At 41.1% G+C, this 269,940-nt stretch overlaps 37 protein-coding genes, 2 long non-coding RNA genes and 1 other non-coding gene across 60 annotated transcripts; 25 read left to right on the top strand and 15 right to left on the bottom strand.

Annotated features, from left to right (window-relative positions):
• The first annotated feature begins 6,234 nt into the window (after window positions 1-6,234).
• LOC125315413 (disease resistance protein RPV1-like) lies at window positions 6,235-12,146 on the top strand. Its single transcript, XM_048280236.1, has 3 exons — window positions 6,235-6,727; window positions 10,284-11,394; window positions 11,519-12,146. The coding sequence occupies exons 1-3, from the start codon at window positions 6,243-6,245 to the stop codon at window positions 12,020-12,022; spliced, it is 2,100 nt and encodes a 699-aa protein (XP_048136193.1). The 5' UTR covers window positions 6,235-6,242; the 3' UTR covers window positions 12,023-12,146.
• LOC125315553 (disease resistance protein RPV1-like) lies at window positions 12,145-14,770 on the top strand (the record flags this gene model as incomplete). Its single annotated transcript, XM_048280762.1, has 2 exons — window positions 12,145-13,773; window positions 13,973-14,770. Coding segments are annotated over 2 exons (2,142 nt in total), but the record flags the coding sequence as incomplete, so codon positions are not given.
• Window positions 14,771-15,029: 259 nt separating this feature from the next.
• LOC115731832 (protein SHORT HYPOCOTYL IN WHITE LIGHT 1-like) lies at window positions 15,030-16,929 on the top strand. The gene is made up of 3 exons (XM_048280241.1): window positions 15,030-15,510; window positions 16,332-16,397; window positions 16,774-16,929. The coding sequence occupies exons 1-3, from the start codon at window positions 15,160-15,162 to the stop codon at window positions 16,921-16,923; spliced, it is 567 nt and encodes a 188-aa protein (XP_048136198.1). The 5' UTR covers window positions 15,030-15,159; the 3' UTR covers window positions 16,924-16,929.
• Window positions 16,930-43,484: 26,555 nt separating this feature from the next.
• Window positions 43,485-70,482, top strand: LOC125315552 (disease resistance protein RPV1-like). The gene is made up of 6 exons (XM_048280761.1): window positions 43,485-43,531; window positions 43,694-44,214; window positions 47,703-48,813; window positions 68,056-68,469; window positions 68,694-70,310; window positions 70,456-70,482. Exons 2-6 carry the CDS (start codon window positions 43,730-43,732, stop codon window positions 70,480-70,482), a joined length of 3,654 nt encoding a protein of 1,217 aa, XP_048136718.1. The 5' UTR covers window positions 43,485-43,531; window positions 43,694-43,729.
• On the top strand, window positions 50,791-52,134 carry LOC125315414 (probable disease resistance protein At4g19520). Its single transcript, XM_048280239.1, has 2 exons — window positions 50,791-51,192; window positions 51,416-52,134. Exons 1-2 carry the CDS (start codon window positions 50,815-50,817, stop codon window positions 51,926-51,928), a joined length of 891 nt encoding a protein of 296 aa, XP_048136196.1. The 5' UTR covers window positions 50,791-50,814; the 3' UTR covers window positions 51,929-52,134.
• LOC125315415 (protein SHORT HYPOCOTYL IN WHITE LIGHT 1-like) lies at window positions 52,618-54,400 on the top strand. The gene is made up of 3 exons (XM_048280242.1): window positions 52,618-53,007; window positions 53,733-53,792; window positions 54,188-54,400. Exons 1-3 carry the CDS (start codon window positions 52,618-52,620, stop codon window positions 54,326-54,328), a joined length of 591 nt encoding a protein of 196 aa, XP_048136199.1. The 3' UTR covers window positions 54,329-54,400.
• On the top strand, window positions 63,675-64,692 carry LOC125315416 (disease resistance protein L6-like). Its single transcript, XM_048280243.1, has 2 exons — window positions 63,675-63,842; window positions 63,997-64,692. Exons 1-2 carry the CDS (start codon window positions 63,821-63,823, stop codon window positions 64,509-64,511), a joined length of 537 nt encoding a protein of 178 aa, XP_048136200.1. The 5' UTR covers window positions 63,675-63,820; the 3' UTR covers window positions 64,512-64,692.
• On the top strand, window positions 70,358-71,154 carry LOC125315417. Its single transcript, XM_048280244.1, has 2 exons — window positions 70,358-70,440; window positions 70,479-71,154. The coding sequence occupies exon 2, from the start codon at window positions 70,540-70,542 to the stop codon at window positions 71,020-71,022; it is 483 nt and encodes a 160-aa protein (XP_048136201.1). The 5' UTR covers window positions 70,358-70,440; window positions 70,479-70,539; the 3' UTR covers window positions 71,023-71,154.
• Window positions 71,155-71,470: 316 nt separating this feature from the next.
• LOC115725843 (protein SHORT HYPOCOTYL IN WHITE LIGHT 1-like) lies at window positions 71,471-73,770 on the top strand. Its single transcript, XM_048280240.1, has 3 exons — window positions 71,471-72,030; window positions 72,852-72,917; window positions 73,315-73,770. Exons 1-3 carry the CDS (start codon window positions 71,647-71,649, stop codon window positions 73,453-73,455), a joined length of 591 nt encoding a protein of 196 aa, XP_048136197.1. The 5' UTR covers window positions 71,471-71,646; the 3' UTR covers window positions 73,456-73,770.
• Window positions 73,771-75,622: 1,852 nt separating this feature from the next.
• On the bottom strand, window positions 75,623-78,053 carry LOC115757620 (LRR receptor-like serine/threonine-protein kinase FLS2). 2 transcript variants are annotated; one of them, XM_030697922.2, is made up of 2 exons: window positions 77,860-78,041; window positions 75,623-77,809 (listed from the first exon to the last, which is right to left on the bottom strand). In XM_030697922.2, exon 2 carries the CDS (start codon window positions 77,752-77,754, stop codon window positions 75,790-75,792), a length of 1,965 nt encoding a protein of 654 aa, XP_030553782.1. In that variant the 5' UTR covers window positions 77,755-77,809; window positions 77,860-78,041; the 3' UTR covers window positions 75,623-75,789. The 2 variants fall into 2 exon arrangements, with proteins under 2 accessions (XP_030553782.1, XP_030553792.1); XM_030697932.2 differs by having other exon boundaries at window positions 75,845-75,950; window positions 76,027-78,053.
• A 5,588-nt stretch (window positions 78,054-83,641) lies between these two features.
• On the top strand, window positions 83,642-85,522 carry LOC115725815 (glutathione S-transferase U17-like). Its single transcript, XM_030655446.2, has 2 exons — window positions 83,642-84,043; window positions 84,899-85,522. The coding sequence occupies exons 1-2, from the start codon at window positions 83,720-83,722 to the stop codon at window positions 85,274-85,276; spliced, it is 702 nt and encodes a 233-aa protein (XP_030511306.1). The 5' UTR covers window positions 83,642-83,719; the 3' UTR covers window positions 85,277-85,522.
• A 1,235-nt stretch (window positions 85,523-86,757) lies between these two features.
• LOC115757635 lies at window positions 86,758-92,952 on the top strand. 4 transcript variants are annotated; one of them, XM_030697958.2, is made up of 5 exons: window positions 86,758-87,683; window positions 87,720-87,773; window positions 90,119-90,724; window positions 91,056-91,347; window positions 92,510-92,952. In XM_030697958.2, the coding sequence occupies exons 1-5, from the start codon at window positions 87,123-87,125 to the stop codon at window positions 92,530-92,532; spliced, it is 1,536 nt and encodes a 511-aa protein (XP_030553818.1). In that variant the 5' UTR covers window positions 86,758-87,122; the 3' UTR covers window positions 92,533-92,952. The 4 variants fall into 4 exon arrangements, with proteins under 4 accessions (XP_030553818.1, XP_048136194.1, XP_030553810.1 ...); XM_048280237.1 differs by having other exon boundaries at window positions 86,759-87,063; window positions 87,098-87,773; XM_030697950.2 differs by having other exon boundaries at window positions 86,759-87,773.
• Window positions 92,953-93,231: 279 nt separating this feature from the next.
• On the bottom strand, window positions 93,232-94,097 carry LOC115725819 (thioredoxin H2-like). The gene is made up of 3 exons (XM_030655460.2): window positions 93,856-94,097; window positions 93,608-93,730; window positions 93,232-93,476 (listed from the first exon to the last, which is right to left on the bottom strand). The coding sequence occupies exons 1-3, from the start codon at window positions 93,991-93,993 to the stop codon at window positions 93,288-93,290; spliced, it is 450 nt and encodes a 149-aa protein (XP_030511320.2). The 5' UTR covers window positions 93,994-94,097; the 3' UTR covers window positions 93,232-93,287.
• Window positions 94,098-96,719: 2,622 nt separating this feature from the next.
• Window positions 96,720-105,352, bottom strand: LOC115757652. 2 transcript variants are annotated; one of them, XM_030655408.2, is made up of 4 exons: window positions 104,529-105,352; window positions 104,258-104,439; window positions 97,435-97,503; window positions 96,720-97,348 (listed from the first exon to the last, which is right to left on the bottom strand). In XM_030655408.2, the coding sequence occupies exons 1-4, from the start codon at window positions 105,181-105,183 to the stop codon at window positions 96,953-96,955; spliced, it is 1,302 nt and encodes a 433-aa protein (XP_030511268.1). In that variant the 5' UTR covers window positions 105,184-105,352; the 3' UTR covers window positions 96,720-96,952. The 2 variants fall into 2 exon arrangements, with proteins under 2 accessions (XP_030511268.1, XP_030511258.1); XM_030655398.2 differs by having other exon boundaries at window positions 97,429-97,503; window positions 104,529-105,351.
• Window positions 105,353-108,952: 3,600 nt separating this feature from the next.
• Window positions 108,953-110,385, bottom strand: LOC115725832 (probable small nuclear ribonucleoprotein G). 2 transcript variants are annotated; one of them, XM_030655478.2, is made up of 4 exons: window positions 110,252-110,364; window positions 110,131-110,153; window positions 109,276-109,397; window positions 108,953-109,190 (listed from the first exon to the last, which is right to left on the bottom strand). In XM_030655478.2, exons 1-4 carry the CDS (start codon window positions 110,284-110,286, stop codon window positions 109,131-109,133), a joined length of 240 nt encoding a protein of 79 aa, XP_030511338.2. In that variant the 5' UTR covers window positions 110,287-110,364; the 3' UTR covers window positions 108,953-109,130. The 2 variants fall into 2 exon arrangements, with proteins under 2 accessions (XP_030511338.2, XP_048136202.1); XM_048280245.1 differs by lacking the exon at window positions 110,131-110,153 and having other exon boundaries at window positions 110,252-110,385.
• A 2,198-nt stretch (window positions 110,386-112,583) lies between these two features.
• On the top strand, window positions 112,584-114,433 carry LOC115725799. Of its 2 annotated transcripts, XM_030655421.2 has the most exons (3): window positions 112,584-112,793; window positions 112,887-113,511; window positions 113,933-114,433. In XM_030655421.2, exons 2-3 carry the CDS (start codon window positions 112,952-112,954, stop codon window positions 114,345-114,347), a joined length of 975 nt encoding a protein of 324 aa, XP_030511281.1. In that variant the 5' UTR covers window positions 112,584-112,793; window positions 112,887-112,951; the 3' UTR covers window positions 114,348-114,433. The 2 variants fall into 2 exon arrangements, with proteins under 2 accessions (XP_030511281.1, XP_048137382.1); XM_048281425.1 differs by having other exon boundaries at window positions 112,584-113,511.
• Window positions 114,434-122,410: 7,977 nt separating this feature from the next.
• LOC115727724 (protein NRT1/ PTR FAMILY 7.1-like) lies at window positions 122,411-127,204 on the top strand. Of its 4 annotated transcripts, XM_048281534.1 has the most exons (7): window positions 122,411-122,662; window positions 124,317-124,379; window positions 124,669-124,822; window positions 124,945-125,162; window positions 125,475-126,034; window positions 126,165-127,029; window positions 127,085-127,204. In XM_048281534.1, the coding sequence occupies exons 2-6, from the start codon at window positions 124,341-124,343 to the stop codon at window positions 127,027-127,029; spliced, it is 1,836 nt and encodes a 611-aa protein (XP_048137491.1). In that variant the 5' UTR covers window positions 122,411-122,662; window positions 124,317-124,340; the 3' UTR covers window positions 127,085-127,204. The 4 variants fall into 4 exon arrangements, with proteins under 4 accessions (XP_048137491.1, XP_048137490.1, XP_048137492.1 ...); XM_048281533.1 differs by having other exon boundaries at window positions 126,165-127,190; XM_048281535.1 differs by having other exon boundaries at window positions 124,301-124,379; window positions 126,165-127,190.
• Window positions 127,205-127,971: 767 nt separating this feature from the next.
• On the bottom strand, window positions 127,972-132,781 carry LOC115725807 (zinc finger CCCH domain-containing protein 14-like). The gene is made up of 3 exons (XM_030655433.2): window positions 132,511-132,781; window positions 131,393-131,453; window positions 127,972-128,925 (listed from the first exon to the last, which is right to left on the bottom strand). Exons 1-3 carry the CDS (start codon window positions 132,590-132,592, stop codon window positions 128,172-128,174), a joined length of 897 nt encoding a protein of 298 aa, XP_030511293.1. The 5' UTR covers window positions 132,593-132,781; the 3' UTR covers window positions 127,972-128,171.
• A 949-nt stretch (window positions 132,782-133,730) lies between these two features.
• On the top strand, window positions 133,731-138,209 carry LOC115728287 (enoyl-[acyl-carrier-protein] reductase [NADH], chloroplastic). 3 transcript variants are annotated; one of them, XM_030658645.2, is made up of 13 exons: window positions 133,731-133,918; window positions 134,654-134,967; window positions 135,595-135,704; window positions 135,817-135,872; window positions 135,956-136,040; window positions 136,126-136,173; window positions 136,544-136,618; window positions 136,702-136,813; window positions 136,943-136,994; window positions 137,078-137,129; window positions 137,221-137,278; window positions 137,626-137,724; window positions 137,808-138,209. In XM_030658645.2, the coding sequence occupies exons 2-13, from the start codon at window positions 134,691-134,693 to the stop codon at window positions 137,960-137,962; spliced, it is 1,179 nt and encodes a 392-aa protein (XP_030514505.1). In that variant the 5' UTR covers window positions 133,731-133,918; window positions 134,654-134,690; the 3' UTR covers window positions 137,963-138,209. The 3 variants fall into 3 exon arrangements, with proteins under 3 accessions (XP_030514505.1, XP_030514497.1, XP_048137294.1); XM_030658637.2 differs by having other exon boundaries at window positions 133,735-133,834; XM_048281337.1 differs by lacking the exons at window positions 133,731-133,918; window positions 134,654-134,967 and adding an exon at window positions 135,305-135,356.
• Window positions 138,210-138,561: 352 nt separating this feature from the next.
• Window positions 138,562-141,650, bottom strand: LOC115728390 (non-structural maintenance of chromosomes element 4 homolog A). 2 transcript variants are annotated; one of them, XM_030658731.2, is made up of 8 exons: window positions 141,317-141,650; window positions 141,108-141,188; window positions 140,498-140,750; window positions 140,305-140,395; window positions 139,487-139,703; window positions 139,299-139,390; window positions 139,045-139,138; window positions 138,562-138,973 (listed from the first exon to the last, which is right to left on the bottom strand). In XM_030658731.2, coding segments are annotated over exons 1-8 (1,047 nt in total). In that variant the 5' UTR covers window positions 141,534-141,650; the 3' UTR covers window positions 138,562-138,971. The 2 variants fall into 2 exon arrangements, with proteins under 2 accessions (XP_030514591.1, XP_030514584.1); XM_030658724.2 differs by having other exon boundaries at window positions 138,562-139,138.
• A 2,950-nt stretch (window positions 141,651-144,600) lies between these two features.
• Window positions 144,601-162,981, bottom strand: LOC115756892 (protein transport protein Sec24-like At4g32640). 2 transcript variants are annotated; one of them, XM_030696868.2, is made up of 25 exons: window positions 162,824-162,981; window positions 161,425-162,340; window positions 159,325-159,555; window positions 159,165-159,239; window positions 158,900-158,998; window positions 157,834-157,945; window positions 157,140-157,267; window positions 156,157-156,276; window positions 154,636-154,716; window positions 153,066-153,143; window positions 152,810-152,902; window positions 151,728-151,782; window positions 150,495-150,571; window positions 149,979-150,050; window positions 149,742-149,825; window positions 149,093-149,212; window positions 148,932-149,000; window positions 148,158-148,235; window positions 147,924-148,062; window positions 147,368-147,532; window positions 146,341-146,486; window positions 146,083-146,262; window positions 145,575-145,663; window positions 145,412-145,443; window positions 144,601-144,995 (listed from the first exon to the last, which is right to left on the bottom strand). In XM_030696868.2, the coding sequence occupies exons 2-25, from the start codon at window positions 162,292-162,294 to the stop codon at window positions 144,889-144,891; spliced, it is 3,300 nt and encodes a 1,099-aa protein (XP_030552728.1). In that variant the 5' UTR covers window positions 162,295-162,340; window positions 162,824-162,981; the 3' UTR covers window positions 144,601-144,888. The 2 variants fall into 2 exon arrangements, with proteins under 2 accessions (XP_030552728.1, XP_048136185.1); XM_048280228.1 differs by lacking the exons at window positions 144,601-144,995; window positions 145,412-145,443; window positions 145,575-145,663; window positions 146,083-146,262; window positions 146,341-146,486 and adding an exon at window positions 146,495-147,245 and having other exon boundaries at window positions 147,295-147,532.
• Window positions 162,982-173,108: 10,127 nt separating this feature from the next.
• Window positions 173,109-175,407, top strand: LOC115728238 (mediator of RNA polymerase II transcription subunit 11). 4 transcript variants are annotated; one of them, XM_048281376.1, is made up of 4 exons: window positions 173,109-173,349; window positions 173,441-173,478; window positions 174,202-174,300; window positions 174,902-175,407. In XM_048281376.1, exons 3-4 carry the CDS (start codon window positions 174,275-174,277, stop codon window positions 175,293-175,295), a joined length of 420 nt encoding a protein of 139 aa, XP_048137333.1. In that variant the 5' UTR covers window positions 173,109-173,349; window positions 173,441-173,478; window positions 174,202-174,274; the 3' UTR covers window positions 175,296-175,407. The 4 variants fall into 4 exon arrangements, with proteins under 4 accessions (XP_048137333.1, XP_030514450.1, XP_030514443.1 ...); XM_030658590.2 differs by lacking the exon at window positions 173,441-173,478; XM_030658583.2 differs by lacking the exon at window positions 173,441-173,478 and having other exon boundaries at window positions 174,195-174,300.
• Window positions 175,408-177,276: 1,869 nt separating this feature from the next.
• LOC115728265 lies at window positions 177,277-179,529 on the top strand. 2 transcript variants are annotated; one of them, XR_007198936.1, is made up of 2 exons: window positions 177,277-177,585; window positions 179,351-179,529. It is a non-coding gene; the product is annotated as an uncharacterized LOC115728265 (long non-coding RNA). The 2 variants fall into 2 exon arrangements; XR_007198935.1 differs by lacking the exon at window positions 179,351-179,529 and adding an exon at window positions 177,811-177,961.
• An 84-nt stretch (window positions 179,530-179,613) lies between these two features.
• On the bottom strand, window positions 179,614-185,010 carry LOC115728208 (protein EMSY-LIKE 3). 2 transcript variants are annotated; one of them, XM_030658561.2, is made up of 10 exons: window positions 184,469-185,010; window positions 182,500-182,702; window positions 182,301-182,410; window positions 181,941-182,178; window positions 181,641-181,823; window positions 181,471-181,539; window positions 180,786-181,031; window positions 180,637-180,705; window positions 180,492-180,555; window positions 179,614-179,954 (listed from the first exon to the last, which is right to left on the bottom strand). In XM_030658561.2, exons 1-10 carry the CDS (start codon window positions 184,494-184,496, stop codon window positions 179,899-179,901), a joined length of 1,266 nt encoding a protein of 421 aa, XP_030514421.1. In that variant the 5' UTR covers window positions 184,497-185,010; the 3' UTR covers window positions 179,614-179,898. The 2 variants fall into 2 exon arrangements, with proteins under 2 accessions (XP_030514421.1, XP_030514415.1); XM_030658555.2 differs by having other exon boundaries at window positions 179,614-179,951; window positions 181,641-181,832; window positions 184,469-185,006.
• Window positions 185,011-187,667: 2,657 nt separating this feature from the next.
• LOC115728199 (protein adenylyltransferase SelO) lies at window positions 187,668-193,698 on the top strand. Its single transcript, XM_030658538.2, has 8 exons — window positions 187,668-188,056; window positions 189,686-189,795; window positions 190,148-190,204; window positions 190,308-190,607; window positions 191,043-191,290; window positions 191,901-192,207; window positions 192,294-192,567; window positions 193,151-193,698. Exons 1-8 carry the CDS (start codon window positions 187,670-187,672, stop codon window positions 193,403-193,405), a joined length of 1,938 nt encoding a protein of 645 aa, XP_030514398.1. The 5' UTR covers window positions 187,668-187,669; the 3' UTR covers window positions 193,406-193,698.
• A 389-nt stretch (window positions 193,699-194,087) lies between these two features.
• LOC115728229 (octanoyltransferase LIP2, mitochondrial) lies at window positions 194,088-196,508 on the top strand. Its single transcript, XM_030658573.2, has 2 exons — window positions 194,088-194,320; window positions 195,509-196,508. Exon 2 carries the CDS (start codon window positions 195,511-195,513, stop codon window positions 196,219-196,221), a length of 711 nt encoding a protein of 236 aa, XP_030514433.1. The 5' UTR covers window positions 194,088-194,320; window positions 195,509-195,510; the 3' UTR covers window positions 196,222-196,508.
• Window positions 196,509-202,061: 5,553 nt separating this feature from the next.
• Window positions 202,062-204,757, top strand: LOC115727382 (G-type lectin S-receptor-like serine/threonine-protein kinase LECRK2). Its single transcript, XM_030657601.2, has one exon. It carries the CDS (start codon window positions 202,268-202,270, stop codon window positions 204,749-204,751), a length of 2,484 nt encoding a protein of 827 aa, XP_030513461.1. The 5' UTR covers window positions 202,062-202,267; the 3' UTR covers window positions 204,752-204,757.
• Window positions 204,758-207,303: 2,546 nt separating this feature from the next.
• LOC115755348 (G-type lectin S-receptor-like serine/threonine-protein kinase LECRK3) lies at window positions 207,304-210,285 on the top strand. Its single transcript, XM_030694709.2, has 2 exons — window positions 207,304-209,957; window positions 210,123-210,285. Exon 1 carries the CDS (start codon window positions 207,349-207,351, stop codon window positions 209,833-209,835), a length of 2,487 nt encoding a protein of 828 aa, XP_030550569.2. The 5' UTR covers window positions 207,304-207,348; the 3' UTR covers window positions 209,836-209,957; window positions 210,123-210,285.
• A 1,634-nt stretch (window positions 210,286-211,919) lies between these two features.
• On the top strand, window positions 211,920-214,478 carry LOC115726734. Its single transcript, XM_048280328.1, has one exon. The coding sequence runs from the start codon at window positions 212,233-212,235 to the stop codon at window positions 213,757-213,759; it is 1,527 nt and encodes a 508-aa protein (XP_048136285.1). The 5' UTR covers window positions 211,920-212,232; the 3' UTR covers window positions 213,760-214,478.
• A 1,070-nt stretch (window positions 214,479-215,548) lies between these two features.
• LOC115726747 (probable plastid-lipid-associated protein 12, chloroplastic) lies at window positions 215,549-220,429 on the bottom strand. Its single transcript, XM_030656772.2, has 11 exons — window positions 220,111-220,429; window positions 219,956-220,009; window positions 219,645-219,719; window positions 219,129-219,248; window positions 218,656-218,847; window positions 218,433-218,516; window positions 218,238-218,330; window positions 217,510-217,563; window positions 217,351-217,430; window positions 215,848-215,955; window positions 215,549-215,749 (listed from the first exon to the last, which is right to left on the bottom strand). The coding sequence occupies exons 1-11, from the start codon at window positions 220,372-220,374 to the stop codon at window positions 215,668-215,670; spliced, it is 1,206 nt and encodes a 401-aa protein (XP_030512632.1). The 5' UTR covers window positions 220,375-220,429; the 3' UTR covers window positions 215,549-215,667.
• A 6,310-nt stretch (window positions 220,430-226,739) lies between these two features.
• LOC115756007 (F-box protein SKIP23-like) lies at window positions 226,740-227,903 on the bottom strand. The gene has a single exon (XM_030695671.1). The coding sequence runs from the start codon at window positions 227,901-227,903 to the stop codon at window positions 226,740-226,742; it is 1,164 nt and encodes a 387-aa protein (XP_030551531.1).
• An 8,078-nt stretch (window positions 227,904-235,981) lies between these two features.
• LOC125315551 (putative F-box protein At5g55150) lies at window positions 235,982-237,145 on the bottom strand. The gene has a single exon (XM_048280760.1). The coding sequence runs from the start codon at window positions 237,143-237,145 to the stop codon at window positions 235,982-235,984; it is 1,164 nt and encodes a 387-aa protein (XP_048136717.1).
• A 4,852-nt stretch (window positions 237,146-241,997) lies between these two features.
• On the top strand, window positions 241,998-243,376 carry LOC115726741. The gene is made up of 2 exons (XM_048280759.1): window positions 241,998-243,093; window positions 243,190-243,376. Exons 1-2 carry the CDS (start codon window positions 241,998-242,000, stop codon window positions 243,261-243,263), a joined length of 1,170 nt encoding a protein of 389 aa, XP_048136716.1. The 3' UTR covers window positions 243,264-243,376.
• Window positions 243,377-246,125: 2,749 nt separating this feature from the next.
• Window positions 246,126-248,762, top strand: LOC115726754 (peroxidase N-like). Its single transcript, XM_030656784.2, has 4 exons — window positions 246,126-246,400; window positions 247,232-247,414; window positions 247,572-247,737; window positions 248,124-248,762. Exons 1-4 carry the CDS (start codon window positions 246,176-246,178, stop codon window positions 248,552-248,554), a joined length of 1,005 nt encoding a protein of 334 aa, XP_030512644.1. The 5' UTR covers window positions 246,126-246,175; the 3' UTR covers window positions 248,555-248,762.
• Window positions 246,900-247,618, bottom strand: LOC125315656. The gene is made up of 2 exons (XR_007198928.1): window positions 247,496-247,618; window positions 246,900-247,426 (listed from the first exon to the last, which is right to left on the bottom strand). It is a non-coding gene; the product is annotated as an uncharacterized LOC125315656 (long non-coding RNA).
• A 394-nt stretch (window positions 248,763-249,156) lies between the features above and the next one.
• On the bottom strand, window positions 249,157-254,666 carry LOC115726715 (formate--tetrahydrofolate ligase). 2 transcript variants are annotated; one of them, XM_030656721.2, is made up of 5 exons: window positions 254,289-254,666; window positions 254,059-254,208; window positions 250,729-251,904; window positions 249,997-250,143; window positions 249,157-249,721 (listed from the first exon to the last, which is right to left on the bottom strand). In XM_030656721.2, the coding sequence occupies exons 1-5, from the start codon at window positions 254,448-254,450 to the stop codon at window positions 249,446-249,448; spliced, it is 1,911 nt and encodes a 636-aa protein (XP_030512581.1). In that variant the 5' UTR covers window positions 254,451-254,666; the 3' UTR covers window positions 249,157-249,445. The 2 variants fall into 2 exon arrangements, with proteins under 2 accessions (XP_030512581.1, XP_048137297.1); XM_048281340.1 differs by lacking the exon at window positions 250,729-251,904.
• A 170-nt stretch (window positions 254,667-254,836) lies between these two features.
• TRNAA-AGC lies at window positions 254,837-254,909 on the bottom strand. The gene has a single exon. It is a non-coding gene; the product is annotated as a tRNA-Ala (tRNA).
• A 465-nt stretch (window positions 254,910-255,374) lies between these two features.
• Window positions 255,375-256,181, bottom strand: LOC115726769. The gene has a single exon (XM_030656806.2). It carries the CDS (start codon window positions 255,980-255,982, stop codon window positions 255,680-255,682), a length of 303 nt encoding a protein of 100 aa, XP_030512666.1. The 5' UTR covers window positions 255,983-256,181; the 3' UTR covers window positions 255,375-255,679.
• Window positions 256,182-259,074: 2,893 nt separating this feature from the next.
• On the top strand, window positions 259,075-263,251 carry LOC115726760 (E3 ubiquitin-protein ligase SINAT2-like). Its single transcript, XM_030656798.2, has 4 exons — window positions 259,075-259,255; window positions 260,279-260,600; window positions 261,667-262,053; window positions 262,653-263,251. The coding sequence occupies exons 2-4, from the start codon at window positions 260,403-260,405 to the stop codon at window positions 262,995-262,997; spliced, it is 930 nt and encodes a 309-aa protein (XP_030512658.1). The 5' UTR covers window positions 259,075-259,255; window positions 260,279-260,402; the 3' UTR covers window positions 262,998-263,251.
• A 2,853-nt stretch (window positions 263,252-266,104) lies between these two features.
• LOC115726725 (GTP-binding protein BRASSINAZOLE INSENSITIVE PALE GREEN 2, chloroplastic) lies at window positions 266,105-269,468 on the top strand. Its single transcript, XM_030656736.2, has 3 exons — window positions 266,105-267,426; window positions 267,990-268,157; window positions 268,839-269,468. Exons 1-3 carry the CDS (start codon window positions 266,209-266,211, stop codon window positions 269,238-269,240), a joined length of 1,788 nt encoding a protein of 595 aa, XP_030512596.1. The 5' UTR covers window positions 266,105-266,208; the 3' UTR covers window positions 269,241-269,468.
• The last annotated feature ends 472 nt before the right edge of the window (window positions 269,469-269,940 follow it).

Raw genomic sequence — 269,940 nt, 5'->3', positions numbered from 1 at the left:
CTCCTATATGCTACTTGAAGTGATAAAGAAAAACCAAAATATTGAGGTTGCCGAGAAAATTATCAAAAAAATATAAATTTATTGCAATTGTGCCAATTCAGTCTTAATTTTTTTTTATACCAATTCAGTTCTAAAATTTTTACATTTATGCCAATTTAGTCTATCCGGCACATTTTGGTAAAAAATCGCTAATGCAGTGGTGAAGTAGAAATTTTTAATCGTATTTTAATATTTTAATATTTTATAATTTTTTTATTTTTTTTCCCTATTTTCTTCTTCCTCCAACTAGTCGCCGAAGTTCGATGACCGGTCAGAGGCGAGGGTCGGCGACTCACAAGCCACTAGCAAGGGCGATCGGTTGGAGGAAGAAGAAGATAGGGAAGACAAAAAAAGAAAATGTAAGTAAATAAATAACTAAATCGAAAGAAAATATTAAAATATTATTTAAAAATTGCCACATCAGCATTGGCAACGTGTCAGCGATTTTCGGCTAAAAGTGGTTGGATGGACTAGATTGACACAAATGCAAAAGGATTGAATTGAAAAAAAAAAAAAAGCTTAAGTCCGAATTGACACAATTACAATATGTTTAAAATTTTTTTGGTCTCCCCTAAATTGCTTGCTCAATAGGTTACACTTCCGAGTGAACTTCATTTTAACTAGATATATTAAGGGTTAATACCACGAAAAATTCCAAATTGATACATTAGTGACAAATTTATCCACAATTAGTTTCCGTTAAATTTTGCCATCAAATCGATTAGTTGGATGACGTAAGATAGTTGAGAAGTGTATTATTCATTTATTACAGGTATACCAATTTAAGATTTTTCGTCGTATTAACCCAATTTAATGAAAAGTAATGGAGGGTAATTTTATCACAATTGCACGGGACTTGGAATTTTTAGGGGTCAAAAAATTAGTTAAGGTTTTTTGTGATCAAAAAATTATTTTAAGATAAATTAATCACATATATATTAATTTAAAATTTTTCATGATATTAAATTAAAAATCAATAAACAAATTATGCTAAGCTCCCTCTTAACGATATTTTCACGAGAGAGGGTGGGTCGGATTTAGTGGTGTTGAAGCAAACAGCTTCGATGGTTGATTTGAGTACAGGGGTCCATCAATCCCGATGGACATCTCAAGGACAGCTTTCCCTAGATCATAGCGGTTGTGAGATGAGGTCAAGACAATTCGAGGCACTTGAACCAATAATGGAGGTTCCCACATGACAGATGGGACTTAATTAAGGTACAAGTAATGAAGTGCTAATGAAGCGGGGTCTCCGAGATCAATGAATCTATGTGTTATGGAAATTGATAGATCTAATTGGCTTATACCTTTATGGTTTAAGATCTTCTCTGGCGCAATGGCATCCACATAATGTGGAAGTGAGCTTGAATTTGGGCTCCATTTTGGTGATCTTCTCATTAATAAGACATCAAAATCCATCGAGGATGACCATTTCACCATGTTATATGGCACGTACAAAGATAGGAAAGATCTTGAGAAAATTGTTCAAAAAGCCCTAAACTTAGTGCACTTTTATCAATTCAGTCATAAACTTTTTAATTGTGCCAATTGAGTTCTAAACCTATTGTCGTTTTGCAAATTGAGTCTATCTGGCTAATTTTGGCCTAAAGTTGCTGACGTGGACGTCAACCGTCCTATATGACATGATTAGCGCCGACGTGAACAATTCATAAAAATATTTTAATATTTTCTTGTTTTTTGATTTTATACTTTTTACAACCGTGGGCGGCAAGGGCGTCGGGCCCTCGCTTGTGGCCGGCGATTGTCTTCCTATGACCTCGCTAGCCGCGGTTATAAAAAAAATAAAATAAAAAGAAAAAGAAAAAGAAAAAGAAAAAGATTTTTTTAAAAATTATTAAAATATTATAAAAAATTATTCACGATAGTGCTAGCCATGCCACGTAGGGCAGCCGGCATCCACTTCAGCTATTTCAGGCTAAAATCGATAGGATAGACTCTATTGGCAAAACGTGAAAAAGCTTAGGACTGGAAAAATTGTCAAAAAAGGGTCAGCCGTATTACATGGCACCTCCGGCATTGACGTTAACAAATTTAAATAATTTTTATAAATCAATTTGAAATTTTTTTTTTTGCTTTTTTTCTTTCAGCCGTCAGAGACCGGCAACCCCTGTCGACCCCCGGACGAGGGGTTGCGGCCCTTGACCTTGAGACCGCTGCCCTCACGGGCCACAATGAGAGCCGTCGGCGGCTAGATCCGGTCGCAATGGTGGGTGAGAGTCACAGGCGAGGGCCGCGACCCACCCATGACTCTGGCCCAAGATTTGGTGGGGGTCGTCGGTAACCCCCGCCGGCCTCTAAAGCCAAAAAGCAAAAACAAAAAAAAAAAGAATACGTTATAAAGAATTAATTAGTCGATCGTAGGAAAAAATCATTTTTAATGAAAATATTAAAAATTATCCACGACAGCCCTGACGGTGCCACGTCGGGCGATCGGCGTCCACGTCGGTGATTTCCGGCTAATAGAATCGAATTGGCAAAATGTAAAAACGTTTAGGACTGAATAAAGAATCTTAAAAGATTTATGACTAAATTGGTAAAAGTGCGAAATATTTAGGACTTTTTTTTACAATTTTCCTATTTAGGACTCAATTGGCACAGTTAAATGTTTAGTACTAAATTGACAAATGTGAAATAGGTTTAGAACTTTTTGGACAATTTTCCTGAAAGATCATTTCGTATGCGCGCATAGCATTCGCTAGTGAAATCATCTTTCTATCGGATTCGTACACGGCAACTTCGATAAGTGTCCAGGAATCCCGACTTGTTTGATCGTGCGTCACACAACATGGGACGATTCCATGCGATTAAAAAGCTCTAGATTTGGGTACTTGCACTTAAATTATTCAAAAAGAAATGCTTGATCACGCATGTCTGCGAATAAAACATGGTTTCAATGCCATTACTGTGGTCGATCCTAAAGCACGGTTCGTCGTTCGGTACAAGTTTCTTACTGATGTTTCTCAGCATGATGCATGTCTTGTCCAGCATCCTTTGATCAGTTTCTGTGTTTCGGTCAATGCATTAGATGTTTCAGAAACCTCTAGGATTTGGAGTTCTCCTGTATCTTGGGTTGAATGTTACTAAGTGGGATTAACTTCACATTAAAGCCGATGGTCAGTTGAGTCTTCACCGTTGGTTAAAATTTTCCAAAATCCTTGTAGAATTGTATGTAAAAAAATTTTTTTTGTGCAGCTTCGTTTGTATTGATCGATTTGGTGATGGCAATCACTCTTCTTAGCCTGAACAAGTCGGGTTCGTGATTTCCATTCAGACCTTGGTATTCTAAGACTGTTCACATTTTCTTTTGTCTTGTTTGATTCCATGACAAAAGGTTGTGAATCAGTGAATGGTCTCTTGTTGATTCTTGGACAAAAAATGTAAATGACAGGAGAATTAAATGTTTATTTTTTCAGACTTACTTACTTTTTCAGGATTTGAATTTTTGTCGTTGTTGAAGTTGGGTATCTGGTTGTCATGGTAGAACAGCAATGCTTGTCAAGTAATTGTCAACACACGGATTTGTTGTCTACAAAGAGGTGATCACCCGCCCAAATGTGATTAATGGCTCTCGACACTGTGATTTCTTGCCTCTGTCTCTTCTTACTCAGCCTTTACTAGCTGAGTCATCGACTGGGGACTTAGATATTTTTTTTTCCTATGAATAGATTCACATTCCAAGCGGTCTCATTTCTTACTGGCGGTGGTGGCGATCCGCGATAAACTTGAGTTGTCGATAGTTCACTAGGATTAAGAAAAAGGAATTGACATTCGATCGAAATTGCTAGGTGATCCAATTCCACGCTCTTTGAGGAATCCTGCTCCGCACGAGGCCCATGATGGAGTTGTTAAAGAAACTGTTAAAAACTGTTGAGCCGCGACATTGGACAAAGATCCCCTCGGAAACACGCATGTTGCCCTTCTCCCAGGAATTTCGTGGTCCGAATGTTTGCGTGGCTTTTACGGTTCCTCTTACAACTCCTGGTGGAGGACAAAGTGGCTCGAGGAATTGACCCTCGGAATTCCTCTCGTATCCATACTGACGCATCGAATCCCGAAAAGGAAAATGCGGATGTCTACTGTTGAAAAAAATGTCCTCAAATTGAGCTAGTAATAAAAACCCAATTTGAGTAGGTTTCTTAGTTTGAGAGGTGTTGGGTAAGTCTTGGGCATCTTTCATACCAAAAGCTAGTTCAAAGGATAAACTTTTCCCTTACACTTATAAATCGACCGCTAGCCCCCTTCTTCGGGCTCTAGGTCGGAGGAACAACAACTTGAATATTTCCCAGGTGACTGTTGGCTATGATGCCGGTATTGGTTTGTCTTGGGCTTCTCTCATATCAAAAACTAGCTCAGAAGATAAGGTTTTTTCTCGTACTTATAAATCAACCACTAGTCCCTTCCACAATCGATGTGAGATAAGCCCAATAATTTTCTAATTAGAGTGCCTTTCAAATACAAATATTACCATCCGGAGTAAAACAAGAGGAGTGCTAAGGTTTTTTCTTTGTGAGTTTTCTCTGAATGATTGTGAGGTAGCACTTATGGATTTTGCTTTGAGTGTAACCTAGGGCTGGGAAATACAGGAGCGATTGCAAACAATGTATTCTCTATATTCATAGTATATATCTTGCGGCTGGTCTTCTTGTGGTGTAGGTACAGGCACTCTAATTTAGATTTTTTAAGGTGAAGTGCGCTTCTGCGAGAACTATATAGATGTACCATTAGCAACATGCTACACATACACCACCCCACAATGAATGAACTTCACCTTAAGATATTAAGTGTTAGTACCTACACCAGTTGATTTTGTAGGTGTTGGTGAGATGTGATCCGGTTCCCGATTCCACATTTTTAGGAATCTACACCATTGCGGGGCTGTGTATGCGTACCGTGTTGCTAATGGTACTTTTATAGTTTATGTGTTATGTTACGTGTTTTGAACTTCTAATTGTTTATTTTATTTTACGCATACATCTTTATGGATTGCTGCTATTGACAAATGAGAAACTTTCATTTTTTTTCCCTTTCATTTGCTTTCATTTTGCTAAACTAAAGATGACAAAAATAATTAAAAAAATTGGCTGCTTCCCGATTCTAGAGTGTGCGAGGTAGGTTTTAGATTTCAAAAAAAAAAAAAAAAAGAGAAGAGAAACCTGTATCGACCGGTAGGTTTCAAGTAGAACTTAGACAAACCTCAAACCAATCACCCCTTGTTAGAGATACCTTTTAGATGTTATTGATACATCATATATTTTTTTGCAAATCATTCAAATGTTTTTCATATTATGTGTATATTGTACGTATCAGATTTATGTCTAAATTCGTCATCACGTATATTAAACTGGAAATTCTTTGATATGAATCGAGAACCCATAAATAAGCAAATTCAATTGTTCGGTCGCCCTTCTCATATTCTAACTTCATCTAAATTTGATGCTTAAGAAAATTGAAGTGTTCTTCCTGCTAGTGGACCTCAAATGGAATCTTATGGAAGAATTGAGTGGCGACCATACGGACGGAGCGAGGAATGATGATAGGCGGAGAAATCACGTGAGCCACACAAAAGCGAACCAATGAATGGTCTCTATTCTTTTTCCCAAAGGCGAGGCGAGGCAAGGCAATAGTACTAGTAGTACTATGTCTCATAAAAAACATGAACACGTTTATATTTATGTAGATATATACATACACGCGTGCGTAAGTACATATGTACGAACTAAATTTAACCTAGAGAATAAAAAATAATGGGATACATTCGACGTGAATTTCACAAATTGAAGGACTTCGATTCACTTTAGAATGTGAATTTAGTGTTAACAAAATACAATCTCGATTTAACAAATCGCATTTCATGATCATTTCTCTTCCAATAATTGAGGTCTTGCGCGGACGAGAAGAACGTAGGGTTCTACTTCATTCCAGCCCTCCCACAGCACCGTAACCTCGTACCACAAGAGCTTTCCCTTGACTTTGCGTTTACATGTTCGACTCTGTCTTGATTCACCAAAGATGACGTGATGGAATAACAGGTTCTATTCGGTGAACAGGCTCCTTCTGTACCTTTCTATGACCTTGGAAGCAACTGGTTTCTGATTAGATAAAGCTTTTCGACTCTCCTTCTCTCTCTCCCCCCTCCTCCTCTCTTCCTTCAAGCGAATCAAAGAAGCCTCCCCCAGAACGAAATGGAGAACAGCGTTGCTGAATCGACTCAGCCAGATCTAAGGCTGAAGTGGGACGTGTTCCTGAGCTTCCGAGGCGCGGACACGCGCAACGCCTTCATCGGTCCTCTCTACGACGAGCTTCAGAGCAAAGGCGTCCGGGCCTTCCTTGACAACGATGGCATGAACCGGGGCGACCAGATCTCGCCGAGCCTGCTGGCGGCGATCGAGGACTCCGCCGTGGCGATCGTGGTGATATCGCCGGACTACGCCGGGTCGCACTGGTGCTTGGAAGAGCTGGCGAAGATATGCGAGTGCACGAAGCTGATACTCCCGGTGTTCTACGGGGTCAGGGCCTCGGACGTGCGGCATCAGAGGGGGCCGTTCGAGGGCGCGTTCGAGCGTCACGTGAAGAGGTTCGGAGACGCGAGGGTTTCGGCTTGGAGAGCTGCCATGAGAAAAGCCGGTGGAGTCTCCGGTTGGAACTTCAGGGGCCAAGACGATCAGAGGTAAAAGATCTCGAGCCTTTCTTTTCCTTCCTCAACGTAAGTGAGTTGAGAACACCTAATAGCGTCCATGACTTTAACGAGGAAATAAGATTAATCTCTAAAGTTTGTTTGTGCGTAATTAAAATTGAGATTATCCCAATTAAATAATTGACACATCAATACAAATGTCCTCTTTTCTCTATCGTTTTGGTAAAGTTCAATCAAATGGTTGAGGGGATTGAATCTACATCTGTCATTATGGGCTATTAAAGCGGCAACGATTGATTTAAATATGATAAGCTTACATGCTTAATTTCTCTTTAAATCTTAAAGAGAAACAAGGGACAATTCAAGCTCCTATTTGAGAAAATGAGGGCGCTCGGGCCCTTATTTGTAATTTTCCCATGGTACGGTGATAACACAAGATACCTTGCCGGTGCATTTGGTCTCAAAGCTATAGGGTTAGGGGGTCATATGTAGTGATCTCTTTGAAGGTATACTGCATTCTATAAATGATTGGTTGTTGTCAATTAAACCTTTCATGCGAAACTAACTTTTTCCTTTTAACTTTTCTAACAGAAACCCCGGTACAAATTCGATAGATCATAGCAATGTCTTTGGACATAGAGAGGGTAAAGTTCATATAAGCACAACTAGCTCAGCCTTATTCATGAACTCCACAAGTTGGATTCTTACTTAGGAAAAAGTATGCAAATGCTGCAGTTGAGAACTTAAACTCAACTTCTAAGTGGGGGAAGTTTGGTTCTGGCCGTGATATGTGCTATAACAAATGGTTTATTTGTTTTTAAGAGAGTAATTATTGATATGTCTTTATTTTTCTAATACAATTCACGCGTGTAATCGAGAGAGTGTACCAAAGGGGAGAGAGAGGCTTGCTGGCAAGTCAGCAAGAACCAAGCGTGAGGGAGGAGGGGGTGTCGGCGGTGGCGTGCGGTGGAAGGGTGGTCCTGCTTGTCCAAGCCTTTATAGTAAACACTGATGAGGGGCTTGAGGTCTCCGAGAAATTAGGTTTGGTATTTGGAGGGATATATGGCAAAAATCCAACGGCAATAGATCCACTGAGACAAAGCTGGAAGGTCTGGCCATGGCGGTTGTTGAGGTCTCGCAACCCCAAGCCGAGCATCGTTGGAGTTGTGCGATCTCAAGCGAATAGCCACGAGGTCGCATGACCCCGGTTGAGGCGACACCGAGGTCGGGTGACCTCGGGCAGCCTCGACCCGAGCTTGCAAGCATCGTGTGAACCTAGACAAGGGCCACCGAGGTCTCGCAATCCTAGGCCATTGCTGTCGAGGTCGAACAACCCTAGGCGAGATGATGTCGAGGTTGTGCTACCTCAAACAGGTCACATTTGAAGGGGATGACAAGCCACGAGTCTCGAACTCGGCTTCTCTCAACTAAGGCTCGAAATTGAGCACGAGCATTGTGCGACTCTCGACTAGAGTCATGCGAGCCTTGGCAACACTAGATTTTCCAGATCTCGTTGCAACCCTCCAGATCTAGCTTGACCGACCCATGACAATCGATTGTCGACCCTTGGCAACCATCCCTTGGTTTGTGCAGTGCCCTTGTTATAAGAGAGACGATCAAGAGAGGAGAGAGATCCATGGTGCCAATTTCAAGGGTAAAAGAAGAATAAAAATGGTGAGAGCAAGATTAGAAGAAAAATTTTCACTAATGATCGGTGGAATGCCCAATGCTGATGAGTGGTGGCCTTGAGCCAAAGGCCATTAGAGAACTTTGGAAATGCAATGCCTTTCATAAACGGCTCCCAACATTCTTTATCGAACACTTTAGCATTTGCCCAAAAAGTCTTTAAAGACCCAAAGGACTTTGGGAATTTGTCCCCAAATGCACCCTAAATGGGCATTGAAAGAAGGGACAGTATCCTCACTTCCCTCTTCACTTAGGGAAGGGTTAATACCACTAAATACTTTAAATTTTGTTTATTGTGATCCTAATACCTCAAATTTTTTGTGTCACTAAATACCCTAAATTATGTCAAATGTGACCACTATCTCAAGCTTTTCTTGCATCCCGAAAAATCCTAAATTATGCCAATTGTTATGCCAAGAAACCAAACTTTTGTCACATTACTACAAGTCTGGGGCATTGGTTTGTGTATTAGCATTACAATGAGTAAAGTTTAGGATTTCTGGTGGTAGACGAGTACAAGTTTTGAGTTTTGGTAACACAAAAAAGTTTGAGATATTGAGGTCATTGTAGGTATATTTTAGGGTTTTTGGTAGTATAAACCCTAAAATTAAAGAGCAAAGCTCCAACATACGGTATTACCTAAGGAGTAGAGATTCTCTTCGATTATGAAGACAAATAAAAGTAGTAACTCAACATGGTATAAATGCATAGAACTCGCACAAAAGGTTGGAAATTTCGTATAATACTCAGCAAGTCTAATGCTTTGGTAAGCGAAATTGCTAAAAGTTTGTAAAAGATAAGAGAAGTTATTTTCTTTAGAGAAAAAAGTAGGTAATCAAACGTTGATAACTAATTTAAATTAGTGACGATAAAGTAAGACTAATTGGTAATTTAATCGGATCCAAGTAGGTAATCATTCTAATTAAGATATGTTATTTATAAATAGATTTGGAAAATGTAAAGTCTGTAATTTTTACAAAACAACCAAATGATTAGTGGTAAGAAACGTGAAAGAAAGTTGGTAAATCAAAACTAATTGGTAACCTAATGGGAAGCACTCACACATATAAATGTTGATAAACTCATACACATGTTGATATATTTAAGATAGTAAGAAAAACAAATAAAAGTCGGTGATTGCTAACGACTCTATTAATTGACCAGTAATTTTTTTTATGGCCAAAAAGTTTTTTCAATGAAAAATTGTCCAAAAAATCTTAAACCTAATGTGCTTTTGTTAATTCAGTTTTAAACCTTTTGATTTTGTCAATTGAGTCATAAACCTTTTCATGCTTTGTCAATTGAGTTCGTTCGGTTAATTTTGTTCGGAAATTGCTGACATGGACACTGACCGTCTTACGTGGCACGAACGGCGCCGACGTGGACAATTTTAAATGAAATTTCAATATTCACCCTTCTTTTTTCTTTTTCCTTTCTTATTATGGCCATCAAGGGTCGCCGGCCATGCCTCGTAAAACGGCTAGTATCTACTTTAGTGATTCCGGTAAAAAATTAGCCGAATGGACTTAATTGGCAAGACGTAAAAACGTTTATGACTCAATTGGTAAAAATTAAAAGGTGTTTGTGACTAAATTAACAAAAGTGCAATAGATTTAGGACTTTCCGGACAATTTGCCCCTTTTTTGAGACCAACCAACTCCATTAGAAATGTAGCAGAGAAAAAATATCAGTTCTGTTTTTGTGTTACGGGACGGTAGTAAGGTTGTTATATTTACGTATTTTCCCGTGAGATAGATGTACAACTTTAGCTTTATGTTCATTCGCCTCTCGATCTGACAACTATGTATATGCGCATTGCTTACTTGATTTAAATTTCCTTCCCGCCATTCATCCTCTCCATCCTCACTCGCAATGTATTCACGGCTTCAATCTCTAATTGCAGAGAAATGTCGCTGTTGATTCAAGGTCTCGTCCACAGAATTATGGATGAACTGAACAACGTTCCACTCCATGTGGCTCCACTCCTCGTCGGACTGGACTCTCGCATCGAGCAACTCCTCGCTTCGTTGAGCGTCAAATCCGGCGGAGTCAGGTTTCTTGGGTTGCACGGGTTCGGCGGTGTCGGCAAGACCACCCTCGCGAAAGCGCTCTACAACAAGCTCGTCGTGCACTTCGAGAAACGCAGCTTCGTCGCGGACATCAGAGAAGCCTTCTTGCGAAGCGGTGGCTTGATCTCTCTTCAGGACAAGATCCTACGCGATCTCTCGCCCGACATGCCTCCTTCGAATGACTTGGGTTCTAGCAAGAACTCGATCAAGCATGCCCTTAATGAAACCCGAGTCCTCCTCGTCTTGGATGATGTCGACGATGCCGGTCAGCTCGATGCGTTGATCAGCGGAAAAGAATGGTTCCATGAGGGGAGTCGAGTCATCATCACGACCAGAAATAGAGAAGCTTTGGCCGCAAGGAACTATGCGATCGAGCCTTACGAGGTGCGAGAGTTGTCCTTCGAAGACGCGTTGCGTCTGTTCAGCTATCATGCGTTGAAGAGAGAGAAGCCGACAGAAGAATTCATGGAACTGTCCAAGCAAATCGTGTCTCTGGCCGGGAAATTGCCGTTGGCTTTGGAGGTGTTTGGCTCTTTTCTGGTAGACAAGAGGAGGAAAACCGAGTGGGAAGGCGCGGTGCAGAAGCTGAAACAGATTCGCCCTTACAATCTCCAGGACACGTTGAAGATCAGCTACGAAGGACTCGACGAGGAGACCAAGTGCATGTTCCTTGACGCAGCTTGCTTATTCGCTAGGTCGCATATGACGAGAGAGGAAGCCATAGAGATATGGGAAGGTTGCGGCTTCAAGGCTGAGATTGGTCTCAGGGTTCTCGTCTCGAGATCGCTTATCAAGATCTGGAAGGATGATGATACGCTGTGGATGCACGACCAGCTTAGGGACATGGGGAGAGAGATCGTGTTGCTCGAGAGCGCTCGTGATCCCGGCACACGCAGTCGACTGTGGGATCGCAAGGAAATCATGGCCGTCTTCAAGGATGGATCGGTATGGAAATTTCGTATTGTCGCACCTTTTGCTTTCGCCTGTCGTTAACAACATCGCACACACGTCCCATGTCATTGTTCTTCATTTGGTAGTTCATTCAAGACCCATGCTCTTGCCATCACAGGGAACAAGGAATATAGAGGGGATCGTCCTGGACTACCAACATAAGCCGTTTGCGACGGACCCCAGCAGCGAGAGACTGTCGCGAGACAATTTCATGAGAACGCCCAATCTCGCTTCCGCCATTCAATGTTTACAAGAGAAGTTTAGGATATTTTTCGATTTCGGAGCAGAGAGAGAGAACGAGGAGGTGCTTCGTGCTGAGTACTTTAAGCTGATAATTAACCTGAGACTCCTCCAAATCAATCATGCCAAATTGGAAGGGAAATTCAAGTTCCTGCCTCAGTCACTGAAATGGCTGCAATGGAAAGAATGTCCCTTGACTATTCTTCCTCCTGATTTTTGTCCGCGAGGATTGGCAGTCCTCGATCTCGCAAACAGCAAGATTGAACGCTTGTGGAAAGCCGACAGAAATAAGGTGCGTCGCGGTCTTGGTCGCTCTAACGATACAATCACTTATGTCAGTATACTGTTTCATATTCAACTATTATCATGCTTATTTTTCTGAGGATATGTTCATTTCCAAACACTTGGTGCCATTCATATGCATCTTTATCATTTGCTACTGCCTATATGGTTCTGCTACCATTCATGTGCTTCAGATACTCTACTTACGATGGGATATAATTTCATATCCACCAGGCTGGGGAGAACTTATTGGTTGTAAATCTTCGTGGCTGCCATCATCTTGCTAGTATTCCAGATTTATCAGCAAGTCGAAGCTTGAAAAAACTTGTTCTCGAGCGGTGCACGAGTTTGACCCACGTTCCTGAGTCGATCGGTAGTCTGAATGCTTTGGTGCACCTAAACCTTGAAGGGTGTTCAAAGCTCGTTGGACTCCCGAAGGACGTATCCGGGCTCAGGAATCTGGAAGAACTCATTCTCTCCGATTGTGCAAATTTGGAAGAACTACCAGAGGATATCGATAGCATGAAATCTTTGAAGTTACTTCTCCTTGATGGAACTCCTATAAAAAGGTTGCCCGAAAAGATATTCCACCTCACGGAACTTGAAAAGCTTCATCTAAGTCGGTGCACTTCTTTGAAAAAGCTACCTGATCACATCGGATTGATGGCTTCTCTCAGAGAACTCACTCTTGATGATACTGGAATAGAGGAGCTACCTGATTCGGTGCGGTCATTGCAGAAACTTGAGTTGTTGAGCCTTATGAGGTGCGTCTCGCTGACTGAACTTCCTGGATTTGTTGGCGACTTAGAATCGTTGAAAGAATTGCTCATTGATGGCAGTAAAATCAGAGAACTGCCTGCTTCCATCGGTTCTTTGCTGTACCTAAAGACCCTTTCGATTGGAGATTGTCGGTTTTCAAGCTATTGTCCTGACTCAATTAACAGATTGCATTCGCTCACAGAGCTTAGTCTAGGTGGACCGTCAATCACGAGTCTACCAGCTCAACTCGGAGCTCTGAAGATGCTTCAAAGGTTGGAAATCCGGAACTGTGAATCACTTGAAAGCTTACCAGAATCGATTGGAAACTTGTGGAATCTCACTACCATGATCCTTTACAATGTGAACATCACAGAGCTTCCACAGTCGATAGGAAAACTGGAAAACGTCGTCGTCATGAGGCTTAACAAATGTAAACGTCTCTGCAAGCTTCCGCCATCCATGGGCCATTTGAGATCATTGTACCACCTGATTATGGAGGAGACTGCAGTAACAGAATTACCAGGAACCTTCGGGATGCTGTCAAAGTTAGTGACGTTGAGAATGGGCAAGAAACCGCGTTACACGGTTATTCCTGAGGGCAACACGGAGACAGAGAACCCAGTTTTGATTACAGAGGAAATTCCTGGGTCGATGCTCCCATCCTCATTAGCAAATCTCTCTCAGCTAGAAGAACTGAATGCCCGTGCTTGGTACATGTGTGGAAAAGTTCCTGATGATTTTGAGAAGTTGGTATCGCTAAAAACTCTAAATCTAGGATACAATAACTTCACGAGTCTTCCCTTGAGCCTGAAGGGACTTTCCGTCCTTAAGAATCTCCTGCTACCACACTGCAAGGAGCTCAAGTCTCTTCCGCCTCTTCCATCAAGCTTGGAATTTGTTAATATCGCAGGCTGCGTGGTGATAGAGACGGTCCCTGATCTGTCTGAATTGGAGAACTTGCAGGAGCTGAACATGGCGAATTGTGAGAAAGTGGTGGATGTTCCTGGACTTCAGTGCTTGAAATCCTTGAGAAGGCTATACCTGACAGGATGCCGCGCTTGTTCCTCGGTAGTTAAGACGAGAATTTCTAAGGTTATCTCTCTCTCTCTCTCTCTCAAAAGATCATCTACACTGTTCAAGTCCGAAAACTCTGGAAAAGGAAAATTTTATTCATCAAAACCTCAATTGCACGTAAAAAAGAGATGAATCATGCCATGTGGGTATAGCAGTCATGCAGTCACTACTACTGGACATGTTTATATAGCAGTCACGGCGGTTTGATGTTTTGCAGGTTTCTTTGAGGAATTTACGTGTTCTCAGTATGCCAGGGAGTGAAATTCCAGATTGGCTAAACGAAGAGGAAGTGACCTACACGGCGCGCAAAAACTGCATGCTCAAGGCTGTTCTCATAGGCGTTGTCGTTTCCATCACCAGTGACTTCCCAGAATCTTTGAGAGACCATATTCCCACACTTGTGGATATCGAAGCAAAGATACTCAAGATGAACAGGCCTATCTTCAGCACCACATTGCCATTGATGGGAGTACCGAAATTAGATGAAGATCAGGTTCATTTGTGCCGGTTCTTGGACTTTCACCCGTTGGTTTCCAAGTTGAAAGAAGGGTACAAAGTTCAGGTGGCAAAGCGGAACCCACCATTCATTCCCGGAATGCAGCTGAAGAAATGCGGGGTACGTCTGATCTTCGAGAGAGACGATGAAATTGATGGAGATGAGCAGCAACTAGATGATGGCTACCAGTCTTTATCCGAAAAGCTTGCCCGGTTTTTCAACCATTTGCAGTAGCCAGTTCACTATTGTTTGAAGCAAGGCTCTGGAAAATGGAAGCAGAAAATGGTGCCAAAGATTGAAGAGAAGGGAACGAGCTTGCTCCTATCAATTGAAATTTCATTCCTGGAAATGTAATCTGAAAATACCAGAAGAGCATCCTTATCTCCTGTTCTTTTATTCTGAAGACTTTTCTTTTTACCCAGAGAGCTCCGTCTATATAACCTAGACATTCATGTACATGCGTATCCACTTCTCTTCTATTGCAAAGTTTGAGCAGGTCTTTCTCAGGTAGCTACGTTACAGATTGATGTGGACAAACTCTTTCTTTCCCAATCATACTATTGAAGTGTCACCTTAATACAACCTAAAAAAAAAGAACAGGGAGAAAGGAAAAATCAAAACTTGGGCATAGTTTCTCCACCCAACAAGTGATAAAAACAGAGAAAAAAGAGCTAAATATTGACCGATGTTTCATAATTAAACCTGATTTGGTGAAAGAGCTAAACTTCCCTGGTCGAGCATTTGTCTCTCACGTCCCTTTTGATCTTTGTGCTTGAAAGGAAAAATTGTCCCGCTGTGTTACGCTGTAGAATCCACCTATTCAAACGGCGTCTTCTGGGTCTCTGCTCAAAACGGACGGGGCCAACCCCATCACCACGGCAACACGACCCGCAATTTCGTCAGCACGCATGAACAACCCAACAAGCATCAGTCCCCTGCACTCCCCGCTCGCACCCCCTTCAGCTCTCCCCTTCCCTTTCCACGCTCTCCCTCAGCGCCCGGCCCGACAACCCGGGATCTACGTTCGCCGTCCCAAGTCCTCTCTCCGCGACTCGACCGGCGAGTCGACTGAGGACCTGGACGACGGCTTCTTCGAAGGTGACGGCTCGATGATGGAGGACGAGAGCGACGACGAAGAGGACGCAGAGAGCAGCGTCGATTTGCTCATCAGGTTCTTGCAGAGCATGTTCAAGAAGGCGGCCCGGCGAGCCAAGAAGGCTTCTCGCTCCGTTTTGCCTGACTCGATACCGCCGCAGCTGGTGAACTCTCTTTCTTAATCTGCGTTGTCTTTCAGTGATCGTACAGGGTTGGGAGGAAGCGATGCTGAGAATTGTTCATGCCCTGTTTGATCTAATTCCTCTTAAAAAGAACATTTCGCGGCCTGTGTGGTCTATGATCGTAGTTTACTTTTAGCTTAAACCCAGTATTGTTGGATGCCTTTGTACGCATTAACTTTACTAATCACGAGTTTCACCAAAGTCGAGGAGTAAGTGCGTATTATGAGCTCGTCGCGACATTGCCTCGCCCTTAAAAAATAGCTATGTGCTCTGGATTCTAACGTGCAAGATGTGAACCCCTAAATGTTAGTTTATACTATACTGGAACTGTAAAAATCGAATTTTTCATCCTAATCAGCTTGATTTAATCAAGAGATTTAGTCACCTGAGAGATGAACTCATTGGCCTTACTGTGCCGTGAATCATAATGGAAAGAGACACTTTTATGATTTGGTTGAATCAGGAAATTCATGTACTACAGTAGCTTTAATGATGAAATAAGCAAATCCGCAGTTTAGCCGGAAAGAATCAGATAAGAGACTTAATTTTTCCTTTGTTCTACTGTTTGGAAGAGAGCCTGTCCTTGGACCAAGTTACCAATGATCTGCTTCAAATTGTTTCCCGCCATATATATTTTCTTCAGTTTCGTTTACTTGATGGAGCTGCTGGCTGTCATCCTTTTAGAAACTGAAATGGTGTACTCACGTCACTATTACTCTTTGAACAGCATGTACCTTGTGCTTACCCGTTGTTGATTGACACTGACTGTAGTTCTCTAATGCATCGCTGGATGGGAACTGCAGGTTTCCTTTGCGGTTGATGGGATTCTTCTACTAGCTTCACTTTCCATTTTGAAGGCACTTCTCGAGGTACTTCAATGACATTTTATCAGCAAATGTGGAAACTTAGTGGCTTAAAGAGGTTTACCTCGTGTCTGTGGTGATCGTATCTCGCTTATTTAGACTGATGACTGTATATTATGCATGTTATACCCACCACATTTCTTCCTTTTGTGCCCTTATAAGAGCATTAATCACCAATGACATTTCCAGAGCGATAGGCTCTTGGTTCGCTGGAAAGTTAGATAATAAGGAAAATATGGAGGGCATTTTCAGAGTGAGGGTTGATCATGGAGTGGCTGCAACTTCATCTCGTTGTGCCACTGCGTAGCAAATGAAATTGGCTATAACTAGATCAACTTTCCACAAGGAACAGCCTTCTTTGACCCTCAACTGGCAATGTTAGTACTGGTGCTGGTTTCAGGTGCCCTGCACTCTTGATGGCTCTGTATTTGTGGTGATCCTCCTCCTGCGGGTGATCTGGGCAGCTGTCTCGTATTTCCAATCTAACGGGGGTGGCTTGAACCAAGGTGGGAATACCTACGGCGTGGCATGACCTATATGACAGACGGCTTCATTTTGGGTTGATGCATCTCTCCTTGACAACTTCAGAAATCTCCTTCCTTCAGCCTTGCTTATGTCTATAAGTTGAACCACCGTCTGTACTCTGAGAATTTAGGTTCTCAGGCAATTGTCCGTCGGCTGTGAATACAGGCTGTGAATACAAGTATTGCTGATGATCATAGTATTCGATAGTGGTTATTAGTGATTGTACTAATTTCTGTCATCCATTATATTGGAAAGACATCCAGTTCTCTTTTTATTCGGATATTTAACTAAAATATTACAAAAAAAAATTCTCATGATCAACACAGGTTTCTGGTGAAAATTGTCATCTTGATGGCTTTGGCAAAAAGAGACTATGGGTGACGGCAGGTGTTGAGGTAGAGCACTTCGACTGCATGTGTGGCGATGATGTTTATTCGGAAGCCATCACGTAACAAAGGTGGAGATTCACGTGTGAGATTGTTTGAGGTACACATATGAATTGAATTGTGCGTTGAAGAAGTATGGTGTCGGAAATTTGGTATTGTGTAAAGCAATCAATATGTTTTACTATATTCAAAATTTGTTGGCTTAAACTTCTGAATGAAGATGAGATTAGATATATTATGGGCCCGAACTTAGGCTCTTTCTTAGAGATCTCCTTCGAAAAGGTATAAGACTTCTACTACGGGTCCTAACATAAGCATTGCACTATTTGGTTTCCCTATCGATCCAAAGTACCGTTCTTCAGCAAATATGTAAGAATTTACGCGACATTGGTTTCACTGCATAGATTAATTTGGGTCATTACAAACCCAATATGACCCCCGACACATCCAAATAGCTTCATTAGGGCGTTATTTAGCTGCGATGGATTTTAATTAATGGGATTGATGTGCTTACTGAGGACACATCAACAAAAACACAAAAAGGGAAGTGTCAATGAAATTATGAGGTTAATTCTTTTTTTTTTTGGCGGATTTTCGAAAAGACTCAAGATATCTAATTGCAAGCAATATTGCAAGAAAAATTGTATAATGAGACTAGCTTATTAAAGTACAGCGATGGTTAATACCAATGTTCACTTACATATTATCTTGATTGGCAAGGATCTACAGAATTAAGTATTCCAAGAGGTCGAACCAATAATCAAAGCAACAAGACCTCGACCCCATTTCATTAAGCAAAACATACATGTAATTTTCGGGCGACATCGATTTCTCCTTTATATGACCCAATGTATAAATCAACTCATATGTATCGACAAGATTACGGCACGAAATACGAGTAACATAAGTTTGAATGCGCTCGGCTTCTTCTTGAGTCGTGTTTTCATTTCGTGGCAGAAATCAACACTCACAATTTTAATTAACCTCCTAATGCTCCACTTTATGCCTTAATCACTTGGACCGCCCTCAGTTGGACTGCAAACACTCATACTCCCTCACAAAAAAAAAAAAAAATGAGAACATATATGCGATCTTTGGGAATATGATCACATATGTATATAGATGTACATGAATATGAATTGGAAGCTGGTTCCACCTTCTTTATATGGCTGAGGGCTTTTTTGGTTAGGGAATATTTGTCAATCCTTACTCCCTATGGTTAAAGCATATGGCACAATTTATTGTCTTATCCATTCTCTACATTCATGTTGGGAGTTCTTATCTATATTCTGGCAAGAATCCAATGCTTGATCACTGGGAATGGCTTCTCCTAGAAGGTTGATAAAATCAGGTATAGTAAAGCTTTTCTTTATTTATTTTTTCCTCCTTTGGATCAGCAGCCGTCGAATTGGCCACTTGTCATGTTCCGAGGATTATATAAATGTTGAGAACCTGAGATTTGACATGCATCAAAGGGCTACTTTGGGAGTCCAAGGGACACCAACTTGCCTCGGATTCTCTATTATGAATTCCTTTTTGTTACTATGTAGAGATCTTGAACGTTTTATTTGTAGAATTGTGATTTGTTCTTAATATACTCTAACACTTATTCTCACGTGTAGGTTGGAGGTTGACCAAAAAATAAAGCATTGTAATTGGTGAGAGACAAAATGGGGGTCTGAAAACGATTGTGAATTTGACAACTCCGGAAAAATTATTAAAAAAGTCCTAAATCTATTATTAACAGTTGTAACCTTTTTTATTTTTGGTCGATTGAGCCTTAAATCTTTTATATTTATGCTAATTCAGTTCATCGATAAATTTTGGCCATAAATCGCTAACGTGGCACAAATGCAAAATGTTTATAGTTCAATTGGCCAAAAAAAAATATATAGGATTGAATTGACACAATTGTAGTAGGTTTATGACTTTTTTCGTAATTTTTCCTAATGTGTATCAACATTTGACTAATATCTAGCGGAAAGAAATCTGAAAAAATTACAAAAAAATCCTAAACCTATTGCACTTGTACCAATTTAGTCTTAAGTATTTCAATTTGGAAAATTTAATCTTAAATTTTTCAATTGAATTAATGTAGTTCTAAAACTTTTAATGATTTTCCAATTTAGTCTAGTACCTTTTGACGATTTGCCAATCTATCATTTCTATCAATTTTGCTAGAAAGCGCTAATCAGTCGGTCTAGGGTGCGCATGGTAACACTTCAGATTGATTTCTCAACTTCTGACCGGAAGTTGATTTCTCAACTTCTCCTTCAAAGCAGAAGATGATTTTTCTACTTTTACTTCAGGTTAACTTATGATCAGAAAAATTCGTTTGATTATGGTTGAAAATTTCTACTTCTAGAACAGTATTAACAAAATCTTTGACTGCCGGTCGGCGGCGGCCGGCCGGCCGGCATCCGGCGGCCGGCGGCGGGCGATCGGGCGGGCGGGCGGCGGGTGGCGATGGGCGGTCGGTGGAGGTCAATGTGATCGAAGAAGTGATTCTAAGGTGGAGAAGTAAAAAAAAATTACTTCTCAAAGTTGGCAAAAAATCTTGCCATAAGTTAAAAATTCTACCAGAAGTTGAAAATCCTACCAGAAGTCAATTTTTTTACCAAACGGATTTCTACTTCGGCAAGGTTTTTACCAAACGGATTTCCTTGCCGGATTGACTTCCGGCAGAGAAATCTAGAAGTAGAAGTGATTTCATGCGCACCCCTAGTCATTGCCATCCAACCTACATGATATAGTCATCGTTGACGTAGATAAGTTTTTTAAATTTATTATTATTATTATTCTCATTATTTTCTTTTTTATTTTCATTTTTTTCAACTCTTAGCCGGTGAGGTAACCAACCACAAACTCGTTTGGGCGAGGGAGTAGCGACCCTCACCGACCACGGGTAAGGGCCTTCGCACCCTTGCAGGCTACAAGCGAGGGCATTGGCCCTCGCCGTGATCCCAGCAAGGGCCACCTTGCCCTTGTCGGCCATAGTCGAGGACTTCCATGCCCTCGTCCGGATCCAGGTGAGGGCCGCAACACCCTCATCGGCTAAGAGTTGAAAGAAATAGAGGAAAAGAAAAAAAGGAAGAAGAAAAATGTTAAAAGTAACAGAAAAATTTTAGAAACATTAAAAAATTTAAAGAAATTTCAAAAATTATCCATGGCAATGACTAGACTGCCATGTCATTGTTTTCATACCAAAATTTTCTTGAATGACTAAATTGAAAAATCGTCAAAAGATTCAAGACAAAATTGACAAAATTGAAAGGCTTAAGATTGAATTAGTACAAATATTATAAGTTTAGAAATTTTATGGGTAATTTCTCCAAGAAATCTTTTACATTAACCCAATACTAAGGCTCTACTTGTTTCACAAAAAATGAATAATTTATAAAATATTATCTTAAAATGATCGTTTGTATCTCTTAAAAAATGAATAAACGAAAAATATTTTCTCTGTCCATGAAAATATTTGGACATAAGTTATTGACAATAACGAAAATATTTGCTATTAATTAATTATTTCAAGCGATACAAACGATCATTTTTAGAAAAATATTTTTCAAATCATTATTATTTTCGGAACAAGCGGAGCCTAACATGCATGCTTCCCGCTTGATGAATCGGTGGCTCTTCAGGAACCGGATTGTTAAATATGTTGCGGTTCTTGTCCTGCGTAATGTGTGCTCCTATTGTTGATTAATCCATTAAATAAATTACTAGAATTCATTGACTGCGAGAATGTGGCGAAGATTGAATCTCCTATATGCTACTTGAAGCGATAAAGAAAAACCAATATATTGAGGTTGCCGAGAAAATTATCGAAAAAATATAAATTTATTACAGTTGTGCCAATTCAGTCATAATTTTTTTTATAACAATTCAGTTCTAAACCTTTTGCATTTGTACCAACTTAGTCTATCCGGCACATTTTGATCAAAAATCGCTAATGCGGTGGTGAAGTGGAAATTTTTAATCGTATTTTAATATTTTATATATTTTTTATTTTTCTTTTTTTTTTCCCTATATTCTTCTTCCTCCAACTAGTCGCCGAAGTTCAATGACCGGTTAGAGGCAAGGGCCGGCGACTCACAAGCCACTAACAAGGGCGATTGGCTAGAGGAAGAAGAAGATATGGAAGAAAAAAAGGAAAAAGTAAATAAATAAATAACCAAATCAAAAGAAAATATTAAAATATTATTTAAAATTGCCATGTTAGCATTGGCAACGCTTCAGCCATTTTCGATTAAAAGTGGCCGGATGAACTAAATTGACACAAATGCAAAAGGATTGAATTAAAAAAAAAAAGCTTAAGACTGAATTGATCAATTGCAATATGTTTAAATTTTTTTGGTCTCCCCAAAATTGCTTGCTCAATAGCATGTACTTTCGAGTGAATTTCATCTCAACTAGATATATTAAGGGTTAATACCACAAAAAATCCCAAATTGACATACTAGTGACAAATTTATCCACAGTTTCTGTTAAATTTTACCATCAAATCGATCGGTTGGATGACGTAAGATAGTTGAGAAGTGTATTCTTCATTTATTACAGGTGTACCAGTTTAGGATTTTTTGTTGTATTAACCCAATTTAATGAAAAGTAATGGAGGGTATTTTATCACAATTGTACGGGCTTGGAATTTTTAGGGGTCAAAAAATTAGTTAAGATTTTTTGTGATCAAAAAATTATTTTAAGATAAATTTATCACATATATATTAATTTAAAATTTGTGATATTAACTCATATATTAATAAATAAATTATGCTAAGCTCCTTCTTAATGATATTTTCACGAGTGAGGGTGGGTCGGATTTAGTGGTGTTGAAGCAGACGGCGTCAATGGTTGATTTGAGTACAAGGGTCCATCAATCCCTATAGATATATCAAGGGCGGCTTTCCCTAGATCGTAGAGGTTGTGAGATGAGGTCAAGACAATTCGAGGCACTTGAAGCAATCTATGAAGCACCGACATGCCAAACCCCTCGGCGTGTCGGTGCCGGACACGGACACGCCCGACACGCCTCCGACACGCGGTCAACGCGTGTCGGAAGTCCGACACGTAGTCAACGCCAGCGACACGCCGGGGACACGCGAGTCCGTGAGGAAAGAGGGCGGGGAAAAGCAGATCCGAAGGGCAGAGAACGGTGGGGGAAGGGGGAGGAGCGTTTCGGGCCATGAGAGAGATGAGGGAGGGAGCCGGTGACGCGAGCGCCCAAGCGAAGAACGGCCTTCGTGTGCGCCTGGAGCGAGAGAGCGAACGAGCCGGAGGACAGAACCAGTAGCACAAATCATGGTGGTCGATGCCGTAGTTGGCTTCGCGAGACAGAGAGGACTGATAGAGAGGGGGGGAGATTTTTTCAGGAAGTAAAGAGGCGGAGGGGGTGCAGCAGAGAGGAGAGAGAGGTTTTCGGTGAAAGTTTGAAAACAGAAAAGAAGGGGAGACAGAGAAGAGAGAGAGAGAGAGGAGGAGAAAGGTGTCAGAGATTTTTTAAAAAGTAAAGAGAGAAGGGGAGGAGACGTGAGAGAGGAGGGGAAGTGTGCGGATAACAGGATTTTTTATTTATTTATTTATTTTCTAGGCTGGTTAGGATCAAATTACTGGAGTATTCATGGTGTGAGCTTTCTTTGATTATAAGAACTCTTTTGATAAATTTTCTATTTTATAAAAAATTATAAAAATAATAATATATCATACATATATAAAAATATATTTAATATATAACGTGTCCCCAACGTGTCGAAAATCTCTATATTTTAGAAATGACATGTCGGAGTGTCGTGTCGTGTTGTGTCCCGTGTCCCGTATCGGTGTCGGTGCTACTTAGGAAGCAATAATGGAGGTCCCCACATGACAGATGGGACTTACTTAAGGTACAAGTAATGAAGTGCTAATGAAGCGGTGTCTCCGAGATCAATGAATCTATGTGTTAAGGAAATTGATAGATCTAATTGGCTTATACCTTTATGGTTTAAGATCTTCTATAACGCTATGGCATCCACATAATGTGGAAGTGAGCTTGAATTTGGGCTCCATTTTGGTGCTCCATTTTGGTGATCTTCTCATTAATAAGACATCAAAATCAATCGAGGATGACCATTTCACCGTGTTATATGTCATGTACAAAGATACGAAAGATCTTGAGAAAATTATTCAAAAAGCTCTAAACTTATTATACTTTTGTCAATTCAGTTATAAACTTTTTAATTGTGTTAATTGAGCTCTAAAACTATTGTTGTTTTACAAATTGAGTCAATCCGGCCAATTTTGGTCCGAAGTCGCCGACATGGACGTCGACCGTCTTATATGGCATGACCAACGCTAACGTGAACAATTTATAAAAATATTTTAATAGTTTTCTTGTTTTTTGATTTTATATTTTTTACAACCGTAGTTGGTGAGGGCGTCGGGCCCTTGCTTGTGGCCGGTGACCTCGCTAGTCACGATTATAAAAAAAAATAAAAGAAAGAAAAAAAGATAAATAAATTTTTTAAAAAGTATTAAAAATATTATTAAAAATTATTCACAATAGTTCCAGCTTGCCATGCCACGTAGGGCGGTTGGCATCCGGTTCAGCGATTTCGTGGTAAAATCAATAGGATATACTCTATTGGCAAAACGTGAAAAGGCTTAGGACTGGAAAATTTGTCAAAAAAGGGTTGGCCGTACTACGTGGCACCTCCAGCATTGATGTTGACAGTTTTAAATAATTTTTAATTATTTTTATAAACCAATTTGAAATTTTTTTGCTTTTTTTTCTTTCTAGCTTCGGAGGCCGGCAACCCCCGTCAGAACCTAGGTGAGGGGTTGCAGCCCTTGACCTCGAGTCCGTTGCCCACACCGGCCATGATGAGGGCCGTCGGCGGCTGGATCCGGCCGCAATGAAGGCGGGTGAGAGTCACGGGCGAGGGCCGCGACCCACCCGTGACCCTTGCCTAAGATTTGGTGGGGGTCGTCGGTGACTCCCGCCGGCCTCTAAAGCCAGAAAGAAAAAAAAAAGAATATGTTATAAAGAATTAATTAGTCGGCTGTAGGAAAAAATCATTTTTAATAAAAACATTAAAAATTATCCACAACAGCGCCGACGGTGCCACGTCGATCGACCGTCATCCACATCGGTGATTTCCGGCTAATAGAATCGAATTGGCAAAATGTGAAAATGTTTAGGACTGAATTGAAAAACTTAAAAGATTTATGACTAAATTGGCAAAAGTATGAAATGTTTAGGGCTTTTTTTTATAATTTTTCTGTTTAGGACTCAATTGGCATAGTTAAAAATTTAATATTAAATTGACAAATGTGAAATATGTTTAGAATTTTTTTGGATAATTTTTTCGAAAGATCTTTTCGTATGCGCGCATAGCATTCGCGAGCGAAATCATCTTTCTATCGGATTCGTACACGGCAACTTCAATGAGTGTCCAGGAATCCCGACTTGTTTGATCGTGCGTCACACAGCATGGGATGATTCCATGCGATTAAAAAGCACTAGATTTGGGTACTTGCACTTAAATTATTGAAAAAGAAATGCTTGATCACGCATGTCTCCGAATAAAACATGGTTTCAATGCCATTACTGTGGTCGATCCCAAAGCACGGTTCGTCGTTCAGTACAAGTTTCTTATTGATGTTTCTCAGCATGATGCATGTATTGTCCAGCATCCTCTGATAAGCTTCTGTGTTTCGGTCAATGCATTGGATGTTTCAGAAACCTCTAGGATTTGGAGTTCTCCTGTATCTTGTGGTTAAATGTTACTAAGTGAGATTAACTTTACATTAAAGCCGTTGGTCAGTTGAGTCGTTAACGTTAGTTAAATTTTTCCAAAATCCTTGTAGAATTGTATGTAATTTTTTTTTTGTGCAGCTTCGTTTGTATTGATCGATTCGGTGATGGTGATCACTCTTCTTAGCCTAGACAAGTCGGGTTCGTGATTTCCATTCAGACTCTGGTATTCTAAGAATGTTCACATGTTCTTTCGTCTTGTTTGATTCCATGACAAAAGGTTGTGAATGGTCTCTTGTTGATTTTTGGACAGAAAAAATAAATAGCGAGAGAATTAAATGTTTACTTTTCAGATTTACTCACTTTCTCGGGGATTTGTATTTTTGTTGTTGTTGAAGTTGGGTATCTGGTTGTCATGGCGGAACAGCAATCCTTGTCAAGTAATCGTCGAGACACGGATTTGTTGTCTACAAAGAGGTGATCACCTCCTGTTGCGCGTTGAAATCCTTCGACATGGCTTTGCTGGTTATGAGTTCTAGGCCCAAATTGACTTTGGCCCAAAGAAGGTTACTTACACGGGAATCTTTTATCGAACTTAATCCGTTCGTTTTCCGAAAAGGAGTTCGGGGTCGTTTTGGACGAGAGAGTGTCAAATGCAGTAGACTTACACAAAAGTGCGCGTTACAAACAGGCTTTCGACAACTTCGACGGCCCAATATGCAATAGTAACAATATGTGACAATCGTCGACGTGACCCCGGAATTGAATCGACAGGATCGGGAGATGATATAGGACACAATGCTGGAATTTAATCAACAAGACTGGACGGGGAATTATAGGACACAATACCGGAATTGAATCGACGGTGATGGACAAGATGGGTGAAGGGTGCAACACCGGAATTTAATCGACGGCACCGGACCTAATGAGCAGATGCCGGAATCTAATCGACGACACCTAACTCTGGATATGATACTCGTCGGAATTGAATCGACGACGGGGATCCGAAAACTACAGCTAGGCTAGGCTAAAGGTTAAGAGCTAAGAGCTAGTTTTGAAAATGCAAGTGTTTTGGATTTGTTGTGTGTGTGTATCTTGCTATTGTGAGGTATTTATAGGCAAGCTCTTTGGTAACCGCTAAGCGGTTTCTTCCTTTGGCCCCACGCTTTGCTTTTTTCCACAAGCCACGTGGATGACGGTTTCCCAGTCTTCGCGCCTTTTCTTTTTACCTCGTGGGGATTACCGCCAACCGCTTCGATCGTGGCCTCCCTCCGCGCCCTTTTTTTGCTCTAGAAGGAAGTGGCGCCAGAATTTATCCCGACACGTGGCATCTTTTTGATTGATACGTTCCTTGCTTCAGTGTCCCTTCCCGTAGCTGATTATCGCTTCCTCACGTGCTTGTCATGATTCTCTCTTGGATTATTTTAAGTGTCAACATATGCCCCCTTAAAAGATGTAAATCGAAGATTTACCTCTTTTAAAATATCTTCCTCCGGTTTGGTGATCTCCAGCTGTACAAATGATGATTACGCTTTCCCTTTGATCTCTTTTCCCAAAGCGCAACCTTTTCGACTTCGTACCGTGCACCGGCCTTTTTCATCTTGCTTTTTTAAGGATCTTAAAAAAGCTCCCAATTGTCGTCTTTCTTCATCAGCGGTTTTCCCTTAAACCCTAAACCCTTTTCTCTGAGCATTCCAAGCTTTCATGGCGATCGAAACTCCCGAGTTCCTTCCCCACCAACTCATCGCCCGCTTCGATGGGATTATCAATAGTGATGACGCTGATCACCGTTTCCTCAAGTTGTTGAACTCTTGACGAGAGCACGCCGGTCTCATTCTCGGGCCTAGTCTCCATGATCATCTCCACATTCCATCATCTCTTCGGTCTTGCTTTCCAATGCGGGCCGACGAGCAGCTTCCCATTCAAGCTTCTTCGCTAAAGGACATTTGGTCCATGCCGGCTCAGCGATTTAGGAGTTTTCCGTCATTTGATGACAGGGCTTATACTTGGTTCCAAAGGCTTCAAGAGGATACTCCAACGGTTGGCCTGCGGGAAACAGGCGCAAATCGGGACAAAGACTTGAGGTCGGCATGTTGTCCCATGATTTGAATAGAGGTCTGCTGGGGTCCGTTACAAGCTTTTGGTCTTCCTCCACTAATTGCTTTTTCTTCCCGTGGGGTCCCATGTCCGTAACCCTTCTAGATACTTTCGCCATAGCTGGTCTCTCTCCTTATGGGGCTTTGGTCAAGAATCTAGGAAAAACTAAGGATTGCTCCATTTCTGACGATTCTCTTGCTTATGGGAAGTTCATCGATGCCCATAGTAAAACGTCCGGGGATGTTTCCCTCGAGGAACGAACAGCCTTCCTTCTTTTACGGCTATCAAAATATCTATTCTTTAGCCCAACACTCAAAGTGTCCAAGGACTATTATGACCTCGCCCTACTTCTTGCAAAAGGGAATCTTGTTGCCCTTGGTCCTCTTGCTCTTGCGTCTCTGTATAGGAGTGTTTCTTATGCCACTCGGCTAATGTCGAATTCCGAAGAGGATGGTGTCTTGTCGGGGCCGCTCTGGATTCTTCAATCTTGGATTGCATTCTACTTCCCTTTCATGTTTGAGAGCGTCCCTTCCTTCAATCCCAACATGGTTCCTTTGAAGCTTGGTATACGACTACTCCAAGCTGTCCCCTCAAAGGTCCCCGGTGATGTTCAGCCTTTTCGGTTCTTCCTTCGACGCCTTCTGTCTTACGAGACCGATCGAATAGATTTCTTTCCTTACCGCTCAGGCGAGTTCAATTTTTGTTTCAACTCTCGAACCTTGAAACGGTTCAACCACCGTGATTTTTGGACCTTTATCCTATTCCCTAGAGACCTTCCAATCCGGCTATGTCTTAAGGGTAGGTTCTATCCAGGCTTCGAACCATATTCTCCTCATTACTGCGCCAGGCAATTCGGTCTTCGACGGGCAGTGCCTATGCCTATCCCTTATCTCATGGATTTCCCATCGATGGACAAGAAGATGTATAATATCAAGATTGACGAACCGTTCACCTCGCTGCGCGAGATTACCACCATGATGTACCAGCGGTTTTCGGGGGATATCCCAACAATACTTCGCTCTAGCCCTGGCGTGACTTCCGAGTTTACGACCTGGTGGACGTCCTTTGCCTTCGAAAGCCCTTTTGAAGATGCCATCTCATCCATTCTCCGGAGCAATCGGATACTGCCCTTCGGTCCCGCTTTGAAGGAAACTGGGAAAAAGGGTGCCTCCAGAGCCCTCTCGATTGGTGGTCGCAAACGTCCGACGACCGTTTTCGGTGGGTCTTTTTCTTCCCCGGGTCTTCGCAGGATCGGCCCGAGGTGATTTTTGCTTTATTCTCGCCGTTAGGTGACGATTCCGACGACGGAGCTGATGAGGAGACGCTCACTTCTCTTAAACGGCGAAAGATGATAGCGAAGAAGAGCAAATCTCCGGTGGAATCTCCGATAGTCCTTCGGCTTGTCGAAGCGTCTCCAACCGTTTGTCCCGAAGATTCTTTGGTAGATCTTGATCCACCCGCCGGGGGGTCTAGCGATATTGCCATTGCTGAGGATCCGTCTGAACCCGCAGCTCCTTCGCCTACTGAGCCTCAAGGGGAACCTTCTTCGATGACCCTTGCCATTGTCCCGACCCCGATAGTCGAAGCTCCTTTAATAGCTGAAGGTTCCTCAACACCTGAAGATCCTTCATCTGCGGATATTATCCGGGATCTTCCTGCCGCTTCTCTTCTTACGTCGCCCATCGAAGACGTTCAAGCTCATCCTACTGGATCTTCTCGCTCTTCAGATCACCCGAGTATGCTCGAATCAAGCGGCTCACCCGACTCGAGATTTTCAGCAACCGGGAATCATGCTATCTTGCTCCCTCGGACCTTGTTCATTCAGGGGTAGCCTCCTTTGTTGACAACCCATCGAATATTCGAAACATCCAATCCGTGATGGAGTGGTCGGTCAAAGAGGAAATCAGCGCGAAGCTTCCCGAAGGTCTAGTCTGCATGCTGAAAACATTCTTGGAGCACTTTCATACTCCCTTCATGCATTTTCGACAGTGTCGGGACAAGGTGCTTGCTGCGTCGAACTTTCCCGATCGGCTCTTTTCTCCCGGCTCCGAGACCCAAGAGGCGAGGCAACTTGTAACTCAAGGAGAACAATCCCTTCAATCTGCTGTCGACGAGCTCGCTGCTTTGGATAAGAAGGAGGCTACCCCGGAGCAACAGAGGCTAGCGATAGAGAGAGAACTAGAGGAGACTCGAAATCGGCGATCGACAGTATTTTCCCGTCGATCCTCCATAGAAGATCAACCGAAAACGCTCGCAGCTTCCTTAGAAGAGAAGAAACGAGCCGATTGCGCTCGGGTCATGTAGGCAGAAGTAGACCGACATCATACTAGGAATATGTACATAGATAAAAATAAGAAGTTTGAACGTTTACTCTGCGAACCGCTTGAAGGGATCAAGACGGCTCAGTATCCCGATTTTCGTCAATGAAATCTCCCTTTCTCTCTCCTTATTTTCCGTATTGCATTCCGCCACGATCCATGTAATTGCCCACGTCCGAGTAACGTGCATCACAATCCCGAGTCGGTTACTTCAAAATCCCTTATAAATAATGATTGCCTCCAAACGCCAATTCATACGAACTTTGCTATCAAGTTCACATGAGTACTCGCGCAGCTCCACGCTTGTCGCGCTTCGACGCTTTCTCTCACAATGAGGCCAAAAGGGAACTTTCCTTATCCTTCATGGATCACCAACCCAGCAATGGTCACATAATTTTGGGTCCTCATCTCACAAGTTTGCCACCTCCCTCTTCATTGATTACTTGCTTTCCCCATTGCTCTCAAGAAGTCTTACTCTTCGAGCGGTCTATTATCTGTACCTCTGCTTGGTCGTCGCGTAACTATAGATTTTCTTCATACCCAAGCTTCGACCATCGGTTTTACAACCGGTACAAACGATTAGAAGGAGAAGCAGCTACCACTTGGGCGCAGGCCGGGATAGATGTCCTATTGTCCTTTTGCGGTACATTCATTGATCCTTCGGAGTATGGCCTCGTCGGTAGTTTGTGTTGCTTTTGGTCACCGTCATCGAACTGTTTCTTTTTGCCTATTGGTCCGGTGACCCCTACCCTTCTTGATATTTGGTTTCTGATTGGTCTTTCTCCATTTATCGACGGTGACCCTCAACCTCCGGACGACCAATTTTCCCTTGATATGTCCCTTTGCCTTGACCTGCCATATGGCGAATTCATGGATCGCCATGCAAAACCTTCGGGACCCATTCTTCTCGAGGAACATACAGCCTTCACTTTATGTTGGCTTTGCAAATATGTCTTTGTCTCCCCACATGTCGAATTTCCTCAGAATTTCTTGATATGGCCTATGAACCGGCATGTGGTGTTGATGTTGGCCTAGGCCGAATGTTCCCGGCTGCATTATATCGGGGATTGTCGGATGCTCTATCTTCGCCGATGGACAATCATCCCGCCCCCTTTTCGGGTCCTTTATGGATTCCGCACCATTGGGTCCGAGTGTACTTTCCTCATATGTTTTTTGATCAAGCGCTCACTTCGACGACCGAATCCTCGAAAAGGGATGATGTACCCATGACGTTCAATCGGGCCCTTCGCTGTGCCCCTGACAATCTTATCGCTTTCGACGACTTCCTTATTGAACCGTTGTCTCTCCCCAGCTTTGATTTCTCCAGGCTGTCCGTCGATAATGATATCTATAGCTCCTCCAGTGCAGATCCCGATTCTCGTCTTTTACGGATGAGCGTGTTAATCCCAAATGACTTAACCATGAATTTGTCCGGTGGCGGCAAATTCTCATCAGGATTTGAGATTTATAATCCTCATTATTGTTCTCGCCAATTCGGGCTTACTTAGGGGATTCCAATGCCGGTGGTGTATTCCATGAATTTTCCTTTTTCTCGTCGCAGAAAGGAGGTGACCGACCCGATGGGCCATATCGAAGTTGTACATGCTGTTCTCGGACGTTTTGTATTTGTCGGCTTCTCTGGCCACTCTTGTAGTACCTCATTTTTCGACAAGTGGTGGCTCTCCTACCGCTCCTCTTTGTTCTCGACCCGTGCAATGGACGTCCTTTCGAAAGTCCGTCGGCACTCATTGGGCTTGCTGCATCCTCTAAGAAGACACGCTTCTTTCGTTATTCCGAGCATCATACTTGAGCAACCAATCGATGAAGGTAAACCCTTTGTTGATATAGACAATCTGATAATGAAAGTGGGCACTTCTCTGCATTCTTGCTTGATGTAATTATTGATCCGACTTTCTTCCCGGATGATTCACCGGCTTCTGATGGCCGCACGGATGACTTACCCAACAAATCGTGGGTTGTTCATATGAACATGGCGAGTGCCTCGGCTGGCCCATCGAATACTCTTCGCTGCGACTATTCATACCTTCGCGGCAAGTGGTCACGCCTGCATGACTTACTAGGAGGAGGATATGCCTACATATGTAACCAAGCGTGCGTCGAGGACGAGATCAAAGCTCTCCTTGCTTTTCTGGCCCATTTGCCCTATCCGGTCCAATGTCGTGCCCTTGGATTTGCCATTAATGAACTCTTCCTCATATTTAGCTCGACTTTAAGGTCCTTCAGGATAAGGCAGCGTGAACTAGTGATTATCGACAAGTTGGAAACAGATTCCCTTCTTGCTGACAATGAGTCGGCTTATCGACGTAGTGTTCTTGATACCCTGGAAAGTGACGGTTGTACCACCCTGCAAGTACTATCTGCACAATTGAAGGCAATCAAACAGCAAGAGGCAATTTGCGAATCACCGCACCTTGATATGATGCAAGCCGGTCATCGAAAGGAGGCAATTGTTGACGCCAACCGCAACAGTGAAATGCAACTTCATAGTTTCGTCTTAAGTCTTGAACAGCACGTATTGTAGTCCGCTGTTGCTAGTTCCATATTAATGCCACCTGTCCTTATCATCTTATTCTATCATTGAACCGCCGGTCTTAGTGTCAATTCTCCAAAGTTCATCATGACGCGATCTTCTCAGGATCACCCTTTTTCCATGCGGCATTTAATGAAAGGCGTCGTTTCCGATTTCTTCTTCTGAATTCAAATCGTCATGACGGTTCGTCGTGGTTAATAGCCGGCGGAAAACCCGCCACTCGCGCCATTATGGTTGCTTATGTGTTTCACCAATCGCGATATACCTTCTCGCCTCGATAACCGTCCACTATCATTTACTGCCTCGATCGTCGGAAGGTCGTGGGCGGATACTCGACATCGTGGGACGAACCGTTCCTTGGCCTTTATCTATAAATAGGGTCACTTGCTTGGAGTGCGTCTTCATCCAAACCCTTCTGCCTTTGATTCTTAAAGAAAACTTCCTCAAAGCCTTAATGGAGCGTGCTTCTTCTTCTACGGCTTCGTCTCCCCCTACATACTTCAGCCGTGAGTTCTCGGCTATCCGGAGGGAGATTATCTCCCTTCCGAGTTACACCTACACCATGCTGGTGGTGAAACCGCGAGCCCTTGATAAACTTCACAACCTGCTCAACCGTTCTGCGCCTCAAACTACGAAGAGTTTGTCACGCTCTTCGACTACGGGCTGGATAAGTTTCGCCGGAATCTGGCGACCATGTCTCAAGATGATCTCACCGAACATGAAGTTTGGTGTAAGATCGAAGAGATTGAGAACGGAGAAGTGGTGCACAAGGAACTCTGCAACGTCCAAGAAGCCCTCCATGCCTCTCATGGTAGCGTCCTTCAACTTCGGAACATTGTTTCCGATCGCCCGACTACCGGCCAGCGACACTTGCGAAGGCCTCTGAAGGAAACCGAGCAGCGGGAACATGAATTGGCTGAAGCCCGCGAGACCCGTTCCTTGGCTTCCATTGGGGCCCCTTTGGAGGGTCCGAAGGCCATGTTGGACTCTACCAATGGTCTTCTCGGGGGTCAGAAAGAGCACCTTTAGCGGCTGGAGGGCTAGAAGGACAGGCTGGAGGCGACACTGGAAGAGTTGGCTGAAGCCCATCACCGCGCGCGGGAAGAGAACGCCAAGTTGGAGTGCCGGCTGCGAGGCTTCGTGGTTCGTTTCGGGGAGCACTTCCAGTGAAGGTTTGCTGGGGCAAGCGGAAGAGAGAGAGAAAGGAAGAGAGAAGGAGAGAGAAGGAGAGAAAGATGGGGAAAGAGAGAGTGAGGGATGTATTGAAGTTTTATGAATGAATTGGATTTTCTCACTCCTTGTCCTCTAACCCTTCCTGCATTTCCCACATCGATGGGTAGAACTTTTTTAAATACTTCCCGTTGATTGAGCGTTGTAGTTCTCTTCCATCAATTTCCATTACTCGATATGCATTTCCCGGGAGGACGTCTACTATCAAGTATGGTCCTTCCCACTTCGACGACCATTTGCCGAACTTTTCGCTGTCGAGGTTCATAGGTAAAATAGTCTTCCACACCAAGTCTCCCACGTCGAAACGCTTAACTTTCACGTGTTTGTTGTAAGCTTTGGCAACCCTTCGCTTCTGAGCCATTAATTTCTCCAGTGCTGCGGCTCGGTTTTCTCCCAATTCATCAATGTTGGCGTACATCATTTCATCGTATTGTTCTTTAGCCATACCATCTTGAAGCTTCACTCTCAATGATTGCACCGTGATCTCCAAGAGTAACACGGCCTCTTGCCCATATGTTAGCATGTAAGGAGTGACTCCGGTGCTTGATCTTTTGGAAGTTCGATAAGCCCATAACACCGTCGACAAAAATGAGTCCTATTCCCTTGGGTTGTCCTCCAAATGCTTTTTAATCAATCCGATGATAATTTTGTTGGAAGCTTCCGCTTGGCCATTAGCTTGAGCGTAGTAGGGTGTCGAATGAATCATCTTGATGCCCCTCGACTTAGTGAAATCCCGTACTTCTTGACCTGTGAAGACCGTCCCTTGGTCGGCAGTGATAGTCTCCGGAATCCCAAATCGATGAATAATTCGCTCTTCGATGAACTCCCTGACTGTTTTTTGTGTCACGCTTTTGTACGACGCCGCTTCGACCCATTTCGTGAAGTAATCCGTGGCCACTAAAATAAAACTGTGTTTCTTCGACGAGGGAGGATAAATTTTCCCTACTATGTCCATTGCCCAACCTCGAAAAGGCCACGGCTTGATAATTGGGTTCATCGGTGCGGCAGGTACTTGCTGGATTGGTCCATGCCTTTGGCATGATTGACACCCTTTCGCGTAGTCAATGCGGTCTTGGGTGATTGTTGGCCAAAAATACCCATGTCGCCTTAACAACCACTTTGTTTTCAATCCAATTTGATGCGCACCACAGATCCCTTCATGGACTTCCGTCATGACTAGCATTGCTTCCTCCCGCCCCAAGCATTTGAGAAGCAATCCGTCGATTGTCTTTCGATATAGCTCATTGTCGATCAACAGATATTTTAAGGCTTTTCTTTTGAAGTCCCTACTGCCAGAACTTGGGTTTTTCAAGTAGTTTACCAAAGGGGTTCTCCAATCTTGTTGGCCGCCGGTTTCTCCCGAGCTTTCAGATTGCTCAATCATCATTACCCGAGCATCTATCGATGGTAAGGTCCTTACCCGAGTAATGATGTGGTCCGCTAGTTCCTTCAATATACGATATCCCGATGCCATCCGAGCCAATTCATTAGCTTCTGAATTTTCACTCCTCTTGACATGGATTAGCTCGTATTCGACGAACTTTGACAACAATTCTTTTGCCAGGTGGTGATGCCTAATAATGTTTTCATTCAAACATTGATACTCACCATTTAGCTGTTTGATCACCACCTGAGAATCGCCTTTCACTTTAATTGACCCGATCCCCATGTCAATTAAAACATTCGATCCCACGATCGGGGCTTCATATTCGGATTGGTTGTTTGAGCATTCAAAGTCAAGCTTGAATATGAGTTTTGTTTTCTGTCGAAAAGGTGATATAACCATGATTCTCGCGCCCGCTGAATCGGATGCCACCGACCCATCGAAATATAATATCCAAGGCGCAATACCAAGATAATTTTCATCATCCTCCACTTTTAAACCTGAAGGGTATTCGGTAATGAAATCGGATATTGCCTGCCCTTTTACTGCTTTGAGCGGCACATAAATCAGATCGATTTCTATTAGAGTGAACGCCCATTTTGCAATCCGGCCCCTAATGATTGGCCTGGATAACATGTACTTAATCACGTCTGTTTTACAAATTACTTGTACCGTAGTCGGCAACATATAATGTCGTAATTTTGTACAGGCGTAGTACGATGATAAACATAGTTTTTCGATGGACGTGTATCTCGTCTCGGCATCGTTGAGCATCCTACTTAGGTAGTACACGGCCTGCTCTTTTCCTTCATCGTTTTCTTGAGCCAGCATACTCCCGATTGTTGTATCGGCGGCCGATAAATACAACTTCAATGGCCGTCCCGCCTTTGGTGGCGTCAACACCGGTGGCTTGACGAGATATTCTTTTAGCCTGTCGAAAGCCACCTGATGTTTCTCTTCCCACACAAACTCTCGCTCATTCTTCAATTTGAGCAATGGGGTGAAAACTTCGATTTTTCCCGAGAGGTTAGCTATAAAACGCCGCAAGAAATTTAATTTCCCGATTAGCATTTGCAGCTGTTTTTTATTATCGGGAGATGGCAACTACGAAATAGCTTTAGCTTTATTCATGTCTACCTCTATACCTCTTTGATGAACTAGAAAACCAAGGAAATTGCCGGCTTTTATCCCGAAAGCGCATTTCAAAGGATTCATTTTTAACTTAAATTTGCGCATTCTCTCAAAAGCTTGCTCTAGGTGGTTCGGATGACTTACATGGTCTGTCTTGACGATGACATCGTCGATATAGACCTCCATGAATTCCCCAATCATGTCATGGAAAATGTAATTCATCGCCCTTTGATACGTAGCACCAGCATTCTTCAAACCGAAAGGCATGACGACCCATTCGAACGTACCAATAGCCCCGGGGCATCTAAATGCTGTCTTGTGTACATCCTCCGCCGCTATAAATATCCGATTGTACCCAGAATACCCGTCCATGAGGGACATCATTTCATTATTGGATGTCGAATCGATCAACATATCGGCGATGGGCATCCGGTACTCGTCTTTCGGGGTGGCCGCATTAATGTCTTGGAAATCAACACACACTCGGAGTTTGCCGTTCTTCTTCTTGACAGGCACAATATTCGACAACCATTCGACATACCTTGCTGATCTTATGAATCCGGCCAAAAGGAGACGCTCGATTTCCTCCTTAACTTTAAGGATCACTTCGGGAGCGAATCTTCTAGCGGCTTGTTGGTGTGGTCGAAATCCTCTTTTAATTGGTAATCGATGCTCAACTATACTCCTCGAGAGACCAGGCATCTCATGGTAATTCCAGGCAAAACAATCCTTATATTTTTTCAATAGGTTTACCATTTGAACCTTGTATCTCTAATCGAGTAGTTGGCTTACATAAGTAGGTTGAGGACAGGCCTCATCTCCGAGATTGACCTCTTCCAATGGGTCTTGAGCTTGAATTACCTTGTCGTCCTCCTTAATTGGGGAGTCTCCAAAATCTAAAATGCTGTCTGCAAGCTGTCGGGCTTGGTCACTTTGCTCGGCCCAGTAGGCCGCATACCTCTCGGCGAGGTTTTGCGCAAATGACCGACTTTCCATCGGAAAACCGGTCGATCGGTTCCACCGGTTCCTTTCTTGGGATCCACTCGGTACTCCCTTTGTCGAAACGGCAGAATGCAATATCTCTTGGGTCCACTTCAGGCGGCTTAGATATGCGAAGGCAATCATCCGGCATCACTTTATCCCTACCGGATATACGGGTCCAGGTAACACAAGTCCGGGGATTTGCTTTTACATATTCCACTTTGTCCCCATTCCAAAATGCTAGCATCTGGTGAAGTGTCGATGGGACACATTGGTTTCCATGTATCCAATCTCGTCCCAACAGCAAGTTATAAGATCCGTTAGCGTCGACAACGCAGAAGGACGTCCTCGGTGTTTTAGATCCGACGGTCGGGTCAACGACATATACTCCCTTTACTTGAGTAATTTCGCCGGTGAAATCGACAACCTGTATATTCGGTGTGATTATTTCGTCATCATTCCTTCCTATTTTCTTGAAGAAACGGTATGGAATGAGATTTAACGTTGAACCCCCATCCACCAAGACTTTCATTACTGGCCGCCCGTTGATCTTGGCATTTATATTGAGCGACCTCAAATGATTTGAGAGATCCTCCATGGGTTTTCTGAATTCCATGGTTTCTTCATCGCCGAAGCAAAACCGAGCCCCTTCCTTTTCTTGTGTCGTTTCCTTGTTGCCGCCGTCACCTGAGGTCGACTCAAGTCGAAACTCGTGTGGTAATTTAACTCGTACCATGCAAGAACTAAGGGGGGAAACTTACCCGCTAGCAGAGGTTTTAAATCGAGGTTTGGACGCAGATGTTTTACGTGTCCTTGTACCCTTGTCCTCTTTTTCTTGAGCTGGGTGTGTCTCTTCCAATCGTCGCCGCCAAACCAGATTTCTTGGCCTCCTCGGTTTGGTGTGGTTAGGAGCTGTTGCCATCGAGTCGTGACCGGCTGGATTCTCCCGTTGCCGTAGTATGCGGACCCTATTCTTTCTTTGCACCCTTCTCTTCCGAGTTTGGGTCAAGATTTTCTCCTTTTCTTGGTCCTCCGTTACCTCATACCACGATCCCTCGACAAGGTTGCTTGGTATCTTAAGAGTGCGTCGACGATGTGGCTTATGAAGGCCTTGTCGAAAGTTTACGTCGAACTCCTTTCCCTATCCATAGTGGACTCTTTCTTGAGGATGTGAGGTTGGTGGACCATAGCTCACGTAATAATCAAACTTGCCGCTTGGCTCACCTAAAGTACCAATTGTAGGGTCCCCCTCGTCGTATCTCTGCTTAAATGACTTATAAGTTCTCTGATGGTTGGGATTTCTTCGAGGTCCGGTACTTTCAATGTGAAAAAGCGTCTTGTCCCTCCGACTAATTCGACCGCCCTTTTGGTACCCTTCCTCGGGTGAACTCACGTTTCCCAATTTTCGCCCGCAATGAGCGCATAAATTCGTTGACGTATGCCCTTTACTCGATCGCTTTAAAGACACCATTCCGGTCATTCTTGGAAAAGGATCGATGTCCACATCCATCGGGGGTTTCCCTTTGTCCTCGCCGAATTTGATCTTTCCTTGTCGAATTGCTTCTTGAATGTTCTTTTTGAGGACTAAACAATCCGACGTGTTATGGCTCCATGAGTGGTGCCATTTGCAATACTTCTTCCCCGCTAATTCTTCTTTGGACGGTATCTTACGCCCTTCAGTCGGCTCGATTTGTCCGTCGGCCCGTAGTATGTCGAAAATTTCTTCCGCCCGATTCGCGTCGAATGAATAGTACACTGCCTCTTTTGTTTTAGCCATTACAGTTGACTTTTCTTTCATCCTTGCTGTCTTCGATGCTTGGCAAGTGTATGGCTTGTCGATGGTTAATTGGGCGACGGCTACTTCGACAGGCTCCGTTGACTCTTCGTCGAAATCGGGTGGCTCGACAAAACTTACATCTCCTCTTCGGGTATGCCTTTTGTCTCTTTCTTTGAGCAGGCTTTCGTGCTTCGTTGCCATCGTGGATAATTCGAATAGATCTGCACATGGATGCCCCACCATCCTATCTCGTATTTCGAATTTCAATCCGTTGAAAGCGAACTCGGCGAATGTCTTTTACGGTAAAGGGATTAAGCATTTGTTCCTAGCCCGTTTAAACCTTGCAATAAAGCGGTCGACCGTCTCGTTTGTCATTTGCTTCATTGTCGACAAATCCGCTACCGACAAGTTCGACACCGCCCTTTGAAATTGGCCATGAAACAAACGTTCCATCTGCTCCCATGTCAACACCGAATTGGGTGGTAGTGCGGTATACCACGTAAAGGCTGTTTTTGACAAGGATAATGGAAAGAGCCTTAATTTCCAGTGATCCGCATGTGTAGCATCCCCACATAGTGCTAGAAAACGGTTGATATGTTCATACGTGGGTGATCATCCTCGCCAGTAAAAAGTGTGAACTCGGGTATTTTAAACCCTCTTGGATACGGGATCGTATCCATCCAATCCGGGTACGGTTTACGGTAAACATTAGCCCGGTATCCTACCATCGGGTCAATGTATACGGGTGCCCGATCGAACACCGGCTGATGGTACTGCGGTTGATATGGCATTTGATATCCAGGTTGTGGCGGATGATATATGGGTTGCACAACGGGCTGAAACATTGGCTCGGGACCTGGTGGTTGAAGGGCCCGATTCATCTGGCGATATCCAGGTCGTATGGCCCGGTGTCCATCTTGTCCTTGCCCCCTGGCTTGGGGTAATTGGTCTTGCCCCCTAGCCTGCCATTGCCCCCTAAAGGGCACCGCCCCTTGATTTTCGATAATCATGGGTGCTGGTTGTTCATTGATAGGGACAGGGTTATGTTGGGCAGCTACCTCCCGACGAGCAATATTCTCGTCTTGTCGAACAGGGTGTCCCGGAAACATAACGGTATCCGCAGGTATATCTTGTCGAATAGGATGTCTATGGAACATACCCGTGTATGCATTTACTTGGGGTCTAGGTTCGTTGGCCGGTAACGCCTCTCCTCGTTGCAGAATCCGCGGAGGTGCTAAAGGCTGAGTATTCTGTCCCGCAAGGCCTATATTTGGCGGTATTGTTACTGGTAAACCGCCACTTGCTGCTGGTACGAAACCATTCCCTTCTTGAGCATGAGGTGGGTTAATTGTAATCCCATGTTGTCCTGCAGCACATTCGTGATACGTGTTGATGATTAATGGCCCGACAACCTCGGTCATCCGTTGGACCATGTGATCAGCAAACTCGTTCTGGACTTCTTCGATGGTCCACCTTATCGATGTTAGCATGACAGGCGTCATTTCTGGATTTCTCCTTGGCTCCTCAACGTTCTGTCGAGAGACCTCGACGTCCTCTTGATGGGCCGTGGATGACTCCATTCGTTGTATTTCTTCCTGGGGTTCGTCTCCACCACTGTCTATGTTGTTACATCTTCGTATGCGTGGCATAGCACTTCTCTCGAACCGACACCAAAGGTCCCACTGGGCGTGCCAAAAAAGATTGTTGCGCGTTGAAATCCTTCGACGGGGCTTTGCTGGTTATGGGTTCTAGGCCCAAATTGACTTTGGCCCAAAGAAGGTTACTTACGCGGGAATCTTTTATCGAACTTAATCCGTTCGTTTTCCGAAAAGGAGTTACGGGTCGGTTTTGGACAGAGAGTGTCAAATGCGATAGACTTACACAAAAGGGCGCGTTACAAACATGCTTTCGACAACTTCGACGGCCCAATATGCAATAGTAACAATATGTGACAACGGTCGACGTGACCCTAGAATTGAATCGACAGGATCGGGAGATGATATAGGACACAATGTTGGAATTTAATCAACAGCACTGGACGGGGAATTGTAGGACACAATACCGGAATTGAATCGACGGTACTGGACAAGATGGGTGAAGGGTGCAACACCGGAATTTAATCGACGGCACTGGACCTAATGAGCAGACGCCGAAATCTAATCGACGACACCTAACTTTGGATATGATACTCGTCGGAATTGAATCGACGACGGGGATCCGAAAACTACAGCTAGGCTAGGCTAAAGGTTAAGAGCTAAGAGCTAGTTTTGAAAATGCAAGTGTTTTGGATTTGTTGTGTGTGTATCTTGCTATTGCGAGGTATTTATAGGCAAGCTCTTTGGTAACCGCTAAACGGTTTCTTCCTTTGGCCCCACGCTTTGCTTTTTTCCACAAGCCACGTGGATGACGGTTTCCCAGTCTTCGCGCCTTTTCTTTTTACCTCGTGGGGATTACCGCCAACCGCTTCGATCGTGGCCTCCCTCCGCGCGCTTTTCTTGCTCTAGAAGGAAGCGGCGCCAGAATTTATTCCGACACGTGGCATCTTTCTAATTGATACGTTCCTTGCTTCAGTGTCCCTTCCCGTAGCTGATTATCGCTTCCTCACGTGCTTGTCACGAGTCTCTCTTGGATTATTTTAAGTGTCAACACCTCCCAAATGTGATTAATGGCTCTCGACATTGATTTCTTGCCTTTGTCTCTTCTTACTCGGCCTCTGCTAGCCGAGTCATCGATTGTTGTCTACAAAGAGGTGATCCCGAAAAGAAAAATTGCGGATGTACACTGTTGAAAAAAATGTCCTCAAATTGAGCTAATAATAAAAACCCGATTCAAGCGGGTTTCTTAGTTTGAGAGGTGTTGGGTAAGTCTTGAGCATCTCTCATGCCGAAAAGCTAGTTCAAAGGATGATGTTTTTCCTTATACTTATAAATTGACCACCAGCCTCCTTTTCTCGAGTGTTAGGTCGGAGGGGCAATAACCTGAATATTTCCCGTGTGAATGTTGGCTCTAATGCCGGTATTGGATGGTCTTGGGCCTCTCTTATCCCAAAAACTAGTTCAGAGGATAAGGTTTTTTCTCGCACTTATAAATCAACCGCTAGTTCCTTCCACAATCGATGTGGGATAACCCCAACTTATCCCAAAAACTAGTTCGAGGATAAGGTTTTTTTCTCGCACTTATAAATCAACCACTAGTTCCTTCCACAATCGATGTGGGATAATCCTAACAAATTCCTAATTAGAGTGTCTTTCGGATACAAATATTACCATCCGGAGTAAAACAAGAGGAGTGCTAAGGTTTTTTCTTTGTGAGTTTTTTCCGAAAGATTGTGAAGTAGCACTTATGGGTTTTGCTTTGAGTGTAACCTAGGGCTGAGAAATACTTGAGCGATTGCAAACAATGTATTCCCCATATTCATAGTATATATCTTGTGGCTGGTCTTCTTGTGGTGTGGGTACAGGCACTCTAATTTAGATTTTTTAAGGTAAAGTGCACTTTCGCGAGAACTATATAGATGTACCCTTAGCAACAGGGTACACATACACAACCCCACAATGAATGAACTTCACCTTAAAATATTAAGTGTCGGTACCTACACCAATTGATTGTGTAGGTGCTGGTGAGACGTGATCCGATTCCCGATTCCACATTTTTAGGAATCTACACCATTGCGGGGCTGTGTTTGTGTACCGTGTTGCTAACGGTACTTTTATAGTTTATGTATTATGTTACGTGTTTTGAACTTATAATTGTTTATTTTATTTTACGCATACATCTTTTATGGATTGCTGCTATTGACAAATGAGAAACTTTCATTTTTTTTTTTTGTTTCATTTGCTTTCATTTTGCTTAACTAAAGATGACAAATATCATAAAAAAAAATTGACTGTTTCCAAATTCTAGAGTGTGCGAGGTAGGTTTCAGATTTCACAAAAAAAAAAAAAAAGGAGAAACCTGTTCCGACGGGTACGTTTCAAGTAGAACTTAGACGGACCTCAAACCAATCACCCCTAGTTAGAGATATTGTTTAGATGTTATTGATACATCATATATTTTTTTGCAAATCATTCAAATGTTTTTCATATTATGTGTATCTTGTACGTGTTAGATTTATGTCTAAATTCGTGATCATGTATATTAAAACTGGAAATTCTTTGATTTGATTTGATTTAGGAACCCATAAATAGGCAAATTCAATCGTACGGTTGCCCTTCTCATATTCTAACTTCATCTAAATTTGATGCTCAAGAAAATTGTAGTGTTCTTCCTGCTAGTGGACCTCAAATGGAATCTTATGGAAGAATTGAGTAGCGACTATACGGACGGAGGAATGAGGGAAAAGTATATTAAAAGTGTTATAACTTTTGTACGGCGTTCACTTAAGTGCCATAATTTTCAAAAATCGTTCACTTGAGTGCCATATTGAAGTGGACACCGAAAAAATTGACGCGGCAGCCAGAAAGCTGACGTGGCTCGCCAAAAAAGTTGTTGTAGTACGCCGGAAAGGCGACATGGCACGCGCGAAAAGTTAATATAGCATTTAAGTAAACGATTTTACTCCGACATAATACTCAAGTGAATAATTTTTGAAAGTTATGGCACTTAAGTAAACGTTTTAAAAGTTATGGCACTCAAATGAATACCGTACACAAGTTATGACACTTCTAGTGTGTTTTTCTCGAGGAATGATGAAAGGTGGAGAAATCACGCGAACCACACAAAAGCGAACCAATAAATGGTTTCTATTCTTTTCCCAAAAGGCAAGGCAAGGCAAGGCAATAGTACTAGTAGTACTATGTCTCATAAAAAACATGTACATGTTTATATTTATGTAGATATATACACATGCGCATAGGTACGTATGTATGAATTAAATTTGACCTAGAGAATCGAAAATAATGGGATACATTCGACGCGGGTTTCATAAATTGAACGACTTCTATTCCAGCCCTCCCACAGCACCGTAACCTCGTACCACAAAAGCTTTCCCTTGACTTTGCGTTTACTTGTTCGACTCCGTCTTGATTCACCAAAGATGACGTGACGGAATAACAGGTTCTATTCGGTGAACAGTCTCCTTTTGTACCTTTCTATCACATTGGAAGCAACTGGTTTCATCGGAACTGATTAGATAAAGCTTTCGACTCCTCGTCCCCCTCCTCCTCCCCCCCCCCCCCCTTCTTCAAGCGAATCAAAGAAGCCTCCCCCTCGCCCCACAAGAACGAAATGGAGAACAACGTTGCTGAATCGACTCAGCCAGATCTGAGGCTGAAGTGGGACGTGTTCCTGAGCTTCCGAGGCGAGGACACGCGCCACGCCTTCATCGGCCCTCTCTACGACGCGCTCCGGAGCAAAGACGTCCGGGCCTTCGGCGACAACGAGGGCATGAACCGGGGCGACCAGATCTCGCCGAGCCTGCTGGCGGCGATCGAGGACTCCGCCGTGGCGATCGTGGTGATATCGCCGGACTACGCCGGGTCGCACTGGTGCTTGGAAGAGCTGGCGAAGATATGCGAGTGCAGGAAGCTGATACTCCCGGTGTTCTACGGGGTCGAGCCCTCGGACGTGCGGCATCAGAGGGGACCGTTCGAGGGCGCGTTCGAGCGTCACGTGAAGAGGTTCGGAGACGCGAGGGTTTCGGCCTGGAGAGCTGCCATGAGACAAGCCGGTGGAGTCTCCGGTTGGATCTTCAGGGGCCAAGACGATCGGAGGTAAAAGATCTCGAGCCTTTATTTTCCTTCCTCAACGTAAGTGAGTTGAGAACACCTAATAGCGTCCATGACTTTAACGAGGAAATAAGATTAATCTCTAAAGTTTGTTTGTGCGTAATTAAAATCAAGATTATCCCAATTAAATAATTGACACATCAATACAAATGTCCTCTTTTCTCTACCGTTTTGGTAAAGTTCAATCAAATGGTTGAGAGGATTGAATCTACATCCGTCACTATGGGCTATTAAGGCGGCAACAATTGATTTAACTATGATAAGCTTTTATGCTTAATTTCTCTTTAAATCTTAAAGAGAAACAAGGGATAATTCAAGCTCCTATTTGAGAAAATGAGGGCGCTCGGGCCCTTATTTGTAATTTTCCCATGGTACGGTGATAACACAAGATACCTTGCCAGTGCATTTGGTCCCAAAGCTATAGGGTTAGGGGGTCATGTGTAGTGATCTCTTTGAAGGTGTACTGCATTCTATAAATGATTGGTTGTTGTCAATTAAACCTTTCATGCTGAACTAACCTTTTCCTTTTAACTTTTCTAACAGAAACCCCGGTAAAATTTCGATAGATCATAGCAATGTCTTTGGATATAGAGAGGGCAAAGCTCATATAAGCACAACTAGCTCAGCCTTATTCATGAACTCCACAAGTTGGATTCTTACTTAGGAAAAAGTATGCAAATGCTGCAGTTGAGAACTTAAACTCAACTTCTAAGTGGGGGAAGTTTGGTTCTGGCCGTGATATATGCTATAACAAATGGTTTATTTGTTTTTAAGAGAGTAATTATTGATATGTTTTTATTTTTCTAATACAATTCACACGTGTAATGGAGAGAGTGTACCAAGGGGGAGAGAGAGGCTTGCTGGTAAGTCAGCAAGAACCAAGCGCGAGGGAGGAGGGGGTGTAGACGGTGGAAGGGTGGTCCTGCTTGTCCAGACCTTTATAGTCAACACTGATGAGGGGCTTGAGGTCTCAGAGAAATTAGGTTGGGTATTTGGAGGGATATACGGCACAAATCCAACGGCAATAGATCCACTGAGACAAAGCTGGAAGGTCTGGCCGTGGTGGTTGTTGAGGTCTCGCAACCCCAAGCTGAGCATCGTTGGAGTTGTGCGATCTCAAGCGAATAGCCACAAGTTCGCATGACCCCAGTTGAGGCGACGCCGAGGTCAGGTGACCTCAGGCAGCCTCGACCTGAGCTTGCAAGCATCGTGTGAACCTAGACAAGGGCCACCGAGGTCTCACAATCCCAGGCCACTGCTGTTGAGGTCGAGCAACCCTAGGCGAGACGATGTCGAGGTTGTGCTACCTCAAACAGGTTACATTTGAAGGGGATGACGAGCCTCGAGTCTCAAACTCGGCTTCTCTCAACTAGGGCTTGAAATTGAGCACGAGCATTGTGCGACTCTCGACTAGAGTCGTGCGAGCCTTGGCAACACTAGATTCTCCAGATCTCGTCGCAACCCTCCAGATCTAGCTTGACCGACCCATGACAATCGATTGTCGACCCTTGGCAACCGTCCCTTGGTTTGTGTAGTGCCCTTGTTATAAGAGAGACGATCAAGAGAGGAGAGAGATCAATGGTGCCAATTTCAAGGGTAAAAGAAGAACACGAAAAAATGGTGAGAGCAAGATTAGAAGAAAAATTTTCACTAATGATCGGTGGAATGCCCAATGCTGATGAGTGGTGGCCTTGAGCCAAAGGCCATTAGAGAACTTTGGAAATGCAATGCCTTTCCTAAAGGGCTCCCAACATTCTTTATCGAACACTTTAGCATTTGCCCAAAAAGTCTTTAAAGACCTAAAGGACTTTGGGAATTTGTTCCCAAATGCACCCTAAATGGGCATTGGAAGAAGGGACAGTATCCTCACTTCCCTCTTCACTTAGGGAAGGGTTAATGCCGCTAAATACTTTAATTTTGTTTATTGTGATCCTAATACTTTGAATTTTTTGTGTCACCAAATACCCTAAATTATGTCAAATGTGACCACCATCTCAAGCTTTTCTTACGTTTCAAAAAATCCTAAATGATGCCAATTGTTATGCCAAGAAGCCAAACTTTTGTCACATTACTACAAGTTTGGGGCATTGGTTTGTGTATTAGCATTACAACGAGTAAAGTTTAGGATTTTTGGTGGTAGACGAGTACAAGTTTTGAGTTTTGGTGACACAAAAAAGTTTGAGATATTGAGGTCATTGTAGGTATATTTTAGGGTTTTTGGTAGTATAAACCCTAAAATTAAAGAGCAAAGCTCCAACATACGGTATTACCTAAGGAATAGAGATTCTCTTCGATTATGAAGACAAATAAAAGTAGTAACTCAACATGGTATAAATGCATAGAACTCGCACAAAAGGTTGGAAATTTCGTATAATACTCAGCAAGTCTAATGCTTTGGTAAGCGAAATTGCTAAAAGTTTGTAAAAGATAAGAGAAGTTATTTTCTTTAGAGAAAAAAGTAGGTAATCAAACGTTGGTAACAAATTTAAATTAGTGACGATAAGGTAAGACTAATAGGTAATTTAATCGGATCCAAATAGGTAATCATTCTAATTAAGATATGTAATTTATAAATAGATTTGGAAAATGTAAAGTCTGTAATTTTTACAAAACAACCAAATGATTAGTGGTAAGAAACGTGAAAGAGAGTTGGTAAATCAAAACTAATTGGTAACCTAATGGGAAGCACTCACACATATAAATGTTGATAAACTCATACACAAGTTGATATATTTAAGATGGCAAGAAAAAAAAAAAGTCGGTGATCGCTAATGACTCTATTAATTGACCGGTAATTTTTTTTATGGCCAAAAATTTTTTTCAGTGGAAAATTGTCCAAAAAATCTTAAACCTAATGTGCTTTTATTAATTTAGTTCTAAACCTTTTGATTTTTCCAATAGAGTCATAAACCTTTTCATGCTTTGTCAATTGAGTTCGTTGGGTTAATTTTGTCTGAAAATCGCTGACATGGACATTGACCGTCTTACGTGCCACGACCGATGCTGACGTGAATAGTTTTAAATGAAATTTCAATATTCACCCTTCTTTTTTCTTTTTCCTTTCTTATTGTGGCCAACGAGGGTTGCTGGCCGTGCCTCATAGAACGGCTAGTGTTCACTTTAGCGATTCTAGAAAAAAAATTGGCCGAATGGACTTAATTGGCAAGGCATGAAAACGTTTGACTCAATCGACAAAAATTAAAGGGTGTTTGTGACTAAATTAACCAACTCCATTAGAAATGCAGCAAAGAAAAAATATCAGTTCTTTTTTGTGTTACGGGACGGTAGTAAGGTTCTTATATTTACGTATTTTCCAGTGGAATATATGTGCAACTTTAGCTTTACGTTCACTAGCCTCTCGATCCGACAACTATGTATATGCGCATTGCTTACGTGATTTAAGTTTCCTTCCCGTCGTTCATCCACTCCATCCTCACTCGCAATGGATTCATGACTTCAATCTCTAATTGCAGAGAAATGTCGCTGTTGATTCAAGATCTCGTCCACAGAATTATGGATGAACTGAACAACGTTCCACTCCATGTGGCTCCACTCCTCGTTGGACTGGACTCTCGCATCGAGCAACTCCTCGCTTCGTTGAGCGTCAAATCCGGCGGAGTCAAGTTTCTTGGGTTGCACGGGTTTGGCGGTGTCGGCAAGACCACCCTCGCGAAAGCGCTCTACAACAAGCTCGTCGCTCACTTTGAGAAATGCAGCTTCGTCGCGGACATCAGAGAAGCCTTCTTGCGAAGCGCTGGCTTGATCTCTCTTCAGGACAAGATCCTACGCGATCTCTCGCCTGACATGCCTCCTTCGAATGACTTGGGTTCTCGCAAGAACTCGGTCAAGCATGCCCTTAATGAAACCCGAGTCCTCCTCGTCTTGGATGACATCGATGACGCCGGTCAGCTCGATGCGTTGATCAGCGGAAAAGAATGGTTCCACGAGGGGAGTCGAGTCATCATCACGACCAGAAATAGAGAAGCTTTGGCCGCAAGGAACTGTGCGATCGAGCCTTACGAGGTGCGAGAGTTGTCCTTCGAAGACGCGTTGCGTCTGTTCAGCTATCATGCGTTGAAGAGAGAGAAGCCGACAGACGAATTCGTGGAACTGTCCAAGCAAATCGTGTCTCTGGCCGGGAATTTGCCGTTGGCTTTGGAGGTGTTTGGCTCTTTTCTGGTAGACAAGAGGAGGAAAACCGAGTGGGAAGGCGCGGTGCAGAAGCTGAAACAGATTCGCCCTTATAATCTCCAGGACACGTTGAAGATCAGCTACGAAGGACTCGACGAGGAGACCAAGTGCATGTTCCTTGACGCAGCTTGTTTATTCGCTAAGTCGCATATGACGAGAGAGGAAGCCATAGAGATATGGGAAGGTTGCGGCTTCAAGGCTGAGATTGGTCTCAGGGTTCTCGTCTCGAGATCGCTTATCAAGATCCAGACGAATGACGATATACTGTGGATGCACGACCAGCTTAGGGACATGGGGAGAGAGATCGTGTTGCTCGAGAGCGCTCGTGATCCCGGCACACGCAGTCGACTGTGGGATCGCAAGGAAATCATGGCCGTCTTCAAGGATGGATCGGTATGGAAATTTCATATTGTCGCGCCTTTTGCTTTCTCCTGTCATTAACAACATCGCACACACGTCCCATGTCATTGTTCTTCATTTGGTAGTTCATTCAAGACCCATGCTCTTGCCATCACAGGGAACAAGTAATATAGAGGGGATCGTCCTGGACTACCAACCTAAGCCGTTTGTAACGGACCCTAGCAACGAGAGACTGTCGCGAGAAAATTTCATGAGAACGCCCAATCTCGCTTCCGCCATTCAATGTTTACAAGAGAAGTTTAGGATATTTTTCGATTTCAGAGCAGAGAGAGAGAACGAGGAGGTGCTTCGTGCCGAGTACTTTAAGTCGATAATTAACCTGAGACTCCTCCAAATCAATCACGCCAAATTGGAAGGGAAATTCAAGTTCCTGCCTCAGTCACTGAAATGGCTGCAATGGAAAGAATGTCCCTTGACTATTCTTCCTCCTGATTTTTGTCCGCGAGGATTGGCAGTCCTCGATCTCGCAAACAGCAAGATTGAACGCTTGTGGAAAGCCAACAGAAATAAGGTGCGTCGCGGTCTTGGTCACTCTAACGATACAATCACTTATGTCAGTATACTGTTTCATATTCAACTATTATCATGCTTATTTTTCTGAGGATATGTTCATTTCCAAACACTTGGTGCCATTCATATGCATCTTTATCATTTGCTACTGCCTATATGGTTCTGCTACCATTCATGTGCTTCAGATACTCTACTTACGATGGGATATAATTTCATATCCACCAGGCTGGGGAGAACTTATTGGTTGTAAATCTTCGTGGCTGCCATCATCTTGCTAGTATTCCAGATTTATCAGCAAGTCGAAGCTTGAAAAAACTTGTTCTCAAGCTGTGCACGAGTTTGACCCAAGTTCCTAAGTCGATTGGTAGTCTGAATGCTTTGGTGCACCTAAACCTTGAAGGGTGTTCAAAGCTCGTTGGACTCCCGAAGGACGTATCCGGGCTCAGGAATCTGGAAGAACTCATTCTCTCCGGTTGTGCAAATTTGGAAAAACTACCAGAGGATATGGATAGCATGAAATCTTTGAAGTTACTTCTCCTTGATGGAACTCCTATAAAAAGGTTGCCTGAAAAGATATTCCACCTCACGAAACTGGAAAAGCTTCATCTAAATCGGTGCACTTCTTTGAAAAAGCTACCCAATCACATTGGAATGATGGCTTCTCTCAGAGAACTCACTCTTAATGATACTGGAATAGAGGAGCTACCTGATTCGGTGCGGTCATTGCGGAAACTTGAGTTGTTGAGCCTTATGAGGTGCGTCTCGCTGACTGAACTTCCTGGATTTGTTGGCGACTTAGAATCATTGAAAGAATTGCTCATTGATGGAAGTAAAATCAGAGAACTGCCTGCTTCCATCGGTTCTTTGCTGTACTTAAAGACCCTTTCGATTGGAGATTGTCGGTTTTCAAGCTATTGTCCTGACTCAATTAACGGATTGCATTCGCTCACAGAGCTTAGTCTAGGTGGACCGTCAATCACGAGTCTACCAGCTCAACTCGGAGCTCTGAAGATGCTTCGAAGGTTGGAAATCCGGAACTGTGAATCACTTGAAAGCTTACCAGAATCGATTGGAAACTTGTGGAATCTCACTACCATGATCCTTTACAATGTGAACATCACAGAGCTTCCACAGTCGATAGGAAGATTGGAAAACGTTGTCGTCATGAGGCTTAACAAATGTAAACGTCTCTGCAAGCTTCCGCCGTCCATGGGCCATTTGAGATCATTGTACGACCTGATTATGGAGGAGACTGCAGTAACAGAATTACCAGGAACCTTCGGGATGCTGTCAAAGTTAGTGACGTTGAGAATGGGCAAGAAACCGCGTTACACGGTTATTCCTGAGGGCAACACGGAGACAGAGAACCCAGTTTTGATTACAGAGGAAATTCCTGGGTCGATGCTTCCATCCTCCTTAGCAAATCTCTCTCAGCTAGAAGAACTGCATGCCCGTGCTTGGTACATGCGTGGAAAAGTTCCTGATGATTTTGAGAAGTTGGTATCGCTAAAAACTCTAAATCTAGGATACAATAACTTCACGAGCCTTCCCGCGAGCCTGAAGGGACTTTCCGTCCTTAAGATTCTCCTGCTACCACACTGCAAGGAGCTCAAGTCTCTTCCGCCTCTTCCATCGAGCTTGGAATTTGTTGATATCGCAGGCTGCGTGGTGATAGAGACGGTCCCTGACCTGTCTGAATTGGAGAACTTGCAGGAGCTGAACATGGCGAATTGTGAGAAAGTGGTGGATGTTCCAGGACTTCAGTGCTTGAAATCCTTGAGAAGGCTATACCTGACAGGATGCCGCGCTTGTTCCTCGGTAGTTAAGACGAGAATTTCTAAGGTTATCTCTCTCTCTCTCTCTCTCTCTCTCTCTCTCTCTCTCTCTCTCAAAAGATCATCTACACTGTTCAAGTCCGAAAACTCTGGAAAAGGAAAATTTTATTCATCAAAACCTCAATTGCACATAAAAAAGAGATGAATCATGCCATGTGGGTATAGCAGTCATGCAGTCACTACTACTGGACATGTTTATATAGCAGTCACAGCGGTTTGATGTTTTGCAGGTTTCTTTGAGGAATTTACGTGTTCTCAGTATGCCAGGGAGTGAAATTCCAGATTGGCTAAACGAAGAGGAAGTGACCTACACGGCGCGCAAAAACTGCGTGCTCAAGGCTGTTCTCATAGGCGTTGTCGTTTCCATCACCAGTGACTTCCCAGAATCTTTGAGAGACCATATTCCCACCCTTATGGATATCCAAGCAAAGATACTCAAGATGAACAGTCCTATCTTCAGCACCACATTGCCATTGATGGGAGTACCGAAATTAGATGAAGATCAGGTTCATTTGTGCCGGTTCTTGGACTTTAACCCGTTGGTTTTCCAGTTGAAAGAAGGGTACAAAGTTCAGGTGGCAAAGCGGAACCCACCATACATTCCCGGAATGCAGCTGAAGAAATGCGGGGTACGTCTGATTTTCGAGAGAGACGATGAAATTGATGGAGATGAGCAGCAACTAGATGATGGCTACCAGTCTTTATCTGAAAAGCTTGCCCGGTTTTTATACCATTTGCAGTAGCCAGTTCACCATTGTTTGAAGCAAGGCTCTGGAAAATGGAAGCAGAAAATGGTGCCAAAGATTGAAGAGAAGGGAACGAGCTTGCTCCTATCAACTGAAATTTCATTCCTGGAAATGTAATCTGAAAATACCAGAAGAGCATCCTTATCTCCTGTTCTTTTATTCTGAAGACTTTTCTTTTTACCCAGAGAGCTCCGTCTGTATTAACCTAGACATTCATGTACATGCGTGCAAAGTCTGAGCAGGTCTTTCTCAGGTAGCTACGTTACAAATTGATGTGGACAAACTCTTTCCCAATCATACTATTGAAGTGTCACCTTAATACAACCTAAAAAAAAAAAAAAAAAGAACAGGGAGATAGGAAAAATCAAAACTTGGGCATAGTTTCTCCACCCAACAAGTGATAAAAACAGAGAAAAAAGAGCTAAATATTGACTGAGGCATAGTTTTGTCCAGTCAACAAGTGATAAAAACAGAGAAAAAAGAGCTAAATATTGACCGAGGTTTCACGATTAAACCTGATTTGGTGAAAGAGCTAAACTTCCCTTTTGAGCATTTGGGTCTCACGTCCCTTTTGATCTTTGTGCTTGAAAGGAAAAATTGTCCTGCTGTGTTACACTGTAGAATCCACCTATTGAAACGGCGTCTTCTGGTTATCTGCTCAAACGGACGTGGCCAACCCCATCACCATGGCAACACGACCCGCAATTTCGTCGGCACGCATGAACAACCCAACAAGCATCAGTCCCCAGCGCTCCCCGCCCGCACCCCGTTCAGCTCTCCCCTTCCCTTTCCACGCTCTCCCTCAGCGCCCGGCCCGAGAACCCGGGATCTACGTTCGCCGTCCCAAGTCCTCTCTCCGTGACTCGACCGGCGAGCCGACTGAGGACCTGGACGACGGCTTCTTCGAAGGTGACGGCTCGATGATGGAGGACGAGAGCGACGACGAAGAGGACGCAGAGAGCAGCGTCGACTTGCTCATCAGGTTCTTGCAGAGCATGTTCAAGAAGGCGGCCCGGCGAGCCAAGAAGGCTTCTCGCTCCGTTTTGCCTGACTCGATACCGCCGCAGCTGGTGAACTCTCTTTCTTAATCTGCGTTGTCTTTCAGTGATCGTACAGGGTTGGGAGGAGGCGATACTGAGAATTGTTCATGCCCTGTTTGATCTAATTCCTCTTAAAAAGAGCATTTTGCGGCCTCTGTGGTCTATGATCGTAGTTTACGTTTAGCTTAAACCCGGTATTGTTGAATGCCCTTGTACGCATTAACTTTACTAATCACGAGTCTCACCATAGTCGAGGAGTAAGTGCGTATTATGAGCTCGTCACGACATTGCCTCGCCCTTAAATAATAGTTATGTGCTCTGGATTGTAGCGTGCAAGATGTGAACCCTTAAATGTTAGTTTATACCATACTGGAACTGTATAAATCGAAATTTTTTATCCAAATCAGCTTGATTTAATCAAGAGATTTAGTCACCTGAGAGATCAACTCATTGGCCGTACTGTGCCGTGAAGCATAATGGAAAGAGATACTTTTATGATTTGGTTGAATCAGAAAATTCAGGTACTACAGTAGCTTTAATGATGAAATAAGCAAATCCACAGTTTAGCCGGAAAGAATCAGATAAGACACATAATTTTTCCTTTGTTCTACTGTCTGGAAGGGAGCCTGTCCTTGGACCAAGTTACCAATGATCTGCTTCAAATTGTTTCCCGCCATATGTATTTTCTTCAGTATCGTTTACTTGATGGAGCTGCTGGCTGTCATCCTTTTAGAAACTGAAATGGTGTACTCATGTCACTATTACTCTTTGATGGGATTCTTCTACTAACTTCACTTTCCATTTTGAAGGCACCTCTCGAGGTACTTCAATGACATTTTATCAGCAAATGTGGAAGCTTAGTGGCTTAAAGAGGTTTACCTCGTGTCTGTGGTGATCGTATCTCGCTTATTTAGACGGATGACTGTCTATATTATGCATGTTATACCCACCACATTTCTTCCTTTTGTGCCCTTATATGAGCATTAATCACCAATGACATTTCCAGAGCGATAGGCTCTTGGTTCGCTGGAAAGTTAGATAATAAGGAAAATATGGAGGGCATTTTCAGAGTAAGGGTTGATCATGGAGTGGCTGCAACTTCATCTCGTTGTGCCACTGCGTAGCAAATGAAATTGGCTATAACTAGATCAACTTTCTACAAGGAACAGCTTCTTTGACCCTCAACTGGCAATGTTAGTACTGGTGCTGGTTTCAGGTGCCCTGCACTCTTGGTGGCTCTGTATTTGTGGTGATCCTCCTCCTGCGGGTGATCTGGGCAGCTGTCTCGTTTTTCCAATCTAACGGGGATGGCTTGAACCAAGGTGGGCATACCTACGGGGCGGCACGACCTATATGACAGACGGCTTCATTTTGGGTTGATGCATCTCTCCTTGACAACTTCAGAAATCTCCTTCCTTCAGCCTTGCTTATGTCTATAAGCAAGGCTGTGAATAAAGGCTGTGAATAAAGGCTGTGAATACATGTATTGCTGATGCTCATAGTATTCGATAGTGGTTATTAGTGATTGTACTAATTTCTGTCATCCATTATATTGGAAAGACATCCAGTTCTCTTTTTATTTGGATATTTAACTAAAATATTACAAAAAAAAAAAATCTCATGATGAACACAGGTTTCTTGTGAAAATTGTCATCTTGATGGCTTTGGCAAAAAGAGACTATGCGTGACGGCAGGTGTTGAGGTAGAGAACTTCGACTCCATGTGTGGCAATGATGTTTATTCGGAAGCCATCACGTAACAAAGGTGGAGATTCACGCGTGAGATTGTTTGAGGTACACATATGAATTGAATTGTGCGTTGAAGAAGTATGACGTCGGAAATTTGGTATTGTGTAAAGCAATCAATATGTTTTACTATATTCAAAATTTGTTGGTTTAAACTTCTAAATGAAGATGGAATTAAATATATTATGGGCTTGAACTTAGGCTCTTTCTTAGAGATCTCCTCCGAAAAGGTATAAGACTTTTACTACTAGTCCTAACATAGGCATTGCACTATTTGGTTTCTCTATCGATCCGAAGTACCGTTCTTCATCAAATATGTAAGAATTTACGTGATATTGGTTTCGCTACTTAGATTAATTTGCGTCAGTACAAACCCAATATGACCCCGACCCATCCAAATAGCTTCATTAGGGCGTTATTTAGCTGCGATGGATTTTAATTAATGGGATCGATGTGCTTGCTGAGGACACATCAACAAAAACACAAAAAGGGAAGTGTCAATGAAATTATGAGGTTAATTCTTTTTTTTTTTTTTTTGGATTTTTGAAAAGACTCAAGATATCTAATTGCAAGCAATATTGCAAGAAAATTTGTATAATGAGACTAGCTTATTAAAGTACAGCGATGGTTAATACGAATGTTCACTTACATATTATCTTGATTGGCAAGGATCTACAGAATTAAGTATTCCAGTAGGTCGAACCAATAATCAAAGCAACAAGACCTCGACCCCATTTCATTAAGCAAAACATACATGTAATTTTCGGGCGACATCGATTTCTCCTTTATATGACCCAATGTATAAATCAACTCATATGTATCGACAAGATTACGGCACGAAATACGAGTAACATAAGTTTGAATGCGCTCGGCTTCTTCTTGAGTCGTGTTTTCATTTCGTGGCAGAAATCAACACTCACAATTTTAATTAACCTCCTAATGCTCCACTTTATGCCTTAATCACTTGGACCGCCCTCAGTTGGACTGCAAACACTCATACTCCCTCACAAAAAAAAAAAAAATGAGAACATATATGCGATCTTTGGGAATATGATCACATATGTATATAGATGTACATGAATATGAATTGGAAGCTGGTTCCACCTTCTTTATATGGCTGAGGGCTTTTTTGGTTAGGGAATATTTGTCAATCCTTACTCCCTATGGTTAAAGCATATGGCACAATTTATTGTCTTATCCATTCTCTACATTCATGTTGGGAGTTCTTATCTATATTCTGGCAAGAATCCAATGCTTGATCACTGGGAATGGCTTCTCCTGGAAGGTTGATAAAATCAGGTATAGTAAAAGCTTTTCTTTATTTATTTTTTTCCTCCTTTGGATCAGCAGCCGTCGAATTGGCCACTTGTCATGTTCCGAGGATTATATAAATGTTGAGAACCTGAGATTTGACATGCATCGAAGGGTTACTTTGGGAGTCTAGGGGACACTGACCTGCCTCGGATTCTCTATTATGAATTCCTTTTCGTTACTATGTAGAGATCTTGAACGTTTTATTTGTAGAATTGTGAGTTGTTCTTAATATACTCTAACACTTGTTCTCACGTGGAGGTTGGAGGTTGACCAAAAAATCTAGCTTTGTAGTTGGTGAGAGACAAAATGGGGGTCTGAAAGCGATTGTGAATTCGACAACTCCGGAAAAATTATTAAAAAAGTCCTAAATCTATTATTAACAGTTGTAACCTTTTTTTTTTTTGTTGATTGAGCCTTAAATCTTTTATATTTATGCTAATTCAGTCCATCGATAAATTTTGGCCTTAAATTGCTAACGTGGCACAAGTGCAAAATGTTTATAGCTCAATTGGCAAAAAAAAAAAATTTAGGATTGAATTGACACAATTGCAGTAGGTTTATGACTTTTTTCGTAATTTTTTCCTAATGTGTATCAACGTCTGACTAATATCTAGCGGAAAGAAATCTGAAAAAATTACAAAAAAATCCTAAACCTATTGCACTTGTACCAATTTAGTCCTAAGTATTTCAATTTGGCAAATTTAATCTTAAATTTTTCAATTGAATTAATGTAGTTCTAAAAATGTTAACGATTTGCCAATTTAGTCTTGTGCCTTTTGACTATTTGCCAATCTATCATGTCGATCAATTTTGCTAGAAAGCGCTAATCTGACAGTCTAGTCATTGCCATCTAGCCTACATGATATAGTCATCGCTGACGTAGATAAGTTTTTTAAATTTATTATTATTATTCTCATTATTATTATTTTTTTTCATTTTTTTCAACTCTTAGCTTTTGAGCTAACCAACCACAGACTCGTCCGGACGAGGGATTCGCGACCCTCACTGACCACAAGCAAGGGCCTTCACACCCTTGCGGGCCACGAGCGAGGCCGTTGACCCTCGCCGTGATCCCGGCAAGGTTGCCATGCCCTTGTTGGCCATAGTCGAGGACCTCCATGCCCTCATCCAGATCCAAGTGAGGGCTGCAACACTCTTATCGGCTAAGAGTTGAAAGAAAAAGAGGAAAAGAAAAAAGGAAGAAGAAAAATACTAGAAGTAATAGAAAATTTTAGAAAAGTTAAAAAATTTAAAGAATTTTCAAAACTCATCCATGGCAATGACTGGACTGCCACGTCGTTGTTTTCATACCAAAATTTTCTTGAATGACTAAATTGACAAATCGTCAAAATATTTAAGACTAAATTGATAAAATTGAAAGGCTTAAGATTGAATTAGTACAAATATTATAAGTTTAGAAATTTTTTGGGTAATTTCTCCAAGAATTCTTTTACATTAACCCAATACTAAGGCTCTACTTGTTTCACAAAAAATGAATAATTTAAAAAATATTATCTTAAAATGATCACTTGTATCTCTTAAAAAATGAATAAACGAAAAATATTTTCTCTGTCCATTAAAATATTTGGACATAAGTTATTGACAATAACGAAAATATTTGTTATTAATTAATTATTTCAAGCGATACAAATGATCATTTTTAAAAAAATATTTTTTAAATCATTATTGTTTTCGAAACAAGCAGAGCCTAACATGCACGTTTCCCGCTCGATGAATCGGTGGCTCTTCAGGAACCGGATTGTTAAATATGTTGTGGTTCCTGTCCTTCGTAATGTGTGCTCCTATTGTTGATTAATCCATCAAATAGATTGCTAGAATTCATTGACTACGAGAATGTGGTGAAGATTGAATCTCCTATATGCTACTTGAAGCGATAAAGAAAAACCAATATATTGAGGTTGCCGAGAAAATTATCAAAAAAATGTAAATTTATTGCAATTGTGCCAATTAAGTCTATCCGGCACATTTTGGTTAAAAATCGCTAATGCAGTGGTGAAGTGGAAATTTTTAATCGTATTTTAATATTTTTTATATTTTTTTTTTTTTATTTTTTTCTTCCCTATATTCTTCTTCGTCCAACTAGTCGCTGAATTTCGATGACCGGTTAGAGGCAAGGGCCGGCGACTCACAAGCCACTAACAAGGGCGATCGGCTGGAGGAAGAAGAAGATATGGAAGAAAAAAAAGAAAAAGTAAATAAATAAATAACTAAATCAAAAGAAAATATTAAAATATTATCTAAAATTGTCACGTTAGCATTGGCAACGTGTTAGCTATTTTCGACTAAAAGTAGCCGGATGAACTGAATTGACACAAATGTAAAAGGATTGAATTGAAAAAAAAAAAAAGCTTAAGACTGAATTGATACAATTGCAATATGTTTAAAATTTTTTTTGTCTCCCCTAAGTTGCTTGCTCAATAGCTTACACTTTCGAGTGAATTTCATCTCAACTATATATATTAAGGGTTAATACCACAAAAAATCCCAAATTGATATACTAGTGACAAATTTATCCACAGTTAGTTTTCGTTAAATTTTACCATCAAATCGATCGGTTGGATGACGTAAGATAGTTGAGAAGTGTATTCTTCATTTATTACGGGGTTACCAGTTTAGAATTTTTCGTTATATTAACCCAATTTAATGGAAAGTAATAGAGGGTAATTTTATCACAATTGTACGGGCTTGGAATTTTTAGAGGTCAAAAAATTAGTCAAGATTTTTTGTGATCAAAAAATTATTTTAAGATAATTTATCACATATATATTAATTTAAATTTTGTGACATTAACTCATACATTAACTCAATGATATTTTCACGAGCGAGGGTGGGTCGGATTTAGTGGTGTTGAAGCAGACGGCGTCAATGGTTGATTTGAGTACAGGGGTCCATCAATCCCGATGGATATATCAAGGGCAGCTTTCCCTAGATCATAGAGGTTGTGAGATGAGATCAAGACAATTCGAGGCACTTGAACCAATAATGGAGGTCCCCACATGACAGATGGGACTTAATCAAGGTACAAGTAATGAAGTGCTAATGAAGCGGTGTCTCCGAGATCAATGAATCTGTGTTATGGAAATTGATAGATCTAATTGGCTTATACCTTTATGGTTTAAGATCTTCTCTAGCGCTATGGCATCCACATAAAGTGGAAGTGAGCTTGACTTTGGGCTCCATTTTAGTGATCTTTTCATTAATAAGACATCAAAATCCATCGAGGATGACCATTTCACAGTGTTATATGGCACATGCAAAGATACGAAAGATTTTGAGAAAATTATTCAAAAAGCTCTAAATTTATTGCACTTTTGTCAATTTAGTCATAAACTTTTTAATTGTGTCAATTGAGCTCTAAAACTATTGTCGTTTTGCAAATTGAGTCAATCCGACTAATTTTGGCCTGAAGTCGTTGACGTGGACGTCGACCGTCCTACATGGCATGACCCGCGCCGACGTGAACAATTCATAAAAATATTTTAATAGTTTTCTTTTTTTTTATTTTATACTTTTTACAACCGTAGCCGGCGAGGGCGTCGGGCCCTTGCTTGTGGCCAATGACCTCGCTAGTCGCAGTTATAAAAAAAAATAAAGGAAAGAAAAAAAGATAAAGAAAAAGAAAAAGAAAAAGAATTTTTTTAAAAAGTATTAAAATATTATTAAAAATTATTAACGATAGTGCTAGCCATGCCATGTAGGGCGATTGGCATCCACTTCAGCAATTTCGGGGTAAAGTCGATAGGATAGACTATATTGGCAAAACGTGAAAAGGCTTAGGACTGGAAAAATTGTCAAAAAAGGGTTGGCCATACTATATGGCACCTCCGGCGTTGATGTTGACAATTTTAAATATTTTTTAAATATTTTTATAAACCAATTTGAAATTTTTTTGCTTTTTTTTCTTTCTCGCTTCGGAGGCCAACAACCCCCGTCAGAACTTGGGTGAGGGGTTGCGGCCCTTAACCTCGAGTCCGTTGCCCTCACCGGCCACGATGAGGGCCGTCAACAGCTAGATCCGGCCGCAATGAAGGGGGGTGAGAGTCAAGGGCGAGGGCCGCGACCCGCTCGTAACTCTTGCCCAAGCTTTGACGGGGGTTGTCGGTGACCCCCGCCGGCCTCTAAAGCCAGAAAGTAAAAAAAAAGAATACGTTATAAAGAATTAATTAGTCGGTTATAGGAAAAAATCATTTTAAATAAAAATATTAAAAATTATCCACGACAGCGCCGACGGTGCCACGTCGAGCGACCGTCATCCACGTCGGTGATTTCCGGCTAATAGAATCGAATTGGCAAAATGTGAAAATGTTTAGGACTAAATTGAAAAACTTAAAATATTTATGATTAAATTGGCAAAAGTATGAAATGTTTAGGGCTTTTTTTTTATAATTTTCCTGTTTAGGACTCAATTGGTATAATTAAAAATTTAATACTAAATTCACAAATGTGAAATATGTTTAGATCTTTTCGTATGCGCGCATAGCATTCGCGAGTGAAATCATCTTTCTATCGGATTCGTACACGGCAACTTCGATGAGTGTCCAGGAATCCCGACTTGTTTGATCGTGCGTCACACAGCATGGGGCGATTCCATGCGATTAAAAAGCTCTAGATTTGGGTACTTGCACTTAAATTATTGAAAAAGAAATGCTTGATCACGCATGTCTCCGAATAAAACATGGTTTCAATGCCATTACTGTGGTCGATCCTAAAGCACGGTTCGTCGTTCAGTACAAGTTTCTTCCTGATGTTTCTCAGCATGATGCATGTCTTGTCCAGCATCCTCTGATAAGCTTCTGTGTTTCGGTCAATGCATTAGATGTTTCAGAAACCTCTAGGATTTGGAATTCTCCTGTATCTTGCGGTTGAATATTACTAAGTGGGATTAACTTCACATTAAAGCCGTTGGTCAGTTGAGTCGTTAACGTTGGTTAAATTTTTCCAAAATCCTTGTAGTAACTGTATGTCATTTTTTTTCTTTGTGCAGCTTCATTTGTATTGATCGATTCGGTGGCGGCGATCACTCTTCTTAGCCTAGACAAGTCGGGTTCATGATTTCCACTCATACCTTGGTATTCTAAGATTGTTCACCTAGTCTTTCGTCTTGTTTGGTTCCATGACAAAAGGTTATGAATGGTCTCTTGTTGATTCTTGGACAGGAAATGTAAATGATGAGAGAATTAAATGTTTACTTTTTCAGATTTACTTATTTTTTCAGGATTTGTATTTTTGTTGTTGTTGAAGTTGGGTATCCGGTTGTCATGGCAGAACAGCAATGCTTGTCAAGTAATCGTCAGCACACGGATTTGTTGTCTACAAAGAGGTGATCAACTCCCAAATGTGATTAATGGCTCTCGGGATTGTGATTTCTTGCCTCCGTCTCTTCTTACTCGGCCTCTACTAGCCGAGTCATCGACCGGAGACTTAGACATTTTTTTTTTCCTGTGAATAGATCCACATTCCAAGCGATCTCATTTCTTACCGGCGGCGGTGGTGATCCGCGATAAACTTGAGTTGTCGATAGTTCACTAGGATTAGGAAAAAGGAATTGAAATTTCAATCGAAACTATTACTAGGTGATCCAATTCCACACTCTTTAAGGAATCCCGCTCCACACGAGGCCCATGATGGAGTTGTTGAAGAAACTGTTAAAAACTGTTGAGCCGCGACATTGGACAAAGATCCCCTCGGAAACACGCATGTTGCCCTTCTTCCAGGAATTTCGTGGTCCGAATATTTGCGTGGCTTCCACGGTTCCTCTTACAGCTCCTGGTTGAGGACAAAGTGGCTCGAGGAATATTGTTTTTTTTTTGGTCCCTCGGAATTCCTCTCATATCCATACTGACGCATCGAATCCCGAAAAGGAAAATGCGGATGTATACCGTTGAAAAAAAATGTCCTCAAATTGAGCTAGTAATAAAAACCCAATTCAAGTAGGTTTCTTAGTTTGAAAGGTATTGGGTAAGTCTTGAGCCTCTTTTAAGCTAGTTCAAAAGATAAGCTTTTCTCTTACACTTATAAATCGACCGCCAATTCCCTTCCTCAGGCCCTAGGTTGGAGAGACAACAACCTGAATATTTCCCATGTGATTGTTGGCTCTGATGCCGGTGTTGGATGATCTTGGGCTTCTCTCATATCAAAAATTAGCTCAAAGAATAAGGTTTTTTCTCGCACTTATAAATTAACCACTAGTCCTTTCCACAATCGATGTGAGATAACCCCAATAATTTTCTAATTAGAGTGCCTTTCGGATACAAATATTGCCATCTAGAGTAAAACAAGAGGAGTGCTAAGGTTTTTCCTTTGTGAGTTTTTTTCGAAAGATTGTGAGGTAGCACTTATGGATTTTGCTTTGAGTGTAACTTAGGGCTGGGAAATACACGAGCGATTGCAAACAATGTATTCTCTATATTCATAGTATATATCTTGTGGCTGGTCTTCTTGTGGTTGAGGTACAGGCACTCTAATTTAGATTTTTTAAGGTGAAGTGCACTTCCGCGAGAACTATATAGATGTATCATTAGCAACATGGTACACATACACAACCCCACAATGAATGAACTTCACCTTAAAATATTGAGTGTCAGCACCTACACCAATTGATTTTGTAGGTGCTGGTGAGATGTGATCCGATTCCCGATTCCAAATTTTTAGAAATCTACACCATTGCGGGGCTGTGTATGTGTACCGTGTTGCTAACGGTACTTTTATAGTTTATGTGTTATGTTACGTGTTTTGAACTTCTAATTGTTTATTTTATTTTACGCGTACATCTTTTATGGATTGCTGCTATTGGCAAATGAGAAACTTTCATTTTTTTTTGTTTCATTTGCTTTCATTTTGCTTAACTAAAGATGACAAAAATAATAAAAAAAAATTGGCTGCTTCCAAATTCTAGAGTGTGCGAGGTAGGTTTCAGATTAAAAAAAAAAATAAAAAGAGAAACTTGTTCCGATGGGTACGTTTCAGGTAGAACTTAGACAGACCTCAAACCAATCACCTCTAGTTAGAGATATCTTTTAGATGTTATTGATACATCATATATTTTTTTGCAAATCATTCAAAAGTTTTTCATATTATGTTTATTTTGTACGTGTCAGATTTATGTCTAAATTCGTGATCACGTATATTAAAACTGGAAATTCTTTGATTTGATTTGATTTGGGAACCCATAAATAAGCAAATTCAATCGTACGGTCGCCCTTCTCATATTCTAACTTCATCTAAATTCGATGCTCAAGAAAATTGAAGTGTTCTTCCTGCTAGTGGACCTCAAACGGAATCTTAGGGAAGAATTGAGTAGCGACCGTACGGACGGAGGAATGATGAAAGGTGGAGAAGTCACGCGAACCACACAAAAGCGAACCAATGAATGGTCTCTATTCTTTTCCCCAAAGGCAAGGCAAGGCAATAGTACTAGTAGTACTATGTCTCATAAAAAACATGTACACGTTTATATTTATGTAGATATATACTCACACGCATGCGCGTAAATACGTATGTACGAATTAAATTTAACCTAGAGAATCGAAAATAATGGGATGCATCCGACGTGGGTTTCACAAATTTAACGACTTCAATTCACTTTGGAATGTGAATTTAGTGTCAACGAAATACATTCTCAATTTAGCAAATCGCATTTCATGATCGTTTCTCTTCCAATAATTGAGGTCTTCCGCGGACGAGAAGAACGTAGGGTTCTACTTCATTCCAGCCCTCCCACAGCACCGTAACCTCGTACCACAAAAGCTTTCCCTTGACTTTGCGTTTACATGTTCGACTCCGTCTTGATTCACCAAAGATGACGTGATGGAATAACAGGTTCTATTCCGTGAACAGGCTCCTCCTTCTGTACCTTTCTACGACCTTGGAAGCAACTGGTTTCTGATTAGATAAAGCTTTTCGACTCTCCTTCTCTCCCCCACCCCCACCCACCCCCTTCAAGCGAATCAAAGAAGCCTCCCCCAGAACGAAATGGAGAACAACGTTGCTGAATCGACTCAGCCAGATCTGAGGCTGAAGTGGGACGTGTTCCTGAGCTTCCGAGGCGCGGACACGCGCCACGCCTTCATCGGTCCTCTCTACGACGCGCTCCGGAGCAAAGACGTCCGGGCCTTCCGCGACAACGAGGGCATGAACCGGGGCGACCAGATCTCGCCGAGCCTGCTGGCGGCGATCGAGGACTCCGCCATGGCGATCGTGGTGATATCGCCGGACTACGCCGGGTCGCACTGGTGCTTGGAAGAGCTGGCGAAGATATGCGAGTGCAGGAAGCTGATACTCCCGGTGTTCTACGGGGTCGATCCCTCGGACGTGCGGCATCAGAGGGGACCGTTCGAGGGCGCGTTCGAGCGTCACGTGAAGAGGTTCGGAGACGCGAGGGTTTCGGCCTGGAGAGCTGCCATGAGACAAGCCGGTGGAGTCTCCGGTTGGATCTTCAGGGGCCAAGACGATCGGAGGTAAAAGATCTCGAGCCTTTCTTTTCCTTCCTCAACGTAAGTGAGTTGAGAACACCTAATATCGTCCATGACGTTAACGAGGAAATAAGATTAATCTCTAAAGTTTGTGCATAATTAAAATCGAGATTATCCCAATTAAATAATCGATACATCAATACAAATATCCTCTTTTCTCTACCGTTTTGGTAAAGTTCAATCAAATGGTTGAGGGGATTGAATCTACATATGTCATTATGGGCTACTAAAGCGGCAACAATTGATTTAAATACGATAAGCTTACATGCTTAATTTCTCTTTAAATTTTAAAGAGAGACAAGAGACAATTCAAGCTCCTATTTGAGAAAATGAGGGCGCTCGGGCCCTTATTTGTAATTTTCTCATCGTACGGTGATAACACAAGATACCTTGCTGGTGCATTTGGTCCCAAAGCTATAGGGTTAGGGGGTCACGTGTAGTGATCTCTTTGAAGGTATACTGCATTCTATAAATGATTGGTTGTTGTCAATTAAACCTTTCATGCAAAACTAACTTTTTCCTTTTAACTTTTCTAACAGAAACCCTGGTACAAATTCGATAGATCATAGCAATGTCTTTGGATATAGAGAGGGTAAAGCTCATATAAGCACAACTAGCTCAGCCTTATTCATGAACTCCACAAGTTGGATTCTTACATAGGAAAAAGTATGCAAATGCTGCAGTTGAGAACTTAAACTCAACTTCTAAGTGGGGGAAGTTTGGTTCTGGCCGTGATATGTGCTATAACAAATGGTTTATTTGTTTTTAAGAGAGTAATTATTGATATGTCTTCATTTTTCTAATACAATTCACACGTAATCGAGAGAGTGTACCAAGGGGGAGAGAGAGGCTTGCTGGTAAGTCAGCAAGAACCAAGTGCGAGGGAGGAGGGGGTGTAGGCGGTGGAAGGGTGGTCCTGCTTGTCCAGACCTTTATAGTAAACACTATGAGGGGCTTGAGGTCTCGGAGAAATTAGGTTGGGTATTTGGAGGGATATATGGCACAAATCCAACGGCAATAGATCCATTGAGTCAAAGCTGGAAGGTCTGGCCATGGTGGTTGTTGAGGTCTCGCAACCCCAAGCCGAGCCTCGTTGGAGTTGTGCGATCTCAAGCGAATAGCCACGAGGTCGCATGACCCCGGTTGAGGCGACACGGAGGTCGGGTGACCTCGGGCGGCCTCGACCCGAGCTTGCAAGCATCGTGTGAACCTAGACAAGGGCCACCGAGGTCTCACAATCCCAAGCCACCGCTGTCGAGGTCGAGCAACCTTAGGCGAGACGATGTCGAGGTTGTGCTACCTCAAACAGGCTAATTGGATCCAACCTTAGTGATGATAAAGTAAGACTAATTGGTAATTTAATCGAATCCAAGTAGGTAATCATTCTAATTAAGATAGGTAATTTATAAATAGATTTGGAAAATGTAAAGTCTGTTATTTTTACAAAACAACCAAATGATTAGTGGTAATAAACGTGAAAGAGAGTTGGTAAATCAAAACTAATTGGTAGCCTAATGGGAAGCACTCACACATAAATGTTGATAAACTCATACACAAGTTGATATATTTAAGATGGTAAGAAAAACAAATAAAAGTCAGTGATTGCTAGCGACTCTATTAATTGACCGGTAAATTTTTTTATGGCCAAAAAGTTTTTTCAGCGGAAAATTGTCCAAAAAATCTTAAATCTAATGCGCTTTTATTAATTTAATTCTAAACCTTTTGATTTTTCCAATTGAGTCATAAACCTTTTCATGCTTTGTCAATTGAGTTCATTCGATCAATTTTGTCTAGAAATCGCTGACATGGACACTAACCGTCTTACATGCCACGACCGATGAATAATTTTAAATGAAATTTCAATATTCACCCTGCTTTTTTCTTTTTCCTTTCTTATTGTGGCCAACGAGGGTTGCCGGCCGTGCCTCATAGAACGGCTAGTGTTCACTTTAGCGATTCTGGAAAAAAATTGGCCGAATAGACTTAATTGGCAAGGCATGAAAACGTTTGACTCAATCGACAAAAATTAAAAGGTGTTTGTGACTAAATTAACCAACTCCATTAGAAATGCAGCAAAGAAAAAATATCAGTTCTTTTTTGTGTTGCGGGACGGTAGTAAGGTTCTTATATTTACGTATTTTCCAGTGGAATAGATGTGCAACTTTAGCTTTATGTTCACTAGCCTCTCGATCAGACAATTATGTATATGCGCATTGCTTACGTGATTTAAGTTTCCTTCCCGCCGTTCATCCACTCCATCCTCACTCGCAATGGATTCATGACTTCAATCTCTAATTGCAGAGAAATGTCGCTGTTGATTCAAGAACTCGTCCACAGAATTATGGATGAACTGAACAACGTTCCACTCCATGTGGCTCCACTCCTCGTCGGACTGGACTCTTGCATCGAGCAACTCCTCGCTTCGTTGAGCGTCAAATCCGGCGGAGTCAGGTTTCTTGGGTTGCACGGGTTCGGCGGTGTCGGCAAGACCACCCTCGCGAAAGCGCTCTTCAACAAGCTCGTCGCGCACTTTGAGAAACGCAGCTTCGTCGCGGACATCAGAGAAGCCTTCTTGCGAACCGGTGGCTTGATCTCTCTTCAGGACAAGATCCTACGCGATCTCTCGCCCGACATGCCTCCTTCGAATGACTTGGGTTCTAGCAAGAACTCGATCAAGCATGCCCTTAATGAAACCCGAGTCCTCCTCGTCTTGGATGATGTCGACGATGCCGGTCAGCTCGATGCGTTGATCAGCGGAAAAGAATGGTTCCATGAGGGGAGTCGAGTCATCATCACGACCAGAAATAGAGAAGCTTTGGCCGCAAGGAACTATGCGATCGAGCCTTACGAGGTGCGAGAGTTGTCCTTCGAAGACGCGTTGCGTCTGTTCAGCTATCATGCGTTGAAGAGAGAGAAGCCGACAGACGAATTCATGGAACTGTCCAAGCAAATCGTGTCTCTGGCTGGGAAATTGCCGTTGGCTTTGGAGGTGTTTGGCTCTTTTCTGGTAGACAAGAGGAGGAAAACCGAGTGGGAAGGCGCGGTGCAGAAGCTGAAACAGATTCGCCCTTACAATCTCCAGGACACGTTGAAGATCAGCTACGAAGGACTCGACGAGGAGACCAAGTGCATGTTCCTTGACGCAGCTTGCTTATTCGCTAGGTCGCATATGACGAGAGAGGAAGCCATAGAGATATGGGAAGGTTGCGGCTTCAAGGCTGAGATTGGTCTCAGGGTTCTCGTCTCGAGATCGCTTATCAAGATCTGGAAGGATGATGATACGCTGTGGATGCACGACCAGCTTAGGGACATGGGGAGAGAGATCGTGTTGCTCGAGAGCGTTCGTGATCCCGGCACACGCAGTCGACTGTGGGATCACAAGGAAATCATGGCCGTCTTCAAGGATGGATCGGTATGGAAATTTCGTATTGTCACGCCTTTTGCTTTCTCCTGTCATTAACATCGCACACACGTCCCATGTCATTGTTCTTCATTTGTTAGTTCATCCAAGACCCATGCCCTTGCCATCACAGGGAACAAGGAATATAGAGGGGATTGTCCTGGACTACCCGCATAAGCCGTTTGCGACAGACCCTAGCAGCAAGAGACTGTCGCAAGACAATTTCATGAGAACACCCAATCTCGCTTCCGCCATTCAATGTTTACAAGAGAAGTTTAGGATATTTTTCGATTTCGGAGCAGAGAGAGAGAACGAGGAGGTGCTTCGTGCCGAGTACTTTAAGCCGATAATTAACCTGAGACTCCTCCAAATCAATCATGCCAAATTGGAAGGGAAATTCAAATTCCTGCCTCAGTCATTGAAATGGCTGCAATGGAAAGAATGTTCCTTGACTATTCTTCCTCCTGATTTTTGTCCGCGAGGATTGGCAGTCCTCGATCTCGCAAACAGCAAGATTGAACGCTTGTGGAAAGCCAACAGAAATAAGGTGCGTCGTGGTCTTGGTCACTCTAACGATACAATCACTTATGTCAGTATACTGTTTCATATTCAACTATTATCATGCTAATTTTTCTGAGGATATGTTCATTTCCAAACACATGGTGCCATTCATGTGCATCTTTATCATTTGCTACTGCCTATATGGTTCTGCTACCATTCATGTGCTTCAGATACTCTACTTACGATGGGAAATAATTTCATATCCACCAGGCTGGGGAGAACTTATTGGTTGTAAATCTTCGTGGCTGCGTTCATCTTGCTAGTATTCCAGATTTATCAGCAAGTCGAAGCTTGAAAAAACTTGTTCTCGAGCGGTGCACGAGTTTGACCCAAGTTCCTGAGTCGATCGGTAGTCTGAATGCTTTGGTGCACCTAAACCTTGAAGGGTGTTCAAAGCTCGTTGGACTCCCAAAGGACGTGTCCGGGCTCGGGAATCTGGAAGAACTCATTCTCTCCGGTTGTACAAATTTGGAAAAACTACCAGAGGATATGGATAGCATGAAATCTTTGAAGTTACTTCTCCTTGATGGAACTCCTATAAAAAGGTTGCCTGAAAAGATATTCCACCTCACGAAACTTGAAAAGCTTCATCTAAATCGGTGCACTTCTTTGAAAAAGCTACCCAATCACATTGGAATGATGGCTTCTCTCAGAGAACTCACTCTTAATGATACTGGAATAGAGGAGCTACCTGATTCGGTGCGGTCATTGCAGAAACTTGAGTTGTTGAGCCTTATGAGGTGCGCCTCGCTGACTGAACTTCCTGGATTTGTTGGCGACTTAGAATCGTTGAAAGAATTGCTCATTGATGGAAGTAAAATCAGAGAACTGCCTGCTTCCATCGGTTCTTTGCTGTACCTAAAGACCCTTTCGATTGGAGATTGTCGGTTTTCAAGCCATTGTCCTGACTCAATTAACGGATTGCATTCGCTCACAGAGCTTAGTCTAGGGGGACCATCGATCACAAGTCTACCAGCTCAACTCGGAGCTCTGAAGATGCTTCAAAGGTTGGAAATCCGGAACTGTGAATCACTTGAAAGCTTACCAGAATCGATTGGAAACTTGTGGAATCTCACTACCATGATCCTTTACAATGTGAACATCACAGAGCTTCCACAGTCGATAGGAAACTTGGAAAACGTCGTCGTCATGAGGCTTAACAAATGTAAACGTCTATGCAAGCTTCCGCCATCCATGGGCCATTTGAGATCATTGTACCACCTGATTATGGAGGAGACTGCAGTAACAGAATTACCAGGAACCTTCGGGATGCTCTCAAAGTTAGTGACGTTGAGAATGGGGAAGAAACCACGTTACACGGTTATTCCTGAGGTCAACACCGAGACAGAGAACCGAGATTTGATTACAGAGGAAATTCCTGGGTCGATGCTTCCATCTTCATTATCAAATCTCTCTTGGCTAGAAGAACTGAATGCCCGTGCTTGGTACATGCGTGGAAAGGTTCCTGATGATTTTGAGAAGTTGGTATCGCTAGAAACTCTAAATCTAGGATACAATAACTTCACAAGCCTTCCCGCGAGCCTGAAGGGACTTTCTGTCCTTAAGAATCTCCTGCTACCACACTGCAAGGAGCTCAAGTCTCTTCCACCTCTTCCATCGAGCTTGGAATTTGTTAATATCGCAGGCTGCGTGATGATAGAGACGGTCCCTGATCTGTCTGAATTGGAGAACTTGCAGGAGCTGAACATGGCGAATTGTGAGAAAGTGGTGGATGTTCCAGGACTTCAGTGCTTGAAATCCTTGAGAAGGCTATACCTGACAGGATGCCGCGCTTGTTCCTCAGTAGTTAAGACGAGAATTTCTAAGGTTATCTCTCTCTCTCTCTCTCTCCAAAGATCATCTACACCGTTGAAGTCCGAAAACTCTGGAAAAGGAAAATTTTATTCATCAAAACCTCAATTGCACGTAAAAAAGAGATGAATCATGCCATGTGGGTATAGCCGTCATGCAGTCACTACTACTGGACATGTTTATATAGCAGTCACGGCGGTTTGATGTTTTGCAGGTTTCTTTGAGGAATTTACGTGTTCTCAGTATGCCAGGGAGTGAAATTCCAGATTGGCTAAACGAAGAGGAAGTGACCTACACGGTGCGCAAAAACTGCATGCTCAAGGCTGTTCTCATAGGCGTTGTCGTTTCCATCACCAGTGACTTCCCAGAATCTTTGAGAGACCATATTCCCACACTTGTGGATATCGAAGCAAAGATACTCAAGATGAACAGGCCTATCTTCAGCACCACATTGCCATTGATGGGAGTACCGAAATTAGATGAAGATCAGGTTCATTTGTGCCGGTTCTTGGACTTTCACCCGTTGGTTTCCAAGTTGAAAGAAGGGTACAAAGTTCAGGTGGCAAAGCGGAACCCACCATTCATTCCCGGAATGCAGCTGAAGAAATGCGGGGTACGTCTGATCTTCGAGAGAGATGATGAAATTGATGGAGATGAGCAGCAACTAGATGATGGCTACCAGTCTTTATCCGAAAAGCTTGCCCGGTTTTTCAACCATTTGCAGTAGCCAGTTCACTATTGTTTGAAGCAAGGCTCTGGAAAATGGAAGCAGAAAATGGTGCCAAAGATTGAAGAGAAGGGAACGAGCTTGCTCCTATCAACTGAAATTTCATTCCTGGAAATGTAATCTGAAAATACCAGAAGAGCATCCTTATCTCCTGTTCTTTTATTCTGAAAACTTTTCTTTTTACCCAGAGAGCTCCGTCTGTATAACCTAGACATTCATGTACATGCGTGCAAAGTCTGAGCAGGTCTTTCTCAGGTAGCTACGTTACAAATTGATGTGGACAAACTCTTTCCCAATCATACTATTGAAGTGTCACCTTAATACAACCTTAAAAAAAAAAAAAAGAACAGGGAGAAAGGAAAAATCAAAACTTGGGCATAGTTTCTCCACTCAACAAGTGATAAAAACAGTGAAAAAAGAGCTAAATATTGACCGAGGTTTCTTGATTAAACCTGATTTGGTGAAAGAGCTAAACTTCCCTGGTCGAGCATTTGGGTCTCACGTCCCTTTTGATCGTTGTGCTTAAAAGGAGAAATTGTCCTGCTGTGTTACACTGTAGAATCCACCTATTCAAACGGCATCTTCTGGGTCTCTGCTCAAACGGACGTGGCCAACCCCATCACCATGGCAACACGACCCGCAATTTCGTCAGCACGCATGAACAACGCAACAAGCATCAGTCCCCTGCACTCCCCGCTCGCACCCCCTTCAGCTTTCCCCTTCCCTTTCCACGCTCTCCCTCAGCGCCCGGCCCGAGAACCCCGGATCTACGTTCGCCGTCCCAAGTCCTCTCTCCGTGAGGCGACAGGCGAGCCGACTGAGGACCTGGACGACGGCTTCTTCGAAGGTAACGGCTCGATGATGGAGGACGAGAGCGACGACGAAGAGGACGCAGAGAGCAGCGTCGATTTGCTCATCAGGTTCTTGCAGAGCATGTTCAAGAAGGCGGCCCGGCGAGCCAAGAAGGCTTCTCGCTCCGTTTTGCCTGACTCGATACCGCCGCAGCTGGTGAACTCTCTTTCTTAATCTGCGTTGTCTTTTAGTGATCGTACAGGGTTGGGAGGAGGCGATACTGAGAATTGTTCATGTCCTGTTTGATCTAATTCCTCTTAAAAAGAACATTTTGCGGCCTCTGTGGTCTATGCTCGTAGTTTACTTTTAGCTTAAACCCAGTATTGTTGAATGCCCTTGTACGCATTAACTTTACTAATCACGAGTCTCACCATAGTCGAGGAGTAAGTGCGTATTATGAGCTCGTCACGACATTGCCTCGCCCTTAAATAATAGTTATGTGCTCTGGATTGTAACGTGCAAGATTTGAACCCTTAAATGTTATTTTATACTATAATGGAACGGTAAAAATCGAATTTTTCATCCTAATCAGCTTGATTTAATCAAGAGAATTAGTCACCTGAGAGATCAACTCATTGGCCGTACTGTGCCGTGAATCATAATGGAAAGAGATAATTTTATGATTTGGTTGAATCAGGAAATTCAGGTACTACAGTAGCTTTAATGATGAAATAAGCAAATCCGCAGTTTAGCCCGAAAGAATCAGATAAGAGACTTAATTTTTCCTTTGTTCTACTGTTCGGAAGGGAGCCTGTCCTTGGACCAAGTTACCAATGATCTGCTTCAAATTGTTTCCCGCCGTATATATTTTCTTCAGTATCGTTTACTTGATGGAGCTGCTGGCTGTCATCCTTTTAGAAACTGAAATGGTGTACTCATGTCACTATTACTCTTTGAACAGCATACACCTTGTGCTTACCCGTTGTTGATTGACACTGACTGTAGTTCTCTAATGCTTCGCTGGATGGGAACTGCAGGTTTCCTTTGCGGTTGATGGGATTCTTCTACTGGCTTCACTTTCCATTTTGAAGGCACTTCTTGAGGTACTTCAATGACATTTTATCATCAAATGTGGATAACTTAGTGGCTTAAAGAGGTTTACCTCATGTCTGTGGTGACCGTATCTCACTTATTTAGACTGATGACTGTCTATATTATGCATGTTATACCCGCCACATTTCTTCCTTTTGTGCCCTTATATGAGTATTAATCACCAATGACATTTCCAGAGCAATAGGCTCTTGGTTTGCTGGAAAGTTAGATGATAAGGAAAATATGGAGGGCATTTTCAGAGTAAGAGTTGATCATGGAGTGGTTGCTACTTCATCTCATTGTGCCACTGCGTAGCAAATGAAATTGGCTATAACTAGATCAACTTTCTACATGGAGCAGCATTCTTTGACCCTCAACTGGCAATGTTAGTACTGGTGCTGGTTTCAGGTGGCCTGCACTCTTGGTGGCTCTGTATTTGTGGTGATCCTCCTCCTGCGGGTGATCTGGGCAGCTGTCTCGTATTTCCAATCTAATGGGGGTGGCTTGAACCAAGGTGGGAATACCTTTGGTGCGGCACGACCTATATGACAGACGGCTTCATTTTGGGTTGATGCATCTCTCTTTGACAACTTCAGAAATCTCCTTCCTTCAGCCTTGCTTATGTCTATAAGTTGAACCCCTGTCTGTACTCTGAAAATTTAGGTTCTCAGGCAATTGTCCATCGGCTGTGAATACAAGTATTGCTGACGCTCATAGTATTTGATAGTGGTTATTAGTGATTGTACTAATTTCTGTCATCCATTATATTGGAAAGACATCCAGTTCTCTTTTTATATTGTTGTATGTAAAGCCATCTGCTCTATACCTTCAAACATAAAGGAAATTATCTTGCTCTTGCTCTTTTTTCTTTTTATATGTTTGGTTTGTCCTTTTTTTTCCTTGTAGTCCAAACATCCGAGCAGATGTTCCAGTGGTGTTGGCCGATTATCCAATGAGTAGCTACTGAGCAGTACCGAATAAATCCTCATGAAAGTGGTGCTACTCTTCAACCATGTCAATGTAGCAATTGAAGATGGACAGATGCCTAAAAATGAATGTTCAATACTTATAGTTATGGCAAATGATAGTGTTCCTTCTCATTGACGGGGATGAGTGGATCTAGGATACCACCTGTAAACACCCTTACAGTGGTGACTAGACAATAGGCAGATGGTGCTACTCTTCAACGGGTGACCATGGCACTTATAAGTTACATATGAATAGATTGCTGAGCAACTGGTAATTTCCCTTCTTATCGACAGGGATGAGAGGTTCTTTGGGTATAATGTTTGCATTTAGATCTATGTTTGTACTACGAATAAGGTTCTATACAGCATATTTGAGCATCAATCACGCGGTGTCTTGCCTCATGGAATCCCCGTTTGCCCACTGCAGTTTTGGCACATTTCAACTCGGCCTCCATGTTCAACAGGTATGTCTATTTGACCATTGTGTTTATATTGTCTCCTGATTTCATGCGTAGAATACTGGAGACTCCACATAACCTGGATTTCACATTGCTTCCACTGTGAAATCCACTTCAGCTCGACAAATGAAGTGATCAGGCAAATTGTTCAGTTCGAGCTTTTTTGGTGCTTTCCTTGGTTAAAATCCGTCTTGAAGAAAAATAAAGACGAAAAGGGCTAACAGTCTTGAAGCTCATTTCCTTGATTTGGATCAATCAACTTTTCCCTGATTTTCAGTTTACGACTACAATAATCAAGCCTTTCCCTCTTGTATGGTACTGTTGTCTTAACTATAATGTTTTAATGAATTCCTGAGGAGTGATATGAATTCAAGGATGCATTTGTTTCACGAAAAACTCCATGCTAAAGAAAAATGCTTTCCGGGAAATCATTTTCCAGGAAAATGGTTTGTTTTCCTTTGTTTAGTGATATGTGACAAAAAACTGTCTTGTGTTGTTTGGATCTCATTTGGAAAATAATTTCAACTTTATCTCAGGAAAAACAAATTCCAATTTTGAAAATATTTTTTTATTTTTATTTGTTTTGTTTTTTAATTTCTACCTCACCGGTCCCCAAGCCACGGCAAGGCTCGGCCTCGAGCTCGCTGACCCGCACTTGTGGCCGGTTGCAGAGGCCCGGCAACTAGCCGAGGGAAAAGAAAAAAAAAAGAAAAAAATATATAGCATAATAAAATATCAAAAATATATATTTAAAAAATTCAAAAAGAGCAATTTCGGAAAGTGTTTCCACCTCTTCGGATCGGGAAATTCACTTTCTTAATTTTATGCATGAATGTTTCCATTATCTGGAAAGTGTTGTCAGTTATCTTGTCATTTTCAATGAGCCAAACGGGTGAAAGTTCGGAAAACGAATGCCCGGAAAACACTTCCACTCAAACACACACACCTCAAATGGTTAATGCAAGAATGCATGTCATAGATTGCTCGAATGGTTTGCTAATGTGAGGCTGAGGCATAAACTCCGACGAGTGGAGCTACTATCCGAATCTTATTTGCTGCTTTTCTCGCTTTTTGGGAACTGCAAGTAAAAGATCCATGCCTCTGTGCATGCATGATCACATGTACATTTTTTGGAACTCCAGAGTTCTAAGGAGATGAAAGTCTTATTTTTAGTAGCACTCTTGATCTGTTCTCTCCCATGGTTCAATTGTAAATCCTTCCTGTTTCTCAATATATGCTGTAACAATGGAAAACAAAAGTCAAAAACAGGTTCATCATGTGATGGATTGAGAAATAGAACTTATCTATAAAATGTTCTTACTTTTGAGAATTAGTGCATAATATGAAAGCAATTACACACATATATACATATTCATGTACGATCTGATTTCAAAAGCGGAATATTCATTCTTGATGATGCTTTACTTTCCGAAAGAAGAAAGATGGAAAACAAATGCCTAAAGCATACAGGGATTAAGGGGCTTTCCGCACAATCCTCTGTTTCCAGAGAAAGAGCTCTCAGGGAAGTCAGTCAGAGGTTTACCATCAGGAATTTGCCCCACCAAAAGATTATCCGACAAGTTCAACTCCCTTAATTTACTCAACTTCAAAAATCCTTTCGGTATGCTGCCGGTGAAGTGGTTCCTTTGCAGCTTCAGTACCTCTAGTAAGCTTAGATTTGCTAAAGCATCCGGCAGATTAAATCCCAAGTTGTTGTTACTCAAATCCAAGCTTTGTAAGGATGTACACATTCTTATAGTTGTCGGTAGTCTCCACGGGAAAAAGTTGTTTGATAAATTTAGAAACTGGACTCCACATTGTGCTCCAATTCCTATCTGTTCAATTCCTTCAGTGAATCTATTATCAGAAAGATCAATATATGTCAGTGGACCTTGTGGAAACCTCTGTTCCATTTTGAACACCTGACCTATGTTGCCTGTTAACTTGTTTGAGTGGAGATCAAGGACACCCAAAGCATTCAACTGCGTAATTGATTCTGGAACATCTGAAACTAGTGAATTTCTGGAGAGATTCAACAAGTAGAGCTGAGTTAGTGTTCCAAGCCAAGATGACAAATTTCCTGTCAGGTGATTGACTGATAAATCCAGCTCCTGTATTGGACTAGGCATTATCTTCAAGGACTCTGGAATTTCTCCTTGAATTCCACATCCCGCCATATAAATTCGGGAAAGAGATGGCAATCGCAATAACCACTGAGGGATGGAGGAGAAATTAATTTCGTTAAATGAAAGATTGATTATTTGAAGGTTATAGAGGGAAGACATCTCCTGAGGCAATGGTCCTCGGATCATGTTGTTTGACATGCTTAGAACCAAAAGCTGGGATAACTGACCCATTGACTTGGGTATTATGCCAGATAATTGGTTGTCATCAAGATATAACTCTGTTAGTGCAGAGAGAGCACCCAGACTTGAAGGAATTTCTCCCTTCAGTCTGTTATGTGCGAGAGAAACTCTCTGGAGAGAGATCAGATAGGAAAAATTGGGTGAGATTTCGCCAGTTAGCTGGTTATTTTGGAGTCTTAGGAAACTGAGGGAAGGCATTTGATCTAACCTTGAGGGGCTCGGAATTTCTCCCTCGAGATTGTTTGTGTCCAAGTACAAGACTGAAATGGCAGTTACGTTAGTAATGGAAAGTGGAATTCTCCCTCCTAAGAAATTGTTTGAAAGATCGAGCTCTTTCATATTGTGCAACTGACCAATTTTTTCTGGGATGGCACCAATAAAAGAATTGTTATGGAGATCTAGATGAACCAGCCCTGTCAGGTTTGTAAAAGAATTGGGTACTGTACCAGATAATTGATTTGAGTACAGAATCATAGAATTTAGATTACTGAGATTTCCTAGGCTTGAAGGGAGTGACCCAGATAGCTTATTCTCATACAACAAAAGTTCTTCGAGCTGCCAGAGCTTACCAATGCTTTCTGGTAACATACCGCTTATTTGGTTGCCGTACAGGTAGAGCTTTCGCAACTTTGGGAGGCGGAAGCCGATGGAAGGCGGGATCGTTCCGGCGAGATTCATGAGTCCACCGAGATCGATGACTTCGAGAGAGCTCAAGAGTGTTATGGAAGGAGACAACCAACCTTTCATCTCAGATTGGTACACAAAGTCGCTTGTGGAAATAAATCCCGGGAGACGGATTTCTGCGACTCTGCCTGTTGCATTATTGCAGGAGATGCCTTCCCACTCACAGCATTTCAGGCCAACCCATTTCTCTAGTCTTCCAGAAGTATCGAGGCGAATGCCCGCTTTAAAGCCAGTCAGTCCTTTCAGGTCTTTGGGAGTACATATGCCATGCACATTTGCTGCTCCAAGTGAAGCAGCACACACAGTGAGCACTATTAGCAGACTTAGGAGCTGATCCTGCATTTTGAGTCCTAATTGAGGGCGTCTCTTCATGGTCGAAGTCTGTGATCAAGGAAGGAGACAAATGGATTTAGCTTCCGTTATGGAACTTGCTAAAATCTAAGGCAAAGATAGCAACGGACGGTCTAAAGTTCGGATATTCTGCTTTTCTTGTTTCCAACTTTTATTTTTTGCCTTTCCTTTTGCTTTACAGTGTGTGGTGCTGAGAACAGTATTTGTGTCTGAATGATGATGGTGTGCTGTCAGAGATTTTCTTATTTGATTATTCTAGGGGATGCCTGAGATCTCGTCCTCCAATATTTCGAAATCATTAAACTAGTCATACCTGCTCTTTTGATTATGTCCCAAAGACCAACAACATCTTCCCCAAGAACCTGCATAAGCTGATGCAGGGAACAAAGTCCCCCTTGGAAGGAGTACTACTTGTGCAGATCCAGGAATGAAGTTTTAGATGATGCAGGATCTATCAATTTGAAGGTATTGATTAACCGATTTCACTTCACGGGTGGACGAGATCTACACAACTATTTCACTCTAAAAGGGTCTACGGTGTTGTGCAAGCAACAGGCGAAACTTAGGTAGTTTCGCGAGACTCCCCGACAAAAACCTGGAGTGTTTTCAGGGCGAATGAGTTTGAAAACTTCCGGATTCCCTGGAAAGGAGGTGATTCTTTTCCTTTTTCTTCTTTGCTTTCTTTTTTCCTTTTGGTACGTATGTTTAGCATCATCTTTGCTACCCAACTATGAAAACTTTTGGTGGACTTAGCTGGCCTGACCATACAAAGATGCTTGAGAGGAATCATGTGGTTTTCATAATCATGTGTTTTTGCTGTCAAAAACCAAGTTTTGGCATGCTGCAGGAGAAGAAATCATGTTTGTCTACTGCTGATGGGGAACATTGGGCTGGCAGGCAAGTTGTTCCGTGATTCCTCCTCTCTTTTTTTTTTTTTCTCCTTTATGTTGTGTAGAACTTCAAGTATAATACACGTGCGCTTTTAATTTTGTCCGAGACAGGCAAGTTTGTAGTTTGGAATATGGAGAGATCTTACTGCCAATAGCATCAGCAACTTCTCTTTTTGAAATGGGAAAAACGATTTAACGTATGGAAACTTCCGATGCGTTTGGTGACGAGAAGGGATGGGTTACTAGATCATGTGCAATCAATACCATTAATCTTTGAGGTGAATACTACAGAAAATCCTAAACTAGTATACTCATGTTACATTTATTCCAAAATAAATTTTCTGTCATAAGAACACCTAAACTAGTATGCACGTCGTCACATTTACCCTTAACTAATTTTCGTGTCACAAAAAATGCTAAAATGATAAAATTTTGAACATAAACTCTCTACTAGGTTAAAAGCTAATGATTTAAGCATGAGACGTGAGAAGTGAAGCAAACAGGTGAAATGATGAGAAACCAGTTAAAAGGGCTAATTTTGAGCTGTGACACAAAAAATTTAAAAAAAAAATTGAGGTAAATGTGACATTAATATATCAATTTGAGATATTTTGTGACATGAAAATTACTTTGGGATGAATGTGGCACGTGTGTACCGGTTTGAGATATTTTGTAACGAGAAAATTAATTTGAAATAAATGTGACATGAATATGTAAATTTATGATTTTTAGCAATCTTTAGGTAAATCATTATTTGGGACGCTTGTTGAATCCACCGAGGATCCACATGATTAATCGCTTTAATTATTCCTGTCTACGTGGATTTGTGTCCCTCCAAGAGTGGCCCACACGAAACACGTTAGAAGCAAAAATGGAGAGTAAGCAAATCAAAAAGAGAAATTGCTGATTAATGAAAATGTTTTCCGCACTTTCACCCGTTTGATTTATCGAAAATTATTTAGTCAACAGTAAATACTTTTCAAATAATGAAAAATTAATGCATAAAATTAGAAAAGTGAATTCTCCATAGAGGTGAAAATAATTTTCGAAATTGCATCTCTCAAATTTTTTTAAAATTTTTTAATATTTAATTTTTTTTTCCTCTTCACCACCAGCCACGCAAGGTCGAGCCTCACCCAAGGCCGGCGAAGCTTGAGCTCGCTAGATTCCAGCGAGGTGGCCATCTCGTGTGGCCGGTCACCGACTATCGCTAAGGCTCGGCGACCGGCGAAGGAAGAAGAAAATGACAAATTAAAACAAAAAAAAATATGCGTGGAAATGAATAATGTTGTATATAGTACAAAATAAAAAAATATATATTTTAAAAAGTTTGACTTTTTAATTTTTGACTCAAATAAAGTCATAAGATTGAAATCATTTTTCAATTGAGGACCAAACACCAGAAAACGTTTTCAATCACGTGTCACCAAACAAAAGAAAACAAACTGTTATCTTGAAAATTAATTTCCAAAAAATAATTTTCTTTTTTATGGAGTTTTCTCCCAACCAAACGCATAAGTAATTAAACCTATTGTCTAGCATTTTTAACATCCAGTAATTAGAAGTGCCAAATGGGTGGGTTGGGTCGGGTTTGGATTGGATTGGGTTGAATATGGTTTGACTTATATTGATCAATTTAACCATTTTGACCCATATTCATGCAATGAAAATTCAATCGACTCGACTCAACCTATATGGACACCTCCCGCCCTTCTCCCCTCCCCTCGGGGGGCCAAACTCACTCTTTTTAGCCAGAAGATTCCCAGAAAAATCAAAACAATTGGTGGAAAAAAGAAAGTCAATCTTTCTCACGGATTCAAATCGCCGCACGAGACGTTCACGAGGAAAGGGAAAGGATAATGAAAAGGGGGAAAACCCAAGTATTACAAACGAGCAAAAACCTGCGAAGTTCAAAGTGGAGAGCGTCTTCTGATACGATCGAGCGCAGTACAAGCACCCGTCCACCATTGGACCTGTCGACGAAAACGCATGAGCACAGAAAAAACCCAGAGACAATCGGGCATGGCATCGAACCAAAAGCACAGAAATTTGACAAGAAAAGATGACAACGAGAGCGCGAACCAAGAACAGGGCCAAGACCAGCTTCGTCGATGCCCATGATGCGAGGTTTCAAAGCCCATTTCAGGAGCGGAGCTTCAGATTCCATGTTCCCATTCTTGAGTTGTCTCCCCTCCTCCTTCCCGCCGGAAAGGAGCTGGCGGGAAGCCATGGTAGTGGCTGGCGGTGGGGCCGGGTAGTGGGCGAGTGGCGGTAGTGGTGGGCGGAGGCGGGATGGGCAGAGGTGGTGGGCGGGGGTGGGCGAGCAGTGGCGACGGCGGCGGGGGCTTGGAAAGCTATAGCGTCGAAAATGGGTGGAGCTAAAACCCCATTAAAACCCATACTTGAATGGGCTTTATAAGCTTTGACTCATATTTGACCAAAATTTTAAATTTAGTGAACTCATATATGATCCGAGTATATAAAAAATGAATCAATGACTAGTATTGACACCTAAGTAGTTTGCTTCCATCCCTACTATAACTACTAGCTACATACACAGCATTTTCAAGTGTCCTCACCAAATTGACCTTCTAATTGGCCTATCTGGAATTGAATGTGGACCCTCCTTCCGGAGTCAGTTATCACTTTCTTCATTTATTTTTTTTGACTTCTTACCTAACTAGAACAATCCCCGGATACATCGAGATCGATTTACAAAAACTGATCTACAAAGTCGTTTAGTAGACTAGCTGATTGGCCAATACGGTACACCTGCTTAAAATACCAACCTGCAATTCGCCAAATCATTTTGTATAATTATTTTCGAAAAAGCACCCTGGCACCGTTCGTTCTCCTTGTGTAAGCTGCGATTCGCTCAACCGATCTCCATCTTCGTAACGTCGTCGGTTAATAAAGAGGAAGAACTAATGATTCAATGGTGCTCGCCGGTTGCGCAGGTTCTTGCGGTCTCTCTCCGGGGAGATCTCTAATCGAAAAGCATCCTCGCACCAACTCCTCGTCCTCATAGCGAACAGCTCTTCAAAACTGACGACCATCGCAGCTTCTCCTGACTTACAAAGCTGCTAGCAAACGCGGCGCTCCTCACCTGCCACCCGACATTCGATTGTCCACCGGAACCGAACTCGACTTTGTCACATTAACATTCGAGCGAGTCCACCGGACTCGCCCGCTCTTTCCATGGCCTCCGCTACTTTGTCCTGCTTCCGTCGTCGTTATATCTACGTGACACTAGAACCCTTGCGCGAAGCGAAGGAACCTCGAAAGCAAAAAGACCCCTCAGCTATTCAAGCACCCTCTTATAGGAAGAGAGGAAATTCCTGATCAAACAATCTTCCTTTAGAGTCCCCCTGGATGCCTCAAGCACTTGCCGAGAATACTTTGAATGGACACTTCCGTCTCTATTCACTCTCTACCCATCCATCATGAACGAAGAAATTCCACGTTCTAAGCCTCAAAAACCGATCGAATACTACAATGGGAGTAATCACAAATATCAAATCTTTATTCATCTTTCTTTGGATGATTTTTGTAGGTGATGAAAACTGAGGATGGTGTTTAATAAGGGAAAATTGTCCAAAAAGTCATAAATTTATTGCACGTTTGCCAATTCGGTTCGACAACTTTTGAATTTTCCAATTTAATCCTAAACCTATTGCATTTTTCTTAATTCAATTCTAAACATTTTAATTTTATCAATTCAGTCCTAAACCATTTCACGTTTTGTCAATTGAGTCTATCCGGTCAATTTTGACTTGAAATTGTTAATGTGGCCTCCGACCATCTTACGTGGCATGGCCAACTTCGTGACGCCCTCGCCGGCCTCGGCGAGGGCGACGACCCCTTTGCCCGCGGTCACCTTGGGGTTGGCAGCTCCGTCGACTCTTTTGAACCAAAAAGGGTTTAAAAAAAAGAAGAAAGAAAGAGAAACAAAAAAAAAAAAAATAATTCAAATTTTTTAAATATTAATAAAAACTATTCACATCATCGTCAACCGTGTCACGTAGAATGGCTGATGGCCAAGTTAGCAATATTTGACTAAAATTGATCGGATGGACTTAATAGATTAAAAGTGAAAAAGTTTAGGATTGAATTGATAAAAATATAATAAATTTAAGATTTTTTGGATAATTTTTCGTATGAGTACATGAGTGAATATTATTTTTGTCAAATTTTTGCTTATTATACGTAACGGGTGCGTCGGAAACACTATCGTGGCACGATAGTCCTACAGTTGTTATGTGAAGCTCCATCTTTATAGAACACTAGGGCGGTAACTTGGTAGATAATCTCGAGGCTAAGACAATAAATGCCGCATTTGTTTTGCAGCCTCGGTGTCTCGACAACAGCCATTGAAGCCACCAACCTCTCTCTCTCTCTCTCTCTCTTCTGTCCTAGATGGGCGTTGCTAGCCATGTATCCCCTGTCGAGGTCCTCGGTTTGACTACCATTTTTAATGCGAGCATCCCTCCTGGCTGCCTCCTTCGTGGTCAATTTCTCACCTCAAAGACATCGACTGTTCCCCTTCCAACTGATAATGCAGAGCCCCATTAAGACCCCATCTGTCTTCTTTACTTGGTTCACAAAACGACGTCACAAAGTGCTAATCTACGTACATCCTGTACCTAAGCAAAGAGATTCTGAAGCAGTCTTACCTTATTTGTCACGCATTTTCTACTTATGGTACTCTTCTCTCTCTCTCTCTTTCTCTCTCTCTCTCTCTTCGGGGCTTACGCCAACAATGGAAGGAAAAACACTATCAGACACGAAACACGTTCGTCCGCACGTGCGAGCTCTGCCTCGCACCGGGAAAACGCCGTCGTTGAAGAAGGTGAGAGATGAAATTAAAGGAGTAAAATCGCCACGCGAGCCTCGGTAATAGCATTCATCGTTCGTCACCCCCTCCTCGTTTCCCACTTGCCTTCCAAAGATATCTCCAAAGATCGAGACTTTCTCTCTCTCTCTCTCTCTCTCTCTCTACTCCTTTTATTTATAGCCACCCGATAGGCTGAGCTAACTCTGTAATCTCTCTCTCTCTCTCTCTCTCTCTCTCTTTGCGCGCGAGCATTGCTGGTGAAATGGCGAAGGACGGCGACGTGAAGCTGATCGGGGCGTGGCCGAGCCCGTTCGTGATGAGGCCAAGGATCGCGCTGAACCTGAAGGGGGTGGAGTACGAGTTCCTGGAGGAGAAGTTCGGCGCCAAGAGCGACCTCCTCCTCCGGTCCAACCCGGTCCACAAGAAGATCCCCGTCCTCCTCCACGCCGACCGCCCGGTCTGCGAGTCCCTCGTCATCGTCCAGTACGTCGACGACGCCTGGCCCTCCTCCGGCCCTTCCATCCTCCCCTCTGATCCCTATGATCGCGCCACCGCCCGCTTCTGGGCTGCCTACATCGACGAGAAGGTAACCACTCCCGCCTTTGATATCTCAGCCTCTTTTGTATTCTTGATTTGTTACTTGTATGAGCATGATATGCATTTTCGGTTTGGATTTCGCGAGATAGTATAACGTGAAATATTAGGCGTGAGATCATATGTGAATCTCATCATGATTGTTATACATTTTTTTACCATTCATAACACTTGTGATTCAGATTGTATCGTTATATTATTATAATCTCCTTTCGATATCTCAGCCTTTTTTAAGTCTGAATTGAAAGCGATTATTGAGTAGACTATATTGTCGTAGCGATTCTAAGGAGGTAAAAGTCACAAAAAATCTCAAATTATATTTATTGTGACACATTTACTTAAACTTTTTTTTTATGTGATATCAAAAGTCTCAAACTTTTACCTGGTGCGACACATTTGCACATCAAGATTCCGTCAATGGTGACGATAAAAAATCTGCCTACATGAATATCGGAAAGCTGATTCATTATGTCACAAAAATCTGCCCACTTGACTTATATAAAATAAAAATACTGTTGTTTTTGCTGAAAAATCATTTGAAGGTTCATCGACAAAGTGTAAATGTGTTAAATTTGAGGTTTTTTATGTCACAAGAAAAATTTTATATTACATGTGTCACAGTGAGTATTTTTTTGAGTTTTCGCTATCATACAAAAAAATTCAGGATAGTTTGGAATTTTCTGTAGCTTTTCTCCCTAATTTTAAGTTTATATATATATATAGCGAAGTGTAAGCAGACATCTAATAAATTGGATGGATTTCAGTGCCTAGTATATTAATTTTGGACATGAATGTTCCTATACCATGCTCTGATATAATCACGCCATTTTGCCAATATCACACGCAGTGGTTCCCGTCCATGACCGGCATAGCGAAAGCGCAAGGGGAGGAGGCGAAGAAGGCCGCGCTCGACCAAGTCGCCGAAGGCCTGTCGCTGCTGGAGGACGCGTTCGGCAAGATCAGCAAGGGCAAGCCCTTCTTCGGCGGGGACACCGTGGGCTTCCTCGACATCGCGCTCGGGTGCTTACTCGGGTGGCTGAGGGTGACGGAGAAGATGAACGGCGTGAAGCTGCTCGACGAGGCCAAGGTCCCAGGGCTGGCCAAATGGGCTGAGAGGTTCTGCGCCGACGACGCTGTGAAGGGGGTGATGCCAGAGACGGATAAGCTCGCCGAGTTCGCGAAGTTGATCATGGCCAAGTTCAAAGCTGCTCCTTCTCCCCAGTGAATCAGAGAAAGCAGTTTCTTGTTCGCTCGTCTTAGAGGTACAGTCGTGCGGGGTCGCATGATCGATGACTTGAGTGCTGGAATAAATGTTGTGGACCTTCTTGGGTAGCTTTCGGGTTCCCCTCCGATATGCTCCTCTTCTGTAGTTGGTTGGGGTATGCCCATTTGGAACAGAGTACAAGAATGTACCGCCGAGTTCTCGGTTAAACCTGTGTTTAACAATATCAATGTGGCCTTTTTGAGTTAATTTCTTGTCCAGATTACGCTATCGATTGGTTCCACATCTTATCCGGCAGGAAACAACCAATTAGTAAGGTCCACGAATCCTCCAAACTCCGGGTACAGAGCATCACGAGATCGGGCGATGAATCAGGCTCCCGCGGAGTTTAGGTCACAAATAATAGCAAGGGCGATTCGATTGAGCTAAGGTAGTATGATGGTAGCATACTTGATCACCAGGAACATCTTGAATTCACTAAAACAGAATTCCCATGTAAAATGTCTATTCGAGATCGAGATCGAGAGATGGGAGGACATGGTGACAACGCCATAATCAATGGACTTGACAAGGTGGGAGGCGATGGTGGTGATCGGAGCAGAAGCAACTGTATTAAAGTTCCATCTCAGCCGTTAACGTGAGGCGCATTTGTCTAATTAAATCTACTCACTGATTGACACGTGGCAAACGTCTTACAATCAAATATAGTCCTCTGAAAATTGACTGCTAACCATAAAAGCAAATACTAACATTTTATCCCAAAAAAAAAAAAAAAAAAAAAAAATGCCCATTCATATTTTCTATTTGTCAACCCTCTTTTGCTTTTCTTTCGAAGAGAATTTGTCCTTCAAGATTAACTCCATTAGAGAACCTATCTGCATTTTCAAAAGCAACTTCTAATTTCGCTTAGAATCGAAGACTTCCGTCTTCGCGGGATCGCCGAGTCGAAGGCATCCACTTTCGCGAACACCATCACCACCGCTTCAAATTTTATTTTTCTTTTTTTTTTTGTAAAAAGCTACTATCTGAATTTAGGGCTAGCAATCAATTTTTCAGATGATATTATTTAGTTATAAAACGTTCGCCACTTGTCGGTTCATGAGTGGATCTAGTCAGACAAATGAGCTTCACGTCAGCCGCTGTCACCGCTTTGACACTACAGAATATTTTTCCACATAACATGGTAATCCACGCAAAGCAACTAGGTCGGGACAGTTCTAAAATTTCGAATACCTAATCGAATAAAAAGAAGGTACTTTACCATATTGTCCTAAAGTTCAAACACTTTTAATGGCATCGACTTATTCATTTTATTTTTTTTAACACCTCTAACTGATCGACACGTAAGCAGTCGAGTGTGTTAAGTTTTCTGTTGTGGTCACGTCACTCGATTATCCCAGCCTATTACCAAAATACCCCTCCGCGCACTCCCTCTTCTCTTTTAACCCTCCTCCTCCAACCCCTCGTCCGCCCAAGAAGATGTCCACGGTCGAGACGACAGCATCGAACCGGTCGTGGAAAATCGCGTTCTCGTTCCCACTTGGCCATTCCTATGACTTCTTGAATCTTTCCCGTTAAGAAACAAAGTCCAAAACCCTAACTTTGATTAATCCCAACAAGAAACGTCCCAACGCAATCCACCTTTTTCTTTCTCTCTTCTACGTCTTCCTCCGAATTCTTAAATCACTACACAGAACAGAACTCCCCAAGATAAACCGACTCCCCGGTCCGACCTCGCCATGTCTTCCTCGACTGCCCTCTCCTGATCATCTCAGTCAAGAAAAGGGTTCGCGCGAAAGCAAAGGAAGGGTGGAAGAGAAGGAGAGTTGGCAGCCGCCGCGAGTCTCCGATGGATCTCTTCACGAAGACCGGGGCCGTCAAGCTCCGGAGTCACCTCGACAAGTACCTCGTCGCCGACGACGACAGCCAGAGAGCCCGCCAGAGCCGCAACGGCGCCTCCGCCCGCGCGCGCTGGTCCGTCGAGCCCGTCGAGGGACGGGGCCACCTCATCCGCCTCCGGAGCTGCCACGGACGCTACCTCGCCGCCTCCGACGAGCCGTTCCTCCTCGGCATGACCGGGAAGAGGGTCCTCCAGGCCTCGCCCGAGGAGGGGTCGTACTCCAGCTGGAACTTCGAGTGGGAGCCCGTCCGGGACGGGTTCCAGGTGAAGCTGAGGAGCTGGTGCGGCAAGTACCTGCGCGCCAACGGGGGCCCGCCGCCGTGGAGGAACTCCGTCACCCACGACGACCCCCTCGCCGGAGGGACGACGAATTGGGTGCTCTGGGACGTGGAGGCCGTTGCTCGGAGCACGGATGCGGCGGCGCTCGAGGACTACGCGTCGTCGTTTTCGAGCTTCTCATCGTCCGTCCTTGATGGGGATGATCGTGATGATGTGGCGGTGCGTTCGGACGTTCTGTCGCCGAAGGCGGTGGCGGTGCGTTCGGAGGTTTGGTCGCCGACGGCGGTGGCGATTGCTCCAAGGAACAATGGAGGAAAGCAGGTATGCATTTTTCTCCTTCCTGTGCAGTCGCTTGTCCTTTTCGGTCAATGTGCAGTCACGTGTTTACGAAGTTTTAATTCCACCCCATTCCGATCATGCACAATCAATTTTTTTTCCCTTCTGGAATTTAATTACCAAAAATAGCACGTGTATATAACACGTCCATTTATCGGATTTATTTCTCCACGTCATTTATCAAAGAAGCTTTACGGGAAATTTTAAATATCGTGGTAAAGCTAACTTAACTTTAATAATTATCTTTATTTGGTTGCGTAACCATATTAAAGGATTAATAGTGCACAAGCTCCTTACTTAGATGATCTAGTCGAGCTTAATCAGAACGAAAGAAACTTGTGCTATCATAAAGTGAGAGGCTGGTCGATTTCTTGAATAAGTTGAGCCGACATTGGAAACCCGGGAGACTGAAAAATGGTGTGAACATAAGACAACCTCCGTGTTCAGCGAAAGCAACCGTACATTAGTTTCACGCGGTCGACGGCTTGATCATGTGCGTGCACTAGGTCAATTCCTTGGTGTGCCTCCTTGGAAAGTAACCAAATAAGACACATAAGTATAAAAGAGAAGTTGGTGCGTTGATTAGCAATAGGCACAAAGAAGCTTCCCCTAAAAAAAAAAAAAATTCATATTAATAGGGTAGTTTGTACTGATCTTATACTATAAATAATACTATTCACGAAGCCCATGTTCAAATTACATTTGATACCCTATAAATTTTAGGTGAATCTGACGTGACCCGCGTCGATATTAATAGACTAATTGATCTGTCACTAGATGATCGCTGGCCGAGTGATCGAGTCATCTAGGTCGTCGATCTTTTCCCCTGAAACAAGCATCGACCAGCCCACTAAGACAAGTTCTTGATCTCAAGAACTGAGCTTACATTTTTGTCATCTTTTCAACCCACTTAGCATTATTATTATTATTTATCGTCCATAGGTGTACAAACCTGTTACGATAGCCCCACCTACGTATTAGAAATCAGAATATCTATCAACACAAGGTAGCAATTGCAGATGGTATCGAGTTGTAAGAAGTTCAGTCATGATATGGCTCGAACACATGACCATGTAAAAAGATAATGTGATCCATTTATTATTGTTACCTAACATAATGAATGCCTTGAACTTAATGAATTTAATGTATCCGTATACTCAATAAGTGCCTTAGGATGAGAAAAAAACTAAATAAATAAAAAGGCACGATGGCTTATATGTATGCCTACACATCCACTCCTTTGCCTTTAGGCGATGATAGACTCTAGTCAGCTCCCCGCCACGATGAACTTAAGGTGGAGCGGGGTTGTTATCCGTCAATTCGAAAGCACAGGGTGGGAATTGGAAAGGCTCTTCTTCGTTGTTGACTAATGACCATAGTGGTAGTAGATGAGCATGCTATTTATTCCTGTTGCCTGCAGGTGGTTCGTGGGCGCATGGCTCTAATCATTGCCTCGTGGCTTGGACAATTAAGACCATAATCAATTGATTGTGCTTGCACTCTGTATTGCCACTAATGAAGGTTCCATTTTGTATAGCCGAAAAAATTAGCGGGGTGGATCCTATGTAGATATATCGGTTGCGCCCCAATATACACTGACCAAGAGCTCGCAATAATCAAAACGCCTTAGGCACTTAAGTACCGAAGATTGACCCGGTCGATATTTGAAAGATTGGAACTCTCTTTTAGGGACGTTTTTCTTGATTAAACCCCATGGATACGTGCTACTAGCTTTCGTCCATGCGTGCATAGGGATGGCGGATCTCAATCTCTTTAATGGAGGTTCCTCTATCAGTTGACAACGACATAGATTAAGAAGATTAATTGCCGAAAAACTTAGTACTGAATCGAGCCAATCATAGTGAGGACCGAAGAATGAGGCCAAGAACTCGGGACAACTGCTTTTATAATAGTCCCTATGTTAGAATTGCCGTGTCGATGAATAGAATCTTTCTTTTGACAAAAAAAATAAAATTGTTAGAATTGCCGTGAATCATGGATTCACGCCACTTCCCAAAAGATAGACCTGCCGATTCACTCGAATCAAAAAAAAAAAAGTGTGGGATAAGAGAGGGAACCTCCCTGGTGGGCCCGAATGTACTCGGATCCCCCCTCGTTGTGGGGCCCCGGCCCGCGCAGTCACCGCCCACGGAGATCGTCTTTGACTTTTCGGCTGTTCGCTGACTTGGCATCTTCTTCCCCATTTTCTTATTCCTTAAACTCGCTGCGCATTGTCTTGTCGCGTCACGACATGTATGACTGTCTGTCTTATTATCTTCCCGTGTGAACTCATCCTCGATCACCTTTCCCCTCTCTCCTCGTTCCGACAGATCTCCGGCGCCGGCTACTGCCTCCTATCGGGCATGGAGTTCTTCCGCAACGCCAAGGTGGTGCGCCTCCGGAGCCGCCACGACAAGTACCTCGTCGCGGAGGAGGACGAGGAGGGCGTCGTGCAGGCCCGCGACGGGTCCTCCCCCAACGCCCGGTGGTCCGTCGAGTTCGTCCTCAACTCCGACTCCGTCGTCCGCCTCAAGAGCCGCTACGGCAAGTACCTCACCGCCTCCAACCAGCCCTTCCTCCTCGGCATGACGGGGCGCAAGGTCATCCAGTCCCTCCCCCGCCGCCTCGACTCCTCCCTCGAGTGGGAGGCCGTGAGGGAGGGCACCCACGTCAAGCTCCGCACCCGCTACGGCCACTTCCTCCGCGCCAACGGCGGCCTCCCCCCGTGGCGCAACTCCGTCACTCACGACGTCCCCCACCACACCGCCACCCAGGAGTGGGTCCTCTGGGACGTCGACGTCATCGAGATCGAGGTCCATTCCCCCACCGCGATGCGCCCCGTCGAGCCCCTCGACCACTTCGACTCCTCCCTCGGCTCGGAGACCGCGTCGCCGTCGTCCTCATCGGCGAATTCCGGGCGATTCTCTAGGCAGGAGGTGCGTGTTTCCACTTCGTCTCTCTTTTCTGTGTTTATTTATTATCTACGAATGGTCTTTGCGGATTTATTTTGTGCAAGTGCTTGAGGAGAGATGGAGTAGCCAATTGTTAATAGATAGATTGATGTCTGCCAAGATTTGATTTTGTCACTGAGTAATCCTTTGAGGACAAGTTGTTCGATCTGATACATGGTGCTTGTGAAGAACAGTTGCATTGGACCTTAAAAGACTTCTCCATTGGGCTGAGTTCACCGTTGATCTGTCATTACTCGAGCTAGTTGATGTTCAGTGCGGGAAGTGACTTAATTTGTTCTTGGATTTGCTTGTGCAGTCGAATGATTCTTATGTTGGGTCACCCCCAAAAATTGAAGGGAGGACCATATACTACCATATTGCCGATGAAAACGGGAATGTCGAAGGGGAAGATATGGAAGGCTATTCGTTGAACTTCAGGGGGAACAATGTGGAGGAATTGACTCGGAAGTTGGAGGGGGAGACGGCGATGCAGGGCATTATCGTGTGCTCTCGAAGCCCATTGAATGGGAAGCTCTTCCCGCTTCGCTTGCAACTTCCTCCAAATAGTTCCACTATGCATGTCGTGGTTGTGCCACCCTCCTCGACAGGTGAGATCATTGTTTAAGCTTCTTGTTTTCTTTGGCTGAGTATTATCTTTATACCATGGAGTATATACGTTGTAGGCCAATTCTAATTCGACTCCATTTGAGTAGTACATAATGCATCGGATGATTGGTGATTAGTCAATATTCTTCCATGTCATGATCCTGATTCCCGAGTCTAGTTCACATTGAACTGCTGATGCTATAGTAGCATAAGATTATGCTAGTTTGCTAGTGTTCGGTAAAGAAGGAAGACATTGTCATTTGGCCAACCATTAAAAGAAGTGATCTCTCTTCGTCTCAGTACTGGAAAATGTAACACTAAAGATTCCTCAAGAAAGATGATAGATGAATGAATTGTTGAAGGGCCTGAAAGGATTCAATAGTGATGTAACAATGCGTCCAATTGCGCAAAAATAAATAAATAAATAAAAATACGTATAGATGCATCTGATTTTGAGAATATCGTGGTAATCTTACTGTAGTGAGTTCATACTACCCCAAAGAGGAGCAGTCTCTTGGTTCTTATAATGGCTGGCTGGTGTTTAGAGGTTTAATGCGGTGGTTCTCCTGCTGTATCCATCAAAACTTTTGTATGAGCAGAAAAAGCATGATGTTTTTATAAGGAAAATCTAGTATTTGCGTTAGAGAAGCAGCGAGCATTGTGTGGGCAGTTTGGGCTTTATCTTGCATAGATTACCTAGAATCGGGGTTTCCAAGCAAACTGTTGTAGACAGGGGGAAGAACTCACAGGTCAATTTATTTGTATCCGAAAAGATTATCCAGCATTCCATCTACGATGTCACATATTTCCAAAGCCAGTGTGCAAAATTTTAGAAGGTTACTTGGAACTAGGAAGGAAAACTAGGTTGAAAATGAAGCCCTTATACCATCTCGGGAATAGCCTGGCGAATGCAACGTGACTTAAACTGTAGGAGAGAACTCTTTTTATTATAGATTGCTGTGGCCACAGTTATCCGAAGGGTGTACTTTGCTTTATAGACCTTTTAAGTTGGTTGTTGATCAGATGGATTGCGCACAAGAAAAGGACCAACTTCTTCCTAATGTTACTAGCTCTATTATCTCCTCTCCATTTTTTCACGCTTTTTTTGTTTGCATTCTTCTCTGAAACTCTCTTTCTCAACCTTTTGCTCTGCTTTTCTTCCAGTGGCTGGAGACTTCAGTAAGTGAGGGATTGCGAAGCAGTCGTGGAGCAGGAGTATTGGGCATACAAAAGTGCTCTACAGATCTAGATTTCCGTACGCTTTGATTGAGTTCTGTTTTTATGCAGTATTGACCCAATTTGTTGCCTGAAAGCCAGAGAAGGAAAATATTCCAATGGGCGAAAGTATCATAACAGCACTCTCCAGTCTCCATCACCGGCCATGATGTGTGCAATTTCTATCAGCCTTGGGAAGTTTTAGAGATGCCACTTGGAAACTCTTCTGTTCAGGTTTATACAAAATTCTTTCAATTGTTGTGTGATTATATTTATGCGCGGTCCTATGTTGATGTAAGATGTTTGGTCTGGATTGCTCGGTCGTGAGTACCCTGGTATCTCCGTTGTATTGTCCGACCATTTGTACAATTGCATAAGAGGTTGTTCTGTAAGTTGTTGGCACACTGACCATTAGCGCTGCGTTTCTGCTAATTTTCCTGGTCATATTGTTCACCGAAGGGAAATTGAGTCCCCTAACCATGTCATTCGATTGTTATTTAGCTGCATTGAAAGAGCAATTCAAGAAACTCATGGAAGATGATTATTATTCAAGCATGATCTTTGGCAGTGAATATGCTTGTGTGTCATCTGTGTCTTAGCAACCGAGTCCAAAGAGAGAGAGTGGTTTTCCATATAAAAGTGAAAGTGACGACGCAAACTGCATGACGCGATCTTATTTAGCTATGGGAGGCGTGGCCCGGTTATACTTTGTCGACTGAGGCGGCGGTCATATCGCGTAGCGGTACGCATAGGGGTACGAGTTGCTACGAAGGTATGGTTGTGACTTGTTGCTGTGTTGCTCAATCTTGTTCCTGAGCTCGTCCTTCTTGGCGCCAACCACTTTGTCCACCACCTTCCCATTCTTCATCAGCAAGAACGTCGGCATCGCCTGCACCCCGAACTGCCTCGACACATTCTGCATTTTCATAACGACATCCACGTTATCCGGAGTCACACAGAGTCGAACCCCGACGCCTTACGGGCATGCAAGTCCCGACTTTATCGCAATCATCATGCAGGTCCTTTTTTTAAGAAAGACAATCGTACCATTAACTCGTCGACGTCGATCTTGATGAAGTCGACGTCGGCGAACGCCGCCGCGAGCTCGTCGATCGTCGGCTCCATCCACCGGCAAGGTCCGCACCACGTGGCCGTGAAGTAGATCACCATCTGTCGACATACCAATGTTTCAAAGCAGAGTCATATGAAGCAACCGAAATGACTATAAAAAAAAACACACACACACACAAACAAAGAGGCAACAGTAAAAAAGTCATCAATGCAGCAGCATTCACCAGCTTGTTAGTCCCTTTGGACGCATCAAAATGCTCCTCCCATCGAGATTTGGAGTGAAACGCCATGACCCGGCTCGTCTTCGCAGGAGCCCAGTCGTAGTAATTTCCAGAAGACATGCTCCGTCCCATCATCATCATCTCTTCCTTTTTCTAATTTTCTTTACCCCCACCAACGCGATTGCTGATGGGCGATGCAAAAAGCTTTTAGCAAGTGCCTGGGATCGTGAGGTGCTTGTTTGGGTTGGACTCGGTGGCGTTGGTGGGCTTTTATAGCACCAATTGAAGGCAGCAATCGGGAAAAACAATTTTTTGCCGTAGTTTTACGTCCCGGGAATAGATTCTGATTCTGACCACGACAGTGATACAGCAACATGGTGTTTCTCCATTGAGCTGATTGGCTGGACAAAGGGAATATGTGTGCTCATTAAAAAGAAGGGAGGAGAGTAACACCTAGTCCTAATCAAAGAGAAAATCAACTTGATCACATCCAAAGAATCAGATGTCCACTGGTTTTTTTATAGCAGAGAGGGCGAAACGATAGCGTCGTACTGAACAATTTGATGGAGCATGAGAGGTTTCAATTCTCTCGTGTTTCGCGTTCCTACTACTTTCTTTCTTTTTTGCTTTTTTTGGTGTACGATCGGCGAGGCGCAAATTTGGATTGCTGTCTTTCACGTTGGGTGTTATACAGCTCACAACAATTTGGATTCTCAAGCAAGCAGGTGCCTAATGAATTAGGTTTAGTCTTCGAAAGCTGAGAAGTCGGTGTTTCTAATATTTAGACTTGAAATAACCTTGTTGGGAAAATTACCAAAAAAAGTCTTAAATTTATTACAATCGTGCCAATTCAATTTTAAATATATATATATATATATATATATATATTATCAATTCGGTCTCAAACCTTTTGCATTCGTGTCGGTTTGGTCCTTCCGATACATTTTGACAGGAAATCGCTGATGCGGCGGCGTTGATGTGGGCAATTTTTAATAATATTTTTAATTTTTTTATGTTTTGTTTAATTTTTATTTTATTTTATTTTTCTTTCTCTTTCTTTTTTTTTTCTTTCTTCTTCCTACAACTTGTCGCCAAGCCCAGCGACCAGCCACTAATGGGGGCGAGCTTCGCTGGCCCTCACCTCTGGCCGGTTGCGGGCTTGGTGGCTAACTGGAGGAAGAAGAAGAAGAAGAAGAAGAATATAATAAATAAATTTATAAATATTTAAATATTGTGAAAAATTAACAACTTCGGTAATTTTCGGCAAAAAATTGGTCGGAAGAATTGAATTGACATGAACGCAAAAGGTCTAAGACTGAATTGACCAAAATAAAATGAGTTTGGGGCTGATTTAAGATTTTTTGGGTAATTTTCCTGAAATTTGTTTTAGGGTTCGAGATATCGGTGAAAGCTCCATCGAAAGTGCCATCATTTCATAATACCTACTTCCACCATAAAATTTGGATAAATGCAAAGTCAAGAAGCAGAAATTGAAGGGAAGATTAAAGAAAGTTGTGCAAATTTCAAACTCAAATAGACAAATCAAAAGTGGTATTTTTCACCTAACCATTAATGCCCTCCAATGAATTTCACTGAATTAGTAATTTCCCAGAGCAAATTGAGGACTTTTGATATGCAAATGACTCGTTATCTCAAGACAAATCATATAAATTGGTACTTTCTTTCATCCTTAATCAGAGAAAACATCTCGAGCCACGTCTATGATTTGTGGGTTGTAATTAGAGATATCGCCACGTTTATCCTAAGTTAAATTTATCTATGGTGGCGCGGAAAATCTTCTTTGATTCATGAATGGAGTGAAAATATGGCGTATCTCATGAAACTATTTTACGTCAACTGCAAATATAGCCAATCATGGGGGATTTTAATTTCGATAATCTATTCATCTAGGTAGAGAAAAAGGGCAAAAACCGTGGACCGCTCATAACAGTGGTAGGGTAAAGGGAATATTTTGATGTACCATGTTAAATCGCAAATTAAAGCCTGTGCTTACTAAATGAAAAAGGGGGAGGATGAGATTCTTTTGCACTAACAGTAACGCACTCTGGTTTTTTTTTTTTTTTCCGCTTTTGGGGGCTCAGTTTAGGTGGGTTCCTAACGAAGTGAAGAGAAAAACAGAGCATGACGAAGGTGAAGTGGTACCAAGTGTCGCCTTTTCTAGGTAGATTAGAATGGATGGTAGTTGACATTCCAAAAGCGAAAGACAGTAAATGATGCGCCGTAAATCCACTATTACAGAGAATCAATTGCTAACAGACGACTCCAGACGACAGCGGCCTTGCCTGTGGTTTTTCGCCGACATGGAGAAAAGGAAAGGATTCTGATTCTGAATCCACCCTCAGCACTTTGGAAACATCACTCTTCCAAGCACGAGATTAACGCACCAAGACCGCAATCGAAAGCGTCGTCACTCGATGCTGTTCCTGTACTGTCCATGGCAGGAATCGCTCCAAACTCTGCATAACAACTAGAGATTTAGGCATTGTTTGGAAAAAGTAGGGAGAGGTGAGGGAGGTGGGTGAGGAAAAAGGACAAGAGTTCTAGTGTTCATGAGAGGAAAACAGAGAGATTCAAAATGGTCTGTCCCTCGTAAATTTTCCACCCTCCCAAACAAAACATTAAGCTACCCTGAAATTTACCGCATAGTTTCACGTGTCTATTCTAATTGGAACTACATTTCACATGGTGTATCCCCAAATATAACATTTAAAGTATTATCGAATTTTAGAAAATTATGAAAAACTGCATGTGGAAGTATCCAGATTTTGGATTTGAAATAACTCAAAGTGCGTGATCTGCGAGATTTCGATCAACGAAAATGCAAGAAGTGAAAGTCAATCCTCGCATGCCCTAAATTTCTACAGAATTTCACATTAGAGAAGGATGTTTCATGTTCTCCGAAAAAGTGAAAGTGTTCGGTCATCTAAATTTCCTGGAATGAGAATAGAGTCCGGTATGGTGACAATAATCTAAGTCTCAGCTTTAAGTGCAAACCACAAGCTCGAAAGCGTTGAGGTAACTTCACTTGACCATAGCCAAAACTAGTAATCCAGCACCCTCTTCACTGCTAAATGTCTGCTCATGAAGCCACCCCAACATCCGCAGGGGCATGGTCACCATGAACTGCCGGACCATGGTTGTTGAATGTATGCACACCACCCCTGCCACCTCTCCCTCTATTATTGTAGTAGTTTCTAGGGTAGTAGTTACTGGGCTGCTCATAATAGTGGCCACGGCCATTCTGGTAGGGCCCACCACCCCTCCCTCCACTTCTCCCTCCTCGACCGTTGAGATAACCCCGGCGACCACTATTACCTCCACCACGACCCCCTCTCTGGTTCTGGTAGTTTCTCCGGGGAATGTACTGATGATCCTTCTGCTCTCTTTCCCTTTGATTAGGCTCTTCCACCTGTGGATATACATTTTCTTCTTGAGCTGAGGCAAACTCTGAAGGATTATCAGCCACTACTTCTTCCTGCGGAAAAGGAAGGATCATATTTGAGCTCATCAATCTACTGATAAAAGTGAAAATAAAGTTATGCTGAGACAATCTGCAGGCACCTTATGAGCATCATCAACTGGATTAGATTCATTGTCTTCACGTCCTTGGAATTCAGTCCCTGCTTCCTCCTGTAGAAGAAGAGAACGGCATCAAGCAGAAAATAATCAACAACAATAAGCATGGTCTCTCATGCAAAATATTCAGTTTTATTTTCTGGTTAAGCTTATATAGCAGTTCACTCAATTCTACTTGCTTGTTTAGCATACAAAAGATCGGACAACAACTGCTTTCCTCCTGTAGAAGAAGAGAACGGCATCAAGCAGAAAATAATCAACAGCAATAAGAATGGTCTCTCACGCAAAATATTCAGTTTTATTTTCTGGTTAAGCTTATATAGAAGTTCGCTCAATTCAACTTGCTTGTTTGACATACAAAAGATCGGACAACAACTGCAATAAAAGGCAAGTACATGTTTTTGGAAGTTTGGATGTCCTCGATAAAAGAAGGGACCCATTGTAAAAGTAAATATGAGAGACGCATTTGCGAGGTTATGGAATTTGACAAATAGAGACTTAGGATAGACAATAGAGTAGTATCCAAACATTTAGTCAACAAACAAGTTTATTGTTTCTCTCCAGGCTGTAAAATGCACATATCGATGACTAACTGAAAAGACAAAAAGTCGACTGTTAATGGAATGACAAAATACGACAAGCTTTTTCAAAAAAGAGAACCTTTTGCTAATTACCATACTACTGTTCCAAGGTCTACTAAATCTTAGTTAAGAATAAGACTTCATTACATAATCTCAAGCAACCTCCCCCTTTCTCCCTAAGAAGATGTCTGTGCAAGCCCTAACTACACACTTTGCAATAATGTTGATTGGCTATTCTGTTTCGTTATTCTTTTTAATAGAAGGTCAACTAAAAGTATGAGTTCTAATTCCTAGAAGAACAGAAAACAGTTACCCACGGCTATCTGAATAATCAAATGTGATTAAAGTAATCACATAAACCGCGCAACTGCACTACAAGGTTTTATTCTTAATTCAAAAAGGATATAATAACGCTACCATATATCTAGATTGCTAGAACATCAGAATTAAGTATCTAATTTGAAAAAAGAATCTCTTTCTTCGTCTAATTGTTACAATTATTTTTTCTATTCTCCTTTTATATAAACTGTTACCATCACTTATAGTATATAAATAAAAGGAGACAACCAAAAACATGGGGACATCTGCTGGACTGATGCTGGAACAACACATCAAATTAGATAAATGTAAATCCTTTTTCTTGCTAGAAATATCAATATATTATGAAAACAAAGACAATCTGCTCACAATAAAAGTTCAAAACAGAAGCTTAATTTGATGAAATGAAAAACAGCAAAACTATTCCTAAGAGAACTAATCTTATGGAGAAGATTTCATTACCAATTTGAAGCAACCGGGAAAGGCTCTTAAATCATATACAGACAGCTTGTACATGAGGGAGTAAAATCATACATCTTACGAGATTACTTGCAGCAGACAACAGGGTAAGCTCACCCTGACTAAAAAGTAGTAAATAAAGCATTAACATAGAATTCCGAACCATGGACAAAATGAAAGCAAATTCAATAGAACGAACTTTAAAAAATGTTTTGTAACCTTATCCACAGTGATGTGACATTTGATGGAAAATTGTGATTGACATAATCAATCAGGAAAAGAAGTAAAATCAGCCAATTTCTTCTACTTTTCAAACAAGATGAAACCAATAGCATTGAGACCAGACTTCACACCTACATGCAGTGTGGCAAGCACACTGCGCATGCATGCACACACATTCACATACACAATGCCCTGTCACACAAAAGAAGTCCTGCTAAGGTCATCACTTGCTTAAAAGTTGGATTATAAGCCCTAATTACTCATATTCCAAAAGGAGATAACATCTTCCCAACACTTCTAATTTCTCTCAAGGTCGTAACGCCACTTGTGGAACCTCCATATCCACAGGCTTATTTTATCAGCTAAATGACAATTGGCATATATAATATGCCCAGTCGTTCATCCCATAAATTTTTAAAACCCTACTGTGCAAAAAGAGGACATCCATTTAAGTGGATGTCCATGTTTACGTGTACATACATACAGTTAAACATATATGGGTGGGTGGGTGGGTGGGGGTGTGTGTGTGTGTGTGTCTTTCTTTGTCGCATAAAAGGTGTATCACGTTTGCATGGTCCTCCTGCAATAAAATTAGACGGTTGCTTATATAGTTCCCTATACACAATTCCGCCATATACTTTGCCGAAATCATTTCACTGGAAAATAGGAGCAAGAGAAATCCCCATAAGGTAGATAGTGTAAGTACGTCTCCAAATTGAAATGCTCACTACGTAAACTCAATTACATATGTACGCATGCCATTATGTGAACGACCAGTGTCCAATCGTCAGATCCATCATCTATCTATCTCCAAATTACTTTTACCCAACTTAGAATTTGTCAAAAAAAGCTTTCAATATAATTCCCATCCACTAAGGCAGAAAGAAACAGGGGGAACCCTCACATGTGAAATTACTGGAAAAGAAGCAATCCTTGATATGCATAGACTTGGATAGATGAATAATACTCAAGTAATCGACAACTTCATATGCAAAACTTACACTGACAGCCTAACTGGTCAAACTCACAATTAGAGGTCCCATTTATCTTCTCTTAACACAATCCAGCAGAAAATTTGAAAAGAAAAAAGTGTTAAGGGTTAGGTCGGAGGGTCTCTACACAACACTTTCTTCGTGAGTATGTAGATGTTTTAACTTGAAAACGCCTCATTTTGCCAAAAAATTGAACATATCCTACCATGCGCAATTTCCTCCAGCAAAGTAACTATTAACCTTTCTCGCTCTGGGACTAAGCTTTTGTTGATAACATTGACATGCAAAACGCTCTTCTTCCTTCAAATGTTTTAGATAATAGACAGCAGCCCCTATCAAACCTTTAAAATATGAAAAGTTCAAAAGCCACAATTGAGAATCGTGTACTTGAACCTTTTTCAAAAGTCTCTCAAGGTAATAACTTGATTACATGCAAGGGCCATGGCAACCACCGGAGTCAACTACACTAGTGGTAGGGTAGAATAGCTAATGCATTTTTATGAAAATGTTTCTTTAGTTTTTGAGCAGAGATCAAGCATGAGGGTAATAAATCAGTACTGAAAAATTGGGATGGCCGATTGCTACATTAAATTCCAGACCATAGCAGGCATCCAAGAGTGAAGACATCGAGAACATGTCAAAAGAAATAGCAACAATAGGAAAGATTAAAGAACATAAGGAAATTACAAAGAAAACAACATTCAAGGAACTGGAATTGAATAGAAACTAAACTCTAACTGAAAATCCAAAATTTATAACATTTAAAAAACAAAATAAGAAGCAAACCCACATAATCATGCCGACCATCATTGAAGACATGAACAGTGGCTATGTAAACTATATTACCAGAGAGGGAAAGGGACCTGGGATCGTGTTATCCCAGGATGAGTACTGAGTGCTGACGCATTAATCGGCACAAACAGTGAAATGAAGAAGGAAAATTAAGGACAGATGATGATGGTAAGGAGGAGGAGGAAGTCTGATAGACTATGGGAACCACAACTGACTAGCATTTGGTATGAAGTATGCAAAACTTATTACAACAGGATCCACTCTTTTCAGGATCTATCCAAGTCCATTTCCCCCTGTTTCATTACCTGAAGATGAAGCAAAAGGGAAGTCAGCACCACTCACACAGATTCGCCTTTTATGAGTTCCACGCTGACATGAAGGTGCCTGGGGCCCAACTTATGCCGAATGCATTCCTCATCGACTGCCTTGGATTTTCTGGGATTTCTTTATTAAACGATTGAAACCAACACAGGACCGTACTCCTTGGCTTTGTTATGCCGAAACCTAAATGTTAAGTCAGCAAAACTTCCAAATGCCACTTCTTCCTATCGCACATGTATTCAGGACGATCTAGTCATAGGGTTTCACTTCTCAGTATCATTACTGTAAGCGGTGAATGATTGGTACGCAGGAACGGTTGCAACAGTTTCACATTCATGTGAATCAAGAGATTGGCTTGATTGAAAGGCTTTCCAATCCAACTAGCCATTGTACCCGAGATTGCTGGGCTCGCGAGACAGTTTCCCCGTACCCAAGATTCCAAGCCAAGAGAGGAAATAAAGAAAGACCAATCACATGAAGAAATTTCTTCAATCGAAGTCCCCAAATCGGCTTTTGTCTATGCCCAAATTCCTTTTAAAGAGACGAGACAAACGGAAACTATAGAATTTTTTCCAAAAATCCATCTACATCACCGACCTCTGAAGGGGGCTGGTTGCTCCGTTATAGGCATGCTAATGGGACAAGTATGCTTCTCATTGTGGTTCACCTTCATATTTTTTGTGGTCTATATCATGCGAGTTATAGCAGTCCTAGGGAATTTGTTCGGTGTCTCGGAGTTGTAATCTTCCTATTAATGATTGTGACAGCTTTTACAGGATACGTACTACCTTGGGGTAAGATGAGTTGTGAGAGCCGGTCCAAAGGCTTACTATCCGGAAAGAAAAAATACCTGGAGCAAGAACTCTCAACTAGGCTCGGGTAAGCTAGGTAGATCATTCAAGTGGAGATGCTACCCAGACATGTCGGAAGCATAGGCATTGATGCAGAAGCAAGCGACATCCAGGTGAAAGCATAGTGGCTAGTTGTTAGTCGCCTCCACTATCGAGTAAGGTTTGGTTGGGACCGAGCCGTGGAGAAGTGGACACAAATCCCGCCTCCCGAACCGCAAACGACTTACTTATTACGACTTGACTCATAATATATGGGGGGTATAAAAGGATAGGTAAATAGTATGGCTAATACTAAAGGTCGGTGATGTGATGAATAATCCGAGTCAAGCAATCTTAGAATAACTAACCCAATATTTCATACACCAATGCAATCTCGATATGGGAGGTAGAAAAGTCAAAAAAGAGACTCCAAATTTGGCAAGATCAAAATTAGTTGTCCACAAGTACAAGTATAAATAAGAATTGTTAGATTTATTGCGTATCCGAATGAATATAAAAAGGAAACCTTTCCTTTTAATTAGCGAAGGCATCTAAAATAATGAAAGGCAATCTTTTACTTGGCTATCGTGGTCATGGCTAAATTTGCTTTCATGGGAATGAATTAAACAAAGACTTAGCACAGCTCCTCTTTCTCTGTCGATCCGTGGAGGTTACAAGGGCTTAGTCCCGATTCGGATGTCTCAAAGGGATGTTAGGGCTAGACGAGCCTCTACTATTTTATTTGAGGACATAGAGAAATTCAAAGGTTGCCAATGAGAGCTGCAAAGGAAAGAGGCAGGCTTTCTAATTTGAGAAGGGATTTGAAGGTTGGTCAATATGATAGCAACTACTATTGAACCTCAAAGTCGGACATCGTAGACAAGAAGGAAAAGGATTCTATATAGCGTTAGCCCCTCCGCTCCAATAGGAAGTGACGATCGAACCAAGAGGAGATTCTCGTTCTCGAGATTGCTTATATTAACACTTTGTGTTGACCAGGGAGAAATCAATTCATTCAAAAATGTCCTATGTTTGATCCCAGCATTGGTCCTCCAATCGATAGATGCCATGGTTCGTAGGTACCAACAAGTATACCAAATCCCGACCACTTAGAAAGAACCTTCCTGATTATATCTACTATACGATCTCCGACGGGTATTTAGTAGTAGTAGATTGATCCGGAAAGCCTAAGGTTTAATCAGGTCAGAATATGACATATTGATTGGACAGGCAGATCGGGGTCATTGAAGTCAACCGCAATGAAAAGGCGGGCTTTCCAATTTGAGAAGGGATTTGAAGGTTGGTCAGTATGACTAAGATTAAGATTCTGTTTTCTGCTATTTCATGGAATCTTCGAGAGACTGGAGTAGGTAAGAAGTGGTGGAGGAGTGAAAAACCGATTTAACTGCCCATTGCAACCTAAAAATGTCATTAGCCTGTAATTTAGTTCCCAATATAGACTTTTGGAAAGATAAATAATTGGTCGATTTGCACCATTTTTCCTCCCAACCTACAGAGATAGGATTCTTATATTGTAGTTGCAGCAAAAGCTCGAGTATTCTCCAAACACATCATTAACTGGAACTAGCACCAGGATTTATTAGACGATGCCAGGATACTGGAATTACAGGATACGGATTGGAATAGATCACAATTGCAGAGACTCACATGCCACACTAAAATAAAACTATAGGTGAGAATCTAAAAGGAAGGGATGAATTCACAAGTCTTCCAAAGGCTGGAGAACAGACTCTCAGATGAGCAGTACAGTAACCGATCATATCGTAGTAGATCTTTTATTCACTGACCCAAAGACAAGTTGCAAAATGCATACAAGAGAAATCTAAACTTATCACCATTATCAAGTAGAGAAAAGATGATAATCCAAAATAAGACTTAAAGAAACAAAAACTCCTCCAAAAAGTATAATGTATGACACACCAAGAAATATGCAAGGAACTATCCACGCACCTATGAAAAAGAATAAGGATGCTTAACAACATCACAGCCAATGTATGTACAAGGGAAGCATAAATCAGATTATAGATAATACATCATGCATCTCAAACAGAGAAACTTACAGTAAAGAAACCAAAACACAAACTGAATACAATAAGGAGGCTAAGGGCAATCTTTAAAACATCAGAAAACATCACAGCCACAGCGTGTACATCGGATGCAGAAATCAGATAATAAGTAACAAATCATTCATCCCATTTTGTTTTACCTCCTATGAACACATAACGTATAAAATGGCTTGATTTTAACATCACGTGATCTAGTAGGCATTTACCTTCTGCTCGTACTGAGGCTCTTCACTTTCTACCTGGACAGGCGCTGTGACTGGGACCTGAAAAGGCGCATAATTGCCAGAAGCAGCAGCGGCAGCCATATCCACGGGAGCTTTCATCTCTGGTGTCGTGGTGAAGTAATCAGACGCTATTATCTTATTCAACCGCTCCCTCAATGACGCATCTGCAATACAAGCTTCACTGATAAGATAGCCAAGAACAAGAACGCAACAAAATCACGATCGAAGATGCAATTAGGCAAAAAAGATGTACAAGTAACAGAAGAGTCGGGCTCGATCGGCTCGTCGGAATTGGCGATCCATTGTTGGGCGTGGTGCACACACTTCTGCAGAGCGTTCTTGTGGGACAAGCTGGAGTCGGCAGGCCTCGAGATCAAGAGGCTGCTCAAAGTCGCAATCAAGTCCAAGTCCCGCTCTTTTAACAGATCGGTGGCCTCGTCCGTCACGTAGTCGTAAGTCAAGCAGCAACCGCGCTCGTGCGTCCTCGTCAGCATCGTGGAAGTGTAATCGCTCTGAGAGCTGACGGCGAACATCGAGCCGAAGTAGAGCAGGTTCAGCACATCCTTCACAACGGCGTCGCCGCCGCCCCCCGGCTCCTGCTGCTGCTTCTCGGAGGCGGCAGGGGCGTCATCGTCGCGGGGGAGGTGCTGTGCGGCGAGGGAGAGCTCCTCCTGGAGGGCGGCGGAGAGCTGGGGGCGGAGCTTCTCGAGCTCGTCGATGGACGCGAGAACGGAGGGCTTGGAGCGGAAGAAGTCCTCCTGCTCCTTGTGGATGGGCTTTCCCTGGGCGATGGACTCCTCCATCTGGACGATGCGGTTGTGCTTCTTGCGGAGGCCACGGAGGCGCTTGTTGATGAGGCTGAGGACGGGGCCGTCGGTCGCTTCGGAGGGAGTAGCGGGCGACGCCATCGTTCGGTGGTTCAGCGAGAGGAGGAGGTTAGGGCTTAAGGGTTGGGGTGGCGGCGGCGGTGGTGGGCGGCCACCGAGAGCGGCGAATGATTTGGGCGTCTGGAGGAGGAAGAGGAGGAGTAGCGTTGGAGAGTGGGTAAGGGGTTTTTATGCAGGAGGAGTAGTACTAAGGGTACACTAAGACTTCTCGACTGACTCCTGCCGCTCCAGCTTTCGAGAATTATCTATTTATAATTTACTTCATTCGATTTTCATCTAGTGGCAAATTAGGTAATTCCATAAAAATTGGAAATGAATTTCACCGTAGTATTTTTTTTTTTTTGGGTAAAAAAATGATATTTTCACTTTTTTGATATTTTTTGCTATATAATATGATTTTAACATATATTATTCATAACGTAAATAATCTAATTGTTAAGCAACTTTATAATTCGATATGATTAAAATATCATGTACGCTAATAATATTTATTTTCTGGTCAAGAATATGCATAAGAATATCTTTTTTCTATTGTCTTATCCGTAACTCTCATTTCTTTGACTTTTGATTTGTTTCTTTATAGAGCGCGAAAGTCAAACTTCACATTTATAATACTAACGTCTTCACTTCTCAATCTTTTTATCAATAGGATCGCATGCCTATTGACCGGTAAGGATATGCGTAGTGGGTATTTCGAGGTTTGTCTTCTAATTCATTCAAGTGAGCTTGAAACAAGAAAAACGGAAAAGCCCACTTCTAATATTCATAAATAACGTGAAAAGTCAATGTTAGCGAAATGTATAGCCAAAACAAAGCCAAGCACAAATCAAGATCCTTTTTTTAAGAGGCTGGAAATGATTCTATAATATAACAATACAAGACAGAGGGCGATTCCGCATTGCGAGTATGACTACGAGTACGTCAAAATGAATGGTTTGAAAAATATTTTCTTAAAAATGATAACTTATATCGTATACAAAAATGAAAGAAAAAAAATATTTTCATCGTCCAAAAAAATAAGATGTAATAGTTGTTGATAATGAAATATTTTTGTTGAATAATTATTTTAAGTGGTACAAGTGCTCATTTAAAAATATATATTTTTAAAATTATATATTTTTCATAAAATAAATGGAGCCCACACGGTCCTTCAGAATTATAAAAGGAAGAAAACGAAAGAAGGATTGAGGAATTCCACAAAAATAAAATCAATAACAAGAACATATAAAACCGCCAATTATACAACTCCTGAAAACATAATAGACTCTTTCTACCACTTCATTGACAAAAGGGCAAAAGCCATTACGACACATTTATCTTAAAAAAAATTGCGAAACCAAGTATTTCAAACTTGTGCTTGTGCGACACGTTTACCCTATGTCATTGTTAAAAATTTGCATACATGAACATCGAAAAGCAAACAGTGTTGACATTGGCGCCCACGTGGCGTAAGTAAAAAAAAAAACGATGTTGTTTTGTCTTAAAAACCATATGAGGAAAATGTGGCAATAAATGATTTAGGGTAAATGTGCCATAGTGGACATGATTTGTGATTTTTGACATCATAAAAAAAAATTGAGATAAATGTGGGCATAGTATAAGGTTTTTTGTGGCCTTTTCCCTTAACAGAGCAATTCGCCTAAACAAGAGCGAAAAAGAAATTAATAAAATAGTAGAGTTTTCTTGCATATGAACAATATCCAGAAAGATTTCTTTGCGCCAAGACCCAACCGGATTCGTGCGGCATGTAGATTGGGAAGATTGTAAAAAAAATTCTAAACTTTTTGTATTTTTATCAATTCAATCCTAAAACTTTTAAGTTTGTCAATTTAGTCCTAAATCTTTTCACATTTTATTAATTTAATCCTATTGACGGGAAATCGCTAACGTAGACATCGGCCGTTCTACATGGCACCGCAGGTGCTGACGTGGACAATTTGTAATAATATTTTAATATTTTTCCTATGTATTTTTATAATTTTTATAATTTTTTCCTTGTTTTTTTTTTTCATTTTTCCTTTTCTTTTTTCCCTCCCTCGCCTGCCCTCAACCTTTGCCGGCCTCAGGAGATGGCCACCCTCATCGGATCGGGCAAGGGCAACCCTCACCCGCCCAAAAGAGACAAGAGGTATGGAAAGAAAGCAAAGTTTTCTAAAATAAAAAAATTCAGATAAAGATATGAAATGTCATTATCTTATCAAATAAGGGCATGGAATGAATATTATTTCAAATACAAGGACCGGAGGCTTGTTTATTCTTGCTTTATGTAAAACCTGATTTACACGGACTGTTGTGGATAGTATGGAATGCGGTAGAAACTAAAATCAAATGCATATGCATTACGACCCGGTTGAGTCTTGGCGCAAAGCACTCCGTGATAGAATTACAAGCATATGCTACATGAATCTGGCTGAGTCTCGGCACAAAGCAATTTTCATGGTGATTTGTCATAGGGAAAATTCCAAATAAAGGTTTGAACTGCCATCATTTTATTAAATAAAAGCCTAAAGTAAATCTTATTTCTCTAACAAAAAAAATTATTTCAAATAAGGGCCTGAAATGCCTTATTGTTTCAAAGAATGACCTGAATAATGGCATCTTCTTCATTTATTTATTTTTGGTTTGTTTAGCCACAAGCAAGGCCGGCTCTTGCCGGATCGAAGCGAGGGTCGCTAGGCTCTTGTCCATCGAAACAAAAAAAAAAGGGGGAAAAAAGAAAGAACTATCAAAAAGGTAAATAATGAGAATGCCTTTAGTCGGATCTTTTGTTGAAACAATGAAGACATTTCAAGCTCTTATTCGAAACAAAATTAATTTCAAACCCTTATTTTGAAACTTTCCCTATAAAAAATTACCATGAAGATTGGTTTGCACCGAGTCTTGACCAAGTTCATGTAGCGTATGCTTTTGATTCTATCATGGAGTTGCTATGCGCCGAGACTGACCGGGGTCATGTAGCACATGCATTCGATTCTAATTCTGTCCACATTCCGCGTAAATCCGGTTTTACTGACAGCAAGAATAAACAAGCAGCGGATCCTTGTATTACTCACTGCTTCGAGGGAGTTCTGTTCTTCAGGGTGGTCTCAAAGAAGCGAGTCTTCGTTGCTCTTCGCATTCGTCTTCCATTCGCGATACCGTTCACCATTAGGGGCCAGATGGCCTTTGCTGGTACAAGTAATCCGCATACACTCCCCCCCTGCATAACTGAATCTTTGGGTGGTGACTGGTGGTATAATTTATATGTAGCTATTCATTTCGGTCGCGAAAATAACTGTCAAGGTCCGGTGGGGGACAGAACAATGATTCCAGAGCACAGAAAGGCATATGCAGCTAAACGATACGGATTCTCTGAATGCAACAGTGAAAACGTAAAACATCTGCTGATAAAAAAGACAAATAGGTCACCGGAATAATATCAATTTCCTTAACCTTGAATCTAAGCTTATGTCCAAGCTAAAATCCTTCGCCATTATGAAGCTCGAATCACAAATCGACTGCTTGTGCAAACTAGAACTTGAACCAATATCATTATCAAACGACATAAGCTGGTTGGGCACAGACCGATTTCTTACATGCCACGCACATGTGAATCATTTGCAGTATCTCAAGCCATATATTTAGATGTAAATACCTAAAAATGAAAGATAGAAGGGGAAACTTGTAAGTTGGTCGGACGAACTTGAACTTCCCACTAATTCAGTAAATTCAATTCAAGCTGCACAACCGAAGACTTCCGAACACTGTATGGGCCAGTGAAGCATTGGTCAGAATGCATGGTAATACATAATTTCATTGAAATCCACAATCTGGACTGCGCCAAGTGCACTACCCCACTTGAAGGTCAATATAACATGAAGCATGAGATAGGTCTTTATACAACATCCTCCTTACAAGCAACTTGGTAGCATCAGAATCAATTGCAAGTACATAGTTTGTTAAATCTACCAAATACATAGCTAAATGGACTATGTCCTGTTCACGGGTTCAAGAGCTTCCACAGTAACAACACTGTTTCCCCTTATAACCTGCAGCATCAGTGGTGCAATTATCAGTGTTAGCAAAATAGCGAGGATAAGAAATAAAATTCTAATTCAATTAGCATGGACCTACCACCATCCCTATGTCAGTCTTCTCATTCCCATTCACTTCAACGGTATTATCTACCACTAGATTCATGAACTGATCAAACCCACGCAATGTTCCAACAACCATCCTATTTGCGTTAAGCTTAACTGCAGAGAAGAGAACAGTTAGTTCTACCGTCTTATTGATATCTCGATGAATCAAATCAAGCCATGAAAACGGATTCCTCATCTCCCATCAATCAATTTTCATATACGTAAACCTCCATAAGTACCAAACATTTCAATAAAGGAAAATACAAATGCATGTGATCTCTGAACAGGTGATTACAAAAAAACCTGTTCAGCTAATCTCAAAATGCATACCGGACTCTAAGCGCAATTTTCATCTTCTACCGACAATAATTCAACATTCCAACACATGCTACAGATGAAACATATGCACAAATCAATGAACCCCCCCACACGGAAATATTTACATGGAGGAGATAGAACATAATTAGGTAATTTAAAGCTTGGAGATGCAACATTCGAATTCAACAACTCTTAATCAGTGAACTATCATGAGATGCAAGGCAAATGAATCCATACAACACCACATTGGATAATTTCATTCATAATCGTGAAACAACATAGCGTCACTAGCCACAACAGGAATTAGAGGTAAAGGCAAGTGACTCCATCACAATCGCATGGGGCATATCACTAGGAAATTCCACGATGTTTGAGCTGAGCTCTAGTTCTGATTTCGGCTATGAAGATAAAAATTGAGCTCGCCACACGCAATGTAACTCCACGAAACCACTTCGGACAGACAACAACGCATACTCGAATCAAACGCCACAGAAATTGAAAAAAGGGAAAAAAAATTGCAACGACTTACTTTGGAGATTCTTGTCCATGTACCTGAGCAAAGATAGCAAAAAGAAAGCTATGTCAGAGAGGGAATCAAGGGAAAGACGTAATACTGGAAGAGAGAGAGAGAGAGAGAGAGAGATTCTCACTTCTTGAGATCCGGTGGCTGGCCCGATCTGCTCATGGTGGCGACTTTCGCAGAGATGAGCGAGACAGAGAGGTTTTTGGAGCGGTGCAGTCCCAGTGCTGCTCCCAAAACCCTAGACCGTCGAAGATTGACGAAGATGATGACTTTATGCTTTCTTGTCTGCGAACGACGTCGTTTCTGGGACAAGCGGCCCATGACAAGTGAAGCCCAGACTTGAATCTGGCCCAATAGTTGCGGATGTTCTCTGTCGGTTTTGCTTCAAGATATCATATAAATAATTTCACTACGATAACGGAAAAAAAAAAAATACGAATTACCCAAACTCATATGGCCACAACGGCGTCGTCTTCAAGCAACAAAGTACAGATCCAAGCTCGATCGTGTGCCATAGGCAAGAACTTGAAGCGTTGGAACCCAAAATCAAGCAAACGAGAGGGGCGAAAAGGAAACTTACCTGATTCGTGGATTCTCCCAAAGAGCGGAGCTTTGAAGTTCAACATTGACGGTTCGGTAGTCGAAGGGGAGAAGGAAGGAGCTATTGTCGGTATATGTCGAGACTCGACCGGGAGAGGGAACGCGGGTTATACCGAGAGGGTGGTCGCGATAGCTACACTTGAAGTGGCAACCCTACATCTTCGATATGTATTGAAGTACTTGGAAGCAGGGAGTGACATGCAGTGAAAACGTGATGTGCGCTTGGAGATCATAACTGATAGCGGAGACCCATCACTGAAGATTGCAAAGCGATGCTCGTTCTTCCCAGTTTGATGAATTTGGAATGCGGCCCAAGGGAATCAAACCAAGTCAGATTGGATCGCCAAAACACATCACAAGAGGACTCTTTCTCACAATTGGCTTCATCACCTTTATGGGATCTTTTATATTAAAAAATCCATAACTTATGTTGTATTTGGAAATTATGAATGAAGTGGATCGTTTTTTCGGCAAAAAAAAAAAAATATATCATGTGGCCACAGCAAGTCAACTCAATACTGTGGTAATTGCTATCATCAGGCAATTGGTGACAAGTCATTTGTTTTGACTTATGAAACTTACAAAATAACTTTTTCTTTTCCGTCAAACTTGTCGAACTATGTTTTCTCATGTCAATTTATGTGTTTACATAATTCTTGAAGTTTCAGTTGCTAAAGATTAAAAAAAAAAAAGAGTCAAAATGTGTGGGCTGTAAAATTTTAAAAAGCAAAAATCACTCCGGACGCGATTAATGATAAATCAATTGCATTTTAAATGATTTTCAGTCAAGTAAATTCTGAAATCCGTAGCTCTATTTTGCACTCTTCCGCTTGATAAGTGCCTCGTGATCCAAATTTGATCGCGCGGTCATATCACGTGACAACCACAGTTGGAGAGTTTGGAGGGTCGCACGGATCGTGGAGGTCACATTCAAGGTTGGGGAGGTTGCACGACATGATCATCCCATCGCCTAGGGTTGCGTGACTCCAGCATTGCCTCGCTTGGTATCACACAACCTCGACTCCTCGAGCGAGGTGGTACTAACTGCTTCTTCAATGGCGCCTGGAGTCGTCGGATCTCTGGTGAGCCAAATCTAGACCACAGATGAAGCAAGCAAAGCCTCAGCAAATGAAGCAGCAACTATTGCCCTTGTATAAGGTTACACAGTCCGAGGCAACTCTAAAGTCGCAAAAGCAACGCTAGATCTGTCAAAATGTATCATAGCCCAATTGTTAACCCATATTAGATAAGTTTGTATTGTTATAAGGGTTAGTTATATTAGGTAAATGGGTGATAAATTGATTTAGAATGATAAAATTCGAAAAATATGTGTGTTAAATGGGTTCACAAATAATTTAGACCAACTCACATCTATGATTCTCTCTTCACCTTCTCTCGTCCATATTCGATTTTGCAGCCATTCATTTTGTGCTCTCACTTCAGTTTAGATATGAGTTTTCTTAGATTATGTTAAATCTATGAATATTTTAGCAAAATGGATTGAATATGTGTTGGGTATGAGTCACTATGTTTATGTTGTATGAAAATGGGATCAAAATAGGTTAATGGATCGATTTATTTGTACCATTTTCGTTCCGACCCAAATTTGATCCGGCCCACGTATTTGACAGATTTAACCTTAAGGCAACGCCGAGATCGCACAACCTCACCACGGGAGCTGAGGTCACTGTTGGTGTCTTTTTGCCTAAGTGGCTTTTTCTATACTTTTAGCCGAAGTCCCGTTCATTCTGAGAAAATCGTTCTCCCAAAAGCACCTGAACTCCCCGTCGTCGGGCTCAAAATGCCTCGTCGCTCCTTCTCCTTCACCTTATCATTTTGGCCCTTCGATGCACTCCCAGCAGAAGCCTCCATATCCCCCCGTTGACTGACCGGGACCTGAATTCTCTCGATATCTCCTCCCTGTCTGTTGGTCGCATTTGCGCACACAATGCAGGGCATCGGCCCTCTGCTTTCTCCGTCTCCCCCAACCAATAAAAATTGCTCGAGTTCGATAAGCACCAACCACTCCCACTTGTGAAGGTCTCTCTGTTAATCACGAGGGGCATTACATTATTCGATCGAATCTCTGGTTACCCTGAATTCCTATCTGGGTTTCACTTCACTTCGCTGCTCGTTTGGTAAAAGGGTTTGTCGTCACCACTCCATGGAGATCGAGAGTGTCCTTTCTTGAATTGCCACTCCTTTTCCCGCCTTCTTGATCCGGTCAATGGCCGCCTCTGTGTCAGCGTTTTCATTCTCTGTCGACAAGACTCGTCTCGCCGGACTCTCACCTGCCTATGGGAGTGTCCACCCCTGTTATTCCCGTAAAAGGTTCTCCTCCTCATTCGGGTCAAAGGCGAACTTGTCCTTGGCGTTTGTAGGTCCCCGCCGCCCATTGTGCCCTCTCTTTGCCTATCCTCGTAATTCCCCGTCGCCTGCGAGGAACGCACTTTTGGGTGATGGGTTTGCTTCTGTGGCGGAAGACGAAGGCGATTTGACGATTCCCGAGGAGAGACCGGTCAAGTTTCTGCTCTGGGTCGTGTTCTGGGCTTCTGTGTCTGTGGCTTGGTTCGCAGCTTCCAATGACGCGCGGGCCGCGGTTGATTCAATCAAAGCCTCGGGCTTTGGCTTGAAGGTCGCGAGCAAACTGCGGAGCTCGGGATGGCCAGACGAAGCTGTGGTTTTCGCGCTCGCCACGCTTCCGGTGATTGAGCTCCGAGGGGCCATTCCTGTTGGTTACTGGATGCAACTCAAGCCTTCACTCCTCACTGTCTTATCTATTATCGGGTCAGTCTCACTTCATCCAATTATGTGGAGTACTTTTCCTCATTCACATGAATGGAATGTTTAATCTTGTTACTGGAGTTTGGATTAATGGTGCTGTGCGCCATTTTGATTTCCAAATGTAAGCCCTCTTACTTTGTGCGGTCTCGCCCCAACTGCTTGATGAAATGCCGTTGTTAAGATGCATTTTTAACTAATGAGAATTTTGTTTGATGGCTGGGGCTAGCTTAATCATTGGACTATGCCAAGTTCTTTTGAGGTCATTGGGGATGATATTTGCGCCTCATTGTCGGCTACCGATGCTTATTCTTTTACCTTCGAATCTGTTTTGCAACATTTTGTCAGTGGGAGGTGCATTTCAGCTTTGGAAATGAATCACCAGCTATAATCTGACATTATTTCTCTTTGGTCTTTCTTATTGTAGGAATATGGTGCCCGTACCATTCATCATACTCTACTTGAAGAAGTTCTCTACTTTTCTTGCTGCAAGGAACCGATCGGCGTCCCGGTTAGTTGAGATGCTGTTTGAGAGGGCGAAGGAGAAGGCTGGCCCTGTAGAAGAGTTTCAGTGGCTTGGCCTCATGTTGTTTGTGGCTGTGCCTTTTCCTGGAACAGGGGCTTGGACTGGAGCTATCATAGCTTCGGTTCTGGATATGCCCTTTTGGCCTGCAATGACTGCCAATTTTTGCGGTGTTGTCCTTGCAGGGCTTCTGGTGAATTTGCTTGTGAACCTTGGTCTCAAATATGCCATTGTGACTGGTATAATCCTCTTTTTTATTTCCACATTCATGTGGAGCATCCTTCGAAGTCTTAGGAAATCTTTGGGCTCATCAAACTGATGAATAGAAACTACTCAAGATTTGATGTTAAGTTAATGGCATTGAATTCTATACTCAGTTCATAAGTGGCTGTCTCCCCTTCACTAGCTTTGGTGCAATGTGCTGTCACTTTCCTGCTGTAGAAATACTCATCAGGAATGATTAGATGATTTTTATCTGACTGGAGATCTGTCAATGAATCCATTCTCTACTAGTTTAGAATGGAGTTATCTTTCAGTGACTTTACTCATCACTGCCCTTTCTGTTGGATTACATCTAAAAGCATTTTTAAATAAGTCCTAACATCATTGCCTATGCCCCCATACTTAGTTTCCATGTCCAGTGTGCAAGCAAAGCGAATCTCAATGTCGTAACGGGTGGGTTCGTTTTGTATTGTAAGAATTGCATCAAAAGTCGTAAGTTTTTATTATAGGATGCAGTTAAGTCTAAATGTTTTAACGGGTGCAGTTAATCGTGAACTTTTGAAAAGTGTAATCTAGTCCTACACTTGTTAGTTGATGCAGTTAACTCCTAAATTTTTATTGAAAAGTGCAGTCAAATCCTAAAACTATTTTGAGAAAAACAATTGAGAGCTGCCACATCGTTAATTTTTGAATGCCAGGTTGACCCTTCCCGGTATCCTTCTTTAGAGGACTTAATTGCACCAATCAAAAGGTCTAGAACTCGATTGGATTCTTGAAGCTGTATTCCTCATTTTGCCAGGAGAACATATAGATTATTCCACTTTTGGCAGACAAGTAGGTGCTCTTCGAGTTAACTTTTGGGTAGGCGGAATTAGGTTTGTACACTCAAGTTGCTTCTACTTTCTTGTAATAAGAATATAGGTCCCCCTACATACGGTTTCTCTATGTTGGCCAGGAGTTTGTGGTGACGACCATTTAGCTATAAATGCCTAATTTGTGCAGAAAAAATGTCAACTTTAAAACACGATTTTTCGTTCCTGTTCAGACTTCTCGGCCGGCAACATTAATTCCTACCATTCCGATCATTAATGTGCTCTATATTTCATATATACCGGAACTCTCAAACAGAAGAGGAGATATTCGTGAAGGAGAGAAAACTCTATGAGCAGGTTGACCGAAGCTTTCTGGTGTGGGGATTTACATCTAATACCTGTAATAGCTAAATTCTATTTGCAGTATGCTGCTTGATGCATTTTGAATCTGTCTATATATGCTTAAATGTGTAGCAGATAGAGCAGTGGTTCTTGCGAGTTTGCTATGGTCGCCGCATGTTTACTTTCCTTGAATAGCAGAGGTGTAATGTATATCTGAGTTTGTAGCTGGCTTGAGAAAGCAAAAGCTTGTGACGCTCTGGTCATATTGGAATCTGATTTCCGGGTTATATGTGTACGACCATTCTCACGGTGAAGCTGATTGGCATCTTCCTATGGCGATTTCGAAAATTTAGGACTGTTCTTGTGACTCTGCCTTGGAGGACCAAAGAATTTGCGAGGAAGTGATTAGGGAAGGCTGAGAACTTTGCGGCAAAAACGAGTGATCGGTTATGGTCTCTCAGCTGACATACAAGATGAATCGGACATGCAATTGAAAAGAACCCTCGACATTATGAAAGAACCGATAAAGCTAGTAGACATTACACTTCTGTAAATGAAATAAGAATGCGTTAGAAATCCTAAAACTTGTCAAAAATAGTGCAATTGAGTTCTAAACTTTAAAAAAAATGCAATCAAGTTATAAAACTCGTCATGAAAGTGCAATTGAGTTCTACAAGTTTCAAAAAGTGCAATCAACAGAATGACTTGAATGGATCAAATTAACAAGTTTTGGGAAATTGTATTTTTTGAAATTCTTAAGACTTAATTGCACTTCATGACGAGTTTCAGGATTTAGGTACACTTTTATTTTAAGACTCAATTGTTTTTTTTTTTTTGTTTGTGTAACCGTACTCTTGAGAGTGTTCATGAAATTTTAGAACTTTCATTTTTCTCAGTTACAGATGTATAAAAAATGGGCTTGGTATTACTTCATTTAAAAAAACAAAATGGTAACCTTCATCGAGCTTTTAGTGTTTGTGAGATTTGGTCCTAAAACTCTATTTTGTGCAATTAAGTCACTTCTCGATATATGCGATCAAGTCTTCTAACATTCTGAGATTGTACAATCAATCCCTTCTGCCAATCCATATTGTTAACGCCATTGAATGATCCGCAACAGCATCCCTAGTGCGACATATAACGTGTCACGCGATCGTGATCTCACACAATTAAAGCAAATGACAAGCAAACGATAAAAGAAAATTAATGCTCTATTTATTTTATGAAAAATGAATTATTTGAAAGACATTTGTTAAAAATGGTTGCTTGTATCATTTGAAGTAATTATCAATGATATATATATATTTTTACTATGGATAACAATTTATGTCTAAATATTTCTGTGAATGCCAATGATATTTTTTGTTCATTAATTTTTTTGGAAATTTTTTTTTTCTAAGTTATTCATTTTCATCAAAGCACACGCACCCTAAGGAAGATCAAAGAAGATTATAGGAACTCTTCTAAACATACCTGCTAAGGATCCCTATGGATTTTATTAGATTTGACAAATCTTATGAAATTGTGAGATAAACTACGTTTGATGGTCAAGATAAAATTTAGGTTATAGTAAAATTCATCATATTATGTGTTTGTTGCCTGCTCAAAACAAGATAAAGTCGCATCTAAGAGGCATATAGCCCAGTATAAATTTATCTCATGGGGGAGATGAGATAAAGGTGAATGGAATTTCTAATATCGATAATACAAAAGTTATTTTTCTCGAATAACACACTTTTTAAATTTATAAAATAAAAATCATATTTGAATTCTAATGTAAAAAGTTCAAAATAATGAAAAAAAAAATTCGTTAGTATTTATTCCTATTCGAAATTCTTTCTATCTTATATTATAATATATATATAATATTTTAGGTATGTTAGTATATTTTACTATTTAATACATTTTTATTAGAGAGTGATGGAAGGGAAAAAAAAAGAATTAACAAATGATAGAATTAACAAAAAAGAGAGATGAAAAATAATAAAAATTAGCAAATAAAAATGAAGTAGACGACAACTTCTTAATAAATACTTACCATCTTTGTTTGTGCAGCTTTTACTCTCTCTTTTTTTTGTCGAAACTTTTACATTCATTGACATTGATATATTGTTTATACCAAACAATGGACGTGATAATAGGGGTGTGAATGGTCCAGCATCCGGTCCCAGTATGGAACCGGGGACCGGGTCCCCAAATTTCTGGACTAGGGACTAGATCGGCCCCGCACCGGCCGTCCGATTTGGTCCTGGTGGGACCGCTAACACCAGCTGATTAACGAAATTTAACCTTTGGATCTAAACTAATAACTTCCAATCTCAACCATCCAATCTAATAGACACACACATGACCATCGTACAACTATCACATGAGTACTTGTAATCCTAAAATAATGAGAAAATACTAAATTAGGAAGAAAAACACTTAAAACAATTGAAACTAGATTATACTCTTGCATCATTCTCCTCGAGTTAGAAAGAATCAAGCTCAAAGTGGATTGCATTTGTACTTCACTGAATCCAAGTGCGAGCAAAACAATGAGTTTGCATAATATAGTCAAGACATAACACAAATTGAGTCAAGATAAAACACGATCGGAGGATGAGTGTGTTAGGCGAGAGGAGAGGAGTGAGTGTGGAGCAGAAGATGGGGAAATTATGTTAATTAGTTCTTAAAAAACTTTTAATTTTTTTATCTAATTATGTGTGTATACATAATTATATCTATTATGAGTGATTCGGTCTGATCCCATCCATCATGGAACCGGGGACCGGACCGCCCCCTCAAGGACCGGACTTGCCTGGCCGGTTCGGTCAGGTCCAGTTTGCTCGCCCATACATAATAGGATGTGAAAATATCCGATTTTATTACTGTAATTCATCAAATACTTGATAAGATATAGCAAAATTGCTGAATTTTCATCCTATTTTATCGAGCTATATCCCGACTAGAAATCCAGACAAACAAATGTTTAAAAGATAGACTTGGAAGTGATGGAATCCGGGTGCTAAAACTACAGGACAAGTACACGAAAGAGCAAGAGCCGGCTGTGGCGGTGGAAGCCACTTGTTGAGTGGTGGTGGACGGTGGTACTTAGTGCTCATGATAACTCATCTCTCACACCATGAACAACATAAGAATCCCCAAAGTGGTAGTGTTAAAAGTCCCAGCGACCTTCAACGGGCCCAGATCCTCTCGTGCGCATTTTTTGTCACATTGAGTCACGTAAACGACTATTCCAAGGTCTTCCCTCGCTAAGCACCCCTGTCTCGAAATAGTTAGAGAACGACCACCGCAACATGTTTCTGCTTGGATTGTAGGGAGCCCGAGACCCTACCATCTCAATAGACCTATCAAAACGAGTCATAAACTCATTTCTTAACCCGTATATGATGGGTTGAGTTGTCATATGAACTAGTTATATTCAATAAATGGGTTATAATTGATCTAATCACACGTATAAATAGATAATGCTTTAGGACTTAAGATGGTTTGAATTTGATTAGAATAATCTATATCCTGGCAATTTGGCTACCAGCGAAAGAGCATCATATTCTGGTGCAAACAAAAATAAAATCAAGGGTTATCCTTCTTTGCCATGGTGACCCTCTTCTCTTGGATTGTCGATTTACAGGTCCACATCACATGAACTATTAGAAAACCAAAAGCACGTGCAAAAAGAATTACATAAAAAAAAAAAAAAAAAAAACAAAGCATATAAGTGAATTTCGATCTTTGGAAATAGCATGCGCACCATAAAATCTAATTAAAATGATTAGACAAGTGAGAAAAGATGTGAATGTCAATCTATTACTAGTTCCCATCAATCGCGGGGATTTAGAGCTTACTTATCACATTTTGAATTATTGCCCTCGACATCCAACAGCTATCTATGAACGATCGGACTACTTATCCATGCTATTTATGCAATCTCTGTTGGAATATAATCAAAAGAGATTCTTATTTTTTAATGGGAAAAAAACTCTAATAGTTCAAGTTTTGCTCTTAATTCCGTTTATTTCGCAAAAAATAAATAATTTGAAAAACATAATCGCTTATATTGCTTGAAATAATTAGTTCATCAAACATGTTTATGAAGCCTCAACGAATACCCTAGGGAGACAGCGTAATTCCTAACATAAATGTAACAAGTGGCATCTAAACTTATGCAAACATATTTGATGGAACAATTAGTTATACAATACGACAGCCACTTGCTTCAAATGAAAAATTCGACAATTTTTCAAACATATCCATGAAGGCTTTAGAAGCACTCTAGAACACTCTTTATAGTTTTCTTATTTTTTGAAAAGTAACAAACAAAATCTAGATTTACTCTAGAACACTCTTTATAGCTTTTCTTATTTTTTGAAAAGTAACAAACAAAATCTAGATTTATGCGAACGTATTTGCACGAAGATCTTTTCACATGATTCCGGAGATCATTCCCCCCCAGAAAAAACCTGTCCGGATCAAGACGGGGGGAGTAGACCAACCGGTCTAATTCCCGGGCGGTCTAGTGGAATCGGCTGCATGTGCTTGAAATGCATATCCACATATTTAAAATGTGTAGAAGTATCCATAATAATTAAGAGTTTAAATTACTTCTTTAAAGAAACAAAATTTTTTTTTTTTTTAAAAAGTCGATTTGGTTGTGCAGCTCTATCCCTAGAATAGAGAATCGGACTGAAAATCGCCGATTTCAATTTCAGGAAACCAGAAACCCAATCGATGCTACTGGAAATAGGACAGAATCAACCAGCTCGATCGATCGATTCTTTTTGCTTAGCCCTAATTTTGCATGAAGGGCTTCGACACAATCTTGGCAAAATCATCTTATCGAACCCCTCCTGAATTGTCATTGCAGAACACAGATCAGGAGTCGTAGAGAGTGGGGGACATTGGCGAATCTTTCCTGCTCTGAATGTAAACAAAATTCAGCAAACGTTTAAAAACTAAAGGAGTCAACTTTCGTGTCGAGTGGGAGACAACTTATCAGAGTGATAAGGAGGGTGAGCGAGACGCTTCTCACGACTGATTTGATAAGTCCCTATCATGTTCAACAATTTCGTATTTTTTTTTTAATTTGACATCATAGGGATATGCCTCTTTTCGGATTGGCATTGTAAAAGTTGGGTCATGTGGGGCCAAAAAAAAAAAAAAAAAGAATCTAGAAGTTCTATGGTTGGTGGCTCGTGATGGAAGAGAGGGGAAAAAGAAATTAATACACGAACCGGAAGATCAATAGAAACAGCATTGATAACTCCGGAGATTTTCTTCGTCAAAAACTGTTTTCTCGGACATGACTCCTGTAGCTATAGTTCGTGAGTGGACAGGAGGCTGCTGATCACGAACGAGTACTTCTTGCGTCGGCTGTATGTGTAATCGGCAGCTAAGCGATCGTGTCATCGCTGATTTCTTGCGTTTGAATTTAGAAGCTTTTGATTTTTATTGATTACTTCTTCGCGTGTCGCTGTCGTGGTGTCTCACCACTATAAATTGTCACAGCATCTAAGGTCGGTTTTAGGGTTTACTTAGACTCTACATATATTCTTAATTGAATGATTGCAGCGAATTTTCACCTCTCATGACCACTATTTGTTGCTAAAATTCATTGATCACATTTCATATTTAGACACACGGAGTATATGAAATATTGACAAGGTAAAAATCTCAGTCATGGATATCGCCGGAAATAGAAATTTAGAATAGTGGCTCCATATTACACACTCGTCATCGGACGCCATAGAATACCGAAGGATCGCGCGAAAACATAGAACAAGAAAAATACAAAAATTTATTTCGGGTTCCAAATGGGCTTGGAACATGGAATCGGTTTCCCAATTTTCGGAACCTAGAGCCTTCTATGCATACCCTAGAACTTGGAATTGGAACGGCTCCCACCGGTTTGATTTTTCGATTCTCGATTTTATCCCGAAACCATGCTCACCCCTATTATTTGCAAATCTCTCAAAACAAAGTTGATGCTCACAGATGAATATAGAAAATTTTGGGATATTAAAAAAAAAAAAATCTCGATACAATAAACTCAAAGTCATTGGTAGTGGTTTGGACAATTTAAATTCATGCTGATTCGGACGCCATAATTCTAATACCTGCGAGTCAATCTAGCTAATAACTTCTTATTATTTCCTCTTTTGTGGTTTTCATGAAAATTTCCTCAAATGTTGGATTTCAGTTTAGTCACCCTAAGAATTAGATTTTGCAGGCGAATGGCGATCTTCACGGGATAGTTTTTGATTCAGCTGACTTTTCCAATTTCGATAATCTCTATACTTGATGTTTCAAATTTGACATGTGCCTGATTTGAATTTTTTGCTGCACACAAGCAATCATGGTTAAGTTTTGCTCTACGGATAATACCTACAAAAAAAAAAAAAAAAGAGTTGCTTGGGTGTTAATCTCTACTCCACTCGTGTATTAAAAGATAAACCCTAGATATGAAAGCATGAACAGTTTTTTAATGCTAGCAATTTTTTGGAAGCTAAAGTAGAGAAATTAATTCCTTTCAAATCTCGTGTTCAAAATTCAAAAGGGTCCTTCTTCTTCCTTCACTTCACTTAACTAAATCTGAGATAATCACGCCACTAACCTCTCTGCACAGCCTGGTTAGATCCAAATCCTAACTTGAACATCTTCCCACAACAACCACATCTTAGCTACATGTCCCAAAAAAAGATTAGTCTATAAAAATTAATCTACAGATAATCAAAACTAAATTAGGCAATGTCCCTTAATTCCTAGCCACAAACGAACGAGGAGTCAGCTGTTCAACGGAGAGAGAGAGAGAGAGAGAGAAGTTGTAGCTATCTGAGTTTGAGTCCGAGACTGTGTCGGAGTTATAATAGGACGTGCTTAACTAACAAATCCTAGGTAAAATCATGATTCATCCTGCGTTTCTTTATAAGAGAGACCCCAGATCTCTTTTGCTCCTTGTGTCTTCACTAGCTTCGTGTTGGAGAGAAGATCATATGCTAGGGGGTTCTTGATCACGTCGCGAGTGCCATCGAAAGAGAGGACTTGATTTCGTTTACTTTACAATCGAGCAAGGTTTTTTGCGAGGCCCATCTTTGCTGTTTGATCCGTAAATGACAATAGGGTGCCGGCAATTCCCGACGAGTCACGAGGTTTTCGAGAAGCAAGTGGTTGTGGTCACGGACACTCGTTCATCTCCCTCGCCGGAATTCGGGACTGCCACGGGTTGGATAGTCCTCTCGGGGAACAAGTTCCGTAAAAGGTTGGCGTCCTAAACTGGCTTTCCTTATCTTCTGTGACATAAACTATGTATTTGTGTTATCTTATGAAATGAAAATTTAATGAGTCATAACTATGACAGTTATGCGCTGCTGCATCTATACAGAGTTAAATGGCCAACCACGTGATGAAAAAGTTCATAACTTCCAGACCTTTTGAGAGAAATCAATGTACTCCAGTTATATGCTGTAACTGTCTTGTAATGATAATCACAGAACATGCTGTAAACATATGATATTATCTTTTGTCAGCTTATATTGTTACAAGGTGGTAATGGTACATGACAATATTCTTCACATTAGCGAATCGCTAACATAGATTAGCCATTCGCTATTGTGAAGAATGTTGTCATGTGCCAACAAATTTAAATGCAAACTGAAATTCAGCTTGGGCTATCAAGCACAACCATGATAAATAAACCAAGGAGAGAGAATAAGGAGAAACACTTTCCATTTTCACTTGGAAAGACAAGCCACTAGAGAGAAAGAGAGAGAGAGAGGGTCCATGGAAGAGCACGAGACGACCTAAAGTTGTGGTAGAGGCTTCTTCTAGGACTCCACATCCCTCCACTTTAGTACACAATCATTAGCTCACTTGAAAAGATTGGTTTAATGTTTTTCGCGCGCCAAAAAGACGCGATAAACTATTGTTTCCAACAATATGACAAACCAAGTGTGGAAAAGAACTTTCTGACTCTGACGATCGGCGAAACATGCATCACAACCTCATACCGGAAATGACAAACATCGGACCTACTGCTTCACACGGTCGTTTGTTCTGTCCAGATCGCAGCATAGAATGAATCTGCTCACCATAGTAATGGAAAAGGACAGGTAGGAAATTAGTCGGAAAGCGACACGGTTAATCAGGTTTTCTTGCATTTGTCTGTTGAAGGCTTCTTCTATATATTGGGGGCCGTTGAAGGTTTACACACGCCTCAAGTTTTCCCTTCGTTGCAAACTCTCTTGTTCCTCCAATGTAAGTCCTTTCTTTATTTGGCACCAACCATGTTTCCATGATTTGAAGTTCATCATTTGCGTCTGGCAAAGTGAGCTTGTAGTAGTCGTGCATGTAGAGGTCCGCACAAAATGCATGCACGTATCAGTTTGCTTTCTAAGTCCTACCGCAGAAAGAAAGTTACAGAACATGTTTGTTAAGTGAAGCGACTCGTTTTCGCGGATGAACTCAATTCGAGCATGCACTTGGTCGGAACTGCCATTCTCCCAAGCGATGAATAGGACGCGATTGTGTGTCTGATCAATCATTTCTTGATGATCATTTTCGTGGCACTCTGTATACTTGTTTGGTTTTAGAGCGACACTACATATGTACAAAGATTACTTCAGAAACTTGGGAATGCCTAATGATGTGAATATATAGTATGCAAGCGAGTCGCATTCAACGTTCATCAAGAGCCTATTGCAACATTTACTAATCCAATCTACTAATCCCGTTCCGATCGAATTCCCATTCCCATAGCTGAGGTTGCCAGCCATGTGTTTATTTAGCTATTTTTCCTTGTGTTGCTAGTGTTCATTGAGTTTTGAGTAAGAGAAATTTCTTGAAGTGTCTTTTCTTTACTGTTCAGTTCAGTAGCTATATCTCACTCATCTGAGACTAGCTAAAACTTATTTCAGAGAGAAGAACCTCCAACCTCTACCATGGAGCTGCGCAATTTCGACATGGAGGCTCAGCAAAAGGTGTGTACACTTCTATCTAACTGGACTTAGAAAACGAATTCCCGATTGCATGAACACTTTTCAGATCACAGGAGGAAAAGTTTGAGCCCAAGTTTGGTGTGTGTACATGCGCATGCATGTGGTGTGCATGTCCTTCGGCTGATGTTTCTTGCTGTTCACTCACTCAAGTCGTAGCAGATAAATACTGGACTAAGTGCGATGGCACGCGAACGCACGTGCAAATGCGCTCCTAATTCTCAAATTTGCTCTACCCTCCATTCTTATTTTCCTTTCCCATACTGAGCTGCAGGCCAGAGAAGACAATGGCGGCAACAGCGAAGGAAGATTTCATGTGACCGAAAGTTACGACAACAACAAGGAGAACACAAGTTCAATCAAGCTTGAGGGCATTCTTACCAAGAAGGCGAGCATCGGCGGATGGAAGTGGGCAAGCCTCTTGCTAGGTGACTATGAGGCAACCGTTATATTTTCACTTATGGGAACCAATGTTCCTGAATCCATGTGACAATTATTACTAAGAGATTCTTGTCTCATGCTGTTTGCTGCTCATCTCAATCTGATGCAGCGAATCAAGGGCTAGCAACACTAGCATTCTTCGGGGTGGGAGTGAACTTGGTGCTGTTTCTGACCAGAGTTCTCGAGCAGGGGAACGCGAGTGCGGCCAATAACGTGAGCAAGTGGACCGGGACCGTTTACTTGTGTTCCTTGATCGGGGCCTTCCTCAGCGACTCCTATTGGGGACGTTACTTGACCTGCACCATCTTTCAGCTCATTTTCGTGCTGGTAACCGATCTTTTTGCACTCACCTTGTCAATCCTTTAAATTGAGTTTGTATGCCTAAGTTGGAGTTCAGTTACTTCCAGATTACAAGCCTTGCATAATATTTTCTAAGACTCATTTTGTTGGACCAATCCAATCACATATTGAGAAACAATTCCCAGAAAGTGTGCATGATTTAGTACAGAGAGACTACATAGTCTTGGAGAACACTTATAGTATACTCGAATTTAACTGAAACTTTCTAGCTTCCACCAGTTATAGATGGAATGAAAGTCTCCTCCTAATCATAAGCTGACTAATTGTGTTTTCATACAGGGGTTGGTGCTATTATCTGTAACATCTGGTGTTTTCTTGATCACACCAGACGGGTGCGGTGATGGGAAACTACCTTGCATGCCTGCCTCGCCGATTGGGGTTGCCATCTTCTACCTATCCATCTACTTGATAGCTTTCGGCTACGGCGGCCACCAACCCACCATAGCCACTTTAGGAGCAGACCAGTTCGATGAGGCAAACCCCAAAGAGAAGAACTCCAAAGCAGCATTCTTCTGCTATTTCTACTTCGCACTCAACGTCGGATCCCTCTTCTCAAACACCATCCTGGTGTATTACGAGGACACAGGGAAGTGGACGTTGGGGTTCTTGGTGTCCACCGGCTCTGCCACAGTGGCGTTGCTGCTGTTTTTAGCGGGGACGAAAAAGTATCGGTACGTGAAGCCATGCGGCAACCCGCTGCCTCGCATCGCTCAGGTGTTTGTGGCCACTGCGAGAAAATGGGACGTTGTTCCAGCTAAAGAAGGGGACCTCTATGAGTTGGAAGGATCGGAATCTGCAATCAAAGGGACTAGGAAAATTCGGCATAGCAATGAGTTCATGTAAGTACGTTATTTCCATCAGCTGTTTGGATACTTGTTCTGCTTCAAATAAGAGATGATGTCTTATCTGCTTGTAACTTGCAATAATAATGCCGAGTTTGTGACGATGATATGCTGATAATTCTTTCAGATGTTTGGACAAGGCAGCCACGATCGTGGAGAGCGATGTATCGAGTCCAACGAATCCGTGGAGGCTATGCACGGTCAGCCAAGTTGAAGAGGCCAAATGCGTCCTGAAAATGATTCCGGTTTGGCTGTGCACGATAATCTACTCGGTCGTCTTCACACAGATGGCCTCCCTCTTCGTGGAGCAAGGCGACGTGATGAACTCCATGATAGGGCGGTTCCACCTCCCGGCCGCCAGCATGTCGGCCTTCGACATCTGCAGCGTCCTCATCTGCACCGGCATATACCGCCAGATCCTCGTGCCGCTGGCTGGGAGATTGACCGGGAACCTCAAAGGCCTGACCGAGCTCCAGAGGATGGGGATCGGGCTTGTCATCGGCATGCTGGCCATGCTAGCAGCCGGCACTACCGAGATTGCACGGCTCAGGCATGTCGTACCCGGTGAGAAGTCGAGCTCCCTGAGCATCTTCTGGCAAGTGCCGCAGTACATGCTTGTCGGTGCGTCCGAGGTGTTCATGTACGTGGGCCAGCTCGAGTTCTTTAGCGAGCAGGCCCCGGACGGGATAAAAAGCTTCGGGAGCTCGCTCTGCATGGCCTCGATCTCTCTGGGGAACTATGTGAGCAGCATGCTGGTGAACATGGTGACCCGGATCACAGCCCGGGGCGACAAGCCCGGGTGGATACCGGAGGACCTTAACACAGGGCACATGGACCGGTTCTACTTCCTCATCGCGGCGCTGACGGCCTTTGATTTCATGATCTACTTATTCTGTGCTAAATGGTACACGAGCATCAACCTGGAGACTGAAGAAGACAACAGGGGAGTTGACAGGGGGCATCAGGAAGAGGAAGTGCTCGCCAGACCTTAAGACCGTCTCTTTTAGTTTTTCACATTTAACCTCTCGGGTTTCCATGGAATAAAAACCTCTACTGTCTTAGGATCAGTGAAATCAACTTTTTTGTGTTTTCCCTCGATTGGAACGAAATAAGAAGCAAAATGAGAGTACTGACGTATTATTATACTTTTTTTCGTTTGCACGTACTCAAGTTTAAACTGGCTTGCAAAGTAGGTTCTTGCTTCTGATTGAATAAACATCAGGGATTCTAAGTTCTTTTTGGACTTGATATCATCTTAATCCAATTATAGCTACTAGATATTTCCCTAAGTGGAGCTGAATTTTAAGAAGGGTCTCGAGTGACGGATTAAATTCACATCTGGCACATTGTTTTTCATATAACGTACCAAGATCCAAGAGAAGGAATGCAAGGAGCACAAAATATTTGGCCACTCTGCAGTCTTTAGCCACCTTTCAATGCACAAGAAGTACAGTACCATAAGAGCTATGCCATTGTATAAGAACTGTGAATGCATCAGACAGCTAGTTTCATTAAAAAGTGAGGCAACTTCAAACAGAATGGTCAGGGCAAGACAGGAGAGAAGACAGCGCCCCCGCGGCCCCCCCCACAAAAAAAATCGGTATAAACTTTGACAACCGATGACTCCCCCTTGACCACAATATGAGTCCAGATGCAGTAACATGCAAAAAGGGAACATCTTAAGGGGTCTCCATCAACAGCTTAAGACTGGTTACTCGCGTGATCCAGTGCCTACCCATTGCTGAAAAATGATCTATGGAGTACAGTCCACCGTTCATAGAATCAACAGTCCATAAAGTTCAACAGTAGAATATTATCCTCAATCCTTACCTAATTGCAAATCATTTCACGGGTTCCTATTACTGTATGCTACTCCATTACTTTTAGCACATATAAAAAAACACCGCACACCACAAATGACTGCCACGCCTTGTGTTTCCAAATCCCATTGAGGGCCAATACCACAGAGAAACTTGCTAATAAGATCCACCAAGATTAGCCACAGAATCCAAAGGAGCTAAATAATAACAAACTAACATGCTCATCACAACAAAATTCTCAAATATCTGGCGTTGACCCACACTTCCTGAAAATCCAAAGAGTAGAGACGAGATGAGACAAGCAATAACTATCTTCAAAGCCCGGACTTGTGCAACTCTTCTGCTCCGTGAGCAAAGTGGCACCTTTCTCCAAAGTTGCAAGAGCCTTTAGCAAAGTTCTCACAGAGCTTCGTCTTGAAGTTGCTTCGGGGAGCAGAATGTGCAGCTGGGTTTTTCATGGCAGGTCTAGAGGCAGAGGCAACATTAGCAATAAGCTCATGAACCATGGCACTAGCTTGTTTTATCTGATCAAATGTACCCTCAAGCTCAATGTTCCTCAAATTAGGATCCGAGTCATGCTCTCTTATTGAGAGTTTTGCTCCTGTTACTCGGCAAATTTGCTTCGAGTTCACACCATTTCTCCCAATGATTGGTCCAGCAAGTGAAGCATCAATACTTATCTTGGCCGTGGCGGAAGCCCCAAAGCTTGCTGCTGCTGCAAGACCCGGAGGAGGAGGCTCATTGCGGCCACCATACCTACCGGGTGCTGGAACCATGCCACGAGGATCGTCATAGGAGGGACCAGTTGGCTTGCCGAGTTCCCACTCGCCATGAGCAAAGTGGCATTTATCACCAAACTTGCAGCCTTCGGCAGTGTTGAATTTGTTGCACAACCGAGTCTTCACAGCTGTAGGAGATGGAGCTTCTGAATAAGGTGGTGCTGCGTTCCTGGAGGCAGGGGGATGAGTAGGGTTGCCACCGAGATTAAGCATCTGAGATACAGCCTTAAAGCCTCCCGGTACATAGTGCAAGAAGTGGCATCCCTCACCAAATGGGCACCCGGAAGTACTGAAACAAAAACATTCAATCATATTAGAGTTCTATTGATGCAAGGGCCAATAAAAAAACAATATCCTTATTAAAAAATGGGGAGAACGGACAGGGAATCATCTCATATTTATTATGGCCAAAATGCATGTCTAGAATGCATCCTCTAACCCCACAAGTCGATGAAACAATGCTAAAGGAGAAAACACACTGCAGTAATAAATCAGATGGCTAAGCCCTGACAACTAGGCTTCTTCCTTCCATCGAAAGGACAGGCAAGTAAAATGATGCTGGACAAAAAGAAAGTTTTATTCGAAAATTGGAATACCACATAACTTGCACAGCGGCGTGTTACGTGGACGGCAACACAAATGCTCAGAGCAAAATAAAGACTCATGATTGATCGGCAGTAATCAGTCGAGCATAACTTATCATCTAATCAAACAAGAATGTAAGCAGAGCTGCAGAGCATACGATGGACTACCAATGAACTGACACCATGATTTGAAGATGACTGATGTTATCAATGCCACTCAATTTCACTACCACTAGACAATAATTCTTGAGTGACATTAAAAGCGGTATGAGAAGAAAGATACAATAAGGTTCATCTGGAATATTCTTCATAGAAGAAGTTTTTACTTCCATAATGAGACTGAAGCAGGTTGCTCGAGGCAAGATTGAAAATAAAGGTCCAGACTAGGCATTGGAGTAAAAAACACTGCAAATGTTGAGGAATACATAAAGCCAGGACATGACCTCCAAGTATCTAGAGGAACTTTAGAGCACCGAGAAGTTATATATGAGCACTGAGAAGTTATATAGAAGCACTAGCAGACATTTTACTGTGTAGGTAACCAGGACGTGACCTCCAGGGAAGGTTGGTTGTTGATCTAAAATCTCAAAACAAAACCATTCAATCATTTCAAAAAATATAAATTTTCAATTAGTCTAGAATCAAATATTATTTAGTAAATGAATAGTCTTAATACACAAGTCAAGTGCAAGAATCTTCTCAGTTTTGAAATAACTAAAGCGAAAACTATACGCAGCCCATCATGACTAACACTAAGTATGTGCAATTGTGCTCCACTACAACATAAATCATCTTGACCAATCATGATGCTACCACTTTCCTAGTTACATGTAGTTATGGAACCCATTAAAACCTGCCCGCAAAAGAAGACAAAAAGGTTTCAATGGATTAGGGTGACTAAATATGCTCCTAATATACCTCCATGAAATAATTACACAAAAAAGAGGATAAAATCAAATGAAGACCTTGTTAGATGAGACAAGAAGTAACTCCGGTTTCTATATAGACCAAATTTTATAAGCCAATCACCACCACAAAGAGGTTTTAACAACTAAACTAGGTAAATCGTCATAACGACCCGGATTTTTTTTTTTTTTTCAGATTAATGAGTTGCAGCAGCTAACTAACTTGCAAAAAACGAAAAATAAAAAATACATTATGCCAAAAAAATGAAACTTCCCAAACATCCAAAACAAGAGAGAGAGAGAGAGAGAGAGAGAGAGAGATGCCCAGCAAATCAAGTTCAGACACACTTTGAACATCTGGAAACTTTCCCTCTGTTCTGCCAATATGCCTTAATCAGTGTATTTCAACATAAAGTGATTTAGACTATACATAGACTGCAGAGAGCACTGCCAATGTCCCCGGTGAAACAAATTCATTACTCAACATTTTTTTGATTGCATCATCTCGTAACCACAAGTTAGCCTCCAGTCCAAAGAATTATTTAAAGAATATCAAAGCATCAAAATTGAAGATATAAAGATCTAAATAATGGTAAATGCAAGCAACAAATTAGACAACAGTAAGTTCTATAGCCAAAGATTTCTGCTCGATCTGTTAACTCCACTAGGAGTTAAGATAAACTTATAAGACTTCGAGTATGAGAGTGCAGAAAAATCCAAGCGCAGATCCAAACTTGGTCCAGTAGAAAACAGAAGTACAGTTTTTCAAAACATCATAAGGGCGAGAAAGAATAGGCATTGGAAACTCATGACAAACTATGTACAGGCGTTCTAAAGCCAGTATTATCATATTGTTGACCTAAATTGTGCCTTATGCATCTTAAAGATTAGGAAAAGAGAGGGGCTCCCATGCATCCACAGTATCTGTTCAGCAATTAAAATTTTGTCACAGAAGTAGATAGCAATTATGAGGTGGGCCATGTTGGATCCTTTGCATCAGCTTTGAGTTTACTTTTCCTGCCAGTAGTAGTTAATCCCAATTTCCAACCAATCCTTTGTGAATCAATGGTTTCTGTTCAATAATCTTTGTTAAGATTAGAACAAGAGCGCGAGGCCACCTGTAGCACAACTTTGAATTCCAATTCATTAGTCTATATCACATTGCTTTTACTTTATAAAATAAATAAACAACCTTCAGTTTTGTTAACTCTAACAACAGATGAAATTGTATTTAGACTATTTCTTTTAGATAGGTTAGGATTTGAACCTGAAAAACTTTGTGCACGGCTTCGATTTGCTTCCTATACCAGTTGAAAAGGTCTCCGCTTCTGTTGCAGAACATTAGTTAATTTCTTTCAGTTGACAATTTCAGCGGGTGAATGACCTCGGAATTTAACGACATTAAGTCACATTACCATTTGTTATCACAACCAAAGTAAATGATCTCCAATCAAGTATAATTATCCACTCACTACTCCATTGAATGTAATGTAGGGAAAAAAAAAAGCTTCGACACTCCAACAAAGGGTACACAATTTAGCGAAAAGCATTCTCCATCACAATAGTTATTATGCCAGCTTAGCAAGTTCAGGTCGCTGAAAACTGGAAATTTAAGGAAAACTGAATACCTAAAAGAAAAGCATATCACCTCCTCAACTTTTCATTACTTATATGAAAAACCTCACCGTGCTACATATTCTTTTAGCAAATTAACTGATGTTCTTGAAATGGGAGGCATCAAGCTCTTTTAACATTTGAATGTGGCATCCAGACAAAGAAGAAAGTGATGACGGAATCTTTTACAAAAGAAACTTATCGTGAATCACAAACTATTAACACGAAAAGCTCCTTAGCCAAAACATATCTAGCATAACAAGAAACCAACCCGAATTGAGGTTTATAGACTACAAAGTTCAGACACCAAGCAAGACTATTTCTCAGGAAAACAACACGCCCATTTGCTCATAAACATTTCGAACAGGAAAAAGCACGACAACAAACTCAAACCCTATAATCATACCAAAGCAGACATTCAGGAACAGACACAAACTGCAGGGAGATCTGGGGATCCATCCAAGTAAAACAAGGAGAGACGCTTTAAAACCGTCATAACTCATAAAAACGCCAGAGGGCTTTTAAAGTTAATTTCTTTTTCCGCAGGGCAGGGCAAACTACCATTATTGCTAGTCGGCCACTGGACTACTGCACTGCGCAATCAGTACCACAGGAAACAGCCGAAGCTGCACCAGAAGCATGACCTCAGGAAACCAAAACCGCAGCTTTTTTTCTCCGACACGCTACACGAAAGCCTAGAAATCACAGAGGTACAAGCGGGGGACACGCATATCCGCGTTAATCGAAAGAGCAAGAGCGATAGGAACGAACCTTCCCTGGATCTCTTGAAACCGCCATTGCCGTTCGAGGAAGCGTCGGGCCTCCCTCTCTTGCGGCCGCCTCCAAAGTCCATGGGTTTCGCTCGCACCGCGCGTACAACCCGAGTGGAGAAGGAGAAGGAGAAGGAGAAGGAGAAGACGTATGGGGTTTTTAGAGAGAGAGAGAGAGAGAGAGAGGAAGAGGGAGGGCGAGCGAGTTAGGGTTTCGCAGAGGGGAAAGGACTAGGGAGAGCGTAAGCGGGTGAGATGGGTGTTGGGTTGGCAATTGGAAAAATTACATTTCGAGTGAATTAAATTGGAATTTGAAAAGAAAAAAAAGAAGGGGAAAAGGATATTTTGGAGGCGTGACGTGATATTTCCAAGGGGTTGGGCTGGTGCGAGCGCGTTCACGGGGGGAATGGATGACGTCGGCAATCCCCCCCGCCCCCGGCTAGATATCACGTGACGCCTTACCATCCCAAGTCCAGATCCAATCCCCCGGGCATGCTACTACCGACCGGGTCGACGGGCTCTCCGTGATGGATGTTTGGACCGTTGAAAGGCCCACGTTTCAACGGCTTACTTTTTGACTTTGGCACCCGGATCCACAACCCATCGCGGCCATATCGCATTTAGGCTCCGTTCGTTTCGCGAAAAAAATGAATGATTTGAAAAGTATTTTTTTTAAAATCACCACATGTGTTGCTTTCAAAAAAACAAATGAAGAAAATATTTTCATCTTTCATGAAAATACTTTAAACGTATTTTATTATCAATAATGAAAATATTTTCATCGATTATAATTATTTAATTAATTCAAGTGATGTAAACGACCGTATTTAGATTAATATTTACTTCTCTGTGCTTTCATCAACTAAGACCATGTCCCCGGCCAACAATTGCTCTCTTTGTGATCACTCTCTCTCTCTCTCTCTCACATCTAGGAGAACTATGAGGCCCTCACTTGGTAGCTGCCTCCAAGGCAAACCTCGGTCGGTCTTAGGTTGTCCATGACTAATCGAGGTTTAAAGATCATTCGAGCATGTGAGAGAGAAAGTTTTAGATAATCTTCTTAAAAAAAAAAAAAAAAAAGGGAACTACGGCACTTGTGATTTCTAATTTCTTTTTGCAATATATTATAATTTAATCATTCAAAAGAAAAGAGGAGCTTCTTGTCTTTTTGCTTCCTTCACTTGGGCATGTGTTTGGTGTACTGGTCCGAGATCAAGGGGAGAGCAAGAGCGTGAGCCTCAGTCGGAGCTGTGGCTTCACCGAGCTTCTTCGTTGAAGTTGCAAGTTGCGACCCCTCCTCGCGGTGACCTAGTTACCGTTAATAGGTTCGTGCCGAGAAATCCCACATTGCTTTACCTCTCTTACTCACTGCAATCCCCATTTCGTCGTCTCTCTCCCTCTCCTCGAAGGTTTCTCTCTCTCTCTCTCTCTCTCTCTCTCTCTCTCTCCCTTTGTGTTCTTAAGCGATATTCATCCGTATGCATCGCGTGGTAAACCCAATTCGTCGATTTCGGCAGAAAAGGACGTTTTTATTTTTTATTTTTTATAGCTGATAGTGAAGAAAGAGGTGTACTTCTGAGAATTTCGCTTTTGGTGCTGTTTTCATTTTGCTGTGGAGAGTGTGTGCCAGTGCTTGTAAGTTAGCTATGTTCTAGAATTATAAAAAGATGTTCTGCTTTTAAAATTTGAGCTACTCCAATCCCGGCAAATCGCGGCCGGTAGCTTTTTACTTTTGGGTCCGAAGGTAGCTGAGTATAAAGATAGAGAGAGATAGAAATGACACTTGTGCGCACTGGCGAAAGCAAGAAGAGTTTTTTAGGACAAGAATTCAAAATGTCTTGATAAGCCTGCGTTGTGTCACCCTCTGCTTGGCCTGGTGCTATAGCAGTTGTCTTGTTGGATGATGTAGCTGTCTTGCTATATTCGAACGATGTTAGTACATGGAAGCAGTTGCGGACATGGACAGTGCTAGAATGAAAATGAGAGAAGTTATCCAGTGAGTTTGAGTGGATGAATGTTTCGATGAATATAATTGATGAAGACTCATGCAGACTTGATGGAAATTACTTTCCTCACTAGATCACACAAGGCCTCATTTGATTTGCAACTTCAACTCGTTCTGACTTGCTTTTACGTAATTCTAGGTTTTCAATTCGTTGCGCTGGAGTTAATCTGTTCGTAATGGCATCGACCATGGCATCTGGCCTGCACCTTGCAACAGCAAGACCCTATGTATCCTCTTCGCGCCGAGCTTTTAGATTGGGTGCCACAATTCTTGGTTACGGCAGTAAGGTGGCTTCATGGCCTGAGCTTGCTAGCACTTGTCATCTATCATGTATGCTACCTCTCCGAGGAATTTCTTCATCATCTGGGGTGAAATCAGTTAAGCCTGTGACAAAGGCCATGTCTGAAGCTAGTCAAAGCAAGCCTTCGTCGGGTTTGCCGATTGACTTGAGAGGTCAGAATTTTCTTCATGTGTTCTTCTCTGTGTGCTTGGTTTTTACCTGCTACTAGGTCAGTTTGCATCTTTTTTCAATTAAATTTCCTTTCATCTCCGAATTGTAATTTGCTTCCTGTGGCAATTTGTTATCTCAATGTGTTGCAAACTTTATTCATTAATCAGTTCATGTGTAAGCTTCTTGCATCTGGAAAAGGTGTCGGTATTGAGGCTAGTTATTTAGTACAGGGAATTATACACCAATATCTCAATCTTTCCTCCTTTTGGCCCTCTGTGTTTCCTATTTGTGTCGCTAATTTCAGTAGTCACTGGGCTTCTGAAATATTACTTGGCAGACGGGCTTGCAACATGGATGGATGTCTTTCCTGGGCGGAATGCCAATCTTATGAGTACTTTTCAACAAAACCTCTGTTTTTTTCTTGAACAACTAGACAATGATGAATCTCTTTTTAAAAGATTTTGCAGTAGTTTAAACTCTGTCTTTATATCGATCGGTAGCTTATCTACTCTACTTGTACATATTTGTTTGATGAGCTAGATTTTTTCTGCTATATGCCTATAATAGCATGTCTTCATTTTATTTGTGACAATAAATGATTGTGGTTTTACTCTTTTTTATATCTGTAGGTAAGAGGGCATTTATAGCAGGTGTTGCTGACGACAATGGTTACGGTTGGGCAATAGCAAAATCTCTTGCTGCTGCTGGTGCTGAAATTCTTGTTGGCACATGGGTGCCAGTGAGTACTAGTGCTGATAATGCACTTATTATGGTTTTCTTACAGTTTGGTCCTTTAGGATTCTGAGGAATCGTTAAAATACCCATTCATTGGTGGTTACTTTCTTGGTTAGGTTTTGAACATCTTTGAAACCAGCCTGAGGCGTGGAAAGTTTGACGAATCGCGTGTGTAAGTTGCTATTGACTAGCTCATGTTGCAACTAAAATTGGCAATTTTGTTGAATCTGTCATACTGGTTGCTCAATGTTTCAGGTTGCCAGATGGTTCTGTCATGGAGATCTCCAAAGTATATCCTTTGGATGCTGTATATGATACTCCAGATGACATTCCTGAAGATGTAATAAGGGAGTACGCCATATTTTTCAAAAGTTGGATGCTAACTTCAGGACCTAAATGAAGATGATTCGATTTTACTTTTGCAGGTTAAAACAAACAAGCGTTACACAGGATCCAGCAAATGGACTGTTCAGGTTTGAGAATATCCTATGCCAATTTTTATCTCGTCTTCGACAATGTTGAGATTGAGAATAACGTCTACAAAAGGGACTAATAATATATCAAATGGAGATGGTTAGTATCCATGATCCCTGGAGATTACAGGGATCATGGATACTAACCCAAGTGCACAAAGGAAAAAGTCCATTCTACGATGTCATATCTTTTGAGAAACAAATTACTTATGTCACTGCCATCGTGCCGCATTTCATGCAATGAGCATATTTATTTTGTTTCATATGATTACCCATATAGTTTATATTATTGTTTGGGCATTCTGTGCCGCATTTTTCTTCATCGGATGCAGAAAGTTGTATTCTTAAGCAGCCATATAAACATACGTAGGAAGTAGCAGAATCTGTGAAGCAGGACTTTGGCAGCATTGACATCCTTGTTCACTCACTTGCAAATGGGCCAGAGGTAAGCATGTGATTCATGTTCACTCGTTGGTGATTACTTTCTGTTTAGTGAAGCTGTTTACTATTCATTTATCTTTTTCAAAGGTAACCAAGCCTTTGTTGGAAACGTCAAGGAGGGGTTATCTTGCAGCGATATCTGCTTCAAGTTACTCCTATGTTTCATTACTCAAGCATTTTATACCGATAATGAACCCAGGCATGTCTTTTTCTCCAAAATCTGCTCTTTGAACAGACTCAGAGTGGTAACCATAGTACATATGTCATGCCATCTCACTGATTCTGGAATATGTGATTCTCTTCTGAAAACTTGATGGTACTTCTGTAGGTGGTTCTTCAATATCACTTACCTACATTGCTTCTGAGAGGATCATTCCAGGGTACATTTTCAACTCCGAATTTATCATTATCACTTCTCCTTTCCACGAATAATCAATATGCATGTTTCACATGCCATTTACAGGTATGGTGGAGGAATGAGTTCTGCAAAAGCTGCTCTAGAAAGTGATACACGAGTAAGTGTGCTGTTATTCCGTATTGCCACCACTCATCCTGTGCTCATAAGCACACACCCTTTTACATGATTGTGGCTGATGACTTGTTCAGGTGCTTGCTTTTGAAGCAGGAAGAAAGAACAAAATTAGAGTGAATACTATATCCGCCGGTATGTTGGCATTTTCACCTTCGGAATTTTGGAAGCATTATTTCAGAGCATCCAACTTACCTTTTTCCATAGGCCTCATGTTTTCTTTCTACAATTGCTCCTTTATAGAAGTATGTGACGAGATCAAAAGAATTAGGTTACCTCTCACGTGTTGATTCCCAGTAACTATTGCAAAATTCCTGCCTATTTGGTCGACACAAATCTTTTGGTCTTTCTTAGCTGCTGTCTTCCAGAAAAATAGAAGTGGCAGATGTCACAATGCTCAATATGTGGGGTAGACCTACCACCTATTTGAAACATGAACAAACCAAATATTATGTGAGATTATATTAACTCAGAACTTTCAGGTCCTTTAAGAAGCCGTGCGGCAAAAGCAATTGGATTTATTGATACGATGATAGAGTATTCCTTGGCCAATGCTCCTTTGCAGAAAGAACTGTCTGCAGGTGCTGTTCGTCAAACTTATTGGTGCTTCTCTTTTTGGCATTTTTTGGCAATCCTATACTGACAAGAAATCAATGTAAAACAGAGGAGGTGGGGAACACCGCTGCATTCTTGGTGTCGCCTTTGGCTTCTGCCATAACAGGAGCCGTTTTATACGTCGACAATGGCCTAAATGCCATGGGAGTTGGAGTTGACAGTCCACTATTCGAGGACCTTGACATACCAAAGGACAAGCACTGAAGATTACGTAGTGGGCGCAACAGAAGAGCGCTGCACCGGAAGATTTGCCATCTCTGCTCAGTTTTGCTCCTCTTTACCGACATCACCGTAGGAAGGCTCCAGATTTTGTCCTAGAGTGTTAATCTTCTTTTCTGAAGGAAAAGGCATGTCGCGTTCCATGAATTGGATAAAAAAAACCCATAAGCAAGTGCCGTTAATCCATCCATATTTGCCTGCTAGCGTCTATAAAATAGTAATTACTCCGAAATCCATCCATATGCGGTACTTTCACTCCAGTATTGACAAAGACAACTGAAACCAAAGGTATCAACTATCAGCCATTAAAAACTTCATCAGTTCCACGCCATGAAGCAGCCCTAGAAAAATGAGAACATACTAAAGCAGAGAGGCTTCATGAAGAGACCCATGGACCAGTCGTGAGTACTAACATAGCCTAGGAGACAGTAGCGGCGGATTCTGGGTTCAGTGATTAAATGTTTGCAGTTGGCTAAAAGTGCTCAATTTAGGTCTAAGTGTACTTATTTTGTAGTATCACCTCAACAGGGAGAGACGCATAAAGTTGAGCCAGTCAAACAGAGAGGCATCGGCAAGTCGACATATGAAAAATAGAGAATCGCTCGAATGGCTTGCTCTTGACATTTAATACAAGAATACTCATGCCCAATTCTTCTGATTGATAAGGACCAACCACAACATAGTGCATCCTCACATGATCTAAAAACCTAACATATACACCCCAACAGAAAGGCCTCAGTTCAAAAACAAAATTTCCAGAAAGAATTAGAGGGACGCACTTTCAAATAGGGACTAAGTTAGTAACTCGTAGACCGTCTACCTATGTACACAAAAAACTGCAGAAAATAGAGAAGCAGAAACCAAAGGAGTCTCGACATGCGCCATGACCTCAAAAAAGCAGCCTCATTGCACTTTCCGTTTACATTTTCGGATGGCATTAGCTCTTGTTGAAGAGCCATCACCAATTACGGGAGAGTCTTCAATCACCGTTTCTTCCTGTATGACCAAACCACGATTTCTAGTCAGTTTCTTAATGGGTGTTGTGGGCAATGCTGATTGAGAATTACATGACACAGGATCTGTTTGAGAAGAAGCCAAGCAGATCTGCTGCTCTCTATGTAGCATCAACTCCTCTCCATGTGGTAGTGTGCTAATCATCATCTACGGCCAACAAGGAACAACTATGGTCATAATCCCATAAACAGAAGAAATATATTTTTCAGTGGAAATGGAACAACATAGAAAAGTAGAAGAGATCTTGATGGATGAAGCCAAATAAACAAAAGAGACTAGGCATTCCTCTGAAGGTGCAGATCCCTACCTTCCAATCCCTGTAATCAAATCTGAATACAAAATGGCTGTAAGCCACTTCACCAGACAGAACAAGACTAGAAACAGGAGCATTTTTTGGCGCTGCAATGCAAATAATTAACAGTGTCAAGCAAAGGTGCAGCCATTACTGATAACGAAGTTTGAAAGAGAAGTTCATGAGAAAGAAATAAATCTTACAAACAAAGTGATTGCCCTTTTCATCCACAATAACCTCCGCTCGCCCATCTTTGACTAGGAAAGACAAAGCAAACAGATTCTCAACCGTCTGTGCAAAAGACTGTCTGTTCAAAATCAAGCTATCAAGTCCGACGCGCTTCTTCCTTCTTAAGATCTCAAACATTGTTGACATGTTCTTATCAGTATCTGTCTTCCCTTCAACCTCACCTTCATCAATCTGTCACAAATGAACCACTGACTTTTGTCATCTCAGATATCTCAGTTCCAAAGATACTACTCAACCCATTTTGAGCTTAAACTTATGTGGAAGTCTAAACTTTACATGATTACTAAAGGTCAATGTGGATCAGCAATAATATTGCAAGAGAATAAACTAACCAATAAATGTCAAAGCAGAGTTTAAGCATGATGAAAAAGAACAGGTTCCTCCAGAGAAAAAGTTCCGCTAAGAGAATTCATAACCCCATCAGAATGAGCAACAATTAGACAACTGAAAAAATAACATCCAGGTGATGCAATACTAACATTGATGATTACCTCGCCAAAAATAAAAAAAACCTGTTTCTCATGCAATGACTTCATTTATTTTGTAATCATTTTGTCTACTAGTTCGCTTGCTCATGGTACCACAGACATGCTTAAGACACATAATCTTTGACCATAAAAGTCATATCCAAAAAGAAAAACATATCTTCCTTATTTGTTCACAGTATTAAATGGTTTATAAGTTATGACAAGTTACGTCCTCAGGCAACTCAATTAGATATCTCTCTGCATGCCTTCTTTTTAAATTAAAGTAAAATAAGTCCACAAAATACCTCCTCAGGGCGAGCACTTTCAGTGGGCCTTGTATGCCTTCTATGAACAGTAACCTTCCTTTGCTTAAGCTGAGTATTCATTGGTCCAAGCCTAAAAAGACAGAAAGAAGTAAAAATTCAGGAGAGAAACATGACACTAAAAAATCTGACTGATGACTTTTGAGACATTCAGGTGAAGAGTCTGATAACTCACATGGTGGAACAGCCATTGAAGTTTCTGAAGATGGGCGAAACACGTACGCCTAAATCCTTCCAGCTAAAGGGGACCCGATCATTTTCACTGATTCCCAAGCCTCCCACCGGCTGACCGAAATCCTTGAGTAAGCAATTCACAAAATCTGATGGAGTTATGCCCTCACTGGAGTATGATTTCACTGAGCTAACCAGAGTGTTTGCAATATCTAAAAGTGCCTCAGCATCTGCCACTTGCTCCCTCGGCTTCTGTACTGAGAAAGTACACGGAGAACAAAAAAAATAACACAGTTTCAATACTAAAAGCAAGTCAACGAACACCAGCAAATTTTTGTATAAGAAAGCAAAAGGGCTCTTCAATCATTAAATATTATAAATTTTGTAAAGGATCATAAGGTGTCCTGTCAAATCCAAACAATAGCTCCATTATAGAAATTCAATCCCGAGTTCAGTCACTCATTCGATGGTTCATACATGACATAAGCACGAGATCGAAGCAACTAATGTATGCGGGCTTAGAATCATATTCTTCCAGAAGTTAATTCTTACAAGCAAACATAATTAACAACCAAACCATATCTTAGCAGTTACAGGACATTTGACAGGCTTACCCTGTTCATACAAGTTCTCCACTTCAGTGATGATGGTAGCGAACCTATCCGAGTCCGCCCTCAGCAAGTCATCTCTTTCGTCTATAACAGAAAAAAAAAAAATTGATATCATCATTCTAAGAGTCGAGAAAAGAGGAGGGGAACAAGAAAACAGACAGGTACAACAACGGAAGAACAAACTCCAACAAAAATCAGGAAGCGCTAGCCACCGTTGATGAGATTTTTGACGGCGAGGTAGTGGGAGCGCAGGACTCTGCGAGCAGAGTCGTCTTGCTGGGCCGCCTGCGACGGCTCCTTCTCCCCGCGGTTCCTGCACAACCGCTCCCTCTTCACGGCCCTGAGCTGCTCCGGGGCGACGGCCCCGCCGACGCCCTTCCTCTTCGAGCCAATCCCGGCGCCGTCGGAGGTTACCGCCTCCCTCTTCATGGGCGAGAAATCGATCGCGACTGAAAACCCTAAAACTTGGGGAGAAAGCAAACCCCCAATGCGAAGATTTCGCTGATTGGCAAGCGCGCGAGTGAGAGAGGAGAGAGAAGTTTGAATCAAGTTCGGTTCTCTCTCTTCTATCGCCTTAAATAGTTCCCTTTTTTCAAAATTTCTTTCTTTTTTGCTTGCCTTCGATGCATCTATATTTCCTTTTTGGAGTTTTATTATTAGTAATTTACAGCTGTAATTTGTGATAGATTTGCACAGCTGGGTAATAAATTCTCGATGGGACAATTTGGAAAGCGAGCAGTAATTTTTTTTTTGGCGAGCAGTAAATTTAGTCATTCGGATTTTCACTTCGAGAAAATATTAGACAGTGTCACTCCTCCACGTGACCATAGTTTCATTCCATTCATCAATCGCCACGTGGCATGGACGGCCCCACGGCCGAAGTCACCGATCGTCTTCCTCTCCTCACTATTCATCTTCCCACTGCATGATCACCAAAAGACTTTGCCCCTGGAGCGGGTTCGGGGTGACCTGCCGTCGGCAATGGCAGCCCCCCTCTCAGTCTCCGGTCAACGGCGGAGTCATCGATCTCACCACCCCAAACGGCGAGGAAAAGGAGGAGAAATTAAAATAAAAAAAAAAAAAAAGGGTTAGATGAGGAATCCAATTTTGGATTCGATAGGGATAAAAGTACTCCAATGTGAATTTTTTTTTTTTTTTGGATAAGAAAACTGGTTAAAGCTGAAAAAAAAAATTTAACGTCGAGAGATTGTGGAAAGAACTCAATGTCCAATCACTTATCATTGTCAAGATTAGCAAGCTAGCCAGCACGACGATTTTCTTTTCGAAAGCCATGTTGCATTTTTGAATCCAAAGTGAGAGTTTTAACGGTCTTATAATAGCTTTAAACAAAACACGACCGACGTTATTAACCGTAACCTTTAGATTGAAGACGAGTGGCCACTTTAAAATGAATCTCGATGGCGATTTTCCGAAAACGAAACCGTTTTGCGAAGTTGAGCCCCAACCACAATATCAAAAGTTCTGCTAGGTGAAGAGGACCGTATTCTGAAAAAGGTAACAAAACCACCCAAGTCAAATTGTCTTTAGGTAAGATGATCCTCTCATGGTTATTGGGTTGGAGAAGAAAGAGCCCCATCTAGTACAAAAAAGACCTGCAAGAGAGGGAGGCTCTATCAGCATTTTAGATTAATTTAACTTGGTGGAGAATCCAGTTGACCAAGTTCGGAGAAGTACGTGAAAAATTTTCAAGTACATGAAACTTTCGTGGAGCCGAATAATCTCTTACATTTATATATTATCAGAAAATTTTAATGCATGATTAATTTCTTTTTTGGTTACGAGAAATCAATGTTATCAATCAAATAAATCATAATATTCCCCGCGCTAGAATTGCATGCTGTGAGAAAAGAGTTTCTTGCGTGCCTGAGACCATTCGAGATTCGCCCTTTCCTTAAGTGAGAAGCACTCTACACATCATACACTTTTAGAAAAAGAAGGATAAGGAACAGCCTTTACGATATGAATGTTAATAAAAGGTAGACCAAGACACCACACCACACCACACCACACCACACCACACGGGACGAACTATTTTGTTAATGGGCCAGCCCGTACCCAAGCCAGCCCGCGTGTCATGGCGGACCAACACCACACAAGCCCATGTTGGGACAAGAAGTCAAAGATCACGAACCGATGCCTGCCCATTTCATGAGAAAAAGTGTCAAAAAAGTCTTAAATCTACTGGCATTAATGTCAATTTAGTCCTAAATCTTTTGTATATGTGTTAGTTGAGTCCATCCGATCAATTTTAGCTCGAAACCGCTGGCGTGAATGCCGATCGTCCTACGTGTCACGGTCGGCACAAACATGGATATTATTTATAATTTTGTAATATTTTTATTTTATTTTATTGAGGGCTGCAGACCTCATAGCCCGCACGGGGTTGGACAAGGGCTTTGACACCCTCGCTTGAGGCTAGGCGAGGCCGTAATGCCCAAATCCGACAAGGGCGTGCAGCCCTCGCCTAGTGGCCGACAGGAGACAGCCCGCAACCCTCAATCAAAAAAGAAATATTTAAAATAAAAAATAATTAAAAATATTCACGTAGGACGGCCGACGTTCACGTTAACGATTTCCAACCAAAATTGGCACGATAGACTCAATTGACACCAATGCAAAAAGTTAGGACTATATTGGCGCAATCAAAAAGTTTAGGATTGAATTAGTACAAATACAATAGGTACAGGACTTTTTCGAACACTTTTCCGCATTTCATGCCAAGCTCCTTTCAAAAAGTATGGCTTGCCCGTTGGACCTTGTCTATAAGTTCTTTAGGCCCAAGGAGCCATGTTTCCGCCAAATGATCAGTAGACCAACGACTATTAACAAGACCACTTTACATTAGAAGAATCATTAGTTTAAGTAGGTTTACCGTGTAAAGAGGTTGACGTGGTTTTGTCGCTAAATAATGCAAACAGAAGAAACGCGGTACTTCCACGACAAGTGTTCATACATACTATACCTTGAACAGAAAGCTTTAGAAGCCAATTCATGCCAAAAACGTTAATTCGACGTTAAAAAAATGAATATGAAGGGGAAAAAGAAAAAAGAAAAAAGAAAAAAATGCGATTACCTTGGACCATTTGTAGCATAATCATGTTTTTAAGCAAAACAAGGCAAATTTGTGGAATTCGGTCCCTCAAATCTCTTTCATCTTTTGCAATAACTGCAAGATAAAAGACACGAAACAAAATAGTCAAGAGACCGTATATGTCCAACCGAAGGCACGAGTTCACTGAAGGCAATCAAGAGTCACGGCACTGATGATCGAATGAAATCCGGAAGTTGCTCACAAAATGGAGGCAAAATCGCATCAATCGAAATTATAAGACCCAGAGAGAGAGAGAGAGAGAGAGAGAGAGAGAGAGAGAGAGAGAGAGAGAGAGAGAGAGAGTATGTCACAAGTTAATAATGTAATTGATACAGAACTCATTATACAATTCCTGCTCATCTGCTAGGAGGTTCCTAACAGAAATAAAACAAGAAGAATGTCTGCTATTTATTGGTGTTAATTTAACAGGCAACAACAACAACTCTGAATGCTCCTACACTTAAAAAAGGAAAGAAAAAAATGAAAAAAAAAAAACCCTTTATCACAAAATTCGTTTTGGTTCCACAATTAAATTACTTTTTTGGGGCCAAGACTAGTCTGTATACATAAACATAAGCCTAAACCTGATCAATATCTTCTCTCTGGAGCCCACTTGATCCCTGGCATGAATGTAAGCAAAACTCGAAAACCAACCCAACTAGTGTGCAGTAATTAAGACATTTTCATTTGGATTTGCCGATGTACATGTACCAAAAACTCGACATAGGACAAGCCGCCAGAGTTCTTGTCCTCAACCAGATATGAGAAGAACAGCATTCCTGCAAGGAAAAAAGACACAATCTTGTCAGATCAATCCTGCATATGAGGTCAAAAGCCAACAATTCCCTAAACCCCAGCACAACTAATCTGAGATTACTTGCAGAACCATATGCTTTTGTAATGGCCAGTGTAGATTTTAGAGTGGATTTACACTGCTTAAAAGAGATAAATTAAGCCACGCATAGAGATTTTATCCCTTTTTCTTCCCAATAGGAACGAAGGAATCTGACATCATGGAGAAGGTTTAGGAAGACATCTGATTTGACAGAGCCATTCGAATAAAGACGGCCTCAGTCATGAAAACTTGATTGGTTTGACCGGCAAAGCCACTCCAATTTCTTAAGTCAGACAACCAAAAGTAACTTAGCACAAGCAATCTAAGCCAATGAAATTACATGGCTACGGATGCACTGACCTGAAGGATCTCCTTTCTTGCATAATCTCAAGCTGTATTTAAAAAATGAGAAAATGAAAAAAATCAGAAAAGTGAATCCTTAGCAATATAATTAATGTAACTATATTAAAGAAACAGATAAGTTCTGAATGATGTAAGAAACCAAGGAGACAATAATATTCACCGGAGATAGGAACATCTTTGCCGCCGTATCTCGTTCACCACCTCATTCAGTTTCTTAGATAGCGGATTCTCATACTGCTGGAGAACAAACTGAAATGCAAAATCCTTGCTTAGAAATGAAATAATTCCAAACTATAGATGTAATTCCAGAAACTCATGTGGAGCATATACTAATAAGTCATAAGTAGGCCAGAATAATCTAAGTTTAAATTGGAGCATCCATTAGGAAACACATCGTTATAGATGGAAGTGATATAGTCTACCCAATCCAAAGGCAATCAACAAAATGTGATGAGGCCTAACAGGTGGGCCTACTCAATAATTTAACATGACCACTAGTATCCAACCAAATACCAGCCTTGTTGCCTATTATCACACGCAATCATGCATAACAAGCAGTCGATAATCCAGAACCCAATCATACAACTTTTTTCATCACTCAAACAAAATCAGAAGCAGATTCCGATAAAAACAATTTTACAACAAGAATTGGCATGAAACCAAGTTACCTGAGCAGGAATTTCTTCGACTGAGGATGTACCAAACAATTTACTCAAAATATCCGGATCAACTGAGTTCCCCACATATATTAGAGCATCGTCACCATTTTCAAGAAGATAGATTCCCTCATCGGTGACATGCTCACTTGAAAGAGGAATTACAGCTGGAACGATGGATCCATCATCCTCCTGTTATCATGCAAGAGAGTTATCAGTGATTCAATATGGAATTAGTGAAAAACGGAACAAGCAGCATTTAACCATTACCCTTGAATTTAGGTCATGGATGGGAATCATTCTGGGATAGACCAGAGGAATTGCCAGAGGAGTAGATACAGATGAAACATAGTTCACCCAGAAAGATCTGTCATCTATCTTCCCATCATTTCTCAACCCTGTACCTTTTAGTACGGCTGAAACACAAAGGAGTATGTCAATTACGTAGAATATAACTATATATAAGGCGTTTAACCATTAACACAAGAAATAGGGACGTGTCATGTGCCATCATAGGGCCATTGACATATATTTACGAAGAATATTAAGGAGTGCCCAAAAGACACTTGTTAAGCTACATTTGGTCTTGAGTTGAAAATGTTAAAAGAAATTGCATGTTCCATTGTCGTGAAATGTGTCAAATTTTTGCACTTTACTCATATTTGAGGTCTTCAAAACCTGACATTACTATATTTTTTAATGCTTAATTAGTGCTGACCCTGGAATTGCCAACGTTGTCAAAACTCAATGCCAAGTTGAGCCATAGGAAGTGTGTGATCATGAGTATAAGTCCCAGAATTGGCAACTATGGGCCACTACCAAGGGCCTTTTACTCCTGTAATAACCTGATTGTCCCAATCAATTAGGAGTCAGATAGTCAAAGAGACCCGATCAACCAACGTCATCAGGAAGAAAGGGCACTTGTCAACAAAGCCATACAACAAAACAAAATAATGTGAGAGTTTTTACAACGTGACGAAATATCATATGTCGGACATCTTTGAACTTAATAAAAAACTGTCTGCCCAGCTTTATACAGCTGGAAATTCATAAGTACTTCCACCCCTTTGAAAGAATGTGTAAGCTATAATACATAAAACATCAAAACAAGCAATGTTTCTCTTCCTTTATATGCTGGCATTTAACAAAAGCAAAATAATGTGGCCCACATACAATGGATGAAGAAGAGATAACATTTTTTTCAGATTAACTTTAAGCCATCAAGACTTCAGATTAGCACTCCCAGCACAACCCTTTCATACCAATTCCCAAATGTACACAGGGGAAAGAAGTTTACCAAGAGTATATAGAGGTAGAAGCTTGAGAGCCTCTGGAAGAATTAGCTGTCCGGATGATGACACTGTGGCACAAAATTTACGATACGAAAGCAGAATGTTGATGCATAGGTTTGTTGCTTGTTCGCGGACTTGTGAGAGTGGACTTGAAGGAATTTCACTGGCTGCTGCAGAGAGATCGGATAAACAGATAAAGAGGCCAAAAATCATAATCATCTAAAGTTGAGGCAAACACCAACAATATACAGTTATGTCTATCAACTATTCTTTCAATTAAAAGAGCAACGGGCCGGTAACTGCTGGTTATTTCGATGATAACTAGCAAGGCCAAGTACAATCAATATTTTGCAAATAGTAAATACAAACATTATTAAGATGGAAGACACAGTCAAATTTCCCGAACAAGGGCGACCCCAACATTGAGCAAAAATAAGGCCAAACACAAGCCACTAATTTAATACAAGAACACATGGGAGTCAACAAAAAAGTAATACAATGGAAGAACATGGATTATTACATATAACAATGAATGGCATAGGGGGAGAAGTTACAGAATACCTTGCTTCAACAAACATGTGAATTGGGCATCCAAGTCAGCAGCTCGGAACAGATTAGTTAGCATGCTAGTGCATGGAAGAGACAAAGTTGTAACGCGAATTCTTCGTTGGCCGTATACAGTGGTATAAAGAAGTGCACACTAAGTAAGAGATATAAGAAAAGGAAAGTTAAAACTAAGCTATTCCAAATAAACCCCTGCGAGTGACAAGAACGAGAGAATTGAGGGAAACCTACCTGAAATGCACATTCTGAGCCATCCTGTAACTTATCATCATGCTTCAAAGTTACCATTACTGTTTTGTCGCAGTCAATCTGCACAAGAACGGGGATTAGCATATAAAACAGCCATGTAAGAGGATCTAGAAAAAGCTCAAGAAAGTGATATAAAACAACAATGCAAAGAAGTATCGTTGAAGAGTTGCAGGTAAAGTGAGAACTTGGCCATCTTATGAAGTGAGTCATCAAGGAAAGACCTAGGATGCATCAGCAAGCAAAATATTCTCTATGAATAATACGTAACATTATTTAACTTTCTCCTCATAGTATAAGAACTCCAGTCTGATACCTAATTCCTGGAATCTGCAATAGTATGCGCATAACTGAATATGCGTAGAAGTACAAAGAGATGGTTCAAATCTTCATTAACAATTTATTTTACTTCACATAACCAAATGGTTCGAACCTTTATACATTTAATACACCAGGATATCATTCATGGCTCTAAATTCGTTGATAAAAGCATTGTAGAATCTGTCTTACATGAGTTTTATTTTTCATTTTGAACCTTCTATTTACATAAATTGGCACCCCTAAATAAATTTTTCCAAGTGCCAGAAAATACTAATGCATCAACGACTCAACTTAAATAAGATACAATGCCTTTCAAGCTTATCATAGGTAATAACAGCAAATAAACTGATACTAAGGGCTTCCATTGTTCAGGAAGAAAATGAGATGGAAAGCACATATTAATATATTACAAAAGATACTTCGCTGAAAGACACATACCCCGGGTAGATCAATATCAGTTGGTATGCGTTTGCAAAAATTCCCATGGTATTCTTGAACTTGAATACCCTACAAGATATCAACTAATAGTAATATAAAGGAGTACGGAAGCATTGATAAATGCATTAAAAAAAAATCCCTTTAGTCGCCATTAGAAGTACCTGACTGCATCTCACTCGCATTACGGCCTCAAAACCTTGAGGTCTTGTAATATTCCATCTCAGATCATTGTAAAGCTTTGCAGGATCCGATAGAGCTGAGAAGGGATGATAATAATAAACCTGGAATAGATGCAAACAAAAAAAAGGGTAATATGTGAACAAAATTAAAATGGAAGATTGCAACAGCAAGTCTATTGCATTCGCAGTGAATTATTACAAATGTGTCATATCAAGTTCAAAAAAGTGTATGGCAAAGCCCACCCAACCAAGCAAGCTACAAGGAAACTGATAACTGCATATCTACCCACTTTGCTTATATCACTGCATCGCATGCATCCTCCTACCTACTCTAAATGGCATAAGCGTCCACAACAAGAAACTTCCTTCTGAGTACAAAGGACGCATCAACGGATTGGCAAATGAAGACACGACTTCATGAGATATATGGCCCCAGGGATCAGGTTATCTAGTTAGACAAACTGATTTATAAATATAATAGCCTCTAGGAGTTTTTCCAAATTCTCAGCCAAACAAAGACAGTCCTTTAACTAGCATAGAAGGGCGTGAATAATTTCCATAAAGCAGAAAACTATAATTTTACTGAAATATTGAAGTAATCCACAACAAGAAATAAAATGAGAGGGTATACCTGCCCTCCAGTAGTTCTCGGTACCACAGATATCGACGCAATATCTATGTAACTTTGGGTAGTGAGAAACACATCAACGCAAACCTACAGCATTTCCAAATAAAAAATGTTAATCCATGTGAAAATGCCAACGGATATCTTACATGAAAAGGTGACAAACGCAAGAAACAGAAGCACGTCTCAATATTCCTTCTCTTGAATTTATCACAAATTAAAAAACTTGATGCAAAAGATTACCTGGTACTCTGCAAATTCAATGGCCATTGTCTTCAAAGTTTTGTCAGCTGGTTGGAGTAACTTATGAGCCTCCTACATTTTCCATGAAAACAACTAAATGTGAGAGGACAACTACAGCCGAGGAAAAATACTGAGATGTCAGTTTAACTAAATACATGGCAAAAAGATTCCTGTAATATCTCCATATTTTTCATAAGTGTCCATTTTTCTGGAACGTTGCATCAATGAAAGCATAAAAAAATCTGCCAAAGGAGTACATGCACGACTATGTTCCGTATAACAAGCAATTCACAACTCCGGATCCTTGACCACAACCCACGTTATACAGGTGACAAGATGATAAAAAGAAAAAATGAAACCAGGTGAAAGAACAATAATTACTTTTTGGCCAAAAGCAGGACTCAAATTACTTAAAGGGCAGTAGTATGGATGAAAAAAGATCGTATGCAATAAACGAACATAATTCAATAGAGGAGTCCTGGAGTCCATCCAGATTGCATTTCAGCTAGCTCCTACCTTTTCTCCAGATGTGATATTAGTTCTTCCTTCAGCCTCTCTGGCAGAGAGAGCACCAATTCCGACTGATGGCAAGACTGTATCATTTTCGGACAAAATCAAGAAATTATCAGTGTTCATACATCTATTTACATGGTAAGCAGATTAAAAACTCATCAACCAAAGAATAAAACAGGACATAACCTCAGAAAGCTACAAAATAGCAGGAGATGCCACAGACGTGTTTCAGGAAAACAAAAGGTCTGCTACAGCAACCAATACAGCTTAGAAGTTCCAGCAACCAGTTCATACAAAACAGGCACTTCAAACATTACAAGACAGCCAACCACAGGCCTCCGTATAGAAAGTTCGGGTCCTGGGAATCCAGATCTGCTGCAAGTTCTATCAGAATATCTATGAGAAGCATCCAGATTTACATTGCCTCATTGAAATGAGCAACTGTGCCAAGATACATGAGATATCCTCTTCATAGAATAACACCGGGACCAAGGTGTACACTTGTCAGACTTGGAATCCTTTTAGTGCTCTCCTTTGCCTTCACTTTTTCTTTTACTTTTGACTTTCAGTTGATTATCTAAAAATACATTACGGTGCATTCAATGATTACAACAAGAACACGAGTGATTCCGACATGGTGCACCTAAAGAAACTTTTCTAAGGTGTGTTTGGCTGATAAACTATAACACGACACAACATCAAAACACGAATCACTGATCCAAATTGTGCCAGCTCTCTCAACCCAATTAATAGTCTTTGCTTTCGAGTTCAACCAATATTACCCTCAAATTGACATTTGACCTAGGATCTTCAATCATATGTTCCAACACGAGATATCTGAGATGTGATGGTGCATTTAATTTTTCATATTATCGAAGCTCATTTAGTCTCTCTCAAGCCTTCTATTCTGAATTCACTGGTGACATTATTCATGCTGCTACATGTACAGTATCTCTTATGTAAATTGTAATATCCTCCAGTTAAGCCCTCCCAACACCTTGTTATCCATTTTTGGACAAGCATCAAACTGCAGCATTGGATAGTACAAAGTAGGGAAAACTTCATCAAAGAGGCAATTCTTCATATTTCTCTACTTACTCAAATATCATTCATATTCCCTTTGGACTACGCATGGTATGCATAATTGATCACAAATTAACACATTACAAATTAAGATAACCAAGACGAATTAATGCATCACAAATTAAGATAAATTCAATGAAACCTAGAACATGCCTGATTGAAAAACCAGAAGTTTCCCGCCAGTACTTTTCATTGCCAGAAAAGCAGCCTGAAGGTTTAAAAAGAGAAAAGAAAAATGAAATTGTTAAAACAAAAATTTCATATGGGTAACGTGTCATGCAATTAATGCATTAAGAGCATAGCAGTATTTTCTCCAATATGATGATCAACACCTGGGAATTAAAGAGATGAAAGATAAACTAAAAGCACCATTCCAAAACATAATTAGTAAATAATAAAATAACTACAATGAAATGGTGCAGAGTTTCAAGCTATTTCATTATCCCTGCTTTCTTAGTCCTCCATTTCTTTCTTTCAGTGCTTTATGCTTTGTATACTTCCTGTCCACGAAAATGCTAATATACTGCCTTTTATGAAAGAAACTTTCTTTCCATTAACTTAAAAAGATGCTCATTCAACAAGAAACAAAAAGACAGCTAAAGGAAGAACTTCCATTGAGCATTTCCCTATGAGTGACACAGACCTGTTAACTTTCGGAGCATAAAGAAAGTTTGTGTCACAGGCATAACATCTGACATTCAAGGCTATTAAGGTTACTTAGTTCCTAAAACCAAGTGATCAGTAAAACAGAATGTGATGATTTCAAACAGTTAAGTACACCTCTCTCAAACTTTTATCTTGCTTAAAGCCAGATACATGTTTTCATATGCCTTCCCATTTTCTTTGGCAGATCTTATTTTTCCGTGAATTGCTTTAAAACACCAAAAGCAGTCTTTTTTATAAGTTTAATGCATCTCTGAACGACTTCTTCACTAACGTAGCTCATTCTCTCTTCTATTTCGGACTATTTCTTCTCTAGATAGTCCACCTTTTTTCAAATTTTATACTATGATTTACAACAAGTAGTTTTTAAATTTGAGGGCATCCCTCAACAAATCCTGATGTACGTAGCTCATTGTCTTATTTCAGTCTATTAACACACAACACGACATTTGAACAAATTAAAGAACCAAGGAAAAAACATCACAATGATGTTTCTCAAGGAAAAGTTCATCAGTTCTCATTACATTGCATTTGCCAACATTAGGAAGAGCCCTATAAAGGAAAGTACATACCTTAACTGCAGCACCAAAGGCTGATTCGGCAATTTTATTATTTTGGAACATAGATGGAATGCTTTCCAGCAATAGCTCCAAGTGTTGACGGCACTGCAATCGCGGAGTAGAAAAATAAAATAAGTATAAGATAAAATTGACCAGCATTAAGAAAGTGAAAAAAAAAAAAAAAAGATCATCTGTTCCAGAGGAACAGAAAAAAATTGAAGGGTATATTTTTCATTTTACGCTTCTTAAATTGCATTATGAAGCTCACCTCAGAAAGCTGGACGATAACATCACTTTGCAGCGGAGTATACACATCTTGTATATCGGGAACGATTAGCATCAATGGCTGAAAACGTTCATTGCTTGTCAGAACCAACATTCACAAACCTCTTAATTGAGTTTTCAGCAGAGAATAGGTCAATGCTCTCCAAATTGAACAAAATATGCCTTTAGAAAAATGAACAAAGAAGATATAAAAGCTGGCTCACAACCAGTCAAGAAAAGGGATTAACTAACAAGCAAAGAAACATGTGGGATTACAGCCATTGCAATTTCAGAATCCATCAAATACTTTCAAATATTCCAGTTCATTTGAATCACTTTAGTTCGTGACAATCTTCCTACAAAAAAGTATAAGACACCCAATTCCTCATAATCATTGTCCCACACTTTCTTAACCCTTGATTTTTGTATATATCATCTAACACCTCAGGCATTCTAATTGCTATGTTCCCTTCTGGCTAATATCCTCGCCAGCACCACTGCCATCCATGCATCAAAGAAATGACAGACTGGTAACTCTACTACCCTGAAATAAAGAAGCAACTAAGAGTTCATAAAGTTCAACATAGCCTCTTGAGCTAGTCAATGCCCAAAGACCAAAAAACATAAGACTCTCCAGACTGAAATGGGCATCTGCCAAAGAAAAACATTGCTCGAAATTGCATAACTGAACTGCCTTTTTTGTTGAAATCCAACCACAAGAGTAGACAATACACCAACCAAATTGCTGGGAAGCCATCTTTCCTACGACAACCCCCCCTCCCCAAAAACCAAAAAAAAAAAACAAAAAACAAAAACGAAAGGAAAAACAAAGCAAAACAAAACAAAGTAACTTTCCGTGGGTACGACCTGAACTAATTGACTACATGACATCAGAAAATCAGCATCCAGTGCTTTTTTTCCACTTGCTAGACAAAATTGCGAAAAAATCTATAACATTGTTTCCGCCGGACTCTTCATAATTTTATTTGACAGAATTCATTCTTAAGATATATTCATGCCCAAATTTGTATTATTTTACTTTGATAAGCCATGTGAGAAAACAGCGAAGTGATGGAACTTCTAATGAGATACCACTGAATGAAATAATCATCACTGGACTATCATCTATTAATGAAAAGAGAAAAAGGCCACAAAATGGGATATTTAACAGGTTTAACAATGGGATGCATCGATCCAGTTTCCATGGAACAGAACCCATAAGGGAAAAGCAATGCCACATCTGAGCGCCTCTGAAGTTCTGATAGACCTCCCAGTTCTTCTAAATACTCATTAACATGTAATGAGCAATGACTGGCTCACTCGAAAAGTATCACGCAAGCCAAATATGCCGTAATAACTTGTTTCTTAATTGACTGTAATGCCTGAAACTATCAACCCTAACGAAAAATAAAACAAAATGCACTTTTACAAACCACACAAAATTGCAGAGATGCTATAATACATGAAGCTTCACAACTAAACACCATTTGATAATCATATGAAAATAGCGCTCCATCAGGAAACCAATCTTAAATAGAGCACAGTACAAGAAAAAAGGAATTGACAGCACACACCTGTTGCAGTGCGCGTTTTAAATTGTAAAAATGTATAGTGGAGTCAAATGTCGCAATTCCAACCATTGTCCGAGGACCTTCCTGCCAAATGACAGTATGAAGTACTGATCAAAAAAAAAAATCACTTACCAACAACCCTTTGATAACACAAAGCAGTTTGACTTATTTTCTGTTCATTCTATTCCATCGGTTTTTGACTAACTTTTTGTAGCCATAAGGACAGAAATTAACAGGAAGTCAGCATATTAGCTACGATTGTTCTAATGCATCTGCAATAAAGTAGATGGATAAGTGACGTAATATAAGGTCAGATGCTACAGAGATATCAACATAACAAATTGCATATCTCCATCCCATGGGCAATTGCACCAAATTCATATGAAACATCAAATGCTACTCCAATTTTCAGTGGCAGGTCATTACATGAATCTAGCAATGACATTGTAAAGGATGATGCAAGCAAACTAAGCTTAGCAAAAAGATTATCAACCAAAGAAGAAGAATAATGAAATTAATCTCAATGATTCTTTGATTTTGAAACTGAAACTAATTTCCCTCATGTTGATGCAGGTCTTCTCAAAAGCATGCAATCAACCAAATCCATACTAAACTTGCATTCATCAAGGACACCTCCATGCACAGCTAAAGCTCGACCTTCTACATGCTGCTTTCCCCTAGAAAAAAGCATCCTATATTTGGTTGTTTTGACCAAAAAAACAAAAAGTGAAACAGCCAAACAGAACTTCAATATGTTCCAGTTCAGTTGGCTCTTGGGCTAATTGGGAATGAGACTTGTTTTCTTTTATTACACTTGATTTTACCCTTGGAAACAGAAGGTATTTCCGATAAGGTAGTGAGGGGAGAGAGCATCTAACAAAATCATTATACTCAGTAAGGATACTACTACAAAAGTTTGGTAGCGTGAAACCCAACATTTGTAACAATCTGTGAATACAGTTCCAATGGCTTTCTATGTATCATCAAAGGCCCTAAAGTTCCTTTGATTCCAAACGCAACCATAGGTGAGGATTGAAGCAAAAGCATTTCCTTTTATAGCTGCTGGCATAGATTCTCAGCCCAGGCCCAAAATTCTACCAGTGGATTTGAGACTGCTTCTGGGAGCCAAATTTAATGGAATAATGCACATAAGCTCGAATTTATATTTCAAATTGGGTAATGTAATTCTAGATATAAACAGGAAAATGTCATTGATAAAGTGAAAGGAATTTACAAGCTAAACACAAGCGATCCCATAAGGCACAACTCTTTCTCAAGACCAAAGCCAACTAAAAATCCAATAAAAAAAGATTTTGCGAATCAGATTCGTGTATCTTTAGCAGGAAAAAGATAGTCAAGTGCCAACTTTTACATGAGGTGTGAAGAATGCACATTGTTCCATAACAACAAGAAGTCGAAACTAAACCCCACTGACATGAGCACCAACTATCCAAGCAAAATAGCTAGATCAAATTACATAGTAAATAAAAGGCTTTTGTTAATGTACAATCAAAAGGCACTTACAGGAAGATCAGAAATAACTTGATTGATTGCACTGCAAGCTGCAGCAGTTCCACCAGTTTGCAAAGCATTCATGGACACATCAATAAGGAAGAAATACACCGCGGGCATCGGTTCACGGATCTGGAATTAGATACATTGAAGAAAACTCAACTTAAAAGAGAATAGGAACACCACAAACATAATATTTTGACTGCTAACACCAGCTCGCTGCTGAAAATTTTACTTCGCATATCTATCAACAAAAAAGATTTGTCTAAGTCACTTCGTTTCGTTTTGTCCAAGTTAGTTCTCTTTTAGCCCAAGTTTCTTCTTTTTTTGTCTAACTCACTTCCTTTTTTCTTTGTGAGTTTCGGGAATACCCCCATTCATATGTCCGGAACACTTGACAATGAAACCATGCATTTCGTTATACGAGTCTTGACATGTACGATTTCAGCTATCCAGTGATAGACAATAAACCAACAAAGATTGTGAGCCAAGCTCAGTCATATTGACTCCTTTTCCCAAATATAATGAGTAGATCAGGATTATCCTCATTCAGGACAGTGACATCATAGCGCAGGATTTTGCTTCTGCCTGGAGAGATCAACCACAAATATCTCATATGCACACATATATTCACAGGTAGGGCATATTCTTTACTTTATGATAGAACACAGGCTGCAGAAGCTTATTATTGACGCATGATCCGAATATTCTGCGCTTATTCTTGAAACACCTCCTCAGCAACTAAATATTGACTGCAATTGGTAATTTACTTCTCTAAAATTACATTTATAAGGTGATAACTGAATTAAACAGGACGTATAAACCCATGAAACTGGTGACCAGTCAAACCATGGAAATATGCATAGACTTCTAATACAACTGCTTAGATTTAGAAATCAGAGAGCCAACTGAACCACTATCAAGTTGCCACCGAGTATTCAGTTGAAAAGAAGGGGTCTGCAGTATAGACAAGCGAATCTCGTAGTTTCACTCACCATATATTCCTTCGAGGCGACGAATTCAACTGTTCCTCTACACAGTTCAGGTCTCTCATCTGCATCTCTGCGCCTGCCATCAGGACCCAGATTGCAGATGTAATCACGTGGAGTCTCATCAGTAAAGCCTACAAACAAGTATGAAGAATGCTGTCAGGTCGCCCACAGAGAGAAAAGTAAAAAAGAAGCTAATGATTTCCTGTTAATAAGAAATTTTGCCCCACTTATAATGCAGGGGCAACTAGACCTCTAAAATTCCAATATTAGTATTCTCTCACTCAAAAATCTATATTTCATTATCCTCCCTACCCCTACCCCTCGTTCTGATTTACGAGACATCTAGAATATTAATTACAACAAGCTGATACAAGCACATCATTCTCAATCATATAGTCTAATAGTACGTCCAAATCCTTATAGACTATTTTCACAGCAACTAATAAGCGAGTCCACTGCAGATATCAAGAGACCAAAACACTGAGAAATGAACTTGAGCAAATATCATGAGCAGAACTAAGACTACAAAGACCACAAATAAAGACCATCAGTGTAGAAGACAACCGAAGATTTAAAAAGGGACTGCCACTATTCCCAGAATCCACTTGAAAGTCATCATCCAATAGTTTGTCACATTTAAGCACTAAATCGTTTTAAAAACTGGAAAATGAAAACAAGAACAGTGGGGATTACCCACCACATAAGTTACAGGTGAACCGTCTCCCCTGATCTATGAACTTCATAAAAGGATTTATGTAGCCCTTGCAGCGGGAACATCGAATGGGGCCGCTTTCTCCAAAATCAACAACCTATACCATCAATGAAAAAATAAAATCAATTGCACTTCTTCATTACAACAAAGGATACACGATTCCGAATAAAACATGGGATCAGAATCGCACTAAAAAGAGGTAAGTAGCCAAGCATTGATATGGGAACAAAGAAGAATGGACAATCACAAGAAAAGAAAAGGGAGACAAGATGCTTCTGCTTTTGTACTAAGAAATCAAAAAGTGTGAGGATGAACATCAAGCAATCAAATGCAAAAATGAAACCTCATCTGGCAGAAAAATTATTTTCTTTGGAAAATTTGAAAATAGGAATAAGATTCAAATGACAAATGGATTGCAAAAGAGAAGGGCAACAAATATAATCAACAATTCCCACTCGTTAATACATATAAACCAATAAGCAATGCTAGAACTTAGAGAACCAAAGGGATTTGCCATCTTAGCTTACTATACTGTCCATTTTGCAAATTTGAAATGTCAAAAGAAGACCTAATCAGGTGAAAGCATGCAGAAAACCTAATCACGTCATTTACTTTGTCAAAGTAGACAAAATCCTGAAAGTATAAGATGCTGTATCAGCCAAAACTACAGAAAATAGTGACAAAGGACATCATCCAACATCAATATCGATACCATAAGATGCAATTGCTAACATAAAATCATAAACACTGCACAGAGAATACCAAGAAAATCCCTGTCAAGGTGGATGTATGACAACAATTCTCTATCCTTATCCCACAGCAATTATTCAAAAGGTTCTGTCCCGAGTCACAAAAATTGTTTCAACATACATTGGACAAGGCAAGGGAAGTTTCTGATTTACTGACTAATTTGAAAAGGATCGAATGAGGTTCAGAAGGACAGACCTAACCATTTGAAATGTCTTAAACAACATACAAACACACCAATATCAATGCATCCACAAAACCAAATTAACACAGAAAAGCTCAAAAATTTAAGTAAAAAATTTGCCTGAATGGGTTCTTCAGATGGATGAGGAAGTGCCAAAGGTTGAACCAACAAAGCAAGCTGCATGCCTGATGTCGTCAAAAGATCGGCAGTGCATGGAATCTGTCCAATCACACATCAGATAGTACTTTATTTACATACGACAATATACATAACGAGAATTTGTTTTCTAGTCAACCAAGGCAGAATCCCCAGGAAAAGAAACTCTTTTATGCACCTAACAACTCCATAGACGCCCTGACAGCCAAACACCACATCATATCTCTACCTGATTAATGGTGCACCTCATGAAACGTGGACTGCAATTTCCAGTGTCCCTGACAATATAGTCACTTGTGGCAGGCTTCATAAACCAAAAGAGAATCAGAAAACAGCATGCTAAGATAACAAAAATGCAGTACACTCAAAGAGCTAAACGTAAGACATACTGGAGGCTGGTTTGCCTGATTGCCCTGCCGAGTTTCATGAAGTGTCACTGTTGAACTTGGGATAGGCCTTGGAATTTGATTGGGATCAATCTTTGATGGCCCTCCAAGAGAAGGTCCAGTGGAGGCCATGGCAGGGGATATGGCAGTCATAGATTGATTTGAGAGCGGAGGTGGCATCCCAAACACTCGAGGTGGTTGTGGAGGACCTGGAACTGGTGGAGGTGGAGGCATCTAGTAAAATTGTAAAGGACTAAGTTATCAATTGTTCCAAAATGTATATAAACGCAGAAAACATTTCTTGATCAACAGATAAAATCAATAGTGAGATTGTCACCAGCGAGAGGGGATTGATAGGCATAACGGGTCCTTGGTGTCGTGAACAGAAAATCCTTTTCTAGGAGGCATAGTTCATTGAAAACGGGCAGTCTAACCTATCACTGTACCCTTTTTATGATAAGTAAAGTGAAATTCAGTTGAGGCCCCCAGGGGTGCCAACCCATGTACAAAAAGAGCTTGAATCCAAAAAGAGATATAAAAAATAAAAAAAAAATAGGGAGGCTCAAAGACGAGGATAACTTATCTCTTTCAATAATTCCCTCTCTTGAACTTTTTCTCACGCAACATATAGCCTAATCATGACTGAGATGTCATGTTGTTTGGCAATGATCTACATGATATTGTCTTTATTAAGTGAACTCGATAAAGATCAGGCACTTGTTAGCAGCGTCATGACTGATTTTCTTTTACCAAACCCTATTATTGATTTACTACAAAAGTTTATTATATGATGCCCAAACTCACTCATTTAAGCTAAGTCCTTTTCAAATTTCAAGGTCGACTGTATCACAAAAATTGAAAGACACGGTTTCTCTGATTCACTGAATAAGGATACCTAAGCCCCCAACGGTCTTAAATCTGAAATTCATATGGAAGGACATAGGGTGTGTTTGGTTCAGCATTTTGAAAGCCCCTTGGGGAAAATTTGGGGTGTTTGGCAACCATTCCCAAGGGCCATGAAATCAAAAGCTAGCATTAGGAAGGTTGAAAGCTCAAGGTAAGTCCCCATCAACCTTGAGCTTTCACCATATTTGGAATGCCGAAAGCCTCAATTAATGAAAATAGTTAGCTATCTATTTTGCCCTCAAAACCTTACTAAAAATCCAATTTTACCTATTTTAAAAAGTAAAACCCTAGATCTACACTTCATTCGCCCCATGTTGTTACTATTGTTTGCACAAGGGAGATCGGCTGGCGAGGACCAACGAGGCCAGATCTGGCCAATGAGGGGCCAGCGAGGTCGCGCGACCCAAGCAAGGGCCGCCGCCGGCTCGAGCCCTTCGCCGGTGGCGAAGGGGTTTGATTTATTCGCCTAGGTCGCAAAACCTTGGCCACCAGCTGCTACCGGCCTAAGCGCTTCACCGGAACCAACCAAGGGTTTGATTTCTTTTTTAATAAAAAAGGAAAAATTGCAACTACAGCCCTTTGCGAAAAAAATGTTGCCCAAACAATACTTAACTCAAAATTGCTTTACGCTTACCAAAGGCAATTTGCATTTTTCCAAAGCCCCTTAGGCTAAGGGCCTTCGCATTTCCCCAAGGCTCATTTCCAAAACCGAACCAAACGCATTAACTCAACTCTTGAAAGTGAGTTACCATCAAAATAAAGAACTATTTATGTGCTTCTCGTGTTCATGGACAAGTCGAACGACCCATCCTTTTTTTCTAGCAATACAAAAGATAGCTTACCCAATTAATTAACAGTGCCTTACCTTAGTTGTTAATCATGGGCGTGAAAGTGTTCTCATTTCTTTTCATTTTTATTTTTATTTTTTTGGTTGGGGGTAGGGGGTGGTTCGTTCCTCAATTAATGGTTTTAGCATTAAAAATATTTAAAATTTTTTCACAAATTTAAATGAATTTTAAGAACAAGAACAAAACCAACCCTTATCCAAATATGCATTCCAAAAATCTAAATGACTCTCAAGATAGATATTTGTACTTATATACTTGGTGTTTAACGCTAAAATCATTCACAATTAGTAATAATTGTCTATGAAACAAGTCAGCTCCCAATAGCCAAATGTCATATCAAAGTTCTTACCTGCTCAGAATGCATCGACCAAGGCTGTGCTCCAAAAGGAGAAGGCGGTGGAGGAGGCATGGCCTGAGGTGCTCTCGAGAAGGTTGAACTTGATTGCATTGGAGGAGCCAGTGGAGAACTTACTGAGGGACTAGCCATGAGGGAGTGCATGCTTGGTCCTCGAGGAACTTGATCTGTTGGCGGAGGGGCGACAGGCAGCTGCTGAGGTGCAGGGCCACCTGGAGGGGCAAATCGAGGCCCTCCAGCCAAACCTCCATGTGCAAAAGTTGGTGGCCCATTATTCACTGAAGCAGAAGGTGGACCTGTTGGTGGAACCATTGGACCGGTTGCAAAAGGAGCAGAAGCAAATGCTGGACGTGCTGCTGGTGGTGCCGCTGGTGTTGTGACCGGACCACCAGGGAATGCTCCTGAAATGGGAGCCCTCGGAGAAACACCTGTTTGCACACCAACTGAAGATGGCAAAGAACCAGCAGGCGGTCTATATCCAAAGGGGGGTGCATGACTGGCAGGCGGAGCAGTGGGTCTTCCTGGGGCAACATTAGGGGGAAATGTAGCTTGTGCAGCAGTTGATGGAGGCATTGTAGGTCTTGCAAGAACGCCAGGTGGTGGTGGGCCAGGACGTGACATTGGTTGCGACCCGCCAGAGTATGCAGGTGAAGGTGATGGAGAAGGAAAGGGTGGTGGCTGGCCAAAAGGCGACGGCCTGGGGGCAGAACCAGGTAGGGTCGATGGCGGTCTATTCAGGATCATATTCTGCATGCTCTCGGCTATTGCATTGGGGCCATAATTGGGAGGCTGGTGCTGCGGTTGTGGTCGTGCTTGATTGGCGTTACCAGGTCTAGGCACCCCTGGAGGCACGAACGCTGACATTTCCCTTGTAACGAAATCCTCTACTCACCGAAGAAACAAAATCTTTCTGCGTAAAAAAATAAAAAAAGGAGCACCCAGAAACTCAATTCTTCAAACACGACCTGATCCAACATCCGAACATCACCAACAGACAACTGAAGATCACACAGATTAAACTCGCGGGCTAAGAAAACGGAATCGAGATATTCACAAGAAAACTCTCAATTGAAAATATGTCCAGAGCAAGGTTTTGGATCGGGTGAAAAAAAACCCAACTCGGATCAAATAACTCCAGATCTGGGACGCTCCACGGGATCGAATTGCACGGAGAAGGATCCCCACTAGGGTTTAAGTAATGGACTTCGAGGAAAGTTAGGGTTTTTTTTTAGGGGAGATACATCATATGACGAATAAAACGATCGATTCCAGAAGCGCGCATGTACCGCTTCTATTCTTTGTCAATGAGCTCTCTCTCATCAGACGAGACGCGAAGGATCGAGAGAGAAAAGGCGCGGATGCGAGAACGAAGGAGTGGGATTTCTGAAAGTACCTGGTGATCGCGCCAAAATCGGAGGTGGAGGTGGCGTTAAGCGTCAGAGGGCCGGCAATTGAGGTCGGAGATGGTGGCGGAGGAGGAGGAGGAGCAGCGGCAGCGAGAGAACAAGGCCAATATACTTAACGATGATATTGTAACGGGCCCAAAATTGCACGTGCAAATGCAGTAACTGGGGAAATATAGTAGTAAATATTTTTTTTTTTTGGGTTAAAGCACAAGATTTGGTAAATCTAGCCATCGCTCCACAATTTACGCCAAGAAGTAAATCAAAAGAAAAATTCCAAATAAAAATCTAGAATGTTATTATTCTCTCAAATAAAAATTTAAAGTGAAATTTATTTCAAATAATGACCTAAAATAGCTATGAAATCTCAAAAAAGGCCCAGCCTAGAAGGCAATTTCATCATTCCTTCTTTACGATTTTCCTCTTTTTTTCTCTTTTCTTTATTTTCAAGGGCCGACGACCACCCAGATTCGAAAGAGGGCACGCAGCTTCTGCTTGTGTGTGTGTTTTTTTAAATATTTAAACAAATAGAAAAAGGAAAAATAAAAAAAAATGGCAAAAAAGGCCTTTGGGATCAAGCTCTTTTTGAGACTCAATTGCCACTTCATGCTATTCTTTGAAATAATATTTACTTCAAACTCTTGTTTGAAAAAATAATAGCACTTCAAGTCCTTATTTGAAATAAAGTTTACTTCAAATTTTTATTTGAGAAAATAAAGACACTTTAAGTACTTATTTGAAATTTTTCCAGAATAAAAGGACTAGACTTCGCGCTATCTCAAACTAGGAAATGATATGAGGGAATATATAATTTCTTTGTCATAACAACTCACAAAAAGTCATCCTTAAATGGTACTTTTACTTTTCGTTGCACGCAGCTTTTTCTATCTAACTTCAAATAGGTTTATTACTCTGAATTATAATAAGATTAACTCGGAATAGACCACATGAGGCCCCAACAATTTATCCGATCGATAAAATAAGTCGTGCAATCCCAATCCACTGAGCGAGAGGATGGTTTCTTTGTCACAACTAGCTAAAATTAAAGTTCCATTAAAAAGTGTTTTCACGAGTTAAAACCCTCTTAAGGAGTATATGATTTTTCCCGAACGGATCTTAGGCCCTCGTCCAAACATGCATGCCATCATTTAAAAAAAGAAATTCCATAACACGTAACAAAAATTCATCCCGAAACCATGCTTGTACTTTTCATTGCGGGCAATTTTTTCTATCTAACTTCAAATATGTATGTTATTCCGGATTAAAATAAGATTAACTCAGAATAGACCCCACGAGGCCCCAACAATTTATCCGATAGATAAAAAAGGTCATGCAGTCCCGAATCCACTAACGAGACGATGGTTTCTTTGCCACGACTAGCTAAGTTAAAGTTTCATTAAAAAGTGTTTTCACGAGATAAAACCCCTTAAGGACATCCAAACATGGATGCCATCATTTGAAAAAAAAAATCGTAAATAATGGATTTTGTAGAATTTAATTCCCCTTATCAACTCATGATTAATATAAATTTAAAGTTTCATTCGTCGCTCCGGGTGTTCCATGTCTGACTTCGTGGAGAGCCTCAAAAAGGCTATTTTTTATTATATCACATTCACATCATAATTTCATGCATTTATATCGCTTTGATACCATTATTCACATAAGGGATGTCATTTTCAATAAATATATCTCTCGACTTCTATTTATTGAAAGTTAAAAAGTACTCGTATAATAACCCTCAAATAGAAAATAAAATAAACAGGGCGATGATATTGAAATTTTTTTATTAGGTAATCTAGTATTCTTATGCTATGACAAAAAAAAAATGGTATTCCTATGCATGAAAATAATAAATTCATTCATTATGGTCAAACCATAATTTGATTTTGTGTTTTTTTAAATATTATAAAAGGTCCGCTCTACTCTCAAAAAACAACAAGAAAAGAGAAAAACAGAATCGATTGGAGTATTCCAAATTACATGAGAAAAATGAGAGCAAAAGAAACATATATATATATATATATATATATATCCACATATATACTCGTGAACACATACACAATTCTATTATTTTCAATTGGATTAATATAGGTCGCCATCGGAAATTAAATAATCTAGGCCAGAAATTCAAAGAGTAAGAAATGCTTTTGTCTATTGTTTGTATAGAAAAAAAAAAAAATGGGTATAGCCAAACATTGCCTTATCGAAACCTTCTAAATGACCACCATTTGAATTTAGATTGCATTTTCTGGCCACAAAAAAAAAAAGATTGTCTTTGTCTCACAAAAAATGAAATATTTGAAAAATATGTTCTTAATAATGATCTCTTGTATCGCTTAAAAAAATAAAAAATATTTTCATCATCCATGAAAATGTTTATCGATAATAAAAACATCTTTGTTAGCTAATTGTTTCAAATTTATATAAGTGATTACGAAAATATTTTTCAAATTATTTCTTTTTCTGGAGGCTCCATTTGTTTAACAGAAAATAAATAATTTCGTAAATATTTTCTTAAAAATGATTATCTACATCGCTTGAAATAATTAATTATCGACTATAATTTATATCTTAACACTTTCGTGGACGATTGGAACATATTTCAGTTATTCATTTTTTATAGGTGATATAAGTGATTATTTTTGAAAAAATGTTTTTCATGTCATAATTTTTTGCTAAACAAATGCACCCTTAAAGAAACTTCAGAATAATAGACAGGCAATCTCAAGCCAAATGCTGCTTTACGCAAGCCAACAAAACAAAAGGTTTTGTGAAAGAAGAATAAGAAAAGGAATAGTTACTCGGAAAAATATTCAGTAATTTGCAAACATCACGTCAATGGCCGACGTGACGCGGGGCTTTTTTTCAAATTGCATACAAAAAAAATTTTATTTACCATTTTAGGGGAGAGAGAACATAATTGCCGTTTTGGGGTCCGCTCGGCGATCACAACGCCGAGCGGGCCCCCCCCGCCACCCCCCTCCCCCCCTTCCTCTGCCACCCCCGCTCCCTTCCCCTGCCGCCCCTCCCCACCACCGGCCCCGATCTCGGCCCGGTGATTTCGTCCTCGTAGGAAATTATCTTCTAAAAAAATTATAAAAGCTCGGAAAAATTAGTAAATGGCAACAATCAACTAGCCATAGACAATTCAAGGTATTTTCGCCGACGACTTTTGAAAATGATGATTTTGCCCTTATGGCAAATTGTCTTCGAAAAAAATTGTAAAAAATGTCAAAAATGGCCAAAATGCCGTCAATCGTCCATGGCCGATTGATTGTGGCCATTTCCTAATTTTTGAGATTTTGTTTGAATTTTTTGGGAGACGATTTGCCAGAAGGGCAAAATCGTCATTTTTCAAAATTCGTAGGCCAAAATGCCGTCAATCGTCCATGGCCGATTGATTGTGGCCATTTCCTAATTTTTGAGATTTTGTTTGAATTTTTTGGGAGACAATTTGCCAGAAGGGCAAAATTGTCATTTTTCAAAATTCGTCGACCAAAATGCCGTCAATCGTCCATGGCCGATTGATTGTGGCCATTTCCTAATTTTTGAGATTTTGTTTGAATTTTTTGGGAGACGATTTTCTAGAAGGGCAAAATCGCCATTTTTCAAAATTCGTAGGCCAAAATGCCGTCAATCGTCCATGGCCGATTGATTGTGGCCATTTCCTCATTTTTGAGATTTTGTTTGAATTTTTTGAGAGACAATTTGCCGGAAGGGCAAAATCGTCATTTTTCAAAATTCGTCGGCCAAAATGCCGTCAATCGTCCATGGCCGATTGATTGTGGCCATTTCTTAATTTTTGAGATTTTGTTTGAATTTTTTGGGAGACAATTTGCTAGAATGGCAAAATCGTCATTTTTCAAAATTCGTCGGCCAAAATGCCGTCAATCGTCCATGGCCAGTTGATTGTAGCCATTTCCTAATTTTTGAGATTTTTTTTTGAATTTTTTGGAAGACGATTTGCCAGAAGGGCAAAATCGTCATTTTTTTAAATCACCGGCCAAAATAATCTATGGCCACTTCATTGTGGCTATTTTCCCATTTTCTCAAATTTCTTAATTTTTTTTCCTTCATTTTTTTGAAAGTCTTTATGATTTTTCTTTATTTTTAATCCATTTTGTATTTTGTAATTTTCTATTATCCGAATTTTGAAATTATTAAAAAAATATTTTTTGGACCGGGTCAAACCCCGCCCCCGCTTCTCGGTCCGAAAAAATATTTTTCGGACCGGCACCTAGACTACCGAGCATACCCCTAAAAGGTAATAAGTTTTTTTTCCCCTTATTTGATAAATAATTTTTTTTTATGCAATCTTAAAAAAAGCCCCAAAAAGAAGCCAATCTCTAACTATGTAATCTGTCTCGAATAAAGAATGTTAGAGGCCCCTCTTGGGTCCTCAAAATTTGTTCTCAAAAATTAGTCTAACTATGTAATCTCTAACTATGTTGCAAATGAGTCCTCAAAATTTGTTCTTATGAGATTATGGTCATTTTTTTTATTTACCACAAATCGTAAACATTACAACTATTCGGTCTACAAATAATAATTAAATAAATAAAACAATACTTACGAAACTGCAAAAAATAACTATAACAAGGTTTACCTCAAACTAGTAAGAAGGGCGGCTTTGCTTTTCTCTCGCCTTCTGCAAAAATAAAAAAGTTCCAATTTAATTTAAACATGACAAAAATATTTGCAATAAAATAAAACCCTAATATCAATAAAGGCACCCGAGGAGAGGGGGATATGAGAAAATCTTCGTGAGCTATATAGAAGAAAACAAGAAATGACGTCTTAGAGAATCTGATTAAAACTTGGTCGGGATATTAAGAACAAATCTCGCCGAAGTTAATCAAAGCGAGGGGAGGGCTCCCAACGGGTTCCACACTCTGTTCACTTAATATCCGGATCACTTAAAATCGGAGATTCTGTGAAGGAGGCTTCAACAAAAGAGGGATGAGGTTTTGTGGAGAGGTGAAATGTGGTGGAAAGTTGAGCTTCTGTGGAGAGGCGAAATGCAGAGGAGAGATGAGCTTCTGAGAGGAGGCGATTTGTAGAAAGAGATGAGCTTCTGAGAGGAGAAACACAAAAATGCAAAGGAGCGATGAACTTCCTTGGAGGAGCGAAATGCAGAAAATGAAGCTTCTGTGGATGAGCTTATCAACGGAGAGCCTTCGGCTTTGCTTAAAGCAGAGCCGAAGGCTCAGTAGCACTCGTGAAAGGTGCTGTAGCACCTTTCACGTCGTTTGCCAGCGCCTAATTAAAGGCGCCGGCGACGTAGAGGCCGGCATGCAGAGAGAGCAGTCTGCTCTCTCTGCATGCTTTTTATCTTGCTCGGCACTGTGAGTGCCGAGCAAGACCGAATATGGAGAGAGAGAGAGAGCAGAATTCTACTCTCTCTCTCCAAGTGCTATGCACGCTTTAGTGGAGAGAGAGAGAGAGCAGAAAGCAGAATTCTGCTCTGCACTAAATCGTGCGAAAAAAAAAAAAAAAAAGCGTGCAGAGAGAGAGCAAAACTGCTCTCTCTATGCTTGCTGTCTTGCTCGGCACTTACATGCCGAGCAAGACAGGCGCCGAGCGGGTTTGCTCGGCACACAAATTGCCGAACGGACCCCTAAACGGTAATTAATTTTTTTCCCCTTATTTAGTAAATAAATTTTTTTTTGTATGCAATTTGAAAAAAAGCCCCGTGACGCGTGCTTGTTTATCGATATCCAGCCACCAGGGTCAGCGGTAAAGCTGTTGAGCTCGTCGTCGGCAGCCACGGCTGACGAGCCAACAGCTTCGCCTTCTGTAACGCGAGCTCAACACCAGATCTGGAGATGCAGAGCGTTCAACCACTCTCTCCACACTCAACTCGTGCCATGCTCAACACCAGCTTTGCGATCTACAACCACGGTCAACGACAAAGCTATTGAAGCTAGTCCCCGGCAGCCATGGACGAGCCAACAGCTTCGCCATCTACACCTAGGGCATGGAGAGAGCTGTTGAGCTCGTCGTTGTTGAGCGACGGTCGATTGTCACGTCCAGGCCGACCTCTGTGTCCACCCTCTCCATCGTCCGGGGGGCTAAGCCTTAGCCACGAGCACTCGTCCACTGATCTGGAGATGCAGAGCAGTGGTCAGCCATGGACGACCTCTCGTCCACAGATCTGAGCACCGACCTCCGCATCAACCCCCTTAGCGGTCATGAACATCCCGTCATCAGTCACGGCCTTGGCCGTGAGCGACAACGTTTCAAATCTGGAAGTTCACCGTCTCCCCCTCCACCGTCGTGTGTGAACGAGCCGTCGTCGCTCGCAGCCAAGACACCGGGGCAGAGGAGACTACCAAGTTGAAGATGAGGCGGTGGCGACTCCGGCAGCGATGATGGCAGAAGGAGGCGCGGAGGTGGGGCTTATGGCTGCAGATGGAAGAAGAGAAAGGAAGAAATCTAGTAGCCTACGTGTGTCGATTGTAATCGGTTAAGAGTAAATAAAACGAAGCCCACATCAGCTATTGACGTGGTGCTTGCACACCATTTAATATTTTCACTGGTCGCAAAGAAGAGACTCCATGAGAGCTGCTATAACAGCTGGTGTTAACCGAGTAAGTCAAGACAAGAATGATATTATTCTGTTCATGGGAACAATTTCTGATCATAAATAGATTCATGGACGAGTTTCTAAGTGGAGAAACGTATTTGATAACGATAGAACATTTCTATTATCGAAATAGAAATTCGTTTGATAACATCATAAAATATCTACGTTCCGACGAGAGGCTGAACTACGTTCTTTGGGGCCCACGGATGGCGGCCGGCGATCGGTGATTGGCGAAAAGTGATCGGTCGATGGCGGCCCGAGATCGAAAACAAGAAGCATTTTTATTAATGTTTCTATTCTAAAAATGTAGCAAATTTGTACTTCTCATTTTTGTTCCGAATTTATTTCCGGACTAAAATATTGTCCCAAAAATAGAAAAATAAAATTGCGTTATCAAATGGATTTATGTTCCAAACTTATTTTCGAAAACAGAAAAACAGAGAAACATGAACGTCGTTTCTATGGATACTTCACATTCGTATGTAAAATATCCTAACTAAATTATTCATCTCCTATATTTTAGTTCTTTTGTTACATTTTATAGCGTGTCTCCTCACGTTTGAGATCAACATATTAATGCTTACATATGTACTAAAGGCTCGATTGGTTGGTTGAAAGGCCCGAGCAAAAGTCTAGTCTCAAGGAGTTGATGGATGAGAATGTTCAAGATGAGCGTAAGACATAGTACAAATAAAATTCGAACCCTTTCAGATTTTATTATCTTCTTTTTTATATTGTATTTATTAAGTCTCCCTTACACGACCTTCAAGAGCGCAAGTAAGTTATGTATGCAATACAAAATTCATACATAGAACCTCTCTAGTTCATTTTAGGGGCGATCGATTTTCGGTCCGGTTCGGTCCCAACAAGGAATCAAGAACTGGAGCGAGAGGACCGATTTTCAATTTCATGGATCCAAACCGGTCCGATTCCCCGGCTGTCCAATCATTAGACCGATCGCATTTTTTTTGTGATTTGTTAACGACATATTCACCGAATTACTTTTCGTTAATTATATCGTTTTGTCGCTAAATTTGAAAGCCATAAGCATCCTAAGCATCTTACATTTAGGATTTTTTTTTAATATTATTCGGTCTAATCATGTTCCCCCCGAGAAGCGGGAATTGGACCGACCAAAGCTAGTTCAAATTTTATGGAACTCGGAACTGGATCGGAGCCTTCAAGAACTCGACCAAATCGATCGGTTCGATCGGTGCATTATGCTCAACCCTAGTTCATGCTATTGGCTCGGCTTATCCAAATAAAAGGCAATAAGTATACTTCAAATTTGGGCAAAAAATATCCAAAAAATCCTAAATTTATTGTATAATTGCCAATTTAGTCATAAATTTTTCAATTGTACAAATTTAGTGCTAAACTTTTTGACATTGGTGCCAATTCAATCGTAAGTCTTTTGAAAATTTGTTAATTTAATCCTTAACCTTTTAAGGAATTACATTGGTAATTCAATAGGTTTTGGATTACATCAGTCATTTATTAAAATATTTATGACTAAATTGACAAATCTTTAAATGATTTAAGATTAAATTGACAGAATTGAAAAGTGTAGAGCTGAATTGGTGCTGTGCATTAGGTTTAGGATTTTTTGGATAGTTTTCTTCCAAATTCGTGAATTTTAGTGGATCTTTCATTGTGTCGTCTTTTTTTTATTCGGCTCACCCATATTAAGAACGGTGCTTAAAATTTTCTATTTAATTTAGACTACTTGAATATATGAAAGTACAGAAGTGAAGATTAATTCCTCATCATTCAATGCCCATCTTGTATTACATAGAAATTAGAGACTAAATAATCTTCACGTAAGAGACGTTCTGTCCAACTTTCAGACATTAAAATATGTTTTATTAGTGGATGAGTATCATAACAGATGCCCAACATATCACAAGACCCGCTTCCCAGAAATCCTCACTTTTCCAATTCTAGAAAACGTATGAAATTGGAGGGGAAAGACTTTTATGCATCGCATGCCTCTCCCATTTGATCACACCATGCTTTGACTCCGTTTGTTAAGCGAAAAATTAGATATTTATAAAAAGCATTTTTTAAGAAGTTATTTTTTAGAAAAATGATAATTTTTTTTGTGTGTTTGGCTACAACTTGAAAATGAATAAGGAAAAAAAAATTCGTAGATTGGTATAAAATTTCTGATTTGATTTTTTTGAGAAAATCAAAAGAAAATGAATGCAAAGGAGTGCATAAAGGAAAGCTGAGGGGAAAATTAGTACCTGCATGGCAACGATTCTAGTTTTCTAATTCTATTCCATGGAACAACAAAGGATGATAATCATGATTCTATTTCCGGAAACATTTTTAAAGCAAAAACAAGAACAAAAAAAAAAGTTGGTTCCGAAAAAAGAATTACTTTTGAAAATCACAAAACAGAATGAAGGTCCGCATATCTCACTTTTTCCTTTGAGTTCTCTTATTACTTTTCATTCGGCCTAAAACATAACGAGATCTCATTTTCAAAGAAAAATATATAAGATAATAAAAAAATAAAAACATCCAAAAAATCATAAAAATTTTAAAAAATCCCTAAAAATATAAGAAGCGTAGATTATGTTAGTTTGACCTTATTTTCATAAACTTTGGCCTAAATTCCCTATATTTCATAGATTTTATTTTTTTTAAGAAAATCATAAACACCTACCACATTTCTTTAAGCCCTTAGGGCTTCATTACGGTTTTATGATGCAATTTATCAATGTCATAATTCCTTGATTGCGCATTTGATTTCATTAGTTATGATTTGCTTAGGTTTAAGTACTACATGCTTAGTCTAGTTTTAGAAAATTTGGAAAAAAGACAAAAACAACCTGTGTAAATACTTAGCATTGACTTACATGATAAGTTTAAAAATAAATTAAAAATTTGCATAAAACACGTTTAGAAAACACTCAACTTCGATGCCGAAAGAGCATCGTTAGAAACACCAATATAATCAAGTCGCGGGCCCTAGATTTATCTAGTTCATAGAATCGAACGGTTTCTCCTAATCGTTCAAAAAAGTTTCCGATCTATCTCCCTTAAAGACCGATGGCGACTTTATTTGCATGTACACATACACATGCCATCGATCACACTAAGATTGAATTTGATATCCCTTTGTTGCGATTTGATATAGATCTACAAGGGCCCGAGCTAATATGAAATATCACATTAACCCAACATGGTCTATCATTTTTTAAGCTTAAAATGACTCGTTATGACACGACAATTAGAAGGAATAACACGAAAAAATATTTTATACAACATGCAATATGTTATATAAGAGAATCAATATGAATTAATCTTCATTTAATTCGAAATGTATGATGAAATTTCGCAAAGTAACTACATCATTTTCGACTTAAATGACAAAACTTGAGAAGAGAAATTATTTTTGGGAACAAAAATTTTATGCAATCACCAAACGCATTTCTGTTTTAGGAACAGAAATTTTGTGCGATTATTAAACAAGTTTTGATTTTTTAAAATTTATCTAGGGAGCAGAATCATAAAAAATAATCCCAGTCAGAATCTCTTTTTCAAATCAGGATCGTTACCACGTAGGTCCTTATTTCCCTTACTTTGATTTTTTTCTATTGATGAAGAATATTTATATTTTATGAATCGAAAAATTGATTTTCCTTTTCTTTTCCGTGAACGGAGGGAGCGTTTGTTCCCATCTATTATCCCCGTGAGCTGAGCGTGAGCCCCAAAGGAACAATGCGAATACACTGCTCTGGGCATACGCACCGACGCGCAATAAACTAGCAGTGACCGTAGGCGTCTTCGCCGCCGGCGTTTCTCTCATTGCGGTCGGCCTTCACCTCTCTTTCGCCAACCTCTCGTGCCGCAATTCGCAGCGATTTCGTCAAGTCTCACCTGATGAAGTTCGTCGACGATTGACCGTCCTAATCGCTCCGAGTAACGATTCCTCACTCCTATTTTTCGTTTTTTTGGGGTCTGCTTGGTGATGTCTACTGGTCGATGGATTTCCACTTGTGAATTTGGGAAGCTTCGATGTCGCCTTGGTCGCGAACTCTTCTTTCTAGGGTTTGTTTGTGTTGTAATCTCTGTGTTGGATCCGCTTCCCGATTTATTTATTTTTGCGACTTGTTCGGTTCGATTGATAGAAATTTTGTTGCATCGCCGGGGTTCAATATTTGATAACGGCGCTGGTGGTTAATGGCGTTCTTGACTTGTTGGGAAATTCGAGTAATGATTTACGAGATACCTAGTTATGACGCATTTTCAAGGTTTAAGAAAAATGCCACATTTGTTGTGTTGAATGGTTTAACTAGAACTTGCTCTCGCTTCCAATGGTGAGTTACACATAACATGAAGATGTACAAGATTATTTGATCTTTATGAAGCTTTTCCAGTACTGCTCGTGCCCACGTTCTTCTAGAAATTGGACTGTGTCTAGGCATTTCATCTAATAGAAGCACAAATTATGGCTTATCGTTTTTTATCCGGTCGGAATCTATTGCCGAAGCATGTAGGATTCAGACAAGTGGTCAATAGAACCTCCCGTTGAACATGTTTTTTTCTGTCGTAATTATTGTTTCCATTTAACTTGTGCTCGTCCTCCTCATGAGAATCTCCTCCGGAGTATTTATTTTGGCTACCCTGTTGTATATCTGTTGTCGGAGCCTGGTCACAGGTGCAACTCAGATGATGAGCAGGAGGAATCAAACTTGGCAGTGCTAGTTGTGATCTTAGTTTCAGTTGAATCAATCGGCATAATAGTTACAGTGCTCTCCTTCTAGGTTGCAGGTCAAGTGTTTATTGGCTTGATGCTGTTCGATCATCACTCGTATTACACTTGGGCTCGGCTTTGCTTGCTTGAATGAGGTTAAATTCAGCTCAAGCAAGGTACTGAACAGGCCTATTCAAGCAAGTAAAAGATAAGACGAACCAGTGAAATGCACATTTTAATTTATAGTCGAATTCTTTCTTTGTAAGCGCATTTGATGAAAATATGATGGTAAGCTGTCCTCTAGGATGACTTTTTTGGTTGGTGTCGAATGTTTGATAGTTGTGACTCACGACTATGAACTTATGAGAAAGGACTGTTTAACAATTTGGTAGTTATGTTCCTTCTTAAATAATTTGGAATGAAATTTTGAGAAGGAACTGTGTGGTTCTTTTATGGTTGTTTTCCTTTTCAAAATATTTTTTTCGGGATGAGTAATCTCCAGTTCTTTCTCACGGATTGGAATTTGCTCAGATGATGAAGAGCACGATTTAGGATATTTCATATATACTAAACTTATATTTTGTTCAGGCATTTTGTTCTGGTATTCTTAATCTATGAATTTCCCGGACACTTTCATGTTCCAATGCTTAGTTACAAACTTTTGGTGAATATGCAACTAGTTACTGACGTGATGGTTCATTTCTTGTTTATATTCTAGAAAAGATCATTGCTTTATTTGGTGAGGGAGAATTATATTTTGTGCATGATTGACTGCAGCGGATTCAATACAAAAGGGCAGAAAGCGACTATTAGTGCAGAGTCCATGGATTCTCCGACACAAAACACGTCATTGCAGCGTCTTCAAAATGTTGAAAAGAGAATTGTCAAGGTTTTGGAGCTAGCCGGGGGAGTGATGGATGAACTTGCTAATCCGGCTGGTCCCCGAAAGGAATCTATAAACAACCATTGCCGCGAGTTCATGCAGTCAATCAAGGACATCCAGGTGACTCTGCGAGACGAAATCAAAAGCGCATGTGAATACCGTCCGTTCGAGAAGTGCGACTACAACTCTCGAATAGCAAATGAGATTGGTTTGGAGAAGCTGAAATACATCCTATCTCAGCTGGATGGAATGAAAGAAACTACCGATGAATATAATAGCGAAGCCTGACATGTATGAGTTTTGGTATTCGTTGGAAGGTTGGCATGGGGAGTTATTGCTCGACACTGGATTTATCATATCAGGAGCTCTTAAATCTTAAGACAGAATGTGTATTTAGTCATTAATGAAGCTTTAATTTGGTCGTTTATGTTGATTTATGCGACTCTACCTTTCTCCCTGTGTAGTCAAGTAATGCTTTGGCGCAATTTTGAGGTACATAGCGGTTGAACTTTTGTATGGTTTGATTGTTTATTTAAAGAATTAAATATGAATATGAAGTTTTTCAAGAACCATCTGATTACATATGGAAATCTCTTTTTGATATGACAGTGGAGATTCTATATCCCATTTATCAACTATCCTCATTTAATTTAAAAATGCTGAAATATAGTGAGTAGGGTATTCTAGAGTACCCAAGAAACGTAAACCCTTAAATTCTTAGATTGCGTTTGATGGTCTGGATTTTTAGTTAGAGTAAGACTGAATAGAATAAAAAATCTAAAAATATTACCATATCATGTTTAATATTTGGTGAACTGCACAAGGCATGGCTAAGCTCGACTCTTTTTTCTTAAACATTAGAATCGTTTAAAAACTATTCAATGATGAGTTCTCACGAGCGAGTTATTGTTGAGTAAAGGTTTGCGTTAGCTAAATTCGGAAATTAGGTTGATTGACCAAACCCAATAGAACCAGAGGGTCTTGATTTAGAGCCGAAATGACCTTGAACAATGGAATTATTCAGCATTTTTCACAAGTTGAAGATGTATTCATGTAAGTTATCTAAGAAAGCTACCTTGAAAGTCAATGATCAACCTTGAGTTCTTCGTAATATGTCAAGACCCCTTTAATGTTGGAAATGTTCAAACTATTAAAGAGCGAGAGATATGATCTCATATCACGCCAAGCTATTGATTAAAAAACGAGATTGTGAAGATACTTGACTTCGCTGTTGCAAACCTAGCTTGGCGCCGCCGGAAAGGCAACTACACTTGGCGGTTGTTGCTGCTAGAGAAGCGGTCCAACACAGCGGAGAGGCAGTGGCTGTGGAAAAATCCGATTCTCCTTATATATTCTCTTAAGAAATACATCCGATTTTATCCTATTCTGTCTCCTAAAATATTTTTATCTAGACTATATATGCTATATCCCTTTTATCCCATTTTGGACATTTACCAAACACAGAATATGATAAATATATCCTAATTTTTTTCCTGATGATCAAATACAGCCAAAGCTTCAAGGCTTATTCGATCATCTTGGATGGTTGCTCCATTCATTGTCATGAAAATCTTTGGACCACTTCATGATCACAGTCAAATATCCATGTTATCTTTTCTTGTATGTATTTTCACTGTGACACAGTCTATACAAGTAGAGACAAAAAATCCGAGGTGTTTACGAAGGTGGAGGTACAAAATGAAAGCTACACAATCCAATTCACTGTTGGGTTATTCAATTATCCCTAACCATTTCACTTTAATGAAAACCACCAATCACAATAAGAAATAGTTATATATAGAGTGGCTGAAATAAATCCAACATTCATCTTTCAAGAAGCCGATACGATAAAAGATCATTAAGAAATTTCACTCATCAATTCACAAATATAATCTAAATTAAGTTTTATTCGTTTTAATTCGTCCTATATCGAATATCATGATTTTATTTTTTGATGTAAATATGGGCACTTTTCTAAAAGATATACTCTCGCGTGAGCATGTTTGACGCTCAAAGCCTTTTTGTGAATTAATTTCAGTTTTACGTATATTCGTCAGGAATGCATTAATCTATCCTGCCATTTCGCCATCCTGAAAATTCGCTAAGAGCTCGACGAATACTTCACGTCCTCGTCAGGCTTGTTCATTATAACATCCACGTACGTTTATATAATTCGGATAATCCATAGATTAAATATAAAATTAGATTAGGTTTAATTCGATTCAATTTCGTCTGTTCATTTATCTCCGAGGTAGTCTTCTCGGACGGTCGAGAATCACGAATCGCCCATCCTCCACTGTTCATATTCAGCCCCCATCCCTCCCCCTCTCTCTTGTCTCTCTCAAATTCACGAGCATTCATCCATGGAAGCCCGTTCAATCGGGCGAGAATCACGCCTTGGGGCTGTCCCCCAGCTTCCGAGCTCCAAAGATGGAGATGACTTTGTCCTCATTCCGCAGAGAGAAAAGCTCATGCGTCGTTGTACACAGCGACTGGACTGGATTTGCGTTTGCGTCTGCTCAAACTAATTGGGACTCATCGCCGTCTTCTGGTTGACCCCGATGAGAATCATCTGCAGGTCTGATTCACATGCTCCGAAGCTTCAATTGATCAAGCGCTCGAATGTTTGGCTAATCGTAACGGTTTCTGGGTGGCAATTCGATTTGAAAGTTGCTCACGTGTTTAAACGTTGCAGATCTGCGGATAATTAGGACATTGCACAATTTAGCGGCTCCGCTATGTGTTTTAATCACTGTTTCGTGGGTTACTTTGCTGCTGAACCTGCTTTGGATGTGATAAATAGTTTTCATGCGTAGAGGGGATACGAGGAGGTGATAATAGTTGAGCGTTTGCTCCTTCAGGAGTTCATTCTGGGGACTCTGGATAGTTGGTAAAGTTGTAACTCGTAGACTGTTTCGCACTGTTTTATATATAATCGGCCAAGTTTGTGAGAAGTTCTGCATAATCAATTGGAAATGCACAAGGATTGCGTCCAAAGGGAAGATTGGTAATAACTGTCGCTGTCGCTGATGTGACTGAAATTCTGGTTGGCCACATGGAATTAGTTTTTGTCGAGGGAAAAGAGAGAGTTTGCATGATTAAGTTAGTAAATGGGCTTTCTGTCTACCTTTAGATGGCCACGTTTAGAGTTCTGTCTGGGAAATATGACACAGTGGTATGACACGGGCAATGGTTTCTCTCTAACTATGTTTTGTTCATATAGATAAGACAAGAGTTCTCACGTTAGGCATGTTTAGTGATATCTTGTTTTGCATTTGTTATTTGTTATTGTGCCATCTACCTGTTATCTCTCATCACCTATTTATTGCCAAATTGTTTTGATGCTCATTCAGCATTCTCTGTTTTAAGGAACCGGCTTTGTCTTGCTACTTCTGATGTTATCATGTAGGAACAAAGGGTTATGAACTGCGTAGTTTGCAACTTATACGTCGAAGTTGGGAAAGAGTGGAATATTTTATGCTTCTAATTTAATGATTGGACCCCTTTTGTGTGGCTTTTTGAGTGATTATTGTTCTGGCCAAAGTTACAAAGTGGCTGGTCCAATTTGTATGTTTAATCTGGCAAATGATGGTCAAGATATTGGTGCAACGTATTACAGTACAATGTAGGTATGAGCATTTAAAATTCAGCGAATTGGATGTAAGTTACCAACTACAGGATGTTCAACCCATAGTGTGATGTTAGAATTCTGCTGTTCTCTAATGTTGAAACCATGACTAGCATTTGCATGAACGTTACTCCTTCCCGATTTAGGTGGAAATGGTTTGGTGAGCGCAATGGATATGCTCATTTTTATGTGATGAGTCCGTTGGACTGCTTGGCTCATTGATTTTGTTGAACATCACGAAAGGGCGCTTGACTCTTTGATTGGGTGGATAGGGAACGTCAATGGGTCTGTTAAATTTGCTTATGCTTTATTAATGATCCCAGATGCAGATCCGTAGCCAATTTCTTTTAAGGTTTTCTTGGTTCTATGCATAAGCTCTTATTTCTGGAGTCATTTGGAGATGATCTAGTCCAACCTTATGGACCAATTTGCCAGGCGACAACACTGAATTGCTTTATGTTCTTAATTTTTCAAATGCCTAATACAGGACAGAATCTAACAGCGCTCCTGGTACATTTGTGCTTTGCTCTATATACACCATCTCAGTGGACTGGAGAACCCTGAATAAGCGAATCACATCGATTTTATGGTTGAGCTTTCTTTGCAGGTGGTTCGTCGCATGTAATTCCGTTTAAATCAGGTTAACAAAGTAGCGCTCGTGTAATATCTTTTCTTTCCCTGGGTTACAATTGCATTCAGGACTTTCTAATTGCAGAACGAATCACCTCAAGTGGAAGATGTCACGATGCTTGGACATTGGGATCTTGGCGGTTACTTTGTTGGACCTTTCTGATCTGGCTTGTTCTAGGAGTTTGAAGTGATTGGATAGCTAAGTTTTACATGTCGAATGATCTATCTCCTTCGGTGTGTATCTCATGGCTTGTAATTCTTTCATTTGTAGTTCCAGATGGAGCAATACTGGCATTTTACTTTGAGAGAGAGAGAGAGAGAGAGAGAGAGAGGGAGAGAGAGAGAGAGTTCATACAGATCACAAACTAGTCTAGATATCAGTTAAATTCGAGTACACTGAATAGGTCAGCCAAATAAACTACGATTTGCAAAACTCACAAGGCTAGGGAAATAATCAAATATCAGGCTAATGATAATATACATGCTGGTTAAATGAATTAAGAGGAAATTGTACAGCAAGCGCCTATAGCAATCAATTGTCATGACCCTCGTCCTGGGGATCAGTCGAAATCCTACCATCTCCGGCTATCTTATCACCACCCGAGCCTTCACCACCAATCCCACTATACTGTCTCATCCTCCACCCTCGTTCCTGTTTTGCCCTTGGTTATGGTGTTCTCCACCATCTGCTTTTGAAGGCAAAGCAAGGATAAATGTAAAAGGAAGTAACCAAAAGGGCGAATACTTGAAGAAAAAGCAAATCAACCCAGCTGAAAATGCCTAAAGAAATGGGTCCCGAAAGGAAAATGGAGTTTTGTAATCAATTGAGACTTGGCCAAATGCAAGTCAAAAAGAGAAGGTAGCATTGTATTAAATGGCCACCCTTATCCTCTGTCCTATCTCACATTATATACCACTGAGATTGTCTAGTAGTAAAGAGAGGAGAAGAGAGGGAAGAATATTTTTAATATGAGGAATAACATCTACAATTACTTCAAACAGCCCCTTCGGGCGCATCGACAAAAATTTATTCAACTGACTTATGTTCCCCATGATTTTTACAAAGCCAGAGAGCCCGTACACCACTACAAGCTGTATAAACATAGAGTACAACAAAGGCAAGTTACAACAGTTGTCAGAGAGAGAAGGGGGAAGGGGGGTTGGTAGGGCGCTTAACCTAAGTTGCTTTTGTTATGAAAGATGGCGGTTAAGTAATTAGGTATTACCACTTTCACCATCAGAGGCATCTTCAAGCCTTGAGATTGCATCAACTAGGGCTTGCTCATGCTCCTGCATTTCACGGAGACATGGGTGGATGAGAAAGAACGGCAATATAAAACAGCATAAAACAAGAGATAAGCAAGCAATCACCTTCAGCACTTTCTTCGCTTTCTCAATCTCTGTGGGATCAGGATGGGTTGCGCCAAAAACTTTCTCCACCTGTTACATTAATATCCTAAAAAATAAAGAATAGAAGATAGCTATTTCAAAGTTCAAATCCATTAAAGTCATTCGGATACCTCCTTAATTAGTGTATCTGTATGAAGTAATTCAATATCCCCCAATGCCTTTTTTCCCACACCGTTTTGCGATAAAGGAACATCTTTCTTGGTTTGACCCTTTGTGGTTCCTCTACCTCTTCCGACTCCCGCAACGCCACCACCACGGGTCATGGGTTTTTTGGTTCCACGCCCTGGACCAGGACGGCCTCCCCTACGAGATACGCCAGGATCCTCTCCTTCCCATCGGATATCTTCAGGAGATATCTACATGATAGAAGAGAAAATATGATACTCAGAAATGCCAATTCCACGAGCAATAGGAAGAGATAACTAGTGAAACAGCAGGATCAGTTAAAGAGACATTAACCACCATATGGTGTGCGGGAGGGTGTCAGGTGTGTGCTTGAGTGTGGGCGAAAGAGCTTATAAATGTTAGCCCAAAAACCAATTAAAGGTAAATCACCAATGGCGATATCCTTAACAACGAACAACTGTACTATTATCAAAGAAATGCGGCAAGAAGAAAATCTAGTCAACATTTGACATCAGAAAAGGAATAGGTATTTAAAAGTGTGCAACCGGCCAAAACTGAGACTCTGCATGATACCCCAACAATCAACTAACACATAATGTCCAGTGAATAAACTTTTATCTTCAAATGGCATATTAATCCTCCTGGCAAATTCTACCAAAGTATATTTACCTCTTTGAGGTTGACCCACTCCCATGTTTCATCTGCTGTATTTATATCATAAACGAGAGCATGGCGACCCTAGTGAAAAAGATTTAGGTTAATGATCAGTGAAATTTCTTAACACTAAAAACATCCAACGACTAAGGAACAACACCTATCCAACAGTTAGGAAACAATACCTCAGCTGCATTGTAGTCGGTTATAACAGCCTCATAGAAATTGTTGTCATCGGGCCACCTAGTCCAGACTCTCTTCCCTATAAGTGGATCATAAGATGTCGCCTCAGCATGTTCGTTCACTGGAAAGGCCCCTGAGGTGCCCCGATTTGCACCTGGCCTTGTGCTAATACCTGCAGAAGGGTACTGCATGGACTTCACAAAAAATCCAGCAGATATGGTGCTTTGTTAATAAAAAGAAGAGGAAACATACACTTATCTATTCAAATTCTTGGGAAAAAAGTCAAAAAGTTCCCAACTTACTGATTTCTGTTTCTTACTCCTGGCTCCAGGGGGAGGTCCTCGTTTTATCGATCCAGAAGGTTGTTGCATTGATGGATGCAGTGCAGGAGATGGTGCCCCCATAGATAAAGAAGCTACAGATTGTGATGTTTTCTGTTTCTTACGAGATGCTGAGACACTGGGACTTGGTAAGAGATCATGAACAGGCTGAGATGTGCTGAGCATGCCTGGTTGAAGCCCTCTTGCTTTTCTCCACTCCCTAACGGCTAAAGAAGTAGTTAGAAATGAAGGATCAAAAATGAAAAAAGAATTATCTACATTAATATAGCTCATCCATTATTTCTTAGCAACTAGAGTAACAAGTCATCCAAAAGATGAGACCTTATCCTACGAATCATGTCATCAGCATTGACCCTTGATAGAAGTTCCCTATGTTCCTCATCTGATACCCTCAGCTCTTTCCTCAGTTCAGTAATTAGACCTTCCTTTTCCTATCAAAGACAAGGGGAAAAAAGCCACTGAGCCTGGTTAAAAAACTCAAGCAAGACAGAAAAGTTAACATATGAACAACAAGAGATACCCAGGTAATGGCATCAGACTGAGCTTTGAATGCCCGAAGGACTGAACAGTAGGCTTCTTGCTCAATGTCGTGGATCTGGGTTTCCATGTCACCATGAACACTAGGCAACAGAGGAGGACCAACAAAACTAGACCGGGGGTTGCCAGCAGTTCTGGCCCCCCTCTGAAACCTATTATGAGTAGGAGGCAGATCATCATCTGTCCCTGCATATACAAAGAAGGATTACAAATTACACCCCATAAAGGGTCACGAAGTCTGACCAAAAAAAAAGAAAAAAGGGTCACGAAGAAATTTCTAAAGGAATGGGAAAACCAGATGTAGTGCATTTGCAGTATCTATGGATGAGTTAAACCAATACGCTGCTGATTGCAACATTAAGATAGGGCACAGCATCTCTTCATCCGATATAAGCTACTAATTAGGACATTAAGGTTGTAAAAGGCATCACTACTTCTAATAATTCAAGTGTATCAGCAATCTCAGTAGCTTAATGGAAAAGCAGCCTACACTCTTTTACAAAGTAAAGACACCAAAAAAGCTGCAACCATATGTTGATCGATACCAAAATTAGCCATTTTGGTGAAATGACAACGGATGATAATGAAGGAAAGAGAATAAAGATGTGATAGAATATACCAGCATCAAAGCACTAGCTAGATGCTCTTTTTCTTGGGTTTATTTTTTAGGATCTGGTGGGATAAGAAGGCACAAGGTTCAGAAGTTTGTCAGCAACATCTAAACCCTCACTAGATGAATCAAAAGGCAAAGGAAGAGAAAACAAAACTGAAATAATCTCTAATCCACGGATTGAAGACTGATCACCTCATACATGGAAAACCCCAAATAATATGCTCCTATGATCTTCAAGAAACGACAAATAAGGCCATTTCTTGGCGCATATTAAAAAAAAAAAAACAAAGTTCCACCAATTTTTTTTTTTTATCAAATAGGTAAATTTAAGAGAAAAAAGCTGTATCAAGATATTGGGGAGAGCAGAAGCACAATTGACACTTCAAGCTCAAAAGTCCCCACAGGGCAAGATAAAAAGACCAAAATACTGATGTAATGCCAAAGAGGATCATTTAATATACATCCACAATCAGATAACTTTAGAGTGCCAACCACTTTTTCAAGGTAAGATTTAAATACAGCAATTTTGTTAAGGAGTGCTCCAAGGGCACTAATTAAACATATAAATGAAGAAATTTTATCATATCCAAAGTTCTATCTTCCTCGTCTTATGCACAATCAATGCATTGTAAACATAAATATTTCTTAGGTAAGTATGTTTAAGAGATGTCCCAAGGCATTCATTAACAAGACCCTCGAGAAAAAGCAACATTCAAAGAAGTGGAAGCTGGGGGAGGGGATTCAAACCATCAGCTCACAAACTAAAGGCAAAAGACAGATTCCAAGAAAAGATGACCTGCAGAGTTATACATACCCCGCAGGTTCAGCAAATTATACATTTCAGCAGAGGAAAGTGTATGAAAATAGATAATGCTGAAAGAAGGTAACTAACCTTAGTACAGTACAAGTGAAATCTAATACAGACTACTTAGAAGCACGTAAACAAGCTTGAATCCTTCTACTACGCCACTGCATCCATCTAACAACCAGACCCATTAATCACAGCAACGAGTCGACGGCTAAGTTATTAAATCCTAAAAGTAGTTCCCAGACTATTTTTAATCATAAGACCACAAGATCAGCCGGAAAAAATCAGAGTTAGCTCAAAATCAACCAAGTAATCCTTTAAAAACCTCAAATTGAAAAATATACTTCTTTCGATTGGCTGCTCCAAGTTTCTAACAACGGCGTATACTTCTAATTGAGTACAAGGGACCATCTCAATTCAAAATATTAAAGCAAAATCGATAGAACAACATATGTTTAAAGCGATAATAAGATCGAAAAGAACCCTAAGAAGCACAAAAACAGTCAAAGCGTCGATCTTTATCATACATACCGCTGCTATCGGACAATTCATAATCCATCGCCGTCTGTTCGAATCAAATATTCACTCCAAACACAAAAGGCCACCTAGTTCGCTTCTTCTACCCAATCGAAGGCCTGCAACCGCACCAACCACAAGCTGCTGGACTTTCGCGCTGCTCCGAAAGAAGGCAAATTCACGGAGAATCCACCGACACGAATCCCCCAACCACTCCATTGGGCTCCATGACGTCGAGTTTGACGCGGAAACAGCGAAAGCCGAGGGCAGGAAAGAGGGGGACGAGGAGCGATTCGGTCTTCACGAGACCGTAGCCGGAATCTCCCAACGAATTGCGCGACTCCGGGTGAATGGAGGGCAAGCGAAGAGGCGAAAACCGCGATTCGAGATTGAAGATTTCACACCAGAAGAGTCGATCGACGGGGGAGAGAGAGAGAGAGCGCGCGTCTGTGTGTGTTCTTCAGCGGAGAGTCGAAGCTCGAGTCGAAGAAGGAAACCGGACTTCAAATAACTTTTCTGGCGCCCTAATTTTTCAGTTAATGATTGGTTTTGATTCCGGACTTCTCACAGAGTGCCAGCTTCAGCGATGGGAGAGTGCCCGACGGTGCAAATAATTGTTTCACGATGATAGAATTTGTAAATAAAATATCGTCGAAATATATTAATCCCAATTCTTTTAATTCTGATTTGATTTGGAAGTTATTTTCTTTTGGGGTGTGATTCCGATTCGTACTTCATATCTATAGTAAGACATGAGGTCCCGCTCCCCGATGAGTAAGCGGGGTCCGAGGCGGCTGCCTCTGTGGGGGTCGTAGGGATAGCACCCTCAAGATGCCAGATGATTTTTATAGTTCGAGCCAATTGATAGTTTAGGTCTGAGTCCATAAATAACTATTTTATATATTCTTTATTTTTCTTGGAATTGATGGATGTTATGAGAGATGGGAATTGCTAATTATGGTGAAAATCCCCTACTGGATATAGCTCTAATTTAATGGCGAACCAGGATAATTACGCGCCGAATCCTAACATTTTCGACACTATATCTTTATTTGGTTTATCATAATTACTCAAAAAATTAGTTAGAAGAGATAATAAAATGCTTGAAAAAGCCCTTGGCCTTTTTCGTTGTTATTTATTTTACTATCAAGTTCTAAAATTTCTAAAATTTACAATTTACATTCGCTTATGGAAAATAATAATTCAATGATATTATGATGAAAAATAATTTCCTACGCATATTGCATGAGTATAATCCGTTAGCGCAACCATATCTAGTTTTAGGCAATATTGAATCTTTATAAAGATTTTTTCATGATTCGGAATATATTATTATTGCAAACAATAATAACAAATTAGTTATATGCACATGTTATATTATCGTATAGACTAAATTATCTGAAATTACGCTCTCATTTGTAAATTAAGATTTATTATGATTGAAATTGATGAATGTATAGTCAGTTTAGTTTATATTTTAACTATACATTGACTTTTTTATAAGCTATTTTCTTCTTTTGCCTTTTCTCGCTAATTTCAGGAACTTGCAATATTACACAAACTAGAAATGGCTCAAAGAGTACCGATGTCATAAGGAATTAAATCATACAATCGTAACACATAATATATTCGTAGATAAGTATGCACATAAACTTCTTCATCTGTTTTAATATATTTCTATTTAGATTTGCCTTTTATAACACCAATCGGACAATCAAATAGGAGTTTTCAATGCGTTAATTTTTCTATGATATGTGCAATTAATATTTTAAAAATTGAGTATTTTCTTATTTACCAAGTCCAATTGGCGACTTACGTGATGCAATTTCTTTTCACAGGTTTGCCATGATTTTAAAAAATGTTAAAAAACCGCTCTTAAAAGAATCAACTTGAATCAATTTAGCTCGGTTTAGTTCAATAATTTGACTTTTTTTTTCCTTTTCCGATATGTACTCTTACTTGCAAAATTTACAACGGTAGATAAAAGGAGGGTTTAGTGCTGGTGGGTTTTGATTCTTTTTACCCACTTCCCATTTTCCATGTTTATTCTTTCATTTGCACTTTTATAGTGGAAAACTTATAAAACAAAATCCTAAACCTATTGTAATTGTATTAATTTAGTCATGAATTATTTTTTGCAAATTCAATTTTAAAATTTTTGCATTTGTGTCAATTTATTCCGTCCAACCAATTCTGACCGGCATGCGACATAATATTTTAATAATTTCTTTATAATTTTTATTTTATTATTCATTATTTGTTTCCTTTTTTCTATTTTTTCTTCCCTCTTCTTCCCGTAGTCGGTCGTCCTCGTCGACCATCCGGCGAAGTCGACCTCACGAAAAAAAGAAAATAGAGAAAGTAAAACAATCCATAAAAATATATTAAAATACTATGTTGTCGCATGACCGGCATCCACGTCGGTCGGCCAAAATTGGCTGGATGGATTGAAGTGACAGAATTACAAAAGGTTCAAAATTGATCGACAAAAAAAAAAAAGGATTGAATTAATACAATTGTAATAAGTTTTTTACTTTTTTCGTAATTCTTCCCTCTTTTATAGTAATACTATTTTATGTATCTATTTAAGGTTAATTTATTTAATTTATCACTTTGATTTCTCATCTTATAATATTTGTTTATGTATCTATCTGAATTATCTTTCCATTAAAGTTACTTTTCGTTTTTCGTTAAAAGATGTGTAAGCACATCGTTCCAATTATTAGATGCGAGAAGTATTATTCTTATTATATGGAAAAATAGCCTAAAAATTAAGAATAGATGAACTTTACAACAGGAAGGCGGTCTTCCGAGGCGAAATTAGTGCAATAGCTCATTTTCTAATAAAAAAAATAAAATTCAAGTGTAGGGCCTATTAATTTCGTGAAAATTAACGATTTTCCTGAAAATCCATAGATATTGGAACATAAATCATTACTGATAGTAGCAATATTCTAATTAACTAATTATTTTCAATAATAATTTTATTTGTAAAATTATTATTATTATTATTTTTTTTTTATTTTTTGGCAAAGCAAAGAAAGTCAATACACGTTTCTCATTTTGCCGATACGATCGGTCCACGTTTCAAAGCCCAGAAAGAAAAACCACCGCAAACTCCAACGTAGGTGAGACGCCAAGGCCCAAACCGCTCTCCAGCAAATTAATCGTCGGTCAATAACAAAGTAAAAAAAAAAAAAAAAAAAGGAAGGAGAAATGCTGTCACACTTCCATCTTCTCTCTCTCAAGTCGCCCCTCTCGCTCTCTTCCCCTCTCCGCCCGCTCTCGCTCTCTTCTCTCGCCTCCAAATCCCGCCGCCTCCGCTCCCCGTTCGGTCCTCCTCCCAGGTGGTTCTCCGTCGCATGCGACGCTAGGCCGGGCGGCGTTTCCATGGAGCCCCCCTCGCCGGAAGCTGAGGCGGCTTCCCCCGCCCCCTCCGCCTCCTCAGCCGCCGCCGTCGAGTCCGTGACGCGCGATTTGCGGGATCAGAGCTTGGAGGATAAGGATAGGAAGAGGGGGCTGAAGCTCGAGGATCTGACTTGGGACCACTCCTTCGTCAGGGAGTTGCCTGGGGATACGAGGACCGACGCGTTTCCGCGAGAGGTTTGGGTCTTCGCGTCCTGCTTTCAGTGTTTGATTTTGGTTACGCACTTGGAAGTCTGGTGTTTACAGATTGACGGATAGTGATAAAGGGAGTTTGAACTGGGCTTCCATGAAAACGGTGAGGCGTAGCGAGCTAGGTAGTATTCTTCGGTTTGTCATATTCGCAGCGTCAGAATGTCCATTTGAATAGCCGACTAGCGTTTATGTGGAGTTTGTGTCTTGGAGGCAGATATAGAACAAGAAGCGGGGAAATGTAAGGAGGATATAAGGTGATGATAGCGTGTGGGAAGTGTTTGCTTTTGTAAGCAACATCCCTTGCCACGATAGTAATGAGTACTTTTGAGGCTGAAACGCTACTCAAGTGTCTTTTTTTGTGCGCGGGCTTGATTTTGTGAATTCATTGTATCTCAGAAGCACATGGTATGATCTACTGCTACGTTGAATACACCATGTGAGATGGGAATTTTTGTTATGTCAAAACTTGAGATTTTGATGGAGTAGTAGATCAAAGTGTGTCGAATTAAGTTGCTATAAGTCCGGACTCAGCTACTGGATGCATGGGGGTTTAAACATATTTATTCAATTTCTCGCTGCATGATTAGCAGTGAATAAATATGGTCGGCTTAGTCTTGTGAGTGTATAATCACACTAGGAACTGGAGAGAGCAGAGAAATATGGCAGCAGCCTCGCCATAGGAGGGTAGGTTCAAGAAATGGCTGGAGGTAAATTACTGCAAAAAAATTATATAATTTCTCTTCAACTTACACCATGCACTCTAGCTTTTACATTGATTGCCCAGCTAAATAAACATTATTTTTTCATGTATTAGGATCATTGTTTGGCTTATCACCATTCTTGAGTAAATGCAGTTCAGTTCAGCTGGCAGCTGATCAGTCTAGCATTCTTTCTGATAGATAATGGAACAGAACATAGGAATCTAATTTTCTGAGATTGGCTTTAAGCTATTTGTTGCTTCATGACATCCACCTAAAACAAGCATGCTGTATTAAAAAGCTGCCCCAAACAAGCAGTAAATCTTTGTTTTCCGTTGCAAAGGCAGTTTTTTTGCGAATGTGAACTTGTTTTAGTACTAAGAGCTTGTTCGATAATTTCAATACGTGTTAAAATTTAATATCTTCAGGAATTAATAAAAAGTAGCCTGTTTAATAACCATAAATAGTTTTTTGACTTAAAAGATGGAATTAAATTAGAAAACCACTTAAGTTGCTAAGGAAGGAGGTGAGGGGTTAGTTAAATCATTCAATAGGAAAGGCATCGGAATAGGAAATAAAATCTCGCCTATTACATTGCTAACGGTTTAATAATGTTTCACAATTCCACATTTATCTAGAAAATAATATCATTCAATACTCAATATTCTGCTATTATCAAATGAGATTTTCATTTCCCGCACTTAAAGTGGCCACAAATTAAAATCCAACTCTTAGACATTCAACAGTTAACTTTCATTTTTACCAGAGAGAGGGGTGGGTGGGAAGAGAGAGAGAGAGAGAGAGAGAGAGAGAGAGAGAGAGAGAGAGAGAGAGAGATTGTCTCTATTTGCTAATTCAACCAAAATCGCTCTATTGCTGGCCCTTCAGCATTGCCTCTTTTTCATTGTAAATGCAGGTAATGCATGCTTGCTATACAAAAGTATCTCCTTCGGCTGAAGTAGAAAATCCTCAACTTGTAGCATGGTCAGACTTGGTTGCTGAAGCGCTTGATTTGGATCCTGAGGAGTGAGTTTTTGCCCCTCTCGCACTTTTTTGTTGGTCACATCTGAACTTGTGTGATGGATAAAACAAGATCAAGAAATTTCTGTGCCTGTGAAGAGAATTTTCTCTAGAATTGAGAACAGTAGTTTAACAATTCTGATAATGTCTCTGATCGGTGCTGTCTCTTCATCACCCGACGTGTTTCGAGCAGCATACTTTTGTTTTTCAAGAGGATCAATTTGCTGTTACTCTGTTGAGAGCTAGATTTCAGCTTTGTCTTCATTTTTACTCCTTTTTTCATTCTTGTTGGAAGTGCTTCTTGCTTCAGATCGAGTCTCTCTTTTCATTGGGTTAATTGAGTTATTTGTGGTTTCAGATTTCAAAGACCAGACTTTCCACTTCTGTTCTCTGGTGCAGCCCTTTTGGTGGGAGCGTAAGTGCTGTTGGGAATTATAGATCACTTATCCCGACTTCAGTTACGTCATTTGTTAATTATATTCTGCTCATTCAGCCAATCTAATCTTTTTTTGCTGCAGTTTACCTTATGCTCAGTGTTATGGAGGCCATCAATTTGGCATGTGGGCAGGTCAGTTGGGTGATGGTAGGGCAATAACTCTCGGGGAGATTGTTAATTCAAGATCACAAAGGTGGGAGCTGCAGCTGAAAGGTTCTGGCAGGACCCCTTACAGTCGGTTTGCTGATGGACTCGCAGTTTTGCGTAGCAGCATCAGAGAGTTCCTTTGCAGTGAAGCAATGCACAGTCTGGGAATTCCCACGACCCGTGCACTCTGTCTTGTGACAACTGGGAAATTAGTTACTCGAGACATGTTTTATGAGTACGTTCATCTTGAACTTCCATCATGCGCATGTTTTTCCACATATGCCATTCGATAGTGAAAACAGGAAGCAGTGTTCATTGCTATGGTGATGCCTCAGTACATCTGAATGAATTTGGATGCTGTGGACTGAGGGTGACAAATGAGCTGACAGTTTATTCATCTGATCGAGTGCCTCTGTGCACTTGATCATGTGTGTCTTGAACTTGCACGTGAGAAATGTTTAAAAATTTTGTTCATCGTCAATTCTGCTAGTGTAATCATCCAATCTAATGCCTGATCTTATTCCCTCTGAGATAGAGTCGGAGTGTGAAATTGGTAAAGTGTTTTATATAGAATATTGTATGAATATGGAGTAATGCAGTTTAGATGAACGTGTTGGTTTTTCTGGAATTCAGTGAGACAGGATTTTAACTTTCTCGATTCTCACACCAGTGGAAATCCGAAGGACGAACCTGGTGCAATTGTTTGCAGAGTCGCTCAATCCTTTTTGCGCTTTGGTTCTTATCAAATACATGCTTCGAGAGGAAAAGAGGACCTTGGCATTGTTCGCGCTTTGGCTGACTATGCTATAAGACATCACTTCCCACATATAGAAAACATGAGTAGAAGTGAAAGCTTGTCTTTCAGCACAGGCAATGATGATCAGACAGTTGTGGATCTGACCTCAAACAAATATGCAGGTAGTTTATTTTGGAGAACTCATTTCAGTTGCTATATCATAACTGTTGTTCATATTGTGCTATGCATGATGAGTAACATATGTTTCTTTTCTTTTTTTAAGTGATGAAGGTCTCCTGAGTACTTAACTGATTTATGGAGTACAAATGATGTATTTCCTGTATAAGCTAGCAAGTCCTTTGGTCTTTTTTGATTTATATTGTAGTTTCTGCCTATCTATCTGCAATTCCCAATCAATATGGATCAATTAGTTTCTGAATTTCTATTTACTGCCTTGATCCTTGATCATCTCATTATGTGGAGCAAAATGCGTCTCTTGCTACTGATGAAATGAGGGTGTTGGTTTGCTAAATATGATAAGTAGTTGGCCCTTGAACAGCAGCTTTTAATTTGCATAGGACTCTGATTCTTCTTTAAAACTTAGTTGATGTCAGAGGAAATACAACGAATTTTTTGTCTCACAGGATTCACGAGATTGGGATTACAATCCTTTGTTTATTTTGGAGTTGTAGAGCCTTAATGCTTCTTCACACGCCTTACTGATTTCTAGACAAAAGGTTAGCAGAATTTCTGGCTAATATCTCTTTTGATCTGAATTGCCGATGATGTCAGCTTGGGCAGTGGACATCGCTGAACGTACTGCTTCCTTGATCGCGAGATGGCAGGGTGTTGGTTTCACTCATGGTGTACTGAACACAGACAACATGAGCATTTTGGGGCTCACCATTGATTATGGTCCCTTTGGATTTCTGGATGCATTCGATCCAAGTTACACACCCAATACCACAGATCTTCCAGGGCGAAGATACTGTTTCGCGAATCAGCCTGATATTGGTTTATGGAATATCGCGCAGTTTGTCTCAACTCTCTCATCTGCTGAACTGATTAATGACAAGGAGGCAAACTATGCCATGGAAAGGTATTACCTTGTCTTCGCTTTTCTTTCTCTGAAGGATAAAATACTATCAACTTGCTGTTCATTCTAGACTATTTGTCGTACTGCAGATATGGGACCAAATTTATGGATGAATATCAAGGCATAATGACCAGAAAACTTGGCCTTCCCAAGTACAATAAACAGTTAATTGGCAAACTTCTTAATAATATGGCCGTTGATAAAGTGGACTACACAAATTTCTTTCGGGCACTTGCAAATATCAAAGCCGATCTTAGCATTCCAGAGGATGAGTTACTGGTTCCACTGAAGGCTGTTCTACTCGATATCGGGAAGGAGCGGAAGGAGGCATGGATCAGCTGGGTGAAAATATACATACAGGAGGTAGAATGATATAATGACTTTTCCCTCATGGTTCCCACATAGTGAAGGTGACTTGTCCAGGGTGCTGGCATCTGCTCATGTTGGACGTTGCATAAATGTGCCATTTCATCTGAACCAGTGTTGATCTTGCTTTTGACTGAAGTATATTGGCAGACTCATTATGTGTGATTAGTGGACGTACAATAGAATGAAGTTGCTGCCTTACAAGAAAGCATAACTTTCTAAACTACTTAGAATAGGCATAAGTGAACTTCAAGAATAATGTAGGCATCTGCGTCTCTCTTGATCTGTTATCGAACCGCAAGTTCTGCCTGTATACTTGCATTGGTCCTTCCAAGTTTGATAGATGTAGAAAATCTCTTATTTAACATCATCGTCATTGATAAAGCATATCATTGACAGGGGACCACTGGATACTATATTCTGAGAAATAGCCACTCCAGCATCATAATTTTCTTCCGTAGGCACCTCGTTTTTTCCTCCTTGGTATCTGCATTCCATATAGCTTGTCTTATCTTGTTACACTAATATATGTAGCAAACTCTTTGTTTTGGTCAATTAACATTCATGGGTCTGCTACCAGCTGGTCAATAGCGAGGTGTCCGATGAAGAGAGAAAGACTGCTATGAATTCAGTGAACCCCAAGTATGTCCTTCGGAACTATCTTTGCCAGAGTGCAATTGACACCGCCGAACTGGGTGATTTCGGAGAGGTCCGGAGGCTGCTTAAGCTTATGCAGAGACCCTATGATGAGCAGCCAGGCATGGAGAAATATGCTCGCCTTCCCCCAGCTTGGGCATATCGGCCTGGCGTTTGCATGCTCTCTTGTTCTTCATGAGTCAGTGCTGACTTGTCACGAGATATTCAAGTACCAGATGCGGAGTATTTCCTGTTGTATATAAGTACAGTCGAGTCAGATTTGTTTTTGCAGCTGCAGAAAAGTATGTGCCATAGCCATTCCCTGGTTTTTCGTTTGTTGACGATCGGGATTGGTTTATATAGTTGGAGATATCTCCTTGTTATTCATTTCTTTAATGTTGTATCAGGCTTTGCCGCAACTACTAACAGCTTGTCTACAAAATTGCTGGAAGAAAAAGAAAATGTATCCAACTTTGGGCTCTCGATTTTTTTCACGGCCTGAAAATTGAAAAAGAGCTGTCAGCGAAAAATTTACCTTAGGGTATTTTGCATAATGACTTATCTCTACTTTGTTTCCCAATTTTTGATTACGAAATTCTACACGTCCCTCGGCTAGAGATGGATTGTAGCGAAATGCCTCCGCGCTACAGCTCACCCGACAAACGAATCACGGTGAGGATAGAAGTTCGTGTACAATTCCGGTCATTTTAATTGGTGCGTTCGTTGTCCATGTTACTAATTTCCCTCTTTTACTTGCGAATTCGAAAGACTTATGTACTGTTGGGTCCAAGATAAAAATTTTCATGTCAGTTTCAACCCCCTCCAGACCCGGTTACTCTAGAATTAGATTTGCTGGAGGGGTCAATCTGTGTTCAGTACTTGGTAACTGATTTACCCTCCTCATCCACAAAAACGAATTGATCTCCTCGTCAGGCAATCTAAGCGCAAAGAGATACACCTCATTGGTCAACTTGAAGAATTGTACTGATACTGGGGCACGTCCATGAAGATGGGCTCGTCCTTGTCCTCCTCTTGAGCTCTCATTTTCGCTTCACCGTTCTGCTCTGTCAGTCTGGGGGAAACTTGCACTCCTGGGTGATGTGATACCCAACAAGTAAACACCTCTCCCTCTCTCTCTCTCTCATTCGAACGCTCTTTCTCGTGGAACTGCTGATTCGCAAGTTAAAGTTTCTTAGTTATAGCAGATTTATGTGACTACCCGATTCCACTGAGCGCGAGTCTGCGTATGTTATTGCGAAAAAATTAGTATCTGCCTCGTTTTGGGGTTACACAAAGTGTTAATGGTATTTACGTCGGTAGATTTGAGAGGTCGAGGCTACAAAACGTGTTCGATGAAATGCCTCAGAGAGCCCATTTATCCTGTCATTCCCTGTTCGAGCGAGGAAACGAGATTCTTAGCCAAAAGAGAAAACATGGAAAACAGAGATAGAAGGATTGAGATTGTACCATGCGAGCTGAAGTGACATGTCAAAATGACCAGTGGGTTTGACTTGTGAATAACTATGAGTAGAGCTGGGATTTATAGGACAGCGGGCACAGTTGAGTCGAGAGCTCCATGCTCATCTCTGACATCAGATGGATCTTTTTAAGTTGATTTACTCTGGCTGAAAGCTTGACGAAAACCTCAAAATACTCAGCTCAACTGGATCTAAGTTGACAGTTTCGTGTGAAAGATTAACGCCGTGCCTTGAGTTTGGTTGAGGGTGAATTCGAAATTCCAAGTACAATGATAGTGACAGTTGGCAATATGATGAAATAAAATCTCCTTATGGCGATAACTATATTTTGAATTCAAATTCAAATTTACGCCATGGTTGGGTTTATATGTTTATTTTCCCCCTCATCTAGAAAAAATTAGCAAATTCTTTAGGTACTTTAACTCTCCCTTTGTCACAATTTCAGCTTATAAATGAAAGATGATGTGGTCAAATTAATGGGGCCGTATGCTTAGCGGGGTTTCAAGGGCTTAATATACTGGTGTCAATTTCAACTTTCTAGTAATAATAAAGCATGAGATATGCATGACAACTGTAGTTTTGCAAATATTCCGTCAAGGCAATTGACATACTTGTTGGACCTTTCCTGCAATTGTTAGACAAAGAGAAATGAGTTTCAATTATTCATTCATTTTGGTTTTGAAATGATTGGGCTTTCCATTCTTTGTTCTAGTTTGTGGACAACTGACAGTTCGGACTATTTGGTTCTGCATGGTAATTGAACTGATGCCATTTATTGATTGCATGCAAGGATCTAAGTTCTCTTATTTCATTTTTCTTTCTAGGGATGAAATCAGCAAGAATCATTGAGGTCTGTAGAATGGGCATTGTCAACTACTTGGATGCCCTCAAGCTCCAAGAAAGACTAATTGCTGCTAGAAAGAGTCATAAAATTCCAGACACATTATTATCCTTGCAACATCCTCCCACTTATACCCTTGGGAAAAGAAGGACAGATCATAATTTGCTAGTCCCTGAGTCAGACCTTGGAAAGATTGGAGCTGAACTTTACTACACTCAAAGAGGCGGAGACATTACATTTCATGGTCCACATCAAGCCATCTTGTACCCCATCATTTCTCTTCGTGATGTTGGTCTTGGTGCTCGAAAATATGTGGAAAAACTTGAGTTGACCATGATTGAATTAGCATCTCTATATGGTGTGAGGGCTTGCCCAGGAAAATCAGGTGAGACTGGGGTTTGGGTTGGTGATAGAAAGATTGGTGCCATTGGGGTTCGAATATCAAATGGAATCACCTCTCATGGGCTGGCATTCAACAGTAATCCTGATTTGAACTACTTTAAGCATATTGTCGCTTGTGGAATTGAGGATAAAGAAGTCACCTCGTTGAAGAGGGAGACTGACATGGTGCTTCCCACGGAAGAAGTGATTGAAGATCAGTTAATTTCTTGTTTTACGACACAATTTGGCTATACTAGCATTATTTGGAAGGACAAAGAGTCTTTATTATGTGGTGATGATGGGGATACTAGATGAAGGCTCATAAAAGCACTATCAAAAGCTTTAAGGCCTTTGATTCATGTAAACTAACAACCTTATACCAAGAAGACAAAATGTCCATTGATTTATTCCCAAGAAAAACGAGTCTATGATTCTTTTGATTCGTCACAAAATAGGTGCTGTTTTTGTCTGGCAGATATATTTATATTGCAGGTACCTTTGTTGCACTGATTTGTTGTGCCTGAGGTCTTTTGGTTTGTCTAATTAGTATGGAAACTGATTGGCTCTCTAACAAGAATTTCAGCAGCAATTATCTGTATCGACACTGCATTCTCTGCATCATTGTTCTTATGAGAATAACTCAGCTATTAGCAAATTGCATTTTATCTATATATGAAGTGGCTAGCATATGATCCTAGACAAAGGGCCGACAATTTTTTCTTACATCTTGGGTTAGCAAAAATATGTACAGAGTCCTAATTTGTGCCAATATCCCTCAAAAGTATCCGGCGGTAAGAAACTTTTATCTGTTCCTGTCATGTAGATTGAATATTTCCCAGCAGCCACAGAATAAATCACAGTGCCTGTTAAATCCTGCTCCGGGAGGCTGACTGGTTTATAGAGTCATTCTTTACATCCTTGTTAAAAATGAACACGAGGAACTTCTGAATGCTATCAAACTTAAGTGAGCACATTAGGGATGCAAATACTTGGAAACATCAGTACAAATGTGGTGATTGTACAATATTATTCCCTCAACAAAGTAACTATGGTGGTGGGGCTGCTAGAATATCTTCTTTTTGGATGTTGGACAACTGAAACCCATGTCTGAATGCAAGGTAATGAGCAGGTTTAAAGCGCATAAACGAGTAGAAAGAAACACGGTAATGGCTGACCGGCCAGCTAAGGGTAAAGGATAAAGAAGATTGATCATTCAGGGGAAACTTGCATGAAGAGGGATACCTACAGAGAAGAAGCAAAAGAAATGTGAGGCAAATTGACTAGACTTGGACAAAAGTGTGAAAATAGTCAAAGGAGGGGGGCTAGATTTCTGGCCTTTAAGTTGAGAAGCAGGCTCAACCAGCTAGATTTAGCTGCCATCTTGACTTGGAGAACTCAATACAGAGAGGATAGGAAATAAAGCTACTGGCTTGGCCTCATCATGTGATCAGTCACATGAGAAAAGTTGCTCAACCATTTGAATTGGCCAGATATGTCAGAGAAATGTTGCAATCAAAGGATGGGAATTATACTGGTCAAATGAGAAGTCACATGATTGTCTGAATATTATAACCCTTGATATTAGGCTTGTAAAGCCGAATGCTCAATTTCCTTCGGTCACAGATATTGATATGCATTTGATTCCTGATTTCATGTGGTTTCTTGAGTCCATTTGCTTATATTCTGTTCCTCGTCATCCTCATTCTTGTTTTTTTCAATGCAATGAAAATTCAAAAAGGAGAAGGGATTATCTATATAATATGACACTTCTTCTCAGGCTTGAAGACATACTACCATAACTTCTGCGGCAATTAGCTTTCATCTTCTGAACCTCCAGTCGTTTCTCTGACCACACCGCCATGGGAAGTGGTCACAGATCTTTCGTTGCCGTGTTTTCGTCGATTCTTGCGCTTTGCGCGATGTGTTCTCTGGTAATAATGCTTCATCAAGAGGCTGAAGTTTGGCCAATATCACACACAAAAGGGCCGAGGAGGATGCTGCTGCGGTCCACGATAATGCACATGAGTTTAAGCAAGATGGGTAACGGGGGAAGAGATCCTCAGAAATCGGTGAAGGCTAATCTGAGGACAGCGCCGCCCAGCAAATCGAACCCGAGCCAGAACAACAAACCTCAGCATAGAAAGAAGAAGAATGGAAGTCACAAATAAACTCTCAGCATTTTTCTGTAGTAGTAAGGAAAATTGTAACGGTAGACCGCACTGCCATTTCTTACATTCTTTCTCGTCCGAAGTCAGTGATTCGTATGATTCTTCTGTAGTAGGAACGTGAAAATTTAGCAGGTAACATGGACTGCATAGAGTTTATCCTAGGTAGTCAATTGCTTCAGAATGATTCTCCCAATGCATGTTCTCACTAATACAAAATGCAAATTAGTGCACATGCTTCCTTCTAGTCTCTCCATCTGCATGTGACTTCATGTGAGTGAGAATGCAGATCAGTGAGTATAATTCTCTTTTGCAACTAGCGGACATTCTCAACAACCTTTTTTTGATTGAAGACAAAGCACTTGGTAAGCTTTAGAGAGGTTGAATGAACGGAGTTCTAGGCACAGTTGTCCTTGGATGGTGATAAATGAATGAATTTGCAAACTGCAATCGTCATAGGCAAGACCGCTTCAGTAGGTGTCTCCAATCGTTCAGTAAGCCGAAGGAGCTATCGAATGCATTTGCCAGACACATTCCGCTATTAAGATGCTCCACAGTTCCTGGATCAACGCAATGATATTTGGATCCGAGAGTCTTTTCCTAGCCACACATCGTAAGTTCTCATGGTCCCAACTTCCACATGATAGCTAGGCGTTTGTTTTGCACCAGGTTGAGAATTCCTCATTCCGGGACCGCTACCCCTTTCTCATCGTCATTCCATTCAGCCCCACATGAAAATCCTCTTGAAACGACTACTGTCTAAAGGGGGAAAGGGGAAGGAACCAAGTTAAATTTTCATCACACGTCGCTAATTGGCATCTCCCTCCATTTATGAGACTGCCAAACAGAAGCACATGACAGATCTTTGTCTCGACTGCTTCCTCTTCTTCTTTCCTTCCAATTACTTCCATCCAAAGCACAGAAACACATGTAGGCCGAGCAGTTTTCTGTGATACCCTGGATTAATTCACTGAGGTATTGTCCGCTTTGGCCCGTTTCATATTAAACTTTACCTTTTTGTCCTTTGGTGTACATATGAGCATCTTTCCAGGAGGTCACCCACCTAGGAGTGCTCCCGCCTAAGCAAGTTTAACTTTGGAGCTTCAAAGTCGAGCATTGCTATTACGTAATGCGTGTGTGAGCTAATTTCAATTTTCACATATATATTTCAAAATCACTCTCTCCCTATTTAGTACATAATTCGGTTCATCCTTGCCACCTTGCCATTTTAGAAACTTTCCAGAAGCCGCTTCTTATCTGAGCCTAGCTTCTTGCCCCGTCGATCACTCTCCGCTTTCGTCGGCTCGGGTCGTTGCACTTTCCATCACATTAAACTATTGAATTTCCGCTTGCCGTGCTAGACTTCTGCTAAAAAATGAGAAAACTGAATGGATGGTTCTCTGCTTGTCTTGAGTGGCCCGAATTTTGCCACATGACCCGGACGACGCGTTTCTTCGAAGACTTTTCCAAGTTGCATGAATTCTCATCTCAGGACTTGTTCCAGGCAAAAATATCTGCAATCCATACCAAATAGCCAGTCCCATCAAGCCAGTGCTCAACCTTCAAGTACTTTTCCTTTCCATCTAATCATGCTCAGTCTCCAAGTTTAGTTACCTTGCTTTTGTGTCAATGTCATGGAAATTAGCAAAGAGCCCGAGCCTTATTGTTCAACACATTGATGTCATAAGATTCTTGGGGTGACCTGGGAGCCCGGCCCTCAACCCTGTAATCATCCGGTTGCGGTGGGAGAAGATGTTGCCGTGATTGAATGGAATTGATCGTGTTAAAATATACCTCGAGTTTGAAACTAAAAACAGAAGAAAAAATTTATTAATTTAAGTTGATTTCTTAGTTGGAGTAGGTTTTTTTACAAAAAAAAATGTTTTCTATTTGAAATATAGAAGAAGTGTCTTGATTGTGAAGAGTATCCAAAATTGGACTCCTTGTGAATTACATCCCGAGAGCTTTTAGTGTTGAAGCCAATAAATCTCGCAGTGATTTTTTTTAATTCTTTTGTGAAATCGAGAAATTTTTCAGTGGAGAATTGTGGGTCTAAATACTGTGTGAGTTAATTGGAGGCTGAAAAACACTTTTTTTTTTTTGGTCAAAAAAACTTTTCATTCACTTCCTCAACAAAATATGAGAGATAAACATCTCGGTTCAAATAACACAATTTTAAACCGAGGCAAATCTCAGACAACTTCAAAATGAAACAAGCTCCACATAACAAGAGAGACCATCAGAACCAGGTTACGGGTCACATGTCAAAGAACACACCTCCTATGACTTCTTCAAATCAAAATTGGAGGCTGATCAGCGAATTCGTCTTCGATAACGAGTACACACCGAGAATTCCATTTGATGTTACAGCTTTGCCTTTCGGTAGTACGTGCCTATATTTGGCATCCTCAACACCATCACCGAGCAGAATAAAAAGGCCGAACGAGCATAAATCTGACACTTGTAGAGCGAAACCTTCACAAAGCTCTTACGATCCTCTTCAAAATTGAACTTATTCACTAATGAAACCCGAGGAAAGTGAAATCCCGAAAACATACAAGCAAAAACCCCAATTTTAGATTAGATCGAGATAGAAATCTCCCAAAATGGAAGAGAGAAGCGTTCGGATCTAAACTAAATCTGAAGAAAAAAGTTCTCAAACGACAGGAAAATAAGAAAAGAAAATAGAGAAAAAAAAACAAAGAAGGAATGAGAGATGGAAAGATAGAAGGGGAGGGATTGCTGTGCTGGTCGGCCTCTTTTTTTTTTTTTTTTTGGGAAACCCTAAGGGGCTTGGGGAGAGAGAGAGAGAGGAGGGGGGGGATCAAGGGAGAGAGGGGCTGTACCGAAAGCGTTTGAATGACTCGAATGTCATTGTATTCTTCGCCGTATCTCTTGATTTATAATGAAATTCGTCCTTATTCATCTCATAGACGGATGTCACCCGATCAAACCACATAAAACGTAAATCTAGTGTCTCATTTATTTTCTTATTTTGTTTATTTTATTATTCGATTGCTTGAGGTCGGTGTATTAAGAAACCCAGCCAAGCACCCAACATCGCACAAAAATCTATAATTCGACATGATGAAGGTACTACAAAGTATAGTATGAAAGTAGTACAATGATCGACTGCCGTGCGCATAATGATCAAGGATGTGTGCATGGCACCAGAATTGCTACCTTAATCAGTACCTTTACCCATAAATTCCATACATTAATCCTAAAGAGACAACCAAAGAATTTTCGGCCAATAAGCTCAAGCCGATCTTTGCTCTGTTGACGGGATAAGTACAAAAAAAGTCCTAAACCTATTGTATTAATACCAATTTAGTCCTAAACCTTTTGTTGATGCCAATTCAGTCATAAACCTTTTGTATTGGTACCAATTAAGTCATAAATATTTTATTGGTGCTAATTTAGCCATAAACCTTCAGTATTGTTGTCAATTCAATCCTAAATCTTTTATATTTATACCAATTGAGTTAATCCGGACAATTTTGATAAAAAATTGCTAACGTGGACATCGATTGTCCTACATAGCACATCCAACGCTAACTTGGATATTTTTTTAGTAATATTTTAAATAATATTTTAAGCATTTTTTTTTGTTTTTTTCAAAATTATTTTTTAAAATTATTTAATATATCAAAAAAATATTAAAAAAATATACATGTTAGCGCCAACCGTGCCATGTAGGATAATTGACGTCCATACCAGTGATTTCCAATTAAAATTGGCCAAATTGACTCAATTGGCATAAATGCAAAATTTTTAGGATTAAATTGGTACTATTGTAAAAGGTTTATGACTGAATTAGCATTAATAAAAGGTTTAGGACTTAAATGACACCAATACAAAAGGTTTAAGATTGAATTGACATAAAAAAAAAGATTTAGAACTGAATTGATACTAATGTAATAGATTTATGACCAATTTTTTTTTTTTTTGGGACACTTTTCCCCTCCGTTGACTTGAAGAAGATGAAAAGTCTTCAATGGAGCCTACTTAAGCATCCGCCCGAAAATGCAGGACAGTAGGTGGTTGGTTGCATCAATTATTGATCTCATCACATCCCTTGGCTGATTCACAAAGACGTCGTTGACCTCAAAACTCCATAGCCACAACCTTCTTCCTCTCTTCTGGCTAAGTTCAAACCCATTCTTGAATTTAATAATCTCACGCTTGATGACTAAATGAATCGTCCATCAATGTCCCCTGTTTCGACTCATCATGTGCTCTGTTTCTTGCTTTTTCTTATCCCAAATCCTTGTCTAGCTCAAACTAGGATAGCAGTTGGATCTTCTCTGATCGCCACAAATGGCAACTCTTCATGGCTTTCCCCTTCTGGGGACTTCGCATTCGGCTTTCGCTCATTGTCCGACGACGGTACCAAGAATGACCAGCTCTTCTGGCTTTCCATCTGGTACGACAAGATACCTTCTAAAACAATCGTCTGGTTCGCCAAGCAAGACCGTCCGGCGCCCAAGAATTCGAAGCTAGAACTCAATTCCGGTTCAGGTCTCGTCGTCACCAGTCCACAGGGTGAAGAGCTGTGGAAATCTGACGGCTTCGGCGGCACAGTCTCGCACGCTTCGATCAACGATACAGGCAATTTCGTGCTCCTGGACTCGAGTTCAGAGGTGCTATGGGAGAGCTTCGCCAATCCTTTCGACACCTTGCTTCCATCGCAAGTGCTAGGAAAGAACCATCTTCTTTCCTCCCGTCAATTGGAGGAGAGCTTTTCCACAGGAAGATTCCAACTTCGGATGCTCGACAGTGGAGACCTCGTGCTCAACACGATCAACCTGCCTTCTGACTACGCCAACGAGCCTTATTACAGCGCCAAGACCGACGGCAGCTCCAACGCGTCAACCGCCGGGAAAGAACTCGTGTTCAGTGACTCAGGTTCTCTGTTTGTCTTGAGAGAAAATGGCGAGAAGTTCTACCTCTCGCAGGGGCAAATACCCTCCACGTCCGATTTTTATCACAGAGTCACCCTGAACTTCGATGGGGTCTTTGCTCAGTATGTGCACCCCAAGAATTCAGGTTCCAATGGAAGCTGGAGCATGCTGTGGTCTCAACCTGAAGACATATGTAACGGTGTTAATGTCCATGACGGAATTAGCGTCTGTGGGTACAACAGCATTTGCACTCTGGGTGCGGATAAGAGGCCAAATTGTAACTGCCCAGCCAAATTCACGTTGCTCGATCCCAGTGACAAGTATGGCAGTTGCAGGCCTAATTTCACGCAGAGCTGTGCGGAAGATCAGGAAAGGTTGAAGCTTGGTCCAATGGAGGACCTGTACGAGTTCGAAGAATTCGTGAACACGGATTGGCCAACCTCCGATTACGCGCTGTTGCGGCCTTTCAGCGAAGACCAGTGCCGGAACTCGTGCTTGCACGACTGCATGTGCGCGGTGGCGGTTTTCAGGGACGGCAACAGTTGCTGGAAGAAGAAGCTCCCGCTCACCAATGGGAGAATCAACCCTACACTCAACGGAAAGGCCATGATCAAAGTCCCGAAGCTCGACTTTCCTCCTAGTAACGATTCCCGTTGCCCGCTCCCGGACCCAAAGGCGAAAGATGGATATCCAAAAACTCTGGTTTTGACAGGATCACTGTTCTTGGGAACTTCTGTTTTCGTGAACTTTGTACTAATCGGCGCTTGCACGGGGTTTTTCCTATTCTACCGCAAGCAACTCAAGAAATTATCCGTGAAAGGGAATGTGGTGGAGACGAATTTGCGCTATTTCACTTACCAGGAGCTCTTCCGAGCCACGGATGGGTTCAAGGAAGAGCTAGGGAAGGGAGCTTTCGGGATCGTTTATAAAGGGGTGATTTCAAATGATACAGCGGTGGCTGTGAAAAAGCTGACTAGCATGATGCAGGACAAGGAGAAGGAGTTCAGAACCGAAGTGAATGTGATCGGTCAGACCCATCACAAGAATCTGGTCAGACTACTTGGCTTCTGTGACGAAGGGCAAGAAAGACTGCTGGTTTATGAGTTCTTGAGCAACGGCACGTTGTCGAGCCTTCTCTTTGGAGGAGACCCGAAACTGAAAATCCCTTGGAACCACAGATGCCAGATCGCTTATGGAGTCGCCAGGGGACTAATGTACTTGCACGATGAGTGCACGACGCAGATCATCCACTGCGACATAAAGCCGCAGAACATCCTCCTCGACGACTGTTGTGTCCCGAAGATCTCTGATTTTGGGATGGCCAAGCTCCTGATGATTAACCAGAGCTACACCCAGACGAACATCCGAGGGACGAGAGGGTACGTCGCTCCCGATTGGTTCAGGAACTTGCCCATCTCCGTGAAAGTGGACGTGTACAGTTTCGGAGTTGTGCTTCTCGAGATAATCTCCTGTAGGAGTTGCGTCGGAACCGAAGCAAGTGGAGAGCACAGAGAGACAGACGCCTTGACAGATTGGGCTTATGAATGCTTCGTGGAGGGAAGGTTGGACGCGCTAGTCGAAGGCGACCTGCAGGCTCTGCAAGACACAGAGAAGCTGAAGAATATGGTCATGGTGGCGTTCTGGTGTGTTCAGGAGGACCCCTATTTGAGGCCGACGATGAGGAAGGTGACACAGATGCTAGAAGGGGCAGTGGGAGTGCCTGTTCCTCCATGTCCATTCCCTTTCAATAGCTGCAACTCTTCAATCGTTACATGAGAGCAGAGCTCTGCGCGTTCATCTGGATAGCGGTCTTATTGTGCTATTATAATGAGCATGTTACCTACCATTTCATCGATTCCAGTTTAGCATGCCAATCATAAGAATCTAGATCAGCCTATATAAGCTGCTGAACATGTATGTATAAGCTTTTCTTCTATTCAACTGTGGTGTATAGACAGATCTAGACTGGCGAAGGCAAATGAATTTCCCAATGCAATTGGTTTTAGATTTGAATAGATAGCGAACAGTTCGAGCTAGTCTATCTCTCGAAGCACACTGGAGGAGAACTAAGTCGTGACGTATGTCCGGTATGGAGAATCGCTATTTTCCAACTCCTCCGTTAGGCACCGATCAGTCATAACCTTTTGCCACAGCCAAAGGCACCAAGACCTTCATATGCTAGAACCGAAGCTACCATAGGCTTTGCACTTTCCCGTTTCCTTTTCTTTCCAAGTTTTACTGTAATCTGGACAGGTTGTTGAATGACGTCTAGGACAGGAATCATATGTACATATGCATAGCCAATGCATATGAGCAGACAACGGGTTTATGTGGTTCCTTCCTGGAACTCTAAGATGTGTCAATGACGAGCTGCTGTTTGGGCAAACTATTTTCTTGTCCAAAGTCTCCGATTCTTATGATTCTTCTGTGGTCGAAACTCGAAAACTTAGCAGGTAACATTTGAGAAGTCTATTCACAGACTGCCTGAAGTTTATCCTAGGCAGTCGGTGAAGAAATTGCTTCAGGATTTCTCTCCCAATTTCATGTTCCCTCTCAATACCAAATGTAAGTTAATGAAATGCCCCCAAGGGCTTTGTCAGTGCACATTCTTCCTTCTAATCTCTCCTTCTGCATGTGCATTCGTGTGATTAAGAACTCAGATCAGTGAGGATAATTCTCCGTTGACCCTCGCATTCATTCTCAACTAACCCTTTTGAGATTGTAGATAAAGCACTTGCGGCTTCAGAGAGGTTGAATGAATGGAGCTCTGGGCACAGTTGCCCGTAGATGATGATAAATGAACAGTCTCAAACTGCCATTGTCATAGGCAAGACCGTTTCGGAAAGTGTCTACTATCATTTGAAAATTGAAAGGCGGCACGCCGATGAATGCATTTGCCTCACACTATCCGCGATTAAGATGCTCCGTAGTTCCAGGACCCTAGTTATAAAAGAAAGTTAGCCAGTGGAACTTGTTGGGGACACTGTTTTTCATCTCGCTCCTCCCAACTTAGATCTTGAACCTGCCGCCGCGAATAGGCGCTTCCTACCCATTGAAGTGGATATGTCCTTACGTTTTAATTCCCCTTCATCTGCTGGCGTTCGAATCGAAATATTGACATGGATCTGAGCGGAGCATCTCCCTCGGTTTATGGAACTCCCAAACAGAAACAGATGACATATCTTTGTGTAGGATCATAGCTTTGCCTTCTTCTTTCCTTCCAATTACTTCCGTCCAAGCACGAAAACGCAGGCGGGCGTGTAGTTTTCAGCAATTGATCGATTTTTCCATCACATTAGACTATTGAATTTCTGTTAGTCATGTTTAGACTTCTGCTGAAGAACGACAAGCGGAATGGACAATTTCTCTGCTCGTTTTGAGTGGCCCGAATCTTTCAAAACAACCCATAGGACGCGTCTTCTTCAAAGACTTTTCCAAGTTGCATGAATTCTCATAGGAGAATTCGTTCCTAGGAAACTTCTCTGCAATTCATACTTTCAGTAGAAATCCGTCCCTATCAAAATGCCATGCAAAGCACGACGGCACGACAATGCAAGCCAGCAACTGCGGATCAACGACATTGAGCGTCAATTGATCTCTCACGGCATTGCGGAATTGTCCTTATCATACCGTCGATTAAACAAGAATCATCTAATCAACAGCTGTTTCGCGACTTGGCCCAAGAAAAGAAAAGGGAAGGGAAAGTAACGCAAATGGTTATTGAATTTTGTTCTAATGTGCAATTTGATCCCCGAGCTTTTAATTTGTTTAATGTGGTCCATGAACTTATGATACATGTTCAATTTAGTCCCAATTTAGTCCTTAGACTATATGAACATGTCCAATGTTGCCCTTGATCTTAAATTAATAAAATGACTATATTGAACATTTTTAGATAATTCAAGGACTACATTAAACATGTATCGAAAGTCGAAAGAAGATATTGAGCGAATTAAAAGTTCGGGGACCAAATTGAATATTAGGTTAAAGTTCATAGACCATATTGAATATTAGGACAAAGTTTACGGATTACGTTGTATAGTGAGTCAAAATTCAAAGGGCATTTATGTCATTATCTCAAAAGGAGAAGGGAGCGTCTTGACCGAGAAAGACACCAACTCTGCGTATGAAAAGGACTTTTTGACTAATCAACCTATTGAGGACCCCAATCCATGCTCACGAAGGGAATCAAAAGGAACTTCCGGTCCCAAAATAGTACAAGGTTGTCCAAAACTCCTTTTGACTAAGACAATGAAAAGCTTTCGAATCAACCCGCGACCTCTTCAAATTCAACCCCCACCTATGTCTCCCTCACAGGCCATGGGCAGCTCCATTCTTGAACAAGACATTTTCATTCACGTCTTACAGTTACAATGAGAAAAATGTCCCCTGTTTCAATGCTCTGTTTCTTGCTCTTTCAACTCCTATTTCCTTCTCTAGCGCAATCGGACGGCGACATAACCGTCGGATCTTATCTGACCGCGATAAACGACAACTCTTCGTGGCTTTCACCTTCGGGGGAATTTGCATTCGGCTTTCGTCCACTACCTGCCAACCGCAACGACGGTGGCGAGGTCTTCTTGCTCTCCATTTGGTATAGCAAGATACCTTCAAGAACGATCGTCTGGTTCGCAAATGGAGACCGTCCTGCACCTGAATATTCGAAGGTAACGCTCACTTCCAACCTTGGCCTGGTTCTCAGTGATCCACGAGGAGAAAGATTGTGGATGTCGGAGAACATTTTTGGTACCGTCACGCACGCTACTATCAACGACACGGGCAATTTTTTGATTCTTGGTTCGAACTTGGAGACATTATGGGCAAGCTTCGACGATCCTGACGACACATTGCTTCCTTCGCAAACGCTGGAAAAAAGTAAGTCCCTTTCCTCTCGTCAATCAGAGGGAAACTTTTCCAGAGGAAAATTCCAGCTTCGGATGCTGGACAGTGGAGACCTCACACTCAACACCATAAACCTGCCTTCCAGTTATGCAAACGAACCTTATTACAGCACTGGAACTGCCCGAGATTCTAACACGTCGAGCCCGGGGAAAGAAGTCGTGTTCGATGACTCGGGTTCTTCGTATGTGCTGAGAGAAAATGGCGATAAAGTTTACCTCTCGCAGGTGAAAGTACCTTCAGCATCAGAGTTTTACCACAGAATTACGCTGAGCTTCGATGGGGTTTTGACTCAATACGTACACCCCAAGAATTCTGATTCTAATGGAAGCTGGATCTCTCTGTGGTCTGAACCTGAAAATATATGCACTGCCGTTCCTGTTTCACGCGGCTCTGGTATTTGTGGCTACAACAGCATTTGTTCCCTGGGCGACAATAACAGGCCAAAATGTGGCTGCCCCGACAAATACATTTTGCTTGACCCCAATGATGAGTATGGCAGTTGCAGACCTAACTTCACACTGAGTTGTGAGGAAGATGAGAAGAAGCTGAAGCAGGGTTCCATGGAGGATCTTTACACTTTCGTAGAGCTAGAGCATGCGGGTTGGCCGACGTCTGAATATGCCCTGCTGGAGCCTTTCTCCGAAGATGAATGCAGAAACTCATGCTTGCACGACTGCATGTGTGCGGCTGCCGGTTTCAGGGATGGCAACAGTTGCTGGAAGAAGAAGCTTCCACTCTCCAACGGAAGAGTTGATCCAAATTTGAACGGAAAGTTCCTAATCAAAGTCCCGAAGCGTGACTTAAGTCTTACAAACGCTTCCCAATTTCCAATCCCAAAGGGAAAGATAAAAGACCACGATCATAGAATTTTCATTTTGGTTGGATCAACGCTATTTGGAACTTCTGTGTTCTTCAATTTTCTACTCATTGGTGCTATCATTTGGGGTTTTTTCTTCGTCCACCGCAAGAAGCTCAAGAAAATATCCACCAAAGAGAATGTCGTGGAATCGAATTTGCGTTATTTCACTTACCGGGAGCTTTTCCAAGCCACGGATGGGTTCAAGGAAGAGATAGGCCGGGGATCTTTCGGGATTGTTTATAAAGGGGTGATGTCTAACAATGCAGCAATTGCCGTGAAGAAGCTAGCTAGTGTGATGTCCCAGGAGGAGGAGTTCAGAACAGAAGTCAATGTGATAGGCCAGACCCATCACAAGAATCTGGTTAGGTTACTTGGTTTCTGTGATGAAGGTCAAGAAAGGTTGCTCGTTTATGAGTTCTTGAGCAACGGCACGCTGTCAAGCCTTCTCTTTTCAGGTGAATCCAAACCCAGTTGGATCCAGAGATGCCATATCGCTTTAGGAATTGCCAGGGGATTGCTATACTTGCATGAAGAGTGCACTACACAAATCATCCACTGCGACATAAAGCCACAGAACATACTTCTCGACGACTACCACAACGGAAGAATCTCCGATTTTGGGCTTGCCAAGCTCCTGAAGATGAACCAGAGCCATACTCAGACGAATATCAGAGGAACAAGAGGGTACGTCGCTCCTGAATGGTTCAGGAACTTGCCAATCACTGTGAAAGTGGACGTCTATAGCTACGGTGTGTTGCTTCTAGAGATAATATGCTGCAGGAGTTGTTTGGGGAGCGAGGCGAGCAGAGAAGGAGAGGGAGAGATATTGACCGATTGGGCTTATGATTGCTTCATGAACGGAAGGCTGGAAGCACTGGTTGAAGGTGACACGGAGGGTCTGAGTAACAGGACGAAGCTGAAGAATTTGGTCATGATCGCGTTTTGGTGTATTCAAGAGGACCCTTCCTTGAGGCCAACGATGAAGAAAGTGACACAGATGCTGGAAGGAGCAGTGAAAGTGCAGGTCCCTCCATGTCCATTCCCCTTGAACAGCAGCATCTCCTCCTTCCTTCACCCAAATTGCACAGGGCTTAAGTGATAAGTGATATGAACTATGAATAGCAATCTTCTCACGCTGGTCGTGAACATGTTGTCTTCGCTACATCCATTTTTGCAGCTCGCTAGGTAGCTTACGTAGGAGGAGAACCTGCGGTTGCCAATGTACGCTGCACTAATTTTATATGTAATCCCCGATAATAATAGAGAAGGGCTATTTCGATATCGAATGTATTACTGAAGAATGCGTTGTTACAGTAAGAATTTCTCAGCTCGCACTTATCTGCATAGATTTTGTACGTGGGTGATCAGCATTCACCTTGACACCAGCTTGCACAAGGTAGAGGAACCAAAAATCAATACATGCAGAGTTTGGAACCACTGCAGACTAGTGCCACCATCTCAATTCCCCTATGCATAATGTGATGATGCACCGTATCAAGAACATTGGGTTTTAGACTTCATCCTACAGCCAAGTTCAAATGAGAGAGAATTGCCGGACGGTCCATGACCAAGATCAAGACTCGGTCACTTTGGCAAACTATTAAACATTCGGCTTCTGAAACCTCCGTCAAATGAAATGATGGAAGAAAGATAAGCCTTCCCTTGGACATGAAGCAAATATTAGTTTCACTCAATGATTGACTGGCAAGGTGGATCATCTTCTTCTTAAAACTTTTCACAAGATTCAAATATTCGGAAGCGAAATCATACGTGAGTAAAAGATGTGATTGAGGAAAGTGAGTGAAGATGGCCTTCTCCATGGTCCAATGACTCGTTGGAAATTCAAGCTGCAATTATACTTTGAACCAGACTGTGTCAATTGATAGGGTGGTGTTTTTGGCTTCTGGTCATGGTAATTCTGATAAGAAAAAGCTTGGAAACTTGTTTGTATGGAAAGAAAGACATTAAGGTGTGTTGGCATAAACTAATGGGATTTAAACCAAACTAGACATCCATCCGCAATCGCACGGGTAAAGTTAAAAGTAATCACAAAAAGAGCAAAAGTGAAATGCCATACATTTTCAAGTCCACATTTTCTCTTGTAATCAATCTCTTTCAGCAAACCTAGAGCCTCTCTTTTCAAACCTCATCAATCCAAGGAAAGAAATTTACAAACTTTAACTGACAATTTAAATTTCGGAAGCATCTCCCATGTTTGATCACCCTCCTTTAGCTTTATGGGACTTTAGCATCAGAAGCCCACTTGTCTTGGTTTTTTTTTTTTTTGTTTTTGGTATCCGAGGATCCGCACGGCTTACGCCCGTGACTATACCTCGGGGGAGACTAGCTCAGCAACCCACCGTTAGGCCCCCCACTTAAATCACGAAATGCGGTCAGGAGTTTCGAACCATCGACGTAGAAAAGCCCATTAGTTTGTTCATCTTATGCTACTTAAAGAAACGAAAAGGCTTCTGTTTCGACCAAAAACAAAACGATTTAAAGAGGAGAAAGATAAACAAAATCGACATCCAATTTAATGCCCATTCGGTACAAGTGCAGCCATACTGCAGTTGTGTGGTACTGCGAAATCCTGTTAATTGGAATCTAGAGGTCGTCTCTTTCTTGCTTTGCCCTTGCTGGATGCAAGCTCGGGAGCATGTTCTCAGTCTGTCGAGGGCTATTATACCCCTGCTCTGCAAATTGGGACCATGAGGAGTTCTCATGGAATTAGCTGAGCTCGAAGGGTTTTAGCTCAAGAGTGAGGTTGATGAAGCTTTGCTTGAATGTCTCTGTTACTTATATTCTAGCGGAGAGAGACATTTAGCTTCACATTGTTTGTGGGCTGAAATCTGTGTGGGCTTTGCGATGTCTTGGTTGTTCTGGGGACTGTAATGGGCCGACATGCTGTTGTAAGCTGTGAGGATGGTTTTGGGCCTGTCAGAGATCCGGCCCCCCCATTAAAAAAGATAATCAACACGAGTTTTTCGCCAATTTTCGAAACCCAAGATTAATATACGTATTTTTCCATTTTGGAAATTTAAAGACGGTACCCTTTTTTCCCCAAAAGGAAATGGGGTCTAAAAGGGGTGGCTGCCCAGTCAGCCTTCGATTGTTCCAGGAAACCATCCGGGCCGTCCGTTTGTTCCCTCCCTCGCGATGAAGACAGCGTCGGTCGGACCGCACCCCTCCCTGCGCTCCGGATTTTATAAGGCATCGTCCCCGACAACTCTGAAAATATTCGTTCCGAATAATCTGTCGCAGATCCTTCACTCCTGAGATCGTACGCGGACATTGAATTCCTTGAATCGTCTCTCTAGGATTCGGACGTTCACGAACTGCTTGCGGTTTTTTCTTGCTTTTTTACTTGGAAAGGAGTGAATAGATTTGTGGGTTGCTTGATTTGCGATCTCGCTTTTGGTGTTCCCGGAAAGTACGATCTTTGTGGGGATAAGTTCGTCGTTAGTCGTCGGTAAATAGGGAGTTGTTGAATCGGAGGATGAACGATCAGCCTCACTTAATGAATCAGGCGCCGATGATGATGAATCAGAGCCCGATGATAAACCCGCCTCCTCCGCAGGTAATCATGAATCATCCCCAACTGATGAGCGCGTCTCAGTCCATGAGCCAGCCCCCTCAATTGCTGAGCCAGCCCCAGTTGATTGGCCAGTCTCAGATGTTGAGTCAATCTCAGGTACCCAGTATGAACAGGAGTTACAAGATGTGGCCTCAGAAGCAGAAGCAGCAGCAGCAGCAGCAGCTTTCGCTTGATCCGAATGTGCAGTTCCTCGGCTCGATGAACCCGGGTTTTGGGTCTTTGAAGCAGCCAATGATGCCATTACCCGGTAGAAGCAATTGGAAGGGCAAGAAGCCCAATGATAAGCGGAATGACCCGAGGAAGGTCCCAAAGGCGATCCCTAATGCGGGGATGAGCGGTGGCGCCGGTGGCAAGGGGTACCAGCCCCCTGCTCTCAGCGATTTGCAGTACCAGAATCGCCTAAAGTCAAAAAAATATTACCCCAAGAAGAAGTTCAATAATCGGTTTGCGCCGTATGCGCCCAGGAACACGACTTCATTTATCATTAGAGCGAAGAAGTCAGGCGGCATTGCCTCGATGGTGTCCCCGTGTCCGGTAACGCCAGCAGTGTTGCCGACGCCAATATTTTCGCCTTCTAGAGAGGTGTTGGTTGATATGGCAAAGGAGGAGTGGGGTGTGGACGGGTATGGGTCCATGAAGGGTCTCATTAGGCTACGGAATGAGGTAGAGATCAGGGACAACGAGGAGGAGGAGGATGAGAATGAGGAGGACAATAATGGGTCTAGTGAGAGTGATGTAGAAGAGGAGAAGGATAGCGTGATGAGCAGACTGGATCATGAAATGAATCGGTTTGAGATGGTTTACCCCAATTACGGTTCTGATTATAGCAATTTACTGGTGAATAGGGTGGATGATCAAGATACCCACATTGCGCAACTTGAGGAAGAAAATCTAGCTTTGAGAGAAAGGCTCTTCTTGATGGAGCGGGATATGGAGGACTTGAGGAGGAGGTTGAGCTTCCTCGAGAGGCAGAACCATGTGGACGAGGATGCGAATGAGGAGGTAGTGGAGAATGAGTCTGAAAATGAGAGTGAGGAAGAATGCAATGTTCATGTTCTGGGTGGTGTGAGCAAAGGAGAGGACATGGATTGTGTGGATGGTGATGTAGGTGGAAGGGATGTTAAGTTCGATGGTGATGCCAAAGAAGAGAAATATGATTCAACACTAGGAAATAAAGCTGTTCTGGAGGTTGCTATGGAAGAGTTTACTTCAAATGAAGCAATTCTAAAAGAAGATGAGTCAAGATATGAGGAACAATGTGATGGGGTTATCCTGGGAAGAGTAAAATCCGGGGGGGATGAGGGGACCAACGTTGGAGAGGACGAGGTCTCGGATGAAGTGGATGCTAAACGGGACGAGTGCGAACATAGGGACGATGCAAATGTGCCTTTGGAGAAGAGCGTTGGCGATGATCATTTATTTTGCTAGCTTTCGTCCATCTTAAGCCTCCTCTACTGTTTGATATTGGTTAGGGGCATGTTATCTTATGCCATAATTCGTTGATTGGCAAGCTTCTTTCTCAGTGCTCCATAAATAATTCCGATTCTGGGGCATTTATTGGTGTTGCTTGTTAGCTGAGAGTGAAAACATGGGTCAATGGGCTTCCAAACTTAGCCATTTCTCTGCTCTTTTCAGTTAATAACCCTCGTTGGTTTACTTCACTCTCTTCTTTATACTGGAGTATTGTGATCTTGTGGATTCTTACTTTATGTCTGGAAAGCATTTGAGATTGAGTGTGAGTAGGTTTATGTTTTAAGCTTCTGATGTCATGAAAACCACATTTCCTTGGACTGCATTACTTATAGATATGTTATGCATTTACATCTCTGAAACCAGACTGTGTAAGTTAATGTAATATAGGAGGGAGGACCACTCATTCAAGTCCTTTGTGGTCTGGATGTTTGTCTCAGTTGCTATATGATTGCATCAATCGGATTAGAAGCTAACTGTACTAGTGAGTAGTTCTTCTTTGAGGAGAAGCCTTGTTGGATTTGTTTTTCTTCTTCTCCTGGAACATGCAGTAGTTTTCAGTATTTTCGTAGCAAGATCAGCCACCTTTAATGTATGGTGATGTTCATCTTTTCCTTGTTAAAAAAAGGTGTAATTTTCTTGATTATACTGACATTCAGAGATGGATTGTTGCCCAAGTGTGCTGAATATGTACAAATTCACCATCTTTTATATCTGATGAGATCACTGGTGTCTATACTCTAAAGGTTTCTTGGTGAAGGTTTTTTTGAGCCTGATATCGGGGACACCTGTGATATGATGATGGTCAACACCTCTGGCTGATCCTTTGCACATCTAGGCAAGTATCTGATTGAAGGTGGGCAGGAAAGATTATCTCTCTTCCCCCCCCGGGCGATCAATCGACTGCATTTGTTTAAGGAGAGAATTTTGACTCGTGGAGATTAGCAAGACTTGGGAAAGCCAGTGGTAGTCTTGTCGTACTCTTGGGTTCACTTGTGGCAGTTGGCTTTTCCTGAAAAGGGATGAATGTGTGAGAATTTTTGTTGAGACACAAACTCTGTTCCTCTCTTTTGCTGTTGGTGCATCCGACATCAGAGCTTTCATTTCACGTCTTCATGTATAGATCCTACCAAATGATGTTGTTGTCAGTTGTTTAAAAGTTAGCTTTAGTTTGTCTTAAGGATAGCTCGATCCGGTTGTAGCAATCGGACTTATCTTGAGTTGGATAGGCAGAATAACCGACAATTGAGTCAAGGAGATAACATCATCACCTTCTCCTTACATTGATATACTTGTGCCCTTAACATGGATTACTGTGGATCAGTTACTGTTGCTTATAGAGATCTACTTGGTGTTCTTACGCAAAGGCAAGAACGGGACGAATGGCATATTTGTGTGTGAAAGTGATATGTTGTTACTCATCCTTGTTCTGGGAAGGGATGCGAAAAGATGTCTTAAGGAGTCTTAATTTTACCAGTTTAAAAAGATTCCAAGCATGGCAAAGTATGTTTGCAGAGTTTGATTGCCCGTAATCTTTGTCAACCATTCTCTCATAAGAGCAATATTTTTTCCTTGCTTAATCGTAGTTTGTTGGCTCTTTCCTAAATGTTTTGCAGGAAGGACATGCCATTTTGTTTCTCAGTTGCGAATTGTTCTTGGTGCATGATTTTAAATGGTGCATCGTGTAGAGATATGGACGAGCCGCCATTCATGGAGGGGATGGACCAGCCAAGCAAGCACGAAAATTGAAGAAAAATGAAATGTTATTAAATCAAATGTTTACATATAGCCGGCGTGATTGTAAATCTGGTAGACATACATTGGCTTGTGTCATGCAATGTCTGGGAAGCAAACATAGTAGCAGATTTACTTTGTTCTATCCACACGGAGATGCACAAAGACTATGTTGTTGTAACCCCGACTGATCCTGATTCTGTCGTCTGCATATCTGCGAGAGAAAATAGAGGTATGCGTGCATGATAGGATCAAATTCTGGGGGTGTTAACTGTTGAGTCGTTTAGAAGACAGAGGAGACGCAAATCTTACAGAAGCTCCAGCTTAAACTTGGTCTCCATTTCCACAGGATATCCAAGTGGGCCTCCGATGATAGCGGCATCATCCATCGTGACATCATACGAATTGGTGCCGGATTTCCTGTGAAGGTATGAGATCTGGTGAAGCTATGCCTTCAAATTTGCCTAAACTGCAGTGCAGTTCCCAGATCTGTGAACATGAATTTGTGAAATGTGAAGGACTTCCTCTCCCCCGCCCCTCGGAGTAACAAGGAGTTGCGTCGCGGTGAACGCTTCAAAAATTGAAGTAAGCAAAACTCAATGTCTATAACCCGCTCTTACTTGGCTTTGAAACAGTTTCACCATTTTCACTAGTCCAAGGATGTTTCAACTGAGCTTGTTGGAGAATCAGTTAGGAGAATAAGTTCTTGATTTGACTCCATATATTTCTTAAAAAATGAATGATTTGAAATATATTTTTTCAAAAATGATTGTTTGTATCTCTTACAAAAATGAATGAACAATTATATATCGTTGTATATTTTTATTGTTCACGTATCAAACATAAATTTTTATCGCTAATATTTTTTTTTCGTTGAGGCATATCGTGTCTATAACCCGCTCTTACTTGGCTTTGAAACTCTTTCACCATTTTCACTAGTCCAAGGATGTTTCAGCTGAGCTTGTTGGAGAATCAATTAGGAGAATAAGTTCCTAATTCGACTCCACATATTTCTTTAAAAATGAATAATTTGGAATACAATTTTTTCAAAAACAGTTGCTTGTATTTCTTACAAAAATGAATGAACAATTATATATCGTTATATATTTTTATTGTTCACGTATCAAACATAAATTTTTATAGCTAATATTTTTTTTTCATTGAGGCGTATCGTGTCTATAACCCGCTCTTACTTGGCTTTGAAACTCTTTCACCATTTTCACTAGTCCAAGGATGTTTCAGCTGAGCTTGTTGGAGAATCAGTTAGGAGAATAAGTTCCTAATTCGATTCCACATATTTCTTTAAAAATGAATAATTTGGAATACAATTTTTTCAAAAACGATTGTTTGTATCTCTTATAAAAATGAATGAACAAAATATATCGTTATATATTTTTATTGTTCACGAAAATATTAGACGTAAATTTTTATGGATAATAATTCTTTTTTATTGAGTAATTATTTCAAGTGATACGAGCGATCATTATTTAGAATAATAAGTAGTGATCCTCTTACTCCAATTCGGATTGATTGTGGCATTATAAATCACCTGGGAAACCAAAGAGCACCTGCTCGCACGCATATGTGAAAGTGCATGCGCAGGGGCAAGTGTGCAAGAGTGTTGAATACTTATATTCCAATTTGTTCTGTGATCCCTATATGCACACATAACGGATGGTGCTTCGTGCTGTCCGACAGGAACATCTATATTTGATCTTGCCTTTAGTATAATGTTCTCTACTATGAACCGGAAAACTAAGTGCCGCAGCATATATCCTACCCCGTGCAAAAGAGAAAGGAAAGCAAAATACTTACACAAATGTGCCATTCATGGAGAATCTCAGGCCAGGCAAGATGTTCGCCACAAATTTCATTTGTGCACTCTTTTTGACAATCTACAAGGAGCAGGACGAGCTTCATGAGCGATGGACTCATGCGACAACGTGATAGAAAGGACAATTTACTTATACCTACCTGTGTGCCCATCAGTCCATTAGCTGCATTCTCTATCCAACTGTCCGTCTCCATCTGCACCGCGCAGGACACAGATATGTAAGAAGCAATGAGATGCACTGAGAGACATGTGACCATTGTTTAAATGACACTGTTGTATTTTGTATAGCAAAAATTGTGTCGGACTGTTCTTGACATTGTCGGATTTTGTATGGCAAGATAATTGTGTTAGAATGCTTGTGGCATCTTGTTAACATAGAAAATTCAAGGACCAACTGGAAACAAAAAGCTGCAATACTAGCACCACGTTCATTCCATCAGGTTAGCATGATAGCCAAAAGAATGAAGTGCCAATCCATTCAGCTCGATGAAAGTCAGTAAACCTGATGATGGAGTCGTTGGGCATTGATTCTACTTTCTGCTGGCTCTGGGTCTTTAAGATTTCTAAGAATTGTCATCCCCAACACTTGAATACAGATGGGCAAAGTTCTAAAATGACGTGGCCATGGAAATGCGCACGAGACTTTGAACAACACTTGGTTCGATTCTCTGAGTCCTTTCAATGGCATTAGTACATAACCTGGAGCTAGGAAAACTAGCTCTTCAAGCTATTGCACCAGTAAATTAGGATTCTTCAAAAGTTTTTCCTCGATTCGTTTCGTTAGTTCCATGGATCTAATGTCATTATACTTTATGTCTATATATTGAGACTATGAGCAAAATAAAAGCAGTAATTCCCATGAAGATACCTGTGAACTCCAGATCATATTCCATTCACCTTCTACAAGTTCAAGCTCGCTGTCACCTTTGTTCTTGCTCGAAGATGTGATCTCATCAATTGCCTACAACAATGATTCAGCATTAGTTCAGTTAACATTCGGGCACCTCCTCAATCCAACTCTATGGTCATTAGATTCTCTTGGTAATTGAACGTTTGAGTTTACCTTTTCAATTCCTTTTCCAGTGGAAATAGCTGATAGTAACAACTGCCTAGGTTCAGTCAGCTTTTGCAGCACAAATGTGGTTCCCTGCACTACAACCAGATAAAGGCGTACCATTAGCCAAACATTTTTATGGCGGCTTCTGCCAATCAAATCCTAGGTTCTCATTTTTGCTAATAAGAAGGCAGTCTGAACAAGGAGATTTGGACCTTAATATGTCATTCACCTTATTTCCTCTCGAGATACGGAGGTTTCCAGATTCAGACAAATATGTAGTGTCTAACCATCCTTTTGCTTCATCTCCAAGAAGCCTAAATGGCACTGGATATGGAACCTTGAATGGTATAAATTTAAAGGAAAAAGCCGCCTTATCAAACCGAAAAAGGATCCTTTTTCCATCACTGACCGATGCAGCTGCCTGCAGGTAAACACTCAATTGATAAGTAAGGTCAGTCAACTAATATGAGAGGAAAGAAGATGACATTTTCCATCTAGTACCACATTGCTTGGTAAAGGATGGGAAGGATAAAAGAAACATATAAGCTGTAAAGTATATGATGCTGCACTGACACAAGCCATCCAAAGAAATGTTCATACCACATATCACCCACAATGACAGACATAATGACGGACGGCTTTTCATACAGCAGTCATCAATAAAGTCTAAGCTCATAGTCCTTAAAAGGAAGAAGGTCATACCTCTACTTTTAACTCGCCAATGGCTTCAGAGAATACCACGATATTGGATACGCGGGGATCATTCGACCTAAGATATATCTCTTGAAATACGCTAAACACGTCAACGCCGACAAATGTTCTCTGCAGATGATTTGGTGTGCTGTTAGTCTCTTCACATCATCCAAAATCTAGAACACATAAGAATTGGACATTTTTATGAAATTGGCAGGCAGACAAGTTCCATAAAGATTCTCATCTTCTGCATCTCACGTGTTTTGCCAATTTAAGTAAAGGGAAATTTCTGCACGTACACGGATTATCAAAACATCCAGATATATGTGAAGAAACAATTGAAGACCTGCATCTAAACGAGGACAAATCAGCCGAAATTATTTTGGAAGTCGAAATGAGCAACATAAAAAGAAGATATCATTTCTTCATTACTGTTCAACTTATCCAAGCAAATCACAGGGCTTCTAATACACCATGCTCCCCGTGGTGCCTCTATTGCAAATGGAAACCAAGCTCAAACATTACCTGAATCGGGGACGCTGTTCCAGGTCGAGTTGTGAACATCAATTGCCATCGACCTTCGATGAGATCAGAGCTTGTCTGCATAAAATTACTGCCGTGTCAACATGCCGAACACGCATAACCATCTTAAAAACCGGTAAAGCAACATAAGTATCTGCCTAACTAGGACAACGCACATTACTACTTTTGAAAATTACGTTCGAGCTTCCAAGCAGAAGTTTCTTCACCGGTGGACTGGTCTCAGTTTGTTGAAGATAATAATGAGCACAAACAGAGTAAAGAAGTGAAGGCAATGAGTGAAAATGAGCATGTACCGGATCTGGCACTCCTCCCAAAGTCTCCAGAACTTCAACTGCTCGCTGAACATCCTGCGAAAATCAATTTTGAATCAAGCCAATAGCCACGCGAACACGAGCCTAACGCGATTTCGTCAGGGAAAGAGGCATGAATCGCCCAACTCGCGGGTCACCTGGAGCTGCTGCGGATTAGCAGAGCGACCACGGCCTTGGATGCCGATGAGAGCTTCGATGAGCTGCGTCTCCGGATCAGTGAACGGAGAGGCCTCCTGCTGTTCGCCGACGAGAGAGGAGCGGCAAGCGACCAAGCCGTCGCGACCTCGGTTCCGGCGGTATTCGACGGACTTCGGAGAGCGGCGGTTGAGAGTTTGCGGGGCCAGAAGTGCAGGAGACGGCGTCGCCGTGTTGAACTGAAGCCTGTGGACGTGGGACGCCATTGGGGAAGACGCTGGAGGAAATTTGCAAGGCTCGCATGCGTGTTGGCGGATACGCTCCACGGAGAAAGAAGTCTCGAGCAGCGTAGTGCCACGTGGCCATCACTCGACCTGACACGTGGATGTTGAGATATTGTGTTGACATTGGTAATCGACTGGAAGCCTGATTGATTTAGAAGTGGATCGGGCCCCCGGCCCATTAGCTGATGCAAAGAGTTCAGATTGGTTCTGGAGGAGAAATAATATCTGAAGACAACTTTTTGGGATTTACATTTCAATCTCTACGATTTTGCCCTCGAACATTTAGTCATGTTAATTGTTGAAATCACTTTGTCTTACTCCGTAAGGATTCACAAACTTTAAATAGTATAAAGGATATTTTAAAAAAGGATTAATATCACGAAAAACCTCAAACTGGTACATTTGTGATAAATTTACTAAAACCTATTTTTTTACCATAAAAAATCATAAACTGGTACACTTGTGATAAATTTACTCAAATTAATTTTTTGATCACCAAAAACCTCAAACTGATAAACCTTTGATAAATTTATCCTAAATTAGTACACTTATGACAAATTACCATCCGTTAGGTTTCATTTAATTTTATCATCAAATTGTTGAGTTAGATGACACGTGGCAATTGTTGGGTGTGCATGTTCGGGGTTTTTACCTTCTGTTTGTCACAAATATATCAATTTAAGATTTTTTGTGGTATTAACCTAATTTAACGGAAACTAATGGAGGGTAAATTGCCACCGATATACCGGTTTAGTTATCAATATAGGGTAAATTTGTCACATGTATACTAGTTTGGAGTTTTTGGTGCTCGAAATAATAGTTTAGGGCAAATTTATCACAGATGTACCGATTTTTGGTTTATTGTGAGAAAAAAAATAGTTTGGAGTAAATTTGTCACATGCGTATCCGTTTCTGGGTTTTTGTGGTAAAAAAAATAGTTTTAGGTAAATTTGTCATATGCGTACTAGTTTGGAGTTTTTCATTATATTAACCCTTAAAAAAAATTACCTTCATTACAATATGCACATAGCAAGTTAGGATGAATATGGCTTTCTTTCTCTCTTTTTTTTCTTCCTCTTGCTTGCTTCTGGCAAAGCTCGCCCTACCATGGTGAAGCCAACCTCGCCAGAGGCAAGCAAGGCTTGCCTCGCCGGTGGCCGGATGTCGGGCTAGGCCGCTTGCTAGAGGACGAAGGAGAGAGGAAGGACGACGGAGGAGTCAGAGGGGGTGTTGTTTCAGAAGCGAGGAACATCGGCAAAACAACCTTGAAGAGTCGCACACTCCAAGACCCAGCATAGCCGGCCACGCATTCAAGATCATGGGGTCAATGGATGGCAAAACAAAAAACAAGGGCTCATAAATTCAACATGCCGATGTGTTTTGCTCTCCCACGTTAAGTCTACGAGAGCCGCGTTAAAATGCATAAATGACGTTGGACTGCTTTATCCTTATCATAGTCTAAGCAAGCTATACAGATAGACGTACGGGGAAATTAGTGAATTTACTTATAAATCCAACTACAGAGATGCAAATTTGATAGAATCATGAAAATTATCAAAAAGACATAAACCTATTGCAATTGTGCTGATTCAATCTTTTTTTTTTTTTTTAACCAATTGGGACTTAAACCTTTTATATTTGTTCCAATTCAATCCATTTGGCCGATCGGCGCCGAGGTGAACTATTTTTAATTATATAATATTTTTCAATATTTTTTGTTTTTCTTTTCTGGATAGGGTCAGTTGCCGGCGACCTGCCACTGGCCCTAACACCAAAAAAAAAAAAAAATACAATAAAAGAATAGTAAAACAGTTGTGGTCTTGTGCATTTTTGCTTGTTCAAGTAGCAATATATTTATATGTACAAAGTGAGCTAAGGACACCGTTACTTGTCTAGCATTGACGGTAGTTGTCAGCCACACATGTTTGCATGCTTTGCCGTAAGCTTGAATGATCAGTTGGCGCATATGACATCTGCTAATATTATGGGTTGATGACCATACGTGCTATTCGGCTGAAAATTGAGAACGAGTTCCATTTTGTGGGGGGAAATAACTTGTTTTAATTGAACAGGCCTCGCTCTTTCCACTGTCAATTGTACCCTCAGATCTTCTCCTTCTATTTCGCCGAACCGCGCCAAGGCATTTCGGCTGTCCTCTTCTTCTCATCCTCCTCCTTCGTATAAACGCCACAAGAACTCCATGTAACTTTCATCGTCGCCAAACGGCGCAAGACGATAGTCATCTTCAACTTCGTGATCATCGATATCTTCTTCTCTTCCTTCTTCGTCACGTTGGAGGTTATCATGGCTACTCTCTTCTTGGGTCTGCCATGAGGGATGGAGCGAGAGAGAAAGAGGTTTTTACGTGAGAGGATGAAAAAGACTCAACACCTTTTCGAATAGTCGAGTAAATAGCTAGCCAAATCAAAATATCGAATGAGACTTTTACGTGCTTAGATAGCAGTACTTTCATTGCGGGTCTAACATACTACTTGCATTTCCGTACTTACAAGATTAAGATTCACGAGGAGCGTTGCCATGAGAGTGGCAAACGAACCCACTTGAGTAAATCAAAATTCTGATGGAACTCTCTCTTTAATAACTTAGCTAGAGTCGTTCTAGAAAATGTGTACAGAGCATGCACGGCCCTGCACGGTGCAGTGCGTGCATGGCATGTGCACGGCAATGCACAACACACTTATGGCACATGCACAACATGAAAAAATTTCCGCGAGGCCAAGGAAAAGAGAGTGTGGCTGAACTACATACTAGGGCCAGGCTCAAATGGAAAAAGTTTAAGAATTCAATAAACTAAGAGTCTAATTTGAAAGAAATTCATAAAACGACCCGGAGAATTTTTGCAACATAATTAAGTTGCAAGAGGTTGATTCGTTGTATGGAAAATTGATTCGCACATATAGTGTTGGGTCCAAACTTAATGGACGACTACAAGGTGTGTCTTCCCATGCTTCACAATATCGGACACATTGCTAGATCGAGAGAGATGACTAATCAATTAAAGAAGAAGAATCTGGAAATATCAATCAAAATCATAAGCGCTGATTCTTGCAGATGCTAGAATCAATGGATTGACAACTTTTGTAATATGATGATCTCTTTATTATTATGTTTCATTGTTGTATTTTTTCTTATGTAATAGTTGTAATATCTTTATATAGTGAAAGTCATCAACAATAGTAGTTGAGATCAAGAATCAAACACTTTTGTTATTTTATGGTATCGGAGCATATTTTCGAAAGAAATCGATCCTTAACCATGGCTTTCGCCAAGTATTCATACTCTTCGTCTTTGAACATTAGCACTTGTGTCACTAAAATTGACACAAAAAAACTATCCTTGCTGGAAAGCCCAAATGCTTGAACTAATTGAAAGTTAGGATATGGTGGGATTCATTGATGGCGAATACCAAATGCCGAGTCCAACAATCACCTCCTCTCTAATGAAGGAGAAACTGGAGTCTCATAGAAAATGACAAATCCAAAGTTTTTACAATAAAGGAGGTTAGATCGCCTTCTGTGAGGATGGATAATTGCGACACTCTCTGAAGAAGTTCTTGAGTAGTAGACTTGAAGGCATTTGCTGAAGTGTGGTTAGCTTTACAAAACATTTTTGCCAAGACATCTAAGGAACGTGAAGTTTCAATTTTTCTACAATCCAAAAATGTCATACTGATAATTTTTTTTATCTCTTCATGAGTATCTTGATGCCTTTCAAAAATATTTTAATGAGTCATCTACTATTAGATGTCCCTTGAGGAAAAAAAGAAGGTTCTTTTTGTTTCAAATGACTTGGGTGATCAATATGATTCATTCACAACTTCCATGTTGAAGCTTCCAATGCCAATATTCTCCGACTTGATTTTGCAACTACAAGTCTTTGAGAGTCGTCTCTCAAATAAAAGTTCTCTTGTAATTCAACACGGGATGGCTTTCTTTGGTTAGAGAAGCAATTTTAAGAGCAATAAGAAGGGAAAATAATTTTAACATTCCAACAACAATTATTTTTTCTTTGGTATGGAAGGGGGTTTCCTCTCACCAGGTTGATTTTATGCATTCGCGGGGTTACACGTCACGATTTAATCAAGCAAGATTGAGAAGCTTGGGAAATGATCAGACAAAATCGTTTCCTGTCAAATATGTAACAAACAGGGAAATATTGTTTTAGATTGCTTTAATCGGTTTAATCAATATTTCCTCCCGTCGAATGTGCCAAATGCATTTGCTGCACTTACTGTTCGAGATAGTCGGGATTCAAAATGGTTCACCGATACCAAAGCTTCAAATCATATGATCGGAGATGAAGGTAACCTTTTCAACTTACCATATTTGGGAAAATTTGGTTAATCAACCTTTTCTATTGTTGTATTATTTCCTTATATAATAGTTTGTAATATCTTTATATAGTGAAAGTCATCTCAATAATAGTACGCTGAGATCAAGAATCAAACACCTTTGTTCTTTTACATAGGTGGTCATGGAAGCCGTGATGGTGAAGGCATACTTGTTCCAGCGCGGCTTCGCCAGAGAATCAAAGTCCTCGATCGGTTTCATTTGGACAACGGCATTGACTTTAGAATCACTACACGTGTCTTAATTTCTGCAAAGTAAGTCAATTTGACACCTAATGTAAGTCAATCAGTTGCATAATGCTACAGGAGAATCCAAGTATAATTAGCAAGAGAAATCCCTATGTCCAACCAAAGAGAGAACTCGTAGAATCAAAACTAAGAAAAAAAAGACGCATAGGAAAATCGAACATTTCGAAAACTTTAGTTGAGAGAAGTACGAATATGAATAGAAACAAGTAAGCATACCCTCCAACGCAGTTATTCAACTAAGGAGTGCCCTCTGTCGCGATCTAAAATTAAGATTTTCAATTTTAGGTTAATGGATTACCAAATTAATTAATGAGCTTAATTAACTTAGCTCGAACTCTCTCAAGTCATACCAAATCATGACTTATTGTTCAAGTGATCATTAGGCAAAAGATTTAATTTTCGGAGTCGCCACTAATCATTTTTTGGCAGGTTGATTGAAACATAAGTAAATTAGCAGCATAACTAAATTACTTCTACAAATCGGAGATTAAGAGTCCGGGGACTTGATTACATTAATTTTTCAATTAATGCCCTTTCGATACCATTTTATATCATGAAAAAATTTGTCTAGCAAATTTGATGAAATTTTAACCTAGATCACTAACAAAGGTGGTCACATAGGTGCACAATCGGTTAAAATAACAATAAGCATTCAATGGTTTGCAAAGAGCATGCGCCAGGCAATTATTTTTTATTTTCGATTTATGAAATAACGAAAGACAAAACTATATGCTATGCATGAATTTTTTCTAAATGCAATGTATATGACATGGCAATGGTGAATTATTCATTTTCGGATTAATTTATGACCCTATGTAAAACTATACCAAAATACTTTATTTCTCAAAAAATTAGGATTTAAATTGCTCTAAACCCTAACTTATTAAAGATTAAGTATTTTAAACATGACTTACCATTTCAGAGATGTAATTTTGAATAAAAGTACAATCTAACGTAAATATTTACAAGAGAGATTAAGTATGCAATTATCTACAATTCCTATTTTAAAGTTGTAATTTTAATTTAATCATGGCAATGGATGAATGCAATCTTTTTAGAGTTTTCAAAAAAATTACATCATGCAACGGATATATTCTATAAAAAAAAGATAACAATCAATCAATTCAATTCAAAATAGGAAAGTTATGATATGCCAACCAACTTGAAATTTCGCGATGTCCATCAACATGCCACCTGTTTTGCTTTTTTCTCCAAGAGTTTCTTAAAATTATAAGTTCATTTTTTTTTTTCAAGAAATTCCTCATCGATTGAGATTATAGTGCCCCACTTGAGTTTCTTAAAGTTCTAGTTCTATCCGTAATGACGACAAACAAAATAAAAAGGTAAAAATCATGTCACAAGTATAATTCTAACAAAATCAATGCGATAAACCATCAAATTAAATCTGCTTGCATAAGTGAAAAAAAAAAAAACATTGCCTTCTCAACATCACAATGAACCAAAAATGTCTGAGCATATAAATAATGTGAAGTACTGCCTCGGTGAAATTGCTCTTTGACTTGCTGCAGAGAAGAGGAAAAATTGTGGATCAAATACCCAACAATTATGCACCTGTGGTTTACATCATTTGCGTAATTAAGTCTTTTATAAGATTGCTTGAAGGTGCAGCTAAACACAGTGAGTGATAAACGAAGTAAAAACTTACAAAGTTCTCTCGATGAGGTGAAAATCTTCCATATAAATAATTGCTTATAACTATAGAGTCAATCTAAGGAAAATTACGTGAGAAACTCGGCATAATGAATATTGCAGGAGGAAATTGCTTCTGAGAAGGATCCAGAACGTAATGTGATTCGAAGCTTCCATTGTCCATATCGAACACTCCCATATCCAGAGGTCCATCTTCTTTGTAGTGATAGTGTCCATCGTGGAAGTAATCATCCGTATAATAGATGCAGTTCGGCTTCACCCCGGGAAATTCCGAACAAGAAAGTGATGTCGAATGGCTGTCTCCAACAAATAAGGACTCCCCGTCCAAGTTCTTAACCTCAATCCACCCCGAGCGCGCGCTTGAATTCCTCTTAAGCTTGAAAACCCTAATTTCTCTCGTAAGGTAAAGATCCTTGTGCTCTGGTTGCTTCACCAGAAATCTTCGAACCATAAGTATATCTCTGCTGCACGATTCGACGATGTATGCAAAATCTGACTGCCTTGGCATACAACGTGGCACAATGACTTCTACTTCATTTTCCCCGACATATGAGTCGATATTAAGGTCGACAGATATGAGCTTTCCATGTCTATCGATCGCATGCAATAATCCCCGGGAAAATGTAATATCGGTAAATGCCTTGAGATTCATGTCCACATAAGTCCAACATTCATCACCCAATTTAATAAATGCCAATCTATCGAGGTGATCATAAATCACCCCCACCACACAATTCTCTGGGCACAGATCTGGATCATCAGACAAAATAACTTTAAAAACCCACAAATAAAAGCAATAAGGATTGTCTTTTGTGATGTCTCCCTTGGGAGGATTGAATATCGGAGGAAGACGAATTTGTCTTTGCGAGAATGGATTCGTGAGGGTTATAACCATCTTTCTTCCCACGGTCGCCAACCATCCATGGCTGGAGCCAACACATCTTCTATTGTAGCGCAAAATTACTTGCACACCATAAGTCTTGCGATCAATCACACTGTACAAATTGCGCCTATCTCGGCTATTATCTATCGCTGGAATCACTAACAAGGGAGCTTGTTTGCGCGATAACTCCTTCAACTCCGTATGATTCATGACAAACGAAAACCACGACATACATACCTGGCTGACGCGCAAGTATTCATCAAACGATCCCAACTTCTTCAAAACAGTATCCATAATGTCTCCCGGAAGAGATGCCCAATCTGCTTGTTGAACACTCATGTTTTCGTGAACACTCGATCGCAGGCAAGAGCTTTTGTATACTCTTCACTAACCAAAAGAATTGTTTACCCAAATAGGAGTCTGATATTTAAGTAAGATCCGCACACATCTCTAAGAGATATAGTTTCCTTTTCCGAGCAAATAAGAGATAAGCTTTGGATGTGATTTATTTACTGTGCTAACTAATTATTGGAGGATGTATATTTAAAATTTTAAATTTCTAAAACCCTTATTCAACGTAAAAAGGGTAGCTTTTGCATATTCATTATCTTGAAAAATCGCCGTGTTCGTGACCTTAAAAACGCAACCTCGTTTGACAGTGAAGGACTGAGAAAAGGTTGGCACTTGGCAGTAGCAATAGCCCTCTTGACTAATTGGTGCTTGGTTAAATAACATAATATCTCTTCTTTAAAAATCACATAATTAACATCGAAAGAAATTGTCCAGAAAATCGTAAATCTATTATAGGGCGGAGTTCTTAATTCTTTAATTTGCGTTAAACAAATGTTTACCTAATTGGGAGTGCAGCGCTAATTGATGATCGACTGGTCTTCCATTTTTGTAGTCATCACTCTATTACATGGCATGGTATCAATATTTGTTAAATAACAAAGAAGTGCATGTATACGTAAAACAAATTTACAGTCATTACTTTTTGTCGTGAAGAAATGTAACACAAGCATCTTTAATATTTATGAGAAAAAGAATTAAACATAAAGCATATTGGTTTGCTTTGATCTCCGTGGTCCAGGCAGTTTATGTTTCATACCTGGAATCGAGAATCAGACAAGTTATTGCGGGAACCGCCTAGAACCGGCCAATTCGATTCGGTCCAATCCGATTTCCAGACAGATGCTCACCCTTATTTTCACCTTCACATTAGATATTTCTATTTAGCTAAAGCTTTCATATGTTAGAGAAGCATAAAGATAGTATTAAAGGAAAATATAAGAAGTCTCGGAAAAGAAAAACATAAGCTCGGATTGCGGTATGTAGTACCAATAGCGATACTTGTACTTGGGGGTAATTTTTATTTTGTAGAGCAACTGTAGAAAAATGCATCAATAGCTACCAAAAAAGAGGAAAAAAAGTGGGGAAAATTAGCAGAAAATTCCAGAACATATTGGATTTTTGTTTCATTCAGTCCTAAACCTTTTCATGTTCCGCCAATTGAGTCTCTCTAACCAATTTTATTCAAAAATGTATGCATAGCCATCCTATGTAGCATGGTGTACGCCGACCCGGACAATTTTAATGATATGTTAATATGTATTCGAATCTTTTTATTAATTTTTTTCTTAAAGTGGCCGGTGCGGGTCACCGGGCGCTCGCCGACTATTGGGTAAGGCTATCGCAGCCGCAGATGAGGCAACCTTGGTTAGATCTAGGTGAGGCTGGCCTCGCACGCAGCCATGATACCCTCGTTGGCCACTTATAAGGTAAAAAACCAAGAAAATAAAAATATAAAATAGATGAAAATTAAAATACTATTAACACTTGTCCACGTCGGCACTTACCAGGCCACGTAGAATGGCCAACGTCCATATCAACAATTTCCGGCCAAAATTAACCGGATGGACTCAATTGGCAAAATATGAGAAGATTTAGGACTCAATTGGTAAAATTAAAATGTTTATGATTGAATTGGCAAAAGTGCGAATAACGAAAATAATTGTTCTCTCAAAATTATACTAGTTTCTAATTGCTGTTTATAATGGAATCGTCAGTGTAAAAAGAGGTTTGACCAGTTGTTCTTAGTAATTGTGCCGCTTACAATTAATTAGTTTTGCTTTTGCTTTTGCTTTTATATTTTTCAGATATTTTACAACACACAATGCATGTGTGTCACACATCTTGCAATGGGTCGACCCTTACCAACTTCAACAATATTTTCGTTTTTCACTTCACAGACAGTACGTAGATAACAGACTTTAGACCATGAGAATAAGATGTCCCTCAGGGAGAGGAAATTGGGTAATTTCTATCTTTAAAATTTTTGGCAATCATTACAAGCTCGAATACAACACAAAATGTGTGTTTGTTCTTCATGCTCATTGCCGGAGTAGGCACATGGCAGTCAGATCACACACATTTGGAGATGCTTCTGTTTAGTTAGTCCAACCCATTTGCATGCATGAGAGGCGCACCAAGTGCTATAAATTCGGGACTTGCTTGTTGCATTTCCTACAGAGCTTTTTCTCACCTACTAGACTTCTTTTCAACTCATATTTCACCCAAAAAAATAAAAAAACACTGGTAGCTCCAAATGGCCAATGTTGTTGAGGATGCCGTTGCTGTTGATCAAGGCATTGAGGATGCTGTTGCTGTTGATCAAGGCATTGAGGATGTTGTTGTTGTTGATCAGGGTGATGTTGCTGTTCACGGTGGATTCTATGATATAGACGGATGGTGTAACATATGCAAGGCTCAATACAACGATCATCAGAAGATGATCCAACATCAAGCAAGCCACGCTCAAGAGTGCAAGTATCGATGCTTCAAGCACGATTGCAATCGGTGCTTCTTCACCCGTGAGGATGCCCGAAATCACTATAACCGTAGGCATAAAATACAGAACTAGGTATAGATAAGTTGGTTGACACTAGAGGTAGCTTATGAGTTCATGTTCATCGTTATCTCTTCTTTATATGCTTAACTAGGTATAGATATGTTGGTTGATAATAGACGTAACTTGAAAGTCCGTGTTCACCGTTATCCCTCCACCTATTATGAATGAAACTATTGTCTCGTTTTATTTACCACACTCCCTATGTGTTATTTTCTCTTTATTCACATGCATTGACTTTTCTGGTGGAATTTATCATTTCCCCTTTTTTATTGTAGTTTTTGTAAATGCTAGTTGTTATGTTTCTACAAATCTAAAAATTAAGTCTCTCTACCTCTTAAGTTTATTATTCGGTTTTCTCTTTTTCTTATACAAAGCCTCGGGCACTATAAATCAACAGATGACAAGTTTCTGGTAAAAAAAAACATTGGCACATTAACAGATGAGACCCATGTTTGACCTTCAAATCTTAAATTTGACACTTCCGTCCGATCACAAATCTGGGTGTGGATGTAGACAAACCAGCCTTGTCCTCTATCTGCTATTTCTATTAATGAAATTCCCGGGGCTTTGTATAAAGAAAAAGAGAAAACCGAGAGGCCTCGAGGTTTAATGGAGAGTAAATCCTCGCGCTTTATTTCTTCTTTCTTTTTTTTCCTTCCTAAACTATAGTCAAGGCTTCCAATTATGTTCTACTGTCATACACTGAAATTGATTATTCGTTAATCCTCCACATCTAAAATCATTTGTAAGCATTTGAGTAAGGTGAAAGTTTAAACTTGAAACTAGAAATTGTAAATTTATGCACCGGAAACTCACTCGTTATGTGTTTCGATAAAAAAAAAAAAAAAAAAACTCACTCATCATGTGCAATGAAAAAAAAAGAGCTAACAAGATTGATTGGATAAGCCATCAAATCAAATCAACTTGAATAATTTGGCCCCGAAAAGAAAAAAAAAAAAAAGCACGTTCTTCAAAACATGGCAATGAATAAAAAACATTTTACCAAACTGTTTTCTTTTTTTCTTTTTAAAAGAACGTTTCAAATCAAAAATTCATCCGATCACTAGCAACATGTTGGCAACACGTCATTGCATAGTAACAACATGAATTAAGCCTACAACAGTATGATCAGTCCTCATGGTTCGGTTGGACTGCCGGGATTATCTAGTCCTCCCCAAAAATGTCACCTCCGTGCCAAGTTCCTCCGAAGGAAACAAGAAGAGATTGCTCTGAATTGCCGACAAAAATTTATCACCCTTCAGACTCGAATCATGAATTGATTCTTATCCTGTCACCCTCTTTTCATCGCAAGGCATGCGGGACTCTTGGTTCCGGTTTCTCCTACAATTGCAATATCTGCCTTGGAGATATCCACAGTCTCTGCGCAACGAAGCCCTTTTCTGCTACCCATGATTCCCACCGCCTGCTTACGAAGGAGAAGAAGGCTTCCAATGCGACATTGTGGACGAGCAGGTTCTCGCCGGTGGCTATACCGCTGTCAACAGCGTGACAACTATGTAGCACGGACACGACACGGGACACGACACGACACGACACGCCGATACGTCCTTTCTCAAAAAATAGAGAATTTCGACACGTTGGGACACGTTGTTTATTAAAAGAATATTTTTTATATACAAAGATAATTTATTATTTTTATGACATTTTATAGAAATAGAGAATTTACAAAAAAATAAAAAATAAATTTCTACTGTAATTCAGCCCGTAATTTAAGCTCAGCCAATCAAGGAAAAAAGATAATAAAATAAAAAAGAAAAATGAATCACTTGACCGAAGGATGCTTCCCGAAATGACTTGATGAGACACAGACTGAACGCTCTCTCACTCTCTCCCGTCATCTTTCGTCTTCCCCACGTCAATGGCTCTCTCATCTTCATCTTCTCATCTTGCGTTTTCCCAACGATCTCTCCCCTCTCTCTGATTTTGTGTTGCCCCCCTCTCCCACCTCCCCCGCTCTCTCTTTACTTTTAGGAAATATCTCGTTCCCCACGCTAACGCTCTCTCTCCTCTCTCATCTTCTCTTCTCATCCTGTGTCTTCCCAGCGCTCTCTCTCATCTTGCGTCGCCCCTACCTCTCTGTCTCGCGAAGCAAGCGACGGCGACGGCGACGCCGACCTCCGTGATTTTAGCTGCCTCGTCTCTCCTCCGGCGTTCGCTCTCTGCTCGCTCTGGCGCTGGCTCGCTTTCTACTCGTCGCTGCATCTGCTTCTACCTACAACTCTGCACTCTGTCTTCTCCTCCAGATCCGCGCTTTCCCCGCACTCCTTCTCCACCGACTTGCGGTCGCCGGCTCTCTCCTTCGTCTCTGTCATGGCTCCAGATCAGTACTTTTCACGCCCTCCTTCCTCTCCGACTCGCGTGTCCCGAGCGTGTCACTGGCGTTGACTCCGTGTCAGATCTCCGACACGCGTTGACCGCGTGTCGGACGCGTGTCCGTGTCCGATGCGTGTCCGACACCGACGCGGTTGCCTTCTTCACGTGTCGGTGCTTCATAGCGTGACAACGATGTGCACCTTCATTGCTCCAAATCTCTGGCAGAACCTGAAGTCCATAACATCATTCAGGAGAAACCAACTTTTGAATCTTCAAGCAGAGCTCTTAGTCTTCCTAATAGCCCACAGAAGCCAGGCATCGACACCACTACTGTTACTCAATCTGGCAAGTCTCAAGGCTTCAAGCAAGCTAGTGTCTCAGGGACAATTTAACAAGCTCTTGCTAGTCAAAACATGGCAGCAGCAGCAACAACTACTCAAGTTGCCGTCAACAACACAGCCTCACAGCGCGTCCCAATGGTCTCCTCGCAGTACAGGCCAAATGTTGCTTGTCTTTACTAGTCAAGCAAGTCCTCAACCGGGTCTCAAGCAAATGGTCGTGGGCTTGACCCAACTAGTGGTAGTGGCTCAGGTATTAATCAAGCAGTTTGTATCACACACAGAACGATGACGAACACAGTCCCATACACAATTCAAACCCTCCAATGGTTGCCACCCAACACCGACCAAACGTTGTTTATGCTGCACAGGGGACTAATTTTCCGAGTGGAAGACAAACGTAGAGCAGCAATGGCTTTGTCTACTTAAGCAGTACTCAAGCAAGAAATAACCTACCAATATACGCGAAAAAGTGTTATTGCTCCTTTAGTTCTTAATATTAGCCTTCCTTAGGGAGGGAGTTGCGGAAGAGCTACGGGCACATATTAGTGGCCCGATGGACGAGGGCACCGTACATCGGGCCAAATGGTAGAGCTCCAGTGCTCACTGTTCGTCAACGTAATCAAGGGTTAACTTATGCAGCTCCGGTTAGAAATGAAGCTAAATAAGGAGGTATGAATATGGCAGTTGGAGAAGTTGCTTATGGGACTGGTATTCAAATTGCAACTTCTAAAACAGTAGATATTATTCTCCGGCCAAATAAAAAGATTACATAAATATTGTTCCCAAAATACGAAAATAGGAACTAGGGGACAAGGAATCTCATTAGTTTTCACACTAGTAGGAATCTGGATCAAACGAGTCACCGTACCTATGCTCAAAATATGATTTGTAATCAACAAAGGATCGGACGTTTTCAATCATTGCCGATACTTGTTATAAGTTTGCTTTGAAATAAAGTACCCTACTATAAATTGACTTTTTATCTGTGTGAAATGATATAGGGTCGGGTGTCTCATGGTCATGTGAATATTCTCAATGAACCAAACGTTGGAATAGGTAATGTATAAAAATAGACCAAAGATTGACTTTGTAATGTTTTAGCTCTCTGCAGTCTGCACATCTTCATATACGAGATTTGATCATTTTTTTTTTTAAACTTTAGCTTTGACTCATGTGATCCTAAGATTGACTTTGCAATGTTTTAGGTCCCTGCACATCTTCATCAACGAGATTTGGATCAACAGGGTACATTTTTTTCTCTACTAATTCTTATTTTGAGTTCTTCTTTGCTTCATTTGTTTTGTGCATAATCAATATAATTGGTCTTAATTTTAGATCACCGGAGAGTCCTTCTGGATTAATTTCATTTGAGCGAAAGGAATGAGAAGCCATTGCATTGCACAATGATTTCGTTTAGTTGTGAAGCCAACATTTTAAGTGTATGTTCCTATTTTTTTGAGTTATTAAGAATATTTTTGTATTTTGGGAACGATATCCTTGTGATCTTTTTATTTGGTCGGAGAATAATATCTACTATTTTAAAAGTTGCAACTTATTATTTGAATATTATCAATTGGATATTATCCTCCTATAATTTTGTTTTTTTAATTTTAGCTTACAATTTAAAAAAAAAAAAGAAAAAGAAATTTGGCAGTCCTTTTGGTGAAACCGGACCAGCAGGTGATCCGATTTCACAAAAAGGGGTTTGTGATTAGAGTTTGACCGTCCCACCGTCAGAATTGGTGGGACGGTCATGCTAGGCATTTCCAAAAGTCAACTGTTTCAATCAACTCGAATTGCTCATTACACCCATGTCTTACAGCAGGTTTGTTTGCACCACACCCGGAGTTGTAGCCGGACGAAATTTTCTGGTGGAGCTTTTGATTTTATCGTTTTTTATTCTAGTATATGTTAGTTGCCATTTTGTTCTAAATTAAAAGATTCAAAGTTATTTATTTCGTACTTTATTATTTACAAAGTTCTCAAATCAAGAGCAGGCAATAAAATCTAAACAATCCTTAACACAAAATTAATTTCATCGAGGCCGCCCGCGTTATCGGTATAGCCGGTTTGTCTCCGCCACACCCGGAGGTGTGATAGGACGGAATTGCCTTTAGTGTCAAATTTCCTCTTCTGTTTTTTTTTTTTTTTTTCTGGCTTGGGTAACTAGCAAAGTGCCCTCACTTAAAATTTGAAGGTCAAACATGGTCCCATCTATTAATATGCCACCTATTTTGCTTTTTTGTCCAAGAGTTTCTTAAAATTATACCTTCATTTTTTTTTTTCAAGGAATTCCCCATAGATTGAAATTGTAGTGCCCCACTTGAGTTTCTTAAAAGTCTAGCTCTATCCATAATGACGGCAAACAAAAGAAAAAGTAAAAAACATGTCACAAGTATAATTCCAACAAAATCAATGCGATACGCCATCAAACTAAATCTGCTTGAATAATTTGGCCAAGAAAAGTTTAAAAAAAAAAAACAAAAAGAAACATGGCATTCTCAACATCACAATGAATCCAGACCAAAAGAAAAAAGCTAAAAAAAAACATCACAATGAGCCAAAATGTCATCTAATGAGTAAAAATAATAATGTGAAGTACTGCCCCGGTGAAATTACTGTTTGGCTTGCTGAGAAGAGGAAAATTTGTGGATCAAATACCCAACAATTATGCTCCTGGGTTTTACATAATTTTGCGTAATTAAGTTTTTTATAAGATTGCTTGAAGGTGCAGCTAAACACAGTGAGCGATAAACGAAGTAAAAACTTACAAAGGTCTCTCGATGAGGTGAAAATCTCCCATATAAATAATTGCTTATAACTATAAAGTCAATCTAAGGAAAATTATGTGAGAAACTCGGCGTAATGAATATTGCAGGAGGAAATTGCTTCTGAGAAGGATCCAGAACGTAATGTGATCCGAAGCTTCCATTGTCCATATCGAACACTCCCATATCCAGAGGTCCATCTTCTTTGTAGTGATAGTGTCCATCGTGGAAGTAATCATCCGTATAATAGATGCAGTTCGGCTTCACCCCGGGAATTTCTGAAGAAGAAAGTGATGTCGAATGACTATCTCCGACAAATAAGGACTCCCCGTCCAGGTTCTTAACCTCAATCCACCCTGAGCGCGCGCTTGAATTCCTTTTAAGCTTGAAAACCCTAATTTCTCTGGTAAGGTAAAGATCCTTGTGCTCCGGTTGCTTCACCAGAAATCTTCGAACCATAAGTATGTTTCCGTTGCGCGATTCGACGATGTATGCAAAATCTGACTGCCTTGGCATACAACGCGGCACAATGACTTCTACTTCATTTTCCCCGACATATGAGTCGATACTAAGGTCGACAGATATGAGCTTTCCATATCTGTCAACTGCATGCAATAATTTGCGAGAAAATATAATATCGGTAAATAATGTGAGATTCATGTCCACGTAAGTCCAACATTCATCACCCAACTTGATAAATGCTAATCTAGCAAACCCACTGTAAATCGCTCCCACCACACAATTTTCCGGACACAGATCTGGATCATCAGACATAATAACTTTATAAACCCACAAATAAAAGCAATGAGGATTGCCTTTTGTGATGTCTCCCTTGGGAGGATTGAATATCGGAGGAAGACGAATTTGTCTTTGCGAGAATGGATTCGTGAGGGTTATAACCATCTTTCTTCCCACGGTCGCCAACCATCCATGGCTAGAGCCGACACATCTTCTATTGTAGCGCAAAATTACTTGCACACCATAAGTCTTGCCATCTATCACACTGTACAAATTACGTCTATCTCGACGATTATTTATCGCTGGAATCACTAATAACGGAGCTTGTTTGCGCGATAACTCCTTAAACTCTGTATGATCCTTGACAAAAGAAAACCACGACATACATACCCGGCCGACGCGGAAGTATTCATCAAACGATCCCAACTTCTTCAAAATAGTATCCATAATGTCTCCTGGAAGAGATGCCCAATCTGCCTGTTGAACACTCATGTTTTCGTGAACACTCGATCGCAGGCAAGGAACTTTGCAGACTCTTCACTAACCAAAGGAGGAGTCTAATAATTTATAAGATCTGGACACACCACGAAAAAGATGTAGTTTCCTTTTCCGAGCCAATGATAGAATCCGATCAAATAAGAGATAGGCTTTCGATGGGATTTATCTACTGTGCTAACTAACTCTGGGAGGATGCACATCTAAAATTTAAAGTTATAACTAAATTTCTAAAACCCATATCCATGATAAAAAGGTACCTTTTGCATATTCATTAACGTAAAAAATCAAGAAAATTGCATAAGAAGTCTTAAACCTTTTGCACTTTTGCCAATTTAGTCCTAAACCTTTTAAGTTTGATGATTGAGACCTAAACATTTTCATGTTCTGCCGATTCAGTCCATCAGGCTAATTTTGACATAAAATTGCTGACATGGATTGCCGGCACGTACGTGGACAATTTTCAATAATATTTTTATTTTTATTTTTATTTTTGTTTCTTTGTTTTTAAATTAGATTAAAAACTAAAAAAGAAAACCTAAAACTTTATTAAACAAGCAAAACTAAAAACGTAAGGAATGGCTGCTCTAGTGGAGGCTGCCACCGCACCGGCCCACCACCGCCCATCGATAGAGGAGCCGACAAAGGTTGCCGGCCTTAGGTGAGGGTAGCCAGCCCTCTGCTAGGCCAAGGTGAGGTCTTTCCTGCCCAAGGCCCGGCCAGCCCGGGCGAGGACGTCTAAATCTAGATGATGTCGACGCTTTCCCATGTTAGGGAGGGCCACCAACCCTCACTTGGGGCCGCCGAAGCCTCGTTAGGGCTAGCAAAGCTCACAGCCTCGGGAGAGGGCCAACAAGGCCTCGCCCTGGGCGACCGATGGTTGACTAGAAGTGGGCGCCCTCGCACGGGGTCGGCGACCTCTGCCAACCCCTCCGACGATGGGCAGCAAGGGCGTCAACCACCACCGGCGCCGCAACTAGGAAAAAATAAACACATAAAAAAAACATAAATATAAATATTCGATATTATACATATTATTTATAATTATCCACACCAACGCCGGCAAGACCACATAGGATGCTGAGCGTCCACGTCAGCAATTTTTTGTCAATAAGACAAAATTAGCAAAAGTGCGAACAACGAAGATAATTGTTCTCTCAAAATTATAGTGGTTTCTAATTGCTGTTTATAATGCAATCGGCCGTGTAAAAAGAGGTTTGGCCAGTTATTTTTAGTGATTGTGCCGCTTACAATTAATTAGTTTGCTTTTGCTTTTATATTTTTCAGATATTTTACAACACACAATGCATGTGAATCACACATCCTGCAGTGGGTCGCCCCTTACCAACTTCAACAATATTTTCCTTTTTCACTTCACAGATCGTACGTAGATAACAGATTTTAGACCATGAGAATAAGATGTCCCTCAGTGAGAGGAACTAAACATTGGAGAGGTATGGGAAGACTAAATAATCAAGCAGAAGGTCAAGAGAAAGTGATCATGCATTTCAGCCATGATCACGCCCTACAACTCACCAAACTCTTGAAAACAAGCGAAGAAATCTGCTCCAGCTGCAGAATTTGCATCCTCACCGGCCAGGGCTATTTTGCCTGCGCAACGTGCGACTTCTCTCTCCACAGAGATTGCTCTGAGTTGCCGAGACAAATCTATCACCCTTCAGACTCGAATCATGAATTGATTCTTATCCTGTCACCCTCTTTTCATTGCAAGGCATGCGGGACTCCTGGTTCTGGTTTCTCCTACAATTACAATATCTGCCTTAGAGATATCCAGTCTGTGCGCAACAAAGCCCTTGTCTGCTATCCATGATTCACACCCTCACCGTCTATTATCGGAGTTTACGCCTCCTTACGAAGGAGAAGAAGGCTTCCAATGCGACATCTGTGGACGACCAGGTTCTGACCAGTGGCTCTATCGCTGTCAACAGTGTGATTGCGATGTGCACCTTCATTGCTTCAAATCTCAGGAAGCACCGGAAGTCCATAACATCATTCAGGAGAAACCAGTTTTTGATGTTTCAAGCAGAGCTCTTAGTCTTCCTAATAGCACACAGAAGCCAACCATCAACACCGCTGCTGTTACTCAATCTGGCAAGTCATGCGAAAGTTTTCAAGGCTTCAAGCAAGTTAATGTCTCAGAGACAATTCAACAAGCTCATGCTAGTCAAAACATGGCAACAACTACTCAAGGTCCCTTCAACGACATAGCCTCACGGCCGCCCGTCCCAATGGTCTCCTCGCAGTACCAGCCAGATGTTGCTTGTGTTCACCAGTCAAGCAAGTCCTCAACCGGTCTCAAGCAAATGGTCGTGGACTTGACCCAACCAGTGGTAGTGGCTCAGGTATTAATCAAGCAATTTGTATCCCTCCAATCAGAACGATGACGAACACAACCTGAGGTCCCATACACAATTCAAACCCTCGAATGGGTGCCACCCAACACCGACCAAACGTTGCTTGTGCTCTACAGAGGATTAATTCTCCAAGTGGAAGACAAATGTACAGCAGCAATGGCTTTGTCTACTTAAGCAGTACTCAAGCAAGAATAATCTACCAATATACCTCGGGCCAAATGGTGGAGCTCCAGTGCTCACTGTTTTTCATCGTAATCAAGGGTTGACTTATGCAGCTCCAGTTAGAAATGAAGCTAATCAAGGAGGTATGAATATGGTAGTAGGAGAAGTTGCTTCTGGGATTAGTCAAGCATTTGGGCAAGAGATGTTTCAAGATCCTACAGGAGGGTGGGATGAGGGCTCAATGGGTTCAAATCACGATGGACCAACTGGAATAATCGGAAAAGCACTGCGTAAACTTATTTTACCATGGTAAACAGAATCAATCGGATGCCAAGAAACATATGGAGTTCACGATAGTTTAAGTCGAACCTAGCATGGTTCTCACTATTTGTCTTCACTGTAATATAGTTTGACCTATCAAAATGGGCACGAGTGACATAGCTTTCAAGAGCTGCTGCATTGGTGGTTACTGGTTAGTACCAGGCTTGGAACAGTTAAAACTCTGAATGTGTTCTTCCTCCTGAGCTAGCGTGTATTGTCTTGTTAATTGCTTTCACCGCCATATCAGACACAGCACATCTATGCGAATGGTTTTCTTTCATTTCAGCATGAAATACAAGACCATTGAGGCACCAAACTTGCTTATGCTACATAACAAAAGGTCTATCTGCCTAATGGTTATAGCAGCCTCATTGGAGAAATATGGGGTCAACTATGACATCAATTGAGTGTGAGGCTATAATGGAGCAACTCTCACGCGGGTTTGCTTGTATCGCAATGGATTTCGGAAGTCAGTGTTGAAAGGCCATTAGAGATATAATTCAGTCTTGGCAAATTAAGGACAAGTAGACTTTCATCACATGCAGAGCCTTTGCTGCAGTTCACCTGAACCAATCCAATTTTTTTGGTTAAAAATTTGAATGGAAAAACACCTATGAGATTAGATTAAGCTGTAAGTACTCATCCCTGTACTTTTTGCTCTTCTTGTAACAAGTTCAATAGGATATGTCAGCTTATAACCTAAACCATGACAACTTCCTGCACAGTCACAATTTAGATGAAGAGGAGCTACTTGGAAGTATAGAAGGTTCATATCCGTACTTCATACCATAATTTCACATACCATAGGTAGGTCTAATTTCCATCCTATATTTCCTAAGATAGTCGCATGTTTCCAATAGTCCTATAACTGAACTTCTTTTAAACAAGTATTTGGCCAGAACTTTTCGGTAATTAAGTCCTTAATTGTTCGATCTTTTTTCAGTTTTTTTGCTATCTCATGTATATGTTTCACCTACTTTCACTACGTGACTGTTAAAAGCCACAACCCATTAGTCAAAACTAGCTTTTTGACATGCACCGAAGCCAGAAGCCAGAAGCCCGGAAAACAGTCCCCCAGGCACAAACTGACGAGCTTTGTTTGAAGAGTTAGCTGCTTCAATCAACTTGAATTGATCATTAACATGTCTTGCACCAATTGTGTCAACATCTTAACAAAACAAAAATTAATGGCAGATAAAATTCTACCCAGCAATGAGTCGAGGCCAGAAATTTCTTGGTAACTTCTAGTCCGGCGAAAGGTTCTTGCTGCATAGGGACCAATGCAAAAGGCAAACAAGAACGATGATAAAATAATACCATCTTCATTTTCACTCGCTTGAGTTTCTCAATGACAGGACAAATAATAAGACTCTCATCATGACATCTAAACGTATCGAATAAAACAGGTGATATTTTGCACCCCTGCCAAAATAGATGTTGTCTTCCTGTCGGTTTCCACTAAAAGTACAGAGTAACTGGACATTGGTTTGATCTGTGTCCTCAGGAAATGAGCCCAACGAGGTGCTGTTAAGAGTAGAAATTGACCTGCAACTCTATCACATTGAGAGAGAGAGAGAGAGAGAGAGAGAGAGATCTTGACAAGTTACCCTGATAGTTGATAACAATGTCTTACAATTAGTTAAGAGAACTAAGCCAAAACATCGCTTTTTCAATGTCACCACCACAATGTGAAAGGCGGACTTCAATCCCAATTATGCAACCCTTGATCTTACCGGCTAGTTACATGTCGTATATTACTTTCTGGTTTCGCACTTCTAGGGAAAATCCAAAGCAGCATATGATAACGAATCTTTGACGTGTACTAATATCTATACCCTCCATGAATCCCTCAAACAAGAGCTTATCTTCGAGGTCTTTAAGCCAACACGCCTTCAATGTTTGAGATATAAAGCCATCATTTATCTCGCACCACAATTAGTCTGTTCCACACACACACACATATAAACACACTCAAAACACACAGGAGGGACATGGGCAGGCTAAATAAAGAAGCAGAAGACCAAAAGCATGACGCGCATCATCATCCAGTAGTACTCACCAAAATTCACAACACCAATGAAACACCATGCTCCGGCTGCAGTATTAACATCCTCCCAGGGGAGGACTACTTCGCCTGCATGCCATGCCATTTCTTTCTCCACAAAAGATGCTTCGAATTACCCCCGTCCACTACACACGATCCACATCCTCATTTACTAACTCTGGAATTTAAACCGCCTTATGAAGGAGAAGAAGGCTTCAGCTGTGACCACTGCGCACAACCGGGTACCAACCAGTGGCTCTACTGCTGCCGGCAATGCCATTTCGACGTGCACATATGTTGTGCCAAACTTCAAACTGGACCAAACTTGGAAGCTTCTTGCAGATCCCGTGGTCTTGCAAACGTCAAACCAGCACCTCTGGTAAACGCCACGACTTCTGATACTCAATCAGCAAATTCGCCATTCGGGGGACAGGGGAACTTCCACAACTTTCATCCAGGTAATACGTCGGTGGCCAATCAACCAGTTCTTGCCATCCCAAATGCAATGACCATGACCGCTAATCAAGTTCCTTTAAACACCACAACCCCACCAAGCATTACATCGCAGTACGCGTTCAACGCTGCTTATATCCATCAGTCAGGCAATCTCACAAACGGGTTCCAAGCAAGCGGTTACCCCTTTAGCCCAACCACTGCCTCGCGCACTATTCAACCAATCCCAATGAGTCCGAATGGAACAACAGTGTTCGCCGCTCGGGGTCCCATAAACAACAGCACAAACCCTCCGGTGGGTGTCCCCCAAAGCCGGCCAAGCGCGGCATATGGCCACAACGGCGTCGTGTATCTGAACGGCGCTCAAGGGATCAACAACCAACCGATATACCTGAGGCTGAATGGTGGCGGAGCTCCAATGGCCGCAGCGGTTCTACCAATCCAAGGGTTCGGTTATGGGAATCCCGGGTACTATGGAGCGAATCACGGCATGATGGGTGGTGTGAAGGATATGGCAATTGGAGGAATCTTTACTGGGATGGGGCAATCGGGTGGGTCGGAGGCGTTCCATGGGCTGACCGGCATTTTGGGTGGTGGTGATGGTGGTGGTGGTGGTGGTGGTGTTGGTGTTGGTGGTGGTGGTGGTGGTGGTGGTGGTGGTGGTGTTGGTGTTGGTGGTGGTGGTGGTGGTGGTGGTGGTGGATCGATTGGTCTCGACGGGTCAGAGCTCATGGGTCCCTATGTCGGCGATTACTTCTAGTTGAAATGCTCATCTTGCAATAGAAGTTTCCATTTTTCTGCTACTATCATCATGCGTTCTCACGTAGATTCCAGCATTGCAATTTCCGAGCGAATGCAATACTGTTCTTCCAAGCTTAATCCGACATTCGAGCTGGAATTAGGCAGCATGGTTGTCCCCGACAATAGCAAAGTGTAGATGCATGGGGCTGTCCATGGATCATCCAACACAAACAAAATATGAACAAGAGACCCACTTACCTTATGGAACAATTGTGCCAAAGAAAGGTTGAAGGTGAGGAAAGTTTTGTTCACAACGAAATCCACGAACATTGCAGCTTTTGATCTCACGCCATGCCTATGAATAGATACAAAATTCATAGAGATCAAATTGGTAAGATATAATTAGTATTACGGGAGCAGAGAATTCAAACTTGAGTAGATCTAATTAAGATCGAATTCAATATTTTCTCTCTTCTAGAGTGAGAGAGTCAATAGCGACTTTAAATTTGCCACATCATGAAATACATAGTAATAATCCGACACCAAGGTGCTAAATCTTCCCGTGGACCAGACCTACCAAATCCTTATATAAAAATAGTTTGGTGCTTTATATAAATAGTAGTTGGTCCGGGATGAAGAAATGATAGTAGACATAAAACCAACCAAGTCTTCCTATAGAAGAGAATGGAAAAAGGAATCTTGAGTTCAGTTTAAACTGAATTTTCTTCTCACACTAATTGCATAAGTAAAAAAGGAATAAACTACACAGCAATAAATTTCCAATATTATGTCTTATGCAACTTACATATATAACCTGGTAAGATGTTATCTCCATAGAGATAGAGACCAAAGAGAATCGATTGATAAATGTAAAATCCAATTTAAAGAAAAATCTAAAAATGGGGAAAAGTACCAAAAAAAGTTTTCAACCTATTACATCGGTGTCAATTCAGTCATAAACTTTTTAATTAGACCAATTCGGTTCTAAATCTTTTGTATTTGTGTCAATTTAGTCCATCCAAATCAATTTTGGCCGGCAACTGCTAAGGTGAACTCCCGCCGTCCTACATGGCGCGAACATTTTAAATAATCTTTTTATTAGAATTAAACTTTTTTTTTTTCATTTCATTTTGGCCAACGAGAATTGCCGACCACCGGGCGAGGGCCAACCAACCCTTGCCGATCACGTGCGAGTGCTAGCAAACCCTTGCCAAATGTGGCCTCGCCTAGGGCCCTCATCACCTCGCTCGCCCAAATGAAATAAAAGGAATAATTAAAATTTTAATTTTTTAAAAAAAGTTATTAAAAAATGTACACGTTAACGATTTTCGGCCAAGAATGGTCGGATGCAAAAGGTTTAGAACTAAATTGGGCTAATTAAAAGGTTTAAGACTGAATTGATACCAAGGCAATATATTTAAGACTTTTTTTTTTATAGTTTTCCCCTAAAAATTCAGCATGGTTAATCCACGGAGTACAAGCCCAACGAACCATGTGACAAGCTTATGCGCGCTTATACACCCTCGAATTTAGTTTCAATCATTGACAAATGGATAGAACTTTATGCTCCGTTTGTTTTGCCGAAAATTTGACCTTTTTGAAAAACATCTTTCAAAACTTCATTTTCCAAGAAAATGACAACATTTTTTTATATTTGGCTAAAACCTGAAATGAAGTGAAAAATTTTAATTTTTTAAAAAAAGTTATTAAAAAATGTACACGTTAACGATTTTCGGCCAAGAATGGTCGGATGCAAAAGGTTTAGAACTAAATTGGGCTAATTAAAAGGTTTAAGACTGAATTGATACCAAGGCAATATATTTAAGACTTTTTTTTTTATAGTTTTCCCCTAAAAATTCAGCATGGTTAATCCACGGAGTACAAGCCCAACGAACCATGTGACAAGCTTATGCGCGCTTATACACCCTCGAATTTAGTTTCAATCATTGACAAATGGATAGAACTTTATGCTCCGTTTGTTTTGCCGAAAATTTGACCTTTTTGAAAAACATCTTTCAAAACTTCATTTTCCAAGAAAATGACAACATTTTTTTATATTTGGCTAAAACCTGAAATGAAGTGAAAAATATTTTTTCATCGTTACGTAAGGAAAATCTCATTTGATTTTTCGTATGTCGTTGTTTCATCGGGATGCTAAATCCTGAACATTGTCTTCAGTCTCATATACTTTGCTCTTAGAAGGGCTTCATGAAGGCCTTGTGATTACAAATGAGGATAATATATTTTTTTTCCTTAGTATTGGAGTGTCAACGAATCAGCTAACTTATCCTACGTGTAATTGTTCGAATTCTGATCTTTCACCCAAACCTACATTGTTATAAACAAATTTGCAGCTAAAAATTAAAAGATATCGTTGACCTTATCTCCCAAAGCACAATGATCAGCATAATGCCGTACACGTGGCATGTGCATCGCAAACCTACGAGTAGAGCTATGAGGTTCATCTTATCTTAATCATGCGCTTAAGTGGAAGCAAATTCGATTTTAGCTTTTGTAATGACCCCGAATGCTTCCGAAACTTACATGTATTGCATGCAATATCCTCTCATATAATAATACGCCTAGTGATAACCACACTAAACCACCATTTGCTTTAATTTATTCACATTCCTGGGATTGCTTTCCGCAATTTCCAAGCTGCTAATTGATCGAGTTAGGTTTAACGCGAATATCACTCCGAGTTCATGCCGGCGAAACACTAGCGCTAATGCAGCCGCCATACATCACCAGCACCATACCATGCTTCAAGATAATATCACCACAAAAACGATCGTTCGTGATAATTAATTAAGCATTTCTTGGGTATATCACTCAGTTCCTAGTCAGTGGTCTTCCTGGCTGTTATAAATAGATCATAGTTGAGTGGCCCTAGCACGGGTAGTTCATTGGATTTGAAGCTGTAATTCCTTCATGAAGATGTCTAGAGGCACAAGCGTCAGGAGTCGCTCTTTGCTACGGGTGGTTCTCTTGATCTGGTTCGTGGGTGTGAAATCTCAGCTCACGACAGATTTCTACTCGACCAGTTGTCCTGGTCTGCTCAACATTGTGAGGAAAGAAGTTCAGAATGCTATCAAGGCTGAGACGAGAATGGCCGCTTCCTTGCTCCGGCTTCACTTCCATGATTGCTTTGTCAATGTACGTCGTGTGATTAACATAATCGTCAGAACGCGATCGTTATCGTACCATGCATTTAATTACTAGGTTTCTTGCTCGATCATTATATAAATTCTTGTTTCAGCTTTGTGTTATTGCCCTTCTAAGTCGGTAGTTTCTTGTCATTGGTAGATGTTACGAAGGTTCAGACATTGATTCTCTTGCTCGTAGGTTCTTTTGTGGACTCCTCTAGGTTCTTACCAAGCGGAAATCACTGGGAGAATTTGACGATAGACTCTTGTTGGTCATGTAGATAGTTTCGTTTAACTCATTTCCCTAAGCAATTTCAAACTGCAAATATGAGTAAAATGCGCTCCTTCCCATGGTTGATTTTCTGTGAAGCTAATCAGCTGAACTATTATCACTTGAGATTAAAGTCTAGCTTTTGCTCTCACACAAGGGCAAGCCGTACTATTATGGGATACACTAGGTTCTAGGAACCCAATACACCTAATGTACTGCGGTCAGGAGTTCATGTGAATTCCACGCGGACTCAAACAAAAGATTTGCTGCACCTGGCAAGGGACATCATTGTTCACAAAACAAGTTAGTGAACAGAAAGGTACTTCTTGACCATTCCTAGAACGAGAAATTCAATCTCCTATTCCTCCTTTTTGGGAAGACAGTAAGTTGCCTGCATCTTGTTTGCCTCAAAATCCTAGGACTTCCTAGGATTCGGAAGGCTATGAGAGTCTTCCCATTCATTCGTCAGTCTTTTCCCCATCTTTCATTGACTTATCAGCCCGTCATGTTTTCATCATCATTCATGGCTTGGATGCTTTCCTGTAATACTTCACTCTGCTCACACACCAGGGATGCGATGGATCGGTTCTCCTGGATGGAAGTGACGGTGAGAAGTTTGCTTTCCCCAACCTTAACTCCGCTCGAGGATTTGAAGTCGTGGACGCCATCAAAACTGCTGTGGAGAGTTTGTGCAGTGGAGCTGTATCGTGCGCCGACATCTTAGCCATGACCGCCAGAGATTCTGTGCTCTTGGTAAGTGCCAACCTGAATGAATACGAGAAATTTAAAGAGTTATGTTTGGATTCCACCCAAAAATACAAGAATCAACGGTACCTTGTACACTATCGAATATTTTGGTCCACTGTGTTCGTCGTAAAAGAGGAACTGCATCTGATGATTTGATGTGCAGAGTGGGGGGCCGACATGGAAAGTTCTACTGGGAAGAAGGGACGGATTAGTGGCGAATCAGACTGGTGCAAACACTGGCCTTCCAGGTCCTGTTGATAGTTTAGACACTATCATCTCCAAGTTTGCCGCGGTTGGCCTTAATGTCGCAGATGTGGTGGCTTTATCAGGTACTCTTTTCTTTTCCTCTCTTTTTTTGGATCAGTGCTTTATCAGGTACTTCGAGGACAGTCCTCAGTGTTTAATTTCTACACAAACTGCTTGTTCGGTTCTCTCGTTCAATTAAGGACCAAGTTAGTGTCGTACCATGTTCCATGTTTTAACATCTATGTAAAACCGTAGTCATTTTACTCCCTGATCAAGCTTGAATTAGGCAACAGAACTCTGACCGTGTTGTCAACTTTCCATGTGGTCCTATCGAATCACACAAACCTTGCTGTAAATTGTTCTCATTTCCAAACCCATCTGAAGTTACCTGAGGGAGTGTGTGCCATTCTTAATAGCGTTTAGGAGGATCATTTCGCGCACTGCTGAACAGAAAGAGTCTTATGTGCAGGTAGTCATACAATTGGATTAGCAAGGTGCGCCACCTTCAGCAACAGATTGTTCAACTTTTCGGGGACCACAGGCACAGACCCCACGCTCGAAACAACTATGACATTGGACCTGCAAACCCTATGCCCTGTGAATGGCGACGGAAACAAGACGACTTCCCTAGACCGCAACTCCACCGATCTATTTGACAACCACTACTTCAAGAATCTGCTTGTAAACAAGGGCCTTCTCAGTTCGGATCAGGTTCTCTATTCTGGTGACAACAGCACAGCCAGTCCTACCACGAAAAGTCTAGTACAATCCTATGTCAGCAACTCAGGCCTTTTCTTCACCGATTTTGCCAACTCAATGATCAAGATGGGAAACATCAGTCCACTCACTGGTTCCAAAGGGGAGATTCGGAAGAACTGTAGAGTGGTTAACTCTTCATGAGCTGCGTGCTGCCTGTAAGGAACGTAAATGTAGTAACAACTGTGTGCAGGATGCTAGAGGTTGGTCATGTCACCGTAGTATTCTAAATTATAATGTTCATGAGCTCAGCCAGGATCTGTAACACTTAATAAAGTGCACCACATGAATGTAGTATGGTTTACAGGTTCCTCAAACAATAGTCAATCTACTTGTTCATGTCATTGCCTTCGTTCATAGATGTGCAGATAGATAAAATACGGGTGCAATGGAGAAAGCAAGTGGCTTTAGAGAGAAACGTGGAAGTATCTTGAGAAGTCCTGATTCAATCTTTACAGCAAGCAGAGGCAGAATCAGTAGATGCCGTATCAGAAGCAAAGTATGACAGTTCAAAGCTCATCATCAGTTCTAGGAGACAAGACAGATTCCCATCTTTTGCATCAAAAGAACATAGAATTAGACTCCTTTTGATTTGTTGAAGTAATCAGGTACACAGACCAACTTTAAGCACAGAAATTGGCAACCGAAACATGGAGCTTAGTATTTCTCAAAACTGAAGATGCAATGCCGCGAAAAAAAAAATGTACTCACCAGCATTTGCATATCTCCCTCAAGATAGATACCGGTAGAGTCGTAGAATCTCATATGCTATTTTATGTAATCCTCTTATAGGAGTAACATAAATCAAGTTTAATAATTATACACCTGAGGTGATACAGACTGGCCAACAGTTACCTATATCTTATTGATTCTCCTCATGATGTACTTGAAACATGGACAAGATGAGAAGAGCAAGGATGCCTAACAACGACAGGAAGCTAGCTCTAACCGATATCTTGCTTTACGAGGTTCAGGATGCCTTCTCCAGGCTAGCAACTGGATGATGCAGAAATATAGGGGAGTGCTTTTCTGAATTCACGACAGACCAATGACCCTGCCAGTCGCAGTATCAAGATCAATGTCGTAAAAGCAAGGCCTTGTGGGAAGACCCGGCATTGTGCTCATGGTTCCAACCAGAGGATATATGAATCCTGCTCCGATGCTGGCCCTGACATCTCTTATTGGCAAGACAAATCCAGATGGGGCCCCCTTCTCTGAAGCATTGTGAGAGAACGAATATTGTGTTTTCGCCATGCAGATTGGGAGATCCAAAAAACCTTGCCGACTGTACATTTCAATTTGTTTCTCGGCCTGTGAGACCAATGTTCTAAGTAATCAGCAAGAGTCAAAACTTTTGCAAATCAAATTATTAGCATTGAGATTTGTAAAAGATGAATTGTCTGTATTTTGAACAAAAGGAAACTAGCCACAAGTAACTTTCAACCTCTTCTATGGAAAATCTTCTGAACCAGAAATGCCGCGGAAAGTAGAATGCATGACAAAACTTTCTACCTAGGAGATTAATCCTAAAACAAATCATCACATGAAAAGAACTTGTTATTGCAGAGATGGCATGAAAAAATTACCTGGTCTGAGTATTCAACACCACTGGCACCATATGACCTTGCAATTGCCTCGATCTTGTCCTTGATGCCTATGTCCAAGGGATATAAAAATCTGAGTGGTTGTGTTACATTCTCACAGGCTTTTTGAACTGCCATTCCAAGGTCCACCTGTAAATCACATCATCTAATGAAGAATTAGTGGCACCGGAAGCAATCTGTACCAAACCAAACACCGGCAAACCAACCACAGTGAACGAGGAATGCCCAGGAGAAGAGAGGGACCATAATCAGGAACAATTCTCCAAAAAGCACTTGGCACTTTCGGATGTTCAATAAGACAGAAAAAACAGGCAGTGCTAAATGAATTCGGTTTTACAGTCGAGAAATAAAAGGCATATGCCTTAAACAGAAGAACGTAATTGAATTATTCAACAAAGTTGATAGGGGTATGATTTAAACTTGAAACTAAAGGTTTGAAAAAACAGAGTTCGTCAAAGATAAGGAGCAATTAAATCCTGAATAGCAGTAACGGATTCCCTAGTTAAGCATCTGAGTTGGATCAGAACTGCTTTAAGTGTGCTGATATCATGTGATTTACCTGGTCTTGTCTCAGAAATAAGACATCAATGGTGAATTCCACTTCTGATGAAATTTTTTATGGGAATACACACTCAGCTAGCTATCACCACTTAAGTTTTCTAAATTATACAACATATTTAAGGTACATTGTTATGTTTAGAGGAGGAGATTTACCGCTCCTTTTCCACCATTAGCATGATGAGTACAGACAACAGCATCATAGGCTCCAGCAGAGAGTGCTGCGTTTTTCACTGCATTCAACTCTGCTTTAGTATCTGTTGAAAACATGTTCACCGCCACAACCACATTCACACCATACGCCTTCGTATTGGAGATATGCCTAGCTAAATTCACACAACCAGCTTCAACAAGAGCAACATTTTCTGATAAGTAGGCACGGTCAAGAGGCTTTCCAGCAACAACTTCAGGCCCGCCCCCATGCATCTTCAGGGCCCTTATCGTTGCCACAATGACAGCACATTGAGGGGTTAATCCACTATATCTACACTTTATATTCATGAATTTCTCTGTACCAATATCAGCACCAAAACCAGCTTCTGTCACCACAAAACCACCCGGACCCACCAATTTCAATGCAATTTTATCCGCAACAATGGACGAATTCCCATGGGCAATATTAGCAAAAGGACCGGCGTGAACAAGTACAGGAGTCCCTTCCAGTGTCTGCATCAAAGTAGGGTTAATAGCATCTTTCATTAGCACAGTTAGAGCGCCTCCAACGCCGAGATCATCAGCAGTTATAGGTTCTCCAGTCTTGCTGTTTCCAATCACCATCTTCCCTAGCCTCTCTCTCATATCTGCAAGAGATGTCGTAAGGGCTAAAACAGCCATTATCTCACTAGCAACTGAAATATCAAACCCTGTTTCTCTCACCATTCCTTTCTCTTCTGGCCCCTGGCCAATGCTAATTTTCCTTAAGAACCGATCATTTACATCCATCACCCTCCTCCATGTGATAGAATCTGGATCAATATCAAGCCTAGCGAACTTCTTAACTTCTTGTGGGGATAGATCCTCTGGCTTGTCCTTGGAGATGCCATGCTTCTTCAGACGCCTCAACATGACATCATTAAAGCTCCGTTTACCTTCTTTATTGGGTGGGCATAACCGGTTAAAAAGTGCCTTATCTGACTGTGTGGACTCATGGAATATCCGAGTATCAATAGCAGCAGCTAAAAGATTGTTTGCAGCAGTTATAGCATGGATATCTCCGGTAAGGTGAAGATTGAACTCATCCATTGGAATGACTTGACTATAGCCACCCCCAGCAGCGCCACCCTTAATTCCAAAAGTGGGTCCTTGCGATGGTTGACGCAGGCATGTGACCACCTAAAATCGTAACTAGATGTTGAGATCTCTTGTAATCACTTAGTTTCATGCTTCAATAAACAGCCAAAATCAAGGATCACAAGGAGGGAACTGGAATAAGCATATTAAGGGACCACGCATCCTTAGAGTTTTCTTTCTTCTTCTCTTTCTTTTTTTTTTTTTTTGTTTGGGGGGGGGCGCTCTAGAAACGTATGACAGAGAATTCTTTAGTGAAAATAAATTCATTCTTTCAATTATTGAAAATGTATTCACGGAGAAAGATGCCTTACCTTTTTTGGCAGTGATAGAGAGATGACTTGTTGATACAAGAACAAACAGCAACAGTATGTAACTAACTTAACGGCCTTCTGAGTATGGCAATAGCTTGTGACTCTTTAAGATAATAAGCAGATCAAAGTTCCTTCCTAAAGGGTCTCTCCCAAGAGCAGCAGAATGCAAACTTTTGATAGTGTTTAATATTACCAAACTAACATCAAATCCAACATTTGTGATAGATCTTTTCACGTACACCAAGTGTGTTTACAAAAAGGTGCCCATCAATACTTCCTTTAAAGTTGGGATCTACAAAAAAGTTCCTTTAACGTTGGGCAAAGGTTTATGAAGTTTTTTCCTTTACACTCCATTTGTGCTTTCCTTACCAAAAAAAAAAAAAAGGTTTATGAAGTTTTTGTATACTTTTATTAGTAGGTGGACCAGATGATAGTTTCTTAAGGTTGGGTTGGATTGGGTGGGGGAGATCTGCCCCTGGATCACAGTCAAGTGATCATAAACTTGATAATCTAGAGGTGACTGAGTCAACCATTCCGATAAGTTAACTGAAACTGATGCTAACACCAGCCTCTCACATGCCAGCACTCCATGCAGTAGACAATCGGTCTCATAATTACAAAATAAATGTATAAAACTCGTTTTAAAATGTCTGGACTGCATATTGATGCCAACAATTGATTTCATCACTTACATGATTCTTGGTTAAACAAGGTGGAAGCAGAACAGCTTGTGCCAAGGCCACAAGCAATGCCGCATAAATTTTTATTTGTTAACAGATTTAAAAGAACATGGCAAAAGAACGATTTGTTATATTTAGATGAGAATGGAAATTATTGAAGTTACAAAGAAAGAGCAACTCTTACTTCAAGATGTCTTAATAGGAGAGTAACAGTTCAGGTAGATCATACTTTTACGATCTCTCCAGCTTTCTCTTGCTAACTGATGCAGAATCGCATATAACAAGACAGACTTCAGAGGGATTTTAGTCATTCAGGACATACAAACAAAGTGACTTCCATAGATTATAGTATCCCTTACATCAGTTTCGATCAATTTGCTGAAATAGATTTTCGAACCTAGCTTTTCTGAAATACTACAAGAAAGTGAACTTTATTAGAGCAAACAAGTTTATGTTTTTCCTGTGACACATTCAGATTATTTAATTACTCTTAGGGTCGTAGCAATTAGATTTATAGTGCATACACATGATATTGTGCTCAAGCAAGTCAGGACCATGATTCCACTCACACCATGTGCATTCAGACCATGTCCTGCAAATACCCATAGCACAGTTGAAAGACGTCGGTGAATTTGGAAGTTCGCTAGATTTTCTGTTGAGGTGCTGACATTTTCAATCATAAAGCTCCTCATACATAAGCTTAGGAGAAACCAACTGGAGAGGGAACAATGACAAATCCCACAAAAGGGACAGAAGAGAAGGTCCACGTTCACCATAATAGCCTAGCCTCATGCCAAAAACTGAAAGCTTTCAAGTTTGACACTTATTGGCTTAGATCATCAGACAACACTTAATTAACATTGTTGGAATCCAACAAATGGGTAATAAAGAAATGTGGCGACAAATCAAATCTCATTATCATGTTTGGCATCACCATGCTAGAGTTAGAATGAGTCCCCTCTTCTCAATATTAACAAAATAAACATATCCGATTATAACAGAAGGAAGCGATACGTCTAGGAAATAAAAACAATCACATCGATGAAAACGCACAACCCAGTAAACGCCTTCGCAAACAGTTTCATAAACCCGCATTTAGCCACGTCCTATGGGATTCCGCAATTAAATTCCCGACTTCAAATCGATTCCGAATGAATCACCAGAGAACCAACAATGGGCGATCGAAAGAAGAGGAAAGGCTTTACCTTCTTATCGAGGAATGCACCCAAAGCTTGGCAGAGCCCAACAGTAGTAGTGGATTTGCCTTCCCCGAGAGGAGTAGGGGTAATGCCTCCGACCACCACGTAGTACCCATCTCCACGTCCCTCGAGCTCGTCCAGCACTGACAACAGGACCTACACAATCCACATACCCCCACTCCGATCAATTCCCTCTTCCTTCATCATGTAAAACCATTCAAGCCGACGACACTCACCTTGGCCTTGTACTTGCCGTAGAGATCGTAGTGATTCGGGCTGAGACCGAGCTCGCTGGCGATCTCGGACACGTGGAAGGGCTCGACGGAATTGGCGACGTCGATGTCGGCCGGCACGGGGGACACCACCTGCAACTTCCTTAGCGTCTTCGACGGGATCATCTTCTCGCTTCTTGGATTGGACAAATCTTTAGGAGTCTGCGACCAAGAACTGAGGTTCAGATTCTGGGCATCTTTGCTTTTTATCGTTGTTGCATCGACTCGAGTCGAACGACGCGAATAAACAATTTGCCCAAACGTCGGTGGCGATTGGCTTGGGAGCCGAGCGGAAAGGAACTTCGGAGCGCGTGCGAGCGAGTCTTATCCAAAGCAATGAGGCCGCATCTGGTGAGATAACAATTTCTTTTTAGCAGGGCGTGGATTTTTTGCTTCTTTTCTTCTTCTTCTTCTTTTGGCCGATTCGAAAACGACAAAAAAGCTATAAATTAATTCCAAGACGAGAACGAGAGAAAGGTGAAACTAATATAAAAAGGGAAAAAAAAGGAGAATGGAGATGCGGGGTATCGATCCCCGTACCTCTCGCATGCTAAGCGAGCGCTCTACCATCTGAGCTACATCCCCATTTTAATTTTTAAGTGAACATACATAAATAAACAAAGAAAATTATTTGGTCAATTCCAACAAAGATGTACCGATTCTTTATACCGTAAATCGTACCCAGGCACCAATGTCGGGTATGAGATCAAATCGCAGGCGTGTACATACAGGTGCTTTTACTAGTGAGTGAGGGTGCCGATCAGATTAAAAAAGAAAGTAATTTTAATGCAAATGATAAAGATATAGAGGCTGTTTTTGCCAACTCAAGTTGTGCCAAATGAATAGAAACTATTTAACAATACCAGCATAATAACTCATTCGCACGAGGGCTCTATCAGTTGAATCGTGAATAAAGGGGTTTATGTACCATTTGACACGCTATTTTTTTTCGTAGTGTTATTCAATATGTCACGTTCGAATTTTCTTTAAAAAAAATAATAATAACATTATAATACCAGTAAAAAACCGTTCGAATATGCAAAGTGATTAGGAATGTTAACATCACGTGGCATTCAGATTTCTATCTTTGTGCAATTCGAAACGCACAAGCATGTGATGATATAATATATCATCAAGCTAATCATGGGATTTTAGCAGAATCGTCGTCTACTAATTGTCAGTGGTCCTCTCAAGTCTCAATTACATACAACAAAGACGACGACCTATACGCATCGACAAAGCAATCCACCAACATAATTTTATTTTCAAAGTAGGTATCTGAACAAACAAATCAATGAATTCTCCCAAAACTACGACCTATCGCCTTATGAATCCCCTCCACACGCCCCGACATTTCAGGACGAACAATCACGGCCACCGGGAAGATCCTCAAACATCGGCGTGCTCTGGGCAATAGAGGACGAGGAGTGCGGCGATGGCTCACCACCGCCAGCGGCTTGCGGCACGTCGGAGAACGCGGCCAGAATCCTGCGGATGCTGGCGGAGCGAGCGGGCTTGAAGCTGAGGGACCCGAGCTTCTTGTCCTTGGAGAACACCTCCGACGAGTTGGAGAGGATCAGATACACCAGCGCCTGGACCACCAGGAAAGCCGCCACCTTCGCCAACATGTCCGGGACGTACGCTGCGATCTCCATCATGGTTATTCGAAAGGGGTTGAGCCAGAGAGAAGAGGAAAACCAGATGAGTTTTCACGTCGGAGTTCTTGGATGCGCTTTGCTTTTTATACGCAAGTGGGAGGACGAAAGGTTGGCTTTCTGAAGCCGCCCCTGGGACGTGGTCTTCGTGGGGTTTCTCGGTCTTTTCCAGGAAGCACCAAAGTGGAGTTGGTGGTTCATGCCCGAATCCTCCGAGCTTTATCCAACGTTTAAGGGAATTAATTAGGTATTGTTGCCTTTACCGGATTGAACATAACAGTACAGCAATAATTGAGTGTTAATTAAGGCAAAAAAGGAACAGTGGCTATTGCCTTGAAGCAATCAAACATTGTCAAAGCGGCTAATCGGTTGAAGCTTTAGGAGGTCGTTTTGCTCACGAAAGAAAGGTTTTTCCTTCACGAGATAAACGATGGTCGCAGGAGCAGATGTGTGGAGAAGAGAAGCCCTGCTGACGAACGTTGCGCCTGTTTTTGATAATATGGGAAAGCGATGTGGCATTGACGAGGCGTGTCAATTCGCGGACTAGACCGGTCAATTGATGCTGCCATGGGACGTGTTCATAAAGTCTTAGCAGGCATTAATCAATCACGGAAGAGCTCTGCGGGTTCGTACGCATGCGAGTATGATGCGAGCGAACACTCGACCCTAAAGTTGAGGGATCAACCGGCAAATTTAAGGAAAAACTCCAAATACGAATTTGAAATGCTCTCATTTTATCAAATAAGGATCTAAAGTGACCGTGACAGTCTCGCATAAAAGCCTGAAATGGCCTGCCGGCTAAATATTCCGACCGATAAAAAAAAATTTCACCCAAAAATAATTTTAATTGCAAACTATTTTTTTATTGTGATTTTTTTCATTTATTTTTTTTCTTTGCTGCAAACGTCGAGGGTCACGAGCCTCACCTGTGGCTTTCGAGGGTGGCTTCGTCCGGGTAGGGCCAGGCGAGGCCGACTCTCACCCAGCCCTCTTCAAGCATCACCCCTGACCGGCCACTAGTGAGAATGAAAGAAAAAAAGATAGAAAAAGATAGAAAAATGACAAAAATGCCCTTGACAAGTTGGTTGCCGGCCGACGAGGTCGGGCCCTTCATTGAGACCGACATGGCCACTTCATACCCTTATTTGGAGTAAGGTCCACTTCAAATACTTATTTGAGAAACTAATTGCACTCCGGGCTTTTATTTAGAATTTTCCCTAGATCTAATAACAGCCATGTCGTATCATTGCCATTAATAGCAATCCCTTGCATTCGTATGCGCTTACGCATGATGGAAGTAACATTATCGTGATGAATTGATAAATATGAGTATTTTTTTCAATAAGAAGAAAATAAAATAAGCGATTGTGTCGCTTTGTTTGATTTATTGGTTTATATTTGTTTTGGCTACGTAGTGCAGAAGTGAAAAGCATTGTAGAGCAATAAAATAGAAGTGAGAGTTGCTAGTTATTAGGCAAGACAAAAGTTACCTAACGAATGTGAAATCTATCCAGAATGGAAGTTAGGGATCAAAGCCAAATCCAATCTTCTCCTCTGAAGCCTCCTTCTCTAATTTCCCCACATGCCGTAAGCTCCGTCAGCATCTAGAACTGCATCGGTTCCTAACTATGCTGTTGTATTTTCTTGATCGACCCCACCGTCAATGCGAACTTCCCAAAAAATGCGCCGACTCACCTCTATTTCTGAAAACACCAAGCACATCCTAACCTCCTCTGCCCGCAGCCGCCGCCGCCGCCTGTCGCAAGCGGCCTCCGACCACCATCTCCACGGTTGTTGCCGATCCCCTCTCCCCTCCGTCATGTTCACAATCCCCTCATCTCTCTCTCTCTCTTAGGCCACTCGGAGGCCTTGGTGGTGGCTCGCATCCTGGGAAAATTGTCTATAAAGTTCAAAATCTATTTTACGACAACCAATTCAATCCTATAATTTTCAATTTAGCTAATTTAGTCCTCAACCTCTTAATGATTTATCAATGAAGTCCTTTCGACCTATTTTGACCGGAAATCGCTGACTAAGCGATCCGGTCGACATCAAATGTCTTACATGGCTCAATTGGAGTTGACATTGGTAATTTTTGTAAATTTTTGTAAATTTTGAAAAAAGTTTGGACTTTTTTGTTTTTCTTTTGTTTCTCTTCTTTTTTATTTCTCTATGCAAATCACCAAGGCCTCAAGATCGATCTCCGTCGACTACATAAGGGCGTCGCAACCCTCGCCGGATATAGGCGAGGGGCTTAGAAGCCCTAATTGTTAGCTAGCTAGGGTCATGATGCCTTTGCCTGCGGCCAAAGACCTCTGCCAGCCATTGTAGGAGCCTCGACAACCATTGAAGATAAGAAAAAGAACGAAAAAGGAAAAAAAGAAAAAATTAGAAATTTTTAAAAACTGCAAAACTCATTTTACGTCGGCTTTAACGGTGCAATGTAGGACGATCGACGCTTATTTTAATAATTGCCATTACTTTACACATTATGCTAAAATTTCAGGATTATTTGTATCGTTGCCCCTAGTTAAGCGTAAAAGAGTTGTGATATTTCCTTAAATTATTTCACCATATCATTAAATTCTATGGTGACAGAGAACATTGATATAACTTATAAAGTTCCCCTCCAACGGCACAGAAACGGGGGCAACATGGTCGTCGTTTTGTTGCGACTTTTTCTAATAAGCAGGTCGTTTTGAACGTTGCGTGCGGGAAATCCCGTCTTCTCCTCCATCCAGAATCTGCCACAACCACGACACAGAGCCCTCTGTCTCTCTCGCCATTAATTACACTGGCGATCTCTCTCTCTCCTCTCTCTCTCTGAGTTCAGTTCAAAAGTGGCAGAGCCAACGATCTCTCCACTATTTCCAGAACGGACATGTGTGGCGATGTAACTCGAGGAGCTTCCAATCAGAGAGTTCCTTTTTGACTCCACTTCCGCAGTTTTCTTTTTTGTTTTGCGATTCCATCCCCATCTCGCGACACGCAATTCATCCCAGTTCTCTCGCGGGCGTCGCTCCACGTCGCTCCCCCCCAACTCTGTCGTCTCGTTTTTCGATTTCGTTCCCCCCCACCCCCTCTCCCTCTTTCCCCCCACCAATTTTTTTTTTGTGGCCTTCCCGTAACGGCGCAGCGATCGCTGCGAGCACGAGATGATCGAGGTCTCGTCCGGCCATTTTGAGCTCTCGGAGTCCGAGTCTCTTCAGGCGCTCGTCGCTTTCGTTCGATTCGGCCCGCGATTGCGACGGGAAACGTGCTGGAATTCTCGTCGAGGTAGCGTGCACTTGCTTCTCCTTCTCTGTGCGGGATCTGCTGTTATTTGCTTGCTCTCGCTCCGTGTTGTCTCGAATCGTCGGCATCGGCGAACGTCGTAAAAATTCCCGTGTCTCGCTTTTTATTCCTGCCGAAAACCTAGAATGTTGCCGGGAATTCCCCAATCGGTCAGTCACGATTTCCATTCTTTAGGTGAGGGAGGTTCGAAGGATGGTCGGTGGTACGTTGAGTTTGATGGAAATCGTTTTTCTGGTACATTGTTCGTTACCGCTACAATGAACAGTGCTTGACAAGTCTAGCTCCTAACTGGATGAGTCTGGTGTTCCGAACCAGACAGTACTGCTATCCTATTATTGGCAACTGACTATGCCCCTTTCTGGCATTAGGAAATGTGATTAATTTACTCTGATAGTCGGTCCACTGCTGTTGCATCTCTTCTTCTCTTGACTTGCCCTTTGTTACTGCTTGTGTAGGGTGGGCTTAAGCCCTGATATGTCGGTGTCAGGGAAGCAATTGCATATTCAGTTCCTTGAAGTAAAATTGCTCATTACCAAGTTGTTGTTCATGTGGCGAGAGTAGTACTATGTTATGTTGATGGCCCATGTAGTGGTCTTCATTTGAGGAAAACTTAGCGCTTAGTTTTTACGCCAAAGAGCAGTTGCGATGGCTTTGGCAATATATGCTTCTCCATTTGATATGTCTTCCACAGAGCATCCTATCTTGGGTGTAATATATTACAGGTGCAGTATTCATACAGGAGTATCATAAGGAGGAAGTGAGTTCATGTCTGGAGGATGTCTTTCCCAGTTAAACTTAAAAACATACGAACAATTTCTTTCCGTTGCTGCCTTTGGTTTGGAAAAGTAATCTGCTGTTCTTACATCGAGTATACATGGAGAATTTTCCTGGATATCTTGTACTGCATCTTACTGTCAGACATAAAGCAGCGATCAATTAATAGAAAATCTTTCAATATAAGCTTCTGCCCAACATTTATTGTCTGATGGTGGCAATGTTCGACAGGGCTAATTCATCTGTGACTTAAGCTAGGAGAGCAAATTGGAAACACAAGGAGCGAGATTGAGAGAGTGGGAAAGGGGGGGCGGGTTACTACTTTTGAAGCGTGGCTGCGGCTACGAGAGGAAGGATGAGTAATATACCTGGCTCTCAAACTTCATTTACTGATCATGATACTGCATCATCAGAGTTGCTGTTGAGAAGGGCCAGTTATGGAAAAATTGCCACAGGCTTGGGAGGAAGTGCATGGACACCCTTAAATGAGGATGTGCACGATCTGCTTGAATGTCCCGTTTGTATAAATTTAATGTACCCTCCCATTTACCAGGTAAATCTCCTGTTTCCAAACTACTATACACTTAAAGGCTCCTTTACTATGAGGCATTTCGATGTCTTACGATGAAATAGCAAAAAACTTGCAACTAGTCTGAGATTTGTGGGTAAAGGAGGCATCTAATTTCTCCATCACACAGAAGTCAGATTTGAGAATTCAGTGCAATCTTAATTCACATTTCTTAAGGACAAGAAAGAAACCTCGGTTCAGCAGAACTTATGTTCAATGGCGTTGCTACAGTGTCACTCTGTTGTTGCACAAATTTGAGTGGTATAGGCAAAGTTGTTAAATCTTGATTTGAATATTGCAATCACTTGGTTTTGTCATCTTAATCTCAAGCAATAAAATTGTGTCAAAAAGCTACATTCAAGATCGTAAAAATCAGTAGAATCCTACATATTAGTGATTTTAACCCATGCTATTTTTGTCGGTTAAGAAAGAAAAAGAAATGCGCAATAGAGGTCCTTAAATTGCCCACTATAAAGACTGTGTAAATGGAGGCCCATAAAACATATGGGCTCGTAAGACTGCCCGAAGAGCTACGGCTGTCAAGTTAGGATCAAACTTCTCCGTAAATTTCTTGGTTATGTACTTGCCAGGGTATACGATAGCCCTGTCTCTAAATGCTCACTTGCTTCTCCTTTCCCGCTTAAACATGTACACCAGCTTAAGCGTTGGATCCCTGTGGGGCGAAGCTTGGTGACTTATTTGTATGTGGCATTGCGTGTGTAGATTCCAAGCATCCAGGGTCTATACCAGCACCTTGAGGAGCTGTTGAATTTGCACATCAACAGCTATTATGTTGAATGGTTTATCATTGTTTGCACATCCCCTAAACTTAGCAGTATCATTGGACTTCCTTTGAGGGGTTTGAGGATGAGGGTGGGATTGTCACGGTACTTACGCTACTGCTTAAATTCAAATTCAAATTGGACTTCTTTTGAGGGGTTTTGAGGGATGAGGACGGGACTGTCAGGTTTTCATTTACTGCTTCAATTCAAATTCGAATAGGTTGGGTGCTCCTAGCTATTAACAATCTACTTGGCTTTAATTCTGTCAGTGTCCAAATGGCCACACTATATGTTCAAGCTGCAAGACCAAACTCGAGAACCTATGTCCAACTTGTCGCCATGAGCTTGGAGATATACGATGCTTGGTGCTAGAAAAAGTAGCAGAATCCCTAGAACTCCCTTGCAGATTTCAGCTTCTAGGGTGTAGGGGCATATTTCCGTACTACAGCAAGCTTAAGCATGAAAAGAACTGCAAACATCGTCCCTATGCTTGCCCTTATGCTGGAGCCGATTGTTCTGTTACTGGTGACATCCCATTTCTTGTCATGCATCTTAAGGATGATCACAATGTTGACATGCATGATGGATGTACCTTTAACCACAGATATGTCAAATCCAATCCACGAGAAGTCGAGAATGCTACATGGATGTTGACTGTAAGTGCTCTAACTTCTCCCTCTCTCTACCTGTCGTTTTTGTTATGAAAATTTCAAGATGTGGCTGAGGATGTTTGAAACCGCGTATCAGCAAATTTAATGAGCGATTAGGTGGTGCATGAATTTTTCAGAAGGGGGAAAAGATATCTTGAGTGTGTCAATTCAGTGTATCTATAAGTTCCTACTATTTAGTTGTTTGCCTGATATCTGAGCATGAAAAAGATAAGTAGTGATTAGTGCTGTACATCTATCTGATTATTTGTCTGGAGTACTACTAATAATTGGGCACACTGTTTATCTTAAATTCTGTTGGCAGATAGCAAAATCACTCTGCAAAGGCTGATAATTTCCTAGACATATAAATTTTTTATAGATGCCTCAGCTTATAGTTGGTCCTTCGAAGTAAAATTCACGCCATGTAAAGTGGCAGCCTATCTAATTCCAAATACCACTAGTTTCTTCATCTTTTAGAGCAAAATTAGAGTTAAAGGTATGAAGTAGGTAAAAAGGGAGGAGGTTTTTTAATTTTCAACTTCGGGCAACCGCATTCCCTAATGCCAAGAATAACAAGGAACCGCATAAATCTTCTATTGGTGCAGATCTTCAACTGTTTTGGTCGACAATTTTGCTTGCACTTTGAGGCTTTTCAGCTCGAGATGGCTCCTGTTTATATGGCCTTCCTACGTTTTATGGGCAACGAGGATGAAGCGAAGCAGTTCAGCTACAGCCTCGAAGTCGGGGGGAATCGTAGAAGGTTAATATGGCAAGGCATTCCAAGGAGCATTCGAGATAGCCATAGGAAAGTCCGAGATAGTCTGGATGGTCTAATAATCCCCAGAACCTTGGCAATGTCCTTTTCTGGTGGCAACGGACAGGAACTGAAGCTCAAGGTCGCCGGCCGCATATGGAAGAATGGTGATATAGAAGCCGGCTATTACTCGTGACTCAAAGCTTGCTTTAGTCGGTAAGAGAGGCTCACCAGTTTTCCGCTAGCAGGTGCAATTGCGAGCGGTTTTACTTAATCCCACGGGAGAAAGGCTTAGCTTATTCGTGTCGTGGGTGTCTTAATGTATGATGTCTGTAACATAATTATTTCGGGCTAAGCAACTAGCATTTGAAGACCAGTATTCAGACAAATGACGCCAAAAAGAATTAATTTTTCGGACTCGAATCGCTTTCGGGACTCAGCATTTTCTCAGTATAGAACATAGAACAAAAAAATCGCTTGAAGCGCCTAAAACATTATGCCCGCTTCCGACCTCGTGTGCGTCGAAGGTTACGCGCATTAAAACAGAACAAGAGAAGTTAAGTTAGATTGAGCAAAAACTCCGCGCTTGTAGGCATTTTAGAGAGGATAAGTATACTAAAAGTCTTGAAATGTCATTAAAAAAGTACAGTTGACATTTAAAACTTTGAAAAGTATAATTAAGTCTTTAAATTTATCAAATTCGCAAGTCTTTTTGTTAGTTTTGTCCGACTCAGCTAATGAGAATTAGCTGGCATTGCTTTTTCAATTGTTGTGCGAAGAAAGAGATGCTAATGAGTTGTTATTTCATTTAAAAAGAAATATTTTGGAAAATTAATAGGAGAATTGAAAGGCACTTGACAAAGGATTCCACCACCCAATTTAGTAGTTTTAACGTTCTCATGCTTCTTTCTACGTAATAAAAGTTAAGGCGACGTTTCTAAAAAATATTTTTCAGGAAGTTGTCTTTCAAGATAATGATGATATTTTTCGATGTTTGACCGAAGCCTGAAAATAATTGAAAAATATTTTTTGCTGTTTGGTAAGGAAAATCAGTTGTTGCTGTACACACATTTTAATAATTTTTTATTTTTTAAAAAAAATTGATTTGTTAGCTATTTTGTTTTTATCTTTTTTAAAAAACTTGGGTGAGCTCGTGCCTTGCTTTACCGATCGTTGGCTATCGCCGTAGCCAGCAACCAATAGAGGAAGAAAAGATTACAAAAATTTAAAACTAAATATTTAACAAACTAAAATAAACTCGAAAATAAAAAAGAAATAAAAGAAAAGAAAAATAAATAAGTAAATGATGAAAAGAAAATGAATGTGAAGGAGTCGAGTGAAGAACGATGAGGAAAACATTTTCCTTATTTTTTAAGTTACTTTTTTATGAGTGAAAAATATTTTCTTGATTAACTTATTTTTTGCGAATCAAATGTCAAGAAATTTAAAAAATATTATTTTAAAGAGACACGGCCTAAATTCTGATTTTTTTCCAATTTAATTTTTTTAAAAATAAATATTTACAAAAATATTTTTTAAAAATAAATATTTACGGATTTGGGCCTCGCTCGGCAGTGGGGCTGCCGAGCGGCCGGCCTTGTGGGCCAGCATGGCTGCTCGGCTGCCCAACTGCCGAGCAAGCCCATTACTTCTTTTTTTTTTAAATTTCGTTTTTGAAGTGTTTTAATTATTTATATTTATAATATTTTCGTATTTTTTAACATGTTTATATTTATTTTATTTATAATTTTTTTTGCGAAGCTTATCTTTATAACATAATTAGTAATAATTAATACAAAAAATTATTAAGATCTATAATTCATAAATAATGTTGTAATTATGTAATTAATTGAAAATATTCACATAAGGAAAATCCTCAATACCAAACGAAAAGAAATTCTAGCCGCGATATAAAAAATAGAGCCCAAAATTTTTTTTACCGGGGGCAACCCCCCCACACGGGTTTATTCGCATCGCAAAGGAGATTTGTTCGCTTGCTCCAAGTTGGGCCTATCGGCCCAACTCTCAGCGTCACGAACCAAATCTCAATTTTTCCTCCATTTTTTGGGCCGCACAAAAATATGTCGGGTTGGGTCATAAACCGGACCGGGTACATAAAATTCAAGACATATATTAACAATATATGAAATTAATTGAAAATATTCATAATATAAAATTAGTAAAATATTCATATAAATAATGTTGTAATTATGCAATTTGGTTGGCTAAAAAGATTGAAAGAAGAGGAAAGACGGAAAGGTAAGTTCATTTAATATAGAGAAGTAACACCGAAGGGAAAAAATGCAAAATTAACAAGGAAAACGGCGTTTTTTTGGGAAAAAGCCGGGCTTTTCTTTTTTGTGTGGGAAAACAGCCGTTTTCCTTGTCAATTTTGTATTTTTTTTCCCTTCGGTGTTACTTCTCGATATTAAATGAATCCTCATTTCCCTCTTTCAATCTTTTTAGCCGACCGAATTGCATAATTACAACATTATTTATATGAATATTTTACTAATTTTATATTATGAATATTTTCAATTAATTTCATATATTGTTAATATATGTCTTGAATTTTATGTACCCGGTCCGGTTTATGACCCGACCCGACATATTTTTGTGCGGCCCAAAAAATGGAGGAAAAATTGAGATTTGGTTCGTGACGCGGAGAGCAAGCGAACAAATCTCCTTTGCAATGCGAATAAATTTGCGTGGGGGGTTGCCCCCAAATTTTTTTTTTTTTTGGCTTTATTTTTTATACTTCGGCTAGGATTTCTTTTCGTTTGGTATTGAGGATTTTCCTTATGTGAATATTTTCAATTAATTACATAATTACAACATTATTTATGAATTATAGATCTTAATAATTTTTTGTATTAATTATTACTAATTATGTTATAAAGATAAGCTTCACAAAAAAAATTATAAATAAAATAAATATAAACATGTTAAAAAATACGAAAATATTATAAATATAAATAATTAAAACACTTCAAAAATGAAATTTATAAATAAAAAAAAAAAGTAATGGGCCGCCGAGCAGCCATGCTGGCCAGGCCAGCCCCTCGGCAGCCCAACTGCCGAGCGAGACCAAAATTCGTAAATATTTATTTTTAAAAAATTAAATTGGAAAAAAACCCCATAAATTCATTTGTCCACGGAGGGTGAGTTTGAGTATTGACTAGACCGAACTGACTTCCGAAATCCAGCGCGTCCATTCGGATCAAACCACCGATCCAAACCCGAGTAGTCCGGCTCGATCTCTACTTCGGTCGGACCTCATCGGTTCGGTGCTCATTGCCTCCGTCCGCATCTTCCTTTCCTTAAACCCTTCGCGCTGCATCTTCCTCTGCTCTGAGCAAAAACCCCTCTCTGCCATAGACACGAGCCCATCGACGACAGAGACGCAAATGCTAACGGTAATTCGTCGGACGCGGAACTCGTCTGTCTCAAAGCTCAGATTCCTCGTCTCCCCACCTCTATCTTCTTCCCCATCACTCCATTCCCCGATCCTTCAAGGCCCCAACGACGCAGCAACAACCCCACCCTTCCTCTCCACCGCCTTCTTCGCGTCCCTGCCCGCAGCGACAGAAGCGCAAAAGCAATCGCCTCCGTCTCTGCCCCTGACACGGGATGGAAATTACGATGAAGCCACTCCGGGCCACGCGGTCTGCCCGGGCTGCGGTGTCCACATGCAGGACTCCAACTCTAGGCACCCCGGCTACTTCACGAAACCCTCGCCCAAGACCAAGCATTACCGCCTGTTCGATGCCCACCTCACGCCCGTCTCTCAGGAGCCCGAGTTCTCCGATTCCTTGAAAAGGGGCTTCCTCGTCGACGACGACGAAAGCCCCGGCGGTGGCCCTGATTCGGACGACAAGCCAGTGGTCTGCGCCCGGTGCCACTCCCTGAGGCACTACGGGAAGGTGAAAGATCCGACTGTCGAGAATCTGTTGCCGGATTTCGACTTTGATCACACGGTCGGGAGGAAGCTGGCTTCGGCAACGGGGACACGGTCAGTCGTGTTGATGGTGGTGGATGCGGCCGATTTCGACGGGTCGTTCCCAAAGAAGGTGGCAAAGCTGGTTTCGACAACGATTGAGGAGAATTTGACTGCTTGGAAGGAGAAGAAATCAGGGAATGTGCCTAGAGTAGTTTTGGTGGTAACGAAGATTGATTTGTTGCCCAGTAGCATATCGCCCACTGGCTTCGAGCATTGGGTGAGGCAGAGAGCTAGGGAAAACGGGGTGATCAAAATCACGAGTTTGCATTTGGTGAGCGCAGTGAGGAATTGGGGGTTAAAGAATCTTGCAGATGATGTCATTGCTTTGGCTGGGCCTAGAGGGAATGTCTGGGCGATCGGCGCGCAAAATGCAGGGAAGAGTACTTTGATTAATGCAATCGGGAAGCATGTTGAAGGGGGGAAAGTTACCCACTTGACAGAGGCACCAGTGCCCGGTACCACGCTGGGAATTATTAGGGTCGAGGGAATTCTGCCGGGTAAGGCAAAGTTGTTTGATACACCAGGGCTTTTGAATCCGCATCAGATCACGACCAGGCTGACCAGGGAAGAGCAGAAGCTCGTTTATGTCAGTAAGGAGCTCAGGCCAAGGACTTACAGAATTAAGGTAAGCATGCTTAGACATGTAGGATTATGTAGCTAGTGCTAGATTTCATTCTCTCTGCAATGACAAGGAACATGCGTCAATGTGAATGCGAATCCGAATATATTCGCGAAGCAATCAACTGAGCGTTCGGTGAAGTGTAAATCCTCATTCTGGACAATGTTAGGTTGGGAATTCTTTTGAGCTTCTTTAAGGGGCTAGTAATTTATTTTGTGTAAGGTCGATGTGCTATCTGAACACTGAACAGTGCAAGACCTTTGACGAGCATTTGCTACGTTGGAGAAAACGGTGTAGTTTGATGAATGATGTATGTCTACCCTTTTTCCCCCATAAGCATTATGTCTTCATTGCTCTTGACATTATTTTTAGTTAACTGGTTGAAGGTGTTAGTGGGATAATGCTTACCCTAAATTGTTGCCGATTGAATGAAGGTGCTTAGGATTTCTGCATCATTAAAATAACCAAAGCAAGCAGAAACAATTCGCTTACTCAGGGTCTTGACACGACACTTAATCAAGCTTGCGTCATGCTTGTAAGGTTCATGTGCTTCTCTTTTCTCATGACAGGCAGGTCATTCAATTCATATTGCTGGCCTCATGAGGCTGGACATTGAAGAATCGTCTGTAGATTCAGTTTATGTTACTGTATGGGCGTCTCCCTATCTCCCACTGCACATGGGGAAAACAGAACATGCTCGTACAATGGTAGAAGACCATTTTGGTCATCAATTGCAGGTAGATCTTTCACTTTGAAGCCACTCTCTTCAACAATTTATTTGTGGAAAAAAGTACTTCACTTTATCTTTGAGTATTGCTGGACCCATTACAAATTGAAAAATAGTCGATGGTTTCTAAAGCAAGTTGAGCTCTAAGAGCCAATTTGAACATGGCTGGAATTGATTTGTTTGGGCTTTCATCTTCTTCTTCATCTTTGTTTCCTCGTTTGAAACAATAATCACATGAATGAGCGCATTTTTAATTTGGCCAAACTTCAAGTTCTTTGCATCTGGCTAGAATGCCTCGAAGTCTTCATTTCTGCCCATACATCTTCCATAACTTGTTATTATATAGCAGATGCAATGCTGATTTTTGTCTTTGAGGGCACTGTTTTTCTTGGAAATATAATGAACTCAAGTTTTCCTCTTCCTACCTTGCATTCTAGCGTCAAGCTCATGTGAGAACAGCAGCTCCAGTATTTTGGACGTGGATCCTCTATACACCACAGCGCTCCCACGGTTGTCCCAATATATCTCAACCATTGATGCATATCTATATGTACGTACATCAACAATCGAGAATTGGTTGAGACACTAATGGGAGCGCTGTGCGTGGCAGAGGGTCTCCTCCTCCAGTATTTTATTGCAAGCTAGATTTTAGGTACAATTTTTGTGACCATCTTATGAATGCCTTTGCCAGCCACCAATTGGTGAAAAACGAGTGGAAGAGCTCGGACAATGGGTGAGAAGGGAATTTCGTGTAAGTGGTAACAGCTGGGATGCAAGTTCTGTGGATGTTGCAGCTGCTGGTCTTGGGTGGTTTGCCATTGGATTAAGAGGAGAGGCACTCTTAGGGGTTTGGTCATACGACGGAGTTGATATCATCCTCCGCAACTCACTAATTCCCCATAGATCCCAAATATTCGAGGTTGCGGGATTTACGGTTTCCAAAATCGTCTCAAAAGCGGACCAGGCTATGAATAAGTCGAAGCGCCAGAGTGAAAAGAAAGTGAAACCAAGTGATCCTGAAAAAGCTGTACCTGTTAAGTTATCTTCATTGACCTCCGACACAAGCTCAAATGCTCACGGTAGACTAGTGTAACTGAGAAATTTTTTGAAAGGTTTTGGAAGGACCAGTTGGGAATACTTTATGGACTTGGGTCTTCAAGCAGGGACGTATGCTCGAGCAGCCTAGCAAGACTCGGGTCATCGGAGTTCAGTTCTATCTTCTCACTAGTAGTGGCATTTGTGGTGGAACAGAAGCGAGATTTGCAGAGAATTTGACGTCAGCATTATAGCGGAATACTCTGTTCCAACAGATGAATTGTGCCTCTTAACTTGTTTGGCTGAAAGGAATACTCTGTTCCAACAGATGTATTGCGCCTCTTAACTTGTTTGGCTGAAACAACCCACCGATGGAGTCCATTCATGAAGTTAATGGCCTACTGCTAGTAAGATCAATGCTTCGACCGAAGTTGTGATCTTAGTCTTGCGATAAGAAGTCGGCGCCATCTGATCTAGCAACAAAGGTGCGTTCTGATACATGTGTTTATTTTCAAGGACTGGTGTAACAGAACTCGGTAATTACATATGGAAGCACAATGTTCTTGTTTCTTCAATCTGGTGGACTGACCGTGAGGTTCTGTTTATCAGGAAATCTTTTCTTTTCTTCCGCGTACACTTGGTTATAGGTGATCCGTTTTCATTTTATTTGCCCCGGCCGATCGAAACGGATTAGGAAAAAATAAGTTTGGCACTTTTCTTAGGTTGGATCATGTAGAACGGGATTGCGTGGAAAGTCA

This window comes from Rhodamnia argentea, chromosome 6 (assembly GCF_020921035.1).
Source record: "Rhodamnia argentea isolate NSW1041297 chromosome 6, ASM2092103v1, whole genome shotgun sequence".
NCBI lineage: Eukaryota > Viridiplantae > Streptophyta > Magnoliopsida > Myrtales > Myrtaceae > Rhodamnia > Rhodamnia argentea.
Note: the sequence above shows the minus strand (reverse complement) of the source record. Positions and strands in the feature narration are given on the sequence as shown.

Coding starts and splice junctions, on each gene's coding strand:
- LOC125315413 (XM_048280236.1), top strand. CDS start 6,243: ATGGAGAACAGCGTTGCTGAATCGACTCAGCCAGATCTAAGGCTGAAG. Junction 6,728..10,283: donor AGGGGCCAAGACGATCAGAG/GTAAAAGATCTC, acceptor CTCTAATTGCAG/AGAAATGTCGCTGTTGATTC. Junction 11,395..11,518: donor CCGTCTTCAAGGATGGATCG/GTATGGAAATTT, acceptor TTGCCATCACAG/GGAACAAGGAATATAGAGGG.
- LOC115731832 (XM_048280241.1), top strand. CDS start 15,160: ATGAACAACCCAACAAGCATCAGTCCCCTGCACTCCCCGCTCGCACCC. Junction 15,511..16,331: donor ACTCGATACCGCCGCAGCTG/GTGAACTCTCTT, acceptor TGGGAACTGCAG/GTTTCCTTTGCGGTTGATGG. Junction 16,398..16,773: donor TTTTGAAGGCACTTCTCGAG/GTACTTCAATGA, acceptor TGGCAATGTTAG/TACTGGTGCTGGTTTCAGGT.
- LOC125315552 (XM_048280761.1), top strand. CDS start 43,730: ATGGAGAACAACGTTGCTGAATCGACTCAGCCAGATCTGAGGCTGAAG. Junction 44,215..47,702: donor AGGGGCCAAGACGATCGGAG/GTAAAAGATCTC, acceptor CTCTAATTGCAG/AGAAATGTCGCTGTTGATTC. Junction 68,470..68,693: donor GGAAAGCCAACAGAAATAAG/GTGCGTCGTGGT, acceptor CATATCCACCAG/GCTGGGGAGAACTTATTGGT.
- LOC125315414 (XM_048280239.1), top strand. CDS start 50,815: ATGCGTGGAAAAGTTCCTGATGATTTTGAGAAGTTGGTATCGCTAAAA. Junction 51,193..51,415: donor TTAAGACGAGAATTTCTAAG/GTTATCTCTCTC, acceptor GATGTTTTGCAG/GTTTCTTTGAGGAATTTACG.
- LOC125315415 (XM_048280242.1), top strand. CDS start 52,618: ATGGCAACACGACCCGCAATTTCGTCGGCACGCATGAACAACCCAACA. Junction 53,008..53,732: donor TACCGCCGCAGCTGGTGAAC/TCTCTTTCTTAA, acceptor CTCATGTCACTA/TTACTCTTTGATGGGATTCT. Junction 53,793..54,187: donor TTTTGAAGGCACCTCTCGAG/GTACTTCAATGA, acceptor TGCTGGTTTCAG/GTGCCCTGCACTCTTGGTGG.
- LOC125315416 (XM_048280243.1), top strand. CDS start 63,821: ATGTTCGACTCCGTCTTGATTC. Junction 63,843..63,996: donor GTTCGACTCCGTCTTGATTC/ACCAAAGATGAC, acceptor CCCTTCAAGCGA/ATCAAAGAAGCCTCCCCCAG.
- LOC125315417 (XM_048280244.1), top strand. CDS start 70,540: ATGCCAGGGAGTGAAATTCCAGATTGGCTAAACGAAGAGGAAGTGACC.
- LOC115725843 (XM_048280240.1), top strand. CDS start 71,647: ATGGCAACACGACCCGCAATTTCGTCAGCACGCATGAACAACGCAACA. Junction 72,031..72,851: donor ACTCGATACCGCCGCAGCTG/GTGAACTCTCTT, acceptor TGGGAACTGCAG/GTTTCCTTTGCGGTTGATGG. Junction 72,918..73,314: donor TTTTGAAGGCACTTCTTGAG/GTACTTCAATGA, acceptor TGCTGGTTTCAG/GTGGCCTGCACTCTTGGTGG.
- LOC115757620 (XM_030697922.2), bottom strand. CDS start 77,754: ATGAAGAGACGCCCTCAATTAGGACTCAAAATGCAGGATCAGCTCCTA.
- LOC115725815 (XM_030655446.2), top strand. CDS start 83,720: ATGGCGAAGGACGGCGACGTGAAGCTGATCGGGGCGTGGCCGAGCCCG. Junction 84,044..84,898: donor CTGCCTACATCGACGAGAAG/GTAACCACTCCC, acceptor TATCACACGCAG/TGGTTCCCGTCCATGACCGG.
- LOC115757635 (XM_048280237.1), top strand. CDS start 87,123: ATGGATCTCTTCACGAAGACCGGGGCCGTCAAGCTCCGGAGTCACCTC. Junction 90,725..91,055: donor GGCGATTCTCTAGGCAGGAG/GTGCGTGTTTCC, acceptor TTGCTTGTGCAG/TCGAATGATTCTTATGTTGG. Junction 91,348..92,509: donor TGTGCCACCCTCCTCGACAG/GTGAGATCATTG, acceptor CTTTTCTTCCAG/TGGCTGGAGACTTCAGTAAG.
- LOC115725819 (XM_030655460.2), bottom strand. CDS start 93,993: ATGATGATGATGGGACGGAGCATGTCTTCTGGAAATTACTACGACTGG. Junction 93,731..93,855: donor CCAAAGGGACTAACAAGCTG/GTGAATGCTGCT, acceptor GTATGTCGACAG/ATGGTGATCTACTTCACGGC. Junction 93,477..93,607: donor TCGACGTCGACGAGTTAATG/GTACGATTGTCT, acceptor ATGAAAATGCAG/AATGTGTCGAGGCAGTTCGG.
- LOC115757652 (XM_030655398.2), bottom strand. CDS start 105,183: ATGGCGTCGCCCGCTACTCCCTCCGAAGCGACCGACGGCCCCGTCCTC. Junction 97,504..104,257: donor AGCCTCAGTACGAGCAGAAG/GTAAATGCCTAC, acceptor CTTCTTCTACAG/GAGGAAGCAGGGACTGAATT. Junction 97,349..97,428: donor ATGATGCTCATAAGGTGCCT/GCAGATTGTCTC, acceptor CCTTTTCCGCAG/GAAGAAGTAGTGGCTGATAA.
- LOC115725832 (XM_030655478.2), bottom strand. CDS start 110,286: ATGAGCAGATCGGGCCAGCCACCGGATCTCAAGAA. Junction 110,154..110,251: donor CAGCCACCGGATCTCAAGAA/GTGAGAATCTCT, acceptor ATCTTTGCTCAG/GTACATGGACAAGAATCTCC. Junction 109,398..110,130: donor CATGGACAAGAATCTCCAAA/GTAAGTCGTTGC, acceptor TCTTCTCTGCAG/TTAAGCTTAACGCAAATAGG.
- LOC115725799 (XM_030655421.2), top strand. CDS start 112,952: ATGGCCGCCTCTGTGTCAGCGTTTTCATTCTCTGTCGACAAGACTCGT. Junction 113,512..113,932: donor ACTGTCTTATCTATTATCGG/GTCAGTCTCACT, acceptor TTCTTATTGTAG/GAATATGGTGCCCGTACCAT.
- LOC115727724 (XM_048281534.1), top strand. CDS start 124,341: ATGGAGCTGCGCAATTTCGACATGGAGGCTCAGCAAAAG. Junction 124,380..124,668: donor ACATGGAGGCTCAGCAAAAG/GTGTGTACACTT, acceptor ACTGAGCTGCAG/GCCAGAGAAGACAATGGCGG. Junction 125,163..125,474: donor TTCAGCTCATTTTCGTGCTG/GTAACCGATCTT, acceptor GTTTTCATACAG/GGGTTGGTGCTATTATCTGT.
- LOC115725807 (XM_030655433.2), bottom strand. CDS start 132,592: ATGGACTTTGGAGGCGGCCGCAAGAGAGGGAGGCCCGACGCTTCCTCG. Junction 131,454..132,510: donor TTTCAAGAGATCCAGGGAAG/GTTCGTTCCTAT, acceptor GTTCTGCAACAG/AAGCGGAGACCTTTTCAACT. Junction 128,926..131,392: donor CCGTGCACAAAGTTTTTCAG/GTTCAAATCCTA, acceptor TTTTTGTTTCAG/TACTTCCGGGTGCCCATTTG.
- LOC115728287 (XM_030658645.2), top strand. CDS start 134,691: ATGGCATCGACCATGGCATCTGGCCTGCACCTTGCAACAGCAAGACCC. Junction 136,995..137,077: donor TCTGAGAGGATCATTCCAGG/GTACATTTTCAA, acceptor TGCCATTTACAG/GTATGGTGGAGGAATGAGTT. Junction 137,279..137,625: donor AGTGAATACTATATCCGCCG/GTATGTTGGCAT, acceptor CAGAACTTTCAG/GTCCTTTAAGAAGCCGTGCG.
- LOC115728390 (XM_030658724.2), bottom strand. CDS start 141,533: ATGAAGAGGGAGGCGGTAACCTCCGACGGCGCCGGGATTGGCTCGAAG. Junction 139,704..140,304: donor AAAGTGCTCGCCCTGAGGAG/GTATTTTGTGGA, acceptor CATTTGTGACAG/ATTGATGAAGGTGAGGTTGA. Junction 139,391..139,486: donor AAAGGGCAATCACTTTGTTT/GTAAGATTTATT, acceptor TTTGCATTGCAG/CGCCAAAAAATGCTCCTGTT.
- LOC115756892 (XM_030696868.2), bottom strand. CDS start 162,294: ATGTCAGCGTTCGTGCCTCCAGGGGTGCCTAGACCTGGTAACGCCAAT. Junction 153,144..154,635: donor TAAAACGCGCACTGCAACAG/GTGTGTGCTGTC, acceptor GAACGTTTTCAG/CCATTGATGCTAATCGTTCC. Junction 146,263..146,340: donor TCCATGACCTAAATTCAAGG/GTAATGGTTAAA, acceptor GCATGATAACAG/GAGGATGATGGATCCATCGT.
- LOC115728238 (XM_030658590.2), top strand. CDS start 174,275: ATGAGGTTAAATTCAGCTCAAGCAAG. Junction 174,301..174,901: donor TTAAATTCAGCTCAAGCAAG/GTACTGAACAGG, acceptor GATTGACTGCAG/CGGATTCAATACAAAAGGGC.
- LOC115728208 (XM_030658555.2), bottom strand. CDS start 184,496: ATGGATTATGAATTGTCCGATAGCAGCG. Junction 182,703..184,468: donor TGAATTGTCCGATAGCAGCG/GTATGTATGATA, acceptor TTGTATATGCAG/GGACAGATGATGATCTGCCT. Junction 179,952..180,491: donor TGCCTCTGATGGTGAAAGTG/GTAATACCTAAT, acceptor CTTCAAAAGCAG/ATGGTGGAGAACACCATAAC.
- LOC115728199 (XM_030658538.2), top strand. CDS start 187,670: ATGCTGTCACACTTCCATCTTCTCTCTCTCAAGTCGCCCCTCTCGCTC. Junction 190,608..191,042: donor ACTCGAGACATGTTTTATGA/GTACGTTCATCT, acceptor TTCTCACACCAG/TGGAAATCCGAAGGACGAAC. Junction 192,568..193,150: donor TGAAAATATACATACAGGAG/GTAGAATGATAT, acceptor GTCTGCTACCAG/CTGGTCAATAGCGAGGTGTC.
- LOC115728229 (XM_030658573.2), top strand. CDS start 195,511: ATGAAATCAGCAAGAATCATTGAGGTCTGTAGAATGGGCATTGTCAAC.
- LOC115727382 (XM_030657601.2), top strand. CDS start 202,268: ATGAATCGTCCATCAATGTCCCCTGTTTCGACTCATCATGTGCTCTGT.
- LOC115755348 (XM_030694709.2), top strand. CDS start 207,349: ATGAGAAAAATGTCCCCTGTTTCAATGCTCTGTTTCTTGCTCTTTCAA.
- LOC115726734 (XM_048280328.1), top strand. CDS start 212,233: ATGAACGATCAGCCTCACTTAATGAATCAGGCGCCGATGATGATGAAT.
- LOC115726747 (XM_030656772.2), bottom strand. CDS start 220,374: ATGGCGTCCCACGTCCACAGGCTTCAGTTCAACACGGCGACGCCGTCT. Junction 217,431..217,509: donor ATGGACTGATGGGCACACAG/GTAGGTATAAGT, acceptor TGCTCCTTGTAG/ATTGTCAAAAAGAGTGCACA. Junction 215,750..215,847: donor AAGTTTAAGCTGGAGCTTCT/GTAAGATTTGCG, acceptor TTTCTCTCGCAG/ATATGCAGACGACAGAATCA.
- LOC115756007 (XM_030695671.1), bottom strand. CDS start 227,903: ATGAGTGTTCAACAAGCAGATTGGGCATCTCTTCCGGGAGACATTATG.
- LOC125315551 (XM_048280760.1), bottom strand. CDS start 237,145: ATGAGTGTTCAACAGGCAGATTGGGCATCTCTTCCAGGAGACATTATG.
- LOC115726741 (XM_048280759.1), top strand. CDS start 241,998: ATGGGCAGGCTAAATAAAGAAGCAGAAGACCAAAAGCATGACGCGCAT. Junction 243,094..243,189: donor TGGGCTGACCGGCATTTTGG/GTGGTGGTGATG, acceptor GTGGTGGTGGTG/GTGGTGGTGGTGGTGGATCG.
- LOC115726754 (XM_030656784.2), top strand. CDS start 246,176: ATGAAGATGTCTAGAGGCACAAGCGTCAGGAGTCGCTCTTTGCTACGG. Junction 246,401..247,231: donor TCCATGATTGCTTTGTCAAT/GTACGTCGTGTG, acceptor CTCACACACCAG/GGATGCGATGGATCGGTTCT. Junction 247,415..247,571: donor CCAGAGATTCTGTGCTCTTG/GTAAGTGCCAAC, acceptor TTTGATGTGCAG/AGTGGGGGGCCGACATGGAA.
- LOC115726715 (XM_030656721.2), bottom strand. CDS start 254,450: ATGATCCCGTCGAAGACGCTAAGGAAGTTGCAGGTGGTGTCCCCCGTG. Junction 254,209..254,288: donor ACGGCAAGTACAAGGCCAAG/GTGAGTGTCGTC, acceptor TGGATTGTGTAG/GTCCTGTTGTCAGTGCTGGA. Junction 251,905..254,058: donor GTGCATTCCTCGATAAGAAG/GTAAAGCCTTTC, acceptor TTACGATTTTAG/GTGGTCACATGCCTGCGTCA.
- LOC115726769 (XM_030656806.2), bottom strand. CDS start 255,982: ATGATGGAGATCGCAGCGTACGTCCCGGACATGTTGGCGAAGGTGGCG.
- LOC115726760 (XM_030656798.2), top strand. CDS start 260,403: ATGAGTAATATACCTGGCTCTCAAACTTCATTTACTGATCATGATACT. Junction 260,601..261,666: donor TGTACCCTCCCATTTACCAG/GTAAATCTCCTG, acceptor TAATTCTGTCAG/TGTCCAAATGGCCACACTAT. Junction 262,054..262,652: donor ATGCTACATGGATGTTGACT/GTAAGTGCTCTA, acceptor CTATTGGTGCAG/ATCTTCAACTGTTTTGGTCG.
- LOC115726725 (XM_030656736.2), top strand. CDS start 266,209: ATGCTAACGGTAATTCGTCGGACGCGGAACTCGTCTGTCTCAAAGCTC. Junction 267,427..267,989: donor CAAGGACTTACAGAATTAAG/GTAAGCATGCTT, acceptor TTCTCATGACAG/GCAGGTCATTCAATTCATAT. Junction 268,158..268,838: donor ATTTTGGTCATCAATTGCAG/GTAGATCTTTCA, acceptor TGCCTTTGCCAG/CCACCAATTGGTGAAAAACG.